The sequence below is a fragment of the Cetorhinus maximus genome, chromosome 18 (assembly GCF_964194155.1).
Source record: "Cetorhinus maximus chromosome 18, sCetMax3.hap1.1, whole genome shotgun sequence".
Taxonomy (NCBI): Eukaryota; Metazoa; Chordata; class Chondrichthyes; order Lamniformes; family Cetorhinidae; genus Cetorhinus; species Cetorhinus maximus.
In genome coordinates this window covers 94535487-94823844 of record NC_135896.1, presented here as the reverse complement: position 1 = coordinate 94823844, position 288358 = coordinate 94535487, and the positions used below count along the sequence as shown (strand labels likewise).

Here is a 288358-nt window from a genome sequence, read left to right as displayed (position 1 = left end):
TTTGAATTTCAAAGAGATAGTAGGATGTTTACACTGAGCAAAATAAGAAGGCCAAGCAGCTTGTTTATTGTTCCCAAAGGTTACTGACAATATTAGCACCATGACAAGTCTTTTTATTATGGGAAATTACATTTTTAAAAGCATATGGGACAATGGAAATTTACAGATTAAAAAGAGAGAAAACATATATGAGGGAGAATGAAAGGCTATGCTGGGAGATGCCCTGTGACATCGAGCAGAAACTTGTGAAATAGCCTCAGAAAACGCCTCCAGTATGCCTACACAAGTCTGCTGCATCCAGCCCTTAAAGGTGAGAACTGTGCTGGCCTGTCTTTCTAACTTCACAATCTATTTTGGACTGTTGCCTTACAAGGGGGTGTATTTGAGAGTCAGGTGAGGTCAGAATTTTAGTATTTACTATAGTATTAAGTAACTGGAATCTTACCTATGTGTTTGGTGTCTTTTCTTTCATTAATAAATATTTTAATTTGTAACTTGAAAATTCGAAATGTCTTAGTGGACTTATTACTTCTGATTTCAGTGCTCAGTCTTCTCGCAATAAATACAAATTGCAAAACTGTTGTGACCGTGGATTTGGGTCCGTCTGGCATGCATCACCAGCTATGTCATAACACTCACCCACTGCCCATTCAATTGCAGCCAGATCTGGCGTGTGTCAGTAGGCAACAGGAAAGGCACCCCAGCCTGCAAACCCATCCACAGGGGCAACCATAAAATTCTGCCCATTAATGCATTACTGTATTTCAAAGGCTACTATAATTCAAAAGTGCTTAATTTTTATTATTAATAATGAAAGGGTTGAAAGAAATGATCTCTTTAGTCTCCTTATGATTATCCTTTGGGCTGCTCCAAGCAGTGTCCTGGAAATTAACCTTCAATTCTTGAAGGCTCTAGGGCAATACTAGAGTTGACTAAAGTCCTTCCAGCAGCACTGGGAGAGTTGGAGAAAGTAACAGAGTAGACAAAAGGAGATCTTTCTCCTTCTTTGGCATCATCTCCAGACTGAGGATGATTTCCTCCCACTCTGGTTCGATGGGTTCTGAGAGGGCTGATAAGTCCAGTGCATGACCTGCAGACTCTGCCATATGTGGGGAAGGTGGTGCTTAAAGGGTTGGGTAGGTGGGTTTGCTTCCAACAAAAACAATTTATATGTATCATCATCATCATGTGTCAGGAAGATATAATAATTCTCATAATGTTATTAGAATTTATTGTAAATTAGACTAATAGTGGGATATGTCAATGTGTGTGTCTGTATGTGTGGGTGACTTAATTGAATTAAAGGCAGCTGGTCTGAAGGCTTTGACGTGAACATAGTAAACAGGGGGGAATGTAAGGTAAAAGGATACTGATTTTAAATAAAACAAACTGGATTGTTTTCAAAGGAGGGGTGAAATGTGTCACCGAGCCTGGTGAAGTTTAGAAACAGTGTGTTTATTTTTCCCAAAGATTACTGGTAAAACTTAGTGCTATGAGAGATTTTTATTATCTGAAAAATAAAGTCAAAAGACATAATGAAACAATGGGAATTTGCATTCAAAGGGGAAAATATGTATAAAGGAGTGAAGGCTGTGTGTAAGGGTAGGCATTTTAAGATTCAATAAGTGTGAAATGCCTTCAGCCTGCATGTATCAAACTGCTGCCTCCAGGGACTGAAGTTAAGAGAACTCACTTTGAGTTTGACTGGTTCAGGGTATCATGCTTCTTTGCCTGGGTCTTTTAAAATCTATGTTTCTTACTGTTGCGTTAATGAAAGTATAACCGTGAGTTACATGGATTAGGGGATTTAGAAGTTATCATAGTAGTAATTTGTAGATCTATGTATTACTTACAATCATTTCTCTTATTAATAAATATTTAATTTAGTTTTATTTTAAAAAAAACCTATAAGATTTGGTGGTCTTATTACTACTGAAGTCAAGGCATGCATCTCAAAATTTATCCAAACTGCAAATAGGTTGTGGCAGTTGTTTCAAGTTTCCCTCTGGGATTTGAACAACTCAGCATTCGCCACCTGCTGTGTCATAATTAACATTGGGTGCTCGTCCGGTATATATTTGAAATTCCTTGATTGGGTTGGAGTTGGTGAATCTAAAGGTTACGAGTACGAGAAGCAGTACTCAGGAGTTTGTGTCAGGTTTTTTTGTAGTAGTGAGACGGCAACATGGCTTTGGCAATTGTTAAGTCTTGTTTGGGAGTTGAAATTGTAACTTTGGTTGGTTTATAAAAAGTAAACAAAGCTAAATTAGTGGAATTGGTGGATAGATTACAATTAGGATTACCTGCAGGAGTGAGGAAATCAGACATAATTAAAGGTATAGCTCAGCATTTGCAATTGGAAGGAATACCTGAGAAACCGGGTTCTCCAAGGGGTGGTTCATTGGAATGGGCTCAAATTCAGTTGCAAATGAAAAAAAATGGAACTAGAGGCAGCAGAAAAAGAAAAAAGAAAGAACATTTCAAATGGAACAGGCAGAAAGGCAAGAGAGAGAAAGAAAGCAAAAAAGGGAATTAGAAGTGGCGAGGTTAGAAAAGGAGGGAAGAGAAAGAGAGAGAGAGAGAGACAATTCCAGCTTAAAATGCTGGCAGTTAAAAAAGAGACACCAGGAGGTGAGGAAGGACTCATTTCCAGATCAGAACCCAGTGGGGAGATGTTTAAATTTGTGCAAGCTCTTCCAAAGTTTAAGGGAAGAGATGTTGAAGCGTTCTTTATTTCATTTGAGAAGATAGCTAAACAGATGAAATGGCCACAGGAAAACTGGACATTGTTGTTACAATCTAGGTTGGTGCGTAGAGCACATGAGGTTTATGCTTCACTGTCGGGAGAGGTATCGGTGAACTGTGATGTTGTAAAAAAGGCTATTTTGAGTGCATTTGAGTTGGTTCCTGAGGCATACAGGCAGAAATTTAGGAATATGAGAAAACAGCCTGCACAAATTCATATTGACTTTGAGAGAGTAAAACAAAGCAATTTTGACCAGTGGATATGGGCATTAAAGATAGAGACAGCATATGCAGCTCTTAGAGAAGTAATTCTTTTGGAAGAATTTGAAGATTCAATTCCTTCAGTAGTGAGAACTCGTGTGGAGGGACAGAGAATTGAAACGGTAAGATAAGCAGCAGAGGTAGCTGATGATTATGAGTTAGTCCATAGAGACAAACCTTTGTTTGCCACCTTTTCAAATCAGAAAAGGATAGAAAGTAACAAGGTGAAAGTAAGGTGGGTGGACAGGGAAGAGAAGGAATGGGTTGAAAGTTGCAGGAAGTTTTATCTCAGAATAAAAAGGGAAGGAGCTGAGGGTAGAAATGGCATTCCAAAATTGGGGTACTTTCGTTATAATAAAGTTGGACACTCAAAGTCAATGTGCTGGAAATTGCAGGGAAAATCTGTTGGAATTATAGGGGTGCAGAAAAGTTCTGGAAGTTAAAGTACTGGTGTTCTGAGGTCCAGTTACAGAAAAAACTGCTGGTTTGTGTACAGGTAAAACAGGAAGAATCAGTGAAAGGTAAAGAAGTGGGAATGAGTTCACAACTTACCCAAGAGAATTTGAGAGAGAGGTTGAAGAGAAGAGAGGTTGCAGAAATGTTTAAAGATTTTCTTTTTGAAATCTTTCCATGTGTACAGGGTGGAGTAGGTAAAGATGTTCAAGTTTTAAGAGACACAGGGGCTAGTCAGTGTGTGTGTGTGTGCGAGAGACTTAATTGGATTAAAGGCAGTTGGTCTGAAGGCTTTGATGTAAACATGGTAAACATGGGGGAGGTTTAGAATGTAAGGTAAAAGGACATTTGCATTTTTAAATAAACCAGGCTGGATTGTTTTCAAAGGAGGGGTGAAATATGTCACCGAGCCAGGGGAAGTTTAGAAACAGTGTGTTTATTTTTCCCAAAGGTTACTGGTAAAACTTGCTATGAGAGATTTTTATTATCAGAAAGATAAAGTCCAAAGGCTTAGGGCAGAATTTTCCCAGAAAGTGCAGTAGCGGGTGGGTAAAATGGAGTCCTACCCGCTAACGAAAATGGCGGGTTTTCATGCCGTATTGTCTCGAGCCTGCTTCGTTATTTATTAATTCCCACGAAACACGCCATTTCCAAGGCAAGCGGGCTCTCATTCGCCCGCTCACCATCACCCCGCTGTTGCATCACGCCGAATGCCATATTTAAAAGGCAGCCGCCAGCAAAGCACTCATCGCCACCAGCTCACCACCGTTGCCTGGGAGACATGGCCAGCAAAGGAAAAAAGACTGCAGCCTCCCCACTTCAATGTCGGGTTCCTTGAGCGACTGCTGGATGCTGTGAAGGCCCACCGGGATGTGCTCTACCCCCGCTCTGGCCGCAGGATGGGCAGCAAAGTCACCAACCCGGCTTGGGAGACGGTGGCAGCAGTAGTCAGTGCAAATACCCTGCAGAGGAGGAGGAGAGCCGTTCAGTGACGCAAAAGGATGAATGATCTCCTCTGTTCTGCCAGAGTAAGTCACTCCTTTCATCACTCTCAACTCAAGCACTTACAAACCCATCACACATCCACAGGGCCCTCACTCACTGCCAATGCAAGGGACATCACCATTCACTCTTTCACACTCACTGTCATTGTCCTCATTCCATCCATGGGACCACTCAACACCCACACAGGCCAGGCATACTTATCATCTGGCCTGGCAGGCATCCTGATACACTCTCCCCATCTCTATCCATGCAGGACAAACTGGCTCACAACAGGAGGGAAAGGTTGCAGACAGGTCGAGGGATGCCGGAGATCAAAGTTTTGACAGAATTTGAAAATAGAGCCATCTGGGACCGGTCCTGTGCTGATGGTGAGGTCAGCGGTGCTCTATCAAGTGAGGATCCAGAAGTGCAACATCCATCAGACAACCATGCTGTGAGTGATGTGTCCTCTTTCACAGGCCACTGCCATGCACCAATTCTCTCCCCTTGCTTTCGCAGGCACATCTGCCAAACAGCCGACAGAGTCCATGGCCCAAAGCCTCCAATCAAGCCCCAAAGATACCTCTGAAGAGGAATCAGAAGGCATCCTCCCTGAAGTCCCATCACAGCCTCACCCACACCCTCCACCAGCGCAGAGACACACGTCTCGGTGGGACCTAGCTTTAGAGTAGCCTCAGGATTACAATCTGGTGAGCACATCGTGCTTTCTGATCCACGTCAGGCAAAGGCAGGGACTTCCCAGGTCCCCAACACTCGGAGGGCTGCTGGAGGCCAGGACGTTGCTGAGCCTGAGTCAGATGACAAGCCTCTGGACTCTGTCATGGCACAGTTACTGGAGCTGCAAAGGCAAGCTCGGGAACATCAGGAAGGGATGTCTGCTGCACTCCTCAGGTTGCAAGGCACGATGGAGGAGTCCGTCCATCTTCAGGCTGAGGTGATAGTGCCGGTATTGCAACACACTGAGGTCAATACTGGCAGGATGGTGGCCACCATGGAGACCATGGTCCAGGACATCACTCCTGCACTGCTGCACGGGCTTAACTCCATTGCTGATGCTGTAGTTGGCTCCAACAGTGTGTACGTGAGAGGAGTCCTGGGCAGCTCGATCTCACTCCAGCTACCCCTTCCACTCATGGAGTCAGCCAGGGGCCCTCGGGTACCCATAGGGAGGAAGATCAGCAGGTTCACACTCCGGGGTCATCCACCCTGATGACTCTGGGAGTGACCAGCCCATCCGAATCCCCTTTTCCTGTCACCTCTGCAGCTCCAGCTCCACAGGCCAAAGAAGATGCCACTGCCACACAGCAAGACCCCAAAAGCAGGCCAGGGCCCAACAAGTCTCAGCCCTTCAAAGGACGCCTGCCAAAATCATCACAGATGGGGTGTCACAAACAGCAGACTGCCTCCACCTCCGCTGTGAATGTCTGGGGAGCACCAAGACATAGCGGCAGGGTTAGGAAAGCTAACAAAAAGTAGTTGCAAAGCCATAGTTGTTGATCACATGGACATATTGTTCACTATTGTCAATAAACTCCTAAGAATGTCCCCCTGCCTATGGCTCCTTGTTCTAATGAGCAGTGTTCTTGTCACTGAGATGTGAAACCTTGCTGCACAAGATAAAAGCAGGTGTCTCAGTCCAGGGCCTCTTCCCTGTGCTTTGTGCAGCCTTCAGACCAAAGTGACAGTCCAGCCTCACACTCCCTGGAAACATTACTGATGCCTGCACCTCGGTGGTGCTGGTCATTGCTGCTAGAATGTAGTGGGCAGGAGCCACAGAGTTCTCCCATTCTCTCTGTGTGCTCTCAGCACCTTTAAGGTGGGGCTGGCCCCCATCACATCAGCAACTGTGACCAGTGATGCTGTGCACCAGCTCCTGAAGGGCTGAGGTGCTGAAGGCGGACACAGCATCAGATGTGTCTAAAGTTTCATGGCTACGTCTCTGAGATGGCCCTGATTATGGAACGCAAGTGAGCTGCCCTGGGCCAGACAGGAGTCAGGCATTCTGAGAGGCTGTGTGAAGATCTATGGAGTGTCCTCACTGCATGTTGTCATCATCCTGCAGTCAAGCGACTATTAAGGCCTCTGCTGCATCTCCATGACAGGAGCATTCTCACAGAGGGTATTGGCGCTGCCATAAGCCAGACTGGAATCAAACGTTCACAACTGCGATGTGAGGGTCTATGGGGTCACCTCACTGCATGTCGTCATCATCCTTCACAAATCTGGCAACCAAGAGGGCCTCCCGAGCGTGCGTGCCTCATCCAGCCAGTGCGAGAGCCTCATCCCCATCATCGTCACCACCAAGGACCCTCTCACCCTCATCTCCATCAGCATCCTCCTCATCGGAGGAGACATGCAGCTCCTCTATCTCCTTCTCAGCCAGCTCTTCACCCCATTGTAGCGCCAGGCTGTAAAGGGCGCAGTAAGCGACAACAATGCATGGCACCCTCTGTGGGCAGTATTGCAGGGCACCCCCAGACCGGTCCAGGCACCAGAACCGCATCTTCAGCATCCCGATGGCCTGTTCCACCAAGTTGCGAGTTGCTGCATGAGCCTTGTTATAGTGTCGCTCTGCTGCAGTCTGAGGCCGCTGCACGGGTGTCATCAGCCACGGCGTCTGCTGGTAGCCCTTGTCCCAAAGGAGTCAACCCTTCAGCCTCTGTGGAGCCTGGAAGACTGCAGGGATCTGCGAGCGACTCAGGATGTAGGAGTCGTGCACACTCCCTGGAAACCATGTGCATACCTGCAGATGCGTTTCTGGTGGTCGCACACCAGCTGCACGTTCAGCCCTTGCAGTTGATGAAGTCCTTCGAGTGTAGCGACAGAGACCTGAGTGTGGTCAATTGCACCCTGCACCTGTGGGAATCCTGAGATCAGGGCAAAGCCAATGGCCCTTGCATCCTGGCTGTCAGTTGTGTGCCAAAGAGAAGATGGCATCCGTGACCTCATGGGTGCATTTGTGGGTGGCGGCTTGTGATATCCCACAGAGGTCACCTGTGGAGCCCTGAAAGGAGCCACTGGCATAGTAATTGAGCGCTGCAGTCACTTTCACAGCCACTAGCAGTGGACTCCCTCCATGTCCCCTTGGCGCCAAGTCCTGCAGTAAGTGGCAGATGTGAGCCACCAGGTCCCTAGACATGTGCAGTCATTTGCGACACTGGTTCTCAGTCATCTGCAGGAATGGCAGGTGGTGTCTATAGACCCTGGGTGTCACTAGGCGCTGTTGTGGCATATTTGACAAATGAACGACAGGAGGCTCAGGTACAGGTTACGATCCTTTATTCGAGCAATTGCAAGGAGAGAGCCACCTCAAAGCAGCTTGAGGTAGAACTCTACAAAATTACTGGTATACAGCTTATTTATACATCGCTGATCACATACAAGAACATTGTTCAGATTCCAATCTTGTCAGCATATAGGTTTACATTAAACAGATATCTCTGCTTCTAGGTACATACATCCCCCTTCACCCAGGCAGAGCCTTCTCCCCCTATCTAAGCTGGGACCATCCGTCCTTCCCTTAGCTGTTGATGAGCACACTTAATCTATCCTGTTTTCATCCTCCGTCTCCAGCCTAGTTCCCAGGGTCTTTCTGGTGATTGCAGGCCCTCAGGGTGTGCAAGGTTCATCTGGTAACCCTTAACTGTTAATGTACTTGGTGGCACTGGCTGCCTGGAGATTCTAAGTGATTCCCTTTCAATAAATTCTTACTGTATTGCCTCTAACAGTCCACCCTTTTGGCTCTTGTCTTAGCCCAAGGAAGCCAACTACAGTGGTACTGTCCGTCCCTTTACGTACTACCACCCATTCCCTGACCAGGTATCCAGCTTTGGGTTGTAAAAACACTAGGTCAGACCATCGGTATCATCTGGCCCTTCAACTCAGGCCTCCGACTTGCTAAACCCCTTCTCCACGTGTTAAAATTCCCCCAGCTCCACCTCTTTTGTGACCTTCGGGTACGATGAATCGATATTAAATATATAACTAATATCGGCTAAATCACAACCAGGGCATGGCAGATAATCCAAATCCACGGGTGCATTAGTACATTTGAGCCCCAATTCCACAGATCCTCCCACCATGTGGAGGAATCTATTTGCTCGATATCCTCTTTTAAAGCCCTAACCTGTTGCTGCAGTGTATAGTAAGTTCTGTATATCTGCTGAGCCTGTCTCCAAATTGCAGTTAGGTGCTCTGGTAATAAGGGAATTTCATAGGAGAACTGGTTCAAACACTGTGTCAGGTTATCCTTAAGGCTTTCCATGACCTGAATAGTAGCTGCTCCTCCCTTGTATGTTTCGACCAGTTCCACCTTCCCCACCCTTGCCGGCACCTGCGGGTGTAGGCACACTGAATGATTGTTGCGGGTGTAGGCACACTGAATGAATCCTGTTGCTTCCATACTGGATCTTTTGCTGCCATGTGGTAATACAATATCTCCCATTCCCCATATATGCAACATGAGTTGGTTCTTTTGCAGCCCATATAGTTTCCATTGTACAGTTTGCTGTTGCTTTAAATCCGCACCTTGCTTCTTCCATCTCATATATTGGATGTGCGCATACCACTGCAGCGGTCTCTATACTACACCCTTCTAATGTGGTGCTAACTATATTCCCTTCTATGTCTACTGCATATGGCGGAATGACATGATACCTAATATAATAATCCCCCCGTATCACCCCAATATTTTCTACTCTATATAATGTTCTGCCGGGTGTTGATGTAGGTGTAACAGGTATCACTAATACAATGCCTATTAGCATATTATTATTCACTATACATTCAACATTCATTCTATATACACGTGTTAAACCTCTGAGCTGGCAACCAGTCAAGCCATGATCCTTATGTTGTGAAAGATTAAATAAATGCTCATTAGTTGCCCATAAAGGAACTACCCCTTCATTAATCTGTCTTAAATTCTCTCGGGCTTGTTCCAGTGCCCAGGATCCATAGGTGCTGCAAACATCATTTCTGTTTGCTTCACCTGAAATATTTTTCATGTACTTTGAGCGCGGAAGCCAGGTTTTGAATTAACTGTGTCATGTCCTGGTCTGTATTTAATTGGACGTTGTGAATTCCCTGTCCCCATTCTAAAATTTCCTTAAGCTTGGAGCTCAAGGTCTGGACCTTCTGGTCAACTGTTGCCTGGTCAATAGAATTAACCATTGATGTCCCTGTATTAGATATCGTAGCGGCGTCATTTATCAGGCTGCGCTTAACTCAGTTCCCTCCTAAACCTGGAGGTATAACCATTGATCGCATCCCACCATTAAACTGACCCGCTTCAGTCATCAACTGGCCCATCAGAGCCTCATAGAGTGCAGGAGTATGGATTGAGCACCACTGGGGCAGGGACTTCCCGGATATGTTCAAGACTACACGGACAAGCTCATCATGTACGTTATCACACAAAACCTTATTATGATTAACCAATACGAGGCTGTTCATCGGACCTGGACTCATAGCCGGACAAGGTGGGTCAGTTGGTGTGGGTTGAGAGGCTTCAATTGCCTCTGCTTGGATTGTTGATACAGTCGTGGGAGGTGGCTGGGTAGTGGCACTAATCTTCCCTCTAGGGCGTATCTCCCATGTCCATCTACCATCAGTATTTCCCCAAGTTGGTCCATGGTTATTGATTGGGCTACAAATGTTGCATTTGGAGTTCTTAGGGTGGGAATGAGCAATCACCGGTACATACATTGTCAAGCATGCTGCATAAACATGGCTCTCTGTTTCACAAACAAAATCAAACTCCTCTGCCCAATCCTAATGCTTAAAACACACAGTAGTTAGATTTGGAAACTTAACATAAGAGCTAGCTTTCCCGAACAGCCCCTACCAACCGCCCATGCGGTCATATCCCTGACACTTCCCCGCCTGATCTGAAGCAAATGCTTGCTACAATTCAAAATCACTTGTTCTTCGACTGTTAGATTTATCATTCCCCATTGTATGTCGCATTCGGCACTGTCCGTGCTGTACCAAAGTCCCTCCTGCGGTGCGGGATGAACCATGATAATCCCCGACCTTGTTGCCAGTATCGCCATGCCCACAAGCGTCGACATTGCAATGAACGGTCTGTGAACTTAAGCAGATAATCGTCCCAGTCGTCACCAGCCGGTTGTTGAGATTAGTTCTGTGGATAGAATCAGTTAATAAAACGCATCACTTGTGACCAGTGCTTCCAGTGTACCTTTCCCCTAAAGTCCACGCACGCGCATGTATCGCTGGTCATGATTACCTCATACAGTCCCACCCACTCGGGTGCAAGCCCTATTCATTCTGGGTTTACCTTAACCATCACCTTGGTCCCCACCTGGGGGGGGTCTGTTGTTGCCTTTCAGACTTATCTGTTTCCATGTCCTTAATCATCTGTCGGTCTCTGACTTCCTTCCTTAACTCATGCAACTGTTTACTCATTTCCCGCACATAGTCTCGCACCCTTCCCTTTAGTGGTCCTACATCTCCCCCGCCTACTGTGAATCCCTCAGGTAACTGCATTGCTCTCCTTGTCATTAGTTCAAATGGGGTGAACCCGGCAGTTCTGCTTGGGGTAGCCCTAAGGCGCTGTTCCCTGTCTCTTGAATTGCTTTTGCTATTGGTGTTTTTAAAGTTCAGTTCATCCTTTCCACATCCCCAAGCTCTGTGGGTGGTAGGGAATGTGGAATTTCTGTTTAATCCCCATAAATTTGCACATTTCTTTAATGACTCTTCCTGCGAAATGAGTTCCCTGATCTGAATCCATCTGAGTAGGCACCCCCAACTGCTTCCAGTCTACTATCTCCCGCCGTTGTCCCACGTTGGACCTCAATTCCTTAAGCTGTCTACACGACTGTATAATGCACCTTCTTATCCTGTCTTTCAATGGCTCAGTATCTTCACTTCCAGTGGCAGTGCTCACTGGGTGCTTAACTCTGCCTGTCATCAGGGGGTTAATCCTGTGGTCTTAATTTTTGTAGCTCGCAGGCACACTAATATAGTCAGTAATACATCTATTTAGCCTTTTTCCCTTTACCTGTATCCACCTTGTAATAAATTGCTGTTAAATATTATTTCCCCTTACCCTTCAATTGCCTCAACTACAGATTCCACATAGTCTTACCTCTAAGTTTTTTTTCCTGACCATGATCATCCTAAGATTGTCTTGAGGTCAGTTTCTCTCTTGTCTTGATCGTTTAAAATGTTTCCTTACTCTTTAGGCCATATTAACTATTCCATGTCAATGAGGATCTCTGTCTCTAGATCTTTGCTAATCTCGCCCTGTGCGGTTCCAATGTCTAAGTTGATGGCCAGATTATCAAATTCAGTTCCCTTAAAGCAGTTTGTATATTATACCCTCTTTCCCTAACTCTTTCTCCTACCCTTAATCCTTTCCCTATACCATTTTACACATGTGCAATAGCTGCCTTCTTGTTCAGGTTGTCTGGAGAGATTTTACAATCCAATAAAGTATTCTCATAACAGTTTTAAAACAGAAATCAGACATTGACATGTTTTGCTTCTTTATCTTCTTCTCAAGCAACATTTTATTGTCTCCAAAGTAACCCACTAAATTGTGCCTGACCCTTTTTTTAGAATTATCCCAGATTTATTAACTCGGCCAAAAATTGGATTTCTGCCAAACTTTGTCAAGGTCTTGAGCTCAACCTTATATTTTGGGAACAGGCTGACAAATACAAAAGGCTTGTAACATTTGAATTAGTGTCAGTTGCTGTCAAACCTTTTGAAATAAAAATTCCCTTTTGAGAACTTTATCGGGAACCAAACTGCAATTTTTTTAAACTTTGTAAGAACTGCAATTTACACTATCAAAATTAAAACTACCTCTTTCTCATGAGTATTGATTTGTATCCAGGTTAAAAGTCCCATATGTTTATCAACACATTCTTTATCTTAGATAGCATCCTAGTTATTCAAAAATAACCTGCTAAATTACACTACACTTTTCACATCTCAAGATAAGGGTTACCCTCTACTAGTCTGCAAGGGGGTGGTATGAAGGTTGGTTCATCTCAAACAAAGACAAACCCTGTTTTATCTTTATAATACCTTCAAATTGCGATTTTTGCCAGAAATCTCAACTCAAGTCTTATACTCAAAACATTGGAATGTTCGAGTATACTTTTCCTTTAATCTAATATGGGGCTTCCGACTCTAAAGTGCTGAACTACACACACAAATGAGAACTTAGGGAAGAAAACACATTAAAGCTCACATACAAATGCTTCCTTCCACACAAACCACTCAAAAGGGATGTATTTATGTTCCTCTAACATTGAACTTAACTACTTAAAACTCTCATACTCTAAATGAAACTTCAAGTAACAGTGGGGGGAATAACGGGGTCTTGGAGGCTCCACCGACAGGGACAGTGAAACTGGCTGAAGCTCACATTTCCTCTGCTCCTGCCTGTCTCTGCTCTTTACCGCACCCCTCCCACACACCCCCCCCCGCCCCCCCCCCACCCCACCCCCACCACAGGGGTACCCCCTTCTCTCTCTCTCTTCAGCACAAACAGCTCTTGTAACTTAGGTCAATTCATTTTTTTTAAGTTACAGAAAATTCAGTAGGGGGCCTTTCGGGTCCCAATCATTCTTCCACATTTTCTTGATTAAGTTTGACTGTTGTTCCGCTATGAATCTCGTGATGGAGTCCACGGCTCCCCAGTCCTGTTCCATAGCACTTTCCTGTTTTCCTGATGGCGTTCTATTCTTCTACTCCGTCTGTCTCTGCGCAGTTACTTTGTGCGGCTCTGACAACTTAGTTACTTGCGGTCTACTTGTTTTCCCCAGGGGTCTGGCCCCTGCGCGGCTTTAACTATGGTTCTATTTCAAACTGTAGCCCGCCAGTGTGGCTCCACCTCCTCTCACAGTAGTGGCCCAGCCTCCCTGCATGGCTTCAGCTTCACTAGCCCGCCAGCGCAGCTCTGCCTCCTATCCTGGCGCCTCCTGTCATGAGTCCTCCTGATTCTTTTGATACTCGACCGGACCGTTCTCGGGTAGGCTTACTGCACTAACTACGGGTGGTAAGTAAAGTATACTCACCCACTTTGCAGAGCCGTCCTGAGGATCCAATCCGAGTATCCTGACGACTACGCCAATTGTTGTGACATCTTTGACAAACGAACCACAGGAGGCTCAGGTACAGGTTATGATCCTTTATTCGAGCAATTGCAAGGAGAGAACCACCTCAAAACAGCTTGAGGTAGCACTCTACAAAATTACTGGTATACAGCTTATTTATACATCACTGACCACATACAAGAACATCGTTCAGATTCCAATCTTGTCAGCATATAGGTTTACATTAAACAGATATATCTGGTTCTAGGTACATACATCCCCCTTCACCCAGGCAGAGCCTTCTCCCCCCATCTAAGCTGGGACCATCTGTCCTTTCCTTATCTGTTGAAGTGCACACTTAATCTATCCTGTTTTCATCCTCCGTCTCCAGGGTCTTTCTGGTGATTGCAGGCCCTCAGGGTGTGCAAGGTTCATCTGGTAACCTTTAACTGTTAATGTACTTGGTGGCACTGGCTGCCTGGAGATTCTAAGTAATTCCCTTTCCATAAATTCTTACTGTATTCCCCCCTAACAGCACCGACCAGCCACGGCTTGCTGTTGCTCCTGGGGAGTGTGTGCGGGACTTCCTGCTTCCCCTTCTTCATGAGGTTGCTGCTCCTGCCTTTGCAAAGCCAGGAGCCTCAGTCACTCTTCCCTCAGTCTTCTACGGTCCCTGTAGGCCATCAGGCATACAGCTAGGTCACCAGGATCCATGATCCTGATGTAGTCCTCCTGCAGCATGAAAGAGAGAGAGAGAGAGAGATATGGTTATCATGGCTGTACTTATCACCTTTCCTGGCCCTGTGTGACTGCCCCTTAATGCGTCCAGGAGAGTGCTGGTCACCCCTCGGATGGCCAGATATGAGTGCATTGCATGGCTGCCCTGTCAACCTGTGACATGGGGAACACTGATCCAAACTGGAATGCTGAGATTGCAAGGGGCTGTGAGCACGTCCAGCAGTGATTGCTACATGGCCAGCGTTGTACAACGTGTGCAGTCCAACTGCTCTGCAGTCCAATAAAGTAGTGACAAACTCAAAGTCTGTGCTGGGGTGGGTGGGTGGGTGGGAGGGGGTAACATATGGAGCGCTTGGTGGCCCTTTGGTGCCTCCACATTGCTTGCATGGGCGGGCAGGCTAGGAGCCTGACCCCAATCACATCACTGTGGCTGCGCCTGATTTGTCTCAGTTGCTGAGGCCTGGTCAGTTTATACAGGTGTCCTTAATGTGTGCCCACTTCCCTTGCTTACCCTGCCATCCACCTCGATTGCCTGTGCGTGGGATGCAGTGCCAGGGCAGCACTTAACCAGGACCCCCTCACCGACAACAGTCGCCTCTGAGGCTAGCCAACACTTGCCCCCAGACTCCCCTCCACCCCCCTCAGCAGAACCTGGCAGGATGGACTTGTAATTATATTCTAATGTGTTACAGTTAACTCCCTGCCAGCCAATAGCGGGCTGAGCAGACGATCACGACTTGCCTTCACGCCGTCATGAAGCAAGTCACGCCATATTTTCCGCACACGCCACCTATCACACCCGCCACCAGCGGGCTCAGGAAATTCCGCCCTCAGTGAGACAATGGGTATTTGCATTAAAGGGGAAAATATGTATAAAGGAGAGAAGGCTGTGTGTAAGGGTAGGCAGTCTACGATTCAACAAGTGTGAAACGCCTTCAGCCTGTATGTATCAAACTGTTGCCTCCAGGGACTGAAGTTAAGAGAACTCACTTTGAATTCAACTTGTTCAGGGTATCGTGTTTCTTTGCCTGGGTCTTTTAAAATCTATGTGTCTTACTGTTGCCTTAACAAAAGTATAACTGGAAGTTAGATTGATTAGGGGATTTAGAAGTTATCAAAGTAATAATTTGTAGATCTATGTGTGTACTTAAAATCACTTCTCTTATTAATTAATGTTTAATTTAGTTTTATAAAAACCTATAAGACTTGTTGGTCTTTTTACTACTGAATTCAAGGCATGCATCTCAAAATTTATACAAACTGCAAATAACTTGTGGCAGTTGTTTCAAGTTTCCCAAGGGATTTTAACAACTCAGCATTTACCATCTGCTGTGTCATAACATCATTTGTGCTCTGCCAAAGGCAGGTCGTTGGCTCATTGTCTTTCCCTATCTCTCTGTCCTGTGCCAGTCTTTTCATTTTCCAATAATTTCCTCAGCTTTCAAGCCATCTAACCTCCTTCCTCTTTTGTCCTTGAAATCTTCCCTCCATAATGTCTCTTACTAGTCCATTTCCTGTCAAGATGTGCTTCAATCAGACTCGATTCCTAATTACATTCAGCAAATTTCTTTGTTCATTCACTCTCCCTCAGCCCTTCAGCATTTGTTACTTTTCCTGTTGAACTGAACCTTTCCATTCTTCTCCAATCCCACATTTCAGGGTCATTTAAAAGTTCTCCTCTTTCCATAAGGTCCAAGTCTCACATCCCTACAAGACAACACTCCAAAGCCAGCTCTTTACTTGTTGCTTCTTGAGTTGTAATGCAGCTTTCTGGTTAGCAACAGTCTCTTCTTACCAAATGCGGCCTTTCCTATTGTTCTCTTCATTCTTATTTCTTTGTTGTACCTTCCACCTGCAGATATTATGCTGCCTAAATACATTAATTCTTGTGTGATGAACAATGCATAATTTTTAAGTTGAATTTTTATATATATGTATTTTTGTGTTAAGGAAGGTACAGTGGTCCCAGTTTCACTAGGTTTTTTATATATATATATATATGTATGTATGTATATATATATATATATAGATAAACAAAAAGGGGTTAGAAGTTTAGTGATTTTGGAAAAACAACACCAGGTGGAAAAACTGATCTGTTGTCTAGCAACAGCAGTCAAATGACACAGAGACACAGAAAGATGGTAGAGTTTGGTGTGTGTCAGAGAGTGAAGACAGGGATTTTTCAACTCTCTGAGAAATGTATAAGACTAGTGGGACAGTAGTTAACTGAATAGTCAGTTTTAGGTCTCAGTTACACAATGAGTTTAGCGGTGTTGCTGCTGAAACAGTGAGTTTAAAGCGGGGTTATTTTTGGGTGTCTCAGGGACAGATATGCGTTGGGTGAGAAGCATCAAGTGAATGTTGAAGAATTCACCAAAAGAAAATTGTTGCCTATCTGCCAGTCCCAAGCAAAGGAGCCTTTGTGTTAAGCTAGTGGCAACTCTTCACTGGTTTATGTGTCTGTAAAGATATTGCTTGGTAAAGGAATATTGGGAAATTGAATGATCTTCTTGTGCTTGTATTGAGATCTTTCCAACCTGTTTGTCTGGTATAATATAGTTAATTTTTCTTGTTCTAATAAATATTTTATTCTGCATGTTAAAGGTTTATCAGTGGACTCCTGGGAATTTGTTCAGTAACTGTTCTGCACGGTTTCTAAAGAAAAAGTTGGATCTATCAAGCCAGGTTTCACTCTGGGATCTGAATTGTCCAATAGTAACATCAGCTGAGATCAAAATACTTGCACTTGTTCTAGTTCTCTTCCTTCCATGAATATTTCTTGACAATTTCAAGATCTGTATCATTTGGTTTTGACAGTGTTTGCTTTCATTCCAAAGTTAACACCAGCTGTTATTAGCCTATCTAGTGCTTCTTCTAATCCTTCCTCTCTGTTTGTTACAAGTGCTTTGTCATCTGCAAATCTAACTGATGTAATATTGTGTCCCCCACCCCCCAATCTTAATGCTGGATTCTATGTCTTCAAACACTCCTCTTTAATTTCTGTGTAGAAGCAAGGATCAAAGAAATGTTTTACATTTAATTACTTTAATGTAATGAAACGTGTTTCACAGGAGCATTATAAAACAAGCTATGAAACGGAGCCACATAAGGAGATATTAGCAAAATACTGCGGATCCCTGAAGAAGAATCATACAGATTCGAAACATTAGCTCTGTTTCTCTCTCCACAGATGCTGCCAGACTTGCTGAGTCTTTCCAGCATTTTCTGTTTCTATTCTATATTATATAAGGAGGTATTAGGTCAGGTGACTAAAAGTTTGGTTTTTAAGAAGTATCTTAAAGGAGGAAAGTGGGGTAGAAAGGCAGAACGGTTTAGAGAGGAAATTCCATAGCTTAGGGCCCAGGCAGCCAAAGGTACAGCCACCAATGTTGGAGCAATTAAAATCGTGGATGCTCAAGAGGCCGGAATTAGAGGAGTGCAGACATCCCAGAGGGTTGTGGGGCTGGAGAAGATTACAGAAATAGGGAGGGGCAAGGCCAAGGAGGGATTTGAAAACAAGAATTTTAAAATCAAGACCTTGCTTGACTGGGAGCCGATACAAATCAGCAAGCCAGTGGTCCAGTGTCAGAAATGCCTGTGTCTACACGCTGATAGAGATGGCTCTGCCTTCAGGGGCACAATTGGAATGCAGCACCATTCCCAGCTCCGATGAAAGATCATTGACCTGAAGCACGAACATTGTTTCTCTCTCCACAGATGCTGCCTGAGCTACTGAGTAGGTCCAACATTTTCTGTTTTATTTCAGATTTCCAGCAACTGCGACATTTTGCTTTTGTATGACAGACCAAGTGACTCAATTATAGGAGAGTGTTTTTGAGGACTGCAAAGACAACAAAGAAATAAGTGCTGCAGCCTTAGCAACAATGAAAAGCAGGTCTCCATGCATGAGTGCTGAAACATCATAGTACTTGTTAACACCAACATCCAAAATAAAATTAGCTTTAACATTCCATCACCTCTCGTTAGTTATTAAAGCTTCTCTAACAACCCAGGGAACAAATACTTTATGTTTCCAAGTGTGCCTGTCTCCTCTGCCTGCCCCAAGACCACAACACTGTATGGCTCCCAGTTTGGGTGGGACCAGCCATGAGGAAGTTCCATGCCTGTTTTTTTTGTGTGTGATCCATAGTAAATAAACAGTACTAGCCACTCATTACACTTTCCCAAAGTCCTTCAACAAGCTTCTGAGCTTGAAGTTCCTGTCAGCCAAGTGCCAAAAAAGCCCACTGCCCTCTCCAGTGCATCTGGGACCTGTGTGAACAGGGAAAGCAACTATGTATCTCCTTAACTTATCAGATTGAAAAATAGTTCATGAACAGTACAGGACCAGGAAGTGTCAGTTTCAATGTTTGAATGAGTGGCAAATTAGGGAAAAAAGGCAAAATAGAGGGAGGGAGGAAAGAATGAATTAAGAGGGAGAGAAAAAAGAGACTGGAAGTAACAATAATTAAAATCTGATGGAATGTGACTCTACACTTGTTAAAGTTAATTTTCAGTGCCAAAGGCATTGTTTGGGGCTATGTCGGACTTATCATACTGTTACTCTGGAATGGACAAACCCTAACTTTTTCTGGTGAGTTTAGTTGGCATATATAAAGTAAGAACAGCAACTTTGCAGCTTTATGTATATTTGAAGGGGGCGAGTCTTAGCGCGATACCGGTATTCGCAGATTCTGGAGCAGCAGAGCAATTTCCTGATTTACACATTCAGCTGCGCACATGTGGTCACCCAAAGTTGCTGACTGGTTTGCGCAGTGACGACAGTGAGCACTGATAGTCTCACCATTATTTTGTCCTCAGATGCCAGAGATGAGAGAATTTACTTCTAAGGATAGACAAGAGGCACTGCGCACCCCAACAGCGCACAACATAGCAATCAATAGCTGAATGCCGGCAGGATTATTTTATCCTTTCCTGGGACACACAGGTTGATTGTTGAATTTTCATTTCCACATGAGAAGCACAGAGCTGGAACTTTATTCATAAATTTCTGATTCTGTATCATCTTCTTGAAGAAAATGTATCTCACTCTTAGGGATCCCAGAATAAGAGGAATAATAATTTACCTTTTCAATAAACAGGGGTCGGGCCTTCAGTGTTAGGAACTACAGTTCCCATCAGGCCCAGTGGCTTCTGTGCTTGCACCAGCTCTGGAAAGGCCTCACTTCCACAGGTCATACTTTTTTTTTTGATCTTTGGGTTGCACGCATGTGCAGGCTGGAGAACGGCCACACATGCACATTTAGTGCATTTTCTCGGTGGTAGGCCAGTGAGCAGCCCTGCGCACACGCCCAGTGCATTTCTTAAAACTTCTTTTTTTCGGATTTAAAGCCAGCTCTGCGCTTGCACAGGAGAAGAAAAGGAAATGAAAGTAAAACAGCGCGAAAAGAGGGTCGGGTGACCCGGAAGAGAACACCTTTTCGGAAGACAGTGCCAGAATTAGCTGGGCACGGGAAAGGGACAGGGAAAAAGTCCCATAACAAAGGGGAAAGCCCCAAAGCCTGAGGAGACAGCCAGAGGTTGGTGACTCCCTACTTACTCCTCACAGTGCAGCAGCGGTGTTCTGTTGGCATGGCTGAGTATCTGGGAGAGTGCGTGGAAGGCAAAGCTTGAATGCACAAGGCGGTTCAGGGGAGAGGAGCATCTGAAGGAGAGATCAAAACCCTAGAGGTGGATCCTTGTTGAAGACGTCCGAGAGAAAGTGTTGTCTGGGAGAAAGCCCCAAGATGTGTTCGTCGAGAGTGGAGATTTGAAACCCTCTGAGACCAATTGTCTCACAGTGTGACGAGCGTCTGGGGGAGTTGATGACAGATCCACAGTGTCTGCTTTGGGTGGCACCTGTCATTTAATTTCAGAGTACGGGGTGTCCGGCTACAGGCTGCCTTTTTGTTTACATGGACTGAGTACTTCCTGTGAACGTTAGAGTATAAGATAGATTTTATAACTTGTGCTATCCTTATGAATCTGTATATATCTGTAAAGGTATAGTTGGAGTGAGGGAGTAGTTTAATATAGTTCATCTTTTCTTGTTCAATAGATGTTTCATTCTTTTGTTAAAAGTTCATCAGGAGACTCTTGTGACTCTGTTCAACAGCGGCCCTCCACATTTCGAAACAAAAAATAAAAGCTAGGATCTATCAAGCCAGGTTCCACCCTGGAATCTGACTTGTCCAGTAGTAACATCAGCTGGGGTCATAACACTGACGATGTTCTTGCATCTACTTGTGCGATTTTACACCCAATCAGGTCCCATCCATGGGATGTAAAATTCAGCCCATAAATATTGATAATAAACTGTCAAACATAGTTTAATTAAAGGCCCAAAATTAGAACCAGTCAGGCAGTTATCATAGAAGGCTGTAATTTTTTATTACTTTTTGAAAAATGATTGTTGCAGAATACACATAGATTTAACATGCACACTTTATGCATTTTCACCAAGCAATGCACAATAATTGTTTGCTCTCTTTCAAGTCCAAAGCTGTTCCAGAATTCAACACAGCTTCAAATCTGGGGAGGCATTTTTAAATTTCCCTCACTCTATCTCAACTCCCTTTGTTTTACTGATACCACTGACTGTTCTTTGAAAGCTGCAGATGTGCTGTCCCATATTGTCTTCCTTCACCCTGCGTTCTTGCTAAGTTGAAACCAAGATTGTTCCCTCTCAGTTCTTCCCTAAAATTCAAAAATCATGGACTCTTGAACTTCTTCCTACAATCTATCCGATGCTTAGCACTTAGATTAACATTTACTTCACAAATGAACATTTATTCCCATGATCTGCCATGCTACATGACCTGAATTCCCTCTGTGTCCATTCACATGCATATTTTCCACTCTGGACCCAAGTCCATTACTTCCATGTTCCTTGTTTTCTTTTTGGCCCTTTGTTCCTTGATCATCATCAAACCAGGAGATCAACCTTACAATGTGAAGTGTATTAGTGGAAGCACCTGCATTAGCTAGAATAAGGTAAAGCAGATACATGAATGCTAACCACCATAAGCAGCATTCTCCATTCATAGCCCAGTGGTCCTACAACCAACGGATCAGGGTAAAGCTCCGTCAACCGGCGCCATCTAGTCAGGAATGGTGGTGGACAACCAGGCAACCAACAGGAGCAGGAAGTTCAGCTATGGTGAAGCTCAACGTGTGAGTCCAAGAGAAAAGGCTGCAATGTTTGCAAGTGCCTTCGGAGAGCGAATGATCCTACTCAGCCTCTCCACTGGGCCCCCACAGCCAGGGATAACAAAGTCTAGTCAATTCTGTTCATGCCGTATGACATTAAGAAGCAGCTGTGTGCCTGGGACATGGCAAAGATTTGGCTTTGACATCATCCTGGCTTTGGGGCTGAAATCCTGTGCATGTGCTACCGACCTGCCTAGTCAAGGTATTCCACTACAGCTATGACACTGGCATCTATAGAACAACCTGGAAGATCCATTCGCAAATGCACGAGAGGTTAGAGTTGGAGGAAAGCAGAGTTCTCATGGCATTTGTCAGACTGGAGAAGGGATACAAAAATATATTTTCAACAACGTTATTCCAAGCTCTACTGTTATGACGTGGCAGATAATGTGTGCCAGGAGGATCAAGGGGGAAACTTGATCACGTGGTCACAGTGGTTTTGCAATTTGTATTTTATTTTGAGATCCATGCCCTGAATTCAGAAGTAATATGTCTACCACAACTCCAGAGACTTTTAGAAAACTAAGTTAAACATTTATTAGCAAAAGAAAAGATTTCAAGCACATACATGGGTCTACAACTTACTACTATAATAACTCCTAAAACCCCTAATGAATCTGGATTCCGGTTACATCCCTGTTAAAGCAAAGGTAAAAAGAAAATAGATTTAAACAGATTCAGGCAAGTCAACACAATACCCTGAACTGTAGAATTCAAAGTGGCTTTTCCCAGAGTCAGTTTCTATAGACAACAACTTAACGCATAAATACTGGAGACTTTTCACACCTCTGATAGATCTTACAATGCTTTCTCTGACACAGAGCCTCTTCCCCTTTATACATTTTTCTCCCTTTTAATGTAAATCCCATTGTTCCCATATGTGTTTGGAACTTTACCTTTCTCATAATATAAATCTACTCATGGTGCTAATATTACCAGTGACCTTTGGGAAAAATAAACACACTGCTTGGCCTAGCTTCTCTGGCTAGGTGTAACATCCTACCATCTCTTTAAAATTCAAACAACCTCAATTTATCTAAAAATGCAAATGCTCCTCACCTCACATTCTAAAACTTCAGCCATGTTTATGTATTTAGCATTTCAAACCTAGGACTGAATTTGGCCGTTGGCAAGCAGGGGGCGGGGCCCGCTCGCCGACGCTTAAAATGATGCACGGTGATGTTGGGCGGAACCCCCGACGTCATCCTGCCCCATTTAAATCTTCAGGAAGGCAGGGGCGAAGCAAAATCAGCTGTGGGCCCACCGACCTAACAAAGGCCAATTGAGGCCATTGACAGGAACATTAAAACAATTAAAGGACCTGCCCGTCCAACCTTGAGGTTGGCGGGTCGGCCAGGACCCCCGGCAGCAAATAGAGAAAACATGAAACCTCATCCACTGGTGGGATCAGGTTTCGTGTAGGGATTTAAAAAGTTTATTAAAGTTTTAGTGAAATTTATGTACATGTCCCATCTCATGTGACATGAGGGGGGCATGTTAAGGAATTTTCTTTTTCTCTATTTTTAATGTTTTTAGAACTGTCAGTGATCTCCCTGAGGCAGCACTTAGCCTCAGGGAGATGTGCGTTATTTCGTGCGCACGCGCGAAAGAGCGCACTCTCACTTTTAGGTAATCCCCCCCCGCCCGCACAGGAAGCGCATAGCGCTTCCCGCCGGGTGTCACGCTGGGCGGGCTTTAATTGGCCCGCCCACTTAAAATGGCGGTGCGGCCCACTTCTCCGGCGGGGATCGGCTCCCAGCCCGCCGGAGATTGGGTCGGGCCCGCCGCCCGGTGGACAGAAAATTCTGCCCCTAGATTCTTTCGATGAATCAAAGTCTGCAGACCACCTGTCTCCAATTTTATTAACACACACACACACACACACCGAACCTTACTATTAATTTACTTTTACAATAAAACACAATATTATGAGAATTATCATACTTTCGCAACACTACCAGAAAACCAGCTGAAAACTTTCTTCACACCCACCTTTCACATTGGAGTTCTTGCTTTCAGACGCCCATTAGCAAAATATTGCATATGCTGGAAATAGGAAATAAAAACAGAAAATGCTGCAAAAACTCAGCAGGTCTGGCAGCGTCCATGGAGAGAGAAACAGAGTTAACGTTTCAAGTCCGTATGACTCTTCCGCAGAACTCCAGAAAACTCAAGACCCAAAATCAGGAGGACAATCCTGTCAGGTTGGCTCCACAGCATGAGGAAGGAGTAGGATTGGCATTGGGAATGATTACCTGCCTCACTGTGACAGGTGATCAATTAAGGCCCTTAAAAAGTTTAATTAAGGGCGCTCTCCCGATGCTGATCAGATTTCCAACCCAGGTACCCATCGCATCAGGTGGCCATCCATGAGACCATGGCGGCCACCACTCCCCACCCCCACCCCCGGGCAGCAGGGCATGCAGACATCGGAGCGCTCTGGCCACTAACCAGTCAATCCAACAAAAATCAAGTTGGTTGTGTCAAGCCCACACCATGCGCAGTCGAGGCCCAGAAACTATCCCAACATTGGGGTCCCAACCCCAAAGATTGTGAAAGGTGTCATATCAATGCCAAGTCTCTTCTTCAAAACAAAAGTGCTGAAATTCTTTGGCAGGTCTACCGGTCTCATTAGAATCAGGACAAGAAACAAATAGAATATCTGCAAGATTTCACCATGTATATTAATGGCTGCACTCCAAGTGCCTCCAGATTTACTTGGATCCCAACATTTCCTTGTTTATGCTAAGTATTTTCCCTTGAGCAGACAAGTGAAAACTCGAAGGGAAAGAAACATTTTCTTATCAAACTAATGAGATTTACAATGACGTTTCAGTGGGAAAGCTTTATTTTCCACAGAGAGAAGTGGACCCAACCCAGAACATACAGAAACAACAAACCAATTTCTAGAGCTCGTTGATGTGTTTTCGTATCAAGATTATTTTAACATGAGTAACTGTCATAAATTGGTACTCACTCTCTCTTTCAAGACCTGCTCCACTGAGGTGAGCGGAGGTAATGTTTTAGCTCCTGTTTGTTAGTCCCTTTGTCTGTTGTCTGCCCAAGGAAGAACTAATTATGGGGAAGGTGTAAATCCACATCCCGGAATTATTTTTAAAGGATCCGTTAACATTGGGAGATAGAGCAAACTGTCTTTTTTTTAAAGTATGTCGTGGGTTGTTTTATTTAGAATGTTGTTGATCATTTTAGAATGTTATGGATTGTCTCAGATGCTCTGGAGGAATTTGTCACAGCTGTCAAAACGTGAGCAGAATTTTCAGAGCAGGTTGTTGAATGTGGATTGGCCTGAAGCCTCCTCTGTGAGATGGTAGCTCTTATTAAAAATATTTCTTTTTTCAGCTTGGTAGTTACAGAGCATCAACTGGACAGGGGAAAGACTCAAGGAAGAGCTGTGTAAATGTAATAACATTGAGTTAAGATAGCATGGCAGAGGCATGCACTCTTACTAAGTGCCCTCTTCACTTCTTCTATCTGTCCTGGATCTTTGCTTCTGCTGTTTCATTTCATGGTTTTCTTCCTGTTATTCCTGCATGAGGATTAAATCTAATATTTCCAAGTTTGCAGATGACACAAAACTAGGTGGATGTGTGAATTGTTAGGAGGATACAAAGAAGCTTCAAGGGGATTTGGAGAGGCTAAGTGAATGGGCAAAAAATTTGGCAGATGGAATACAATGTGGAGAAATGTGAGGTTATCCACTTTGGTAGGAAAAACAGAAATAGAGTATTTCTTAAATGGTGAGAGGCTAGGGAATGTTGAACTTCAAAGGGACTTAGGTGTCCTTGTTCATGAATCACTGAAAGATAACATGCAGGTACAGCAAGCAATTAAGAAGGCAAATGATATGTTGGCCTTATTTGCAAGAGGATTTGAATGTAGGAGTAAAGATGTCTTACTGCAATTATATAGAGCCTTGGTGAGACTGCACTTGGAGTAGTATGTGCAGTTTTGGTCTCCTTACCTAAGGAAAGGTATATTTGCCATAGAGGGAGTGCAACAAAGGGTCACCAAACTAATTCCTGGGATGGAGGGATTTTGTCCTATAAGGAAATATTAAATATTCTGGGCCTTTATTCTCTGGAGTAGAAAAGAATGAGAGGCGATCTCATTCAAACATGGAAATTTCTTACAGGGCTCGACAGGGTAGATGCAGGAAGGATGTTTCCCCTGGCTTGGGGGTCTAGAACCAGGGGACGCAGTCTCAGAATAAGGGACAGGACATTTAGGACCGAGAAAAGGAGGAATTTCTTCACTCAGAGGGTGGTGAATCTTTGGAATTCCCTGCCCTAGAGGGCTGTTGGGGGCTCAGTCGTTGATTATGTTCAGCACTGAGATCAATAGATTTCTACATATTAAACCATCGAGGGATATGGGGATAGTGCAAGAAAATAGTGTTGAAGTAGAGGATCAATCATGATCTCATTGAATGATGGAGCGGGCATGAAGGGCTGAATGGCCTATTCCTGCTCCTATTTCTTATGTACCCTTTTACTTCTCCGATTCGCTTCTCTCATTTTATCTTCACTTTCTGGGTTTCCCCCTCCTCCTGTTCCTGAACCACTTTTTGAAGTGAGTGACAATTTTGGATGGCTTCCAACATCTTCACTTCACACCCTTTTTAAATAAAACTTCATAACATTTATTGCTCAAACATTTGCAGCCTGATGTAAATCACATCGAGTGCCACAATAGAAACAGGACCACCTTCCCACACTGTCACTAAATGACATGCTTCTTTCTAATCAATGTGAGAAAAGTATTTCAAGTCTCTTATATATGCCCTCTCCCACTTGCTATTAATACCACTCACTGACAGCACAGGCGTTGGTGCTGATATTGACAGGGGCAGGTTTGATAAGCTGGAGTTGTGGGGCGCGATGGGGGCGTGGGAAGGTACAGAGTTCTGATCGAGAAGCCTGGAAGTCTGGTTGGTTTTCCCCTCATGCTGTGCAGTTTTAACTCAACTTTAAACACGTTCTCCACCCAGAAGTTAGCCTGTTTCACAAGTGTGGCTTCCAGTCAGGCAGGGACTAAGCCTCCACATCAGGCTGTAGCAGGTAAGAAGAACGCTGCTGCACAAGGGAGGAGGGTAAGGTTGCGAACTGTGATTCCAGAAGGTTTGATCACATGACTTGCCCCCACCCTCCAGCCATTAGTCGGCCAACACATTCATCCTTGTGACACACTGCCTTCCTACCCCAATTGGAAAGCAAAAATACTTATTACCCACTTGGATTTCAAATTTTTTTATATCTGGTAAAGAGAAATGGTCAAAGAAATTTTTTTTAAAACTGTATATTTTAATGTCCCGATGATTTTTCTCCAGGGTTGCACAGAGCAGTGTCCTGGAGATTGATCTTCAATTCCTGGAGACTCCAGGCCAATCCTGGAGGTTTGGCAACCCTGGAGGCAGGGCCTGAGCCCTGATCCCTGACCCCAGGGTAGATGGGAAGGGGCCTGATCGGTCCTATCCCATGAAACAGGTAAGATTGAAGGGCTGGGAGGAAGCACTCTTGCTTCTCTTGGTTCAAAAGAAGTGCTACAAGGGCACTTACTTTCTCCCCCTACAAAGACAGCCTCAACCTCTTGAACTGTTGAGCTTCCCAAGGTCTGGGAAACTCGACTGGCCAGGATTAAACATGTAGATAAGGCTAAGTGTGAGGCTCGCAGCCTCAATATAATAAAGTGCTCTGCTTTTTTATTCTTCCTGTCAAAGTGAACAACTTCACATTTTCCCACACTATACTCCATCTGCCAGATTTTCCCCCACTCACTCAACTGATCTATATCCGTCTGCATACTCCTTATGTCTTCTTCACAACATACATTCCTGCCTGAATGAGCTATAAAGTTTATGAAGGTTTACTGAAGACTGTGGCTGGGATTTTCCGTGCCTGCTGACATCAGGGGTGTTCGGTGGTGTGAGCGGGAAATATAGTGCAATCGGTTTCTCGACAGTGTGAAACCAGTTCGCAATTGTCTGCTCCGCCCGCCAATGGCAGGCCGCGTTCTCCACCATCGGATGTCGGGAACCTCATTGTAATACATCAGCATATCATTATCAGGCCAGCCCATTGGAATTGTTCCCCTCCCCCCGACCCCACTGGACTGTCCGCCCACGTAATTGGGAAAACACGCCAATGTGTTTCACAACAGCACATAAGCAATGTGCACATGGTGAGCTGCACTTCGCTCGGGACTTCACGGCTTGTTTGCCGACCTTGCTTCAGTCAGCACTCTCAGTCATCAGCGCCAGGCTTCACAGACAGCACCACGTCACTTCTAGGGGGGCTCACGGCAGGTCTCTACCTACCAGACCAGCCATATGTGGGGCAGCTTTTCAATGGCTTCAGGGCTAGGGCTTGCTTGGGGAAGGGGGAGAAGTGGCCTCAGGCAAGGGAAGAGGCTGCAGGGCGAGGGCTGTACTGGGGAAGGGGGGTATCCCAGGGTGTGTTGGGGGGGCACATGTTGATCTTGCAAGTGGCCTTAAGATGGTGATGACTGAGGAGGTAGTCTCCAGAGGCGATGCGGCCAGATGGACATGTGTGTAGGAATGGGTGATGTTCCTTGAACTGGCAGTGAGTGAGATGCCAGTGAATGTGCGATGGGCTTGTGAGTGTGTGAGTTTAGAGTGATGAGATGGTTGCCTTACCCTGGCTACATGGATGAGATCATTCATCCTCTTTCTTTATTGGATGGCCAACCTCTTCAGTGCAGCATTGGTACTGATCACCACTGCCATCGCCTACCAGGCCGGAATGGTAATGTAGCTGCCCCTCCTGCGGCCAGAGCAGGGGTAGGGGACATCACAGGGGGCGTCCACGGCGTCCAGAGGGCGTTCAAGGGCTGCAGTCTTCTTGCCTTCCGGGGCCATGTCTTCTTTGCTGCAGTCCTGGGTTGGAAGCGCTGAGTGCAGCTGCATTTTAAGCGTGGTGCCTGGTGTGATGGAGCAGCGAGGTGATGGCATGGCAGGTGAATCAGAGCTTGCCCGCCATGGAAACGGCATGTATCCCAGGGGTGCATAAATAAAGTGCCAGGTTTGGAACGATGTGGCATGAAAACCCGCCATCGCAGCCAGTGGGTAAAGCGTCGTTATACCCGCCCGCTACTGCACTTAGTGCAAACCTGGGACGATCCTGTATCTTGTAAATGGCGTAATTTTAAGCCCCCACTCCCCCCCCTCCCCCCCCCTCCCCCCGCCACCCCCCCCAAAAATAGGTGGGTTGGAGTCATGAGAGATAGTAACATTTATAAAATCCTGTGACAGGGCAACACCTTACTGAGATCATTGAACTCCACATATAGATCACAAATTGAACCTGGGATCTTGCTGTGCCTGCATCATTGTATTATAGAATTTCCTGCATTTTAAAAAATTTGACATACAAGCAGAGTACAAAAGACGCTATTAATTCCAGAGAAAACTAAACATATAGAGAGTAATCTGACACACCTTATGGTATTATCAAGTTGTTTGTCACTGCACAGTGAAACAGTATATGATGGAACTTAAAATAAAAGCTGTTCGGTATCCAAATTGGATAATTATCTGACATGAAAATATTTGCAGGGCTATGGGGGAAAATCGGTATGGTGGGCTAGTTGAGTTGCTCTTGCAGAGAACTGGCACAGGAACAATGGTCCAAATGGCCTCCCTCTGTGCTGTAAACATTCTATGAAAGCAAAGACTCGGTCAAACATGGATGATTCCATGAGTATGGCCATCCGGCAAGGAGCCACATTCAGAGGGAGCACTACTCGGAAGATCATGTCCAGGATTTGAGTTTCTGTCCATTTAAGTAAATGGACAGAAAAATCAAGGGCCTTCAAACTCCCTCCTAATGCTCCCACCAAGCGAGGGGTACCCAGTCAGGAAATTGGGCCCCAATATTTCAGATGGGTCTGTTTTGGCACAGCCGGTGGTAAATGCTGATCTGCTCAAATCCCAAAGGGAAAATTGAAACAACCACAACTATTTCGCAATTTATATAAATTTCAAGATGCATGCCTTGAATTCAGCAGTGATAAGATCACTGAGTCTTATAGGTTTCTTACAAAACTAAGTTAAACGTTTATTAATAGAAAAAATGATTTTAAGTACACACATAGATCTACAAATTATTTTTATGATAGCTTCTAAATCCCCTAGTTAATCTAACTCCCAGTTATACTTTTGTTAAGGCAACAGTAAGGTACATGGATTTTAAAAGACCCAGGCAAAGAAACACGATACCCTGAACAATCCAATTCAAAGTGAGTTTTCTTAACTTCAGTTCTTTGCAGACAGCAGCTTGAGGCTTAGATGCTGGAGGCTTTTTCACACTTGTTTTAGATCTTAGAATGCTTGCCCTTACACACAACCTTACACACAACCTTTGCTCCTTTATACATACTTTCCTCTTTGAATGCAAAAGTTCCCATTGTTTCACCAGGTCTTTGGACTTTATCTCTCTAATAATAAAATCCATCAAAGTACCAATTTTACCAGTAATCTTTGGGAAAAATAAACACACTGCTTCTTAACTTCTCCTGATGAGGTGAAACATTTCACCCCTCCTTTGAAATCAAGCTAGTCTGGTTTATTTAAAGATGCAAATGTTCCCTGTACACCCATGTTTACCTAGTTAACATTTCAAACCTAGATTATCTTCTGTTACATCAAAGCCTTCAGACCAGCTTCCTTTAATTCAATTAAGTCTCACACACACACACAGTGACATAGACACAGACCCCACTATTACTCTACTTTACAATAAATAAACCCCAATAACATTACGAAAGTTATTATATCTTCCTGACTTGTCCCTTCAGGCATCGTTTCCAAGGCTGGCTGAGTTGCAGGGTCCAGTATATTTTTCTTTTTCTTTTTGTGGCTGGTTTCAACATTCAATCTCTCTCTTTATCTTCACCCTCACTCTATGGGTGATAGTAAAATTAATCACCTGGTCTTTTCCCCTCATTATTTACCTGGTGGAGAAATTGTGACCATTAACCACAGAACCTCTGCAACGATCCAGGTCTGTCACTCTAAGACGCAATGTCACTACAGAGTCCCACTGACTGAAAAATGCAATCGGTTTTTACAAATAAGATTGCAGTTTTTCTTTGGCTGCTACTTTCAAAGCCTATTTCCAAACTGATATTAACAATTTTCTGTTTTAATTAAGGAAACGTGTATAAAATGTTGACGAGCACCAATGCAAGTTCATGAAATAAGATGTCAGGTACCTTAAAATCTGCTTCTTCGTCTTTACAAAATGTATAATAACTAAAAATTAATCCAACACGGCACAAAAATCACCTGCTAATTACTGTAATTTTATTAGCATGACGGAAAGGGAACAAAAGTTCCTCATATGAAAAGCAGCGTTTTCAAAAGTCTACAAATGCCTACCTTAGGGTCTAAAGATAATGTGCATCATTACTAAGTTTGTTATGTAGTGGTTCTCAACTGGAGAAAATGGCACTTTAAAATAATCCCAACTGATCACCAGATTCTGCTCTTGTGGGGTTTCCGCCGCACATCTTCTGTTCTTGAATATTGCTGAAAAGAGAGTCATGTTGCTGAAGCTTTTCATTTTGCACTCAGCAGGACAAATGCAAGAATGTCAAATTTCAAACAGTCACAACAATTTATACTACGGGAGAAATGGGTGCTGAACGGTTGGCAAGTCAACTCCTATTGGCTGCGGCATTGCCATGGAGAAAGCAACAGGGTACTTGTAGGCTCCCCGAGCTCCCGCAAAATTTAAAAAAAAACACAAGACTTGAACATATTCCTTTTGTTTGCAGGGAATGGGTACCTCCATATGAATGAATGTTGCTTCTAGCAAGAGTAAATGAACCAATCAATCAGCACCCTTTTCTCCTGTAGTATAAGTTATGATCATTTGAAATTTGGCATTCTTGAATTTGTCCTGATGAGCACAGGATGAAAATCTTCGACAACATGTCCCTCTTCTCAACAATATTCAAGTTCTGTGCCACCTAATGAATTTTCTGTTCTTTCCTTCTCTTTCCCGCTCCCGGTTCTACGCAGTGCCACAACTATAAATAATGACTCAGGATCGGAAACGAGAGGTGGGGGTGGGGAAGTAGGGAAAGAGAGTAGGAGAGTGGGGTGGTGGTGATGTTAAATCCAGGATGGAGCCGGGAGCAGGTTAGTGCATTCCCACAGAATGAGCAACAGGAATACCATCCGCTGCAGTTTCGGAACGCTACACATTAAATTGTGGCTGAGCAGATCCCGATCAGCAAGACTACAGCTGAGGCAGTGGCAGATAGGTGCAATCTGAGGGGTTGCAAAAATGCAGCCAATAGCGATCATGCAATTCTGCTGTCATCAGCTGCTACTGGAGAAATAGAGGCGTTTTCTTTGATCTACCATGTTTCAGTGGGAGCAAAGATTACCCATCTCTGCTGACCCTAGCACGCTCCAGCAGCAGAATAAGCACCATGTCTTCTGGCAAGTTTCAACATCCCAATCTATACCCAACCCAACAACTGCTCGGCATGTCTGAGACTAGAGCTTGGGGCTGCGTTATGAAGGAGTTGTTCTTAACCTTCTTTTTCTGGGAGTCTGAAACAGATGTGAGGGAGTGGAAGGAGGAAAATGAAATTTCTACTGGCTGGAGGCCAGATGGTTTTTAAAAAATTCTTTCACAGGATTGTGGGCATCGCTGGCTAGGCCACCATTTGCTGCCCATCTCTAATTGCCCTTGAGAAGGTGTTGGTGAGCTGCCTTCTTGAACTGCTGCAGTCCATGATATATGCCAGTAGACCATTTGTCATAGGAATAGCACAACAGCAAAGTCCAATATACCCTCACTCCATGTCTGTCACGTGTGCACTTTCCACCAGGGTCCCTGACTATTTGCCTGAAGGTACTGAGGTCAACAGGACATGGGATCTTCCCAACCTATCTGGCTCAGTACCATGTTGCACTCTACATTTACCCACCGACTCGGGAGAGATGGTCGTGGCTGTAGTATGTCGCTGGACTAGTAATCCAAAGGCTCAGGCTAATGCTCTGGGGTCTTGGGTTCAAATCCCACCACAACAGCTGGTGGAACTTAAATTCAATTAATAACTCTGGAATATAAAGCTAGCCTCAGTAATGGCGACCATGAAACTATCATCGGTTGTTGTAAAAATCCATCTGGTTCACTAATGTCCTTTAAGAAAGGGTATCTGCTGTCCTTACCTGGTCTGGCTTACATGTGGCCCCAGACCCACAGCAATGTGGTTGACCCTTAAACACCCCCTGAAGTGGGCTGGCAAACCACTCAAGGGCAATTAGAGATGGGCAGCAACAAATGCTGGCCTTGCCAACAACGTCCGGATCCCAAACTTATAATCAGGAGGAGAGGGTGTGAAACGCCCACTTTCCCATCCCCCGTGTTTACTAACAACAACAACAACTGGCTCAAAGTTAGTATGAATCAAAGAGCGTTATGCAGTACTGTAAGGCACAGACTGCACCACTCTATGCAGTACTGTAAGGCACAGACTGCACCACTCTATGCAGTACTGTAAGGCACAGACTGCACCACTCTATGCAGTACTGTAAGGCACAGACTGCACCACTCTACGCAGTACTGTAAGGCACAGACTGCACCACTCTACGCAGTACTGTAAGGCACAGACTGCACCACTCTACGCAGTACTGTAAGGCACAGGCTGCACCACTCTACGCAGTACTGTAAGGCACAGGCTGCACCACTCTATGCAGTACTGTAAGGCACAGACTGCACCACTCTCAACATGTGTACAGTGGCCAACGGTCAGTGACTGATCGTGCAGGATGGTGAATAAATATGTGTCTTCATTCACCGCTTCATTGTCGTCAGCCGCGTACATAACCTCTCATGTTTACCTGTGTCACACTTAAATGTTGGAAACATTTTCTTTGAACTTAAGTTCCAAGTCACAATGGGTCAGTAAAATAAAAGTTTCAGGATGCTTCTCTGGTTAAACCATATTTAAAGAAAAAAAATCGGTCAATTGTTCGCAGCCTCAAATGTTCTTATCAAATTGGCAGGCTCCTTTAAGAAATCTTTATCCCAGTGGGTCCAAAAGTCCTTTTTCTGCCTGGTTTTGTTTGCAGTTGGAGGACAGAGTGCTTCAGCTGCACTGCCATATCAATAGCCTTATCAGCAGCATCTAGCTGGGGCAGTTGTGATGGAAATTTTTGTTCCCCAAACAAAACCATTTTAATGCCCATTGCCTAGTTGCAAAACACATCACAGTGGCCAAGTTTCAGACCCCAGCAGGACGCATAAAGCTGAAAACAGAACAGAAATCATTTATAAAACCTCACTTCAAAAATTAAATCATGTGATGAATCGCAAGCAGATTTGCTGGGAGACTTCAAATGGGTATGAAAATCATGCCTCACAGTATTACTTGGAGCAGCAGCGCAGGAACGGGCCATTTAGCCCAATAGATTTATTCCGGTGTTTATTCTCCACACTAGCCCCCTCCTTACTTCATCCCGCCCCATCAGTGTACCCTTATATTCTTTTCTGAATTGCTTGAGTGCAGACCATACTGAACCAGCTCTCCCCTGCAAAACCGGACAGCACTTGCTGAACAATCCTGAGTGTGCTAACAGCTACACTAACAACTGATGTAAGATAATCAGTCGAGTTTGTAACAAGGCTTATTTATGCTTGCTAGAAGCGACATACATTTATACTCAGGGACTTGTTCTCCGCAAACAAAAGGAATATTTTCGAGTCTCCCGCCTTTTTTGAATTACTCAGGAGCTTGGGGAGCCTAGGGCAATGCCTGAACCAATCAGCATCCTTTTCTCTTGTGGAATAAATTGTTGTGATCAGTTGAAATTTGGCATTCTTACATTTGCTCTGATGAGTGCAAGATGAAAAATTTGGGCAGCATGTCTCTCTTGTCAGCAATATTCAAGTTCTGTAATACCAAATAACCATTCCTTAAATGCTATTTGCATCAACTGCTCCGTGTGTTGGCAAGTTCCATATTCTCACCAATTTCTCCTGAATTCCCTGTTGGAATTATTAGTGATCATCTTAAATCATGGCCTCTAGGTTTGCTCTCTCTCATAAGTGGGAGTGTGGTTGTGGTTTTTAGAGGCGAATAATGAAGATATCTTGGACAAGTCACACTACGAATGAAGAGGTGCTAGTAAAATCTTGAGACCAAAAGAACTCTTCCGATCAAGAGCAGGGAGAGAGAGTTGGATTTTCTTGGTCACATAATTAGAAACCATGATTTAGAAAGCCTGATGCTGATGGACAAGATCAATGGTAAAAGAGATCGAGGTAGACTAAGAACAATCTTTCTAAAAAGCCTCACAAATTGGATGAATGTACCACCAACAAAGATGATCCACGCCTCCAAAACAAGGTTAACGTGGAGGTCCATGGTCGCCAACGCCCTCTTAGGGTATAGTGCCCGAAGAGAGAGGGAATAACCTTCCTCCTGGATTGCAGTCGGCAGTTGGAAACATTCAGTGGGATGGGCAGAGGGTGGTGCTGGAAAACTAGCTGGGCTCCTAACTCCGACTGCAACTGAATGACCTCTGCGGGAAAGTGAGCAGCTGTCGATGCTTTCGAGCAGAGTTAAGATAGCAAACACAATGATGGACTGTAGTGCCACATCAGCATGTAGTGCACAAATCACAGGAAAATATGCTCAAAGTGTAGGGTGATCTGATCAGACTGCACCACTAATGTGTTGAATTTCAGTCAGCAACGTGCAGGGGCAATGATAGTCACACTGCCTTAAATTGAAATGTGCCTGAATGAGGACCTCACAGGCTTCTCTGGACATACCCTTTGGGCCTCTGAATGATCAAGCTCTCCTGGCACATCCTCCTCATTCTCTTCTTCCTCCGAGGAAGCCTGTCTGTCCCCAACATCCTCTGGCATCAGCTCCACTCCTCTTTGTGTCTCAGGGTGCAGCACGTACACCATTCTGGAGAAGAGCCTTGCTGGTCTGTTTGAAGGGCACCACCACAGCAGTCAAGGTACCTGAAACACATCTTAAGTGAGTCAATGGCCCTAGTAGGTAGAAGGCTGTGGATGCTCAGCTGCAGAGCCATCGCTGTTGGGAACGAGCCATTGCACACGTCATGGCTCTTTACTGATGTTTTAATTGCCTTAATAGGCTGGGTGCTTTATGATCGCGATGTCTGGGGAAGCCAGCGGGAGGCAGGAAGACATTGGGCTCCAACATTCACAATTTTGCCAGCCTACCCGACACTCTTTCTCCCCTCCAAATGCTTGGGGAAATTGTACCCTTGGTCTGCTCCTAGACCTGTCTAGGACGAACCCATCTCAAACCAATCCGGCCTTAAACATAGTGTCATAAAGAATGGAAAACATTGTTGAAGAGCTTTCCACGACTTTTCAAACACGGGTCAATTCATGAGTGGGTTTGAGCACACTTGTGCATTCAGGCCAACTCCTCCCCACTGGATTTTTACTGCAAAGTTCAACTCAGAGAAGGTTTGCTCCTTCAATCGTGCCATTGTTATCATCATCCCCTCGCCCAAACTAAAGAAAAAGTTGGTGCGCTTAAAAGATCACGGCCAACTTTTGGTAAACAACTCCAGTGAGACTGACCAGAAAAACAAATCACAAGGAAGTACCGGAAGCCTTAAATTTATTGCACCTGTCCGAATAAATACGGCACAAGATGCTGGTGACTTCATTCTATAAGTGAAGGTGACCCACATAATTTGAGAATTAAAACCATATCAGTAATTCTAGAACTCTGGAATATTGTATTTCATTGCATTTTTATCTTGTTAATGCTTTTAATTAAACGTGCCTTTTAGTATAGGAATTTTAGTCCAGACTTGTTTGAGTCTTTTATCTTACACAGTGCAGAGTTCAACAAGTTAGGGCACTGTTGCTATAGTGACCAGCAGAATACTTACAGATGCTCAGGGTTTGTGTTTGGAGTGAGCCGAGCTGTACGATGTACAGAAACCATCACCGTGCTCCTGTTTCTAATCCAGGCTCAGGTGCACCAACCCTTGAAAACTAGCAAAACTTGAGCAGCAGTTTATGAAAACAAGTAATTAAATAGTTAGTGCAGCGAGGCATAGGCGTGTGACTAGGTATGTCACATATGACAGGTATGTGAGCAACTCCTGCCCTACTCTAAAAGCATAATAAAAGGTGAATTCCAACCATTTCTATGTCACAACTGAACAGATTAAAAATCGATGAAAAGATAAAACAGCAACTGCTGAAAATCTGAAACAAAAATGGAAAATGTTGCAAATACACAAATCAGAGCTGTCCCTCCCATCTCACCATGAACAACCACCTGTAAGCTTTCCATCACGCCAATTTTAGTTTTGCTATCCCCTTCCCCCATACAAGCTTCTAGGATTTCATCAGCTTCTCCTGGCATAAACTTTTCACAACACCTCCTTCCTTCCCAACCCCACTGCACCTCACCATCTATATCACCCCCTCCACCATCCATAACACCCCCTCCACCATCCATAACACCCCCTCCATCATCCATATCACCCCCACCACCATCCATAACACCCCCTCCACCATCCATAACACCCCCTCCACCATCCATATCACCCCCACCACCATCCATAACACCCCCTCCACCATCCATAACACCCCTCCACCATCTATATCACCCCCTTCACCATCCATAACACCCCCTCCACCATCCATATCACCCCCTCCACCATCCATATCACCTCCTCCACCATCCATAACACCCCCACACCATCCATATCACCCCCTCCACCATCTATATCACCCCCTTCACCATCCATAACACCCTCTCCACCCTCCATAACACCCCCTCCACCATCCATAACACCCCCTCCACCATCCATATCACCCCCTCCACCATCCATAACACCCCCTCCACCATCCATAACACCCCCTCCACCATCCATAACACCCCCTCCACCCTCTATAACACCCCCTCCACCATCCATAACACCCCTCCACCCTCCATAACACCCCCTCCACCCTCTATAACACCCCCTCCACCATCCATATCACCCCCTCCACCCTCTAAAACACCCCCTCCACCATCCATAACACCCCTCCACCCTCCATAACACCCCTCCACCCTCCATAACACCCCCTCCACCATCCATATCACCCCCTCCACCCTCTATAACACCCCCTCCACCATCCATATCACCCCCTCCACCCTCTATAACACCCCCTCCACCATCCATATCACCCCCTCCACCATCCATAACACCCCCTCCACCATCCATAACACCCCCTCCACCATCCATAACCCCCTCCACCATCCATAACACCCCCTCCACACCATCCATAACACCCCCACACCATCCATAACACTCCCTCCACCATCCATAACACCTCCACACCATCCATAACACCCCCTCCACCCTCCATAACACCCCCTCCACCATCCATAACACCCCCTCCACCATCCATAACACTCCCCCCCACCATCCACAGCACCCCCAACACCACAACATCCCCTCCACCATCCATAACACCCCCTCCACCATCCATAACACCCCCTCCACCCTCCATAACACCCCCTCCACCATCCATAACACCCCCTCCACCATCCATAACACCCCCTCCACCATCCATAACACCCCCTCCACCATCCATAACACCCCCTCCACCCTCCATAACACCCCCTCCACCATCCATAACACCCCCTCCACCATCCATAACCCCCTCCACCATCCATAACACCGCCTCCACTATCCATAACACTCCCCCCCACCATCCACAGCACCCCCAACACCACAGCATTCCCCCCACCATCCACAGCACCCCCCCAACACCACACCACTCCCCCCCACCATCTACAACAGCTCCCCCACATCCACAGCACTGCCCCCCTCCACCATGATAAGTGCCACACTTGGGTTTTCCTCTCTCTCCTCCCTTAAGGGCCACTCTTGGGATCCTTCCTTGGCTGCTCCCAGGCTTCTACCTCAGACGGTCAATGTTGACACTGCTGAAAGGATGTCCTGATTGTGCAGCGTGTGTGTGTGTGTGTTTGTGTACACTGCTCAAAGCTGAAGCAGGAGCAGTGATAAGAGCCAAGGGGCGGGTTCTGTGCTGAGGTGAGGAGCCCCGGGCAGTGCTGAGGAGCAGGCAGAATGCTGAGTGGGACGTGTGCAGTGCTGAGGTGGGGTGGGGGGGGTGGGGCATTGAATGTTGAGGGGCCAGTGATGAGGGGGCTAGCTACAGTGCTGAGGGTGGGAGGGTGTGGGAGTATGCAAAGGCAGATTCGGAGATAGGACTCCTGAAACGCTGATTTGCATGTCCAACACCAGGCAGCTGGCACAGCTGCTGAGGAAGCCACACAGGTAGTTTCCATGGAAATCACACCTCCCCCCCCCGACCGTAACCCTGCCAACACAATGTGTGCAGGGGAGATGCAGAGATGGGAAATGCATTCCCCAGCCCGATGCTGTTTCTACAATGGCAGGTAGCATGTCATGGGCACTCGGTCTTGGAGGGGTGGTGCTACTTCATTATCATATTTAAATCAGGTTCCCACCATGCCTTTGGTGGGATGTGAAGCGTAATGGCCGGGGACTAAACACCAAGAGTCCATTATAAAAGATTTAATAGCTGAGAACTTGGGAAACAGTGGCAGAATCGGACAGAGTCAGCATGGGTTTGCGAAAGGGAAATCATGCTTGACAAATCTATGGGAATTTTTCGAGGGTGTAACTAGTAGAGTTGATGAGGGGGAGCCAGTGGACGTGGTTTATTTGGACTTTCAGAAGGCTTTCGACAAAGTCCCACATAAGAGATTAACGTGTAAAATTAAAGCGCATGGGATTGGGGGTAGTGTATTGAGATGGATAGAAAACTGGTTGGCAGACAGGAAACAAAGAGTAGGAATAAACAAGTCTTTTTCCAAATGGCAGGCAGTGACTAGAGGGGTACTACAGGGATCGGTGCTGGGACCCTAGTTATTCACAATATATATTAATGATTTAGATGAGGGAACTAAATGTAATATCTCCAAATTTGCAGATGACACAAAGCTGGGTGGGAGGGTGAGCTGTGAGGAGGATGCAGAGATGCTTCAGAGTGATTTGGACAAGCTGAGTGAGTGGGCAAATGCATGGCAGATGCAGTATAATGTGGATAAATGTGAGGTTATCCACTTTGGTAGCAAAAACAGGAAGGCAGATTATTATTTGAATGGCTATAAATTAAGAAGGGAATGTGCAACGAGACTTGGGTGTCCTCGTACACCAGCCGCTGAAGGTAAGCATGCAGGTGCAGCAGGCAGTAAAGAAGGCAAATGGTATGTTGGCCTTCATAGTGAGAGGATTCGAGTACAGGAGCAGGGATGTCTTGCTGCAATTATACAGGGCCTTGGTGAGACCACACCTGGAATATTGTGTGCAGTTTTGGTCTCCTTATCTGAGGAAGGATATTCTTGCTATAGAGGGAGTGCAGCGAAGGTTTACCAGACTGATTCCTGGGATGGCGGGACTGACTTATGAGGAGAGATTGAGTCGGTTAGGATTATATTCGCTGGAGTTCAGAAGAATGAGGGCGGATCTCATAGAAACCTATAAAATTCTAACAGGACTAGACAGGGTAGATGCAGGAAGGATGTTCCCGATGGTGGGGGAGTCCAGAACCAGGGGTCACAGTCTGAGGATACGGGGCAGACCATTTAGGACTGAGATGAGGAGAAATTGCTTCACCCAGAGAGTGGTGAGCCTGTGGAATTCGCTACCACAGAAAGTAGTTGAGGCCAAAACATTGTATGTTTTCAAGAAGGAGTTAAATGTCACTCTTGGGGTGAAAGGGATCAAAGGATATGGAGAGAAAGTGGGAGCAGGCTATTGAGTTGGATGATCAGCCATGATCATAATGAATGGTGGAGCAGGCTCGAAGGGCCGAATGGCCTACTCCTATTTTCTATGAAGCTGCTCTCACAGCCTGTTCTGGATCAGGTTCTGCTGCTGACTTTTTTTGCAAAGTTGGACCAACGCAGACCAGGCCGGAGAATGCAAAACATTATTATTGTATTATTTATACACGGCGTCTGAATGTGCTTCAACAGTGTGACATCACATCCACATTTATTAAGTGCACGATTGTTGTGTAAATGACCGACTGTTAAAACATAGGCTGCTAAAAAAATGCTGTTGCTCTTGAGTAACAGAAGTCTCCAAAGGTCCCTTACTCCGGCCTCCTGCCATTGGTTTTACCGGTTGACAGGCAGCCAACGCATCACTGCCCCTAACCATGCGCCCCCCCATAACCTTTGACTCCCTTATCAATCAAAAATCTGTTTAACTCAGCCTTGGACACCAGCCTGTGACTGCAAAACTCAAAAAACAGTGTCCAACATTCGATGTGATTCCACAATTGGACAACAGTTGCTAAATAATCCTCAATGTGCTAAGAATTACGCTGACAACCAATTTAAGATTGTCAGTCTGACTCGCAGTGTGGTGCATGTGTGTGTACTGGAAGCTACATACATTAACATACAGGGCCCTGTTCTTTGCAGACAGAAAGAACATGTACACATATTGCACTTGTAAACAAATAAGTGACAGCCATTCACTGACTCATTCCTCAGGGCAATGCCTTGACTGATCAGAGTCAAGCTGCCTGGTTTAAATTTCAAACAATGCTTGGCAGTTAACTGTCAGTCACCATCAGTGGTTCAGTCTCCATGGCAATGCCACTTGCCAACCAATCAGCACTCCCTTCGTGTACAGTGTAAATTGTTGTTTTCCCCTTGTAATGGTATTCTTGCGAGTGTCCTGTTGAGTGCAAGACGAAAAGCTTAGACATGTCTCTTTTTTCAGCAATACTCATTATTATTTAGACATCTAGCAGGTACCTTTATCTCAGGGGACTGACAATACATACGCTGTGCTGTACCTCAATTACACATTCGGCATAACCCAAAATGAGAAATTAAAAGTTAGGGTGTTCTGGGATGATTTTCATGAACCAGGGACATTGTTCGTCCATGGGCACAGGGCTTTATCCAGGGTGGCCCCAGAAAACAGCAATATACGGCCACCCTACCTTATTCTGTGCATTATCTATAGTGGACAGCAGTGTACGGAAGCAGATAATCCACATTGTCTTGTGTCTAGTGTGAAAACCGAGCAGAGCTGTGGATGGAAGGCTTGTACTTGTGGTCCTTCCACACCGCCTGGGGGTGCCCAGTCCGCGCCACCTTTGAGATTGTCCCAATTCCCAGAAGACCAGAGAGAGTTGCTATAGGACACATGGGGGCTGTTCTCCTGACTACACCAAAAATGAAAGCATCTACACAGGGTCTGAATGGAGGTGGAAGACAAATACATCTCACACCAAAAACCAGAGAATATTTTTAACATGTAATGTCAAACAAATAGTGGGATGCAGAACGAAAGGTTCTACTTAGTTGCACTTCAACCCTTGATATTCCTTCTGTTTTTCAGTGCCGGCACATCTGTAAATTCTCTCTTATTACCTTTGTGATTACCGCAATTGTTAAAACTATAATCTGAAAAGGGGTGTTTTTTTTTTGTGCATGCAGGCCTGTTATCTGACACTAATTCATCTAACGACATGGAATTTGTTTAGGCTTGTTACCAGATCAGCTTGAACTCAAAGTCACAGCAGAGAACAGCAATGTTGAAACTGTGTGCATTGGCAATAATGACAAGTTACATAATTTTCCACTCTATGCTCTTGTGAGTATACAAAATATGCGTCAGTGAACAGGAGTGAGGAAATCTTAAACTATCATGACACCATCCCACCCCCAAACCCCCACCCCCCACGGCCTGGTAGGTGGAAGAAGCAAAAATAACACTGTGTTAATTTGTAATTTGGATGCAAATATATAGGACAAATACAGAGTAATATCTAGTTAATTCTTCTTGAGTTCTCTGCCTGAAGGCAGGGGCTTGGTGATTATTTACTCAACCATAGCAAAGTGCCATGGTGCAGGTGGTGTGAGGGGGCAGGTCCTGAGTCTACTTCAGCTAGAACAGGGGATTGAACCCCTTGCTGTTGCCATTAACCTGATCCACACGCTAGCAATCTAGCCAACTGAGCTAGCTAGGGCACCCATCTAGCTAATTGCCATTGCAAAAATTCTTCATCACTTCTAGAAAGTGAGCTACTAATGAGTGCACTGAATTATAAATATAACAACTAGAATTTTGTTTAAAAGGAAATGTGAAATATATAAGACCAGAAGCACATAAACACCATTAGACATAGATTTTTTTTGACCTTTAATAGAAAGTCCCTTTAACATAGAATGATACAGTATAGGAGGCCATTCAGCCCATCATGCCAGTACTGGCTCTTTGATAGAGCTATTCAATTATTCCCACACCCCAATTCTGTCCCCATTGCCCTGTATTTTTTGCCCTTCCAGTTCTCTATGGAATTTTACCACTGCATGGTTCCCCCACCCTCTTCCACCTACCAGGCTTTGGGGTGGGATTCGTGATAGTTCAACTGTCCCTTACTCAGCTCATTGACCCATATTTTATACTCAGGTTGTGCATTCCAAATTGTAACAACTCACTGTGTAAAAATGTAGTGGCTGCTTCTTTGGCCAGTCACCCTAAGTCTGTGTCACCTGGCTACCAACCCTTCTGTCACTGGAAACAGCTTATCTTTGTTTACTCTATCAAAACTATTAATGATTTTGAACACCTCTTAACTTTCCCTGCTCTAAGGAGAAAAACCCAAGCCTTTCGAGTTGCTACATAAAGCTGAAAGTCCCTTGTCTCCAGCACCATCTTAGCAAATTAACTTCAGTGTCCTCTGCAAGGCCCTGACATGCTTCTCAAAGTGCGGTACCCAAAACTGAACACAACACTCCAACCAGGCGTTCTACCAAGGCTCAGCAATAAATTCTCTGCCCTTATCCTCTATTCATCCATTAACAAAGCCAAGGATCCCAAATACACTCTTAACAGGCTTCTTAACTTGTCCTAGCATCTTCAAGGACAAACACTCACAGGCCTCTCTGCTCCTGCAAATGTTCCCCACAAAACTGTGCCATCCAGTCCACACTGCCTCCCCTTATTCTTTCCACCAAAATGCACCACTTCACCCTCCTCCATGTTACATTTCACCTGTCTTGTGTCTACCCATTTCACCAGTCTACGTCTTCCTAAAGTCTGCCACCACCAACACCATTCACTATGTTTTTGTGTTTGGTCTCGTCTGCAACCTTTGAAACGATGCCCTGTATATCCAAACCAAGGGGTGATGTCACTAGATTAATAATCCACAGGCCCAGGCTAATGCTCTGGGGACATGGATTCAAATCCCACCATGGCTGCTGGTTTAATTTAATTTAATTTAATAAATTAAATTAATTTTTAAAATCTGGAATGAAAAGCTAGCCTCAGTAATGGTAACCAGGAAATTATCATCGATTTTTGTAAAAACCCACCTGGTTCGCAAATGTCCTTTAGGAAAGGAAATCTGCCATCTTTACCTGGTCTGACCTACATGTGACTCCAGACCCACAGCAATGTGGTTGACTCTTAACTGCCCTCTGAAATTGCCCAGCAAGCCACTCAGTTCAAGGGCACTTAGGGGTGGGCAACAAATGTTGGCCTTGCCAGCGATGTCCACATCCCATGAACAAATTAACTACCGATCCCAAAGTTACGTTTATCTAACATTACAAGTAGTGGATAATGTCTCTGCTTTGCAGAGTGATTTCACCCACTCCAGTTATTTTGATGCTTGTCAACAGTAACCTTTAAAAAACAAGGCAAAATGAACTGGATTTTGGACTTCAATAGACACTGTTCAGGTTTGCTTTTGGGTGCTAATGTAAACCCACAGCAGGTTTTGCATATAACTATGTGCTACTGTAACAGTCATTAGTAATGAGTAGTCTAGTTATGTAATATTGAAGATGACATCTGCAAAAATCAAAGTGACTGGCTCAACACAAGCTTCCCTGTGAAGGTCTTTCAGGAATGACTGAAAATAAATGGTCATCATATGGCCAAAAAGAAAACTGAGACTTCAATGGCAGCTACTCAAAGATGTTATCTGATATGAAAATTTAGATTCCTATTTCTCCAGTTCAGTTTGGATTGCTGCTGGAGACTCACCCCAGAAACTGCTGATACCACCATCGAGTAGGATATGTTGAGTGCTCATGTGGTGGTCAGGCAATGGACTCACACATTTTATGGTCAGTTGTGTTGCTCACGAAGAGCTCAAAGGTCCTGCTGTCCAAGGGCTCAAGCCCACGATTATGGGTTGTCTCGTGACCAACTCATGATTATCAATCCTTGAAAGGAGAGAGAGGTAACTGCCATTTCTTTGGGAATGTGGTTGCTCCAAGATAACACACCCAACGACCGAAGATCAGAGTCGAGTCAGACCCCTGCGGCAGATTTGGCAACCCAAATACCTGAAACTAGGCAGATCTATCTTATTCTAGGGCATTGCACTAACAGGATGTGGAGGGACACCCTTCCATTTGATATTAGGATTCTCTCACTCCAGATAACTTTGTAAGCCCAATGTCCCACAAGTAGGGGATAAGCTCTGGTAAAATGTACAGATTTGGCGCTTAGATGTCAGCCACATCTCAGACATAGCATTCTCATCTCTGAGTCAGAACGTTATGGTCTCAAGAAGCTCCAGGAACGTAAGCACATAATGCTAGACTGACATTTCTGTGCCATACTGAGGGGGTGCAGCACTGTGGGTTATATGATCTTATGGATGCGATGGTAAACCAGCTACTCTCTCAGGTGGACGTAAAGGATTCCATGGCATTTTGGAGAAGAGCAGGTGAGTTCTCCCAGTGTTCTATATACTCTTCAACCAAAACATAAAACAGAACATCTGGTCATTATCGCATTACTGTTTGTTGTACTTCAACTGTGGCAGAGTGGGTTGCTGCATTTCCTACATTACAAAAGTGGCAACACTACAAAAGCACTTCACTGGCTGCAAAGCATTTTAAGGCGTCCTAAGGCTGTGAAAGGTGCTAGGTCAGGGGTGGCCAAACCACGGCTAGTGAGCCACATGCGACTCTTTTACGGATCAAGTGGGGCAGTTTTTAAGGCAGGAAAGTTAATCTGGATCGTTCCGAAGAATCGGCGGGGCCCTGCCCGGGCGTGGGGAGCCACCCCATCCACCAGCCCAGCTCTAATCTAACTGCTCCGGTCCGATACCTGCGATTCAGCGATGCAGGTCCCCAGTCATCGCTGCTCCCATGTGCAGCCTGCAGGGCACCTTCCTACACTAGATCTTCTGCCTGCTGCCTCCTTGGCTGTGGGAGTCGATGCCACCAGACTGGGGTGAGAGCAGGGCCGAAGGGGGACTGAGATCAGGGCCTGGGGTGGGGAGGCCGAGAGCAGGGCCTGGGGTGGGGAGGCCGAGAGCAGGGCCTGGGGTGGAAGCGGAGTGTGGGGGGAAGGCTAAGAATTAGGGCCTGGGACCTGGGACCTGGGCCCTGGCAGCAGCTTCTCTCCAATCCAGTTCTCCCACACCCAAGCAAGATGGAGAAATCCAGATAGGGAGGAGGGCGGAGTTGAAGGAAGGGATGAGTGAATGTGGCTGAATGGGGGTGGAGGGCCTGAGTGAGTGAGTGGGAATGGGAGGAAGGGTATGAGCGAATGAGGCATGAGTGGGGAGAGGGACACATAAAAGTGGGTGCAAAACGCATTTGTAAATGTTGTGCAGGGGGCCTTGTGGTGCAGTGGTAGCATCCCTACCTCTGGGCTGGGAACTCTGGGTTCAAGTTCCACCTCAGGACTTGATGACCACAGAAGGTTCCTTCGTAGCATGGCCGGATAATTTATACTGTTTACACAATTTATACTGTCTGTGAAGAGAGTCAGTCACCATCAGTGGTGCATTCTCCACGGCAACGCCACTTGCCAACCAATCAGCACTCTCTTCACATACAGTATAAATTGTCGCTTTTCCCCGATATATCGATATTCTTGGAAGTGTCCTGATGTGCAAGACAGAAAGCTTAGACATGTCTCTTCTTTCAGCAACATCCACATGCGTTAGTCACTTATAGGGCCGTAGTTAGCTTAGATGGTTAGAGTGCAGCATTCAATAGTGCCAACTGCGTGGGTTCAATCCCCATACTGGCTGAGGTATTCTTGGGGTCTGCCTCTTCTCATTGGCCCATAGTGATAGCATGGCATCATTGAGCCATGATTAACAACCTTCAGACAACCAAAGATGCTACATAGAGAGAGTTAGTTAGTCACCTGGTTGACTGAAAATTAAACCAAAAGAAAAACAACAGTCATTATGATAGTCAAAATATCAGCATTCAGAAGAGCCAACACACTGGGGATTTCAGCTAAGTGTGGCTTCGCCAGATTGATTGAATGGATTTGTGAAGAAAGATTGTGCCACTTCTTCAAGCATAAGCTTCTAGTTAATGTTTCAATGCCTTTGTGTATTGGTTGGAACCATGTAAGTTATTTCCAGCCTCCACGTAAATCCTGACGGTTTTGCATTTATTATAAAACCTCACTTACCTTACTTATAGTCCATTTGTGACAGGATTGGCAAACACTTGTCATACTTCCTTCTCAAACTAATATCTACCGGTTTACTGGCACGACCAAATATTTTCTTTGCTGTTGAAACTAACTGGGTTGGTTGACAATTTCTGCAGTTTTGAAATTTCAAATCAAAGGTTGTTCAAAGACTCTGGGGTTGAAAATAAACAGCAGCGTTGAATTCTCTGGCAACGTTTGAACTATTTTGCAACTTTTGTCCGTAATTTATTTGTTTTCCCCCTCTCGCTCTGAATTCCCAGTATCTGAGTGTCGATAACTTTTTGACACTAGATCGGTTCGAACAGGTGTAATTTCAGGATTCAAGTTGTTGCCAAAGCATTGAAGAGGTCACAGCTCACTGGGATTTAAGGAACTTGTGAGATGTGAACTCAAATTTACATAGATGGCAGCCAAAATTCTGATGAGGAAGAAACAAGCCCACCTTTGTTGGTAAGGTAAAAAAAAAATCCATGTTGCCTGACAGAATAAGTTTTAAGCGCAGTCCATTCTGATCGGTCAAAGCGGACCTGTAAGCAAAAGCAAAGATCAAAGTGGCAAGTTACGTGCATTTGCTTTACAAAATCACATGAATGGTAAAGAGCACACCAAAACATTATTTTTGACGCAACTCAGATCTACTAACATGCCTCATCTTCCCCATACTAGCCCAATCATTTTCTGCGTCCACCCCATCGCCTCCCTCCCCTGTTTTGGCTTTTGCTGTGGCATTATTCCATGCGCACTTACAGTGTTGTATCCAAGTGGCTCTTGTTCAAAGGAAGACTATGGCAGTTAATGTTGACAGGCTATTGGGCTATATAGGGCGTCACAGCTGAGCCTGTTGTTGTGCTCTTACTCGGGTGCACTTTTCAGAATGACAACAATTAGGAACAGGAGCCTTAAATCGTTTTTAGTATTCCTGGTCCAATGGCTAGTGGGATTCTTCACCTATAAAAATTGGGGCCTTCTATTCAGCTCCCTCAGTCTCTTCCTCCATAGTCCCATACCAAGGTGTAGTATCATTCCATCTCTACCCAACATTTATCAGAATCGTCTCCTCTGTGCAACTCACCTCCTGCTCCCTTTGCTGATTCCTGACAACTTATCTACCACTCCTCAGTACAATGTTCACCAAGGTTTATAAAAGCCTCCTCAAACACATCATCGTTGAGGTTCGGTGTCCTCCTCTCCTGGCACTCAACTGTTCAAATTCCTTCAATGTGATTTCCGCACACTAACCACAGCCACTCTGTTCAAAGCCAACAACTAAATCCTTGGGGACTACAAAAGCAATGCATTCTCAATTTTTCCAATTTATTTATAAATTCTCAACTTATCAAATGATGTTTCCTCTTGTGGGTGAGTCCAGAACGAGGAGGGCACTGTTTTAAAATTAGGGGTCGCCTTCTTAGGACAGAGACGAGGAGAATTTCTTTCTTTCCAAGGGTTGTGCGACTTTGGGATTCTCTGCCTCAGAAGGTGGCAGAGGCGGGGTCATTGAATATTTTTAAGGCAGGGGTAGATAGATTCTTGTTAGGCAAGGGAATCAAAGGTTATCGGGGTAGATGGGAATGTGGAATTCGAAACACAAACAGTTCAGCCACGATCTTATTGAATGGCAGAGCAGGCTCGGGGGGCCGAATGGCCTACTTCTGCTCCTATTTCGTATCCTCATACATCCTGATCAACCTCTTCACAACCCTTGATAGGATTGGCAAACCCATCCTTCTATGACCAACACTTTGGGATCCATTTTCTCTTTGTCCCCAATGTAGCAAGGCAATAAACTAGCTTCCAATGTTTTCTCCCCCCATTCACACATGATTACCTCCAGCATTCCTGAAAATTTCACACTTGCCTCCCTCCTATTCCTTATCTATCATGCTGCCCCCTCAGTGTCATTATTCATTAATCTGGTTGGAGCTCCCACATATAATGCTAACGACATCCAGCTAACCTTTTCGCTACCATCCTCAAACTTACAACTGTTACCGTGCTATCTAATACCAAGCTACAGTGAGTCAGACCTTCTCTAGTTTAACGCTAACACGTCGGAAGATGGGCTGTTTGACTTCTGTCAGAAACCCTGCAGCAGCATCACCCGTTACTTACTCAGGTTGACCCCAACAGCACAGAGCACCATTACTCTATGCCAATATTCAATCTATACCCAAACCACCACAAAGATGACCTATTTTCACCTTTGTAAATTACTCACCTGCCCTTGCATCAATTCCACTGAAATCCGCATCCACACTTGTATTACCTACAGGGTCAGCTTTTCCAATGTTCTCATGGTCATCCAAGCTTTACCCAAATAGAATCGTGGAATGGTTTACAGCACAGAAGGAGGCCATACAGCCCATCGGGGTCCATGCCAGCTTGTCCCATTCTCCTGCTTTTTCCCCGTGATGTCGATTTTTTATCTCTTCAGATAATTATTCAATTCCCTTTTGAAAGGCACAATTGTATCTGCCTCCACTGTACTCTCGGGCAGTGCATTCCCGATCCTAATCACTCGCTGCGTTAAAAATGCTTTTTCTCATGTCACTTCTGGTTCCTTTTGCCAATCACCTTAAATCAGTGCCCTCTAGTTCTCGGCCCTTCCACCATAAACTTCAACTTGTTCAAAACTCGCCACAGACACACAACGGGCGGGTTTTTTCCAGCCCCGCCCACCACCAGGATCATCCAGTCCCGCCGACAGTCAATGGAGTTTTGGCTGGGCCGCCGAATCTCCCGCAGCGGATCCCACCACGATGGGGCCGGAAAATCCCATCCAAAACCTTTCTCACTATTAAACCCCGTCCTCACCAAACTCCATCAGCTCCCCATTCACCCACCAACATGATTTCAAAATCTCTCCCCTCATTAATAAATCCATCCATGGGTTTGCCTCACAGTTTCCCTGTAAGCCCCACGATTCCAGCCCCGGGACTCTGTTCGCAGCCTCCACTTTTCAACTCCAGTCCAACTGTGTGCCGTCCCTCCTTCTGCCATTGGTTGCAGAGGCTTCATTTATTAAGGCCTTGTACTGTACAAATCCCTTCATAAATCTTGCCACATCAGTCTCCAGCTTTATAAGCACTCTCAAAACTGAATTCTCCAGTTGGCCGTGTGCCAACTTTTCTTCTTTGGTGTTTATTTCAGCAGTCACCTTGGTGCCTTGAGATGTTTCCTATGTCACTGATATTTAAGCTTTTGTGCATTAGGGAAGGCACACAAATTCCTGTAGATCCCCTTAACTTCAACAAGAACTATTGTCAGCTACCTGACAGAAAGGGGTGCTACTGTTGGAGATGTTAGTGGTTTGTTAATCGTATTGTTAGGTTGCACAGCTGAAGAACATGTATTTGAGTACATATAAACAGGCAGCTGGGACACCAGGTATGTGAGAGGAGAGGTATGTGGCTGAACAAAGTCAATAAACTCTCAGTAAAAAAAAGCTCCATGTCTTGGTTTCAACTTTACCAACCCACTTGGATTCTGTTGACAACAGAAACCTATATTTCCCCCTATCCAAAAATAGAAATAAAATGCTAAATAAACATTTAAAATTATAAAAATCTGATGATCAAAAAATTTGATGACATCAGGGACTCCTTGCAGATCTCCCAAGGTCCAGAAAATCCAGTTTGAAAGATTTGCAATACCTCAAAGGTAGGTGCAAGATATTGTCATTGAGGCTGTTTGTAATATCTCACACTTTGAACTTAATTATTTTTCATTTATCTTGTGCCCTTAAGATATAAATGCTTTCAAACTGTCTCCTAGCAACAATAGAAATGTTAGGAGGGACAATCACAAGCATAGGGCATGAGAGGGATTTTAAAAGCAGAAACACATGACAAGAAGAGAGTTCCAGGCAGTCTGGCCAAGGCAGCTGCAGTCTGCACCAATGGTGCAGCAAAGTCAGGAAGGGAAGCACAGGAGGCTGGAATCAAAGGACCAAGCAGTGCACAAGTGCCAGGCAATGACCATCTCCAACATGGCAGAATCTAACCATCTTCCCTTGACATTTAGTGGCAATACCATTGCTGAATCTCTCATTATCAACATCCTGGGGGTTACCATTGACCAGAAACTGAACCAGCCAAATAAATACTGTGACTACAAAAGCAGGTCAGAGGCTGGGAACTTTGCAGCGAGTAACTCACCCACTGACTCCCCAAAGTCTGTCCATCATCTACAAGGCACAAGTCAGGAGTTTGATGGATACTCTCCACTTGCCTGGATGAGTGCAGCTCCCACAACACTCAAGAAGCTCGACACCATCCAGGACAAAGCGGCCCACTTGATCAGCTCCCTTCCACCACATTCAACATTCATTCCCTCTCCCACCGACGCACAATGTCAGCACTGTGTACCATCTACAAGGTGCGCTGCAGCAACTCACCAGGGCTCCTTTGGCAGCACCTTCCAAACGCACAACCTCTACCACCTAGAAGGACAAGGGCAGCAGACACACGGGAACACCACCACCTGCAAGTTCCCCTCCAAGTCACACACCATCCTGACTTGGAAATATATCATCATTATATTATGGAAAAAGTAAAGTTGCAAAGACATGTTGGAACAATGGGATTTACATTAAAAAGGGAGAAACATGTATAAAGGAGCTGAGGTTATGTGTAAGCAGAAGACATTCTAAGATCCAACAATTGTGAAAAGCCTCCAGCTTCTATGCATCAAGTTGCTGTCTACAGGAACCGAAGTTAAGAAAACTCACTGTGAATATCACTGTCCAGGGTATTGTGTACTTTGCCTGGGTCTGTTGAAATCTACCTTGTTTTACTGTTGCCTTAACGGAGGTGTAACTGGGAGCTAGATTAATTAGGGGAGCTAGGAGTTATCATGGTAGGAATTTGTAGACCTATGTATGTGCTTAAAGTAATTTATTTTATTAATAAATGTTTAATTTAGTTTTGTAAAAAACCTCTAAGACTTGATGGATGTATTACTACTGAATTAAAGTAATGCATCTCAAAATAAAGATACAAATTGCAAAATCAGTTGTGGTAGCTGTTTCAAGTTTCCCTCTGGGATTTGAGCAGCTCAGCATTTACCATCTGCTGTGCCATAACACTAGGCAATAGAGCCAGAACAGTTGGAGTAGGAAGCAAAGTCATGGGTGAATTTGTAAAGAGGGAAACGTTTTTAAGTGCATTGAGAGACAGAGATCTAACGGCAGTCAACAAAGACAGGATGGCAGGAAAGCAAGAGGGGATTCCAGGCCGCAGAGGCATGGATGAGTTACAGTGCGCAGGTTGGCATTTGGGAGATCAGGGACAAAGGCACTGGAGAAAAGATGGGTGAGGATCTCATTGGTGATGGAAATAGGAACAGGGGAGGATAATATATTGATATTATTAATATAATTTGATCAGGATGTTTTGATCATTTCCCCAAAATCAAGAAGGACATGAAAACCGGCTACATTCGAAGTTGGCACCCAGGGTAGCAATTTGAATAAAACCCTTTTATTATTTATTTTTCATACTTTCCGTTATGTATTATAAGTACATGCTAGGCCTAGGGCCCAAAATCTGTAAAATTCCCAAATCCGGCACCCATTCATTCCCGAGCTTCCCAGCTATGGGGTCAGGTACCTGAATTTTAAATTCTTTTTTTAAAAAGACCTCGCCCCCTGATTAATATGCAACATAACAATTGTTGCACCCCAAGATGAACCAGTCAACAATATGTTTGCTTGTCCAGGTAACGGAAAAACGACTTGCCCCATGGTGTTGAGAAACCTTTAGCAAGGGCGTAGTTACTGAGGCAGAAAACTCAGAAACAGCAAATTCAGAAGCATAGGAGGGTGCAGGGGAGGTGTGAGCACAAATTGAGTATTCATTCTTTTCCTTTTGCACCCAAAGAAAAGTTCAATTGATTGAAATATGTGACTCGATGCTGTAATACTAAACAGCTTAATGATTCATATCAAGCCTCCCCTCACCGAGTGTTCGATTGATCAACCATCAGAGAGATAGATGAAATAGATATCTAAGAAACACAGCCATCCAGGTCAGGTCACATGAGGTATACTTTTGGCATACCCCAGATCACTTTATTATGCAAGTTATTATTAGGGAAGCAAGAGCCAACTCTCAGAAAATTAAGGCACTCAAGCTACTCATGAGAAAGAGATTAATGCTACTGAACTTGAGAAGCTATCGATGGCCGACTCAAACTTGTAACGGTTGGTCACAGAATTCTGATAAAGGGTCCGTTCCCAAAATGCCCTGTCTGCTCTCTCCACAGATGCTGCCTGACCTGCTGAGCATTCGAACTTCTTTTTTGTCTTTATTTCAGATTTCTGGGACCCACGGTATTCTACAGATATTTTTCTGTGTTGTGATCCGATTAAAAAAAATCATAAAACAAGATGAATTAAACGGTGAAATGAAGCTTGCATGCTCTGGTACAGCAGAGTAAGATGTGATTCCAGCGTGGCTGTGCATAGTCAACAGAAGAAACTACAGACTCATCCGGTGTAACCTTATCCACAAACTCAACTCTCAGAACAGGGCAGAAAGAGAGAAACAAATTCCTAGATTACAGCTCATCAACAGAATGTAGTCATATTAGCCTCCCATGCAAAGCACCGCATCTCAAAACAGCTGCTTGAAACACTTAACATTTGTGCAGTATGGTCGTCAAGTTTTGTTTTGGTTATGCTATTTACGTATAGTTATTTTGACCTTCAAAAGAAAGTATTCTCGCATTCATAACAAATAGAATAACATAGGTACAATCTTTAGCTTCTAAATATCTTTGCATTGATATTTACATCTGCTGGCATCAAGGTGAAGTTTTGTGCTGTATCAAAGTTCTGATGTAATTGGGCCATTAGAAAGTATTAAATGTCACTCCCAGTTCCCATGATGAGTCCATATGAGAACATACCACAAGATACAGACCAGATGGACTGGATTTTGCAGTGAGCTTAGCGTCCCCCAGAATCTAGCCTGTATGAGGAAACCCAAGCCCCACCCATGTCATCAGCGTGTTCAACCGCTCAGCCTTCGGGGAGGCAACTTCCTAATTCGGCCTCCCTCTGCGCTCTCCATCTTTAGGCAGACTCCCGATGCTGCAGGCCCAATCAGAGGGCCTGCAGTGATGTCCAGCCGGCAGCCACACCAGAAGAGGCTCAACATGGAGGTGTCCTCAATTGCCTGCATAAAGGTGAAGAATAAAGAGAGGCCTGGAGCCGGTAGGGCGTTGGGGTTGGAGGGGAAACCCCTCTGCAGGCCTATTCATGGATGGAGCTCTTCAGCCTTTCATCTCCATGGCCTTGCCTATGGGGCATGGAGCGTCTGGCTCCATAGGCTCCCTGGCTTGCTGCTGGGTGGCCTTGATTGAGATGGAAGCTTCTGCACATGGTGGGGTTGGGGGAGGCTCTCTGGTGTTGATAAAATACCAATGCCAGTGCACAATGGCCCTTGGGGGCTGGGGGGGGGTGAGGCTGGGAGGGTGGGGTGGGGGGGTGCCTTAATTGGACTAATTGGCTGCCTGCCTCGGTGGAGCAGACAACTGACCTGGTGCCCGGTCTGCCTCTGGAAAAAGTCCCCAGAGGCAGAAATGTGTTGGGGGTGGGCCGTCCTGACACAGCTTCTCCCCACCCCCCACCCCCCTCCTCCACCGCCATCCATTTTAGCGGCTCCCCCAGCTCTGACCCAGTCTCCACAGGACCAAGAAAATCCGGCTCAATATGCTCCAGTCTTGAACACTGCTGCTAGCCAAAAGAGATGTCAATGAGGATCCTAAAACTATGCAGATCAGGCAAAGGATGAAGATTATGCTTTTTATTTATAGATAGACCTTCTGTGAAAAGACATAAAGAGAAATAAGAAAAATCTTACGATTTCAATCAATAATATTATGAACAGAATATCATATAAATATCTAAAATTTTAAAGCATTCACAGCAACGTTCCTTCTAAAATATTAATCGTTATGATCTGACAAACTCTCATCCAATCTATAATCTTCAAATCTCCTGCCTGTGTGAAATTTCACCCTTCTTCCTATAAACCCCCATCACATTGCATTGCATACAGATGACCTGTTCCCTTCCCCCCACCCACCCCCACCTCCCCCCACCGCCCGCTGTCTCCAAGGGAGTTGTCACTACCTTTTTGGCATCAACAGCTCCATTTCTGAAGACACCCTTTAAACGATCCACGCAATAAGGTTGCCAACACTGGCTGGACATATTCTGAGAAATATCAACCCCTCTCCCCCCACCTTCAACTGCCCCTTCTGCAGACTCCTGCCATTGGTCATCCAACATGTCAATCATCACAGAGCACCACCTTGGCTTTTCAATGTGTCCTGGTTTGGTTTTTGAAAATCTGCTCACCCTGTGTCCAGGTTGTAAGCTCTGGAACTCCCTTCCTCAACCTCTCTGACTCTCTTCCATCCTTTAAGGCCCTCCCCTTAAAACCCACCACTGATTCTGCATTTGCTCGCTTGCATTAATGTTTGCTTATTTGGCTCAGTGTCAACTCACTTGCTAAGTAGGGCCTTAAAAACATTTGTTTATTGACTGCCGTTGCAACTTTTTGTGGCCTATTCACTTCAGCTGCAAATTTCAGTTAACAACTCAACAGTCAATAGTTAACCCACATGCACTCTGACAGTTTAGTTTGCATGTGGAACAATAGACTTTACATTTTGTTTCTCACCATTCATAAATGATTACAATCATAACAATAGATTATTCTATTTTTTAAACAATAGGCCCACAGAAAAGTGAAAGAACAGCTAATCAAAAGCAAGCAAGTCCACAATGTCTCCAAATAATAAATAAGCAGTATCCAGATTTAATAAATCAATAAAAAACCTTTCCACATATTGTCCAACAAATTACACCACCAAACACATCAGTGCACAATCCCAGGCTCAAGCTGGCTTAACTATTGAAAGCAATCAGTTGGCCGTAAAATCTTAGTCCCTTCCCTGCCCTCCCTCAACCAAAGTCAAAACCAGGATTTGAAATGTAGCATCCAATGAGTTAGTCAATGCGATTATTATCATCTTCACATTTATCACCACCTCCAACAACGTTTCACACATAGCAAGAAAATGTGCAGACTCTTAAAGTGAACACTTTTCCCCAATCAATAGTTCCTCTCTGGAAGAAGCAAAGAAAAAGCACCAAACATTATTTTCCAGATTTAATGTTTACTGTATATAGGAAACCGTATGTGCTCCATTAAGCTTGTGGTTATAATATCAGCAAGTACTGGAAGTACTCAGCGGGTCTGGAAGCACCTGTGGAATGAGAAACAGAGTTAACCTTTCAGGTCAATGACCTTTCATCAGAACGAATCTGGTTGGAATCGTAACCAGCAAAAGTGAAAAATGGTTGAGGTTGTTGAAGACCAATCATCTCAGCCCTAGGATATCAGTTCCTCAGGGTAGTGTAGGACCAACTGTCTCCAGCTGCCTCACCAATGAACTTCCCCCCATCATAAGGTCAGAAATGGGGATTTTTGTTGATGATTGCAGTGTTCAGCACCGTTCACGATTCCTCAGATACCGAAGCAATCCATGTCCATTTGCAGCAAGACCTGAACAACATTCAGACTTGGGCTGATAAGTGACAAGTAACATTCGTGCCACACAAGTGCCAGGCAATCTCGAACAAGAGAGAATCTAACCCTTCTCCCCTTGATGTTCAACAACATTTCCATCACTGAATCCCACACTAATAACATCTTGAGGGTTACCATTGACTAGAAACTGAATTGGAACAGGCACATAAATACTGGGCTACAAGAGCAGGTCAGGGGCTCGGAATCTGCGACAAGTAACTCACCTCCAGTCTCCTGTCCATCATGTGATGAAATACTCTCCACTTGACTGGATAACTGTGATTCCAGTAACACTCAAAAAGCTTGACACCATCCAGGACAAAGCAACCTGCTTGACTGGCCCAAACTCCATGTATACATTCACTCACTCCACCACCGATGCACAGTGTGACAATCATGTATACCATCCTGATGCACTGCTGCAACTTGCCAAGGCTCCTTCGACAGCACTTCCAAACCAGCGACCTCTGCCACCTAGAAGGACAAGGGCAGCAGATGCATGGGAACACCACCACCTGCAAGTTCCCCTCCAAGCCACTCACCATCTTAACTTGGAAATATATCACTGTTCCTTCATTGCCGCTGGGTCAAAATCTAGGAACTTCCTCTCTAACAGCACTGTGGGTGTACCTATGCCACATGGACTGCAGCAGTTCAAGAAGACAGCTCACTTCCATCTTCTCAAGGACAATTAGGGATGGGCAATAAAATGTCTTGCAGGGACATTCACGCCTCGAACAAAAGAAAATCAAGCCAGGTTCAGATATCATTTCCAGTCATATGCCCATACTGATAAGCTTCCCACATGACTGCAAAAGGAATTCAATTTCCTGTGGCTATTTGAATTAATGTACATCTTCTCGTTTTAAATAACTTGCCAATAAAACATATGCATATTTGAAATTAAAATTACCAATCGATTATAATGGAGATAGTCACCTGGTAGTACAGAACTTGAGTATTGCTGGAAAAAAAGACATACTGTCAAAGCTTTTGTTCACGTACTCATCAGGAACAGATGCAAGAATGCCGAAGTTCAAAGGGAGCAACAATTTATACTGCATGAGAAAAGGGCGCTAGCTAATTGGCAAGTAGAGACTGATTGGTCAAGGTGTTGCCATGATGAATGCATCAGAGGACTATTGAATTAAACAAAAGCGTGGGGGACAATAGTTGGATGCTGGAGGGAAGAGATAATATCCCTGATGGGCACAGGGAACCCCCCCCCCCACTGCCCCATAGTAGGTAGCCCTCCCCTTCCTTCCCGCCTTTTCACCTGAGATGGTGAATTAGTGGGCTGGCCTCCTACATTCCACCTTTCCCAGCCATGCGCATTGTTGCAGCGGGGACAGATTCAGGCCTTTAATTGGCTAGTTAAGAGGCTTCAATAGACCCAAGGGCAGGCAAGCTGTCTGATGCCAATAGAATTGAAGGCAAATTATTGACCTGGTTAGGAAGTTGGCTAAGAGACAGGAGACAGAGAGTAGGGATAATGGGCATGTACTCTAATTCACAGGGTGTCAATTAGATGGGACTGGTGTCCGACAGGAATCTGTGTTGTGGCCTCACCTGTAGTTGATCGGGTCGGGATCCACACACCAAGTTTGCTGATGACACAAAGGTAGGTGGAAAATATGTACCTTCCAAATGATAGAAAGCAGCAGAGGTTCAAAGAGATTTAGAAGTCCACATGTATGGATCATTAGAAGATCATGGTCAAGTATAGAAAGTAATCAACAAAGTTAATGGAATGCTGGCCTTTGAATCTAGAGGACAAGAATACAAGGGAGTAGAAATCAGGCTTCAGCTATTTCCAAGTGAAACAGCAATTTACCTCTTTCAATTTAGGAGACTTCTGTGCTTCTTTCAATTTCGTATACTGTTCACTGCTCACAACACGGTCTCCTCCACACTGGGGAGGCCAAACGCAGATTGGGTAACCGTTTTGCAGAACACCTCTGTTCAGTCCACAAGCATGACCCCGGGTTTTCAGTGGCCTGTCGTTTTAATTCTCCACCTTGCTCTCACGCTGACATCTCTGTCCTTGGCCTGCTGCAATGTTCCAGTGGAGCTCAATGTAAGCTCGGGGAATGGCACCTCATCTTTTGATTAGGCACTTGATGGCCTTCCAGACTCAACACTGAGTTTAGCTTTTTCAGATCATAATCTCTGCAGGTGTGTTAAGAAGTTACTAGGGAATAACTTTTCTGTAGTGTAGTAGTTGCCTACTAAGTAATATTTAGTTTAAGTTGATTTTAGTGTGTTTGTTACAGTAAAAGTCTTAAAATGTGGAATCTTGTGTGATCCTGTCAGTCAGACACTGAGAAATTCATATCGCTTGAAGTTATCAGTCTCTAAGAGGATTGCACCATTAGGTACTCAAAAGCTATTACATTTCTGACTTTCCCCAGTTATGATGAAAGCTTACAGCCTGAAACATTAACTCTGTTTCTCCACAGATGTTGAGTATTTCTGTCACTTTCTGTTTTTATTTCAGATTTCCAGCATCTGCCGTATTATACTTTACAATCACTGTTGAAGTGTAGTCCCTGTTGTATTGTAAGAAATGCAGCAGTCAATTGTTGCATGCATGCTCCCATGATGTGATAATGACCACAGATTCTGTTCTTGCGATGTTAACTGAGGGGTGAGTATTGGCCAGGACACCAGGGATAAGTCCTCTTCGAAATAGTGGCATGAAATCTTTTATGTCCAACTGAGAGAGCAGTTGGGGCCTCGATTTGAAAGTCATCACAGCTGACAATGTAGCACTCCCTCGGTACTGCACTGAAATTTCGGCTCAACTTCCATGCTAAAGTCTCTAAAGCAGGACTTGTACCCATTACCTTCTTACTCAGAGGCTGTTAAAGGAGCTGAGACATGAGGGAGAAAGAGTTAGGTTATGTTGAAAGGTCTTGTATGGGGGGGGGGTGGAGGTAGGTACTGGGGAAGATCCTGTTGAGGATAAACCAGTTGGACCAAATTTTTTTGTACATTCCATGTAACCCTTGATCCTCTTAAGGAGGCCATTAAAAGATGATGGCCCCACTTTAAATTCTTGTTGTTTTCTTTTCATAGCAGCGGTCACTAGAATCTCCCTCGCCTCGGGAAGGATTTCTCTGCTCAGGGCTTGACAGTGGATACCTCGGTGCAACAGTCAGTTACAAATGTTGCAGTCTCAGCCTTTACCCGGGGGGTGGGGAGACTGGACAAGTAGCAAAGTTAGAATTCTTTGTCAGTCTGCTCTAACAGTCAGGGGAGGGGGGAAGCGAAAAGCAACAGTACAGTACACAAGTCTAGCGCCTCTCAGGTTTCTCACACCACCGGATAGGAAAATTCCCAAATCGCTTGCAGTGCCAGGCAGTGAGTGTGTAGTGAAATGACTTGAGCTTTTTTTTTTCCATTATTGACTCACATGGAGGAATAGAACAAGCTGACTCTGCACCGATTGGTTGGGTGGTTGGGGTGCCCGACCCTATTGCATTGGCCAGTTCGGTTCACTTTATGCCGATTGGTCCCTTCTGTGTTTGCACCCGCCTCTCTCCTCCGGCGACATACCATTGGACAAACCCGGGACTCAGCCCCATAAATTACACAGCAAGAGTAAACAGAGCGACCTCTCCCAGCATTACTTTTTTTTTCGGGCACGTTCTGTCTGTACAGAAATGCGAAGAGAGGGTAAATCGATGTGTCAAGAGTCGCAAAAAGCAGGAAATAAACACGAAAGGGAGATGAGAATTAAGGGAGGATGCACTAACGTTTGGCTTGTAAGAAAACACCTCGCAGTGATATATTAGTGTAAAAGGAAAGAGCAGCCTAGAAGCTCCAGCCTTGCCTGAACAAAGGAACTGCAATTTGCATTCAGGAAAAATAATATCACGTCCCCAGGACAGCCCAATGTTTTCTTTAAAAATGCAGTCACCGTTGTCGTTATGTAGGTAAACAGAACAGCTAATTTACACATAGCAAGCAAGATGCCGCAATAAATAAATGAATGAATGGATGATCAGATATTCTGTTCTGATAAAAGGTCATTGACCTGAAACATTAAGCCTGTTTCTCTCCACACAGATACATGCCAGACCTACTGAGTTGTTAGCTTTTTCTGTTTTGTCAGATCATCCCTTGACTGGGGAGACATGCTGACAGGATAGGCAACTCCCTGCTGTGCAGATCGAAACAACGAATGATTTGCATCCATCTACGTAAGCAGGCATGTCTTCACCTTAGCATAGGGTTGCCAACCCTCCAGGATTGGCCTGGACTCTCCAGGAATTAAATTCAATCTCCAGAACACAGCTGTATGCAACCCTGAAGAAAAAAAAATCATTTTAATTGTTTTTTGTCACTTCCTTTGGACCAGATGTAAAAAAATATTACAAATGGGTGGAAAGGGCTGTTTGGCTGACAGTCAAGCATCATCCAATTTGGTAATGAGTCTTTTTGCTTTCCATTGATGTAGGAAGGCAGTCCATCACAAGGATGGATGTGTTGGCCCACTAATGCCTGGAGCCTGGGGGGGGCAAAGTCATGTGATGAAACCTCCAGGAATAAATTCAACCTTCTGTTCTGATACTTCTGTTCTTAAGTTCTGTTGAAGGGTCATGAGGACTCGAAACGTCAACTGTATTCTTCTCCGCCGATGCTGCCAGACCTGCTGAGTTTTTCCAGGTATTTCTGTTTCTGTTTTTGTTATAAATTCAACCACAGTTGGCAACTCTATTAGCAACTTGCCCAGAAAGCATTCTTTTAATACTATACACTGAGGTGCAAAACTGAGATTATATGCTCAAATTCATAGTGAGGTTTAACTCTTATGTTTTGGTGTCTGAAGTAATCACATTTTTAAGCATGGATACTGGAGCTTTCAGAGTTTACTGCTTGAATCTCTCCATGTGAGTTGTAGACTGATACATTGTTAGTTTGGTACACAGAGTTTAGTATAACACTGTAGTGATTTGGCATCCTGGATGCTGATGTATACATGTGCAAAACAATATAATTGCTAACTTGTTTCAAATAACATTAACAACATAATAGGCCCACAACTCAGTACAGGTGATCTCACTGAGTCACTTCAACACTTGAAACCGATTTACACCTCAAGTTAAGCATGTGTTTGAAAGCAATTCATTGTTCATTAAGGCTGCCAATGTACCCTATTGTCAAAAATCACCATTATAGTTAGTTTTCACATTGCTTTTTGAAAGTTTGCCATGATTTTTGTTTTCATTCGTTTCAAATAGATCAATCTTGTTGTTAAAGATGTAAACACTTTTAGAATTATCCCCACTCAGCTGCGTTTGGCAGGGAACATGTTTCCTCAATCTCTGGGAAACAGGCGCTTGGCGGAGGCTGAAAGCAGAGTGGTGGCAACTGGGAGCTGATAATTAAGCTGCTTGTGATCTTTGTGGTTTAAGTGATCTTACTATCGCTGCCCACAACATTTGATTGGGGATGAGCAGAATCGGTACAGGCTTTTCCCTTCAGGCTGCAAGGTATCTAAGATCAAGCTACCTGAAGGGATTGAGTTTTGTGGACTATGGTAGATTTAATGAATAATTTTTAGTTATATTTTCCACCTTTCCAAGCATCACCATGCAATGGGTTGCAACCCTTCCTGTATAAATAAATAAACAAATCCAGATGGTTTTTATATCTAGATTCTGCTTGTAATAGGAAATAGCAGGCAATGGAACTTTTATAGAACCCCACTTAGCAAGATCATTCCTAGAAATACTGAAATGTCCATCCCAAACAAGGAGTTAGCCAGTTCAATCAGTACAGCACTGCACTCCAACACACCGAAAATAGCAAATGACTCAGCTCACAATGGCAATGCAAATTAGTTGTTCTACTGCAGTCAAGGCTTGAACATGAGGGATTATCACTAGAGTGAGCTACTAGAGAGAGAGAGACAAGTACCCATGAAAACTTACTCAATAAGGACTTAATGCCTTCAGAAGAAAAGACAGCGAGGGAGAACTGGGAAAATGACAACTATGTTCCTTTAAGGTATAGTATAACAATGTCTCTAGCCTTTTCATCTTAGTAACTAGTTAAAGTAAAATCACTGCAAGTGTCATCTCTGTCTTGGGAAATGTAGTCAAGGCAAATTATTGTACTTAAAAGAACAGAAGTTTTGCTAAATGAAACTTTATGGTAGTCAATCCAAAGCCACTTTTTTGCTACAATAATGAGCATTTATATAATGCCTCAAACAACAACAACTTGTACTTATATAGCACCTTCAAAGTAGTAGAACATCCCAAGCTGCTTCAAACTAAAATAAAAGCAAAATACTGCGGATGCTGGAAATCGGAAACAAAAACAGAAAATCCTGGAAAAACTCAGCAGATCTAACAGCATCTGTGGAGAGAAAAACAGAGTTAACATTTTGAGTCCGTATGACTCTTCAGAGCTCTGAAAAAGAGTCATACGAACTCAAAACATTAACTCTGTTTTTCCCTCCACAGATGCTGTTAGACCTGCTGAGTTTTTCCAGGATTTTCTGTTTCTGCTTCAAACTAACTTTGACCCTGCAGCACATATGACAATATTAGGGCACATGACCAAAAGTTTGGTGGACGACTTAGATTTTAAGGGTGTCTTAAAGGAGGAAAGAGAGGCAGAGAAGTTTTGGGAGGGAATTTCAGAGTTTAGGGCGTGTTTGCTGAAGGCATGTATGCCAATGGAGAAGTGATTAAAATTCAGAATGCTAAAGAGGCCAGAATTAGAGGAGTGCAGATACCTTTAAGGGTTGTGGGGCTGGTTGAGATTACAGAGCTAGAGAGGAACGAGGCCCTGGTTGGATTTGAGAACATGATGAGAGTTTTAAAATCATGGTGTTGCTTAACTGGGAGGCCAGCACAGGACAGTGAGTACATGGTGATGGGCGAACAGGACTTAGTGTGAAAAGGGCATGAGCAGCAGGGTTTTTGATGATCCCAAGTTTACAGAGGGTAGAATGTGTGAGGCCAGCCATGAGTGTATTAGAATAGCCAGGTCTAGAGGTAACAAAGGCACAGTTGTGGAAAACATGGTAAAAACTTTGAAAAGTGCTTCACATTTTGACACTGAGCCACATAAAGGAGGTATTAGGTGAAGTGATGAAAAACTTGATCAAAGAGGTAGGTTTTATGGAGTGTCTTAAAGGAAGAACATACATAACATAAGAACATAAGAACTAGGAGCAGGAGTAGGCAATTCAGCCCCTCGAGCCTGCCCTGCCATTCAATACGATCATGGCAGATCTCATTTCGGCAGCGAGGTTTAAAGAGCTTAGAAACAGCTATATAGGCAGCCACCAATGGTGGATCAATGAAAATCGGAGATGCAGAAGACTTCATTTTTTAAGCAGATCTGACTTGATATTTACAATTTTAAAAGCTTATCCTATTGACAGACTAATGGATCCCATAAAGAATTTCCACAGATAATTAGTCTATTTTTTTGGTCAGTTTGCCTGTGTCTTTACATCAACTTGTCTTTTGCATTGTCATATCTTTCCATTCTGCTGCCCCCCCCCCCCCCCCCACCCGGTCACCCTCAGCTTTCTATTTTCTAATCTGATTCTCCTCCTACCCCATTACAACAGGCTGTGACTACTGTGGCTCCCGCTGCATAACCATGACTTTGCTATTTCTTAATCTACCTACCTACTTAAATCTACCTACCTATTTCTTAAAAGCAAAAAACTGCGGATGCTGGAAATCCAAAACACAAATAAAAATACCTGGAAAAACTCAGCAGGTCTGGCAGCATCTGCGGAGAGGAACACAGTTAACGTTTCGAGTCCGTATGACTCTTCAAAACATCTTCGAAACATTAACTGTGTTCCTCTCTGCAGATGCTGCCAGACCTGCTGAGTTTTTCCAGGTATTTTTATTTTTGTTTTACCTATTTCTTAATCTGGCTTGTCTACCTCCCATCTTTTCATATTCTTTTCCAAAACAACTGATAGGGAAATACTAGATTGCAGGGTGTCACCAACTGAAAACCAAAGTATTCCTCTTTTGAAAGGGCACATAATAAAGAACTTCATCACAAAACCAAAGCGAATTTAAATACTAATATAATCATTATTATCTGCTATACATGCATGGTCATGAGTGTACTCCATCAGCAGGGCCACTTAGGTGTGGACAAGACTGATTGATGGGTGGCAGGTAACCAGGGCAGTCACTCCCATGGGCCCTTCCAACCCAGAGATCTAGATGACCAGCCCCAACCCCTGACCAGAACCTCTGACTTGTCTGCAGCCCCTCCACACCAGGTGGCCAAAGATCAGGAGCAGGGTACTGAAGTGGATCCAAAAGTCAAGGAGCAATCTATTCAAACAGTGGAAGGAGGGACTGCACCCTCCTGCATTGAGCAACAAAATGTGGAGCACAAGACTCATCCAGAGCTCAAAAGTTGAGAAGCAACCTGGAAGTTCATAAACTGGCTGAAGTACCTATTAAAAGATACAGCTCCATCCAACATTCTCCACCCTAGTTCTCCAGTGATGCAGAGGACACCCATATAGAGTGCCCATATAACAGACCCCAGGCACCATTGGACAGCAAGACAAAGATGAGGGAGTGGAGAGGATGCAGGAGTAGCCCATACTGGAAATCCTTCTGCACAGTGTGAAATGGCACAGAGGGGATTTACAAGAGATGGGTGGTCTTCTCATATGGTCCTCGTACCATCCTGACTTGAGCAGAACTATATAGGCAATATCCCAAATTCAGTCTATGTTCATCAGTGAGTTAACCTGCAGGGTACAATTGGGGTTGCCAACTGTGATGAAATGTAGTCTGGGAGGTTTCATCACATGACTTGCCCCCCACGCCCCCCATTAGCCGGCCAACACATCCATCCTTGTGACACACTGCCTTCCTACAAAAGTTGGAGAGCAAAAAGACTCATTACCCAACTGGATAATGCTTGACTGTCGGTCAAACAGCCTTTTACCCCCATTTTCAATATTTTTATATTTGGTAAACAGAAATATTCAAAGAAAATGACAAAAAAAAAATATATTGTTTAACTGATTTTTCCCTAGGGCTGCACACAGCAGTGTCCTGGAGATTGATCTTCAATTCCTGGAGACTCCAGGCTATTCCTGGAGTGCTTGGCAACCCCAAGTACAATTGACCAGTGCACCTCTCCAGCCACGCCTGCTGGTCAAACTGAGGTTTTGCTGTGAAGTCCCCCTAAATCTAATAGCCCATGAATAACGGCTACCTGGGCAAGGTGCCAGAGGGTGGTCACCATCGGTGGGACCATAATCGTACAAGGGAGTCAACAGCTTCAGGAGAAAACTGCAGAGGGAAGTGGAGGGGGGGGGAAGGGTCGCCTTCTGTCTGCTTTGAGTTGGTTAGAGCGGCGAAGTTTGTCCCTGCAACAAGAGCATTGCAAGTTAGAAGATATTTTTAAATAGTCCAGCGTTTATATTGCGTAGAGGAGGGGGTGGGGTGGGGGCGTCTCCTCTTACACTTTTTTTTGCGCCGTGCAAGTTCCGCCCTGAATTGCCTGGAGCCAATCGCAGGGATGGCGCTGCGCTTTTATAAGAGGAGCCGGCTCGCTGCTCAGTATTAAACTGGAGAGATGTCTCTGCACAGGGGGGTCCGGCAGCTTTCGGGGAGGCAGCTCGGCTGGTTCCCCAAGCAGAGGCGATCGGTGCACTCTGTGGGAATAATAGGAGCACCCTTCTCTTATGGCCAGGTGGCTAGCTTGTATTATTTTATTTTTAATAAGTAAAACCTTTAATGGGTTTTTGTTTTAAAATAGCTTTTCTGCAATGATATATATTCAAATCTGGTGCATGCTGGAGTGGAACTGCATTGTTTAACCTTTTATAGAGGAGGGTGAGGGGGGATGTGTAATTTTACAGTGATTAATTTCGGCCTGATCTGTTTTCGACTTTTTTTTAAAACAAAAAATAAACATTATTTTTTTCTATAACAGAAGCGGCGAGGAGTGGAAGGTGGGCCCCGAGCAATCCGGGAGGCCGGCTTGGCGGAGAGGCTATCGGGGCTGGGTGAGTGGGTTATGGGTTGGGTTGGGTTGTGTGTTGTATGGGGGGTGGCTGTGGGGGTTGGGGGTGGGTGGGGGTGTTGCTAAGGGTGGTGTGGGGTCCCCTCTTCATCACTATGGGAATGATGTTGCTGCTGCTCCGGTTGGGCAGAGAGCCAGACACAGTGTGTATGAGAGAGAGAGACAGACAGACACAGACAGCTCTGCATTGGCGTCTTCAGTTCACTCGCTCTCTCATCTTCCCTCTTTCAAATTCCCACAACTGGTTAATGATCTTCATTTCTTTTTTTTAAACTTTATTCACTCCAGCGTTGTTGGGTTATCAAGTTTCTATTTTGTTCAAAAAAATACTGTAAATAACTTGATGTAGTACTGTCTCTCTGTCTCTTTCCTTCCTCCCTCCCCCCCAGCTTGACTTCTATTATTAAGACTTTCTACCACATGGTATCTCGAATGTCGTGTGGTGATAGCTACTACCGTAGGCAGGACGTTACCTTGTGAAGAAAGCGTTACTCTTACAACTGGGAGCCAATGCTGAGGCTCTATTCTATTCTTGTACTTCTAGAAACGGTAACAACTGAGCAGTGCTTGCCTCCTGCAAAGCCCTGCCTTGTGAACCAAAATGCTGGAACTAAACGTGCAGGGTCTGTGTATCTGGAAAAAGAAGTGAAGTTAGTTAACGACCTGAAATGTTAACCCTTCCTTCCTCTCCACAGATACTGCATGACCCAAGTGCTTTCCAGCATTTTCTGTTGCATTTCCAATGTTTTGCTTCATCGTTTTTGAGTATACTTTTAAAAAATATATTGTTTTTTAAAAAAATTAGGAGAAAGTTAAAAGGAACAGGAAACTTTGAATTGCCTAGCTTCAGTGGTAACATTCTTACCAGAGTCAGAAGGTTGTGGTTCAAACTCTGCTCCAGGGACTTCAGTACAAAATCCTGGCTGATATTGCACTGTGCTATGCCACCTGTTGGATGAGACATTGAACTAATGCCCAGCCTGCCTCCTACACAGGACGCATGTGATCTCATTTCACCATTTTGTCTCTGGTGTCTTGGCCAGTGTTTACCCATCAAACAACATTGCTTATATAATATATAAAGACAAAGACCTAGTTATTATCATCTTGCTGTTTCTGGGATCCTTACTGTGCATAACTTGGCTGCTGCAACTCCCACAACAGGAACAATACTTGAAGTACTTGACCAGATCTAAAGCACTTTGGAATACCCTGAGGTTGTGAAGTGCTATAGAAATGCAAACCTTTCTCCATCTAATGGAGAAGGAACAGAGTTGATGTGACTTAATATGTTAAGTTACAATGATGATGATGTGAAGTACAAAATACTGAAGCAAAGGTGTATCACTGCTACACAACAAAAACAGAAAATACCTGGAAAAACTCAGCAGGTCTGGCAGCATCGGCGGAGAAGAGCACATTTGACATTGCGAGTCCTCGTGAAGGGTCATGAGGACTCGAAACGTCAACTGTGCTCTTCTCCGCCGATGCTGCCAGACCTGCTGAGTTTTTCCAGGTATTATCTGTTTCTGCTTTTGTTTTGGATTTCCAGCATCCGCAGTTTTTTGCTTTTATCTCTTGTGTATCACTGCTACACTGACTGGTTTTGTCAGCAGTATGTTTTTCTGCAGTTAAGCAAATTGGAGGCGTTGTTGTTCAATGCACCATGGCTTTTGTCTGTTCCTCTTTTGTTTGGTAACTACTGCCTCCCAAGTAAAATATATTCCAAAGAGGAAGAAAGATGGTAAGAGGGGGGAAAAGGCATCCATGGCTAAGCAAGGAAGTTAAAGATAACATAAAGGCAAAAACTAAGGCATACCAAATTGCAAAGGTCAGTGGCAGGCTGGAAGATTGGGAAACTTTTAAAGATTGACAAAGGGTTACTAAAAAATAAATAAAAACAGCAAAGGTAAATTATGAAAGAAAACTAGCACAAAATGTAAAAACTGATAGCAAAAGCTTCTACAAGTATATAAAAGGAAAGAATAGCTAAAGTGAATGTTGGTCCCTTTGGAGGATGAGACTGGGGAGTTAATAGTGGGGAACGCAAAAATGGCAGAGACGCTTAATCAATATTTTGCCTCCGTTTTCACGGTGGAGGACACTAGTGCCACCCCAATAGTAACAGGTAGTGCAAAGGGTATAGAGAGGGAGGAACTTAGAACAATCATCATCACTAGAGTAAAAGTACTGAGCAAACTATTGGGATTAAAGGGTGACAAGTCCCAGGGTCTTAAAGGAAGTGGCAGTGGAGATAGTGGATGCATTGGCTATAATATTTCAAAATCCCCTGGATTCTGGAATGGTTCCATTGGATTGGAAAAATGCTAATATAACGCCCTTATTCAAAAGGGGGTGGGGGGGGGGGGGCAGAAAGTAGGAAACTATAGACCAGTTAGTTTAATGTCTGTCGTTGGGAAATTGTTGGAATCCATTATTAAGGAAGCAGTAATGGGGCATTTGGAAAGTCAAAATGCAATCCATCAGAGTCAGCGTGGTTTTGTGAAGAGTAAGTCATGTTTGACTAATTTGCTAGACTTCTTTGAAGATGTGACAAGCAAAGTGGATAATGGGGATCCTGTAGATGTAGTATATCTGGACTTCCAGAAGGCCTTTGATAAGGTGCCACACAAAAGATTAATACGCAAGATAAGATCACACGGAGTTAGGGGTAATGTATTTAGCTTGGGTAAAGGATTGGCTAACCAACAGAAAGCAGAGTGTTGGGATAAATGGGTCTTTTTCTGGATGGCAAACTGTAACTAGTGGGGTGCCACAGGGTTTGGTCCTTGGGCCCCAACTATTTACAATCTATATTAATGACTTGGATTCAGGGGTAGAAGGTACTATAGCTAAATTTGCAGATGACACCAAAATAGGTGGGAAAGTAAGTTGCAATGAAGAAATAAGAAATTTACAAATGGATATGGACAGGTTAGGTGAATAGGCCAAAATTTGGCAGATGGAGTTTAAGGTGGATAAGTGTGAGGTTATCCATTCTGGTTGGAAGAATAAAAAGGTGACTTATTATTTGAATGTTGAGAAACTTCAGAATGCTTCAGTGCAGAGGGATCTGGGTGTCCTTGTGCATGAATCGCCAAAAGCTAGTATGCAGGTACAGCAGGTAATAAGGAAGGCAAATGGAATTTTGGCATTTATTGCTAAAGGAATAGAGTATAAAAAAAATAGGGAAGTGTTGTTGCAACTGTACAAGGCATTGGTGAGACCGCACCTGGAGTACTGTGCACAGTTTTGGTACCCTTGCTTGAGGAAGGATGTTGTTGCATTGGAGGCAGTTCAGAGGAAGTTCACTAGATTGCTCCAGAGATGCGGGGCTTGTCTTATGAGGAGAGATTGAGCAGTTTAGGCCTATACTCGCTAGAGTTTAGAAGGATGAGAGGAGATTTAATTCAGTTATATAAGATGCTAAAGGGGACGGACAAAGTAGATGTGGACTGGATGTTTCCCCTTGTGGGGCATTCTAGAACGAGAGGCCATAGTTTTAGGCTAAGGGGTGATAGATTTAAATCAGAGATGAGGAAGAATTACTGTTCTCAAAGGGTTGTGAATCTGTGGAATTCACTACCTCAGTGCAGTTGATGCCGGGGTGCTGAATAAATTTAAAGAGGAGATAGACAGACAGATTTTTAATTAGTAATGGGTTGAAAGGTTTTGGGGAGAGGGTGGGAAATTGGAGTTGAGGCCAAAATGAGATCAGCCATGATTGTATTGAATGGCAGGGTAGGCTCGAGGGGCTGAACTGCCTACTCCTGCTCCTAGCTCTGATGTTCCAGCTTGAACATCAATAAATACATAATTGCTTTCCTCTCTTCCTCTCTCGTTTGGTAACTATGCTGCCTCCAGCTGTTCTGGGAAAGTATCAGAAATCGCATCAGAGCTTACCAACTTTAGCAAAATTAATGCAAAGTTGCGATTGGTATCTTATCTATTTGTTCTAGTGTGACACTGTACACCTCAATTTTCACTCTAGTTTCTTCTAATGCATTCCTTCCAACTACCATTGTTTTTGTTGAACTTAATTTGCTGAAATTAGAAGGATAGAGGGCCAAAAGTAAGTGTGAAGAGGAAGAATGTGTAACTCAAGCTCGTAACAAAATAAAAGACTCATAAGATGCTACATTCTATCCATTTTCCTGTAAGCCTTAGGGTCCTGAACAATAAGACAAGATCTGTGGGAGAAAATAAAAGCCTTTGAAATGTGGCTCCTAAGATGTGTGCTGAAAATGCCATGTAGAGAGCATAAGACCGATGAAGAGGTGTTTGAAATTGAGAACAAAAAAGAACTTTAAAAAGTGACATCCAGAAAAGAAAATTTAGTATTTCAGCCGTTTGATCGGAGCTGAAAAGCTACAGAGATCTCCCCTGGGGGGAGGACAGCAGAAAGAGGGACCTAGGTGTAGTTGGATGATGGATGTCAGAGTGGCTGCAAATGAGCTAGTGGATGTGTGAGGATGGCACAAGACAGAAGAGCATGACATACCGTGACTACAGGTCTTCTGGTAGGAGTAGCTACAGACAACAGCAGAGATTGATGTGTTGCTACCGAAGCAAATATTGGAACTGAATGTACAATCTGTTTTTGGTAAATGGAAAACATTACTCATTGGTTTCTGACATGTGTGCATGAGACCAACGTCTTAGCATGTTGTCTAGGCTTTGCTAGTCTTTAGATTTGATGATCTCACACATCAAATTTGTTTAAACTTGGAACCAAATTCTTGTCTCATTAGTAAGATTGTGGTACATGCAAGTGATCCTGCAACACCAGAACCTTGATGTAACCACAATAAAAATCTAAACTGAAGTAATTACCTGCTATCAGTAAATGTTGCTATTTCCTTTAGTTTTTGAACAATACAAGATAATGAACTATTTTAACAAGGATTGCTGTGCCATTCTCTAAATCTGATCACACTGTCCTTTTCTAGTTTCCCCTGTGTTCTGCCTTCATGGCATTATCTTTTGCTTTACAATTGTAGTCATCCAAACAGTACATCTAATGCTAATTTCTTCTCCTGTCTCCATTGCTAACTCTGGTTACCCCCTGATTCCATTGTGGTCCCCTGCTAGATTCTTCCACTGGTGACTTTATTTGCAGAATGGGGTCAGCCTATGAATGTAGGGGGGATACCAAATGCCACAAAAGCATGAAATCTTACTGTTTGACCAACACTGAATTGTGAACGATCCAGGACTACTTCCTCAGGCAAATTTCAAAACTTGCCGATGATAGCAAAACACAAAATGCTGGGAAAACTCACCAGTTCTGACAGTGTCAGTGCGGACTCCACGTCAACTCTGTTTCTCTCTCCACAGACTCTGTCAGACCTGAGTTTTTTTTTCCGGCATTTTCTGTTTTGGCTTCAGATTTTCCAGCACCTGCAGTTTTATACCAAACTTAGAGATGTGGCAACCAGTGAGGATGATACCAATTGACTGCAACAGGTCCTGGATAGGCTTGCAGAACGGGCAGACAAGTGGGAGATGGAATTTAATGCTGCAAATTTTGAAATGATGCCTTTTGGCAGGAGGGATAGGGAGAGGCAATATGGACTTCAAAGCACAGCTCTAAGGTGTGCAGGGACAGAGGACTCTGGAACTGAGAGTAATTAGCAAAGCTTATGGGATGTTGGGCTTCATAAGTCGAGGTATTGAGTACAAAAGCAAGCAAATTATTCTAAACCTTTAAAGCTCTGGTTAGGCACAACATGAGTCTTGTCTAAAACAGAAATACCTGGAAAAACTCAGCAGGTCTGGCAGCATCGGCGGAGAAGAACACAGTTGACGTTTCGAGTCCTTTTTGAGGTCTCGAAACGTCAACTGTGCTCTTCTCCGCCGATGCTGCCAGACCTGCTGAGTATTTCCAGGTATTTCTGTTTCTGTTTTTGTTTTGGATTTCCAGCATTCGCAGTTTTTTGTTTTTGTTTTTATATATGAGTCTTGTCTAGTTCTGGTCACCACACTTTAGGAAGGACGTGAGGGTCCTTGAGGGTGCAGAGGAGACTTGCCAGAATGTCCTGGAGATGGGGGATTTTAGCTACAAGATTAGGTTAGAGAAGCTGGGGTTGTTCTGCTTTTGGAGCAAAGGAGATTGAGGGACAGTAATGTTGTACAAGATTGACACCTTTTTTTACATAAGGTAGCCAAAGAATAGCTGATGGTGCAAGGACTAAGGGACACAGGTATAAGGTTTGGGCAAGAGATAAGGGGAACATGAACTTTTTTTTTAGTGAGTGGGAATGACTTGTAACTCACTGAATGAGCAGCAATATTCTACTTATATGGTATTATTAGTAAGACCACTTGGTTTCACCTCCATCTGTAAACTCCTCTCCTTTGCAATTTCATCAACTCCCAATGCTCTTTGCTAGCCTCAAGGTCAAATATGTTCAAAGCTCCTGTCCATGACCCATCTTGCAACACATGCTGTTCCCACATCCTTGTCCTTACCAACAAGAGTTCAAAATCCTTGCCCTATCTAGCAAATTCCTCCTAAACCTCACTAATTTCCAGCTCCGCAACCTGGTCTCTTTTCTACCTTCTGTTTCACCAACCACAACTCCATCTTCGTTAACGGGGCCTTCAACTGCCTTGGCCTTCTGGCTAACTCTCTTGCTGTGCGTCTCATAGCTTCAAAAGCCTCCTTAAAACATGTCTCTTGACTTATGAACAACTTGAACTAATTTACTGTAAGCGCAGTAAATCAAGCTGTCTATACTCTTTCATTTTGTCTAATCGAAGGATAGAATAATTGGTTATAGCACTGAAGGAGGCCATTTAGCCAATCCTGTCTGTGCTGGTTCTCAGCAAGAGTGACTCACCCAGTCCCATTTGCCCGCCTTTCCCATCTGATTCTCTTTTGAAGGCATCAATTGAATGTGTCTTCACCACAGTCCCAGGCAGTGCATTGCAGATCCTAACCACTCACTGCATTTATTTTTTTTTAATGTCACCATTGCTTCTTTTGCTAATTGCCTTTAAAGCAGTATCCTCTGGTTCTTGATCCTGCCACCAGCTGAAACAACATTATCTCCCTCTCTCTAATCTTTCCAGACCTCATGATTGTGGACATCTCGATCAAACTTTCTCAATTTTCTCCAAGGAGAACAGCCCTGGTTTCTCCAATCTATTCACTTAACTGAAATTCCTCAAGTTCAGTTTTTCAAGTGCGCAAACAAAATTAAACGACTTTGAAATTGCTTGATATAACCTGCACTTCTTTTAAATCACTCGGCTGTTTAATTGTATGGCTGTTGAATCATTTCCCATTAGCCTGCCATTGCTGTAGTGACATGTCTAAAACATACTTGTTTAGTTCCCCACACTGAGGACTGGTTGGAAGCCTGTGTCTGATGCTGGTCAATTGCTAGCCTTCCGTTTTCAACCTTTTATTGTGATATTTCAATTTTGGTTTAAAACTTTAGTGAGCCGGACTAATCGAGGCAGATTCCTCAGCCCTCTGCAAAACCCTGGGGTTGCAATACTAACTTGGGATCAAAGACTAAGGGGAATATAAATACTTAAACCCTCATTAACTATTAATATTAAATTTACTGTGCATGTCATGCTCCTTATTTGGGCATCACCATTCTGCAAGTCATGCCTGCAAGGAGCTTCATGACCTCTGGCTCCCTTGACTATACCTATAGCATCAGTAACACATTACAAAATTTGCTTTGCTCTGACTGTGGTTACAACAGGAAACCTTTTCTCTTTACTTGCAGTGCTCCTCCACCCCCAGCCAATTGTAAAGCTGGTAAACATTTTCTGTTGTGCAGCTCTTTTTTTCTTGTATTGTCCAATATATTATTTGCACTGCAATATGAAGGGCTTTTTTTTTTTAAAAAAGTAGTAATTAGACACTGTCTCTGGGAGAGAGGATTAAGATTGTATTGGCTGCAAGATTCTCTGTTTGATATCGCAGATGGGGATTTTTATCCCCCTTCCTGCTGCTGGTTATGGATCTATAGATGAAACAGTTCTTCAGTATTGCTGAAAAAAAGAGACATGCTTTTTATCCTGCACTCATCAGGACAATCTCAAATTTATGCTGCATAAAGAAGAGAAGAGGGTGTTGATTGGTAGAGACTGTTGTAATGGAGAATGCACCAGGGGACCGTGAACTGCCAAGCTTTTGTTCAAATTCAAACCAGGCAAGTCAACTGTGGTCAAGGCATTTCCATGAGGAATGAACCAGGGAATGGCTGTCCCCTAAGCTTTTGTGTAACATCCTCAATATCAATCTCAAAGTACCATGAGGCATGTGGTAAGAACATCAGGTTAGGAAGGGCAAAACAGCTGAGCTAATTGCTGTTATGACCAGAGCCCCACATGCAGTTCCCAGCAAGAGTCCATCGATAATGGTTTGGGTCAGGAATTCTAACTGCTTTTGTCCTGAGTTTAGCTGACTGATATGAAGGAGTAAATGTCCCCAAAATCTGCAAATGCAAATGATCCAGGGACCAACCTGGTCTGAAACCTTGTCCATTTATCCATTCAGAAAGCTTTGGTGCTGGCTTATTCTTTTGAGAGGTAATGTTGGTATACATTTGCAACCTGGTTATTAATTCTATCTCCCTTCAAAATGTTTAGATACTTTTTTTTCCCCTCCTGCTCGATATCACGTTTGAATAAAATTGAGAATTTTACAAGGTGGAATGCTGCCACCACCACAATACCTGTAACAGATAACTGAACCATATTGTGCTCGTTTTTAAATTGGAAAGGAATTCTGCATCTGGGGAGGGGGTCGAAATAGTATTGAAATTGACTAACCCTGCTGTATTAGATTCAACATCCTATTATCAGTACAGCAGCAATTAAACTAAGAATTTTATATAATAAAGGGTGTAAGTTAGAGGCAGTAATGAAACTCCAAGGGGGAGAATTTTCTCCCCGTCTGGGGTGGGTGGGAGCAGGCGCGGGCGAGCGCGCAGCCGATCGCCGCCCGCAATCGGCTGGGTGCTGCCATTTTGCATGGGCGGGGCCAATTAAGGCCCATCCAGCATGACGCGCACCTGGAAGCGCTGAGCGCTCCCACGAAAGAGTGCAGAAATCTCCGAGGCACGGAGCTGCCTTGGAGATTAATTTGATTAAGAAACATTTTTAAAACCTGTCCCTTCATGTGACAGTGTCACATGAGCTGGGACATGTCAATGAACTTTAATAAAATTGATTTAATTTATAAACCCTTCATGAAACCTCATCCCGCCCGTGGATGAGGTTTCATGATAAATGCGAAGGCCGCCTGGGCTCCTCACCTGCCCGCCAGCCTTAAGGTTGGACGGGCAGCTCAATTAATTACTTTAATTAGTTTTTAAATGGCTTTAATAGGCCTTTGACAGTTCGGCAGGTGCACAGCCGACTCTGCTGCGCGCCCGCCAAACTGAGGACCGGAGTGACGTCGGGACACACCCTCCCAACATCACCGTGCGTCATTTTACATGTCAGCGAGTGGGGCCCACCCCTGCTTGCAGACCCGAAGATTCTACCCCTAGGGGTCAGATCACGCCTTCAGTGTTGTTTACAGAGGGAGACCTTTAGATCCTGCACAGAAAAGCTTTTGACTGTAGCATCAGAGGACCAAGTTAAGACTGAGAAACACGCAAGTCTGAGGGAACTTGATAAGGAAGACAGATTGTTTTTGCTGGCTGGGGAATCTAAAAGCTGGGGGCACAATCTCAGGATAAGGGATTGTGATGGGGAGAAATTACTTCACTCAAAGGATTGTGAAGTTTTGGAATTCTCTACCCCAGAGGGATGTGAATGCTCCATCGTTAAATACATTTAAGGCTGAGAGAGATATTTGGTTCCTCAGGGAATTGAGGGATATGGGGAGCAGGCAGAAAAGTGAAGTTGAAGCCCAAGATCCACCATGATTGTATTGAATGGTGGAGCAGACTGGGTTGTCTATTGCTATTTCTTGTGAAGGAGTGAAAATACAAGATGCAGGCAACACCAAGCAGGTGCAGTAACCTCTGGAAGGAGAAACCCAGTTAAATTTTCAGGTTAATGACCTCTCCTCAGCACTGGGAGCACTTGGAAATTTAACAGTTTTAAGCAAGGGGGAGGGGTAGAAAACAAACTAGAAGCTCAGAGGATGGAAGGTGGGAGTGATTTCAAACGAGATGGTGTAAAGCACAAAGGTAATAATGGAGCTAGTAACGAGGGTCTAGAGGTATAAATATGGGGAGCCTAATGACCTCCAACACACACTCATTTCAGATTTCCAGCATAACAGTCTAAATGACCTCTTCAGCTTTGTGTCTCATTTTCCAAAGGGACACTAGTGTGTGTTAGTAAAAAGAGCCATCTGACCAATTTATTTGTTCATGTGGCTAGCATATAAGTCAACCACATTGCTGTGTGGGTCTGGCATCACATGTAGGCCAGACCAGGTAAGGACAGCAGATTTCCTTAAGGACATTAGTGAACCAGGTGGGTTTTTTAAATAACAGTGGTCATCATTAGACTTTCAATTCCAGATTTTTTTTTTTTATTGGATTCAAATTTCACCATCTGGTTTCTGGAATATTAGTCCAGTGACAATACCACTGTGCAACTGCCTCCCTTACTAGAAAGTGATCAATGACATTGAACTTCTGGAGTCATTTAAGAATAGTGTAGGTTTCTTGGAGTGAGCAAAAATGTACTAAAAGTAGCTTACTAACATCATAGCTGTGTACTTTTGTGCAGACTCTCTTTGTCCTTCTCTATTAATATTTTGAAAGCATTGTCTGCCTATATGTTCCAATCAGGCTGTAGAAAATTGCTAATGGTAGTTGGAACAAGTGTTGCTTCTGTTACTGAGCTAAAGGCAGCAGTGTTAAACTAGGATCTCCAGCAACATAGTTTTGAGTCCTTTCAGTTGTACAGTATTGGGAGTTGCATTCCCTTCTGGCTATATTCTATGATTTGACTTGTACTGAAAATGTAGCCTGTACTGCCGTATGTAACTAGACAGAAAAGTACAATTGGAGCAGCGAGGGATCAGAGTTCCTGTACTCATGTCTAAAGCTGATTTTAGCCTGTCAGTGTAATTTTAATTTAGTTATCAGACCTGACAGCACAATTATTATATTTGTAAAACTAAATGGTTCAAATGGAAAGAATCTTTTTCAGTTTTCTCCACCCTCCCAGCAGAGACCAGTAAGCAAATTTGGCCTATATTCTCAAGTTTAAGAATGAGGCAATCTCATTGAAACGTACAAGATTCTGAAGGGGCTTGATAGGGTGGACACTGAGATGGTTTCCCCTGGTCAGTGAACCTAAAATATGGGGGGACTGTCTCAAGATAAGGGACCTGTCACTTAGGACTGAGATGAGGTGAAATTATTTCACTCAAGATGGTTGTGAATCTTTGGAATTCTCCAGAGGGTTGTGGATGCTCCATCATTGTCTACCCCAGCCTTAAATATGTTCAAATTTTTGGTGTCTCAGGGAATTGAGGGATATGGGGAGTGACAGGAAAGTGGAGTTGAAGCCCAAGATCAGCCAGGATCATCTTAAATGATGGAGCAGGCTCAATGGGGCCATATGGTCTACTCTTATTTCTTCAGCACAAGATATCAATCTGTTTATAGGACCAAGTTATAACTTGTTCCAATCAAACTCACTTGAGGGAATGCTTGTGGATGTCCCTGCTAACACCCTATTGTTGGACAAAAGAACTCCCTTTGAGGTGCAGTTTGATGGGGTAAACAATATCTATATTTGGATAGTAGTCTTATGTTGTCATGAACTAAATGTTCCCCATGAACAGTGTTAGTGAGCTCTTCTCTTGTGAATTATCCAGTAACAGAAACACCAAACTTTGCATTTCCCTTGGAGTAGTAGAAATAAAAAATGCAAACCTGTTGTGAAGGCTAAGATGTTTTAATTGCTAGTCGAGACAGAAGTATTGTCTCAGGCACACCAGCTGTCACAGCTTAGCAAGCAACCGTTTCACTGTACATGAAGTGTAAGTTTATCTTTTAAGTAAATCAGATCAAATGATAAGCTTGTTTTCCCAGACACTGTTGGCTATCTTTTATTTGCATAAATTTGAACTTGGATCAATTCAAATTGCATAAATTGAAAAATACCATGATGGGACTATCCACTGGAATTTGGAAGAGTAAGAGGTGACTTGATTGAAACCTTAAGACCCTGAGGGGTCTTGGCAGGGTGGAAGTGGAGAGGATGTTTCCTCTTGTGGGAGAATCTAGAACTAGGGGTCACTGTTTTTAAAAATAAGGGGTCACTCATTTAAGACAGGCGAGGAAAAATTGAGGGTTGAGAGTCTTTGGAACTCTCTTCCTCCAAAGGCAGTGGAAGCAATGTCTTCAAATATTTTTAAGGCAGAACGAGAGATTCTTGATTTAACAAGAAGGTGAAAGGTTATTGGGGTTAGGCAGGAATGTGGGGTTGAGGTTACATTCAGATCAGCCATGATCTTATTGAATGGCAGAGCAGGCTCGAGGGGCTGAGTAGCCTACTCCTGCTAATTTGTATGTTCAATTTTTCACACATCCGTTTCCCACCAAGTTTACTTAATGACAGCACCAAATGCATATAGCTATTTGTTGGAAAAGTATTGGAAATGTAACTTATAATCTAAGAATTGATAATTTATAAATGGAGAAATGTATTCTCTAGGATTATAGCATACACCTTGAATAATGCATTGATGATCTTCCTTTCCCCATTTATTCCATAAACCTCCTGATTTTTTTGAGTTTTACTTGAAGATTAAACTAACCCCCCTGCAATAAATCAGTTGGAACTGTCTTGAAACAATAAGCCTATGTTTGAGACTCCTCGGATACTAAAGCAGTCAATGCCTATGTGCATAAAGACCTAGCCAACATTTGGGCTTGGGCAAGTATCATTGTGCCTCAAGTGCCAGGAAATGACAATCTCCAGCAAGGGAATATAACCACTTCCCCTAGGTGTTCAGCAGCATTACCATTGCTTTATCATGGGAGTTGCCATTGACCAGAGACCTAATGGGACCAGCCAAATAGATACTGTGGCTACAAGAGCAGGTTAGACGCTGAGAATTCTGTGGCAAGTAATTCACCATCTCATTTCTCCAAAGCCTGACCGCCATCTACAAGATGTAAGTCAGGAATGTGATGAAATACTCTGCAATTGCCTGGATGAGTGCAGCTCCAACACTCGCAACTCAACACCATCCAGGATAAAGCAGCTCATTTGATCAGCCTGACCACCATCTTAAACATTCACTCCTTCCACCACCAGGACACAATGACAACAGTGTGTACCATAGCAAGATGCACTGCAGCAACTTGCCAAGGCTCCTTTGACAGCACGTTGCAAACCCACAACTTCTCCCACTTAAAAGACCGAGCAGCAGGATGGAAATGCCAGCACCTGTAAGTTCCCCTCCAAGCTACATGCCATCTTGACTCAGAAATATGTCACTGTTCCTTCACTGTCGCTGGGTCAGAATCCTGGAACTCACTCAACCATCACTGGATGTGCCTACATCACGTGGACTGCAGTGGTTCAAGATGCCTTCTCAAGGACACTTGGTGGGGCAAGAAATGATTTAAAACATTTTAACTTAAATCTGCAGCGATTGATGTCTTCTGGGTTTAAAACAAACACAACACATCGCCCTTGGGCTTGCTTAACAATCCCATTGACCAGTATTGGAGACCTGACTGGAGATGACTGGTTTGATAATACATGATCACACCTAGCATGACTGAATAGCAGAGGCAAGCCCATCGTGTGTACAGCTGTGATTAGAAGGATACTCTTTCGAGTTACCAACAGTCACAGATTGCAACTTCTTTCGAGTACAATCACAGTTCTTGGTTTTCCAGGAGTGGGACATGAACCCACAACCCTCTGATTCAAAGGCGAGGGTGCTATGAACTGAGCCACAGCTGACACCTCAAATACGTTAGGCAGTTCATGATTAGTTGTGCTGTTCAGTGTTTCTGGTGCCTGTTAATCACTGAGTTCTCAAATCTACATTTTATTAAACAAATAACATTCCAAGGGAGAAGCAGGCAGGTTTCTACAGTTTAGATGGCTAGGAATGGAATTTTAACCAAGTTTACTCCTCTGGCAGATTCCAGTCATAAAAACAAATATCTCTAGTCTAATGGTGTCAATTCACTAAAGTGCAAAAGATTCCTCCCCTCCCCCCAGCCCCAGCAAATCTGGTTCAGTAAAGGAATCTGTAAAAATAAGCTCGTCATTGGAATGCAGGAAGAAATGTCAGTTCCAATCAAAGCTGACAGCTAATGCCTTGTAGGGGATCTGAATTGAACAGGCAGTCAGCTAGTATCCAGCATAGCAGCTATGCATACTTGAGGCGGGGGTGGGGGGCAATATTTTACATTTGTTAATTGGCAGGCTAGAGTTGAGAAGGGGGCGGACTAAGCACACAGGTGTTGATTTTTGAGTAGCTTGACTCTGAATAGCCACCCGGTTGAATGTAAGAGTGGAAATCAGTGAAGAGTTTGGAACCAGACACTTGGTGCTTTCCACAAGTCACTGAAATGCCATTTCTAATGTAGACTGATACTTTTCCCAAAATTCATCAAATACTTAATTTTCAGGTTGTAAAGTATACGACTATGGAGACCTGAGTTTCACCACTGTACCAAATGATACACCATATAACAACGTTGTCCATCACCCAAGAACAGTGGGTTTGGCCAACCGGTCATTAACTGAAGCAGTCAGCCGAGCAGTTGGTGATGGTCACCTAAGCATTATGCTTGGAGGAGATCACAGGTGAGTCCACCAACAGCAAGCAATTATATAGATGTGGAAGATAAATTGCTGCCAGAAGCTAATTGCAATTTAAATTGCATTAGAATCTTGTGGGGAAAATTAGACACTAGCTAAATCTGAAAGTGCTGTTTGAAAAGTTAGCACTGTGCAGGGGGAAACAGTGTGCTCATAACATCCTTTCTTTATCATAAATATCCAGTTTAGGAATTGGTTCAGTCCATGGGCATGCACAGCAGCGTCCTGATCTATGCGTCATATGGGTGGATGCACATTGTGATCTAAACACACCTCTTACTTCAATGTCTGGTAATCTGCATGGACAGCCAGTGTCATTCCTTATAAGAGAGCTCCAGGACAAGGTAACATTTATATTGGAGTTAAACTAGTTAAATGACTTCTTGTCAACTCATTGTCTTGATTAAATATAGGAAATGTCTTCGCAACATTTGCCCCAGCTGCATTTAACCAGTGTAAATTTGCTGTTTAAATTAGAAATTACTTTTTTTTTAAATTAAAGATACCACCACTTCCTGGATTTTCCTGGGTCACTCCTTGCATTTCAGCAAAGGACTTGGTTTACATTGGACTACGGGATGTTGATCCTGCTGAATAGTAAGAACACATTTTTCTTTCAGCTTTAGTGCAAGTTTGCCTGCTATCTTGAGGTGTAACATACCCACACAGTATAGCTTTAGGTGGCTAATAATATCACCAAGGTTCAAGCTGATTTTAATGATTCAGAAACTAACCATTCACTTATACAACCTATTACTTGAATGCATTTGAACACCAAGTTCCTAATTGAACATTCCTTATTTAATCACTACTTCAATCTTGATATACAGGGTGCAACAAACCAGATTGTGCAAAATGTATAATTCAGCATTTCAGAGAAATAGTTTGGAATATAGTATAGCACTTGACAACCTTGTGCTTTGCGACAAACATTAATTTGGAAGTATTGAAATCCTTTGTGCATTAAGTGGCTATGTACAGCAAATAAGAATGACAATTTAATCTGTGGTTTGACATGGATGTTGAGCGCCCAATCCATGCACTCAAAGGTAATCTTCTGTCCATCTAAACAGATGCGACAGAATATCCTATTTCGCAATCCCCCATAGTTTTGCATTGGTGACTGCCTGGAGCATGCGCAAGCCCTCAATTGGCCTTAAATCCACAACTTTCTGACTCAACAGGCACTTGCAATTTAACATGGCAAACCTGTCCTAAAAAATTTTATAATGTTTATTTCTTCCCCACAGCTACATCCTGAAAAACTTTGGCATCCGATACTTTTCTATGAAAGAGGTGGATCAACTCGGAATACAGAAAGTGATGGAAAGAACATTTGATCACCTTGTTGGGAGGTAGGTTAAGAACAGAAGAATCAAATGTAGCTATGTTGTTCAGGTTCATTGTTGGTGGAAAATGAGAGCCAATTGTTTTCAGGTCACCTACAAGGTCCAGCTTTCTTAATTTATATTGATCTTATTTGTAGGGCAGTTTGTAACACTGCCTTGTAGTTTATAAACCTGAGTACACATCTGACGAAAGCAGAGTTGTACTGAGTCACTTTATAATCCATTATGCAGTCTAATGGGCAGGAGGACTAGAGAGGTGAGCGGTTTGTCTGCATTCTAGATGCTCAGGTAGCACAAGAACCTGAATCTAAGCTCGAATTGGCGAATTTGGATGGGCATACCAACTGATACTTAAACGGGCTGGATCTTTCCCTGCATGTGCAATGATTTTTTTTTTGTGTAGGTGAACTGGCAAACATTGTTTATGCTCTAGGACTTTAAATATTTTAGACAAGCAATTGCTAGTTTGTAAATATGCAAATCTAATTTGAAATGTTGATTTTTTTTTTCAGACAGAAAAGACCAGTGCACCTGAGCTTCGATGTGGATGCTATTGACCCATCTTTAGCTCCTGCAACTGGCACTCCAGTGATAGGAGGACTAACTTACAGGGAAGGAATGTATATTGCAGAGGAAGTACATAACACAGGTATGAGACAAATGGCCAAAAGCAACTAATTGATTATCTTAAGTTTTTTTTTAAGATCAGGCTTTATGTAAAAATTACATTTTGTTCAACTGTTCTTTTCTTAAACTGGCTGTTAGCTTGCATTGAAATGCAGTAATTCTCTTTCCACTTGCAGGAATGCTGTCTGCAATGGATCTGGTTGAAGTCAACCCTAAACTTGCAACTTCGGATGAGGAACTTAATGCTACAGTAAACATTGCAGTGGATGTCATCTCCTTTTCTTTGGGGCAGGCCCGAGAAGGATCCCATGGCAAATGTGATGAACTGCCGACACCCAGTGCAACATATGCAACAAACGAACAGACTCTACGGCTTTAGGACCTTTTGTTGGAGAAAGGAACAGTGTCTAGTTTGTACAAATTCAAATTCCAGAACTGAAATTTAGAGGAATAGTACTTTGTTCCACATACACTTTATCCTTGGGACACATTAATGGGACAGTGTGTTCTCAGCCCTTCATCTGTATCCCTTTTATTCATAAGGTAAAGTGAACAACATCTGAGCTTTTTTGATACATTCCAGTGTGAAGAATAGGATGAATTTCATTTCCCTATTCAACCAGCTGGAGATAAATTGGTAAATCGTCAAAGCAGTGCTTTTCTAGTCAGGAGAATCAAGTGAACTTTCAGAAATGCTCTGTGCTTGCTTACATAAAAATCTAAGATGATTGGAGGTCTAAATCAATATACTATTAATGTATATTAAATTTTCCCTCTGGATAGAAATAACTTATGCTCAAGACCAATTGGACATTTGTTAAATATCAAATGACTTTATTAAAAGTTTGTGCACATTACTACAATGTAGTTTATTGGCAAAGTTTAAGAGACTGATCAAATGCAACGTCATTTGTGAAGTTTCTTCATCTTGCTCAAAGATACTTCAGCTGCAAGACCCATCAAACCACAGGGAAGTCCTCTAACCAGGTTGAGTACATGATGAAGAATGGAATGGTTCAGCAATAAAAGTACTTTAATACACATCCTCAAAGTCTCATCTTTCAATAGTCATCGAGTCAGAAACCTGCGAGCTTCACAGGAAGCACTTGAGCAGGAGTTCACAGCACTGAAACCACCCAGATTACGTGTTAAGTTAGTGTTTGCGGAAGAACTTGAGATATACAACAGCTGCCAGAATCGCTACTTCAAGAAGGATGATAATACTCAGTAGCAGCTTGTTTGTCACAACCCTAGAGAGATCAAAACATTATTCATTTCTGACCCATAACTGAAAGATTAAATTTTAATGTCTACTCTTCAAATATGGAAAACACTGGTTATTGTATAGAGGGAAGGCAGTCTAGCCACAGTGGGTTATAAAATGGTTCTTTATAAAAGATGAACTAGGGGGATGGGAGAAAATTCTAACTTTTGGAACAGATACCATAGTAACTGAAAATTAACTCCTAACGAAATACCGCCACCTATTAAAAATATGATTTAGCTAACTTTTCTACCATTTGAAAATCTTTCCTTGTAATACTTCTCCCAAGTCTTCATGGATTATCTTCACTTAAAATAGCAAGTGACAAAAGCTACTTTTAAAGTACTATCCATAAACTTAAGGTCAAAATACTGCTGCCCATATCTTAAATCGTACCAAGTCTTGTTCACTCAGTTCCTGGAGTAGCACCAGGTTAAGCAATGGTTCAATTTTAAAATCACATCCTTATTTTGCCCCATCCTGCCTCGGCCTCTCCCCTCCAAGATATTCTGGCTTCTTCCACATCCTCAATTTTAATACTCTACTATCAGTGGCCAAGGTCCTAAGCTCTGGAATCAGCTCCCTAGCCCCCCTTCCTTTTAAGCTGCTCCTTAAAAGCTACCTCTAAGCTTTTGGTCATCTGTCCTAATATTTCCTTTTTAAAAAAAAAAAATTAAACACTGAGCCATTTAACACTGAAGTCTCTTGGGATAGCTTAATGTTAATCCAAGGACTTGCATTTATATATGTAAAACACCTTTAATCAGACCCATGAAACCAACAAGGGAGGCTGTTATTTTCATTGGGAACAAGTATAGTCAGGACACCAAGGTAAATCTATCTCCAATCAATCATAGGGAGCAGGATTCAATGCCAATTCTCTGGAGTCCAAATTAAAACACATTTTCAGCTTAAATTTATGCTGCATTCATTCTGTACCCTCGAGGAAGACAACTGTACATGTAGACTAAGGCATTGCTAGCAGAAAATGAATCCACCTCATCAATTCGTTATTACTAACTCAGACTTAGTTCCTCTGGTCCCCATGCCAGACATCATAATTCATTATTAACCCCCACACTATAGATCTTCAATTTTCACAGGGTGATTAAGGTCATTCAGTGAAAATCTCTCACTCACCTTGGAAAGCATATGGCTCAAAAAAATAAACTCCAATTTCCACCTTGATGCAACAGTAATGGTGTTTCGCTTTGTTGCTATTTTTACAAGATTTCTTGAAAACTTACCTTCTGGACATGGCACGCAGTACTTTGCGACTCCGGCTCAAATTCTCACCTGTATTTATTAGCTTAGGAACAAAAACAAAGTATAAACAGTAAAAAGGGAGCAAAATCTCAAACTACACAGTTCGAAGTTTTCAGACTGAGAAATATTATTTTCTCTTAATATTTCTCACCAAAATCACTTCCTACATGCACGCTTTTAACAAGGAGAACTCACCCTATCTTTTGAACGTTCCAGTTGCTCGCGTTGCCCACCAAGTTCCTCAATTATATCTGAACCGATTTGATCTGTCTCTGCTGCTATCCTATGAGAACGGTCTATACTCTGGGTAGCTCTGTTAAGACCGTCTGTACCTTGCAAAAGCAAAGCACGCTGAGATGCTAAGTAATTCTGGGAGGGAAAAAAAAATAAAATGAGCTTAACTACATTTGACAAAGAACTAGATACCGGAGAGACCTGACAGCTTGAGGTCTTTTCTAACTGTTTCAAACTCACTCATGATGAAGTGATTGGAACGTTGATTTATTTCTCAACTTCGAAGGTTTCAAAGATTCACAGGATATTTTCTGCCACTGCTCGGTCAGTTGTTTACTTCTTCATAAACATGTCTTCACCTTGCTTTTAAGAGAGTGATGGAGATGCTGCGATTACAGACCCATCCTGCCCTAAAAGCAGGAGGGAGAAAGCACTTTTTTGCACCCCAACCAAAACAGAACATTTTGTTTCTGTTTGATCTCTAGGGGAGGCAGTGGCATTGTAACTGGACTAGTAATCCAGAGACCCAGGGTAATGCTCTGGAGACCCAGGTTCGAATCCAACCACAGCAGATGGTGAAATTTGATATCTGGAATTTTAAAAATATCCAATGATAACCATTGCCAATCGTTGTGAAAATCCATCTGGTTTTTACCCCTTTGGAGAAGTAAATCTGCTGTCTGCCCTACATGTGACTCCAGACCCACAGCAATGTGGTTGACTGAACAAAAATTAGGCAATTAGGGGTGGGCAATAAATGCCAGCGACGCCCACATCCCATGAATGAATAATTTAAAAAATATATTGACAAGCTGATCAGGAAGCAGGTTGACCACTGGGACTCGAGCCCACACTAATGGAAGCCACATCTCTCTCTCTCTCTCTCTCTCTGCAGGCTACCAGGGGCCTACAAGGAACATGGCCCAACTCCACAGCACAGAATAGTCCAAACTGACATGGAACTGAATCTCAACTAAAGAGCCCATAAAGATGGCTGGGGCAAGTAACAGAAGCATTAAAGTGCACTATAGGGACAAATACAAATGTCAAGGGAAAAAATGTTTTTGATATCGCCTACAATATACTTGACACAGGAGTGTTGGGGCCAACAAATATAGATTAAATAAGTTGCCACCTCAACTAATTCCATTGCTGCTGAACTCTACAATTTGTCAATAAAAACAAACAGTGAGCTAAAAGTTAGCTCTAATGTGAGTAGAGTATTCTATTAGTGATACACCCTGTTTATATTAAACCTTGGCAATCTCATTGAAACACAGAAGGCTTGATAGGAGTGGATGCTGAGAGGTTGTTACTGCTGGTCATGGAATCTAAAACATGAGGGAGAGGAGCATAGTCCCAGGATAAGAGGTCAGCCTTTTAGGACTGAGATGAGGAGAAATTACTTCAAAGGACGGAGAATCTTTGGAATCCTCTGCCCCGGAGGGTTGTGGATGGTCCATTGTTGAATACGGCTGGGATAGGCAGATTTTGGATCTCTCAGTGAATCAAGGGATATGGGGAGTGGGTGGGAAAGTAGATTTGAAGCCCAAGATCAGTCATGGTCATACTGAGTGGAGGAGCAGGCTCGATGGGCTGTATGTCTACTCACGCTCCTATTTCCTGTGTTCTTGTGTACAGAATTAGATGGATATTTCAATTCTCATAGGATAGAAGAGAATGTAGTTGCCAGAACAATACTTTTTAGTTGCAGTACTTACACTTTGTTCATTTTCAGCATTGTACACAGTGTACTTAACGTCACTACGTACTCCATATCCAATATCATTGCTTCTAATGTCCCGCTGTAACTTGCTCACATCTTTTCTGTATGAACGAATTTTGATATTCATCTGATTACGATATAAGTGTGGTGCTTTCGTTATTTCTTTTTCCATTCCATCCAGCTAGAAACAAAAGCATGCAGCAATGAAGGGTGCAAATTCTCAAATAATAGATGTTGCTGGCGTTCCCTGATAAATTAAGCTATTTCACAGCCCATAATTTATACATGGATTAGTTCAGTAAATCAGTCAATGCACAGTCCTGAAAGTCACCTGGTGTCTAATAAAACATTCACACTGCAAATTGTTCCAAAGAAGATTTTCTGACAGTTCTCTCCCCTTCAGTACTTACAACTTCATTTGCTTCATCAACTTTTTCATCTATTTTTCGAATAAATCTTTTCTTCTGTTCTGCAAAACATCAAATGGAAGATAAATTACAGTAAATGATGAGTTGATGCAATTCTACATGAAGCTTTACACCATCCCCTCTCACCCCAGGTAGTAATAAGCCAATGTCTTAACTTGTTTTAATTCTCTTGGGGCATTAAAAGCCACTGAAGAAAATGGCTTTGACATTAAAATCAGAAACAAATTCCATTTTTATTTGAGGACATACTAAGAGCACAGTGGAAAATTAGACCATATGTTCTATTAACTCTAGATCTCCTGCAATTCCATTACTTATACCGTTGTGTGGTCATAGCAGATTAACTTGGTATATGAAAGCACTGTACCACAGAGCTACCTGGATTCTCACGAGCTCCCAAACTCATTTAACTTGTCAGCGGAAGACACCTAGAAGAGGCTACATATTTAACCAAAGGGTGGAAGAGGATAGATAAAGAGGCAAGTTATCAATTGCCCACAGCGCGCATCTCTTATTAGCTGGTTATACAGTAGCACAAATTGCTAATGTGCCTTCTCATTTGTGTAATGGTGCACTAAACAGGAGAAAAATAAATTTAAAGTGAGATGTGATGGGGTGCAAAAGAAAACACATCCTACCATTAAGGAAGGAGAGTTCCCATTCTTGAAATTCTTCAATATGAAAACAGTAGATAGCCAGGACAATGTCTGTTGCAATGTCACAAAAATTATCCAATGCATTAAAAAAGACCAAAATAGAAACTGCATCAGCATGTCACATTTTGATAGCGTAGTTTCCTCTCTGGAATAACATACTGTGAAGAAAAAAAAATCTAAACTGTAGCAATATAGAAAATATATGTACTTCATCCATGTGCATTCCAGTCAGCAGGTATGAAACATGTTTCTGTACCCAAGGGATTTCACAAACAGATTTCTGATCTCTAGTTTCTTGGAGAGATACACAAATGTGTTGGCTCAAGAATCTCACCTAATTACCAGGTTTATTTAAAAGATATAGCATGTATGCTTAAACAGTAACTTACGCCCACCTTTCATGCTAACAACGTATCTGCAAATGTCAGTTTACCATGAGCTGAAATGCTGAGATGGGATACAAGATACACAACTAAAACTGTTAAATTACAATGGTATGTGGGAAAAACAATGTGCTTGCTGATCAAACAGGGCTATATTTTCCCTTTGCATTTCTGTCACAAGTACAATTTAACCAGTGTTCGTTTTATTTATTTTGGCATCACGTCTGTTGACATTACTAAATGCTGCATTGCTTTAATCCCCACCAAAATCCGGTTTACTTTCAATCCTACCATCTGAACTAATTTAAATACCTATTACTCATGGGACATGGTCTTATCCATTCAGGCACTGTGCACACAAGGCTTTGTTGCCTCGTTATTCATTTGGCCCCTTTGTTGGATAAATACATCAGATTAACAGGGCCATTACATTTTACTCCAGTAAAGGCAAATAAAAATGTAAATGATTGTTACCTTAACTCACCCATCATGGCCAGTAATTGAAGTGGAATTTGTTGGAAAAGGTATAGGAAGCTATCGCTGACCTCGGACCTGCCCGTAACCTTTGTGCTGGCTTCTTTGTGTCACCCTCATGATGAAACACGCATCATCCCCATATTTACATTCATGTCTCTTAAATTATTCCCACTGTTATCAGATCTGCCTCCCCCCACATCTCTTCATGTGCCTCATCAACAATATGCAAAAAAACACCAAGAACGTAGAGAGGGATTTACAGTAAACATTGAAGCACATCACCCATTTAAAAAAAAATTCTGACAAAGGGAATTTACAGTACAACCAAAGCTTAAACCCATCTTATCTTTTTGCTGGTACTGATACACATGCTGTATTTCCTATTTTCTATTTTTAATACAGCTTCCAACATTTACACGTTCCCTTCTAGTGCCCGAAACACAGACATTGCTGCTGCTGCTTGTAGCTACTTCTACCAGGAGATCTGCTTTCATGGTACATCACACTCATCAGTCTTGCACCATCCTCACACATTCACTGTAGCTCACCTGCAACTGCTCTGTGACTTTCGTCACCCAACTACACCCAGGTCGACCTCTCATTCTGCTGCCCTCCACGTTGCCCTCCAGGAGAGATCTCTGTAGCTTTTCAGCTCCGATCAAATGGTCAAAATACTGACATTTTCTTTTCTGGGTGTCACTTTTTTAAAAAGTTGTTTATTCTCTTCCAATTTCAAGCACCTCTTCCATTGGTTTAATGATCTGTATGTGGAATTTTAAATATACATCTGAGCACCCACGTTTCAAATGCCTCAATTGTCTTCCACAGATCTTTCCTCACTGTCCAGGTTTCTGAGACAGATAGGAAGATGGGTAGAATAGAGCATCTCATGAGATTTTTCCCCTTGTTTCAAACTTGAGTTTTCTTGTTGTTAAAACATCCTTTGTCTTCACAAAATTACTTCTGGCTCCCTCTGTGCTTCTTTTGACTTCAGCATTGCATCTACCATATTCTGTTATCATTTGTCCCAAATAGACAAACCTATCTATTTGCTCCAGTGAGATATCATCCACATCAGTCTTCACACTAGCTTCTTCTAATGTATTCATTCTGAACACTATTATTTTCGTTTATTTCATGTCCACACTCAATCCATATTCTAAGCTTCTAGATTTTACTTGATCACAGGCAATGGGGGGTGGGTGGCGGAGCGGATTCAAAATATAATTAGATATCCTGATTGTTACAGCAACGTTTCAGCAGCTGAACATAAATCAGTTGTGTACTGCATATAGCTGCTTGTCAGTTAATATAGATTTCAGGTAGTGGTTGGGGTGAAAGGATCAAACACGGAGCACAATTGGCCAAGCGAGAAAGTACAGGAGGAAAGACAGAAAACAGAACTTGAAAGGGTTAGATTTAGAGATGGACACCAAAGAGGAGCACAACAGATAGGAAGCAGATATTTTGACATGAACAGCATGATTTTAAGATTGATTTGCTGACGGCTGGAAATCAACAGAGATCAAGAAGCATCAAGTGGTAGAAGCAGGATAGGCTGAAAGCAGCAAGGTTCTGGGTAAGTTGAAGCTTTAGGGTGAAGCTCAGCAGGTCAAAAATTAAAAGTATTGGAAAGTGAATTGACCGAAGTGTACATCAGTGTCCAAGCAGCAGGGAAGGGTGGCAGAGGCAGGACAGATGATTTTTCAGATAAGTCTATTTAGATGAGAAAGAGAGAGAGATAAAGCAGTCTGCTTGATTGGCACCCCATCCACCAACATCAACATTCACTCCTTCCACCACCGACGCACAATAGCAGCATTATGTACCATCTACAAGATGCACTGCAACAGCTCACCAAGGCTCCTTCCAGGGACCTTCCAGTGGATGTGTAATGCAGGGCTAGCCTTATGGTGGGTGATCTGGGTGACTGCCAAGGGCCCAGTTCCCCCTACCCCCCCACCATGCTCCCTTTGTGATTTCTCCTTGCACTACCCACCCAGCCATTGCTCATGCTCCCCTACTCCTCTTCCAGGCTCCTGCTCCATCCATACTTAACTTCTCAGTTTTTCAGCTCTCCACCTGCTCCTATTGTGGTTTCTCCAGGCTAATGCTCTCTCGATGAACCTCCCACCCCCCTCAACCTCCAAGGATAGACAGGCTCTGCAACTGAGAGTAATTGTCCGTTTTTCTAAAACAGTTAAAATACCCCTTTTACATGCAACACTTTCATATTATGAGCTTTATATATTATCACTTGAATGCAGGGGAGAACTGCGATTACTAATACATTTGAAAAGAAGTCATTCAATTCAAAAAGTCTGAGATCCACTGAAAGGGGATACAAGTTCCAATATTCTGGATGTTCTCAAGGATGAAAGATGGAAAACCAGCCAGCGTAACATTGTAAAACTCAACTCTGGAGGTAACAAACCCCTTCGATCAAGCATTTGGTCATCTGCCCTAATGTCCTCTTCCATGTCTCAATGTCACTTTTTGTCTGATTATGCCCCCATGAAGCCTTGGGAAGTTTTACTACATTAAAGATGGTATAAAAATGCAATTACTGCTATTGTGCTGTGATGGAGCGAAGGCAGGTAACGTAATAGAGGTGGAAGCAGACGTTTTAATGAAAAGGGTATGGAGTTGGAGCCTAGTTTGGCCAGAGAAAGTAGCCAGTTGATGCCCATTTGGGGGAATGGGGAGGCAGTGGAGGTTACTTCGATCTTCCAGAGGGGATTAGAAAATATGGCTCCTCCAAGATTGAATATCAGACAGACGCTATGACAGCCCAGGCAGTGCAGGGGCCAAATGAAATGGTGAGAGGTGCACCGCGATGTGCTCTACCTCCAATAATCCCATGTCATAACATTACCAAATAGAAGCAAGTGGATGCAGAACCACGTGGGACCATGGATGGCTTCTTAAGCAGGTCTCATGGTGACAGCAAAAGGATGAGAAGAGATGTAATTGGTAGTGATACTCTGGCTGTGATTGAATACTGAAGAATGGAGGCATTTGAGGCCAGTCAACTGAGACAAGCAATGGGGTAGGATGATGTGATCGGCTGTGTCAAAGACCGCAGAGTGGTTAACGTGGCGTTTCACCAGTCACAGAGATTGTCATTTGTGTGTCTAGAAGAGGGAACAGCTGATGTCAGTAAGCACTGGGCTTTAACAGTGGCAATGTAGTCAGAAGCTGACTGATGAGGGAATCAAGACAGCAACAAATAGAACTTTCAGGAGAAATGGATCTGGTGATGGCTTGGAGAGATAGTTATAGACTGCAGTTAGGTTGGATATAGCCAAGGTGATCAAAGAAGAGCAGACAGGCTGGAACAAGCTGAAATTTGGAGGTTAATAGTTCCTCACAGTCCACACATGGGGGAGAATTTTCTCCCTATTGGGCGGGCTAGTCAGGAGCGGGCACGGGGCCGATCGTTGCCTGCGAGCTGCCATTTTATGTGGGGGGCTGGCTAATTAAGGCCCGCCCAGCATGATGCGTGCCCAGTAGCGCTCAGTGCTACCTGTGCAGGCTGGGGGAGGAGGGAGAGTCAGGGCCTGCGCTCTTTCGCACGCGTGCATGCGAAAGAGCACAGAAATCTCTCTGAGGCACAGAACTGCCTCAGGGAAGTTAAGTTCAATTTGAAACTGTAAAATAAAGAAATACTGAAATTATTTAGACATAACCCCGCCCGTGGATGAGGTTTCATGAAAAACGCGAAGGCCGCTTGGGCTCTTTGCCTGCCCACCAACCTTAAGGTTAGACGGGCAGCCCTGTCAATTAATTCAATTGGTTTATTAATGGCCTTAACAGGCCTTTAACAGTTCAAGATCGGAATGACACACGGTGATGTTTTGACACACACCCGACATCACCGTGCATTAGGGGCCCCTGCGCGCCGAAGAGAAAATTCTGCCCATGATTTAAGAGTAAAAGGAAAGTAAGGGACACAATTGGTCCCCTTGAAGATCAGAGTGGCGGTCTATGTGTGGAGCCTCACGAGATGGGGGAGATCTTAAACAGTTTTTTTGCATCAGTATTTACTCAGGAAACTGGCATAGTGTATAAGGAAGGAAGGGAAACAAGCAGTAGTTTCATGGAACATATAGAGATTAAAAAGGAGGTGCTTGCTGCCTTACAGCAAATAAAGGTAGATAAATCCCCCGGGCCTGACATGATATTCCCTCGGACCTTGAGGGAGACTAGTGTAGAAATTGCAGGGGCCCTGGCAGAAATATTTAAAATGTCCTTAGCCACGGGTGAGGTGCCGGAGGATTGGAGGGTAGCTCATGTTGTTCTGTTGTTTAAAAAAGGCTCCAAAAGTAAACCAGGTAATTACAGGCCAGTGAGCCTGACGTCAGTAGTAGGTAAATTATTGGAAGGTGTTCTGAGAGATCGGATATATAATTATTTGGACAGCCAAGGGCTGATTAAGGATAGTCAGCATGGCTTTGTGCGTGGTAGGTCGTGTTTAACGAACCTTGTAGATTTTTTCGAGGAGGTTACCAAGAAAGTAGATGAAGGAAAGGCTGTGGATGTTGTCTACATGGACTTTAGTAAGGCCTTTGACAAGGTCCCACATGGGAGGTTAGTTCAGAAGGTTCAGACACTTGGTATCCATGGAGAGGTTGTAAACTGGATTCGAAATTGGCTGTGTGGGAGAAGACAGAGAGTGGTAGTGGATGATTGCTTCTCAGACTGGAGGTCTGTGACTAGTGGTGTGCCTCAGGGATCTGTACTGGGACCATTGTTGTTTGTTGTCTATATCAATGATTTGGATGATAATGTGGTGAATTGGATCAGCAAGTTTGCTGATAACACTAAAATTGGAGGCGTTGTGGACAGCGAGGAAGGCTTTCAAAGCTTGCAGAGAGATCTGGACCAACTGGAAAAATGGGCCAGAAAATGGCAGATGGAATTTAATGTGGAAAAGTATGAGGTGTTACATTTTGGAAGGTCAAACCAAGGTAGAACATACACAGTAAATGGTAGGGCACTGAGGAGTGCGGAGGAACAAAGAGATCTGGGAGTTCAGATACATAATTCCCTGAAAGTGGCGTCACAGGTAGACAAGGTTGTAAAGAAAGCTTTTGGCACACTGGCCTTCATAAATCAAAGTGTTGAGTATAGGAGTTGGGATGTTATGGTGAGGTTGTATAAGACATTGGTGGGGCCAACTTTGGAGTATTGTGTGCAGTTCTGGTCGCCTAACTACAGGAAGGATATCAGTAAGATTGAGAGAGTGCAGAGAAGATTTACTAGGATGTTGCCGGGTCTTAAGGAGTTGAGTTACAGGGAAAGATTAAACAGGTTAGGACTTTATTCTTTGGTGCGTAGAAGAATGAGGGGAGATTTGATAGAAGTTTGCAAAATTGTGAGGGGTATAGACAGAGTAAATGTGAGTAGGCTCTTTCCACTTAGATTAGGAGAAATAAACATGAGAGGACATGGCTTTAGGGTGAAAGGGGAAAGGTTTAAGGGGAAAATTAGGGGGAACTTCTTCACTCAGTGAGTGGTGAGAGTATGGAACGAGCTACCATCTGACGTGGTAAATGCGGGCTCAGTCTTAAGTTTTAAGAATAAATTAGATAGATACATGGATGGGAGAGGTCTGGAGGGTTATGGACTAGGTGCAGGTCAATGGGATTAGCGGAATAATATTTCGGCACAGGCTAGAAGGGCCGAATGGCCTGTTTTCTGTGCTGTAGTGTTCTATGGATGTTCGGGGAAGAGGGAGGTGGGTGGCAGGGGGGTAGAGAATAAAGTGAGAGATGGTTTGAAGTAGAGAAAAGTAGTTTGGGGTAACGTACATATAAATTAGGAGCCAGAATGGGCCAGGACCCTTGAGCCTGCTCCACCACTCAATAAGATCATGGCTGATCTGATTGTAAACTCCTGCCTACCCCTGATAATCTTTCACCCCCTTGTTTATCAAGAATCTATCTGCCTTAAAAAGACTCTGCTTCCACTGCATTTTGAGGAAGGAAGTTCCAAAGACTCACTACCCTCAGAGAAAAAAATTCTCGTCTCTGTCTTAAATGGGCGGCCCCTTATTTTTAAAACAGTGACTCCAAGTTCTAGATTCTCCCAAAAGAGGAAACATCCTCTCCACATCCACCCGGCCGAGGCCTCTCGGGATCTTAAAGGTTTCAATCAAGGCGCCTCTTACTCTTCTAAACGCCAGCGGATACCAGCCTATATCTGTGCAACCTTTCCTTGGAGAGGGAAAGCCTCCAATGGGCCTCCCAAATATGTTTGTCACGGTTCCACCAATGTTTATGTTTTAGCACAGAGCCGAAGCCAAATTTCAAACTGGAGTCCACGAGGGCTGTATAGTGGAGCTGTGATTCTGTCAGCCGGCATGTCCCACAAGGGCAGTGCCAGGTATCAGACACGATGATAAAAGCAAAATACTGCGGGTGCTGGAAAAAGCTCAGCAGGTCTGACAGCACCGGCGGGGAGGAAGACAAGACAGTTAATGCTTGGAGTCTGGGTGACTCTTCACCAGGAGCTGCTCAATTTTCCCATCTGTTTTTGTTTTTATCTGACAGGGACAGGGACAACAGTCTCTCACCACCCCCCCCCCCCCCCACCCCCGGGACAACAGTCTCTCACCCCCCCCCCCACGACAACAGTCTCTCACCACCCCCCCCCCCCCCACCCCCACGACAACAGTCTCTCACCCCCCCCCACCCCCGGGACAACAGTCTCTCACCACCCCCCCCCCCCGACCCCCGGGACAGTGACAGTCTCTCACCACCCCCCCCCACCCCCGGGACAACAGTCTCTCACCACCCCCCCCCCAACAGTCAGAGACAGGGACAGTCTGTCTCCCCACCCCACCACCCTCCCAAGGGGTAGGGACAGGGAGTTTCCCCTACCCCCAAGGACAGAGACAGGGACAGGGACAGTCTCTCTCTCCCCCCCCAGGACAGGGACAGGGACAGGGACAGTCTCTCCCCCCCCGGTACAGGGACAGGGACAGGGACAGTCTCTCCCCCCCCGGTACAGGGACAGGGACAGGGACAGGGACAGTCTCTCCCCCCCCGGTACAGGGACAGGGACAGGGACAGGGACAGGGACAGGGACAGGGACAGTCTCCCCCCCCCACCCCAAAGACAGGGAGATTGGGGGGGGGGGGGGTGGAAAAGCCCCGCAATAAAAGCGAAAGGAGCAGCGTCTCTCTCACCTCCTGAATACCCGGACAGTTGCTCACATTGGCGCCTCAGCTCCCCGTGGACACAGACAAACGCTTCGTGCATCTTCTCAAACTCCTCGGAAGACATCCTCAAGGTGATTCCCAACAACAATATTGACTCCGGTGGGGAAGAAGCAGCAACGACAACATCCGCCCGACTTCCGGCTCCGCCTCCCGCAGTCACATGACTTCATCCCACACACACACACCTCCCTCCTCAAAACCCTTCAGATTTTCCCAACATTACCATCTGGCGATTTAGCCGTTACTTCTGTTCTTTATTTACCCGCCATCCCGGCAATAACAGGGGCGCGGGGAGGGGGGGGAAACGGACCACGCCGTCCACGGTATTCTGGGAATTGTAGTTCCAGCTCCTTCCGGCTCCGGGAGAGTGATTGACAGCTCAGCACCACCCCCCCCCCGCCCCGCCCAGCCCAGCTCCTTCCGGCTCCAGGAGAGTGATTGACAGCTCAGCACCACCACCCCCCCCGCCCCGCCCAGCTCCTTCCGGCTCCAGGAGAGTGATTGACAGCTCAGCCCCACCCACCCCAGCTCCTTCCGGTCCCGGGGAGTGATTGACAGCTCAGGCCCCAGCTCCTTCCGGTCCCGGGAGAGTGATTGACAGCTCAGGCCCCAGCTCCTTCTTGCAGAGGATGCTGTCGCACCAGACCTGCTATTTCACTGAAGATGTCAGTCTTATTCACCGTCATTGGGATCTGTGCAATCGCTGCTCTCCTTTTGGCAGCATTTGCCCCATATATCAGGTTAGTACTTCCCCCAGGTAACAACTCTAAGCCCTGCTTGTTGCGCAAAAGCGAATATAAAATTGTATTTAATTGCAATCTGCTCATACATACCAATGTTGGTAAGTATAGATTGGTGCAGTTTGGATAATTTTTCATTTTTTTGCATGCATATGGATATTAAAGTAAAATTTGCTGGTGTATGTTAACCATCTCTTGTTTTTTTTCTCCGAGTGAGCGTTTGCTGCAATGAAGTAAATCACATCAAAATAACCCTGCGACAAAAAAAACCCAAATAAAACTCCATGGGGGAGGGGGGAGGGGGGTGGAGAAACTCCCATTTGTGCTTGAGGAGCAATTGCTGTTTTGTTATCAGAGAATATTTCAAAGATAAAGGGGCCAAATGTACAATGTGAAGCCATTGGTCAGATAATGAGTTTTAGGGAGGGATTTCTGCTCTGCTTTATTTTCATTGGCTACTTGGTGTTTCACCTGATTTTCAGTCACTGCCTAACAGACTCAGTTCCTCCATCAGGTCAAAAGTATTTCTTTCAACTGTCGGGACACATCGGCTAGTGAAAAACATTACATGGTCCAAGCTGACAAAAAAAGAACTACTCTCAATTGGGGTTTGGGAATAATTAGCAAAAAAAAAAGTCTGCAATCTTGGAACTAATAAACAAAGTAGGGTCTTACAATTGTTGACATGTCAACAGTAGCAGCATTTATCTTGACTTTCACTTCCTATGGAGCAGTTGGGATTGTACTTGCAATCGACTTTGTTTTGGGAAAACTATTATTGGTGCATTATTTTAACATGCAGCTTGGGAAATCCTAACCTTCTGTTTTCTGTAACACACCAGAACAAGCTACGAAATAAATAGCAGTTAGTATTACTGCGCAAACCATTCTCAAAACATGTAATGTTGTTTTAATTTGTTCATGGGATGTGGGCATCGCTGTAAAGGGCAACGTTTATTGCCTCAGCGATCTCCCTTCTGTGCCAGTACAATGCAGGCTGTGAGATGTCGCTTGTCCCTGCAGCAGCTGCCTGGAAGGGATTTGATGCATAAATATTCAGAGCCATGGTCTCCTTGACAACCACAGGCAATGTGATTCCTGCCCTCCTTTGAGGTCACAGTTGTGGCTGCAGAAGTTGGCAAATTTCTGCCACAGCCTCTTTCGTGAAACAAAGTCATCTTATGTGCTGGTCTTTGTTGAAATTCAGGTAGATTTTTTTTCCCTGAACACCCTGGGTGCATATGGCCTCCTGCTGAGAGCCCTTCTCACCCCCCCCCTCCCTCTCCTTCTCACCCCCCCCCCTCCCTCTCCTTCTCACCCCCCCCCTCCCTCTCCTTCTCACCCCCCCCTCCCTCTCCTTCTCACCCCCCCTCCCTCTCCTTCTCACCCCCCCCCTCCCTCTCCTTCTCACCCCCCCCCCTCTCTTCTCACCCCCCCCCTCCCTCTCCTCTCTCTCCCCCCCCCTCCCTCTCCTTCTCCCTCCCCCCCCCCTCTCCTTCTCCCCCCCCCTCTCCTTCTCCCCCCCCTCTCCTTCTCCCCCCCCTCTCCTTCTCCCCCCCCCTCTCCTTCTCTCTCCCCCCCCCCCTCCTTCTCCCCCTCCTCCTCCTCCCCCCCTCCTTCTCTCCTCCCCCCCCCTCCTTCTCTCCCCCCCCCTCTCCTTCTCTCCTCCCCCCCCCTCCTTCTCTCCTCCCCCCCCCCTCCTTCTCTCCTCCCCCCCCCCTCCTTCTCTCCTCCCCCCCCCTCTCCTTCTCTCCTCCCCCCCCTCTCCTTCTCTCCTCCCCCCCCCTCCTTCTCTCCTCCCCCCCCTCCTTCTCTCCTCCCCCCCCCTCCTTCTCTCCTCCCCCCCCCTCCTTCTCTCCTCCCCCCCTCTCCTTCTCTCCTCCCCCCTCCCCCTCTCCTTCTCTCCTCCCCCCTCCCCCTCTCCTCCCCCCTCCCCCTCTCCTCCCCCCTCCCCCTCTCCTCCCCCCTCCCCCTCTCCTCCCCCCTCCCCCTCTCCTCCCCCCTCCCCCTCTCCTTCTCTCCTCCCCCCTCCCCCTCTCCTTCTCTCCTCCCCCCTCCCCCTCTCCTCTCCTCCCCCCTCCCCCTCTCCTCTCCTCCCCCCTCCCCCTCTCCTCTCCTCCCCCTCCCCCTCTCCTTCTCTCCTCCCCCCTCCCCCTCTCCTTCTCTCCTCCCCCCTCCCCCTCTCCTTCTCTCCTCCCCCCTCCCCCTCTCCTTCTCTCCTCCCCCCTCCCCCTCTCCTTCTCTCCTCCCCCCTCCCCCTCTCCTTCTCTCCTCCCCTCTCCTTCTCTCCTCCCCCCACCCCACCCCTCCTTCTCCCCCCACCCCACCCCTCCTCCCCACCCCACCCCTCCTTCTCCCTCTTCCAGCAGCTTGTCCTGCTCATGTGACCTCTACTCATTCCCCATGTCCTGCTCTATTCCAAGAAAAAGGCCTACCAGACCACCCAGTCCTGGAAGCAACTTGTTTCAGCACAAGCTTTTAAAAAGGTGCAACAAAAACACACGGCTCTGAAGAAGGGTCATACGGACTCGAAACGTTAACTCTGTTTCTCTCTCCATAGACGCTGCCAGACCTGCTGAGTTTTTCCAGCATTTTCTGTTTTTGCTTCAGATTTCCAGCATCTGCAATATTTTGCTTTTGTCTTTTAAAAAAAGTACTTCAGCACTAGCCAGAGCACCCCCTATAGACTATCCAAAATTTGGCAAAAGATAGGAAAGCTCCCAAAACACACAGAATTGCACTAGCAGCCACAAAACACTCTAGCATTAAACCTTTAAGTAATTCATGAGCAAACAGTCACTTGGTAGTACAGAACTTGAATATTGCTGAAAAGAGAGACATGTTGCCAAAAGTTTTTGTCTTGCACTCATCAAGGCAAACACAAGAACTCCAAATTTCAAACAATCGTAACAATTTATACTGCAGGAGAAAAGGGTGCCAATTGGTTGGCAAGTCAACTCTGATTGGCCAAAGCATTGCCATAGAGAAAACAACAGGGAACTATAGGCTCTCCAAGCTTCTAGGTAATTCAAAAAAGCGCAAGACTTGAACATATTCCTTTTGTTTGCAGAGAATGGGTCCCTGCTTATGAATGTGCGTTGTTTCTAGCAAGCATAAATGAGCCACGTTGTAAGCTCAAGTGATTTATCTTAAATTGGTTGTTAGTGTAGCTATTAGCGCACCCAAGATTATTCAGCAAGTGCTGCCCAATTGAGGAATCACATCTAACAGCAGATGTTTTGTTTTGCGTTTTGCGAGTGTTGGCTGGTTGGGTATGGTCTGTGCTCTGCCTATTGCGAACAGCCAATGAACATGTTGTTTGAGTCAATTGGCTAATGGCAATGGCTCAGCCAATCAGATTTGACTTGCCAACCAATCAGCACCCTTTTCTCCTGTAGTGTTATGATTGTTTGAAATCTGACATTCTTGCATTTGCCCCAAGGAGTGCAAGATGAAAAGCTTTGACAGCATCTCTCTTTTCAACAATATCCTAATTCACGATCCCTTCATGTGGCTCTGATGGGGGTGTGGGTGGAGGTCCTTCATTCTACTAAACACGCAAGGTAACAAGAGGGTGGTGGTTTGAGCATAGCTTTCAGAAATGGCAGCACTGACATCAAATCAGCACCGCACACTCTTTGATGTCACAACCTACCTGTGGTTGGTTGTTAGGTGCTCGCATGCAAACTGCCGAACCGAGATGGCATCCAGCGCACTTCCTGTTGGAAATGTGCACCTACCTAGAACCCGATTTTTGACCCTTAGGAGGCTGATTAGCACCTGAAAAGCAAAAAATCCACAGGTATTACAGAGCCCAATCTCTACCCCCATTTCCCCAGAATAAAATTGATTGTCATTTGGGAAAGTAAGGGTTAAGCAGGAAAGCCAGCACAGATTTGTTAAAGGCAAATCACACTTGACTAGCCCAATCAATTTCTTTGGTGAAGTAACGGAGAAGGTTGATGAGAGCAGTGGAGGTAATGCATGTGCGGACTTTGAATAGGTGTTTGGTCAAGTACCACACAACAGGCTTATTAGCAGACTTCAGGAGGACATGGTCGGTGTGGTGAAATGGGTAGACTCACGACAGATGAAATTTGATGCAGAGAAGTGTTAAGTGATTCATTTTGGTAGGAAGAGTGAAGAGAGACAATGGAAACTAAATGGTGCAACTTTAAAGTTGCAGTGCAGGAACAAAGAGATGTTGTGGGGCTTGTACACAAACCCAGGAGAGTGGTCAGACAACTTGAGAAGCTGTTTAAAAAAAAAAGCACTCGCAATCCTTGGCTGTATTAGTAGAGGAAATTATGCTAAACCTTTACAAGGCACTGGTTTGCCCTCAGCTGGAGTATTGTGTACCATTCTAGCCGCCACTTTGCAAAGGATTTTGAGGCCTTTTGGAAGGGGTGCAGGAAAGATTTACCAGAAATGGTATCAATAATGAGGCTTTTCCTCCTCAGAGCAAAACACGTGGAGAGATTTGGAGAGGGGGGTGTTCAAACTAGTGAATTGTTTTGGTAGATTAAATAAGGAGAAACTGCTTCCCGTGTGACAGCGGGATCGATAACTGGAGGACACAGTTTGACAGGATTGACGAAAGAGCCAGAGGCAACGTCAAGAAACATTTTTTTTACTCAGTTAGTTATTGTCATCTGAATTGCACTGCCTGGAAGAGTGATGGAAGCAGATTCTGTAGTAAGATTCACAAGGGAATTAGATAAATACTTAGAGAGAGAAAAAATTGCAGGGATATGGAGAAAAGAGAGGAGAGTGGGATTGATTCAATAGTTCTACCAATGAGTCAGCACAGAAACGATGGGCTGAATGACCTCTTCCTGTGCTGCATCATCCTGTGTTTCTACAGCTGCTGCTCAACAACACATTGAATTAGAGCGAGGACTCAGACTACACACAAAAACTGGTGGCTTTATTCAAATTACTCCAAAATGATTTGGGTTCTGGAATACCCTCCCTACACCTCTCCACCCCTCTTTCCTCCTTTAAGACTCTCCTTAAAACCTACATCTTTGACCAAGCTTTTGGTCATCTGACCTAATATCTCCTTATGTGGCTCAGTGTCACGTTTTGTTTCATAATGCTCCTGTGATGCGCCTGGTAATCATGGACCAATCCACTGGAAGTCCATGGCCACCAACGCCCCCTTAGGACATGGTCCCTGAAGAGAGGGAGAGAGAAGCACCTAGGGACATTTTATTCATTAACCGTGCTGCATAAATGTAAGTGGTCGTTGTGTCAACCGGCAGTAGCAGGAATGAAAGACGTTTCTACTAAACTCTAAAGCTTTATGAAATCAGAACTAATTCTTAAGAGCCATTAAATTGCCAAGGAACGAGCCGCACCCTCCTGGACATCAATGCCAATGCCATGTAGCTCATGGGAATTTATTATTAGACATTGTGTCATCCTCATCTCCAAAGTTCGACATTAAATGGTGCATTTGCCTGCTATTTATTTGGCAAAGTGTAACCTAGACGTTTGTTACAAGTCTGCAAAAGTGACGGGCAGGAACAGGTCACCAAGTCCATCAAACAAGCCTGCCCACATCCATGAAGCCTGAAGCATCACTTTTGCCACATCTCCGCCACACAACAATGTAATTTCCCCAAAGGGGCAAATGACTAGAAAAAGAATCCTCAAACTAAGAAGGGGGAAAAGGAATTCCCCTCTGACCACCTCAGGCAACCAAAACAAGTCTAGGAGATCACATGTACATTAACTGTTAAATAATTTCCAGCTATTTTCTCTGTGCCAACGCCTTGCCAGTGATTCAAATTCACGTTCCTAACAGAGCACCGTGTTGAAACAGCTCGGAAAGCAACTATCTTACAATCGTACCTGGACAAGGTTTGTGGCCTGTTTTTAATTGGAGAGGGTTTGAGTACAGAAAGAAGGATTGGGCTTACTAGAGTTAGGAATAAAGAATGTTACATGAACGTTTCTATATTTTTAGTGACTGCACCCAAGCAAAGCAAAATGTTTCATACTTTCCAATTGTTTCACAGGAGATGTGCTGGTGGTGGAGTGTGTACATCCAACTCAAGACTAGATGGGAAAACCGTCTTGATTACAGGGGCTAACACCGGAATTGGGAAGGAAACAGCACGGGACCTGGCACAAAGAGGTGAGATATTGCTGGGCAATTATCTCAACAATATTTGAATTTGACACCAAATATCGTTGCAACTTAAAACCTATTATTGTGTTCAATTACCAAAACTTGGCACGTTCAACGTCTGTCAGCAGCATTGACAGGGAGAAAAAGGCACAATTGCCCTGTTTTTCCTCTGGCAACAATCATTGAAATCTTTGTTCTTGTCTCTCTAAGAAATTGTGAGGGAAAGCTCAGGATTTTTATAGGTCTCTTGTCACGCATGCTGCCCCTTTTAAACTTGATGATTCATTATGGTCTGAAAAGTGTTATTGTGAGCAAGAAATGAAGTGGTTTCTAAATAAACACCAAATTTTAAGTTAATTACCATCTTGGGCCCGATGTCTTGTTTCCTGTCCCCAGACTATCCCGTTTCACAATGTGCTGACAAAGGTGTGTCAAACAAACTGAATATCGCATCCTGTACGCCGCAGGAAACAAACAGCACATTTAGCTAAATTGTAAACCCTGTAGAAGCCTGAGAATGAACGACTTTAACCAGTTTATTATCAATAACCACTGTACAAATCCACAAACTATTCACAAGTTTATAGGAAGCTCAAATCTTAATCAAATGAGATTAACCCAAATCCTAATCTTCAATATTTATTATATATATACTGCAATAGGGTATCTTACATCAGTTTATAGTAGACCACCTGTACTACATTAAACCACGGCACAACATATCCTCTTGCATAGGTAGATAGATAACTGGTTTATTGAAAAATCACCCTGTCCGCAGGTGCCGAATTGTGATGACAATACAAATAAAACAAGTAATTGTAATTCATAACATGGTTACAGACAATCATTAAAATAAAAATAAAGTGTAAAATAATAAAAGGATTGCACAATTATGAACATTTCAGTATATAAATAATTACAATATGTTGCAAAATGCAGGTCTCCTTCATTTACAGAATAAAAATGAAAAGTCTACTATGCTTAGCATTTTGTGTTAAAGTCCATAGGTCATATGTTGCCGTTTAAGTTCATTAAATTCTCAATTATTTATGTACTGTTTGTGGGTTTTATAAAGTAGAGAATTGGGCTGCCTCAGAGTCTGTTTGTTGTGTATCCTGTTTGTGGGGCGGCATTTTTCTCCTGAATTCCATTGCACACTTAGGGCAGAATCTTCTGTTCGGCGAGCAGGGGCTGGCCCCACATGCCGATGGGCAAAATGACGCGTGGTGACGTTGGACGAGGGTCATTCTGATCTTTAGTTCGGCAGGTACGCACCGGACTCAGCTGCCCGCCGGCCGAATTGTCAAAGGCCTGTTAAGGCCATTAATAAACTCATTAAAGTGATTGTCAGGGCTGCCCGTCCAACCCTAAGGGGGGCAGGCGAAGAGCCCAGGTGGCCTTCGCGTTTTTCATGAAGGGTGGGATGAGGTTTCATGAAGTGTTTATTAATTAAATAAAACTTTTCATGAAAATTCATAAACATGTCCCAGCTCATGTGACACTGAATAATTTTATTATTTTTTTTCTGCCATCTTTATAACTGAACTTAATCTCCCCGAGGCACGGAGCTGTCTCAGGGAGATTTCTGCGCACATGCGTGAAAGAGCGCAGGCCCCAACTCTCCCTCCTCCCCCCCCCTCCTGCACAGGTAGCGCTGAGCACTTCTGGGTGCGCGACATGCTGGGCGGACTTTAATGGGCCCGCCCACGTAAAATGGCAGCGTGTAGCCGATCGGAGGCGGCGATTGGCTCTGTGCCCGTTCCCGACCGGCCCGTCCCACAGGGAGAAAATTCTCCCCTTACTTTCATGTGGTTGTGGCAAGAGATGGTGGCAATGGGAGGTGGGATTCAGGAGTAGACATAGGTGTAAAATAAATCCCATGGCACTCTTTTGAAGAAAAGCAATATTTTTAAACAGCATCATTTTAAGAAACTGGTTATTTATTTCATTGTTCTGTGTGCCGCAGTACGCACCACAAGATATACAGCATTTGGGAGAGAACCATTACCATGTTTCACTACATTACAACACTGACTACACTTGAGAAGTACATCACTGGCTACAAAGCACTTTGTGACACCCTGGGGTTCTGAAAGCTGCTGGATGATATTTTTTTCTGTAGTAAGATTTTACTTAGAAGGGCCAAACAATGAATTTAAAAACATAGAAAATTGGAGCAGGAGTATGTCATTCGGCCCTTTGAGCCTTCTCCACTGTGGAATATGATCATGGCTGATCCTGTACCTCAACGCCATACTCCCGCTCTCTCCCCATGCCCCTTGACACCTTAGAGCCCAGAAACCTATTTACTTCCTTCTTAAATATATTCATTCACTTGGCCTCCACAGCCTTCTGTGGTAGAGAATTCCACAGGTTCACCACCCTCCCGAGTGAAAAAGTTTCTCCTCTTGACCTTCCTTCTTGTCCTAGAAGGTAATCTTCGACTGACACAAGCAGCTCTCTGGTATGCCAGCCAGCTAAGTTATGCAAAGTAACAGCCAAACAAAGTTCACAGCCAAACTTAGCCCTTACATAAATATCCCTCTCCATTTCTGTACAGGACAGAACAAAACCATACTCTCTGAATATTGGGTCAACAATGTTAGGAAATAGAGACAGTTCAAGTAAGTTACATTGGTGTGGATGTTAGGAATGAGTTTTAGCTTTAAAGTTTAAGTTTGATTTGTATTTCTGTATCTGTGTGTTAAGAAAGGTCAAATGGAGTTTTAGTTTCACTTTAAAAAGGTGCTTGCATTTCTGATGAGGAGTTTTACAACTCCTATAAAGTAAAGGTTAACGTAAAAGGGTAGAAAGATTGGAATGTTGCCTAGCAATAGGGGGCCAGAGAGGCAGGTGCCTCCCACAGACACACACACAAGAAGAGAAACAGCAATTGTTTTGGAAGCTGTTTGAGCGCAGTTGGTTCTGAAAGTTGCTGCCAGGAGGGACTGGAGCAAAGGGGACAGATGGCTAGTCCCAAGCTAAAGAAAAACCCCAAAAATCCAGGAGAGTGGAACAGGAGAAAGTCCCAAGAAGACCTTCCAGTCAAAGGAAGGACAGGAACCTGGGAAAAGGTCCTGTTAAGAGAAAGGCTCCAAGCTTCAGATTTAAAGAGACAAAAGCTGCAGAAAGCAGAGTCAAAGCGAGAATAGCTTGCAAGAGGCAAGAAGATCCAACTGAAGGTCTGTAACTCTTTGTTATGGGCATGTGAAGCAGTGGTGTGCTATTGATGGATGAATCAGAGAGACAGGGTATGTGGAAGACAGCTTGAATGTACGTGGTGATCCAGGGAAGAGGAACATCAGAAGGACAGTTTGAAACCCAAGAGGTGAACCTTTGCAGAAGGCGTCTGAGAGAAAGCATCAGTTTTGGAGAAGATTCCAAGGCGAGGTCTTGGAGAATGGAGATTGGAAACTCTCATGTGAAGGACGGAGTGCAGTGAGACTGGTTGGCTCATGGTGTGACAAGTGTCTAGAGGGAGTTGAGGAGAGATCCATAGCATCTGGTTGAGGTGGCATCTGTCACTTGATTTCAGAGTGTGGTGTGTCTGACCACAGGGTGCCTATTGGTACATGGGCTGTGTACTTACTGTAGACATTAAAGTATAAGATAGCTTTTGTAACATGTGTTATCCTTACAAATCTGTATACACCTGTAAAGGTATAGTTGTGGGTGAAGGAGTATTGGAATATAATTCATCTTTTCTTGTTAAATAAATGTTTTATTCTTTTGTTAAAAGTTCATCAGCTGACTCCTGTGACTCTGTTCAGTAGCCACTCTCCACATATCTAAACAAACAAATAAAAGTTAGGATCTATCAAGCTGGGCTCCACCCTGGAGATCAGGCTTGTCCAGGGGTCACCTCAGCTGGGGATCAAAACAATAATATGCAAATATATGATTGTGTTTTTAATCAGCAAGAATTGTAACTAAACCAGGAAGTCATATCAATGTGGTTTCTTCACAGGTGCTCGGGTAATCATAGCCTGCAGAGATTTGTCAAAGGCAGAGGTTGCTGCCCAGGAGATTCGTGAAGACACTGGGAATAAACAAGTCGTCGTTCGGGAGTTGGATCTTGCCAACCTTAAGTCTATACACCAATTTGCTGAAAACGTCATTAAAGGTAACTCAGCGCAACAAGTAATATTTTCTTTCCGTTTGCTGCATACTTATTTACTCTGTTCAGATTCCTTAAATTATCAAAGAAATATGAAGTATCTTGCAGACAAATGAAAAATCAGAATAGGCAAGGAACTACTAAGGGATGCATAAGATAAATTGCATTTTAATGACTGCAAAATGGCAGAAATATTGAATAATTACTTTGCCTCGGCATTTGCTAGGGAGACTGCCAAGGTTAACAAGGCGTTAGGAGGAGAAATATAAAAACAAAACCAGATCTATGGAAAAGGGGGAGATGGTTGTTAAACAGAGTGGATAAGACCCTGGGGCGAGATGGATTACATCCGTGTTTTCTCAGGGAAGCTAAGGAGGTTATACGTGGAGGACAGTGAACAGTTCTCTAAGTTATAAAAAGGATACAGTGTTACAACCGGGATGGGAGGAGTGTGTGAATTATCCAGCCCCACTACTCCGCAGGCTGTATCCTTAATGTAAATGTTTAATTTTCTCACTGAAATGGCCAATTGTGTGCCTAATACCTCTAGTACCCAGAAGAAAAGAGACTCTGACCAGGCTTCTTTCAAAAACTCAGAATGATTAATTTATTCTTTAAAACAAAACTTCTTTTAACAAGTTGCAAGTACTGGTTAACACACAATTGTAATCAGGAAGTATAACCTATCTATCCCTTCCTAAAGAATTCCCCAGCACACACACGGACAAACAGATAGAATCTCTCTCACAATGAGAAGTCCGTGGGGTGACCTGACAGAGGACTTCCAAATAATGAAAGGGTTTGATTAGGTAGATGTTTCCACTTGTAGGGGAGACCAAAACTAGGGGCCATAATTATAAGTTAGTCACTAATAAATCCAGTCAGGGATTCCACGTTCATAATGCGGCCAAATCAGGTTGATCATCAGCCTGTAAATCCCTCCAATATGCTTAAAGGCAGGCAGTAAAGAGAGTTTCCTGGTCAGCCATTCTGCAGAAGGCAATGGAAAACCACTGCAGTACTTTGCCAAGCACCATCATGAACCACCAGCGCCCTCTTAGGGAATTGTAGCTGAAGAGAGAGAGAGAGAGAGAGAGAGATAGAGAGGGAGTTCCAGAAAAAGCTCTCTACTCAAAGATTGGTGAGAATGTGGAACTCGCTATCACACGAGAGAGGTTGAGGCAACTAGCATTTAAGGCGAAACTGGATGAAGATATGAGAGAGAAAGGAATAGAAGGTTACATCAATAGATAAAAGCAAAGCACTGCGGATGCTGGAAACCTAAAACAAAAACAGAAAATGCTGGAAAAGCTCAGCAAGTCTGGCAGCCTCTGTGGAGAGAGAAACAGAGTTAACGTTTCGAGTCCGAATGACTCTTCAGAGATTTTCTTTTTTAAAATGGGTTATGTTAATGGAGTTATGTGGAGAGGGGTGGGAAGGGACTCGCAAGGTGCATGAACACCAGCATAAATCGGTTGGGCTGAATGGCCTGCTTTTGTGCTGCAGACAATATGCAATTCAATGTACTTTTGTAAATGTCCAGCCAATAGAGAGGTATTTCTGAGATTGTCGTGCCCCATTTTGAAATACTAACAATGCGCTCGTGGTCATGACCAGATCATTGGTTGAGTTGAGAAGTCTTTTCAATGCTTGAGTTGCTCAAAGCTCCAGATCAAACGTCTCCTGCTAGTCCTGCACAAACAGACATGAGACATTTGAGACATGATAAATGATGGGCTTGAGAGGTGACTTTGGACCTCTGTTTCCCAAAGCTCTCCACCAATGGGATAAAAGCAAAATACTGCAGATGCTGAAGACCTGAAATAAAAGCAGAAGGTGCCGGAGAAACTCAGCAGGCCTGGCATCATCTGTGGAGAGAGAAACAGTGTTAATGTTTCGAGTTCAGAAGAAGAGTCATATGGGACTTGAAACGTTAACTGTTTCTCTCTCCACAGATGCTGCCAGACCTGCTGAATCTTTCTGGCACTTTCTCTTTGCATTCGCACCAATGGGGTTTGCCTCGTGCCATTTCTGGGTCTGTTGTGGATTATTCGATAGAAATTAATTGCCATGATTCCTCCATTATCTTTGGTTGGGGTAAGGCCAGATAAGGCCTTTTCTCATCTTGCAAATTCCTATGACCTGCCCATTCCCAGTGCAGGAAATGCATGCGTGGCCTGGTGTGAAAGAGGGAGAGGGAGGGTGGGGTGGTGGGGTTGAATTACAAACATGTAACAAGGAACGGAAAATGCTGAAGAGCACTTTCTAGCAACCGGTGTGGAGAGGGAAAGAGAGTTAACATTTCAGCTTGGCAACCTGCTGAGTATTTCCAGCCTTTTCTGCTCTCATTTCAGATTTGCAGCACTTGGCTTTTATATTAGCCAACAGGTGAATCTGGTGTAGAAAGTGTGTGCCCTGATAACTTGGTACCGTATCAAAAAGAAAAGGACAAGGTCAATCGGCAGGTGTCCGTTCTGTGTGTTATTTTCTAATTCCCAATTCTGTTTAATGACAGAGGAAAAACTGATCAACGTTTTGGTCAACAATGCTGGTGTGATGATGTGTCCCTTCACAAAGACGAGCGATGGGTTTGAGATGCAGTTTGGTGTAAACCACCTGGGTAAGTTAACAGCAACTTGTATTCATTAAACATCTTTAACGTTTCGCGTTTCTGTGACCTTGCTGTGGCCAAACCAGCTGATGCATTTGCCAACATCGCACCGGTGCCGAAGCCTCAAAAGCAATCAACTGACTGCGATGTACTTTGGCAGATTCTGAGAATGTAAGAAGCACTGTGTAAATGCAAGTTCTCACTTTCAAGTGGAATATTGTGACTTTATTTATGTCAGTCTATTGCTGGGTTACAGTCCCAGTGGGACCTCACCGATGTTGCACTGGCTTATGTGAGTTGTTCACGCTCGACAGTCGGCAGCAGCAGGTCAGTTGACTGCAAGGCGCTTGTTGGGGTGGAATCCAGTCTTGCACTCAGCTTGGATTGTTGCCTACTCATCACCTCCCCCCTGCCTCCCCCCCACCACTCAAAACACAGAGGTCCCCCCGTGGCCAGTTTGTAATGTCTCCAACACACTCCTTGCTCAGAAACCTCATTGCCAATAAGGCATTGAACATGGGACATATCATCTGCACATATGAAAATACATACCAACTAGGAGGAGCAGGCCATTTGGCCGCTCGAGCCTGCCCTGATGTTTGACAAGATCATGATTGTGGCCTTAATTCCACTTTCCTGTCTAGCCCCTGTACCCGTTGATTCTCAAAACCCAGTGAACCATCAAAGCGATCGATTGATATGTATGCTTCACCATGAGACCTTAGGTGGTCATTTGAACGCAATATTATTTTTGTGGGAATACTTTTCACCACCCGACAGGTCTTTCCAATTTATATACCATTCCCCAGTAAAGGAACTCTCCTGTCAGCCACAAGGTGGCTGCATTGGGACGAAGCAGGGAACTGTGCTTGTGACATAAATCTTGCTGTGCACCAGCGCTTGGCTTCCATTGGATGGCAGCTGTGAGGCTAAGAACTTATCGCATGACCAACCCTGGGCATGAGGTACTAGCAGACTCTGCTGCCAATCAAATAAACAAACGTAGAGTCATAGAATGGTGCAGCACAGAAGGAGGCCATTTGGCCCATCATGTCTGTTCAGGCTTTCCAAGGCCATTTCAGCTAGTCCCACTCCGCGCCCTTTGCCCTTAACCCTGCAAATTTTTTATCTTCACGTGTTTATTCAGTGTGTTTAGTAACTGCTGTGACATGGTCAGAGACTTCTGATGGACCTCAAGAGAGAGAGAGAGAGGACAGTGGAAACGTAACTTATTAAGTCAAAGCATAACAATCATAAGAGCCCAAATAATTTAATGTGAACGAGTGGTTTTAGATTCTATGATAGGCATAGGTTGGAAATCGAAAAGCAGAACACTGTGGATGTGGAAACCTGAAATAAAAACAGAAAATGCTGGAAATACTTAGCAGCTCAGGCAGCATCTGTGGAGAGAGAAACAGAATTAACTGATGACCTTTCATCAGAACTGGGAAACGTTAGAGATGTGATAGGTTTTGAGTAAGGGGTAGGTGGGACAAAAGGAGGGTCTGTGATGATTGTGTGACAGAAGGGTTGGTCTTCCAGGGCCAAAGAGACTGGTGATGAGGCAAGAAAAGAAACAGAAGATGTGCCTAGAAGATAGGAAATCAAACCAGAGAGAACAACGTAACCAGGCCTGCTACACTGGACTCGTTCAGAGCTTTTTGTTTTCCAATATTTCTCCTGCTCCCCGCTCCTAAAGACATTGACTCTTCCTCTAAGGAATTCCACACTTAACAGCTGCCCCCTCTGACAGCGTGGGCAAAAATTTTCACTCAGCGGGCGGACGCGCACCCGACCCGCTTGAGCGTGAAGTGACGCGTGTTGACGTCAGCCAGGTGTGCCAACATCAACGTGCAGTCGCGCGCCCGCCGACAATTGAAAGGCCCGTTAAGGCCATTAAATAACCGATTAACCTAAATTATGGTTGGCGGGCAGACGAAAAGGCCAAGCAGCCTATTGCATTTATTTGGAAACATCATCCACGGGGGGGATGAGGTTTCCAAAAGCAAATAAAAATAAAATAAAAATTTTACAATTGAATTAATGACGTGTCCCTGCTCATGTGACAAAGTCATATGAGGGGACATGTTTTATTAATTTTTTATTTTATCTGTTTTTTTTAATGACGCTACATCTCCCTGAGGCAGCTCTGTGCTTCAGGGAGATTATGAAGCGCTCACTCACGCGCATGCGTGAAACTCTCGCTTGGTTCACTCGCCCTCTTTCACCTCCCTCCCGCACAGGCAGCGCTGAGCACTGCAGCTCGCGTTTCATGCTGGGCAGGCCGCCGGTGTGAAATCGCGGTCCAGTGCTGACCGCGGGTGGCGGTTGGGTTCCTGACCGCCCCTGCCTGCCCGCCCGCCCCCACCGAACCCGCCCGCCAAGGGCAAAATTCTGCCCCATGTCCAAATGGCCGCCATTCATGTGCAGTCAGGCTATTTAATCCATGGAGGATTTCAGACGTGAGGCAGATCCCATCAACCCTCAAATCCACGTGCATGCACCTTCCAGCAGGGGTAACCAATCAGAAGCATAAACACTGTAGCCCAGGGGCACTGAGGCCAACTGATGCACCCTTAAGTCCCTCTAAGATCAGCCAACTGTTCCTGAACCAAGGGTAGAACGTGGGACATTCCCAGGCTAAATGGTTTAGATTTACCTATTAGGCATATAATTTGCATTGAAATTCCGATCAATATAGCCTTCTGTTGCTAGACTCTATACTGCGAAATGCTTCAGATAAATAAATGGAAAGTCAATGTGGAATAAATTGCAATTGGCAGTTTAACCAAAGGATATTGCAAAATTCTATCTTCCTATCTATATTTCCATTTATCCTTCTGTAGCTAATCTTAAAGCCAAAGAGAACAACTTATGAATGGATCAGATTGGTTTAAAAGTCTGATTCCATAAAAATTAGGTATTTGAGAACGAAGATTCTGACATGTTCCTTGCATTCCATGGTTTTCTGGAATTTTAAAACGTTCCTTGAAATGGTATTAACTGCAATCCATGCAGCAGGACCTGAACACACAGCAACAAAATTCAACTTCATCAGCATAATGTGCAGTGAGCAATATGCAGCCCGTTGCACCTCCCACCCAGTTTTCTTTCCCAAATAAAGTCAGTAAAGCTGAATTTCACCCGTATATAATCTAGGCAGACATTTGTGGGACGTGCTTTGCTATTGAAGGTGCAATCTTTTGGAAGTGTTGCTAAACAAAGGCCCTTTCTGCCTCTTCCAGTGGTTCAGCTCTAGGCAAAAGATCCCATGGTACTATTCACAGGCGAACAAACATTCCACCAATAGCAACCACCAAAAATAAAAGTAGTTATCTCATTGGCCCATGAGCTCATCCTGTGTACAAATTAGTTACACGTTTGCCTGTACAATAAAAATAATTACTCTTCTCGAGAAATTTATTGTTACAAAACACGTTGGAACATGTTGAGGGCATAAGGTGCTCTTTAACTCCAAGTCTTTTGTGTTTTAACCTTTAGGGGGAAAGGTCTCCAAAACTCATTAAAAGGTCATCGACTTAAAGTTAACCCTGTTTCTGTCTCCACAGACGCTACCTGACCTGCTGAGTATTTCCAGCCTTTTCTGCTTTTATTTCAGATTTCCAAGGTCTGCAGTATTCTGCTTCTGCAAATCTCAATTTCTGGGTATGCGGTGATCAGAGTATTTCTGCGTTTACGGAGAATTTTTACTTTAATAGAGCGCGGTAATTTTGAGTTCTAAACGCAACACAGAATTTCCCCGGGAAGTGGAAAACCTCACGTTGAATGTTTCGCGTTCTTCTCCTTTAGGTCATTTCTTGCTGACGTATCTCCTTCTCGATCTCATTCAGAGGTCAGCTCCTGCTCGCATTGTTAATGTATCGTCCTTTGGTCATGTCTTTGGTCGGATCAACTTTAAAGATCTGCAGAGTGAGAAGAGTTACGATGGGGGCTTGGCTTACTGCCAAAGTAAACTAGCGAACATCCTGTTCACTCGGGAATTGGCCAAGCGTCTGAGAGGTAAGAGGCAAATTGTATCTCCGCAGTTTGGTTAAATTGTTGCATAAAGGTCATCTGTTCAAAGTCAAGTTCAACAGGACAACTCATCGATGCCGGCTCTCCCTATTTCATCAGTTTAAGATAGTATCCAATCTTTGGCCTAACAGATGCCAATGAGCAATTGAGGCATCTAGATCAAGAAGGTCGCGTTGCATGATCACTGGCAGATGGTCTCAGCCATGCAGTGGTAGGGAAGCTACATTTGGCTTCAATGTTCCTGTGTGAGGGTGGGGGGTGGAAAACAAAGAGCTAGAGATCCAGCTCCTGATTATAGTCGTGTACTGTGATGTCAGTGAGTACTATGCATATGTGGACATATATCAGGCTTGACTCTGATCAGTGTGTGGTCAAAATTTATTCTTCAAGAGATAGGGATTTGTAAAAGGGCTATTTTAATTGGGGATTACAGTAAGCCAAATCTAAATTAGGAATATCAAACTATTTCACACTTTACAATTTGATAGACACCTTTCAACATTTACCAGACCAAAAACACCCCTATTTTCTACTACAAAAGACTACTGTACAAAAAGAACTAGAACCAAAGATTGAAGACTGACATTGAATACAAAAAGCACCATTTTATATATTCCAAAGTTTCAAAGAAACATCCACAATTCTACCAACCAATCTGAGCAACACGTTCAAGTTCAACCCTTCTGGTGTTTATCACCTCACCTGGCCCTGCTGATATCCCAGGTTTCCTCCAAATGAATAAAACACCAGGATCTGTACACGTCAGGTCACTTAATTACTCATCAGCCTCATAGGTCTTTGCTCACAAATGTTCTTCCACATGTCCAAAATAGACAGGATTGCTTTATGTCCCCTTCAACGAGCATAAGGCCTTACTGGCTTGTTTTCGGTCACAGGTAAGGAAGTTGTGTTAGAAGAAGTACTTATGGTTTAATTCGTATAAGTTCATTTCTTTCCTAGCAGTTGGTCCATGGTCCATTTTGAGAACACATTTAAGACAGTTCTTAGGACATTTCTCCCGCAACTTGTGTCTCACGGATGAAGACCGTTCAGAGAGGTACCACGGAGCGGGCAGTGTCTGAGGGATTATGTTCAAGCCCTAGTCAGAAACCTCGAGAGGAGAAAATGGGTAATGTGTAGCCCGTCAGACATGTTAGAGAGGGCTAGCTTAGCTGATGCTACGAACTCCCACGTTAAAGTCACTGTTCATGCATTGAGGAAAGGGTGAATCTGAAGCCAGTCTTTTCCTTAAACCAGATTTATTCACAAGACTACAGAGTGTAGGCACAGACTCCCTTCTTCCTCCCCTGCAACCCGTGTGAACTGGCTTTTATATCTTGCAATAATTCCCTAATCTTTCTCCAATTGGTGGCAGCTATTCTCAATTACAAACTTAAAAGCATGCATTCCATTGCAGCATGATTCCAGCATGAATGGCAGACTACTGGAGAATCCTGCAAGTCTTAAATATTATCACGAGCTCTCCCTATAATTCACTAGTTAAGGCAGTGAGTAGCTGAGTGAAAAGATTCCAAGTTTGATTTACAATGACAGCACCACTAGTTTTCAGCTGTATAAACAAGTGATAATTCACTCTGTTTCTTTTCCTGATACAGGCACTAAAGTCACTGTGAATTCTGTGCATCCAGGCTCTGTCAAATCAGAGCTAACCAGGCACTCCTTCATCATGTCTTTGACATGGAGGATTCTCACTTTCCTCATCAAAACACCAAAACAGGGGGCACAGACAAGTATATACTGTGCTGTAGCTGAAGAGTTGCAAGAGATATCTGGAAAACATTTCAGGTTTGTGAACTATCATTTTGAAAAATACAATTAAGAAGCCTGGACGAAAGGCACCAACTCCATCAAAGCTGCAAAAAAAAGGTAATGGGGCAAAAATTATTGGTGGGAGATACCAAGTTTGCAGAAAGACCGAAGGAGAAATTAAGTTCCGAGCTTTGATATAGGCTTGATTTGACTTTTTAAAATTCTTTCATGGAATTCGGGCGTCGCTGGCAAGGCCATCGTTTATTGCCCATTCCTGATTGCCCTTGAACTGATTGCCTTCTGAAATGGGCTAGCAAGCCGATTAAGAGTCAACCATATTACTGTAGGCCCGGAGTCACATGTAGGCCAGACCAGGTAAGGATGGCAGATTTTCTCCCCTAAAGGACATTAGTGAACCAGGATATCGTGTGCAGTTTTGGTCTCCTTATTTAAGGAAGGATGTAAATGCGTTGGAGGCGGTTCAGAGGAGGTTTACTAGATTGATACTTGGAATGAGTGAGTTGTCTTATGAGGAAAGGTTGGACAGGCTGGGCTTGTTTCCACTGGAGTTTAAAAGAGGGAGGGGTGACTTGATTTAAGTGTATAAGATCCTGAACGGTATTGACAAGGTGGACGTAAGTCCAGAACTAGGGGGGCACTGTTTTAAAATTAAGGGTCGACCTTTTAGGACAGAAATGAGGAGAATTTTTTTCTCTGAGGGTTGTGAGACTTTGGAACTCTCTGCCTCAGAAGGCAGTGGAGGCGAGTCATTGAATATTTTTAAGGTAGAGGTAGATAGATTCTTGTTAGGTGAAAGAATTAAAGGTTATCGGGGTTAGAAGGGAATATGGAATTCAAAACACAAAGATCAGCCATGATCTTATTGAATGGCCGAGCAGGCTCGAGGGGCCGAATGGCCTATTTCTGCTCCTACTTCATATGTTCATACGTAGATGGGTTTTTACAACAATTGATAATAGTTTCATGGAGTGGAGTCTTGTTGAGGTGTCTGGGGTCTCACCTGCTGGCTGAAAAGCCGACGAGAGATCTGCGCTGCCTCTTTTCAGGAAGTCTTGTTGAACCACGTGATGAGTCCACTGGCGGGCCTTTCCCTGGAATCAAGACCCCCCCAGGGGCGGAAGTCACGCCTACCGAGAGCTGCCAGCCAATCAGAGGCCAGCAGCCCATGTGCTCAGCAGCACCACTGGGGAGGCTATGTCTGCTTCCGAAAGAACAGGCATTGGAGTCCCAGGATCGCAGGGAGGCCCAGGCCACAGGTAAGTAATTGGGGAGGGCGTGTGGGGAGTCAGCAGCAAGAGCAGGGGCATGGCTCTGAGGGCTCCCTCCCCAACATCGCACGGCAACAGGCCCTTCTGCAGGTGGGTCAATACCAGTAGCAGCGGGATTAGGTCCTTAAGTAATCGTTATTTGGCCACTTACGGGCCTCACTCGGTGGCCGGGTGGGAAGGTCGGCCATTGGCCGTCCTGCCCAGAACTGAATTCTGCTGTGTGTGGGTGGTCGAGGGGTGGGGAGGCAGCGGTAGGGTTCAGGTACGCCACCATCCCGCCTAAGTAAATTCCCTTCCCACCTCCAAGTTCGCCACCAGTGAAAGCACAAGATTCTGGTGAGTCACCATTATTGAGACTAGCTTTCAATTCCAGATTTTATTAATTGAATTTAAATCTCACCAGCTGCTATAGTGGGATTTGAACCCATGTCCCCACAGCATTAGCCTGGGCCTCTGGATTAGTAGTCCAATGACATTACCACCACGCCACCATTTCCCCTTTTTTTTGATCAGCTGTAACTATCAAAATTAAATGTGTCGTACTTGGAAAAACAAAATGATGAACTCTTATACTTTAGATAATAAGTGGGAGATGAGGTGAACCTGACTTTCAGCATGAGATATGTGTTTGATTTTCTCCACAGTGACTGCAGCCCTGCATTTGTGGCACCTCAGGGTAGGAACGATGAAACAGCCAGGAAGTTATGGGATGTCAGCTGCAAACTTTTAGAAATTCGGTGGGATTGAATTACTCAAAAGATGAAAATGGAAGGAAACCAAGAACACGAGAAAGGCATTCTGAAGACTGATTTCTTTTATCTACTTTGACAGCTGCTATACAAAAATAATCTAGAACGTACAATTTTTTGATAATTAAGTTGACATTGCTGAAGTTGGTCAAGCAGCTACCTGTATAGTGAGTGTAGCTTGCAACAACCATCCTCCTCCTTCAGGTACCATACCCTAAGAGGTCACTGTTGGCGACCATTGAATTGGTACTGCTGTGGTTTGCTGTTGTCTTCTACAGCATGGAAACCTCCTGCTCTTTGCTGCCAACTCTCAGGCATATTGGAAGGTTGATAATCAACCTGTTTGGCCTCATTACGAACGCACCTTCCATGACCATCAAGTCCTGAAGTGGGACTTGAACCTGGAGCTTCTGTCCCAGAGGTAGGGATACTACCACTGTGCCACATGACCTCCCTACAACAGCCATACATATTTTAAATACAATTTTGGCTGTTTAAGAAGAGTGACCCCCAGCACTTGGACTAGTTGCCAAACCAGCTGTGTCAAAATCTCAATACATGATAATGAATCATCAAAGTCACTATATAACACTAACTGCTGCAATAAAACTTTACTGCGAACTGTTCATGTACTGAAGCATTGCTTTAATGACCATTGTTTTATGCTTTTAAAAAAAAACCCAAACCAATTTTCTAATGGTGAACAAGGAATAAATATTGGACAAATGTATTAAAATGAGGAATTTTTAAAAAGTTATACTAAAACAAAATGTTGCGATTGATGAAAATCTGAAAGCTCTTGAAGATATTGTCACCTTTCGAAGGGCAAGGGGTTATCGCCGGTGTCCTGGTCAATATTTGTCCCTCAATCAACATCACAAAAACTGATTATCTGGTTATTCCAACATTGCCGTTTGTGGGAGCTTGCTGTGTACAAATTGGCTGCCATGTTTCCTACAGCAGTGACTACACTTCTAAAGTATTGCTGACAAAAGAGACATGTTGAAGCTTTTCATCTTTCACTTCGCAAAAATACCAGTATGAGGGAAAAACAACAATTTATAATGTGTGAGAAGAGTGTGCTGATTGGTTGGCAAGTGGATTCTGATTGGTAGAGTTGTTGCTGTGGAGAATGCATCAGATGATGGTGACTGACAGTCAACTGCCAAGCATTATTTGAAATTTAAACCAGGCAGCTTAACCTTAATTGGTCAAAGCATTGCCCTGGGGAATGAATCAGCAAATAGCTCTCACTTATTTTGTTTAGCTGAACAGGCGCAATGTATACATGTTCTTTCTGTCTGCAAAGACCAGGGTCCTGTGTATTAATGCAGACCATGAACCAAGATATTTTAGTAGGTTAAAGCTGCAAATCTAAATTCAGCACAATTAATACTGTATATAAATATGAAGCAGTGCATGTCAGATATAAACCACAAGTTATACATTTGACAATAATGCATTTATATTAATCATAAAAAATTGCGATTTGAAATTCCAAAAATAACCACTTTGGTGCATAAAATTGTAATTTTGATCAACAAAGTTTACTAGTTTAGCAAAAACTGATAAAATACACAAGCTAAATGCTAGTTTCAAAACATTCACAATAACTATTAAAGGATTATCTGGAGCTTTGCTTAAAATGAAAGTCCAGTTTACAATAGTCCAGTTTGGGAAACATTAGAGAAACAATCCAATGTGTTTGGCATTTAACGTTAATCTCACAGTAAAGCCGAGGTGAACAGCTGTACAGTTTAAAGTGCTTTCTATAGTGCAATTCTGCAACCAATCACAGAAGCTTATACCTTACAGCAAAACAAAGAGAAACATGCAGTTTATTTGAATGCTGCAAAACGAAATAAACAAATCAACGATAAACTTCTTTGCATAGTTGTTACATATGCGGAGCCCTCACAATGCAATCATTGCTCATCATCATAAGTCTGCTGTGCCCCAATTTAAAATTGCCAATTAAAATCTGCCCAACCTCTGAAACATTCATCTACCTTTTTAAAAAGCATCGTACAGCTACAACTTTAATGTGCAATTCAGTTAATTTTGGATTGCTCGGGCAAGAGCTGTGAAATAATTTGATCTTCCAGCAATCATGATAATCCTAATTTTTTTTTAAACCATAGAGACAAAAGCAAATAAGAGACTGTCGTCCAGATTTTAATACTAGACTCTTGAACAGACAAAGGACGAAATCGGCAATTTCAATTACAGTAGCAGTCATATAAATGTATACAAGTGAAATGTTCAATATCCCAATCCCTACACAGCCCAATGAATCTTTACCTTCTAATTACATACCGGCTAACTTTGGCACACTAAAAACAAAATCATGAACATAGGAATAGGAGTAGACAATTCGGCCCATCAAGCCTGCTCCGTCATTCAGTTTGATCATCTACCTCAACACCACCTTCCTGCACTATCCCCAAATCCTTGAAGGTTCTTTGCAGTGAAAATGTTCAACATTGTAATTCTTAAAAAAGGTTAAATGGTGAGGGACTCATTTTCTCCAGGGAGAGAATTGCCAACTAGTCAGCTGCTTCCATATGGAATCCGTGAAGTCAGTGCCACAAAATAACTCTTACAGACGATGGGAAGCAGGTGGAGATTGAAGGCAGGTAGGCTATTCAAAAAATACATTTTTGTTTGAGTAGCTCAGCAATGAAATCCCAAGTAATTTTTCACATTTTGCTTTCTGTTGAGTTTCTAAATAAACAGACAGAACTAGAATAAACAGACAAATACTAGAGCTCTAGGGCACTGATAACTGAACCCTACAAAGAACTGATGGCATTGTCTTTACTTTTGTACTTTCATCAGCAAACGCATTAAAAAGCAAAGCTGACTGAAACTGCAGTGGAACCTGGTTGTCATACCTGTTAATAATTTAACCATTACAATTTTAAAATAGGAAACTATTTTTTCAACGTGAATAATATAACCTTGTAATAAAAACATTTCCACCAGATCAATTCAACTCAATTTCAATGTATACTTAACTCAATGTCAGAACTAGCCAAGTTCCCAAGAGGCTTAAAATTAAGTGAATGAATTAGATTTCCAAAGTTAAATGAATAAACTCAAGAGTTAAACCTCATGACTAAGCTTACAAATGGCATGTGCTGTGTCCAGCTCCCCCCACCCACACACACACGCACGCGCACACACAGGCAACCAAGGCAATCTGAATTCTTTAACCATATCCATTTAGTTTAATTTATTTTGAACTTCAAGACCTGCTGCATTTCATGGAGGTTTCTTATTCTGTTCAATTTGCTCAATTTCTTTTTCTAATTACAGGTTTGTTGTAAAGCTCTGCTTATTGTAACAAGCATGTATTTTCTGGTGAAAATTGGGTAGGATCCCATTGTTCCACTGAATAAAGAACCTCACTGCACAGCAATTTGGAAAAAGTATGCAGTATTACGCATCTTTTCAAAAGAATTGTTTTAAAGCAGTTTAGCCCATCAGTAAGATTTACAACTTCCCATGAGGAGAAGCACCCACTCTTATGGCACAGCTCTTCACTGTGCTACTTATTTCTATAAGCAGAATGAGATTTCTGTTTAGGCCCGAAAACAATATTTTGGATATTTATTGTGATTACAGCCCTGTCCCACTCTAAATACAATAAATCTAGCCTTAACCTAAACAGAACCATCAAAAATTACAACATATGATAGCAATATTATTAAGCATATATACAACCCTGGATCATTATCGCATGTGAATTCTATTTACAAACAATATCATACATTGTACTATACAGGATACACTATTAATGAATGTTAATTCAGGAGTTACTGCATGATGCATCATTATCAGTCACGTCACCAATATAAACTTCTTACAGAACAACCTTTACAAAACTGATGTGAAGCTCATGACACTGACGACGCCGTATATAGTCCCTTAGAATTTAAAACTTCCAAATATAAAAATTTAAATTGTATACATTATAAAAATAAGGCGCCTCTAGGAAAGCAGAAGAAAGTATTACATTGGGAAAGGGAAAGAGGGTGCCTGTATTACATGGTCACTGTATCAATACAGAAGATCAGGTTTTGGTTCAGACTACTGAAAGTACATACTATTTTTATAGACGTATTTTATTAATTCAAGTTGGCTGCAACATTATGTTGCATTATTTGTGCAAAGAGACAAACTATCATTTTTAAATGTATTTAATCAGTCCTCAATCAGAACACCAAAAGGTTTTACGATATTTAGAGTTTAGCATACCTGCTGTTAAAACTCTGCATGAAAATTTAGTGATGCACTTTTATAAAATGTCCCTACTGACATGTGAAGTCAGTATATCTGGGTATTGGAGCACAGCAACAAACTGTCATTATTGATGCTGAACAGTTAAAAGCAGTTAAGGTGATACTTCCCAAGTATGCTGAAATTATCTGTCTCCCAATTCCTGAAAGTGGTAAACAAGGCACACCTTTGCCAGCAAGTCTTTGGACTTTGCTGCCAGCTATCTGTACTATTGCAGTGATCTGTTGTGATATTCTGCAAATTGGAGCACGATTTTTATGCTTTTGCATAATGACAAGACCATTTCATGAATATGTCACGCAATAGCTGCACTGCCATTATTTAACCAAGTACATCAGGAAGTCACAAACATGAAAACTGGGTTTAGCATTTAAAAATATACACCTTTTGACATGGAGATGTACATATTTTACCTGAATCTACACAATTAGGATTTAAACTACTTACTTAAAATACAAAGGAACTTGTCCTTGTATTTCAATTCAATCTCAAAAGTGTCAAACCATTTTGAAGTTAATAAATCCATAATCATAAATCTCCAACTTGCTTCCAAAAATAACCTCAGTTTGAACATGCAAACAAATTAACCTCCGAATCCATTTGATGACAGTGAAGTGATACTTCTTGCGTAAACAGTAATAACTCAGGTTTGTGTCGAATTTGCTAATCTCCCCCAAGGTGGCAGAAGAAGATCTATAGTTAGTTTCTCAACACCACTGGGGTGGGGTGAAGAAGAGCAGGAGGGGAAAAGCTAGGGGTTCTGCCATTCAGTGACTCCTCCTTCGCTGTGTGAAGATTGAGTGAGGACGGGGTCACGCGCAAGCCGTGATGACCCCACAGTGGAATAGTCAGCTGGCATTCACCAAGACAGGTCACATATGGGGCATCTGAGAGGTACCAGAGGTCTACAGGCACTGTGGAACTGTACACAGTGAAGAGTCAATACCTTAAGAAAAGAGGGGGAAGGAAACAGATGCAAGGAGGAGGAAGGGAAAAGCATCGCTTTTCCTTGTTCACCTCTAGATAGGTCAGTCATGAGGGTGCAAGTAGGATTCACAAAGCTGCTGACTGACAGCAGCAGGAATCGTGACAACTTCTTTATTTCAAGAACACCAGTGAAACACTTGGCTGACCATGATACTAAAAGTTATGAATCTGTGCTTAACAACTTGGAGGGGATGGTGCTCACAGCCCAAAAGTGAAATTCAGCAATGGAATTTTGGACCTGTTTTTACACCTCAAGTTCAGTGGAAACTGCTTTGGAAATAGATCAATTCACAATTGGTTTTGGTACGGCAACTTCAGGTTTTCTGCAAAGGTGAACTGGTCAAATTAGTGTCACAGGGTGAGTCAGACCAAGCAGAGTTCAGGCTTTGCGACCACAATCACCAAAATACGAAATTGGGTTAACTTGACCCCAATTGGCAACCCAGCTAGGCTACATTCGAATGAGATTGCATCTCTCACAAAGCTGGAGTGTCAATAGCCTACACTCTTCTAAAGCTCTGCTAACACTGAACCAGTCATTTCAGTACCACATTCCAAACAACTGTTTGTAGTCAATGCCCGTCTTGACAGAAGTCAACAGCTTACTAGTGAGTTAACTTGGAATAAGTCCGGAATCAATAGGCTGCAGGTGAGTGGGTGAGAACAGAAAGAGCTCAACAATTACTTTTTAAAATTCAAACAAAAAAAAAACACTTCATCAGGTAACGTCACAAAATTATACTGCCATACCCATAATTGTACAATGAATTTTTACAACTTCATTCTCTTCCTTTTTTTGTTGAATCTAATAATATTTCATGGCAAATTTTCTTGAGGCAGTAGTTACAATTCTGTTTGTCCTCACACTCCTTTCAAATCATTTGCTGTGGGTCTTTTGTGACAGAGTCTTAAGCTGATGTGATTTCAGCCAGTCCCTACAGATCTTCGGTATGAGTTCATCTCCAGCTCCTTCAGCAGCTTCCAGCACTTCCCGTACAACATGCACTGCCTGCACCAGATCAAGCTTCACGGCAACCAAGTAAGCAGAACGGTACTTACTACACGACAAGAAAGCTTTAATCTGTGGATGCATTCAGAACATTGAGTTATAAGATATCTTCTGGAAAGTACAAATCAAACCTTTTCAGAAATTACACATGCCAAAGCACACTCGTAGTTCTGTCAGGTGGAGTTCAGCAATTTTGACTGCTGGCTTCCTCCCGTATCTTGTAGTGTTAAGATTCCTGGAAAAATGTTTTCGAAGCTTGTTTTATTACGGTATCACACAGAACTTGATTTGTCAATTGTTACAAATTGCGAAGATTTCTCTCAAATATCTGTAATCCATATATAATTTTATTAGTTATACAATGCAAAGTTATAATCCTTTCCAAAGGGAAAATATAACCCCTATGAGATCTTCACCTTGGCAACATTTTACAAATCTTACTGAATGAGCTCATTTACTGTATGTTTTGCGTAATGTCTAAGTTAAATGATCATTTAAGTTAACATCAGTTAATCATCAGTGTGTGGAAGTAGCAATTACGTAAAGTGGATTCTTTCCCATTGTAAATTGGTTTTGTAATTGCCCATGCATTCCTCTAGGACAGACTGCAGAAATATTTTGTTATTAGTATTGTACTCCACCCTTTTAACTCCTGGAGGCTTGATCTCTCCAACAATCTTTTCGCCTAGTCCCCAATATACAAACTATCCAAAAGGCTATACACCAAAAGCAACCAGAAATATCGTTCTGATAATATGTTATTTCCCTGAAACATTAACACTCTTTCTCTCTCCACAAATGTTGCCAGGCCTGCTGAATATTTCCAGCATTTTATGTTTTTATATTGGAAACATGTGAAGCCTTCCTCCTTTGACCTTGCTCAATGAGACACGTTTACCCTCAGTGTAATCCAGGATTTCATATTGGGTTATCCAACCTCACCCGTGCTAAAACCTGCAGTGCCAGCAATCTCCACTGGTTCCCCGTCACTCAAAGAATTCTCGAAGATCCTCCTCCTCACCTTCAACTCCATCCACAGCCTTGTCTTTCCAGCTGTGCAACCTGCTCCAGCTTTATGCTCCTCAACTCTCTATCTATTCAATACTAGATGAGACTTCTTGCTCCCTGCATAATCATTCATAATATCCCTTCCCTCAACATATCCACCTTGTCATCTTCTTGTTACTTTCAATAGCATCCTAAAGACCCATCTCTCCATTTGAGCTTCTAACCTCTTATGTCTTCCACACAGCCACTGCTAATCTTCTTGAAGCCAGTAAACACATGCGAGTCTGTGAATGCATGGAATGTTGCTCTTCCTGTGCAGCCATTTTACAGGAAAACTGTTGCAAAGCTAAATCTAGGAGAAAGCGGTGCCATTCTCTCACTCTGCCAGGCTGCTGTAGAAAAGTGGCTAAAGTGTATTCTGTTCAGTTTCCAGCAATTACAGACGATTCTTCTTAACCAAATTAGTCTATGCAGGACGATGCATGAACCAAACTAGTCAACACATGCAATCCTGAATCCTAATCCATTATTGCTGCATCTTTCACTCATGACCATAATCAGAGATCAGGTTAAGGACAGTTAAAAATAATAATAAGTGCCAACTTCCCTGCACTGCAAGCAACAACTTATCACAAACATGGTCAAACAATAACAGAAAGAAACGAGTTACAGTTTTACACAAAATATTCATATATCTGGAATTAAAACCGTATCTAGGTGGGTGATTTCATAGAATTATAGAATAGTTGCAGCACAGAAGGAGGCCATTTAGCCCATTGTGTCCATGCAGGCTCTCTGCAAGAGCTACCCAGGTAATCTCTTTCCCGCCCCCCCCCACCCACCCCCCAACACCTTTTCCCCATTGCCATGCAATTTTTTCTCTTTTCAGATAATTAAACAATACCCTTTGGAAAGCCACCAATGAACCTGCCTCCAGCACACACTCAGGGAGTACCTTCCAAATCCAACCAAATGCTGTGTAATAAAAGATTTTCCCTTATGTCATCTTTGGTTCCCTTCCGCAAATTTAGCTCTCCTCTGCCAAACTTCCTTTCCCCAGCATTGCTGACTTACTAGGCCAATCTTATTGACAGTCATTTGGCACCAGTAACTCAGAAAAGTGGCTATTATTGATGTGTGAGCCCAAACAGTAAGTATTAGGAAACGAGACAAATAAATATGAACACTTCCAGCAGGGATCAAAGGATAAATGTCAAAAGCAGGACCTTGGACTTTATAGTAACAACAGCAGCAACCACCTTCTCAAGGGCATTTAGGGATGGGCAATAAATGTTGGCCTAGCTAGCAACGCCCATGCCCCGTGAAAGAATAAAGCAAACATGCATTTGTATTGAAGTTTTACCATTCCAAAGCAGTTCACAGAAAAGTAACCAGACAAGAATGAACATAGAGACAAGGACAAAGATATTAGGTAGGAGTGACCAAAGGTTTGATCAAGGATGCGAACTGTGAGGAGGGTCTTAAAAGAGGTGGGGGAGATGGACAAGGCAAGAGGTTGAGGGAGGGTTTGGAAGACCATGGAGACTGGATGGCTGAAGGCATGACTGCCAATGATGGGTGAAAAGCCAGGGGATTGCATAACAGGGCAGGAGAATTCAGGGTAAATTTGTAGGGTTCTAGGAGATTATACATCTAGGGAAAGACAATGCCATGAAGCAATTTAAAATGAGGATGAGAATTTTAAATTTGAGATGTTGATGGACAGGGAACCTATTAATTGGCAGGGACAGATGTGAACAGTCAGCGGAACTTTGTGCTGGATAAGTTACAAGAAATAGAACTTTAGATCCGCTGAATTTCACAGAAGAACAGAACATTCACTAGGGGATCATTGGAAGAGCAGTGTATGGAGGTGACAACGGCACATTTGTGGCTTTCAGCAGCAAATATTTTGAGACAGGTTATATCAGAGAGGTGGAAGTAAGCAGTCTTCATGATGGAGGGGTTGTCAAGTCAGAACTCAGTTCGTGGTCAGATAGGACTTAAAAATTCTTAACAGTTTGGTTCAACCTGAGACAATAACCAGGAAAGAGTATGGGATCAGTGGTGAAACTCTGGAGTATGTGGCAGGAATGGATGACCATTAGTGGAAACAACTGCAGCTCATCCAAAACTGGATGCTGTACAACCAACTGTCAGACAACATGAAGACAGTGGACGAGGTGAAAGAGGTCATGGAGAGGTTGGACTGGGTTGTTGTCAACATAACGTGTGGAAGTTGACCCCATGTTAGCAAATTAATTTGCCAAGGGGTAGCTTGTTGATGACAAAGAGGAGAAGTTAAGGATAGATCTTTGGAGGGCTCCAGAGTAAACGGTGCAAGATCTGGAAGAGAAGTCATTGTCGGAGGTGTTCTGGCTGTGATCAGATAAGTAACAGTGGAATAGAGGGAGAGGGCAGTCCCATTAAGCTAGATAAGAGGTAAGACATTGGAGGAGGTTGGTGTTGTTGACTGGGTCAAAGGTTGTAGTGAGTTTGAAGAGGGATAAATGCACCACGGTCACAGTAAGAGGATGCAATTTATGACCTTGGTTAGGGTCTGTTGCAGCACAGCCACAGGGATGGATAGCAGATTGACAGGTTCAAATTCAGTGAAAATAGAGGCCAATTAATACATGGAAGAGATGATGCAGGAAATTTGGCAGAGAGAAAAAAAAATCTTTTTACCACACAGGTTTAGTTCCTGAGCAAATGTCTGGATATTCTGTTTACAAATAGAGCCTGTTAATCTTGGTATGTTACTATTTGACTGAGCTTATGATTATTTTGCTGCTCGCCATGCAGGAATATTTATTTCTATGATTCACTGTTCTTGACATAACCTCTTTTTGAGGTCATGAATATTGCTGTTACTGAACTGTGGATCTTCAAATCTAAACAGTTCAACTGGTGACTGCATACATTTGCTGAACCAAGAGTTTATTTACCTTCTAACTTTGAAAGTTTTAGGTGGGAGTTCCAAAAACATCTTTACTACATGACAGAAAAGTTTCAGCTTATTTCTGATACTTGCTTACCTTATTTTCATCTTTCTTCATTTCAAGAATCAGTTTCTCTAGGTCTTTTGACTGCAGAAAGATGAGCGTATTAATCAACCTGTTGATACATTACTGAGTGTATTTCATTTACTCAAGTCACACACAGTAGGTTTCTATTAATATCACACAGATTTTGTGGTATTTCTTTAACAAGAACATGCTTGATCGCAAATTACTCAATACATCAATAACAACTGGTTTTGTTACTCATGAATAAGCTTTCTTCAACAAAAGGCCAACAAGTGTACGGCTTACAAAAGCACTGTCCTTTAATAATTGACTCTAAGAAGAGCACAATGACACACGACATAACTCAGTCTTCAGGGAAAACCTTGCAACTACCCATATGTAGCATTCCTGATCTCAAGATGTGGCATCTAAAACTTCCAAAGGGAGAGAGAGGGGAATAAAACAATATTACAAAGCAGTGTTGCATATTCTCAGTAGAGTATCTCACTCTGTATGGGCTCAGAAAGAAAGAAAATAAGATTAATAGCTTCAGAAAGTGGCTGTCATTAACCCCCACCCCCCCCAAAGTGGTCAAGGTATAAGAGAAGAAATTCAACATCAAAGGTTATGACTCAGAACAGTAGGATCTTAACTGGCCTTGGTCATCTTGTGCAAATTGTAAAATCATTGCACCATATGTTTTCCATATGTAGGCTTGATCACTGGAAGCACAGATGTCTCAAGGAAAAATCTCCTCAGAAACAACTTGAAATCAATTCAAACCAAGTGAAAACAATGCATTTTTTTCTAACATTTATAAATAAAAATTTGGTGCTTTAAATGCTTTGGAACTGCCCTGGATTTTGTTCTGAATTGTTTTCTTAAATATAAGTCAAAGCATTAAAAGAGTGGTATGTGGAAGTTTAGTGTTCTATAAAAGAAATAAAACAAGCTACCAAAAGATTAGACAAACATCTTAGTTGGGGACAAGTATTCATGCATCTAAAGCTAATCTTACTTTATGTAGATTATGCAACAACCAAGTATTCCATGATTGGCCATACTCCTAAAGTCCATTTATTCTACAGTGGATTTAAAAAAACGTAACCAAATTTTCCAGCACAAAAGTGTTGTGTTTAAGAAAGATGCTCATTATTTATTTTTCTCAAACTGAGAAACCATGGACAAGAGCCAAGTCCATTGTGCAACACACAAGCAAGGCTTATAAAATCATTCTACTTGCATCAAGAAATAATAAACTTGGGTTTTAAAAGCCTGAAGACTGGAGGAAAAATAAATGGCAAATGAAGGCAAGGAGTTCCCGATTTGCGGTACCAGAAAAAGTGTTATTTTCAATTTGGTTTTCATATATGAGAAACAGCAAAGAGTAGAGAACGTGTGGTAGAAAACTACTTTGGACTCAATTTGCTTTGAAGGTAAAAAATTAAAAATCCATAGCTAAAAGATTTCCCCAAAATGTGTTCAGGAAGAATGATCCGAGCCACATGCTGGCATCTGTTGGATGTAGCTTAAATTCTAAATGGTGTTTTTCCCACCAGAAGACACTATTGCTTCTTCACTCTGCAAAGAATACATTCTGGTGAGAACAAGTGTAGCAAAGTTTGCAACTTCAGGAACACAAGAGTGAGATTCAAAAGCAACAGTGAGACAGGCTGCAACCCCAGTGATGTTCAGACTCGTCCCTGTGTGGTTCAGTCTACAAATATCGAAATTCCTGCAGATCCTTTGTATATACCAATGCACTCCTGGAAGCCCTAATGCCCAAAAGTGCTGGATTCCCAAATAAATCACTACCATCATTGGAGAAAACATTCCTTATTAGCCTACGTGCACTGTTATAATTATGAGGTTTATAAGAATGTTACGTTTTCACACTGTCTTTAATTTAAGATAAAATGAAGGGGGTCATGTGACCTGTCCTGAAGTCTGCCTGACACCAAGCTTGGGTAGTTTGATTATTAGAGATTAAAGGGGCCCAGATTGTTTTACTGGGAAGAAGGTGCTAGCTGTTTATATTTGCAGACAATGGTAGCAGCTTTGTGTGTTAACAGTGGATAGACTGTGAGGTCTCCAAGGTTCCAAAAAGTTGTTGAGAATGTCAGGTTACAAACAGTTATGCTTTAAATTGTCCATTTCGTTCCAAGATGAAAAAGACATGGTTCTCAAGGATAGCTAACCAGCATCTCTACCTGGATACAAGGCCCATGTGATTCATGTTGGCATGGTGATGGGCTTTCAGATGGAAAGGGTACAGAGGAAGCCACTGTGATATCGGGTTACAGGCTTTCCCAAAATATCACAGACATATTAGTCTGCCAGGGTTCGGGAGAGGCAGAGCAGTTAGAGGTCAAAAGTCTCCACGGTTGATTGCACGGAATGCGGGTGGAAGCTCGCACTCGGATTGAAAAGAACAAATTAATGAGGCTCGGAGCTGCCTCAGGGAGATAAGGTTCACTTTTAAAGTGTGTAAAAAAGGAAAGATAAAAATTATGCAGACATGTCCCCTCACGTGACAATGTTACAACCAGCTTGATGGTGTTATGCTTTTCCTGACCTCGGCAACTTCTTTTCTCACCAGGGAGTTAGCACTTTTGCTTTTTGTATCTCAAGAAATGAAAAAGACCGGAAGAATTCTGTGCTTTAGCAATGAAAATATTACGCTCAATGCTTACATCAATGCTGAGGGAGGACAGGGCTGGAATGGATATGTGGTCTGTTATAGATGGCTGAGCTGGGACATGTTTGGGAAGTGTCAAAAAATTTTTTATTCATTTAATAAAACCTTCATGAAACCTCAGCCTGCCCATGGATGAGGTTTCATGCAAAACACGAAGGCTGCTTGGGGTCTTCGTTTGCCCGCCAACCTTAAGGTTGGATGGGCAGCCCTGTCAATTTGGTTAACTAGTTTATTAGTAGCCTTAACCGGCCTTCAACAGTTCAGTGGGCGTGCAGCCGACTCCGGCGCGCACCCACCGAACAGAAGAAGATCGGAATGACGCGCAGTGACGTCGGGACTCATGCCCGACGTCACCATGCGTCATTTTACACGTTGGCGTGTGGGGCCCATCCCAGCATGCCAACGAGAAAATTCTGCCCCGCAGATCCCAGTTAGAAATCCTAAGGTTTAAAATAGATGCCAGATATTTTATTTTCCAAGAGTGATCTACACCTAAATAAGCCCGAATAAACTGAAGTGAATGACTGTTACTCCAAGTAAACAGCACTTGGCAGATGTGATCATTGGAATTATTCAAATAGAACATTTCCACTGAAATTTTGATGTCTTGGTTTGATTTTTTTTTTAATTTCCCAGTAAGTTTTAACAGATGGGATCAAAGTTACAACCAGCTTGATGGTGTTATGCTTTTCCTGAACTTGGCAACTTCTTTTCTCACCAGGGAGTTAGCACTTATGCCTTTTGTATCTCAAGAAGTAAAAAAGACTGGAAGAATTCTGTGCTTTTGCAATGAAAATATTATGCTCAATGCTTACATCAATGCTGAGGGAGGACAGGGCTGGAATGGATATGCGGTCTGTCATAGATAACTGCTGTGGCACTCCAAAAACGAGCATGGGGCATGTCCACTGGCCTTCAGTAACTTATGCAAGTTTAGATTTAATTTATTTGACAAATTCCCAATAGGTAGGGCATTTTTTTTTAGTTTTTCCTAGGAGTGTTCCTTAAATTTTAAGTAGAGTTGCATTCCTGTTACCTTGCTAAAATCAGCAATTTAAATGTGGATAGATCAGCGAGACTGCAGCTGCACGTTTCTACTCAACTGCAGTCCCTTATTTTTGGGTACTGGATGGTGCAAAGCCAAATACTACCACCCAAGTGACCTGGACGGAGGAAGAATTACACAAATACAAGAGATAGGAGCAAGGGTAGACCATACCCTTGTTGAGCCTGCTCAACCATTCAATATGATCGTGGCTGATCTTGGGCTTCAACTCCACTTTCCCACCTGCTCTCCATATCCCTCGATTCCGAGACACCAAAAATCTGTCCATCCTTGCCTTAAATATATTCAATGTTGGAGTATCCACAACCCTCTGGGTAGAGGATTCCAAAGATTCACAACCCTTTGAGTGAAGAAATTTCTCCTCATAGGACCAGTGCAATTTCTAACAGCAACCCTCTGATGGAAAGAGGAAACGATTTATAATATAGAAAATGAGGCACACTGTCCTACTGGTTAAAGTTTAGACTGTTCCCACCTGTGAAAGATGTTCATCACCACCTTCAATAAACCGGATGAGGAGGTTATCGGTGTCATCGCCGCTAGCTACTCCCGATTCACTAACACATTTCAGCAACTGTCTTATTTGACAGAACTTGCGATGTTGCAGAAGATGTTTTGCGGTTTTATCATACACAGCAGCTGCATCCAACTGAAAGTCCTGGGTCGGAAATAAAAATAAGTAGGAAGGGAGGAATACAAAAATGACCAATGACAATCTCCCTGTTCTTTAAGAATGCATAGAAATTTGGAAAAATGTGTTAACTTTCCAATAACCAAATTTATGACGTTAGGATAGAAGCAAAACTATAGTTTGAAGGAGAAACTTGACAAACTGGGACAATATCACAGAAGTGGTGGAAAATAAATTCCTCTGTATATCTCCCAATGAACCCACACCTGGTAGTTGTACAATCTTAATATCCACCTCCTGCGGGCAAACAAGAGCCCGGTACTTAATTAATGTAAATTCCAATCATCACTCTCCACTGCCAGTTAGCCTCCGTTATCTCTTAACAGCTCTGCTTTCGCTGTCGTCTTATTAAAAATGTACCTTTTCAAAAATCTTTTTATTGCCATGTATCCTCTGTTTTACCCCTTCTTAGTTTTCCTGCTTTCTCTTTTTGTAATTGTTAAATTTTTCTATATTTGTTTCGGATTTCCATTTTATCTGTCCTTTCCCAGTTTCAAATTGGATGGCATCTCCCTGTTCACCTGTTGTACCAAAGATACGCCCCTGCTCATTCGCGAAAGGAGATGCTTTTTCCTCTGCTCCACTGCTGTGATGTGGTATCTAGCAGGGATAAGGTGCCATGGCTTCTAGCAGCTCTCCGATGCTTCAACCAGGAGCAAATTTTTTAATCTGTAAATCTGGACATTTGTGCAAAGCTCCTTCTTATCCTAGAATAGGATTCAGAAGTAGAATCTTAAATTGATCTCTCCTTCCCCAGAGATTAATTGCAGGGACTTTTCTTCCTCCCCCAGCTCAGCTGAGGGGGACTAATTGTAGCACCCCAACATCTGTCCTACTGAAATTAAGTAACTCAGAGTGTAGGGATCAAAGCTGGACCATTCAGAGCTGTACAGCTCAGGTCATCAGGGAAACTTATAACAAAAGTAAACCACTCTGTGAATGCTGGAAATCTGGAATTTATTAAAAAAAACAGAAAATGCTGGAAACACTCAGCAGGTCTGGCAGCATCTGTAGAAAGAGAAACAGAGTTAAAGTTTCAGGTCTGTGACCTTTCATCAGGACTGAAAAATGTTAGAAATGTCAGAGTTTTGAGCAGGTGAAAGGGGCGAAGTTGGGAAAGAAAACAAAAGGGAAGATCAGTGATGGTGTGGAAGGCAGGGGAGATTAAATTACAAACATTTCATGGTGTAAGGCCAAAGGGAGTGGTATTGGGACAAGTAAAGAAACAAAAGATGAGTCCAAAAGAGGTGTGAACGGCAGAATAGCTGCCATCTAAAAGCTAAGGAAATAAGAGAAACAAGAGCAAAAAAAACCAAAGCAGCAAAGAAAAATGAAACAAAATGGGGGCAAGAGGTTAAGATCTAAAATTGTTGAATTAAATGTTGAGTGCTGTAACATTATGGAAAAGAGCATTTTCAGTACCTGAATAACTCTGAAAGAAATTCCAAAACCTTCTTCAATATTTTTGCCTCCAAGCAGAACCTGCAGCAGAGAATGAGAGTATCAGTGAAACACCACAGACAACTAGATGAAAATATTAGTTACGCATTAAAAAAGGTTGTTGGCCATTGGTATTTTCATGTGTGCTCCTGTGAATAATGTTTCAAAACATATTACATCAAGATAACACACCTTGCATGCAACTTCCATCTTCATTTTGGTATTCCCAAAGAGATTGGCAGGCGGTCCACTGCTCCTTGAAGTTCCTGAGTTCTCGCACCGATGCAAGAACTTGGTTACTTCAATCTGCAGCTCAATTGTATTTATGTACCTATAATAAATAGGCAAAAAGATTCTCATAACTACAAGTTCAAATGACAAGCCATACCTAGCTCTGGAGTTATGACTGGTTTACTTTAGTTAGTGGATTGCATGCACATGTAGTATGCGATTCAAACTCCTGTAATGGCTTTACCCATAGCAGCTCAATCAAAACTGGTAAACTATTCAGTTTTATCATGACATGAAAGATAGGTGCACTTATTATACTTTCCATCCCCTTTCCCTTTTAAAAAGTGCAACCAAATAGCAAAAAAAACTGGTGAGCATTGAAGACAGCATGCAAACTCTCCCTCTTTGAACACTCTCTTCGCGACACAGGTGAACCACAGATGACCAATCTAAAACCTAGGTAATGCCAGTCAAGCTGATCAAAGCCTTTTTAAAATTTGTTCTCAGGAGGTGGGTGACACTGGCAAGGTCACATTTATTATCCAATTTGAACTGCCCCAAGGAGGCAGTGGTGGACTCCTCCTCCTTGAACTGCTGCTGTTCTTATTGTGATGGTGATCCCACAATGGTTGTGGCAGGGAATTTCATGAGATTGATACAATGATTATGAAGGAATTGGGATCTTTGTCTCTTTTGCTACATGCATTACTCCTAAGGTAGTGATTTTACTAAACATTGACCGATAAGGTTTTCTCTCTAGCAAGGAGAGGTTTAAGGAGGGAGGTTCCTGTTTTATTTGCATACAATAAATGGTGTACAAAACACTATTCCCTTTCCCAGAATTTCACTGCCAGTATTGAAATATTGCAAAAGCGTATTTAGTATTGGAGCCTGTGCCATAAGTTAATTGTTGCTCTAGAGTTCAGTGGTGAGAATGCACTGTCAACAGCCAGGCCTGAATGTGCGTGCAGACCCCCGCATATGACAACATGATTGTGTGTGTCTGTGTGTGTACGTGCATGCATTTGTGGAGACAGTGGCATTTTGGTAATGGCAGTGGACCAGTAAACCAGAGGACCAGGCTAATGCTCTGGGAACACAGGTTCAAATCCCACAACAGCTGGAGGAATTTTAAATCCCATCAATTGATAGATTCCAATTCATTGAAAGCTAGTCTCAGTAATGGTGACCATGAAGCTATCATTGATTATCATAAAAACCCACCTGCTTCACTCATGTCCTTAAGGGAGGGAAATCTGCCACCCTTACCTGGTCTGGCCTACATGTCTCCAGACCTATAGGATTGCGGTTGACTCTGAACTGCTCTATGAAATAGCCCAACAATCCACTAAGTTGCAACAAACCGCTACAGAAAAGTTGGACTGCAGTGGTTCAAGAAGGCGACTCCCCACAACCTGCTCAAGAGCAATTAGGGATGGGTAACAAATGCTGGCCTTGCCAGTGATACTGACATGCCTTGAAAGATTTTTAAAAATCTACCTTGAGACATCCGCCGCAGACATTTTTTTGCGAAAAGAGCTGACAATTTTCTTTCTCAACGAGCTGCGGTTAGACACTTCTTGCAAATACGTTTTCAGGTGACCCTTAGCTTCCGTCAGCCAACCTTGCTTGGCTCCCAGTTCTTTATAGGATTCAGCTTTGTGACTGAAAAACCTGATGCACGTCATGGCTGCTCGCGTGTGATCCTGAAATGAACACATTACAACACGTTCTTCCGTGCATCTACTAAAATCCATCAGAAAAGTGCTCATCGCACAAGTCAAAAATAGTAATTACCTTCATAAATTGCTGCAGATCGTACAGAATGTTGAAGAAACCCCTTGTTTGCAAATGTTTGCAGGATGCAATTAGATGGCAACTCCATCTCTCCAGGCTCGGATCCATATGTTCCATCAAGTTTTCTAGAGCATGCAGTTTTCCAGTTTCATAACTTGGTATGAAAATCCCTCGCATGAACACCTCTTCAGGGCAAACCTGAAAGTGAGAGGCACACACACCATCTAAAGTACAAGTCTGTACTTCAATTAGAACTAAGTTAGAAACAGCGAATTAAACATGTAAAGCGCTGGAAAAGCACAGCAGGCCAATAAGTACCTGAAAAAGAAAGTTTAAACCATGTGAAGGGTTACATCTGAAACCAGCAGTCTAGCCACCTCTTTCAGATTGCGGATTGGCCTGCTGTTCAATTCCAGAATATTCTCTCTTTATTTCAGATTTCCAACATTATTGCTTTTCTTTTTTTGAACCTCAAAGTCAGAAACATTAAGCTTAAGCAGGTTTCCACTGACTTACAGCACAAAAACTGACCATTTACCCCAACTGGTCTATGCCCAGTGTTTATGCTCCACACAGGCCTCCTCTCATCCCTCATCTAACCCTATCAACATATCCCCTTATGCCTTTCTCCCTCACGTGCTCATCTAAATTAGCCTTAAAGGCATCTATGCTATTCACCTGAACTACTGCTGTGGTGACGAATTCCACATTCTAACCGCCCCCTGGGTAAAGAAATTTCTTCTGAATTCCCCATTGGAATGCTAACTTTTTCTATTTCTAACCTCAAGTCGGAACAAACACAGTAACGCAGAGATTCAAGAAAAACACATTTGTAAGTGGTTTTGCCAGATCTTGCCACAGAATTTGTTTTAAAAAAAAAACTATTCCTAGAATGTTAAATGACATTGCTTTCTCCTGCTTGTGGGTGTTCTCATTTTCCCCAGTTGAAAAAGCAGGAGGCGGCCTGCATCCTGTCTCTGGCCTTGGCTAGGAAATCCTGCAGCTGAATCCACATCATCAATATCCAGGGTACATCGCTGTGGCACATTACTAATCATCCTTTCACGCCAAAGTAATTTTTTTTGCAACATGTATTCATTGTTGTTTGGTAAAGCAGCAATCCAAGTATGGCAACAGCTGTGTCTTACCTTATCCAGCAGGTGCTGCAATGCTTCCCTCATGCAGTTGTGTCTCATGTAAAAACTAATGATGGCCAAGTTAGTGCCATAAGTTTGTAAGTAGAAGAGGCACTCTTGATAAAAGACCTGATGTTTGATCTTCCCATCCCCCATAGTTTCAAAGCCTGCACCTTCGCCCTTCAGAACAGTCTCCAATTCTCTCAGGGAGGCAAGAATGTCGTCGTCCTGCTGCTCAATTACAAATGGAAATAAACACAGCCATCAGAACAAAATAGCAGGGTAGCACTTCCACACAATTTGCCCTAAACTGGCCGAACTAGGGAAAACGATCAAGAAAGTTTAAGCTCAAGTTACGTCCTGCGCAAGTTTCCATACACTTTTGTGACTGCTTAAAAACAGCAAGTTGGAAGCCGGCCCCCTCCACAACTGTTCACAGGCCCAGGTTGATTTAATCCACATGGCAAGTTTCCGCTCCCCGTTTGCAACCAGAGCAAATCTTAAAATTAAGCATTGTTTTTTAAAAAAACAGACATCTTAAAAGCATTGATCTTAAAAAAAATACTGAAGTTACTAATAAACCAACTACTGTACAGTTTTTATAAAGTCATTTTCAGTTATTTAAAATCAGGATACTCACGGGTGGTAGATTAGACACACTTATTAATTTTTTTTTGTGATAAACCCATTTCAAACTGTGTTAATAGAACTGCACTAGGTTACCATTCTTCAATATAAATCGAGATTATTTTTTAAATTCCAGGGAAGAAAAATTACACTAAAACGCAGACCAACTGCACCAGTTCAAGGAAAGTTTTACGTTTGCAATTATGCAAATGAATGAACAGAAATACGAATCATAACTGCATTTCAGAAAACTAGCTCAATTTTCAACACAATTTGTCGCCAGATTGCCGATTGCTCCCAAAGCGGACATTCTTGTCCATCATCTTTACTCTTCCACCAATCTACAGTAGACTCTAGATGTAATCATCTATAATGCTCATGTATAGCTTGCATATTTCCACCTCTTGAAATAGTTTCCTCATTGAGATTTTCTCCGTATTGACAACACGAGGAATTTGAGCTGACGGACAGAAGCGGCTGGGTGAATTCCAGGGACTGGCCCATAAGCCCAGAGACCTATCAGAAGGAAATCCTCTCCCATGTGCCTTTATTTTCTTTCTCCCTATGTATGGCAAATTAGCTGGAGCTTTCCAAGTTGTACAATATTCAAACCTTAGTTGAAGAGCAACTTAGCTACCTTGAATTTAAAAGCTGCAAACTCCTAGCTTCTGTATACAGCCAAGCGGCATGTTGCAGTCTCTCCTTTTCCTTAACATTAGTTCTAGTCATTGCCAAATTACAAAAAGGCTGATCAAAGAACAAGCTTTCCTTAATGGACATTTTATCTTGAAAAAAGACAGCTTATTTTAGGGGAAAAAACTCCAAAAATGCAATTATTTGTTCTAATATGTCTGTCAGTATTTTTTATATATAACTTTCAAAATATTCATACTTACATTTTGCCTCTCCACTCTTCTACCATTTTACACCCAGTTTTGAACTAAATAATGAACTAAATAGCTGCAATGGCTTAAGACAAAAGATTCCTCCTGGAGTATGTCTCTTGTTTACTGATGGCTCTATTTAGTCTCATTCAGAAACGTGGCATTATAGAAATGTGATTGGATTACTCAGTTTAATTTCTGGCAATGCTATTTATGCTCAGATCATTGCAAATGGGAAGGGGAAATCATTGTGCTAAGATAAACAATGGGCATTTAATACCATAAGTCTCAGAGGATAACGTCAAAGCAAAATTAGTCATCACAGTGACATAACTTGCGCATCCAAGCCACACACCATCCTGACTTGGAAATATATCGCCGTTCCTTCACTGTCGCCGGGTCAAAATCCTGGAGCTCCCTCCCTAACAGCACTGTGGGTCTTCCTACACCACATGGACTTGCAGTGGTTTAAGAAGGAGCTCGCCACCTCCTTCTCAAGGGCAACTAGGGATGGGCAATAAATCCTGGCCTAGCCAACGATGCCCACATCCTATGAATTAATAAAATTACCAGGTTTATCATTTTCAGAAGTTGATGCAAAATAAAAAAGCTCATTACCACAGGCAAGACTGGTCTAACAGATGTCTCTAGGTGCTGCATTATTTCTTGCAAGAGTGGAGGACCGAGAGTCAGTTGGTTTCGGTCGAATGGTGGCTTTAAGCAGCGACTGAATTTCTCCCGAGCTGCAGACAGGTTCCCCACTTTGAGGCAGGCTAACCCCCAAGCATGCCAGACTCCACCTGGATCCAGTAGACTCTTAGTTGAAACCTAAAATGTGAAAGCAGTCAACATCAACGAATAGTCTCTTGGCCCAACACAAACTAAACAATGGGAATAATCAAAACTTTTTTCTAAAATTAGAACTCTTAAAGTAACTGCTTTAACTTCCTAAAGTAGAACATATCACAAAAATATTACTGTCAAAATCCAATGCAACAAGGAAGTAACAGAAGTTATTCACAAGATCAGGGAGAAAGAAAACACCCTAGAGCTTGTTTAAAATAGATTAGTCTGCATCAACACGCTCTGGACTGGATTAAAAGGTTAGTTCAGAAGCTGAATTGAAATTTTCCCAATAGCTAAATAGCTAAAGTCTAGGGTACCAACAAGAGGTTCATTCAGCTGGCAGCATGCTCAACCTACAGTCAGAACATTGGGGACTCAAGTACAGGAATTAAGTGCATCGTCTAAAATGACATTTCAGTGCATCGCTGAGGAAGTGGTTGATTGTCAGAGGTACAGTATTCTGGGAATAGGTCCAAGTAAGGACACAGGCAGCTGAGTTTTGGATGACCTCAAGTTTAAGGATGCTAGGACGTGGGAGGCCAGCCAAGAGTGCATTGGAATAGTTAAGTCCAGAGGTAACAAAGGGGAGAATTTTTCCTGAGGTGGGTGAGCTGGGCAGAAGCAGAGCCGATTGCCGCCTGCACGCCGCCATTTTACGCAGGCGGGCTAATTAAGGCCCACCCAGCATCATGCGTGGCCAGTAGTGCTCAGTGCTATCTGAGCGGGCAGGGGGAGGAGGGAGAGTTGGTGCCTGCGCTCTTTTGCGCATGCGTGTGAAAGCAAAGCAATCTCCTTGAGGCAAGCGCATCCAGTGTGCGCCCGCCGAACGAAGTATCGAGATGACGTCGGGAAGCACGCCCAACATCATCGCGCATCATTTTACACGTCAGCATGTCAGGCCTGCCCCTGCACGCCGACAGCAAAATTCTGCCTAAAGGCATGGTGGCAACGTAGCAACAGTAGCTACAATTCTCCCGTCATTAATGTGAAGCTTTTGTATATCACTGCAAGAAGCTTGTAGTCCAGAGAGGCAATTTCCCAATACTTGGAAATCTCCACAACTGTTCTAATTTTGTCAGCTACCAAATGCATTTCCGATTTTTAAAAAAATCTTCACAAACCTCAACAGCCAGTGCGTAGTATTCAGTTTCCAAAAGCTTATTTCTCAGTCTTGTAATGGCTGCTGGTTTAAGGATTTGTTCCAGGGAAGGTACATCCTGGTAGTTAGCAGCAACTAAAATCTTCACTACATCCACCTTGCTGATATAACTGCATGAAGTGACAGAAAGCAGAAAATTAAACTTGAAAGAGCGCCTTTACAGGAAATGCAGAGTTTATTGGACAGTTTGTTTAATTTTTATTTCTTTTGAGGTGACAAATTCATAGGAAAAGATGCCACAGAAATCTTCCACACATTTGCAAGTGGAACAAGTACTCAGACTAGCTCTTCAGGGTCACCATGTTGTACATGGGCAGGCTATAGTCTGCAACTCTCCAAAGTGATCAAGTTTTGCAGTACAACATAAAGGACTGAGGCATGTGAGGTTCACAACATGCCTTCTCTACCTCATTTCAAATACATGGACAAAATGTAACAAATAAAATTACATTTATATTGTGACAATTGCCCCAGAGCCTCCCAAAGTGCTTCAAGAACAACAATCTACTTTTGAAGTCCCGTCGCTTCTATGAGGTAGGGAAACCATAGTGACTCGGCTTTAAAAGTAATGAATTGGTTGTGGAGCTCTTTCAACGTGAATCTAAAAACATGCTAAAGCATTATACAATTGTAACATTTATCCTTCAGCTACATTTTATTCAGTTATCACTGAACTTAATATTTCCCTTTTAGTGGCAAAACTTAAATGCATGAAATTTAGACTTTATACAAAACCGAATGCAAGTTTTAACTATGGCTAAATAATGCTTCCACCAAGGCGCTTTGCTACTTTCCTAAATGGAACAAGACTGTCAAGTTAAAATCTACACTGCAACTGTTGGCTACATTACGAATATGACAAACTTCTTGTTCGCAGTAAACCCAGGAAAACTAACGCTTGCTGCTTGAAGCTAGATTCAGATACATGTCCAGAACAACCAGAACATATTTGGGCATAAATAAGAATTGTTTACTATTAGCATCAAAGTTTATGATTACTCAAATAATTCTTGCTTAAAGGTGATCTAGAAACCTGATTATAAGGATGCAATGGATTTATGAGGAGCAAGTGAATTGAAAAAAGTGCAACACACAAGTTGTTAACAAACCAAGTAATAAGGTGATCTGAGCAAAGGCTGAAAGTGAATAAGCACCGAGTCAACTGTTGTACTGTGCTCCACACTCCAAAATAAAATCTTGCTTAAAATTAGGCTCGTTTGATGCTGATTTTGTTGCATAACACTGTACAGTAGAGGCGGCAAAAACTGGGCACAAACCAGTGATGCTCGCTTATTGCAGAATTCAATACTACCAATGCACAAGATATTCACTACTAACCTCCTCATTTACTCCCTTGATGCATGCAAGTTATATTGGTGCAAGGATCTAAGGTGCTGGGGGCAGCAGCAGCCCTAAAGCACAGCAATAAATGGCCATTCTGCATGTCAAAGTGTGGACGAAGTGTGTGCAGGGGCTGTAGCTATGTTTGATATTACCAACCCTGATCTGTCCTCGTTCAACATTCATATACTTCTAGGAGGGGGTTGCTGAATGCACATCAGGAGGAAAAGCTATGACTAATATTTCTCTCCTGCTTTCCCAGGAAATGTCCAAACAACACCCACAAAATCAAAATATCACAGATGCTGGAACCTGAAATAAAAACAAAAAATGCCAGAAATATTCCACAGGTCAGGCAGCACCCATGGAGTTAAAAACACAGAAAATGTTTCAGGTCAATGGATCTGACGAAAGGTCATCGACCTGCAACATTAACTCTGTTTTTCTCTCCACAGATGCTGCTTCAGCTACTGGGTATTTTCAGCAATTTCTGTTTGTATTACTCTCCTTACTGTGCACAAGTCCGGTAGTGGAGCTTCCTGGTAAAAGTGGCTCAATGCCACACAGTGAACTTACTGAGCCACTTGGGAAAGAGAGGGCAAGCTACATTTAAAACAAATTCAAGTGGATGAGTGAAGAACCGTGGATAAGTCACAGTATGCTGCAGATCTACAGCACCAACTTTTAATACAGCAGATTTTTATTATATAAAGAGCATCCCAGTTTCCAAGGAAGTATTTCCAAACATAATGACAATGTGACTCACCTGTCACAAAGGGCTAGGTCTTGGCTCCTTCCTGCCTTCACAAACATCATTTTAGCACTGAAAAGAAGTTGCTTCATGATATCCATTAAAAGACAGGAATCCACTTCTGGGTTTGTTAATGCTCGAGACAGTCTGCTGCAGTGATCTATCAACTGATGGCCACACACCATACTATTACTGTGCAGATTCATGATGGCAATACACAAGGAAGCACTGGGAGCCTGTGAACAACAGTTCACAGATTAACAGATGAACAACAGATTACAACAAACAGTTTTCACATTTTTATGTAATGCTCTCATTTCTATAGGTTTCCTACTATTCTTCGAAAACCAATTTTTTTCCCAAGCATTTTCTGCACCCAGTCCGAAACAAACTGCAAGAAAGTGAAACTGGATTTCAAAACAGCTTGTCTTTCAGTTCCCATCACTTGGGTCCCCTCAATGCCTGGTAGATAAGATGCCACAGGAAATTGAGGGCTTTCCATGGAAGAGTCACGAGCAGTAACCTTGGGATAATTATATCTCCTGCCTAGTTCACAGGCATTCAGAACAACTGTGATATGTTGTCTGCTGTCCCAGTTGAGATACCTCTCTGCACAGACCGGGGATCAATCCTGAAACCTACGTCATATATCACAGAATCACAGAATAGTTACAGCACAGAAGGAGGCCATGTGGCCCATCATGACTGCATCATAAGATCATAACAAGAAGAAATAGGAACAGAGTAGGCTTTTCGGCCCATCGAGTCCGTTCCCTGATTCAATAAGGTCGTGGCTGAACTCACTGTGGCCTCAGCTCCACTTTTCTGCCCGTCTCCCAAAACCTTTGGCTTCCTTGTAGATCAAAAATCTCACCTTACTCAACTTCAACATATTCAATGACCCAGCCTCCATTGTTCTTTGGGGTAGAGAATTCCAAAGACTAACAACCCTCAAGAAATTCCCCCTCATCTCCATCTTAAACGGAAGACGCCTTATGTTTAAACTGTGCCCCCTCGAGAGGAAACATCCTCCAGCTCGAAATGATTTAGTACTGTTCAAACTAGTGCCTTTCTCCAGCAAGCTGTTGGGGAGCTCTATTATAATTATTTACAGATATTCATAGATGCTTTAATTTTATTTCCCAGAAGGGAACATTTAAAAGAATTCCACCAAATTGTCTCCTATGTTTTACCATGCTCTAAATGCCAGCTCAGTGGTACTACTCACACTTCTGAGTCAGAACGTTGTGGGTGCAAGCCCAAGATTTGGGCACACAATCGAGGCAGACACTTATCATGTAGTGGTGAATGAGTGCTACATTGCTCAGGGTGACTTTTTTCAGATGACTCATTAAACCGAGGCCCCGATTCCATGGGCAAAGTGGGTATACATAATCTAAAGATGCTATTTGAGAAAGGAGCACAGTTCTCCCACTGTCCATGAAATATTTATCCCTCAATTAACACCATAGAAAAAAGATTAGCTGGTCACAGATCACAGCGCTGCTTTGTGGAACCTTGCTGATGCAAAATAGCTTTGAAACAGGAGTGACTACAGTTCAAAAATTTGATAGCTAGAAGATACTCTAATTACATATACATTTACATGTAGGATTAGGAAGTGGTCAAATCGTATATGATTAAAGTTTTTGGTTTCTTATTACTTACAGATTTAATGTGGCTAAAAATAATTAAGTAAAGTTGCCCATCCCCATGGTGCTTTAGGATTTAATGCGTCAGGGTTTAAATTAGCTGACAGCGCTGTTTAATATAAGATCCTGAGGAGGTTTGACAGGCTGGGTGCTGAAAGGATGTTTCCCCTTGTGGGAGAGACTACAACTAGGGGGATGCAGTTTAAAAATAAGGGGTCTCCCATTTAAGACAGAGATGAGGAAAACTTATTTCTCTCAGAGGGTCGCAAGTCTGTGGAACTCTTCCCCAGAGAGCAACGGAGGCAGGGTCATCGAATATTTTTAAGGCTCAGTCAGACAGATTCTTGATCGACAAGAGAGTCAAAGGGTACAGGGGGTAGGAAAGAAAGTGGAGTCGAGGCCACAATCAGATCAGAGATGATCTGACTGAATGGTAGAGCAGGCTCAAGGGGCTGAATGGCCTCCTCCTGCTGCTAATTCATATGTTGGTAATTTTTGCTGAAACTGCAAGATGTGGGATTCATGCCTGTAGACCTACTTTTGTGGCCACGTTGCAAAACAAGATAGACAAGACAGTCTTGAGATAGGAAGTGAGACAATAGGATAGGATGATAAATAAGTTGGCACTGTTCTTTTGCAGGAAGTATTTCCTTTCTGGGGGTCTTGTTCACAGTAATGTTCACTGTCATGCCATAATGAATCAGCAATGAAAGTGAGAGAGACAGCGTATAAAGATCTTAAGTTTTTCGTAGCATTTTGCAGAGATTCTGGGTTAAAACGCAGATTACCTGTCTACCCGGGGAAAAGCAATAACATTATTTATCTGTATATGCACAGCTCAAAGACTGTGTCTCTCTCAATTTGGTTGAATACAATAAATGACATATGCTGCAAACCGTATTTATCATCAGAGTCAAACTGCTTACACAGGCTTTGGGATATCTTGACAAAGGCAGTATATAATTCCAAGTTTTTTTATTTTGGTTTCTTTTGAAGCAAACTGCATTTGCTATGGTTGCAAAACACATCGGAGTTTCATATTCCCAAAACTGCATCTAACTGAATCTGTAACCGTCGGGCACTCTTGCAACTAGTGTAAGGGAGGTACAAGACCAAGAAGTCAACAGGTTTATATTTCTCACCTGCTCGTAGAAAAACTCACAGCGCTCATTTTCATTCTCATCTTCGTTCAGAGTCAAGTGCCATTGTACTTCGGAGACCCGCGGCATCTGCAGTGCTACAGCAAGATCCGAACCACCTTCACCACAACTCATGGGATCTATTACACAGAAATAGAATTGTAAACATAGGTCATTCAGCTGGGAAGACAAATCAGAATATTTTCACAAACTATCATCTAGTTGTTGTTCTTACCTTCTCCTTGATCTAGTTGTTCTTTCTCACTATAGGAAATAAAAATAAACACACAGTGAACAAAAATCATAAAATAATGTATAGAATACAGGTACAATGTCCAATATCTGGGACGCTCGGGACCAAGACCATGTCAGATTTCAGATTTTCCCGGATTTTGGGCATTGAACCTGTACAGTACCTGAAGCTGATACAGAGCCTGAACCTAAAACACACCCTGGAGCTAGGCTGGCACGCCATTTCAAAAACGTCCGGTTTTCAGACAGCTGGAATTTTGGTACTGCACCTGTATTCATGCTGAATAACTGATAAATTTCAAGACAATTTCTATAAACAAAGTAGTTAAAATGGTACATGACTTCACTTACAAATCCATGAATCATTCACTTCGTCAATAAGTTAAATTCACAGAAGAGCAGCATGAAAAATACACTTGTTATTAAAAAAAAGTTAATACTAAAATTTGTCAATAAATAAAAACATCCATCCACATTTTCTGGAGGCTGTATGTACCAAATTCTACTGGTAACCAATGAATAGTTTCAAGACGAATACTATGGCCAGAATCTTCTGTTCGGCAAGTGGGGGCGGGCCCGTTCGCCAACTCATAAAATGACACACGGTGACATCAGGCATGGGTCCCAACACCACTGCGCGTCATTCAGATCCTCAGTTCAGCAGGCGCGCAGGGAGTCGGTTGTGCATCCGCCAAACTGTCAAAGGCCTATTGAGGCCATTTAAATTCCAATTAAGATAATTAACTGAGCTGCCCGTCCAACCTTAAGGTTGGGGGGACAGGCGAGGAGCCCAAGGGGCCTTCGCATTTATCAAGAAACCTCATCCACAGGCGATTAAAATTCATTGACATGTCCCAGCTCGTGTGACACTGTCACATGAGGGTTCATGTCTTAAAATTTTTTTTCTCTTTATTAAAATTCTTAAAAATCAAACTAATCTCCCTGAGGCAGCTCTGTGCCTCAGGGAGATTTCTGCGCTCTTTCATGTGCATGCACAAAAGAACACAGGCCCAGACTCAACCCACTCCCCCCCCCCGCCCGCACAGAGAGCACTCAGCGCTTCCAGGTGCGCGTCATACTAGGCAGGCCTTAATTGGCCCACCCACGCAAAATGACGACGCCCAGCCAATCGCAGGCAGTGATCGGCTGTGCGCCCGCCCGCGTCTGCTCCCGCCCAACCCCCCCAGATGGGGAGAAAATTCTGCCCTATGCCTTAACTGGGGATCTGTTCTTTAGTGCCCTTGGCTAATAGTTGTACAAGGCCTGGCAGTTTCTACTGACTGGGAAAGTAGGACTAAATGACCAAAGGGTGCAGAACTGAGCCAAAGTAGCAAATTAAAGATTCAATCTCCAGTCTGTGCTACTTACAGACCTTAACCATGGCAGCAGTGAGGGCCCTAAATCTTTCCTTCATCACCACTGAATGATATCCCTGAACTATCGTGGGGGAAGGAAATCATTCTGTAATTGCACACTCCTGTCAGTGGTGGTACTGTGTGGCAATTTAAATATAGATACAAGAATTTATATTGGAAACATAAAAAAAGGAAGTAAGATGTGACTGCTGAGGACTAAACCTATAAGATGATGAAGGTTTTCACATCACTGATCACCTCAATGATCACAATATAAGACAGCCCTGACAAAATTTCATACCAGTCCCTTTAACAGGTCACTGATGAACTTCACATTCAGAAAAGTAAACGTGCGAGAAATCTGGTAGCATCATAATTTAGTTTGTCTGGGGGGTGCTGAATCTGTGCTTACTAATCCATTTTAAAAAGGGCCCTTCAAGCAACAAACATTTGAGAACCACCGACCTAAAGTGTCTGCTGCAGTAGATGTAGTAGATACTTGTCATCATGAAAAGTGTGAAGGAATCATAAACAAAACTCCAAAACAAAAGTGCAGCAGATTTCACTTCAGAAATATTTGCTTTAGAAACATGAAAGCTGTGTTAGTTTTTTCAACATTAATGCTTCATTAAGGGGTGCACAGAGTCAATTTACATATATATTCCATGTCTTACCATTCTGTGAAACAGCAATAAAGCATTAACACAGTGTGTTACAGTACTGCCATGGAAAATAAAGTTTCAACCTTTTAGAATTCTTCTCAAAAGTGGCTGAACAGTTTTTTTGAGATATTAAACCTCTATAACAGCTTGCCTTCATGGAATATTTGAGCAGTACTGATTTTCACCAGGTTATCCCAAAGCACAAAATACAGATGGTCACTGTGTAATTCGCAAATAAGTAGTTATTTCCCTGATGCCCCTTGTATTGTTGATGTTACACCTGAAATCAAGACTATAGCTGAGACATTACTTACTTTATATGATAAGAATCATAACATTGGTCGCAAACTCGTGCTGGGCTCTCCCTGCAGTTCTCAACCACCGTTTTGTTTGTTGAACAAGACTGGCAAACGACACGCCCACAGCGCCTGCAGTGATGTCGTCGATTGAACTGGTCAAGAAAGAAAGCTAAATATTAACATGCGGTACAATGATTGAAACAACACTGTATTAAGGTCCTGCATTCTAATGAAAAACACTTACAAAATTCACCATGGCCTGCATCTCTAGTATACTGGTCTCAAGAAAGATTAATACTCTATTCTTTTTGGTTAGTTCATGGAGGTGGTGGTGTACTGGTATCGTCACTGGACTGGTAATCCAGAGACCCAGGGTAATGCTCTGGGAACCTGGGTTTGAATCCCACCATGGGCAAATGGTGGAATTTGAATTCAATTTTTTTTTTAAATCTGTAATTAAAAGTCCATGGCAACCATTGCCGATTGTTGTAAAAACCCATCTGGTTCACTAATGTCCTTAAGGGAAGGAAATCTGCCATCCTTACCTGGTCTGGCCTACATGTGACTCCAGACCCACAGCAATGTGGTTGACTTAAAATGCCCCCTGAACAGGAGCAATTAGGAATGGGCAATAAATGCTGACCTAGTCAGCGAAGCCCACATCCAATGAATAAAAAATTACACTCCTCAAGACATGGACTCCACAGGTTCCCTGGGCATTCTATAGTATACTGGTCTCAGAGGTCGCTCTTTATGGTGCAAGAGCCCAGATAATGAATATTAGCAAGCAATTCTATCACTGGAGACGGGAGGGGGGTGCTATCACAGCAGAGCACAATCCTATCCTGTCCCAATTCCTTCACACACGCATTTCTGCAGTGGCTACTGTATAATCATCAGCAACTATCCATGGCTGATTTTCCCCTCCCTAATGTAATGGCACTGACACCAATAGTAATACGGCCTGGCAAAGATCAGGTAACTCAGCATAGACCAGGAATCATAAACCTTGGTCTTTTTTATCTGCATGCAGCCATGTGCTGCCTTTACCAACAAAGGAATCAGGGAAGCTCTGGATTTGAATCTTCCATACACTTAGATAGCCATTAACAATAGAGGCATGTCCCAAGAAGGTGGGTCACAGACTATTCCTAACAACAACAACTTGCATTTCTATGGCACCTCTAATGTAGAGCATCCCAAACACTTAAGGATGTAAACAGACAACAATTGACACTGAGCCAAAGAAGGAAACAGTAGAACTGGTGATCAAAAGCTTGGTCAATAAGGAAGGTTTTAAGGGCTAACTGTTGTATAAGGAAGCACAATATTGTGGATGTGAAGGAACTTAAGAGATTTCTCTAATAAAATCTGACTCAGAGACAATCAACACTATATAATAGGGAATATTTAATTCTTGTTATTGTTCAGACTTATCTTTTATTGTAAAAAATTTGCATTCTGCCAGAGAAGTATTGCAAAATGCCAGAATCTTCAGTTCTACAGAAAAGTATTTTAAGGCTGAGGCAACAAATAAATTATATTTGAGGCTAACAACCCATGAAAGTGCATTTCTTGCAGTCAGATCACAATCTAAACTAAACAACCCAAATCAATGACAGCCAGACATTGCTACAAATGCAGATTAATTGGCTGGATAAAAGACTTAATGGGCAGGACATTTTGGACGGTGATGATTCCTCCCACTGAAAAAGTCAACGGGAAATGCATCCCACCGATGTCATCAGCCCTGCAGCTATTTAATGCTCCATAGCGCATTAATTGGCTGGAGATGGGATTCCAGCCCTCATTTGGGAGGAGGTTACACTTCAGAGAACTGCTGGCCAATCTGACTGACTAACAGCTCTGTACTCCCAACAATGCCACTGGGAGTGGTGGTCACTGTTGGAACTACAGGCAGTCCCCAAATTCTAAGTGCTGGAAGCCCCAGTCTAAGGTAAGTGCAGATGGTGTGGGGTGGGGGAGTCTCATGGCAGGGACTGGAGGGGAGGCCCAGTGGGAGGGATTGGGTTGGAAAGGCCGGGTGTGGTGGAGGAGGGCAGCGGGGGCGTGCAAACACTGGGGAGGATGGCGTGAGCGATCGGCAAAGGGGGCCCATGAGGGAGGTGCCCTCTTTCTGGCTTGAGGCGCGAGCAGGGTAACCTTCCGGGCTCTCCCCCAGCACCACCCACTATCCCTGACCTCCCAGTGGCCAGATGGGAAGCACCCCTTAAATGGCTAAAAACTGGCTTTTTAAGGACCTCGATTGAAGCAAGGGTGGACAGGCCACCTTAGACCTCACCTTCCCCACCACCCCTACCCCAACCCCTTAAAATTTCACACAAGTCAGGAGTGGATAGGTAGCAGCAGGAAAGCCTTCCAGCCCACCAACAGGGATCCATAAAGTTCTGCCCAGGGTGTAAATTGCTTTTGGGAAAATATAGAATGACTACAAATAAAATGATAAAACTTCAAAAATGCAACACAAGTTCACCTTTTAAATAGCAAGACAACAATAACTGAGGTTTTTCCTCCTCCCTCATGAAAACACTGGCTTAAAATTTGCTCCTCCCTTCATCTCTTTTAACTGACCCTATTACCCAAGGTACATTCATGCTTGGACTTTTCAGTTTGAGAAAATAACAGCAGTCCAGCAAATCAGTTGCTGTTAGCTGTGTGAATTACTGTACAAAGAATGAATATCCAGGTCCAATCCATGAGCCACAAAGGACCCAAAGTTTTAACCAGCACTGCAGACTCTCACATTCTATTTTATTTCATAGTCCCTCCAGTCAGAGATTAATCAGGGCCAACTGCATTACTTTTACCGTGTTCTTCAGTTGGTTTTGCTAAACTGTTGCTTAATTTGTCTCCGAGGAAAAATCTGAGATCACTCCAGAAACACAAGAGCCACCTTTAAGCAAAAACTATAGGGCTTTTAAGGAAGCAATTGATCTGGGCAATTGCTTACTGCTTTCGTATGCTCAACGGGCACTTGTAACATCACTTTGGTAGCAGTGTTATTTCACTTGCTAAGACACCAAGTTGGGGATCCCAGTTGTCTCTTTAAAATTAAAAAAAGGCTGAACGAGGATTTGCATAGCACAAAGTCCCCAATACAATGGAATCACAACAGAATGGTGGAAGACCACCGTAGAGCTCATTTACAACTGTCCACAATGCTGTTCATAAAAACAAATTCTGGGATTAGCTGCTGTATCATCATAAAAATGACAAAAGTGATTTTTCTTCCTGCAGACGAAAATGACTTAGCAAATAATTTGCTGCACAATTGTTGTCAACTACTTGCGTCTGCAAGTCCACAAGATAAATGGTATGTAGTACTTCAAACTGTGGATGGTAAAATATTTGCTAATCTTCTGGACGTGGATGCAATTCTTTTCAACATTCACCATCCTTTTGCCCGGTAAGCTCAAAAGTGCAAAGCCACCAGAGACCAACACAGGCTACAGTACAAGGAGTCTGGTTTCAGTTTCTATTCTGGCAGTTCACTGAAACCATTGAACGAGAATAATAAAAAAAGTTGGAAGATGCAATGAAGTTTGGTTTATATTCCTTCCTTACCATGGTAAACCTCTCCTTCCAACAGACCATGCAAAACAATGCCTTATTGTCAGGTACCCAGTCTTTCTTGGCAGGTGGGTTTTCTGGAGGAACAAATTCACCAATTGATTTAGACCTTCGAAGGGATCCTTCTTGAGGGTTAGTTGGTCCTTGGAGAGCGGAGTTAACTGCAACGTAAAATACACTGAATTAGAATGAAACAAAAATCAACGTCCAGTGAGTGGTACATCTTGACGGCAGAATTCAAGTTATATCTTTACAAAATTGGATATATTGACCAATTTTGAAAATTCAATGCCTCACAAAAACTGTTTGTCTGCATATGCATTTGAAACAAAGCAGTTAAAAGGGATGAGCAAACCAGCAGATTAGAACACTATTATTTCACCCTTTGGAATCAGAGTTCAAACACAGATGAGAATGTTTAAATGTATTTTCTCTGCCAGCTCTCAGATACTATTGAGTTTAGATGAAAGCAAAACTGGCTGATATTGATACCAAATGTTCCACTCCCTTGCTAAATGTAAACACACAAATAGTCAGGCAAGATAAACTGTAATGTTTTTCAAGTAATACTCTGCATCCTGGGTTTGAAAAATCTCCATTAAATTTCCTCTTATTCTTCTCTACTCTCATAGAAATGGTCTCAGCATCTTCATAATTGTCGTTTCCTATGTCTGGTATTGGCCTGATGAATGTACTCTGTCAATCCTGTTATGGGAAACCCAGAATTATTACCCCACTGGTTCCATGTTGAATCCAAATTTATTACTTAATGTATTATATTCTATGTCCTATTTATACTGCCCAAAGTATCCAATCTAATATGTTGGGCAGAGTAAGTCATTGAATGGTAAGGACTGGTGCAAAGATGTGCAGGATTATTATACAAATGCAAATTTGTTCATTCTGTCTGTTAATTTTTAGGTGAAATAAAATATCAACATTAGTTTTTCCATTTTCTTTTAAAAGTAGAAACTGTCAATTTGATTTGCATGCAGCATTTTATTTGATTATCAATCATTGCCTAGATTCCATCTTTTTCAATGAAAGCTGCATAAACATTTGGAAGAGAGAAAGATGTAGTTATGGGAGAGAGCAGGGCAGTGGGATGAATTTTGAACTGCTCTAACCAAGAACTGTCACAGATGCCACCATGGACCAAATTACCTCCTTCTGTACAGCTTTATAACATTTTCCTTACCAGAAGACATACTTGGTGTGCGCTCAATGTTTGATGACAAGGCAAAATTCTGTGGTCCTGCACTCTGAGTGAGCAAATCTTGTAGGTTGATCACAGAATCTAGGCAGAAAGGCATAAAACAACATCATACAAGCTTGAAATTAACGTCATGTGGCAAACCTAAATAAATTATCAGCTCAGTCTTTAATGTATGAACCAAAGGGCAGTGTTTTTCAATTTTCATGGGAATATTGAAAGCCAGAAAGGGGTGGCGGGGGGGGGGGGGGGGGGGGGGGGGCGGACACTTGAATATGTTATTAGGGAAGGTGTACTGATTTAGTTTTGACACAGGATATTGGCAGGCTTTTATATCATCGGGCAATCAGTCAAGGCTGATCACTTTTCACCAAATCCTAGAACAACAGGTGGAAAAGACATAGAACGCTACAGAGCTATACACACACACGAGAGCATCCACCAACATTCTAACCGTCAGACCATTAGGGTTCAGGGTGTGCAATGAAATGAAGAAAGTCAGACCCTGGGTGCTCCAGTTTTCTGTGAGCATGCCTACATAGGTACAGTTGTATTTGAATTACAGAGTGAACCATGACAGCATGTAGGTATAACCCTGTCAGTACTCTGCAATTTAACAGCAGCAGAATGTACATTTAATTTAAATCGTAGTACGTTTGCTAATTCAACCTGTGAACTTGCTAAAAAAGGTAACTATTGTCATTGTGGAAGAAATAATGCTGATAAAAAGCTTTTATTCATTGAGACCCCACAAAATTAACTTTGCCAAAAAAATAAGAGAAACAGACTTGAGGAAATTCACTGCAAAAGAATAAAATACGGTTTTCGTCAAGACCAAACAACCCTGTCCAATAGGTTGTGGACAGGCAACAAAGGAAAGCCACAGAAGGAAAAATTAAAACTGACAGACTTGGATATAACATTGGCAAGTTAATTATTTCTTCAGCTCACCAAGGTTAGAAAGCAACTTGTCCTAGGGCAGAATCTTCTGCCTGTCGGGCGGGCCGGTCGGGAGCGGGCGCGGAGCCGATTGCCGCCTGCGCGCCGCCATTTTACATGGGCAGCGCCCAGCGTGACACGCGCCCGGTAGCGCTCAGCACTACCTGTGCGGGCGGAGGGGAGGAGGTAGAGTCAGGGCCTGCACTCTTCACGCATGTTCCCTGAGGAGCTGCCTCAGGGAGATTAAGTTCAGATTTAAAGTTTGAAAAAAAGATTAAAATTATTCAGACAGGTCCCCTCATGTGACAGCTGGACATGTTTATGAATTGTCAAAAAGATTTTTATTTATTTAATTAAACCTTCAGGAAACCTCCCGTGGATGAGGTTTCCTGAAGAACGCAAAGGCTGCTTGGGCTCTTCACCTTCCCGCCAACTTTAAGGTTGGACGGGCAGCCCTGTCAATTACTTAAATTGGTTTATTAATGGCCTTAACAGGCCTTTTACAGTTTGGCCGGCGCGCACCCGCCGAACAAAAGATTGGAATGACACGCGGTGATGTCGGGACGCACGCCCAATGTCACCGTGCATCATTTTACACGCCGGCATGCAGGGCCCGCCGCCCCCCCCATGCCAATGAGAAAATTCTGGCCCTAGTCTCATTAACAGATGGAAATTTCTAACCCAAATATAGAACATAGTACGAAGTTGAAATGAGACAGCGAAGCAATTTTATGTAATCAGAGGACAGACAGACCATTCAAAAATAGATTCTGCAACATGGCAATAGGTTTTGCCAAGGTTTCTGATCAAACAATAAATATCACCATAAAGTCTGATAAATAAATCACTCCTCCACATAGCTTTTTGCGATTGGTCTAAATTTAAGGACGATGGTTACAGCTTTCAGAGCGGTCTAATATAAACTCTTTTTAAAAGTAAATTCTTCTTCACAAAGAAATAAAAGCAGAACAATTTTTGTTACCTGATCGTGCTTTCTCTCGCACTGCATATGGAACTTCAAGGGCTTTAGATGCATATTTAGAAAGAAGGCTATCAATGTCTTCAATGGCAAAACCAGCTTCTTGCCCCATAAGCAAATGATGAAGTGTCTGCACAGCCACTGATGCCCAATCTACTTTCATATTCATGAGCAGCTGCTCCAGCATCAGCAATGGGTTCGATGACAGATGTGAATAGACATCGCGTGCTGACTCTGGCAGAGTTAGTAAAAGCTACCAAAAAGGAAATATATGGGCCAAACAGAAAATCAATGGATTATTATTATGAATGAGTACAGCAAAAAAAAATTCCTCGAAACTTTTAAAACTTACTCGCATAATTAACTTTAAACAAAGCTGACATTAGTAGATCACACTGTCAAAATGTTCAATAGTGGTTCAAAACTTTGGAGTGCAGCAGCAGTTGTTATGCTGGTAACATAACATATTCTGCTAGTAAAAGTTAATGCTTTTGCACCACATTATGGTACCACAGCCTCATATTTATCACTCATATTTCCCCATTAACAAACAATATGAAATACAAGCTCTACAAACACATTCATTGCCAGAAAATGCGTTCTGTGCAACTCCCAAAGGTAATTTCAGAACAAGTTTTATGATAGATTTCCTGCCAAACAGACCATTTTCATTTGCAGATAGATAATCAAAATGATATGCATCTGGACATTTACATCACAGTGATGCAGAATTATTACTGTTCGACTTAGGCATTCTCCTGAAGGTTTAAGGGTTTCGTTAATCAGAATTGTAGTTGGCAATATTCGATGAGATACTTTACAACCATAAATAAAAAACACTAGTGTGGACCTTCTGATAACTTGAAGAACCAATGGACAAGTGATGCTGACTCTTCCTTACCTTTGATCCAATGCGCAATGATTGAATTTCATGATGGCGTGCAGCAGACAGATTCTTGTGAAAGTGTGTGGTAAGGTAATTGGCCAGAAAGTGGCAAGCAGCTAGTCCTGGATGCTGATCCAGAGCCTGTTCACATACAGCTTGGCACATGTCAGAATCAGAGATTCCCTGCAAGAGCTGGTGGAACATGATGATGATGAGTCAAAATTCTGCATATTCCAGCTGTTTTAAAAAAAACCATTTATTAACGGTCTACATAATGGATAGAAAGGCACATATCCAAATGTGCGGATGACACAAAGATAGGTGGCATTGTTAAGTATTGTGGATGGAAGCGTAATCAAAAAGGCAAACGGAATTCTGATTTTGATCTCTACGCGTTGTATTCTAGATATAAAGAGCAGAACTTCCCCCGCAACTATTGGGGAGGGAAGTTCAGGAGTGGGTACGCCTCCGATCGGCGCCCCCAATTGGGGGCGTGCCACCATTTTACGCAGGTGGGCCAGTTAAGGCCCACCCAGCGTGACATCTGCCAGGAAGCACTATGAGCTCCTAAGATTCCCTTAGGATTCCCTAAGCCGAGAGTGCACTCTTTTGTGCATGCGCGCAAAAGAGCGCACTCATCTCCCTGAGGCTAAGTGCTGCCTCAGGGAGATCGGCGCCAAATTTAAAAATGTTAAATGTAGAAAAATAAAATTTCCCTGACATGTCCCCTCATGTGACACTGTGACATGAGTTGGGACATGTCCATCACTTTTAATTAAACTTTTATTAAATTTTTAAAAGCCTGCATGAAACCTCATCCCGCCTGTGAACGAGGTTTCATGCTTTTTCTGAAGCCCGCCAGGGCTCCCGGCCTGCCCGCCAACCTTAAGGTTGGACGGGCAGGTCCTTTAACTAGTTCAATTAGTTTTTAAATGGCCTCAATTGGCCGTTGACAGGTTGGCGGGCGCACAGTTGATTCGGCTGAGCCCCCGCCGGCCTGAAAATTGAAATGACGCGGGGTGACGCCGGGAGTTCCACTCGACGTCATCCCGCGTCATTTTACACGTCGGCGAGCGGGCCCCGCCCCCCCCCGCTCGCCAACTTCAATATCCTGCCCCATGTTTCAACTACACAAAGCCTGGTTGGACCCCACCTGGAGCACTGTGGGCAGTTAAGGGAACCGCACCTTATGAAGGACATATTGCCCTTGGAGGGAGTGCAGCAAGATTTATCAGAATGATATCTGACTCAGAGGGTTAAATTACAAGGAATAAAGCAGGATTCCATTCCCTGGAATTGAGAGGGGTACGGGGTGATTTGATTGAAGTTTTCAAGATATTAAGGGAAACTGACAGGCTAGACAGAGAGAAACTATTTTCACTGGATGAGGAGTCAATGACTCGGGGGCAGAGTTTAAAAATTAGACCCAGAACTTACAGGAGTTAAATTAGGAAACACTTCTACAAATGGCGGCAGAAGTTGAGAATTCTCATTCTCTTCCACAGATGAGATATTTATCAATCAAATGCAATAAGGGATCCAGGGCAAACACAGACCTTATGCCTCCTATTTATAACTGTACAGCATTCATGAGTTACAAAAACATTAACAACCTCACACAGTTTCAGTTAGTATATTCTCTTTAATTGGAATCACATTTTGCCCTAATACAGAACAGGAGTTATACTTTTCTCAAAATTTTCCCTGCCAGGATGCTAATTCTTTACTTTGTATGGTTCCATAAGCAACTGCCTTACTCAACTGGCCATTACTCAAGAGAAGCTTGAACGGAGCAAACATCAGGCTGTTCTTCTGTGGAGGGCAACATTGCTGAACACAATCCTGTCTTCACTCAAAGTCACGTAAAAATTTCCGACAGGGTTTGCTGAATAACCAAATCAGGCTCAAACCCACCAAGGCCTTTTCTCCTTCTTAAACCTGAAACGCTGAAGCCAAATGCAGCACGTCCCCGTCCAGCTTGCTCAGTACAGTTCAGAGTGTGAACATGGGATCCCATAGTTTGGATCAGCTATGAACTGGGCAAATCCACTGATCCATCAAGAGGGTCACAATATAATTTTTAAATTAATAGATAATGTGTGCTACACTTCCATTTACCAGTAAAGCATGCCAGACAATAAAGCACTTTGCACAAGAGTTGACAATTTTGGGACAGCAGAAATGCTTAGACTAATAATCAAAAGAAAATTCAACTGCTAAAAATGGTTTAATGAATTCAATATATAAGACAGGGAATTCAGTTAAAAACTAACTGTGTCCAGTAAGGCTGTGACCTCAGTAAGTCAATAGACATGCAATGTAACACAGGTACAGTTCCACACTAATGCAAAAGCAAAATACTGCAGATGATGGAAATCTGAAATAAAAACTGAAAATACTGGAAACAGTTAGCAGGTCTGGCAGCATCTGTGGAGAGAAAAACAGAGTTAACGTTCCAGGTCTGTGACCTTTCATCAGAACTGAAACGTAAACTCTGTTTCTTTCCGCACATGCAACCAGGCTCGTTGAGTGTTTCCAGCATTTTCTGTTTTTATTTATAGGGACCATTCAATTTGGGTTAATTTCTGAAGGAGATGAGCCAGATGAAATTCAATTACCTTTGCTAAAATTCTGACCAACATTTAAATTACTTAAGCTCTGAATTTCAGTAGCTGCACGCTGGAGGCCACTCACCCATTTGTTGAGAAGGAATCCAAACTGAATGTCAAACCTTGTAGAAAACTTAAATGCAGTCTTTAGGGAAACAATAATACTTCAGGTTAACATGGCTAGCAGAGCCTGCTTTGAGGGTACTGATTAAAAGAGAAGCTGTGATGATGTTAGATTATGAATACAAGGACTGATTAACTGCCTTAAATGTATTCTATTCTTCTTTCAACTTAGTCATTATCAGGGATAAACATTAAAAACAGCGGAAGCAATATGGTGTAAGTAGAGGAAATACCAGTAGCAGTACAGGAGATGAAGTGTCTTAAGTTCCAGACCAAAATAGATCTTTCAGCTGCGGATTAATGGGAAATACGTTCCACTGTACAAAATGCTTTACTGACACCACAAATTCACCATTATTGTTCAACAAACAACAAGGTCAGTTTTCTATTGTAGTACTTGCCTGGAACGCTCTCTCTCTATCTCCTTTCTCAAGCAGGTGAAGGAGATATTCACGCCTGAGTTTCATCGTAAAGTGTACTGATACAGGATGCAGCTGGATCCAAGCTTCGCAAAGCTCAAACTCCTGCACACAACAATTTATCAAGCTTTTAGCAAACAGAATCCAATGCACATGCAAAATGAAAACAACAATGTCATTGGACAATTCAATTCATTCCAGGTACTAGCCGATTGGTTAATGCCAACGTGAATTTAAAAGAGAATTTGTTTTGATACCACTCTCAAACTATAAAATGGGAGCCCCACATGTTACTCTGGGGTTTAAGATTCTGGCACATTGAGGTTTCGAAGGAATTATATTCTACCACTGACCAAAAAATGGAATTGCTTTCAGATCTATCTCCTACTTCAACTCTCTCATTCAGGAGCTCATCCGACCCTCAGAGTAGGCTCTTTGATAGCTTTTATACCACAAAACAAGTCTCTCTTTTCTTCCCAACTTTAACAAAATTCGCACATTCCATTAGTGCACCAGTTTTAATTTTCCGCAGTTATTTGGCATCATAACTATTTGCATTTCATAGCTTAGCCTCGCATTTGTTACAATCCCCCACGAAATCAATAACTTTTAAAAAGATAGTTGAACTCCCAATGGCTGACTGGAAGGATCACACAATAAGATTTCAGGTTTTAAGACTTCTACTATAACAAAAAACTAAAAGCATCATTGTCTAAACACTATGCAGCAGGCAAATGATTCCCTAAACTACAGTCAAGAAATTCACCATTTAGTTTTTAACAACTTAAAATATAACACTGCGATTATAATCTATATTGCCCGTTAAGTAGACACGTTATTCTCCAGGACCCAGTCCCAATTTATTCTCTGTTCCCCAGGGCCTGCTTCCTTTTTCCTCTCCCAGCCAGATAACTTCTAATAACAGAACCGACTTTCACTGTGAGGGTTACAATGGAGATTTCTTCCCTCTAGCCCAAGCTGGGTAAATCTTCCAGCCTTCTTTAAATCCTCTCAAACCCTGTCCCTTCAATCTGAGCGTTTGCTCTCACTCACGTTAATTCTTTTATATTATTCATTCATGGGATGTAGGCATCGCTGGCAAGGCCAGCATTCATTGCTTATCCCTAACTGACCTTGAGAAGGTGATGGTGAGCTGCCTTCATGAACCGCTGCAGTCCATGTCGTGTAGGTACACCACAGTGCTGTTAGGGTGGAAGTTCCAGGATTTTGACCCAGCAACAGTGGAGGAACACCAATATATTTCCAAGTAAAGATGGTGTGTGGCTTGGAGGAGAACTTCCAGGAGGTGGTGTTCCCATGTGTCTGCTGCCCTTGTCCTTCTTGATGGTAGCGGTCATGTTTTAGAAGGTGCTGTCTAAGGAGCCTTGGAGAGTTCCTGCAGCTCATCTTGTAGATGGTACACACTACTGCCATTGTGCTTTGGTGATGGAGAGAATGAATGTTTGTGGATGGGGTACCAATCAAGTCCTGGATAGTGTCAAACTTCTTGAAAGTTGTTGGAGCTGCACTTATCCAGGCAAGTGGAGAGCATTCCATCACACTCCTGACTTATTATGCATGGTGAATGACAGGGTCAGCATTATCCCGACTTCAGGTACAGGACTGCGTGTCTCTATCTCCTGCTCTCTGCCTCTGAGATGGCTGCGCACTGACTTGTATCTGTGAGTTCAAGGGACATCTTAGAAAACCCCCAACAGGCTTCCTACAGCCTATCATCACAGCAACCTGAATCAATTGAGCCTTGTCTCCAGGTAGGAATGCCAATTAGCTATCTTCTAAACTCGCAACTCAATTCTATCTGGCAATTTATCAGATAGCCTAAAGTACAAACATTTATAAAGCCTGACATTCCTAATGCCTCCCTATGAGACTTGGAGACTAATACACTAACCAGAGTCAGCACAAGTGCTCTTACCATTCTCTACAAGTATGAACATCTTGCACCTTCTTCCAACTAAGTTAACCTGGGCTGTTCCCAAAGCAACCAAGCCACTCAGGCTTGTCATCAGGCAGAATTCAGAGCCGATCACATGATCTCCTTCATTCCTCCATTTACCTTAAACTAAAGACAGTCCCAAAACATGGAAATCTTATAAACCTTGTATTTGTAACACACTTAATTTAGTCCCTTTTCCATTAAACCTATGTCATTTATATTAATATATACTTTTAAAATTCAATAAACTTTCTTTTTGTTAAAGATGCAGCAAGAACAATCCATTCTAATGCTGTAAATTTGATCGGTTGCTTCCACAGCAAATATAAATTAAAGCTAAAAGCAAAATACTGCAGATGCTGGAAACAGAAAAATTCATCTTCAGATCTAAAGAGAAGTAGAAATGTGATGGAGTTTGCACTGTTTGGGGGAGGTGGAGCAGGTAAAGCGGGATAGAAGGTCAGCGATAGGTAGGGGCTAAGGAGAGAGTGACAAAGATAACATGGGCAATAGACAAAGGGGTTGCTAATGGTAGTGGTGAAGACTAAAAAGGTGCTGATAGTGGCATAAAGGTAAGAAAGCAGAATGTGTTAATAGCAGAACAAGAGTCAGCACTCTGTGGAAGAACAACAAAGAACAAGTGACAGATGGCCCTTTTGGAAGGGCAGGGTGGTGGTCGGGGAAAAAGGATAAAAAGGGGGATAAAAAAGGATAAAACAGTGAATGAAAGTAAGTAATTTTTTATCCCTTTTTAAAAGTCTTTTTTCCCCTACCACTGTTCCCCCGCTAAAAAGAGCCATCTGTCACTTGTTCTATGTAGTTCTTTCACAGACTGCTGACTCTTGTTCTGCTATTAACACATTCTGCTTTCTTACCTTTATGCCAATATCAGCACCTTTTTAGTTTTCACCACTACTATTAACACTCACTTTGTCTTGTGCCCAATTCCATCACATTTCTACTTCCCTTTAGCTCTGAAGAAGAGTCGTGCTGACTTGGAACATTAACTCGGTTTCTCTCTCCACAGATGCTATCAGACCTGCTGAGTTTTCCCAGCGTTTTCTGTTTTTATTTTATAAATTAAAGCTAACTGGAGTATAACTCTCCCTTTTGCAAAGTAATATGTAGTCATTATTAATTAACCCTGAAGCCTATGAGGCATTAAATAGCTGAGAGTCATTAAATGAATGCAGACCTGACTAATGCAAGGTCAGGTAATATGTCTCACTTCATGAATAATCAGTCAATATTAAAAACATTTACAAAGCAATTTAATTCTCGTGCCAACAACAATGGCTCTGCAAGGGAGATCATAAACACTAAGAAAATACTTAATTTACCCCGGCCTGCAAAATGACGTCCATCACAGCCTGTGGGTTCTCAGTGGATTCAGTCCGCAGTTCCTGCCAGCTAGACCAAGGTACCAGAGATCTCAGATTGAGGATCTGTCAACACAAACATCCATTTTAGAATTAAGGTACCAATTTACAATATTCTGATAGTCATTTTTGGAACAAAAACATACACAGTAAAATATATAAATCGAGGATACTGTTCGACGGTTCAACAAAGTAATTTTACTACGTTAAATCCCAGTGATAAAATTTGAAAAACTATAAATTTGAAATAATTGACGTGATCATATTGTACGTATTGAATAATTCATTATCTGTGACTGCACTGTACAGATCTAACAATTCATAAGCTGAAAGTTTGTTTTCAGAAGAGAAGCTGAGGGGTGAGCTGATAGAGATCTTTAAGAATATGAAAGGATTTAATAAGTCAGACAGAGGGAAGATATGTCCGTTTGCTGAGACCAGAACTAGGAGTCACAAATATAACAGAGTCACTAACTCGACAGAAACTTCTTTACCCAGGGAAAGGTTAGATGGAGAAATTGCTACCACAAGGAGTAGCTGAAATAGATGCATTTACAGGGAAGTTAGATAAGAAGGAGAAATGAATAGATGGTTATGCTCATTATAAGTTGGCAGGTTGATGCTAGTGTGGAACATCAACATTGGTACGGAGTTAGGCCAAATGGCCTGTTTCTGTGTCGTACGTTCCATGTAATTCCTGTGGAGTAATGCATTAACCAACAATATCTATTTCTCCAGTACTCCCGTATCACTTCCATATGAAAGAGGATTGGAAGATGACGGCCAGGACCTCTGCAATTTCCACCCTTACTTCCCTCAGCATCTTTGGATGCATGGTGACTAACAAAGTAAGGCTGTCTTTCTAATACCTCCTCCTTATCAATTTTTAGCCCATCCAGTACCTTAAGCTCTAAAGAAAATGTAAACATACCTTCCAATTCATTACTGGCAAGCTGCAGGTTCCTACCAAATGGAAGAATTGTGGAGCAAGTTTTCCAATACTCACTTCTTGAACCCTCTTTCCAGTTGAGTTTTTATCCATATTACCTTTTGTCTGTTTTTAATTTCATGTTCCTTTTTGTTTGTTTTTTCCCCCCAGAGCTCACCACTCCACTCTCCCAACATCTCCAAAGATTTAGGCCTTCTGTCCAGAGAGCTCTGAAGCTTCCTCAATTGACCTTTTCACGCGACCTGATTCTTCCCTTGATACCTCCTCCACCTGGCAACTGCTTCACCAGTTCCTGTGGCCTTTCACCCAGGCTACCTGACCCAGATCTCGCTCACCCATCCAGCTGAAGGGTTTTGGACCTTCAATGTAAAACCCAAGTGTCAGTTTTAAGGAAATTAAAATGATGGACTAGAAACCTGGGATTAATTCCTAGAAGGGCAGAATATAGTTACACAAGTATTGATGCCATAGAATAAATCATAAAACTATTGCTGTTTAGGAGGCTGAATTTCACCTCATTTCTTCTGGAAGATCAGGTTAAAGGAGACAGTTGCTGAGATACGCCTTGAAAGACTGGAAAGCTGCTGTTAACATCAAGGGCAGAATTTTTCATATGGCGGGCGGGCTCAGCGGGAGCAGTCATGGAGCCGATTGCCGCCTGCGATCGGCTCCGCACCACCATTTTACGCGGGTGGGCCAATTACGGCCCACCCAGCTTAAGATGCGAGCCGTAGTGCTCAGCACTACCTGTGCGGGCGGGGGGAGGAGGGAGAGTCGAGGCCAGCTCTCTTTCGTGCATGTGCGAAAGAGCGCTTCAATCTCCCTGAGGCACAGAGCTGCCTCAGGGAGATTGAATCAATATTAAAATTATTAAATAAAAGCTTTAAAAAATGTATTTAACTATGTTCCCTCATGTGACTGTGTCACATGAAATGGGATATGTTTTTATATTTATGAAAAATGTTTTATTTATTTAATAAATGCTTTAGGAAACCTCATCCCGCTCATGGATGAGGTTTCCTAAAAAACACGAAGGCCACTTGGGCTTTTCGCCTGCCCGCCAACCTTAAGGTTGGATGGGCAGCATTAACAATTACAATAATTGCTTTGCTAATGGCCTTAATAGGCCGTTTACATTTCAGCTGGCGCTCAGCCAACTCTGGCGTGCGCCCACCGAACAAAATATCGCGGGACTGCGCAATGACGTCGGGATGCACGCCCAACATCATCGCGTGTCATTTTACGTGTCGGCATGTCAGGCCCGCCCCCACACGCTGACTGAAAAATCCTGCCCCAAATGTTGTACGCACCAACTTGTTTTAAACCATGAGAAAAGAGGTAAAAAAAAAAGTACTGGAGAAGCTTGTATTTGTATCAGCAAGTACAGTATAAAATCATCCATTTTATAAGTTCAAAGGGACAGACTAGAGAGAATTCACAAGATGGCCCGGAGGGACACCAACCCTCAGTCTTCGGAAACAGAAGAATTAGACCACTGAGTTTCGAGTTGTACAACTGACTTGAGATTGTATGCATCTCTACCTGTAAACCTGTTGTGTTTTAATGTGAATAAAATCAAATCATTAAAAAGTTTTAAGTCTTGGTTGATTCTTACCTCTGGTTACCCTAAAGGGTAAAGAAAGAGTTTTTAAAAATATCCGGCACACACTTCCACCTTTTTGCCGGCCAACCAAAACAAGTAAACACAAAGCTTATGGCGAGTTGTTGATTGTACTTTGGTGGTTTTCTCATCAACTTGAAATCATGGGGTATATTTGAGATGATTGTTAGTGCGTATTGTGGGCTAGCGACTACATTTTCGGGGCACTGCTATTCAATAGATCAATCTATTCCTTGGATTCCCAACTCAGCTGCTTGTGAAAACAGCTTCTTCTCATCTTCTCAATTAAATCCCATCACAAACATCTCTATTAAATCCCCCCTTATCTTTCTTTGCTCGGAAGAGAACAATCCCAGCTTCTCTACTCTCTCATCCAAGGTGCCTTTCTAATTATAAATTTTAACTTGTTTGCCCTTACACCATCACTCCATGCATCTATTCTTCACCCTCTCACAAGTTACCCTCTACTGTGAGACCCACTATCGAGATTGCCATTGTGAAGAAGTACTTGCATGGATATGCTGTACATTTACGATATATAGCACATTTATATGAAGGACATTTGACTTAGTCACTGTGAATTAGTGTTGGTGATATTTCCCCTGCATGGTATAAACATTCCAAATGCTGAATTATAAAATTACCAATATTCTGATCCATTCTGAAAATGCTACAGGACATCTATTAACATATAATTTAAAATATATACATTTGTTTAATCACTATAAATATCACTTTGGAGTTTAAAAGTATAGCAGCACCTGACAAAATGACAGCAAAAAGTTGGCATAAAAAAGGTTAGAAATGTACTTGCTACTTCCAAGAGTCCATGTGCTGTGTCCCCCACACTAGGAAACACACATTAATGTGTTTGCAACCATCCATAAAGCATCAGACGCAATAAGAAAGTCAAAAGTACTTCATAGAGGGCCCCAGTGACAAAACAGTATATTTTTTAAACGACATGTTAATGCAGAAAAAAAAAAATTTGTTTTTAAGAATGATTCTGCTGCTAGTCACATGTACATGCAACAATTAAAGAAAGAGTGATAGAAAATAAACCATCCTGTTGCAGGGCTGAAACAAATTCCGTGATTTGACATCATTAGGCCAATAATTTCTAGTGGTCCTGTGCAATCAATTATCCTTCATAATATCGCATCAATTAATTTTAAATGAATGCCCCGTACCTTCTCGTAAACCTGCAGTTCCTTCTTCTTGGCGTGCAGATCTGACTTTAACTCGCTTTTATCTGTACTGGGGTCACTTAGACAATACAACAGAACTTCAAGGCAAGCATCAAGGGGCCATTTCTCTGAGCAGTGGAGAACAAGCTTTGCCCGTGGAATTGCATTTCTTATACGGAACAGATACCTCCAACCTTCTTTCTCTGCTGATGTAACAGAAATCCATTATCAAATAACATCAATTATTGAGGCAATAAGTGATCCTCATTTACAAATGAGAACCACTTCACCACCAGCGGGGAGGTGGTTGCATAGTGGTATTGTCACTAGACTGGATTGGACGGCTGATGTAGGAGATTGCTTCCATTGCTTGGTTACACAACATTGGCAAATATGTTCATCACATTATCCAACGTTTCCAGCGGCAGGAGGACTTTATTGCAGCATGATAAGTTTACACAGGCAGTTTCTAGTATAAACATGGACACTGGAATTTATAACTAACCTAAGAATTTGAATATATTATTAGCTGATATCCTGCGATGTTACGTAGGGCATCAAAACCAAGTGTAGCTAACTGGACCAGGGTGGGCAGGCATAACTCAGTCCCCATTTTGAATTCTTATATTCTGTCTTCATTTTCATACACTTCTATTAGAAGTTCCTTTGCTTACATTTGCAATGGAAACTACCATCATTAATTTATAGCACAGTAATTAGTTCCCCCATCATTGGTGGTGCAGAGCCTCCACTGGCAGGAAGGTGGAATTACAGCAATAAGTAAGCATAGGCAGTATCCCAAAATGTGAACAAGGGAATGAATGAAGAATGGAAAATATTGACAGAAAGAGGCTGCAGATATTAAGATGTTTTAGTACAAATGGATGTATAAAGAAACCGTGTACTTTGGGGGTACTAATTAGTTATAAAGTAATCAGGAATAATGAAAAGATTACTGCTGTCACTTTAAAAAAAATTACACCTGGGAGTTCAACTTTGCCAGAAGATTCCTTAATGTTTTATATATAAAAGGAACAGAGAGCATCAATGACTGTCACACCCAACAGTGTAGAAAAACTCAATGCAGCGATTAGCAGAGGACAGTATTTTTTTTAAATTTTATGGTGCTGTAATCAGGATGCCCTTAAAAGGACCAGGGTTTTTTTAAAAAGCACTCTGTATGTGCACAATTTCAATACTGGCGTAATGGGGAAAACACCAAATATGTTTTGCCAACCCCATCAATCCACATATTTTAGACATCTGCTCCCCGGAAACTATTCTACCCTTCCCAGACAGGTGTTTACATATTAAATTAGACTTAAATGCATAGTGGATCTGACGATTCACAGTCACTTGTCAACGTATTGTAGCCTTACCTTCCACAACAGCACAGCTAAGCAGGATATCTTTCAGTTTCTCAAACTCTTCAGTCTCAGCACCAAACAAATCAAGAATTTTCAATGCTCTGAGCCAGTGACCATCACACAGGACTTGTCTGAAGGTTTCTGTGAGTGTGCTTACAGCTACCTCAGAATGAAGGCCTGATAGCAAAACGGTCGTGCACGGGTTACCACACAAAGAGTCCTCAAGACCGGTAGCTCCTTCGTGAGTTCCAGGAAAAGGTTCAGCCATTGTAGAAAGAAAGTGCTCAAGGACTGGAAATTCCTTCATTAACTGCTCACACTCCTTGGAGATCTGTTCCATGTCAAGGGGTGCCTCCATGCGACCACTCAAGCGCTCCTTCCATGACAGACCTTGTTTCAGTGCCCTTTGACCCTGTGTCGCTGTTAGACAGACAAGGACTGCGAGTAACTTTGAACGAGACTTGATGAAATTCAGGGCAGAGGGAATGAGAGAATATGGTCCCAAGGAAGAATCTGGGGATTCATCTTTTAGATTTTCTTCTGCCAGATGGGGTGAACTTGGGAAGATGATTCCCAAATCAGGCAGGCAGTGTTTTGTGTGCTCTTCAATTAGTTCAGTTACTTCACCGAGAAAAGTTGGGCAGTGACTTAATTTGCTGGTGCTCCACAGAGGAAGGCACTCACAGCAGCAGTTAACTATAATCTGCTGTACACTCAGGTTCAATTCTTCGTTGTGCAGTAACATGAACAACCTAAGGAAGAAAATACATTTCAGGTAACCATAAACAAAATCAGTGCAATCAATAATGCCAATAAACTGTTGTTGAGAATCACTTCACATACAGAATTACAATCATATTGTCAACAATAAGAATCACCACAATCCAAAAACATAGTAATTCAGTAAGTGGCATACTTTAAGGTGTTCAACAATGTGATAAAATGTTATGTAAATGCAATTTCTTAAATATAGCACTCATTATATCCAAAACCATTCAGATATCTTCAGCTGCTAAGGAATTACAAGTGAGAGAATTAGGCCAAGTCCAGAATATACAAAGGTAATTTTCAGTAGTAATTAGATTTTCAGTACTTTATCAGTCATTTGGTAGCATATGCTGAAAAAAGAGATATGATGTCGAAGCCTTGCGTCTTACACTCATCAGAACAAACGCAAAAATGCCAAATTTCAAACGATCACAACAATTTACACTACAGGAGAAAAGGGTGCTGATTGGTTGGCAAGTCGACTCCAATTGGTTGCAGCAGTGCCATGGGAAGCTATAGGCCCCCCAAGCTCTTGGGTAATTTAAACAAGGCGCAAGGCTTGAACATATTCCTTTCGTCCTTTTGATTGGGCAGCACTTTCTGAACAATCCTGAGTGTGCTAATAGCTGCACCAACCACCAATTTAGATCAACTGATTATCTCATCCATTGTTTTATCTCTACCTTTTAGCCTATTTCGATCCCTTCCCTTCACCCCACCCCCTTGTCCTTGCTTGTCCTGCTTTCTACCCTTAATTAGCACATTCCTTAGATAATATCACTACCTTCAACACCTCTTTGTCCTTTTGTCTATCTCCACCTATCATTGGCCCTCTATCCAGCTCTACCTGTCCCACGAACCCCCCCCCCACCCCCCCACCCCCAAACCAGCTTATATTTCACCTCTTTTCTATTTTTACTTAGTTCTGTTGAAGAGTCATACGGACTCGAAACGTTAACTGTATTCCTCTCCACAGATGCTGCCAGACCTGCTGAGTTTTTCCAGGTATTTTTATTTTGGATTTCCAGCATCTGCAGTTTTTTGCTTTTATTTGATTATCTCATAATGTGGCTCATTTACGCTTACCAGGAGCAACATATATTCATCATATGCAAGGACCTGTTCTCTGCAGCAAAAGGAATATGTTCAAGCACTGCACCTTTTTTGCATATAGTATTTCAGAGCAGCATCTGATGTTCAGCTCATTGGATATTTTTAGCACTGCGTATGGACCAAGTACAGCGCTGAAATACAATTCTTTTCAATGCTTATAAAAACTTGGCAGCTGTTTCTTCAATTGGTCCTGGATCCAGAGACACATAAAATTAAATATAATCAAAATTATCCTCCTCTTAAAACAGTAATGGAACAAGTCAATTAATGTCCAGTTTTTGACATGTTTCTTTCCATTTCTAAAATAGATGAATAGATTGAAAGCTACTTAAGGACAAGAAAGGCCAATGATCTGTCATGGTTCATCCAGCTGTAAAGAACCAGCAACCAAACATTTCTTAAATTAATTCAGGGTTTCTATCTCCATGAACAAACCTGGAAATTCATTTCCTAGGTTTACCACTACTAAATTTGCCTTTCGCTATTTTGAATTTGTGGCTTCCGACTTTACTGAAATGCTTCCCAGTATACCTTTTTGTTCTATTTACCATCTTATAAACCTTCCAAAAGACACTGTTTGGTTTTCTAAGATTGAAAAGTTTAAGTTTCTCATTCTTTCCCTACAACAGATATAATAACACGTTTAAAATCCTATCCTGTACTTAGAATGCTCCCATTACTGAGTTCAAAGAATAAATAAACTAGTGTTTATGTGGTGCCTATCATAACATCTCAAGAACTTCACAGTCAATGCATTAGAGATTTTAATATTACTATTCCACAAATAAAAATCTTCAAAACAGATTTTTACCTAGGTGGCATATAGAATGCTACAGTAATCCACATTTCTAATATACAACACAAAGTGTGTCAACTAACCGCCCAACAGGAGCTTCTGCCTCCAAAAAGGGGAGAAAAACATTAAAGAATTTCCCAGGTTACTTGTACACCTCTTTACAATGTGTTCAGCAGCTTAGGAGCAGGGTATTTTACCCAAGATTTCAGTTCTGGGCACAGGAAGATATATGAACTTTGGAATGATGCAGCCCAGGTTCAACAGAATGATAGTACAGCCAAAATTATTAGCTCAGATTGCATAGACTAGGCTTGTATTCCCATGAGTATAGAAGCTCAAAGGGGGGCCTAACTGAGGTGTTTATGATTGAAGGATTTGATAGGATGCATAAACAGAAATTATTTCCTCTGATGGAGTCGTCCAAAATTACCTTAAAATTGGTAGTTCAGGGATGATGTCAAAAAGCGCTTCTTCACTCAAAGAATGGTGGAAATCTGGAATTCTCACACCCAAAATACTGTTGAAGTTAGGTCAATTCTAATTTTCAAAACTGAGATTAATCATTTATTTTTGTTAAGTAAGAGTATTAAGGGGTATGAAACCAAGGAGGGGAAACAAAATCAAGATGCAGATCTAACTGAAGGTGGAATTGGCTTAAGGTGTTAAAAAGCCTACTTGTGTTCCTAAAAATGGCAGGAGCAAAGGGAAGTAAGGAGACAATAAACATCATACAAAAATCTGACATTTCATGCTTTTTGCATCAAGTATCAGAACAATCATTGAAATCATTACTCATACCGGTCAGGTGAAGTTGATTTCTCAAAAAGCAGATGTGCAAGCAGTTGTGATGGAGTCTGTTGCAGAACTATGAAGGGATTTCCTACTTTTACCTCTGCAAATTGATCTAAAATGAAGAAAATACAATTAGACTTGGCGATTGCTCATGTTGCCCAAGAACGTCAGCTTCATGGTCCTACATTCAGCAACACCTAGTTACTGAACGGCTTTCTACTGCACACAATGTTATCATGTTCCTCTCTCTGCTTTCCTCCTAACCTTCTGTAAATATGTCATTCTTTGCATTCAATTCTTTTTCAAAAGCACTCGACAATCAGTTACTGATTTATTTCATAAATAAGCAACATCATTGCTGTAATTTTAAATCAATTTGCAGTGGGCCTTACCCATATCTCGGTTCATACTTCGAATAAGCACTGCTGCAAGCGTGTTAATGTAGTCAAACACGCTACGCACATAGTCTGCTCTTGTCTGGTTTTCTATCATATCATGGACCTGCTGGTCTAGATTCTTCAGCAACTGCTTCATCTGGTTCCGGGTGGTGTGCACTTCTGGATCTTGAGACCGAGAGCTTGTTTGTTCCAAGCAGTTGAGTATATTTCCTTTTGCCTCTAAAACAGTAAAATGGTTTTTAGGGGTTTTTTTAATCCACAAAAGCATTAATCATGGCACATATTGTGCAGAGCTGTTTATTTTCCAGAGTGCATGAGAAACTCCTGTAGCCAGTGCCCAACTTCTGCAAGGGAAGCTACTCTTTAAGAAAACGTCTTTAAAATAAAGTGCTACAATACCAGTGGGCAAACCATTCCACAATTGGGAAATTTTGATGATTTTATTTTGTCGAGCCACAGTTGTTAATTGAAATGTAAATACTCCCAGTCAATATTTTTAAAATAGGTCTTATAAAAATCAAAGTATTTCTACAAAAATTACAAAATATTAATTTCAATTCTAAAAATGTTCCACAGGCCTCAGTTCTTTGATTTTGAAAAGTTTATGGATATTGCCTGAGCTATATCATAAGCTTCAATTGAGCGATGATAGAAGCTATAAGCCAATGTACCTACATATGAAATGATGAGGAAAATAAAAATCTGTGCGTCCATTAGACAGTCCCCTAATAAATAGTACAAGTAATTCAGTATCAAAAAAGGTTTCAAAATACCCATGGAATGTATTTCTGAAGCACATTTTGATATGTGTCAAATTGTGCTTAAATGCAGGTAAAATAACAGCATTACAAGCTGTAGCATCAACTTGTAGATTCATAGCTGTTTGGGGAGAGGGAATATTGTACTTGATATTGTTAATTGGTCACTCTTGCTCATTTCCCTGTGACACAGGGGACATTAGAGCAACTAAGAAATGGTGCCAAACCAATCCAGTTTTATGGGCTAGATTGTGCAAAAATGTGCTATTATTCTGCTAAATATTAGTTCAACTGAAAAGGATGGTTGCTCCAAAACTTCATTTGCTTTCTAGGCAGGCTGTTCAAACTTTAACCCGAAATCAAACTTTTGTGGTATTGGTATTTCGGAACCTCTGAACTCCAACATTTAAATTTGGCAGCATGTTTATGCAAATGTAGTGATCTGTTCAAATGCTCATATCAATACTATTGAGTCTGAAACAAAGGTGTTTGATGCAATAATTTTGACTAAATAGGGGAACATGACAACAGTTAGATTAAACTCTTGCAGGGTTTACTTGCTTCTAAATATTACCAGTTTTGGTAACCTCAACCCATGAGGTTATACAATAGATCTGACAAGACAAATAACATCTCCGATGTGCTCTGGCTTAATCATCTACAGCTAAAGCATGCTGCAAGCACTAATATTTCCCATTTGATTATATGGCAATTGGGAATTTATGAAAATTAAAGAGACAGATAACAGGAAGCATAATTCCATTAGGCTATCAGTGCTATTTTTCTACTAAATATTTAGTACAAATCAATGAATTCAAAAGAAAAATGCAGGAATTATAATCAATACTGATTTTTTTTTTGTAACATTGCCCCTGTATTAGGATGGTTTCCATTTGCAAGGGGTCAGGCAGAGTCAGTCCCATGTCTTGCTAGCATGCATAGCATGACTGTTGGGAAACCACTCTGAAATGCAGAATGCACATGCGGTTGTAAAGATGGATTCTAGTTCTGCTACTGACCAGGAGAAGTTATTGCTGTTTGAAGTTTCTTTGTGATCTGCTCCAAGCGCTCTGATAAACTGAGATGTAAAGTGACACAGTCCTCGGAAAGTGCAGGGTAACATGTTAGTAGGAGCTCTGTCACACTGCAGTTGAGATGGCTGGCGACTTTGTCCTCAGTAGGCTCTGGCAAAAAATGAAAAAGATTAACTGCGATAAGGTCATCGTTGAATGACATACAATCTCCACCAACCATGCGAGTATCCCCCAGCTGGACAGGTTCTGAGGAAACCATTTGCTGAGCACATATATGATAGCGTCATTCTCATGTTGGAGTTAGGCGATTCTGTATTGTAGAAAACCACTGCACCTATTCAATTTTCACTAGCCAAAGATTAATCCGTTCCTCTCCTCATCAAATGTTTGGGACACAATCTCTAGTGGGTTAGAACATCTACCAATATTAATTTTTTTTCAGTTCTCTGTTTCTTTTTCGAGAAGACTATGATGTTGCTATCAGACGATGAACCTCCATAAAACATTATACAAGCTGCCCTTTTCAGAACAAGCAAACAATAAAAGGACATAGAAAAAGCTGTGCTTGTTAGGTGAAAAGCTAACACCAGCAATCAGCTTTACACTCCCTACAGGTTTCAGATAAAGCAAGCAAAAACAAACAGGTATTAGCACACACTGGATTAAGGCACAAAATGAAATTTAAAACTGCATTGTGTTCTTTACTCTTACAGTAGGCAAAGGATGGAAAATGGAAGTGGTTACAAATTCAGTATTTTTATCCTTTGAGTTCACTTAGTTTGGTCATGCAAAGATTCTACTTCAAATTTATCCAAATACAGCTATTAAACTAACTTTGAAACCCATCTAACTCAGGAAAAGCCTCAAATTTCCTGTTAAACTCTGTTAGAGCCCAGTTATTCATTACCTTATATAAATGCCCATAATGATTTTAACCCATGCGTTTAAACAGCATACTAACCACATTTGGAAGCATTTCTTTTTAATACTGCAGCTACAGTTGGGGTACTTACATCTGAATTTTTATCCAACTAAAACTGCCCCATTGTCTCTATGTAACAAGCTGGCCAAACCTCAGGCACGTAAGATGATTTCACTGTGTTATTTCCATCAATTTATGGTAAAGCACAATTCAGCTCCCCAGCAACTCATTTGTTAAATTTACTGAGCCATAAAAAACAGAAATATCTCGTTTCGTGCAGAACTAGCCAACTTTGGTTGTACATCGTTCATCCCTGGATAAGGGAGAAGAAGGGGTTCCCACTCTGACTGCTAGCCAGCAACACCTGCTAGAATGGTGCAAATGTTGAAGATACCCTCAGGCTTGGCTCCACTGTTCCCAGGCTCCCACATGCACAATCAAGGCTCATTCACGAGGATGGTCACTTGGGTCAGGTAGTGAAAGGCAAATGGAGATTGTTGAACCGTGACCTGGTCAGAGTTAATGTTGAAGAGAGATGCAGGCAAAAGGAAAGAAAGTTACAGGCTATTTCCATAATCTTAAGAGCAAGGAAGGTTACTGTACTGGCTTTGGTTGGTCCATGCGAACTATGGGAATAATTCAGGATCTTGCTCATTCGTTGAAGGATTGTAGGAAAACCTTGGATTCCATCAGGATGACGACGAGGACAGTCAACCTTTCTGCCTGCAGGACACACAAAGTATACTTGCATCAATGGATTGGACAGGTAATTATTGATTTTTTTTTTAAATGATGCATGAAAACACAGTTAAGTAATGTCAGCATCCCTTTTCATTTAATGAAGGTGATTTTCTTTTAAAAGGTGGGGAAAGGTGAAAACTGAACTCGTTGTGTACTTCAAAGAATTACGTTCACTGCTATACATCTCAAGATTCAAAATGCTACAGAGAGGCCTATTAAATTGCAGATCCCCGCTGATTTGAGGTGCGGGCTGCTTTGAAAACAACTACTTTACAATTAATCTAAATACCTGCATGGGAGGTTCAATCTTAATGCACAAAGTTTGATACGCTGATAAAACCTATTCATAACAAAATCTAAGTGTTTCCTTCAACCAATAGCAACATCATATTGTCACTTTCACAAAACCAAGTTCATTCACAAGCTTATCAAAACAATATATGACTGGTTCAAACTTTTCTTAGCAATGTCTTTGTGAATCATTGTTTCAAATTAAAAAAAACACTTCTCCTACCTTTGGCCTCAAAAGTAGCAGTAAGCCTCCTTTCTGCAGTTTCCAGGAGTTGTTTACAGGTTTTCCATAATTGGCACTGGGTACAAGCCAGGTCAAAGACAGCCATAGAAGGACCACTAAGATCCTCCAGAATCTCTTGGAGAGGATTAGTTGGTTCAATTTGTACTTTACTCTTCCAGAAGTCCTCTAGAAATGCTGAGTTGGCAACCGCGGATGAATTAATCAGCTTCTCAATGACATCAGAAATGGAATAAAACACCATACCTACATAGGGAGAGGTTTTAGGATGAACATTACTGTTCGCCAAGCTACCATTAAACCAACATTACAATGCATGGTGACGGAGTGACTCAACTAGAAAGGATACTTCCCAAGAAAGGAAAGAATATTCCCTAGGATTTTGCATGGAAAACTAAAACCTTTTGAAATATTTTTGAAAAGTTAAAATTAAAACAATAGGTTATTCAAAGTGTTAATAACTCAGGTGTTCAAAATAATACACCCTGAGGCGCCCGACAGCTACCTGCTGCTGCAGCATCGCCAATTGCTTGAAGTGTGAATTTTCCAACACTTAATTTGCGACTGGTGTTGTCTACGCCTTTGTTCTCCATTTTCTGTTCTACTTTGGCAAGTTCATTGATTACCTGTTGGTACTGTTCCATAAAGATCAGTTCACCATAGCTGTAAGAAGACTGCAACTCAAACATCAACACTACCTGCCAAGAGAGCAAAATACAATCCAGTTATCACTACCTTAGTTGCTTTCTGCTAAACGATAAAGTGACACAATATGACAATATGGGACCGCATTCATAGCTGTAAACTAGGGAGAAATCAGCTAATTTAAAAACAAGCAAGGTATTGCATTGTGCTGTAAGTAATGTGGCATAACAATTCATTACAAGCTCCATTTTGTTAAACTTTACAACAATTTTAACATGAACCAACACGTGGCATCTCACAGGGGAGTGAAGACCAAGTGCAATCTTCAAGTCAAATTGGGATTAAAATGAAGGATGACTGGACAGCTAGAGGGAGATTGGGGCAGAAAGAGAAGAGAGAGGAGGGTAGGGGTAGGCATGAGAAAACAGGAAGGAGGTAGTTTATTTATCTTTCTGCTGTTATTTGAGTAATGCTTTTAGAATATATTTTCTCCATTCTTGGGAGGCGGGCATCACTGGCAAGATCGGTATCCATTTCCCATCCCGAGGTGGTAGGCTGCTTTTATTTTTCTTGGTTGTTTTCTTGAGTGGCTTGCTAGGTCACTTCAGAGCATGGTTAAGAGTCAACTAAGGTAATGGCAGGCTTACTTCCCTAATGAGGCCCCATTTTGGTGTCTTAGTAAAGATACTACATAGTTTGTAACCTGAGATATAGTTTGTCAATGTTACCTGTCCCTTAGGGGGCAGCAAATGGATTGGCCTATAGTTTCCTCTCTCCTAGATGAATTTGCACATAGACACACAATAGTACAATTGGTTATGCCAACACAAACTTGCCTAAAAATACCTATGCTGGAAATGTTCTAACCTGGTACAGACGTGATCACAATGTTAATAGTCCTACTGTGAAATTATCACTTTAGTTAGCACACAAAATGCATATTTTTTTGCCCAAGATGAAAGGAGGAGGAGAATGGCCTATTTCCAGTCAACGCTTTACATTAAGTTCTTGTTTGCAAACTCTAGTTTATACTCTAGAGGTGGATATTAATTTATCACCCAGGAAACAGAATTCAATTTACCTGATGTGCTTGGGCATAGTTTCCTCTCAGGATGCAAGAAACAAGAAGAGACTCTGGTGGAGCCAACATCATGGGAAGTAGAAGATTATGCCTGGGAACTTGAGATTTAAATCCCTGTTCATTTGTTACAGCCAAATTTACGACACTCCCGCCATCTGTAGAGATTAATGTTAATAAGCACAACTGATGTGATCTCAGAACATGCAAATATATCACATTCGACACAGCCAGCAGAGCGGGACTTTACAAGGTTTTGGGAAAAATTGGCTGACACCAAAGCTCCTCAGTCTCATCCACTCTTTCCATGACAACACGCATTCAATGTAAAGTTTGACTGCTACACTTCTGACGGTTTCAGAGTGAAGAATGGAGTGAACTAAGACTGTTTCTTAACCCCACTTTGTGTGGATTGATCTTCTTCATGCTCCTGACCTTGGCCTTCCCTGCAGACACAGAAAGGGTTTACCTGCACATGAGGTCAGACAGCAAGCTCTACAATCTATCAAGACTGAAAGCAAAGACGAAAACACAGAGAAGTCCTCTACATTGATGATACTGTATTAGTCGCCCATATGGAAACTCAGCTACAAAGACTCATGCACAGTCTCTCCCATGCCAGCAATTTGTTCTCCCTGAACTTTACGTGTCAAGAAAACCGTGGTCATGGGACAAATTGTTGCTTCTCCGCTCCTGATCACATTAAACAGCATCCCACTGGAAGTGGTTAGCAAATTCTGCTACCTCAGGTCCACGATGACAGACAAGCTGACCCTTTTGCCGAACTTGATACACACATAGGGAAAGCAGCTATCACCTTTGGTCAATTCACGAATATCAAGCTGACGCTTAGGACCAAGCTGATGATTTATAAGGCCATTATTCTCAGCAACTTGTTCTATGCATGTGAACAAGGGATGGGCAATAAATGCTGGCCCAGCCAGCGAAGCCCACATCCTGTGAATGAATAAAAACAAACATAGACAACTTACAGCCATCAAGAAAAGAAATGCAACCATTTGCATCCTTGCTGTCTGTGATGCATTATGGGTATATCCTGGCAGGACAAAATCAAGAATGCGACTGTCCTCTGAGGCAGAGCTCCTGAGAGGTTTGTTAACACTCATCAAACAAAGGCAGCTTCATTGGCTTGGGCACACCCACAGGATGGAAGGCAGTCACATACCCAAGGGGTCACTAGCTGATAACACCTCCTGAGGACTGGCACCGCCATGATGACCAGTGGCTTCAGCAGCTTGGCAACAAGAGCCGATGCTGAAAACAACAACTCACAACGACATGTGGCATCTTCATATGCAGCGTTTGGGGCAGAACCTGCCTCTCAAGGATTGGCCTTCACAGCCATCAGCAGAGGTGCACCATATGAAACCCTCTCATCTAAATGGATTGTTTGCTGCATGTCCATCATCTTCCATGGATAGAAGGATATCAATGAGACAATGACAAGACTCAAGATATATTATCAATTTTTTTTTAATAAAACTGCTACTAAAAGATACTCTGAGGATATTTTATACTCAACTTCGCCCTGCTAAAAAATTAACATATTAAACAACAAATGCATTGCATAAGTTGGCAGTGCAAATCCACAGGACGCACCCCCATCTCAATGTCATGATAAGCCGCATGCCTCAACAATTAATTACACAACAAATCTAACGCGGTTTGCTGCCAACTTAGTTGGATGAAAAGGGGGATGTTTACATCCAAGTCAGATGAATGTATATGTCCTTTCTACACGGCACTGCAGTTGTTTATTACAGAAATGAAACTCTAGCAACTCAGTAAAACTTCAGCATTGGGTTTGCTGGGTTCTGACTCGCAAACAAAATAAAAAAATCTCATTGATGAAATCTTCAAAATTCTTTTGCATAATAATTAACATACCTGAGGTGCTGGTACTTAAATCTCCACTCACGCTCTCCGCCGTCAAGTGTGAACTGGCTCGATGTTCTGTTAAGACAGGAAATAAAGAGTGGAAATTGTGGTGAGAAAGAAACAAAGTCATAGTAAATGGCCATATCAACGGTAGAAGAGGCCAAGGTAGACTAAGAGTTTCTTAGAAAAACAACAAGGAGGAATGGCAAACATGAGCCACCAGGAGGCAGAGAGGACAGCTTACAGTAGAAGCAACGGGGCAGCATTACATTCAACCCTCGACAAGAGGAAGGAAAGTGGAAAATAAGTGAGGAGGGGGAAGAAAACAATTGAGGAGGGAGAATATTGTATTTCTTACCCATCCTGTTTCTTCGTACTCTGCTGCGCCTCTTTAGTGTGGAGTGCTTTGACGAAGGTGGGTGCTTTTTAGTGAAGCACGGCAAGTCACCTTCTACAAACCAAAAAAAGACCATTACTGCTTATCACAATTCATGACAGTGAGGCAGCAACAACTACTTGCATTTAAACAGCACTTTTAACATCATAAACCACCCCAGGTGAAACATGGTCCAGGAACCAGAGATTAAAACCCATGAAACAAGTAATTTATCAATATCATAAAAACAGGACAGATTATATTGTTCCCTCCTTTTCCAGGACACATTAATGTGTGGTGGAGTATAGTTCCAAAGGAATTCTGAGACTGCCAATGTCCTTTCAGGCTGTGAAATCATAGGTATAAGAGCTAAATCCAACCTAGTCTTCAAGTTAACAGCTACACATACTCACTTTGCAGCAAGGGTCACTAAACAGCAATCAAGAGTTGCTGCCCTGGCCAATTTTTTTTCCCCCTCCCTGGACCAGGGTTTTATATAACTGAGGGGCTATAAAGCTTCTGTGACTGAGAGAAGCTATTTAAGCCCAGACTGGAGATTGAGTTTGGAACTCTCCTGCTCTTCAAGGCTCAAGCCTTGCCCACCCCTCCCCGCTTCACTCCCAAATGCCCATTTGTGAGTTTTCTTGCTCCAAAGTTGGCACCTCTTCTACTTATCTTAAAACCATTGCCATCACATGCATCCCAATACAGATTGGGATAGTAACAGTGTAAAGGAATCCTCAAAACGTTTACCAGATAACTTTGTGGATCAGTGTCCACCCCAATGAGGAAGAACGCTGTGCTGGATCTACTTTCAGGGAATGAAGTGGGGCAAGTGGAGCATGTTTCAATGAAAAAGCATTTGAGGAATAGTGATCATAACATTAGGTTTAGAATTGTTATGGTAAAGAACAACAATCCAATGCAAAAACAATTTAAATTGACCAATCTTGGGTGTTTCCTGCATATATTCAATATTTACAAGAGTCTTACCGGTCGTTTTATTGCTCGTTACTACTTTGTACCTCCACTGGGCTTCACAGATATACCTGGAAAGTTGGGCTAATCGGCTGCCAAAAGAGTCTGCACTAACTGAACAATTCAGGCATTCCACAAGCTGCACATCTTCTTTAGGTACATTCCCAGGTGTCCAAGGAATATGGCATTTCATTGCCTCCAGGTGATCCTTTATCATCTCTAGAAATATGTTCATCGTCACCGCATTCACTAAAAAATCATTCCCACGGTTTGTGCTCATGGTAAAATGCCTCAGGTTCAGGTATTCTAGCTGTTCTGTTGGATCATTTTCTGCAGACCCGGGCATAAAGTTTGTCATCTTCAGCTTCTGCGCGCAGCCATTATGAAGGCCTCCTGAGCTGTTTTGTGCAACCTTCTCTTCCAACCCAGTGCCCAAGTGCTCACAATGCACAGCATCATTACCCACAACTTCTATTGTGGATTCTAAGTGTTCTACAATACTGTCAAAACCCGCTCCTGTCTGTATTTGTTCAGTGTCTCCCTCTTCTTCAAGGCAAAACTGTCCTTCGTGTCCAGTTTTTTTCCCATTGAGGTCATTGTAGGATAAGAATAATAACGAGAAGATATTCTCCAACACCTCTAATCGGAAAGGAGCAGGGATCGCATGCAGAAACTTCTGGCACCTGGACAAATACAACTTGAAAACTGGAGAACAACCTGTTTGAGTAAATAAAGTTAATGTGTTATTTCTGAAAGCTGTATTTGCTCACAGCTACTGGTAAAACATTGTTAACGTTTTGTAATGTAAACGGAATCCAGCTAGGGGTATTCTGATCGCTCAGATAGTTACTGCTACAGAACTCGGTCACAAATAGAAGGTGGTCCCACATTTGAAGCTTGATCCCTGCTGTGTTAGCTAATCTCAGCATGGGTCGCAGCATGAGTGATACAACGGGCCACAGCCCCTTTAGCTACAAAGGGTAACACAGGTAAGAAAGGGAAAAATAAAAATCAACCTAGTTTCCTGCTTGTTTCCCAGTGAGCTCACAGTCTAGGCTCATTCAAGGGTGGCCACTTGGTTAAGGTATCAAGTGGCTGCTGGTGCTGACAAACCAGATTCCACCACAAGTCAGAACTTCAAGAGAAGAAAACAGATGGCTGGGTGGTGGAGGGGGTAGTGGAAGTGTGGCCGCTGAATGTTTCTGTTGTCTCATGAGTAATTCTTCCAATTTTTAAAAAATGTAATTCTACTCATATATAAGTGGTTAGAATGTAAAATAAAACTCCATCATTCAAAAAAAAAAATAGGGAATTCAACTAGTTTCAAACCTACTGAAATGTATTTTTTGGAATACATGTCATTGAATTGGAAGATAATTGTACTTGAACTTCAGTATTAAAATATTTTGAATAGAATAACTACCCAAAAAAAGGTGTAGATGTGCAACACCCACTCACACACCAACAGATTGGCAGTTCTTTCTAATACAACACACATTGGTAGCTCTGTCTCAACAAGACCCAAACTCAGTTGCAACATCAATTCAGCCTAAAAGATTGCTTTGTTTAATAGGGATGTTGATGGAAAAATAAACTAATCCTACATTCAGAAAAATTAAAATAAATGTAATCATTTAAATACATCCAGACCTTTTTTTAAAACTACATGAACTTTAGATGGAAAAGAGAAGTTATAATAAAGGCTATTTAATTGCTCACTGAAGTACGGAGCTTTGTTTACCTTGACTACATAGTTGATCATTTTCAAGTGAAACATCTTTAACAGCTGCATCCAATGACCAATATGGACAGTTCTTACACAAAGATGGCTGATGTGCATTTATACAGAGTGCATATATGGCATACTTGATGGCACACAACGCTTGGTACAACGTCACATTTCGCCTCTGAATCATGCTCAGAGATCTTGCACCTACAGAACAGAAACAATTAACACAAAGGAAACAGAAATTTTCTCTACATTTTGCATTTAATGAAATTTTGACAATTAAATCATACTGAATAAATAACAATGAGCAAATCAAATTCCTGCTGCACTTTCTCCAGAAAAAACTAATGTCTGTTTCTATATGACAGGTTCCCAAGGAGAACAAACTTCAACTGATCTGGTATAAAGTTCCGCAGCCACACCAGTTATGTAGATTGTATATGTCAACTTTGAGCTCTGTACTGGTGCCCCAAGGTACCAACAAATTAACTGATAGATTGAAACTTGCGTCCTCCAATTCCAAAGTTCCTGATTTTCAGATATGTTATGAGGAGAAGGCAGTTTTACGCAGTCACTCTTGTACATCCCCTAGTGATCAATGTAATGAGACTTTGCATTACTCCTGACCAAATGAGAATGCTTAAAACACGAAGACTCGAGTCGAATAAAATTGCTGATCATATCATGTTAAGGTAAGAAATTAACATTCACTGAATACTGGATTCAATTCAGTTTTCCAAAAATAGAGTTATATTCCATCCAGTTCATGCAAAATATACTGCAACTGAGTATTATCTTCTGCAATCTCTCTCACTTCAACCCCCTAATTTCAGATTTGCACACCACGTAATATTCTGGGTAATGTCACAGAAATAAATGCCTTATAACAGCTCAAAGTAACTAAGGAAACTAACAATTGTCATCATCCTTGCCATTAGCAGGTTGCTTCTGAAGGAGGTCAATGACATCTTCCATTTTCAGTGCAGGCAGGTTGGTAAGGTGATGCAGACTATACAAAGCAGAATGGCAGTCCAGACTGTGCAAATGCCGAACAAAATCCTTCTCAGGAATGCTGTTTCTAAGGGATTTATTTTAAAAAAAGAACAGAAACAAGAATCAGAACACATATCTTGGTTTGTTATGAATGTAAACAAGAGGACTGATTTTAACTAAGCCACATGAACCCTAAAATTGGATTGTTGCAGTTAGGTGTGAGCCATGGCTCTGTTGATAGTGCTCTCGCATGAGTCAAAAAGGTTCAAGTCCCACTCAACTACTGGAGCACAAAATCAAAGCTGACACTCCAGTGGTATTGTCAGAGGTGTCATCTTTCAGATGAGACATAAAATGGAAGCAAGCCCCTTCCGCCCCCTCAGGTGAATTTTAAAAATCCCACTGCACTATTTCGAAGAGCAGGGGAGTTTTCCCTGGTGTCCTGGCCAATATTTATCCTTCAATCAATGTCACTAAAAAAAAAAATTACCTTTTCATTATCACTTCTGTTTTGTAGGAGTTTGCAGTGTGCAAATTGGCTGCTGCATTTCCTACATAACAAGAGTGACTACAGTACTTCATTGGCTTTAAAACACACAGAGATGTATGGTGGTCATGAAAGATACTATATAAATGCAAGTCTGCTGTTTACCCACCTTGTCCCCGTTCAAAACTCCCGCTACTGCCATTTGGGGCCCTTAACGACCCTAAGGCAGGTATGAAAATCATTAAAGTGTGAAAATCAGGAACATACAACATACACAGAACTGCAATTCCAATTCTAAGGTACGGTTGGACGGGGGAGCGAAAAGAGCCTAGGAAATATCTTTTATCGATGGGGCCAGGCATCCTTCGCGTGGGCCCCACCAAAAGAAAATCCAACCCATACCCAAACTTCCTATCAGCTGCGTTTTTCAGAAGAGGATAGCAGCAATCCTAATCAATTACCCCTTCCCACACTACAATATTTAGCCCTGAGGCGCCAAAAAACCAAAAAGTGTTCTTGCTAACTCAATATAGACTATGAATCAAACAAGAGGATTTATCGGTAAATATTTATTAGCTTTAATTTCCCTGTAACAGGGTAAGAATTATTTCAATGATGCAAACTGGAGATAGTAACAGACGGTAATGGAGAGAAACAAGACGGGAAAATAATTATATCAATGTGATTACCTGTTCCTTTTCAAACACCACTCAAGAACCTCGATTTGAGAAGACAACCCACCACAGAACTCTTGGAGTACAGCACCACAACATAGCTCCTAAGGGAGGAACACCAAAAGGCACATGAACAGTGCTACTTATTTACAAAGCTGTCCTATACTGCATCTCGTTAGCAAATCAATAGGAAAGATAAGGTTGCAACATTTTGATAGATTAAACCACAGAATGGTTACGACTTTGGGGGATGGAATTTGTAATTTTTCTTGCTCAAACTTTCATTGAAATGAAGGTGGTTCCTAGACTTCCTAGTTCGCAAAGTCAGCTCAAAGAACTTGATGAGATCCAGCACAGCTAGACGTAGAAGTAAAAAAAGAATGAACTTGTGTTTAAATGGCACCTTTCATGGCCCCAGATCATCCTGAGCACATTACAGCCAATGAAGTATAGTCACTGTTGTAGTACAAGAAAGCACGGCACCTAACTTACACACAGCAAGGTCCCACAAACTGCAATGCAACAAATAATCAAATAATCTGGGCTCTTTGGTGATGCTGATCAAGAGAAAAATATTAGCCAGGATGCTGAGGGAATTCCGTCTCCTCTTCAGAGTGCCACTGGGATCATTTGCATCTATCCGAAAGCAGAGCATTGATTTTATCATGTCAGCCAAAAGATGGCACCTCAAACAGTGCAGCACTCCCTCAGTATTGCACTAGGGTATCAGCCATTCAGGTTCCTGGAGTGAGGTTGAACTCAAGACGTTCTGGCTCAGAGATGGTAGCTCTACTACTGAACCAAAAGCTTCTTAATCTCTGCCCGATGTGCATCAGATCAACTCCAGCAAAGCACTCTCTCTGACCCCAGTCATTGCAGTGGGTTATTAGCACCGAATTAGTCTACAAGTCTGTAATCACTAAGGCAGCCCAAATTCATTTCACCTTTAGAGCCAAGCTAGTGCACTCAGGTCCTTGAGATGTCAAATCCACTGCACCCACCTAATCCCTTCTCCATGGTTTGAATTCTAACTTTTCTTTACTGGTGATGAACATTCACCAAAATGTTAGAAAAACAATGTCACTATATCATAAGATGCAGAAGTATTCATATGAGGCGCAGACAGGAAAGTGGAGTGAGACCGCAACCAGATCAGCCATGATCTTATCGAATGGCAGACTTGAAGGGTCGAATGGCCTGTTCCTATGTCTTATATTCCCATGATTTTCAGACTCCCAAATAGCCTCATCTGACAGTCGAAGTCGATAAATAAATGAACTGGAACTCAGGTGTGTAACTTACTAGATCAGACATGTTGCCATATTGGTGATATAGAAATGAATTTGGTTCAAGAAAGTAAAACCTGCTGAGAATTTAGCATTGTTAGGCCATTTAAACGGACCTAATTTTATTATCTTTGCTATAAAGTCAAAGTGAAACTAGGTATGTATAGGTGACCATGTTTACTTCACATGGCAATCTATTTGAACCATTTATGCTATCACCCTTAATGAATAACCATGGTTTCACAGTGGCTGTGAAACTAAAGTATTTTGCTACTTATCAACATCATTTATACCTTGCTCTGATGGAGCGTGCGTAACAGAGCCTGAGCCGATTCCAGACTTTGGCAATAAGTCCAGCCCAGCAACACTGCGAGTTGCGAAAGGGGTTTGAACGTCTTCTTCATCAATTTGTTTAAAATGCTGTAATCCTCCCGCTTTATTAACTGCAGGGCAGTAATCTACCAAAGTTAAAAAAGAGAAAAATGAGCAGGATACATTCACCATATGATCACAAATCAACCTCTCATTTTAACTTAACGGCCAATGTTAAATCAAAAAGAAGTTCAACTGGAATGCTAAGAAGGCTGCTTTCCAATTGATCCTTCTATTAAGGCTCACGCTGCTCTATGTCTCTCGGCTAGATATTTTGAGGCGGGGTGGGGGGGGGTGAGATGATGATGCTGGTATTGCACCATTGTCAAAATTAGATTAGTGATGTAGGCAGTGCTTGCAAAGGAGTATCATACCCCTTATGGGAGGTAATGAAAATGACACATCCACGTCAAGCACTTACTACCAGTATGAAGCACTCTCAGGTCAAGTACAGCAGTGTGAACATTAAAGTAAAGGATTAGTAAATAAGCCATAAAACCACTCTAATTTAATTCAGGTAAGTCAATCACAAGTTACTTTCTTATTTCATATGCAACTTCAATTTTATCTGGATTGGTACACTCAGTTCTGGGTCAATGTTTGACTTTTTTTTCCCCACACGAGAAGTCGCTGGCTGGGCCAGCATTTATTGCCCATCCCTAATTGCCCTCGAGGTGGCGGTGGTGAGCTGCCTTCTTGAACCACTGCAGCCCATGTGCTGTAGTGACGCCCAGGGTGCTGTTAGGAAGGCAGTTCCAAGATTTTGACCCAGCGACAGTGAAGGAATGGTGATATAGTTCCAAGTCAAGACTTGGTGGGGAACTTCCAGGTGATGACGTTCCCATGCATCTGCTACCCTTGCCCATCTAGATGATAGAGGTCACGGGTTTGGAAGGTGCTGTCGAAGGAATCTCGAAGGAGTTGCTGCAGTGCATCTTGTAGATGGTACACAATGCTGCCACTGTTCGTTGGTGGTGGAGGGAGTGAATGTCGAAGGAGGTGGATGAGGTGCCTATCAAGCGGGCTGCATTGTCCTGGATGGTGTCAAGCTTATTGGGTGTTGGTGGAGCTGTACTCATTCAGGCAAGTGGAGAGTATTCCATCACCTTCCTGACTTGTGCCTTGTAGATGGTGGACAAGCTTTGGGAGTCAGGAGGTGAGTTACTCAGTGTAGGATTCCTCATCTCTGACCTGGTCCTGTAGCCACAGTATTTATATGGCTAATCCAGTTTAGTTTCTTGTCAATGGTAACCCCCAGGATGTTGATAGTGGGGGATTCAGCAATGGTAAGACTATTGAATGTCAAGGGATGATGGTTAGATTCTCTCTTGTTGGAGGCAGTCATGGTCTGGCATTTGTGTGGCGCGAATATTACTTGCCACTTATCAGCACAAGCCTGGATATTGTCCAGGTCTTGCTGCATGTGAGCATGGACTGCTTCTATATCTGAGGAGTCACAAATGCAGCTGAACATTGTGCAATCATCAGCAAACATCCCCACTTCTAACCTTATGATGGAGGAAGGTCATTGATGAAACAACTGAAGATGGTTGGCCTAGGACACCAATCTCAGAAACGCCTGCAGAGATGTCCCAGGACTGAAATGACTGACCTCCAACAACACAACCATCTTTCTTTGTGCTAGGTCTGACTCCAACTAGTGGAGAGTTTTCATCGTAATTCTCATTAACTGCAGTTTTGCTTGGGCACCTTGATGCCACACTGGGTCAAATGTCAAGAGCAGTCACTCTCACCTCACAACAGCCAATGACAATCATATCAACTGTCCATGTGTTTTAATGCCATTAATGCACTAAAATCACATAAGGTAATTTAAGTTACAATTTCAAACACAAGAAATGATCAGCAGCAGATTACTTACTCATTACATAATACTATAATTGACTGAATATTATAGTAACTGAAAAAGAGACATGTCAAAGCGAGAAGTTTGGTCTTATCGGCAACCTTGTAAAAGGGCTCAAGCCATTTGCTCACCATGCAAACCTGATGCTGAAATAGGGCATCAAAGGCATCTTGCAGGATAATGACAACCCTGATCAGATCATTTTGCACTATCACACAAAATCATGGATAGGCTTAAAGCCATCACTTTTGGCCCTGGAAGGGCAAGGTATCTCAAAAGTTTGAGCAACAGGTGAAGCTAGCTGTTTCACACTGCTACTATGCAATAGCAACACGAGTGGTATTCACCACTAACAGGATGCTGCTGTCAAGCCAAAAAGACATTCTGCCTATCACACAAATGAGTAATGTGGTATATGAATTTCAGTGCTAGTGTGATGCTAGGTATGCAGGCTGTACGCCCCAAAGACTGGTGGATCGTATCAAACAGCATGTCCCAGCCACTGTTCGCAAGATACAGACCATACCCAGCCAGCCCGTGCTTGCAAAACTCAAAATACATTAGGTGTGATGCCGCCATTGGACATTTGGTAAATAATCCTCAGTGTGCTAAGAATTACACTGACAACCAATTTAAGATAGTCAGTCAGGCTTGCAGTGTGGCACATTTGCAGGTACTGGAAGCTACATATATTAATAGACAGGGCCCTGTCCTTTGCAGACAGAAAGAACATGTTCACAAATTGTGCCGGTTTCAGCTAAACAATGTAAGTGACAGCCATTTGCTGACTCGTTCCTCAAGGCAATGCCTTGACCAATCAGGATCACGCTGCCTGGTTTAAATTTCAAACAATGCTTGGCAGTTAACTGCCAGTCACCGTCATTGGTGCATTCTCCATGACAACGCTTCTACCAATCAGAGCCCATTTGCTAGCCAATCAACATTCTCTTCACATACAGTATAAATTGTTGCTTTCCCTTTATATTGGTATTCTTGCTAAGTGTCCTGATGAGTACAAGACAAAAAGCTTCAACATGTCTCTTTTTTCAGCAACACTCAAGTTCTGTACACCAAACGACTATTCCAGTAACTACACCAGCATGAATCTAAGGAAGCACCTGCATCCTAAGGCAAGGAAATGATACAGTAGAAATGATAACAGAAGATTGATAGGGAGTTTAACTGTTTAATAAAAGACAAATTATGCTTAAATGAAAGCAAAATACTGTGAATGCTAGAAATCGGAAATAAAAACAAAATGCTGGAAAAACTCAGCAGGTCAGGCAGCATCTGCGGAGACAGAAACAGAGTTAACTTTTCAAGTCCAATATGACTCTTCTTTGAAACTGAAGGAAGACAAATTGTACTTAAGGTCTGCCAAAGAAAACAGAAATCAGTTGGCTGCAGACTATGTACATGAAACAAAAACAAGTATTTACTGTTTCAGAAGTTAAGTACATATATCACTGCAAGAGAGTAACTTTCAGTCTGATGAGCTGCTCGGTGTCAAAGCACACCACCACTCTGGTCATGACTAGACTACGCCATTCTGTCATTTTGCACTTTGCATACAATGAAACACATAAGTGATCTACGCACATAAAATGACCCAACAGCCATAAGCAGTCCAACATCTGGGACCAGTGTTAGCAGATTAGAATGCTAGATCAAAAAAGGCCATGCTCCATCTTCTTTACCTTCTCCCATGCTGGTATGTGACTGCACAATACAATGATAATAAAGTTGCTGGCTAATCAGAGCAATGAATCTCTATCAATTAGTCTGCAACAGACCCAGACATGACCCAAGGAAAACCCCAATGGTGGAGCGCCTTGGGAACCATAGGACCAAAGTCACCATTTTCCTACCAAGCCTGCTACACTTACCACATTGCTTGTGGCCATCAGATTATTATTAATGTAGCAACAAGTTCAGAGTTCTGGATTTTTTGTTCCAAAAATAAATCACTGTGGGAAGCGGAGGTTTAAAAATGCTTCTTTAGGTCAATACATGAAACCTGGAGACAACAAGTGCTTGATGCACATTTCTCTAGATAAATTTTATTCCACATTCATTATTGACTATTAGACTTAAAAATCGAAATCAACATTTCCTGCTCCCTTAGTCCCAATACATACCAGAACCTGCTCCAGAAAGTGCTTACTGGTGCTTGTGCTGTAGAAATAAGCTGCCTTCCAGGAAGGAGGTTCCTCAGAGTCTATGAATGATGCTAATGTAACCTTTTCAGCCTCTGACAGTCCAAGAGACACTGGAAAAAAAATCAAGAAAACAAAATAAAAACAAATAGTGCATTTCAACTCACACACACACAACCACACTGCTGCTTTGAAGTATATTCCAGTGACAAGCTTGACAGCATCATCTAAGGTGTCTGCAGCAACTTGGTACAGAAGGTCAATGGCCACTGCCAAGCCGGGCCTTCTGGTAGATGTGTGGCTGGCAAGGAGAAAGTTAAAACTACCTTTTTGGACTGGAGACCTGGATTAACCTAATACAAATAATTTAAAATGCTTCAACTCTTGGGATTAAACTACCATTTCAAATAATGCTGCTCATCAGACTAACCCAACATCTGGCCAATAGTGAAACATATGGACCAGGAGGGCCAAAATCCCTGATTATCATATAGCCCAAGGCCATAAAGACAGGAGTCTGGCAACTAACTTATAACCCGAGAGATACAATTAATTTTTTTCTTCCCTGTGTGTAGGTCCTCATTGTCACAAAAATCGTCTGCACTATTACTGTAAATTATTCTCTATTTTTTTTTAAACCTGCCAAAGTCATTTTCTGCTTTTGGAGTACATCACAAGCAGAAAACAGGAAGACTGAGTTTACATGTGACAATGACTCAGGCCAGCAAGTTTAATACGTCCACCCGCACTACTGATAAGAAAACATTAAATGGTGGAAACACACTGTGTGCTGGATAATGATATTTAACAACTGGGGACAATGTGTGGAGCAGCTGCTATATTGGGAAGTGGGGGGAGGGGAGAAAGATTTTGCCTAGTGTGGTGATGAGTAATATAGGCCAAGCTCCATCCTTAACCCATGATGATTTAGTCAATCTTAGTCCGGGTGGTAACAAGGGTGCTAAAAATGATGCTGAACCAGGGAGAAGTTTGAAAAGAGCCAGCTGTTGGAACAGTGTGCATGCTGAGACAGTCTGACGCCAGGATTGGGCTTGCTTGTCATACCTCCACAATCCAACAGCTCACTCACAAAGAATAGCCACCTTTGCAAACTACAAGAGGACATGCCCCGTGCAAGTTTCTGCGTTCAGGGAAGAAAGAGGAAAACGGGGAAGGGTGGGTGGCGGGTTGCAGGGTGGGAATAACTGGAAAATTAAAGAATCACACAATTATTCGTAAATTATTAGCTTGAGAATGACTCTGACTCCATGGCTCCAAGGATTAAAGGAAACCAAAATAAAATTCTATCTATCTGTTACTACAATGGGGGGGGTGGACATCTGAAGGAAGGACAAGCTACTGATTACCTCTTTCAGGTGAGATCTGTGCTACCAGCTTCTCTTTATTCTTCTGGATGGATACAGTGCTGTACAAACTGATCAGGGTCTGGTTCGATTTTCTAAGCATAAAGCCAAGTAAGCGCTCCTCACTCAGTCCGTATTCTGTGGCACAGCAAGCATCATACAGTTCCTCACACAACTGTCGGATTTCACAGGCCTGCCTTTCCACATCAAAAGTAAGCACAGAAACAACGGAGTAGATATGGTTTTTGGTCCACTCGTGCATATCCACCGCAGATCCTGTCTTGGCCTTTCCCTGGCGAGCCTCCTTCAGCGAACGTAGAGCATCCCGCAAAAAGTCAACCATTAGTTTCTGTAGCCTGTGGTTGTATTCCACAGCAGAACTGTTGCCATTTTCGACCAGCAAATAAGCAACCACAGCCTGAACAAGCTGAGGGCTGCTGGGCACAAGGTTCCACAAAGAAGAAAATGCCTCAGGACTTAATTTATAGGCACTGAAGTCCTCTTGCTTCTCAATCAACAGATCAGGATTATGACAGTTTAAAAACATATCATGGAGCTCCTGTACAGGGAATAAAATGGATCATTAGCACCACATAATATCCAGTTCTGCCAAAACCGACCAAATCATACATGAACCCAGAAATATTAATGAAAGTTCAACACGTCAATACATCAGATATTCTGGGGAACATCACTGCCACTTGATTTTAAAAACTGCGCAGCAACGTAATACAGCATTAAGTTAGCCACAAATTTCAGTATTAGTGAATGGCTGTCTCAAGTAACAGCTCAGTTTTTAAAAAAAAGTCACTGAAATTATTTAAGTAAAACATATACACATCACCTTTATGACATCTTGCGAGATCTGTGGCTGCAGCTGCTCCAGGAGCAAAAAGAATTCAATCTCGCTCTTGACAAATGGCGGAAGCAATATCTGGTGCAAAAAATAATGGCTATTTCAGAATCAAAGAATAATACATCTGGAAATGAATATAAAGCTTAACTGACGTTGTCCACAGAATCACTGAATGCATGTTGCGCCCATTTACCTGATCATGTGACCACCAAAGTTCCAACTCCAGTAACCACAGCCAGGCAAGTCGGTGAGGACTAGAAACCGACTCCCACCTGCACACAACAAAGCAGTCAGGAATCAACATTTTAAAAGTCAATGGAAAATTAAATGTGCTTAAAATTTTTTGAACTATAGGGTCTGCCACAGTTGAAACATTTTCTTCGGATCAGTTTTGAAATACTCTGTAACCTCTCCAGTCTGGAAATCTACTGTGCAGAAACACCAACTGTCCTAAATTTTTTTGAGCAGGCCCAAGCAAAACTCACGGCATCTTTTTAGTCCAGTATTTTGGCAGCGCAAACATAGAAGATATATTATTTGGATAAGGAAAACAATTTTTATTACTGCTTTACAATGCTTTATGCTTCAGGCAAATATTTATATCTATTGTGTTTTCCAGTTCACACACTTGCGATTAGGCATTCTAATGTCATTCGGTAATCCAGAAAATTCCGGAATCCAGAAATGACTTAGGACATAGGACTTAGGAGTAGGAGTAGGCCCTTTGAGCCTGCTCCATTATTCAACAGGATCATGGCTGATCTGGTTGTAGTCTCAACTCCACTTTTCTCCCACATAATCCTTGACTCCCCTGTCTATCAAAAATCTGTCCAATTCTGCCTTGAATAAATTCAATGACCCAGCATCCACTGCTCTCTGGGGTAGAAAATTCCACAGACTAAGAACCCTCTGACATGGCATATTTCTCCTCATCCCCGTTTTAAAAGGGCAACCTCATTCTTAAACTGTGTCCCCTAATTCTAGTCTACCCCTCAAGCGGAAACATCCTCCTGGTATCTGCCCTGTCAAGTCCCCTCAGGGTCTTATACGTTTAAATAAGATCACCTCTCATTTTGTTAAACTCCAACGGGTATAGACTTGGTCCCAAGCATTCCGGACGGAAGGAGTTACAGTGTATTTGAAGAGGGGAGAAGCCAAAAAATATATAGCAGCTCATAAAAAGGCATTTTTAAAAAAAATCTCTAGTTATGGGTCTGTAAATTTATCCCTAAAGACCAGGAAGAACCCAAGGCTGGGCTGAATTAGCCAATCAAATGGGCCCCAGCACCCCTGGATTTGGGAGGAAAAACATCAACCAGAATCCTAATCACGGTTCAGTGAATTTAGGAGGAGCACAAAACCAGGAATGGTGGTTGACATTTTGGGTATGGCACATACCCGAAACATCAATTTGTCTGTTCTTTGCGTCAATGCTGCCTGACCCGCTGAGCTCTTTTGCCGCTTTTATTTGTTTTAGATTTCTTGCATCTGCAGTATTTTGTTCAAGCAAGATGTATACACCTAATGGAAAGACATTGGATATGGATAAGCAGAGACCATAGGGTTCAAAAATAAAATTCTTGAAAGTGAGAGTCCAATTACATGAAGCCAAAAAATAAAGGCCAGTAGAGCTCTGCGTTTTATAAGTAGAGCCATAAAGTGCAAGAATAAAGAATAATTAATTCATACAGGGCATTGATTAGACCATTATTGGAGGACTGTGTGCAGTTTTGGGAATTCCATTACAGGTAGTACATTAAGGCCATAGAAAGCGTACAGTGTAGATTCCCAGAATGATACCAAAGATGAGAAACTAAGTTGATGAAGAGGGACTTGAGAGAGGCTATGAAGAAAAGTGTTTAAAATTCTGCTTGGGGAGTCATTGATCAGCTTTATCAATTTAAGATTACAACCAAGAGCCAGGGGAAAGCTTAAGAGAAATGTCCCTACACAGAACATTGTTAACGTTCAGACTGCCACAGGGCATGGTTGAGGAAAAATCTTTATTTCTCTTGAATGAGTGATGAGAATGTGGAACTTGCTACCAAGTGAAATTGTTCAAGCAAAAAGCACAGATGCATTTAAGAGGAAATTAGTTAAGTAGATGAGGAAGGAAGGAACAGAAGGATATGTTGATGGGGCGAGATGAAGTAAGGTGAGAGGAAAGTCATGCATTGCGTGGACTGTTTGGGTAACTGGCCTGTGCTGTAAAATTCTAAGTATTTTAAGGGGAAAGTGGATAAAGATTTACAGCAGAGAAAAATATAAGCCTATGAGAAGAGATCAGACAGTGGGATCAGTTTAGGGTTGTTCTAGCTAAAATTTAGCACAGACACAATAAACTGTGTGACCTTCGCTGTTGCAAACTTCTATGCTTCTATGAGCTCTTCCAGATTACTCACCTTAGCTTGTATGGACAGACGACGATTGCCTGAAGGATTTCCTTCACTTGTTCTGCACCACCACTTTGCCATTGCCTTAATTGGGGCATACAGGCTTGTGCCAAGGCCCAGTGTCCCTGCCGCAAATGCTCACAAAAGAACATAAACAGCCTCTCCAGTGAGTCATCTTCCTCTCTCCCAAATGGATGTATGTTCGCAGCCTTCATCGCAGTGGCCAGGCAAGACGAAGATCCTTCCATGGCAAAGATATTTCGCACTATAGGCTAATAAACCATTTAAGATGCATTGCCTGCAAATAAGGAAATTACATAAAACCACTGAACTTATTTGTACATGCAATAGTATTATGAAGCAGAAGATATACTTTAAGCACAAAGGCAACAGTTGCCATAAATTTTAAATTAAATTTTTTGTTCCCTCCATAATAGTTTATTCTCCTTCGAAAAGGACAGATAAATGGCCTCTGATGTTAAAATTGTACACTGAAGCAAGTGTCCATCAAGAAATTTCAAGCTCTAAATTTTCAAAACATGAAACAGGAAAATGCCTGTACTTCTCCGTAATTAAATATCACTAATGAAATGGTAGAGTGCACGCAGCTTTGAAATCAGAATTTTGAGAATCTAATTTAATTACCATTAAGGGAAGTTAAATTTTCTAATTTACATTTGCAATGTTTTCAATCATCCATTGTTTGCGGAATTTTCAAGAATCCTAATAATGATCAATGCTGATCTGGACCAGAGGTGTATCACTTTGTTTCAGTGCCAGGCTAAGAAAGTGCCAACGTTTCAACATTCTACCAGCATCAAAACTCTCAAACACAAAGTTTAGTAATAAGTCAAGAGTAGAAGCTATAGGAACAATCCATTTATCCAAGTAATTATAAACTACGTAAACAATTGGAAATAGCTTTGTAACACCACACAAACAGCTGTATAATGGTGAAATAAAAAATATAGAATGTACTATAGGCCATAAAACACTTCTCCATTCCCAAACAATCAGAGGGGCAAAAACAAGGATAGGTTGTCCTGTGTTGGGCTGATTGATCGCTGCCATTGTGCAAACTGAGTTTTCAATTCTCTCAATTTTGCACACTCCAGCTGCCTGCAATTTAGACTTGGTTCCCCAATTTCTCACCACAACAGTGAAATGTTAAAATCAAATCCTTAGCTGTATTACACCATATACATTCAGAAGAATGGTCTTGATCATAGCAGAAAATCTAGAGCTACAGGTTTGAATTTAATAGACTTTAAGGAATCAAATTAAAATATTAATGAATTTTCCCATTGAATGTTATCACAAACTCACTGTACAATTGAAAACAGAATCTCCCTCCAAGTTTTGATGTGCCAAACACTCAGGACACGCTCGCAGCAATTTTTGGGAATTGTTTCACGAAGGACAGGGCAATTTAAGGAAATTTTACCAAGTGATCAACACAATGTTGCCATAGCTGCCAAACAAAGTTGTTACGATGATCTGCTTACATAAATACTGTGCGCTGGTTGTAGTGTGAAGTCTCAATGTAAACCCATAATCAGGTTCTTTATTTAGCTGCCAGTGCACAATTTGAAATCAGGTGGCTCAAAAATTACATAGTTTTGTTTAAAAAAAGATTGAGATACCTGATTTCAGCTGGGTCAGTAACGGTATTACAATTGGCCTCTAAAGTGTGAAGATGTGGGAGAGATAGAATTCCCAGTCCTGACCACTATGCAGTGACTCCTGCTGAAAAATGCAGTGCGTACATGAGTGATAATTGAGGATAGGATTGCAATCAGCTGAGCTGTCCCCCACAGTCAATTCACCTGCTGACATGCGAGATCCGGACATTCTAGCGAGGTTACCAAATACCTTTGCAAGGAAAGTGCAACAAGTGACAGCGTGGTCCAGATTTGCTGCAAAGATTAAAACTTGAATGGATGATTATTCAAAGTTATTGCTGAAAAAAAAAGAGACATACTGTCGAAGCTTTTCATCTTGCACTCATCAGGGCAGAGACAAGAATACTAAATTTCAAGGGGAACAACAATTTATACTTAGTCAAAATTCAAAGTTACCGAGCAGCAAGTTTCAGCAAGGGAGATATGAAGACTAAACTACGGTTATAAACACACTTTACTTTGCAACAACTTACATAGATGAATAAAAGCAAGATGCTGGAGATCCAAAATAAAAACAAAGTGCTGGAAAAACCCCCAAGGGTCTGGTAGTACCTATGGAGAGACAAAGAGTTAGCATTTCAAGTCCAATATTGGAACTGGGTTCTGAAGTTATATTGGACTGGAAACGTTTCTCTCCCAGCTGAGGTGGTTGAGCACCGACATTCACCCAGTCACAGTGCTTGTTCTGTATGCATTCGGTCAATAACCAAAGGGAAAAAAAAAAGTTCAAAATTTTCAAATCCCAGTACAAATCAGTGATACTGGCATCAGTATGGGGCTCCATTTTAAGGTATACAAGACTAGTTCGCACAAGTTTTACTGGTGCCCTTCATTTCCAAGTTTCACTGGTTTTTCCCTTGTTAATCAACCTGGGATGAGAGTGTGTTGCCCAGATATAAGGGGAAAAGGGAGGTCCCACTCTTGCACTGACACTCTCCCCACCCACAATCTCTCCTCTGAGGAGCTCCCACTCCCTCCCCCCCCCGAATCACCCCGGATCGACCGTCACTTCCCAAAAGCCTTACTTTAAGTCACTGTCGGTAAACCAGGAGGTGATTGGGGGAGGCGGAGTAACTCCGCCGGCTGCGTGGATGCTGCTTTAAAATTGGGTAGAGAAACGGCCTCCTTTCCCACCCCCCCCCCCAATTCAAGCCTGGCCGCATCACGTGACGGTCGCGCCGGGTCACCTGATCCGCTTTCCGTCTGCCGTCGGCCGGCGGGGGGGGTCACAGGTCACCACTTCCGGCCGCGTCTCCATAGAAACGGACGGCCTACTTCGCCTTCTGGAGCCTAATTTCTCGGTGTTGAAGACATTCACCGTTTCCAGATTTCTCTTGACCCTTTCATTTTGTTTTGTATTCGTAGCAACTTGCAGTCCCCCCCCCCCCCACCAAGACAAATCCTTACCCGAAACACAACCGTGAGGAATAGATGAACCTGCATTTCTCTAGCGCCTTTCACCACATCTGGACGTCCCAAAGTACTTTACAGCTCAATGGAGTACTCTTTTTTGGGGATGGGTTTCCCCTTTCTGTCATGTAAGAAACGCGGCACAGCAAGCTCTCGCAAATAGCCAGGTGATATGATCACCTTGGATTGGGGAACTGCGGGCTGTCTTCCTTGGAGAAGAAAAGGTTGAGAGGAGATTTGATAGAGGTATTCAAAATCATGAGGGGCCTGGACAGAGTAGGTAAGGAGAGACTGTTCCTACTTGTGAAAGAATCAAGAATGAGAGGGCACTGTGAGGAAAGACCACTGTCTTAGGCTCTCATGCCAGAGGGGCTGGAAACCATGTAAAACCCCTTGGGCCGTATGCACCAGAGAATGTTTGACTAGTGTAAATGTACATTGTAAATATAACCTGTAATTGTAAGCGTAGTGAGGTACCTTAGAGGGCAAAATACTATACTGAAAGAAATTGAGTTCTTTTGCACTTTTGTGTAGTCATAATGTACTTTTACAAATTTTATGTATAAAGTATTTTTTTGGGGGGTAAAAGATGACAATGATTGGATAATCTATTCCAGATCTTGGGCAAGGGATAAATATTTGCCAGGACACCCAGGAGAATTCCCTTGTTTTCTTCGAATCGTGCCATGGGATCTTTTACATCCACCTGAGAAGGCATATTAACACTCATCCAAAAGGCAGTGCAGTGTGAACACTGTTGGCATCCTGTGAGTCAGCATGCTTGGCGCAGGAGTAACAAGTGTCCAAAAGCAAAATACTGTGGAAATATGAAACGAGAACAGAAAATGCTGCAAATGCTTAGCAGGTCAGGCAGGATCTGTGGAGAAAGAAACAGTTAATGTTTCAGGTTAATGACCTATTGCCAGAAGTGACTCATTGCTACTGCTGAGTATTTTCTGTTTTTATTTCCAATTGTCCATTTTGCTGAGCTATTTTTGGCAGCAGATATACAGGCTGCCCCCCAGAAAGGCAGGAAGGATCAGGCTTCGCTCAGCTGCATATCCTCAAAAGAGAGGAAATACAGTACTGGACTTGACATTGACCATCTCCAGGTATTGCAAAGCAGCACTTAGCAAAAGAAAATGCTATATTGCCAAATCAGGAGAATATAATTCTGAAGATGCCATTGCTGAAGCTGCTAAGTGCTCAGCTCAAGTTGCAACTTCAATAATGGATCCAGGTTAGTCAGTGAGCTGCAGGAAACACAAACTGTGAACTCGCAAAGTTATGAGAAACAGTTAAAAATGATATATGAGAGAAGGCCTCGTGGAAATACATAAGACTCCAAAGAATAGAAAAGTTTAAACTTGAACACAATCTCATTGGACATAGGTACAAATTTGTAAAAGGCAAGTATAGGACTGATGCCAGAAAGTACTCCTTGAAAGAAACACATTTATACAGTGCCATTTTATATCCTCAGGACATCCAAAATGCTGATCAACCAATTAAGCGCTTTTGCTATATTGTCCTTTTATGTGGAAAAATGCAGTAGCCAATTTGTGTATAGCAAGTTCCCATAAACAGCAAACTTGTTAGTGATTTTGATGGTGTTGGCTGAGGAATAAATGTTAACTTTACCTAATTTACATAGTTTACATACTAATTTAAACTATCCACTGGGTAAGAGTGATCATAACATGATGGAATTTCATAATTAGTTTGTGAGTGAGAAACTTGGGGTTGGAAACTATTGTCTTAAACTTAACTAAAGGCAATTACAGGGGAAGACAGTTGACTAAAATGGAATGGGAAAATAAGTTACAATGTAAGACAATAGAGAACTAGTGGCAGACATTCAAGGAGATATTTCATAACTCAACAAAAATATATTCCATTGAGAAATAAAGACTCTATGAAAAGGACACACCGTCCATAGCTAACTAAGGAAATCAAGGATGGTATCAAATTGAAAGTAAAAATGTACAATGCTGCAAAGATTATTGGTAGCCCAGAAGATTGGGAAAAATTTAGAAACCAGCAAAGGATGACTGAAAAATAATAATGAGGGAGAAATTGGAGTATGAGAGAAAACTAGCAAGAAATAGAAAAATAGACAGTAAAAGCTTCTGCAGGTATACACAAAGGAAGAGGGTAGCTAGAGTAAGTATTGACCCCTTAGGGGGTGAGACTGGGGAATTAATAATGGGAATCAAGGAAATAGCGGAGACTTTGAACAAATATTTTGTATCTGCTTTCACAGTAGAAGACACAGAAAGCATCCCAAGAATAAGTGAAGAGCAGGATGCAAAAAGGAGGGAGGAACTTAAAATAATCGCAAGAGGAAAAAGTACTAGGAAAACTAATGGGTCTAAAGGCTGACAAATCTGACCTGACCTTATGTCCTGCATCCTAGGGTCTTGAATGTCCATAGAGTGGATGCATTGGTTGTAATCTTCCAAAACACCCTAGATTCTAGAAAGGTCCCAGTGGATTGGAAAACCGCAAATGTAACACCACTATTCAAGAAAGGAGTCAGAAAGCAAGAAACTGTAGGCTAGTTAGTTTACAACCGTCATTGGGAAAATGCTAGAACCCATTATTAAGGAGGTAGTACCAGGACGTTTAGAAAATCATAACATTGTCAGGCAGGGTCAACATTGTTTTGTGAAAGGGAAATCGTGTTTGGCAAATTTATTAGAGTTCTTTGAGGATGTAACAACCAGGTGGATGAAGAGGAATTGGTAGGTGTACTATATTTGGATTTCCAAAAGATATTTGATAAGGTGCCACATAAAAGATTACTGCATAAGATTGGAGCTCATGGTGTTGGGGTGATAAATTAGCATGGAGAGTGGATTGGCTAAATAGGTCATTTTAAAGTTGACAAACTGTAGTTAATGGAGCGCTGCAGGAAGGGGCCTCAACTATTGATGAACTGTAGTAATGACTTGAATGATGGAACAGTCTGTATTGTACCCAAATTTGCTGATGGTGCAAAAATAGGTAGGAGAGCACATTGTGAGGAGGACATAAGGAGTCTGTAAAGGGATATAGATAGGTTGCGTGAATGGGCAAAAAATTGGCAGATGGAGTATAATGTGGGAAAATGTGAGGTTGTCCACTTGGCAGGAAGAATAGAAAAGCATAATATTATTTGAATTGAGAGACATTGCAGTACAGAGGCATCTGGGTGCCCTTGTACGTGAATTACAAAAAGGTAGTATGCCGGTACAACAAGTAATTAGAAGATGGGATGTTGGCCTTTATTGCAGGGGGATGTATAAAAAAGGAAAATCTTGATACAGCTATACAGGACAATGGTGAGACCACACCTGGAATATTATGTACAGTTTTTGACTCCTTACTTAAGGAGGAATTTACTTTCATTGGAAGCAGTTCAGAGAAAGTTCACCAGGCTGATTCCTGGGATGTGCCGAGAGGAAAGATTTAGCAGGTTGTGCTGAGACACATTGGAGTTTAGAAGAATGAGAAGTGATTTTGTTGAAACACATAAGATTCTGAAGGCGCTTGACAGGGTAAATGCTAGGGGAATGTTTCCTCTCGTGGAATCTAGAAATAGTTTAAAAATAAGAGGTCTCACATTTAAGACAGAGTTAAATAGGAATTTCTTCTCTGGGGGCCATTACCCTTTGGAATTCTTTTCCATAGAGAGCAGTGGAGGCTGGGTTATTGAATATATTCAAGGCTGAGTTAGACAGATTTTTGATCGACAAGGTAGTTAAGCTGAACAGTAAATTTAATATCTTGCCTAATGTCCAACAATGCAACTCTCCTTCAATATTGCAGTGGTGCATTAGTCTTTTTCTCAAGTCCCAGCATGGAGCTTGAACACATAGGGCGCAATTTTCTGCTCCCTTTGGCAGTGGACGTGTTTGGCAACATGTGCGGACAATATGGCAAGAAGGCCAAAAGTTGGTTTAACGCCATCGTGAAACCAGTTTGCAATCATCCACTCCACCCGTCAATGGCGCACATCAGGAACCTAATTTCAATACTTTAGCATCTCATTATAAGCCCTGCTTACCAGAATCGTCCTCCCACGCTGGATCATCCAAAAGTTTCACAACTGTACATAAGCGACGTGCACCTGGCGAGCTGCAATTCACTTGGGACTTTGAGGGTTGTTTGCTTATCTTGCTTCAGGCAGCACTCGCAGTCATCAACACCAGGTTTCGAAGGCAGCACCGCCACTTTTAGGGAGGATCACGGGCAGGTCTCTACCTACCAGACCAGCCATAAGGCGGGGCTAGCTTTTCAATGGCTGCAAGGCTACAGCTTGCTTGGGGAAGGGGGAGAAGTGGCCCCAGGCAAGGGAAGAGGCTACAGGGTGAGGACTGTACTGGGGGAGGGGTGTATCCCAGGGTGTGTGGGGAGGGCACATGTGACCTGTGCATGTGGCCTCAAGGTGGTGAGAGCTGAGGAGGCAGCCTTCAGAGGAGATGAGGCCAGATGGAGATGTGAGGTTGTTTGTGAGAGAGTGAGTGGTGATGTCCCTTGAGCTGGCAGTGAGTGAGATGCCAGTGAATGTGTAATGGGCTTGTGAGTGTATGTTTAGAGTGATGAGATGGTTGCCTTACCCTGGTGGCATGAATGAGATCATTCATTCTTTTTCTGCACTGGATGGCCAACCTCTTCTGTGCAGCATTGGCACTGATCGCCACTGCCACCGCGTCCCAAGCTGGAATGGTGAGATTGCTGGACCTCCTGCGGCCAGAGCAGAGGTGGAGGACATCACAGTGGGCCACCAAAAGGCATTCCAGTGATGGGTCACTGAACTCTGCTTGACTATCAGGGCCATATCTTCACTGGAGCAGTCCTGGGCTGCAAGCATTAAGAACTGTGAGCGTGGCTGCAGTTTAGATATGGCACCCAGTGTGAGGTAACGGTATGGCGGGCGATTCAGAAGCTGCCCGCCAGCGAGACGGCGTGTTTCCTGTGCCTGCATAATTAATGAGGCAGGAAGCGGATGATACAATGCGAAAACCCGCCTTTGCAGCTGGTGGGTAAAAGGTCGTTTTTCATGCCCGCTACCGCACTTAGTGCAAATCTGGGATGATTCAGCCCATAACCTTTCGTCTCAGAAGTGATCGTTTTAGTTTGGTTCACACATAGCACTAATACCTGGAATTAACTTCAGCATCAGATAGCAAAGACTCTAAACACATGTAAGCAGAGATCATAGGTTTCAATGGAAGTTGGAAAAATAGTTTCCATCTGTACTTATAATTGTGCACTTACTTACAAATATTCAACTGCACAAAAACAAAAGTTTATACAGTAAATAATTCACAATGCAGTGCTTGCTTTAGGTACTAATTTAAACTTTTTCTCAACCCAAAATAATACTTTCTGGAATCATCAAATCCTTTACGGAATCTTTTAATGAGCCTTTGAAGATTGTACCATAGGTGTAATTTTTTGCATGAATCCTGTCTCACCATCTCAAAGAAATTATTGAAACAAGTAAAATGCAGCATTGGGAAAACTATATACTTTTAAGTCACTCCAGATCAAAACAATCCTTTCCTATGGCATATTTCTTTGCAGATTATAGCTTCTTACTCAACAAGCAGGTAATTAAAACAAATTATTTCTATACTTCAAGTCAATGGAATGTTTTGTGGAGAACCGGTTACTGGACCAGACATGGAACAAATCTTGTGTCTGAATTGGCGGTGCCACAATGGTAGAATCAATCACAGTCAACAAGTTCCGTCTCCTTCCACAGTGACAAACCTTGGCATCTCAACAACCTGGTTTACTAGCTAAACAAACTTAATGATTAGATTTTGATTACAAATAACCGCATGAGCACCATAACTGGCCTCCCTTTCAACCGAGCAACTATTTATTTATTGTATTTGACTCACTTTCCCCACACAAAGATAAAAGAACCCCATCCAGAATATAAAAACAAAAAATAAAAAATATCTGGAAAAACTCAGCAGGTCTGGCAGCATCGGCGGAGAAGAGTACAGTTGACATTTCAAGTCCTCATGACCCTTCAACAGAACTAAGTAAGAATAGGAGAGGGGTGAAATATAAGCTGGTTTAAAGGGGGGGGGGTGGAGTGGAGAGAGAAGGTGGGGTGGGGGGTGGTTGTTGGGACAAGCCAGCTGTGATAGAAGGAGATAACCAAAAGATGTCACAGACAAAAGAACAAAGGGGTGTTGAAGGTGGTGATATTATCTAAAAGAATGTGCTAATTAAAAATGGATAGCAGGACAAGCAAGGTAGCTCTAGTGGGGGTGGGGTGAAATAAGAGTAAAAGGGCATAAAAGGTATAGATAAATGATCAGTGGAATACATTAAAAATAATGGAAATAGGTGGGAAAAGAAAAATCTATATAAATTATTGGAAAAAACAAGGATGAGGGGGAAGAAACGGAAAGGGGGAGGGGATGGAGGAGGGAGTTTAAGATCTAAAATTGTTGAACTCAAATCCAGAATATAATCAGCAGTCAGTAAGGACAAAGCATTATACAGCTACTTATGTTGAGGAAAATGAACTTCCAAATTCATAAGAGAAGACAAAACTGTGCAACTAATGGTGTCTTCCACCCCAACAATGGGACTTACACATGGTGATTTACAAGCTATACTATAGGATAGCAAGTACATTTTGTTTACCCAAATTTTTCTGAAGATTAATGTTCGAGGTTTCATATTACAAAAGTAAATTGCATGCTGCAGAGAAAATGGAAAACTTGATAAGGTGAAGGTTGGGTGAGCCCAGTCTGCACAGCCTAATACTTGGTTAATTATTTTACTGATGATTCAGACCTTGGTCTCTTACACAATACCAAAAGACTCGTTAAACACATAGTCAGTTGGCTTCCCACCCAAAGCAAATGGCTCCAAAGCGTTGTGTCCCCCAAACCAATACTAACCATTGTAACTCAAGTTGCTCATCTGAAGGTAATCTTAACCACATCCATGGAAGTAGCATTGTGCTTTGTTTTTCTGTTTTAATGAATTGTGCTTTTGCATACTTATTTTTGGCATGGTTTATACTATTTCTGCACGTCAGCTTGTTTTGCTGTTTGTACCATTTGTTTATTTAAATTATATATATATTTATACAGTAAATTAACCTGAATAAATCAATTAAAATCCATCTACTATTCTGCTGATAATGTGATAAAGTTACACAGTCTAAGTGATAAGTAACCACTTGGCATGGTCATGTACAGGTCAATGAACAAACTCCAAGATTTATTTTTTGGGATTTATTCCAAATAATTGCTTTTGATTTTTTTCATATTCTTTTGCCCCCATGCATGGTAGAGAACTTGGCTTTAGATAGGGGACACACCTAAAGAACAAAGGAACACAAGAAATAGGAAAAGTAGATCATAGTCATTACAGAAGGAGGCCATTCGGCCATACAGCCTTCTGACCCTGCTTCACTAAACCAGTATGATCATGGCTGATCCTCTGCCTCAAATCTTTTCCACCCAGAGGGTGGTGGCCGCCTGGAATTCACTGCCTAAGTTGGTGGTTGAGGCTGAAATGCTCAACTCATTTAAGAGGTACATGGATCTGCATCTGAAGTGCTATAACCTGCAAGGCTACAAACCAGGTGCTGGAAAATGGGATTAAAATGAGTGGCTAGTTTCTTTTTTCTCTTATTGGTCAGCGCAGACACGTTGGGCTGAATGGTCTCTTTCTGCACTGTAATTTTTCTGTGGTTCTAGCTCCACCTTCCCACCCACTCCCCATTTCCCTTGATTCCCTACAAGACCAAATCTTTATCTATCTCATCCTTAAATATACTCAACAATGGAGCATCTACAACCCTCTGGGGTAGAGAATTCCAAAGACTCTCAACCCTCTGAGTGAAGAAATTTCTCCTCACCTCAGTTCTAAATGATCGACCTCATCTTGAAACTGCCCCTTGTCCTAGACTCCCCAGCGAGGGGCAACAACCTCTCAGTATCTACTCTGTCAAGCCCCTTCAAAATCTTGTATCGTTCCATAACATTACTTCTCATTATTCTAAACTCTAAGGAGTATAGACTCAATGTACTCAGCCTCTCATTATAAGATAACCCTCTCCTTGAACTCCTTGCTTAGCCTAGCCTGCCATTCTGCCCTTTACAAAACATTAAAGAAACACCTTTGGAAAAGTTATGCTTTCGTAAGTCTATAGTTAGGCTATAGCAGGGTCACCGTCCCTGCAAGTGTATAGTAAAGGGTTAACATCAGAAGCATACATGATGCTGATGTAATAATGATGTCAGATCACATGACTAAGAAGTAAGAGAGATCTTGAGTGAGAAGCTCCAACCTCATGTAGAGGTCCAAATGTATAAATACTTGCTGTAAATAAAGATTAATGGTTTTAAGAAACTACAGACTCGAGCAGCATACTTTGGGAGAATAGACTATCCCCAAAACCCCCTTCTAGATTGTTGTGCAGAACAGGTTGTGCTGGAGTTACAGTGGGTGATCAATGGAATTCCCAAGGAGTTCCCAGGCCATAACGTAAAGCAATTCCATTTCTTGTGTGAAATGATCACCTAGTTGTATAAAATAAGAGGTTTTTTTTCCATCTACATGTCATGAAAATAGCAGAAAATGGTCAAACAGGTTTGCTGGGTCTTCATCTGTTTAAAGATCAGAAGCAAGTAAAAGCATATAGTAAAATCCACTTTGTAGTGTAGATCTTTCCTTTGGTAAATATTTTGAATAAATATTTTGAATAAATCCTCTAGCATTTTAACTGCAAGAAGCTTGAACACTAGATAAATAATTAAAGGATTACTCATTGCACTTTAGAAGTCTTTATTAATTCTATTGCAAACAAGCTCACACTTTCAATTTCAAATTCACCATTTTTTTATCGGAAATAGTGTACAATATATGTGTTTACCCATTCTTGCTGTGTTCACTGCCAATTGTTTTATTTTCTATTAACTATTGTCTCAGATGAGATCATTGCATTGTAATGAGCAAAGTAACATTATCCACATTGCTGTCAAATCCAAGCCATGTTAATTTAATCAAATAGACTAAATTAAGCCCTCAAAACATTCCAAAAATCTAATTTTATGCTCATTAGGCACTGCTTCCACTGTTGGAACACACTCAACCAAGACTTCTGCCCTGTCACTCCCCACCTCTGCTTTCAAAAGCCTCGTAAATATTTTTGCAGAGCCAGGTCTCCCATTCCTGAATCACCAAAAGATTTTGCTCCAGAGTTCTGTTTGTGTGTGATAATCTGCACAAGATAGATAAATGCATCAGCAGCAGTTGTGATACATTCATTTTACTGTATTGCACAATGTCACCATTATTTGGTGACATTCAACAAGACAAGTGTTAAATCCTGGTATATCACAGAATTGTTACAGTGCAGTTCAGCTGACTACTGATTTAACTTGTGAGCCGATCTTCAGCAACCCGATCTGGACACCAATGGAGTATAGAGGTGGATACCTCATTAGATCCATCATCAATAATACCACAGGGACACTGAAGCAGCAATTTAAATGTCTTGACAGATCAGGGGGTGCCCTCTAGTACAACCCAGCCAGAGGATTTCTAGAAAAACGTTAAGGTGCTGCATTCTCCATAGGCTGGTAACCAAAAGAAGCACTCATAGAGAGTAGATGTGGTAAGAAGCCTCCATAAAGCAGCTGGATAACACAGGAGCCTGAAATTTCAAAAGGCAATACTCTATTCCCTTTTCCCAGCTACAGCAACCATTTGGCAAACCTTGAAACAGAACACTTTCTTCTAATGCTCCCATGGACTCTTCACCTTACCAGTCCTTCCTGAATCTTCACCACCCTATGCATTAAGTCACAATCAGTCCCATCCCATAACAACCCTGACCGTGTCTTCCTAGTGGGGCTAATCTTTTTGTAAAAAAAATGGTGGCGTTTTCTTTGGGGATCCACCTGATATCTTGGCCTGGACTCCACCACCAAGGCTGACATCCCACTCGTACTGTTTTTTCTGACTATAATAAGGGAGCTAGAACTCCTGGAGGCTGCCCTCGTTCTGCCTTTTTGTTGTCATTTGTTTGTTAAGGTGGAGATGGATGGGGTCACCAAATTTTCCAAAAGAGTTTCACAAGTGTCCCATCGAAGCTCCAGGAGACCAACAGAACCCCTGTGAATTGCTGTCACTTAGTTTGTCTCTGATTCTAGTACTGTGAGGAACTACATTATAGATAGCACTGGAAATGCCAATCACTCCAAAGCTTCTATCTTGTGTATGAGCACCTCATAGGTGGGCTGTGGAATCCTCCACACCAACCACTGTATGTTGAAAGACCCTTGCAAGCCCCTCAAAGACCCTAACAATCTTCCATGTTCTGAAAGCATCCTTTATTTTGAAAGTTGGGCTGCAGAGTCTAGGATCCCTGCCCTCATCAGCTGCGAATAGAAATGAAAAGATGCTTTCTCCAGATGCTTCCTTCTTGCGCCACATCTGCCAAGTGGAGCTCACTCATGCTCAGTGGCTCATCTAGTGGTTCAAACTAACTACCTGAAATAGAATGGATGGTGGTTTATGTAAGGTGGATAGTGACTGCAATTCAGATGGCCTCTTCACAGCTTCTTCTGCTATATGTGCAGACACAGAAAATGGAAGAGAAACAGTGTTATCCATAGTCCTCAATGCAACTTTCAACACAATGCTGATACCAAGCTATTGGTTATTCCAACCTTTTATATATGTAATAGAAATGACTTTAAGATGGAGAGTGAAGGACAGATGTGTTGGACAAACAAAGCCAAAGGGCCAAATCCTGTGCTTTCCCATCCCCTGCTCTGTCCAATCCCTGGCCTTGTATTTTGTAGGCATGTTCCTTAACAAGGAGCGGGAGAATGTAGCTTGGCAGGACTTCCATTGTCGTCATTATTGTTATGTGCTGCTGTTCTTCTATAAAGCAAATGCATGTATTAAGTAGTTGAGATTCATGGCCGGAATATATCCAGCAAGCCTCGCATCAGAATGCTACACATGGATACTGAGAAGTCAATAGCATGCAACATGCCGGTGCTGAGCATGATAGCGCTGGTGAATTTTTTCTTGGGGCCCTCTCTGAAGGACAGATACTGGGCAAGAGAGAGGTGCTGGAAAGTGCACACTGCAGCCATGGGAAGCTGCAGACATAACAAAGAAACACATGGGTCTGAAGGAAGACCTTGTGTCAGTAAACAATTGCAATGTCTATTTAAAGCCTGTCATTTTGGTTCCCTATCTTGCCACTCCTGATGAGGTCATTCAGCTTTTTAACAACATAGCCATTTCTGGGAAATAGCAGGTTTCTCTTCAGCCGCACTGCCACAGCAACATTTTAACTGGTCTTCGAAACAAAAAAAGGAGTCTCTTTCTTCGGATACCCTCACTGCTGTCACCCAAATTGGTTCAGAGGCTCTTTGTTATTTCCCGTGCCAAAACGTAACTTTCTTTTTAATCTCCTGTACACATTTAAGTTCTGTTGCAGCGCTTGAATTCCTTCACACTTGCACGTGTGCCAGTTACTTGATGGAAATCCAGCCTGGCACCTGCCTACAACATGCAAATGAGCTGAACCTGAAATTTCACTCCGGTTCAGCAGCCATTTGAGAACTTTCCAAAACATGCCAGCCAATTTATGTATGGATGGGAAAGAAAATCAGATCCAAAAAATTCAGGAGAAAAATCTTAACATTAACATTTAACTGAAAAGTTACTAATCATTAAACAGTTTGTAAAATAATTTTAAAAGACAGAAACAAATACCCCTGAAGATTGTCTACTTGTTATCTCGGTGACTTAATTTCTTCAGACATAATCATTTCCGCCCACAGAGACCACAGAATGACACCACAACTTATATATACACTTCTAAAAATATTTAAAAATATATACAGATCAGTTTGGGTTCTCCAGTGTGCAGTGGACAAGTTACACAGAATGACTACAATGCAATCCCTTTTCTTTAATTAAGCAAACTTTTCCATTTTACTATTTCTGAAAGAAAAATGGATAAGCTGTTTCTAGCGTTTCTAATCTTGGGAACACTGTACTTCAACAAATATGTTGTTTTATATTTCTATAATGATTCTTCAGAGCAATATAGCAGTATAATGGACCTGGGAATTCTGCCTTTTCTCCCTACTGGCCATTTCTCCATTTCTGAATGGCTTCTTTCAGGAGTAAAGAATAGTACCTGAACACGCTGAAGTCTTTTAGTGAGACTCTCAATGCTGTCTGCAATTTAGTATTTACATGAGAAACTCCCATTCTATTCTGAGGTCACTGTCGATTTACTCCTCCCTACTGCAATGCAAATTTGAATTTTGAGATTTTCCCCTCTGGTGGTACATCTGCTGCAACTCAGCACAGGCACTTTTTTAAAAGTAAAAGCACTTTATCAGACTTACAAAGAGCAGAGGTTACATAGAATGCACAGCACAGAAACAGCCCATTTGGTCCAACTGATTCATTCTGGTGTTTATGTTCCTAGCCAGCTGCCTCCCACCCCTCTTCAATTATTTCTATTCCTTTTACCCTCAAATGCTTATCTAGCATACTTTTAAATGTATCCCTGCTGTTTGTCTCAACTACTCCCTGTGATAACAAGTTCCATTTTCTCGGTACTGTCTGGGTAAAGAAGTTTCTCCTGAATTCCCTATTGGATTTATTAGTGAATACTTTATACTTATGAGATCTTGTGGCCTAATGGGTAGTGTCCCTGCCTCTGAGCCAGAAGCTCTGGGTTCAAGTTCCACCCCAGGACTTGATGGCCAAAGAAGATGCATTCATCATGCGGTCAAACAGGATGATTATCAACCAGCAAATCCTTCCAATACATGCCAATGGCAGGTGGTAAAAGTGAGAGAGATTCCTGCTCAAATAGAAAGAAAGTTGGAGCCTCTACCATCACTATCCAAATCTTCAGACTACAACAAGCATGTAAAAAGTGCATGTTATCTCCACAACATGGACCTCCTGAATGAACTGTAACACCCTGCCACCTTATATATATATATTATCTATAGCCCTGAGTTTTGGTATACTCACAAGTGGAAACATCTCTATGTCTACCCTATCAAATCTTTTCCTAAGGACCTCTATAAGGCCATTCTTCAGCCTTGTCTTTTCAAAAGAAAGATTTTCTTAATCAGGTAACCATCCAATTTGTTAAAGCAGTCATTGGGCGTGTGGCTATAAAGAGTAGCCTCTGAGGTAGGCTAGGTCTACCAAATTTGCAATTTAAGATTAGTTTTTCACTCCCAATTTAATGTTTCCATTTGAATTGGATAATATTTTCTTGTGCAAATAAAAAGCCTGTTATTTCAACAAGATATAAAAGCAAATCGTGTCTGAACACTTTAATCCACAAAAGATTGCAAATATTTTGTATCATTTTTTTCTTGGGATAAAATTGTTGTTCTTGGCTGTCACCAGAAACCTTCATTTCATGTGGATTTCTGGGTTAGGATGCATTACTAAAATTAAATTAATTTGCAATGCAGATCACAAATGCAAGCTCAGAATTAAGAAGTTCTGTAGCAGGCATTTGACCCAGGACACAAATTAGTCAATGACATTGCAGTAGCTAATGTGAATTCTGCGGAAAAGGCTCATCTTCCTTCAAAGTTATTTACATCCTTCAAGTCTTGATAGATATTCAAGGGAGGACAGAATTTCAGTCGGACAAGGTGTTATAATAGTCACAAACCTAACCAGAGATTAGTGACCAGAGTATTAATGGCATTACCTTTTTTGACAAACCTTCATAGGAATATAGGAATTGCTAGATGAGAAGAAGGCCACGGTACATTTAGCTTGCCTTCTACTAGTCACATGATGCAACAATAATAGAGTTGATGGCCAATCATTGCAAATAATCTCTATCAATGAGCCTACAATAGATTCAGACATGAGGCGAGGAAATCCCCAGTAGTGAAAGGTGAGAACCACAGGCCCAAAGTCACCTGTTCCACCCAAGCATGCTACACTTACCACATCACGTCTCAAGTTACTCATATACTGAAAGCCATTTCAATATTAACTGCTTCTATCCCTGTTCCATCAGTTAAAAGAAATAATTGGCAGCTTCCAGAGACATTGGCTCAAATTTCCATGGGTCTTTCAAGGGCAAGAATGCAGAGAGAAACTCAGTTACTGGGCTTTATGCTGACATATGCTCAGCGGTTCTGGGCAGTTTTCAATTACCTAACCTCTGGCCTAGCTTACGCTGGGCGGGCATGGCACCCTTCCTCCTGGCATAAGTATGGACCACCTTTACAAGATTAGAACGTTTGAAAATGTAAACATACACCAGAGAAAGCCTGACAGGTTGCCCATTACCACTTCCCTTGTCCATATTGCTTCAGTAGGCCCTCAACATACGACAATGTGATAGGGACACCCACCAGTTTTATCTCAATTGTGGAATCTATTCTTGATCCTCCATACTCTAGCAGGGTTAGGACCATTGTTTCCCAATGAGTGGATCCCTGTAATTCTGTCAGATTTGATGACACAGGAGTTTTGTGCCCACTGCCTATTGTTACAATCTCTGTCCAAACTGACAAAAAAATCCAAACTCCCAGTTAATAGCTGAAAGAATGACACAAGATTTCATGTTTTAAAATCCTTACTGTAACAAAGAGCTAAAAAAGAACACTATTGACTAAATCCTATCTTCTTTTCATAGGCAACTTATACTTTAAACTACAGAAAGGAATGTTCTTCTTTTATACTTATCACACATTGCACTGTCCACAGAATTACAGTCCTTATAGCAAACAGTCCACCATTGCTCCCAGCTGGTTTGCATTTCCCCATTTTGCTGAGCAGTAACTAGGGGTGACAGCCTCCAGGCACTTTCCTTAGTTTTCCGAGAGTTTTCTAAATCCACTACCAGCAGTAAAGCCTGTTCTGATGATTCTTCTTCTTCCCAGAATCCTTAGATGGTTGCGGGATGCGTCTCTTAGACGATAGACTGTCTCCTTGCCATATCCGCCTGTGGTAGCTCGCAAAGTCAAACAGTCTTTTCTCTCTGCAGATCACACAGAACAGCTCCCTGTCTGTGATAGTCATTGATTTTTAGGAAAGCCTCTATTTTGAACTCTGAATTCTACTCATGGCAATATGAAACACATCAGCCTTGCATCCAGATAGGAATACTGAATGGCTATACTTGACCCCAACTCTCTTTCAGGTTTCATTCCTCGTGTGCAATACAATATAGCTGGCCGCACTGGCTCTGATATTAATCTAAAGGCAGCTTCCAAGTGTAAGGGGGTGGAATTGGGTGGGAAACCCGGAAGTCAATCGAGTAGATTAAACTAATTAATTTTGACTTCCAGGTTTCGCATCTCACAGCTGCATTGTGGGTATGACGCACACCCACATGATGCAATCTTAACTATGTTTAATGGGAAAGTGCATAAATCGAAATTGGGGTGGGGGGTGTTCAGGATGGATGGATGGCTGACATAGAGCAAGGGCAGCACCCAGAGAACGTCGATTTGAAGTGACAAGTTAAATACCAACCTGAACTTCTGCTCAAACTCGCCTCTGATTCTTTGGTCAGTTTTTCAAGTTCCGGGAAATCTGTGCAGCACAAGCAAAATTTGGATCCAAGTTAAAAGAACAATTTAAAAGACCTCATCAACATCTTCTAATAGATGTTAATTGCGCCAATAAATAACCACCGGCATCCAATTAGGATATCCCCAACTTCGAAGAGTAGGCATATATCAGCATTCAACTTGTCTCATTTAAACCTAGAAATAAGCATGTCAAAACTAGGGTGCACTTCCATTCTGAAAGACTTTTTTTTTTACCCTCCACCTGCTCCTAATCCACCCATTCTTGAGGGTTGAAGCTACCCACACTGTGCCTGGGCTAAGAAGTGAGAGATGGAAAATCATACAATGATCTTGCCTCTGATCACTGTCCAGTAATCCATGTTGGAAGTGCGTATGTATGGATGCTAGATAAGCACCAGATTAAGTATGGCTAACATCTCCTTCAAAAGCCAAATGCTGACATTAAGGTGAGCTATCAGGAGTTCTTCCTGCCCATGGAACTGTGTCTCCAGCAGGAATTATGTTTAACCTTAGACAGGAATTCTAAACTATAAGCAGTACTCTTTCCACAATAGGCAGTTAGTGTCTGAAAACACAGGTGCAGGTGAAAGAGATGAAGAGGCTTATCAGGATGCATCATGGGATTACCCAGGTTTAACCAAGTTGCAGATATAAGTCTGCAGTTAAAAAAAAACTATAATGAATATGACCTCCTGCCCAGGCCTGGAAGCTAATGACTAGCCCATGGGTCAGTCCATGATGAAGCTAAAGGAATGTGACTTTTGGATAAAATAAGTTGATGAATGGTCTATGAATTATTCTGTAATAAACTGGATTGCTTAACCTCAGATGTGCAGATGAATTAGCACAGCAGCAAAATATCAGGATAGGTAAGCAAAGATTTATGTTTTGAAGTGAATTGTGAATGTTGTTTGTGCTACAAGTCAGGTCATTTCATAATTGTTTTATAAATTCATCCAGAACTGCGGAGGTGATGAACAGGTCATTCCATGTTTATGTCGTAAACTCATTCGTAATTAAGGATGTAACAATTAGACATACAAAATAAGAACATTGTGAGTTGATGATGAGTTTCTGCAAAGATGGTATAAGACAGAAACTGTAACTTCGAATTGTCTTTTAGAGCATTTCCCTTGTGTGCACTTGTACTAAGTAAAGAACTACTGCTGAATCTACCTACAGTCGACTCTGTGTCAAGTGTCTTCTAGATACTCCACAACAGAGGTAAGTGTGTGCCATAAGATGGAAGTGATCCCAACATACACCACAAGTGATGCTGCAACTTCTCTTTCCCTCTTTAAGATGCTCCTTCAAACCTAACTCCTTGAACAAGATTTTGGTCATCTGACTTACTATCGCCTTATCTGGTTTGGTATCAAATTTTGTTTGATAATGCTTCTGTGAAGCACCTTGGGATTGTTCTTTAAGTTAAGGGTACTATATAAATTCAAGTCGTTGTTGAAAAATTACATCATAGGGCAGTCAACTTGTGTCTTTTGGGAAAGACCACACTGGCAGCAATTAATAGCTATTTTTAGCTATGCAATTTCCTTTCAGCTAAACACACTTGATGTTCTGCCAAACAGCGTAACAGCAAAAAGAATACTATAATTGGAATTGAATTGGTTAGAAATTACCATTTTAGACCAGAAGTATTTCTTAGTGCAACACAGTGTGAGAAACTTGAACATTTAAAAATAGGAGTAACAAAAATGTAAGTTAAGTGAAAACGACTCACACCATTGCATTCACATCAGCGTTTGGCCCAGTGCCCATGAGAACATCTTGAGAATTCCAGTCAGCAAACAATAGTCTTGTTTGTCCTTTCTCCCCTCTTCCACCTAACTGAGAAGTCAGACCCTCACCAATACCATACAGTAACCAGGCAAACAGGTTGTGCAAAATAGGCCGTTGGGATAGCACCTGGACGGCACGAAAAGCTCCAAACTACCGCAGAAAGTACAACTGTGTTTCTCAAAGCTGTGCACATTTATTTCCATTGGACTCCCTTGTGGCTTCCTCTGTGTCAAGGGATTCTATTGGTACAGGCTGGTAAGTTCCTGATTCATCTTGTATCCACATGCCCTTTTGTAGCTTCAGTATTTAAAAACATATATACACATTTTTAAATGTATTTCTAGCATTTTCTGTTTTATTTTGGATTACCAACTTCTGATGAAGGACATGTACTGGGACATTAACATGTCCATTTATTTCTTTTACAGATGTTGACTGACCTACTGTGCGTTTTCCAGTGCTCTGCATCTGATAAGATGGAGGGTGCCCACTATCATCTTATCAGACCCAATGAGTCAAACAACAATGATATAAACCTGCATGTATAAAACAATTCCATGTAAAGGAGTGCAGACATGTGGGAGAGGAGAGTGCTGGGTATACAAGGCTTTGCACGAGACAGGACTTGGGCAACCGAATTCTGTGTTAACTGAAGTTTGTAAGTAGCAGAGGGCGGCTGGCAAAGGAAGCACCTGAGAAATCAATCCTCAAGTTAGGAATGTCCAACCATTTGGAGTGAGGTTTGGATCCAGGTGATACAACTAGTGATAAAAGCAAAATACTGCGGATGCTGGAAATCTGAAACAATGCTGAGTTGTTCCAGCTATTTTTGTTTTTGATACAACTAGTGATTGGGCTGTGTATGAAAACTAGAGATAAATTTACCCATTGCAGTATCACCAGCTAGGAGCATATCAGGAAATTTCACACACAGAGTACATAACCTTCTGCTCCTTGCATACCTGTTAGTGCCACTCACTCTCTTAATCTCAGCCTCAGCTGGTGCTTTGTACTTCCTGATCAGGACTGGTCTGTTTGTTTCACCCACTGTTTTATTATCAAGTCTGGTATGCTCTATTGAACACTGTGCCTTTTCATCATTTTCTCTTCCATTGCCATCAGCAGTTCTACTGTTCTTTTTCCCCTTGGCAATTTCTTCCTGAAGTTTAATTTGGGGCTCCAAAGTGCTGCTGGTGCCAGCCAGAACACTTCCAGCTTCTTCTGGCGGGAATCTGGACAAGCCACAGAAGTGCTGAAATCGTGCAGAGTGGGTGGATCATGACATGAAATAGCATCTAACACTGGTTTGGCACATGACCTGCTGTTTCAGCTCATGCAGATCCAGTTAATGCCCTCTCCTAATCACTGGAGAATGTTAACATACTGAGCGGAATCCTGTGCTTTTCCCTGTAACTTGTTTAGTAGCGGGAGGGATTTAATCAGGTGGAAGTGTGGTGATCCTACTGTCTTCCCAGCTCCACCCCAACAAAGTCATGGCATGAAGGCCTGTGCATGGCCCCAGGAGTGTCCAGCTGCCACTCCTCCTCCCTTTGGGTCCCTGAGGGCCCCAGCCTGACTCCTTGAGGGGAAGGAGCACCTGGAGGCTCGTCAATGTGCCCCATTCCCTTCTCACATTGCCACTGCGATGGAGTGCAGGTCTGCACGCATCACCACGTTCTGCTGGACCAGGGCCTCCATGGCATCCACCATCCTTCCCATGGAGACTTCCATATGTGCACATGTGGGCACCAGTTCATCAGAGAGCAGGCAGACGCACTCCTCCAATTTGCATGCCCCTTAGTTGAGGGCTTCCAGCAGCACTGCGTGATGTTCCCCTACCTTCTGCTGACTGTCCACAATGAGTTGGAAGGCAAAATCCAGAGGCTCATCATCCACTTGGACTTCACAGATGCCTCTTCCCGAAAAGTCCTCCGAGTGCCGGGGAGCTCGGCTGAACCTGCCTCCTCCTGCTGCGGACACATGTCCCTGCAGTGACCACCAGATTGTGAACCCAAGCCTGCTCTAGATCTAGGTCCCACCAAGGTGTATGTCTCTGTGCAGGTGGAGGGCGTGGGTAAGTGCTGTGATGGGTCTTCCAGGCTTCTTATTTCCAGCTCTTCAGTGGAGGAGGTGGGTGTCCTCTTGGCTGGAGGTGAGGACCTGGATGGACTTAAGGAACTGGCTGGCTGAGGGTGTTGGTCATTTGGCAAAGCTCCCTGTGAACCAAAGTAGAGGTAATTAGTGCAGCAGAGTCAAAAGCAGGAGAAAGAGCATTCACATTTGCGTTGAGAGTGGGATGATGTGGTGCAGGATCCTCACGTGGGTATTTACCACTGACCTCACTGTTGCCACAGACACGGTCCACATCTTCACCAGTCAGTGCAATGGCACGCTCCTCAAAGTTAGTGAGGAGCCTAATGTGGGCCACTCCACAATCCCCCCCCCCACCCGGGCCTGGGACCTCTCCCTGCATGGAAACAGATGCAAAGAGTATGAGCAGGACGCATGGCAGTGAATGGAATGTTTGTGTGATGAGCGGAACCATAGATGGGATGAAGACACAAGCTCGAGAGGATATGAGCCTGATGGAGATGAGGGTATGCGTGAGAGTGTGAGAATGGATGTTATTTTTAAAAATATTTTGGGGGAATATTGTATTCTGTGAAGAAGGCTGTGCATCTGTGTGTAAATGATTTTATTAAGCTGGGGAAAGGTTACTAGTCTGGGAGGTTAAGACACGAAAGGATAGAGGTGTTAGGTGTGCATTTGTATTAAGATATTATGGTGGGTTGTAGGTACAAGTAAATAGATTGGATCTAACATTTGCATTTTTAGATAAGTTGAGTTTGTTTGAATATCAAAGGGAAGTCAGAGGTGACAAGAAACATTTTTGCATCTTACAGGAGTTCCATGGGTAAACAGAAGAGGGTATATTACATTTTATTGAACTGAAAGCAGAGACAAAATAGAAACATTAAAGATTTTATATTTGGAAAGATTTGAGTTTCAAAGAGATGTGAGAACAATGGAACCTGAGGTAAAAGGGGGAAAAGGTATTTTAGCATTACTGTGGCGAGCTTAGAGGTTGGCTGTTGGCAGCATGAGGAAGATCTCCTGGAAACAGCTCTAGGCTAGGAGAAGATGCAGTTTGAATCAGCCATCTAGTCAAGCCAGAAATGTCTTGGGCAGCAAAAAGAAACCTTGTTCTGAAGCCTTCGATTTCCACAACAGAGTGAAAGAAAGTTTAAGAGGTCATGTGGTATGCCTTTGTTAAAGCTACAGTGGTTTGCCTTGGGTAATATTACTGGATTTTTATAGTTAAACATCTATAAGGGAGTGTTGCCTGGAAGGTGTTTACTTGTGAGTCTGACCAAGTAGAGAGTCTTTTGGGGAAATGTTTTGTAAGACTAACTTTAACTGTATAGGTGCAATCTTGTGTGCTAAAGTTTTCTTTCCTTCTTGTTAATAAAACTTTTAATTTTTAAAATTCCAAACGTGTTACTGGACTTCTTGCTGCTGAGATCAATACGTTTCTCCTCGTTTTCAGAATACAACAAAAAGGGTATGGCCCATAAGCCAAGTTTCCCTCTGGGATTTGGTTTGCTCAGCAATAAAATCTGCTGTGGTCATAACAGAGAGTTAGTGGTGTTGTCGCTTGAGGTGTGAGATCCCTGTGGATGCAAGATGGGTTTGTGATTATGTGAGCTGAGAGTGATGAGAAGAGTGACTTATCCTGGTGGAATGGATGAGACCATTCATCCTCTTTTGGCATTGCGTGGCTGTCCTCTTTTGCAGGCTGTTGGCGTTGACCATTGTTGTCAGCGCCTCCCATGCTGGATTGGTGATCTTGCTTGTTGACCTTCGCCCAGAGTGGGGGTAGAGGACGTCACAGGGGGTCTCCATGGTGACCAAAAGGCATTCCAGGAACGCATCACTAAATCGAGCGACTGCAGTCTTCTTGCCTTTTGGGGCCATGTCTTCTGTGCAGCAGTCTTGGGCTGGAAACACTGAGAGGTGTGTGCGTGGCTGCATTTTAACTATGGGTCCCGGTGTGAGGAAGCAGCGAGGTGAGGCCCGCCCACCATCGAAATAGCGTGTTTCCTGGGAATGCATGATTAGTGAGGCAGGATTGGGACGATACCGCGTGAAAAGTCACCTTTGCGGCCAACAGGTAAAATGTTCTTTTTCCCGCCTGCTACCCCACTTAGCTCAAATCTGGGAGAATTCCGCCCAGAGTTTAAAGAATGTTTGTTACTCCATGATCATTGATATCTGGGTGGGTCGCTGAGAAAATTCGTGAAATCTGTCTTGGTTGTGTCTACCATTTAAAATGCAGTTTGTGGTGTGTTTGACCAGTTTGTCTGTTAATTCACATTTACTTCATGTTAATTCTGAATGTTAGGTTATAAGATAGATGGTGTTGGAATGTTTGCTTTGCTGAGTTTTATTTTATTAAAATTTCTTCTGTGTGTCTAAAATTATGGGCTTATTCTGTTAGTAAGAAATGGGGATTTAAAATTTCCTCTACATTTAAAAAAAAGTTACTGGTCCCTAACCAGATTGTTAACAAATTTGGGGGTCTCATCCAGGTCCTTAACAGAATTTGGGGATCTGCTATGCGGTCATAATAGTCCACCAAGTGCAGCTCCCCTTTAAGAGGGGGAGCTGGCTTTAAGAGGTGCAGGCTAGACGTGCATTGTGTTAGCCAGTTACAATGCTCAGCCCTGCCTGGAGGCTAATAGAGAACAGCCTTTTTCCCTGCTGTTTGCAGCAGCTGCTGTTCTTCTCTCTCTAGGGTCTCTGAGCCAGTAGCCCTGCAATAGAAAGGCCAGCTGCTCTTCCCTTTACGTCCAGGTGTAAAAGCTGAAACTTGGATTTCAATAGGACTTGACCTGAGCCTCCAGCCCCCATGGCAACCAGGTCACATAGGCTTATCACCAGGCTGAACTGGTAGGAGATCACACGTCCATCTTCATTTCACGTTGAATGAAAAGAGACAGTTTAAAACGTAACCATCTTATAAAATCTCGCACTCGTAACAGAAGCCAAAGCAATTAAGAAGGAATGAGGAGAATGGTGATGATGCCAGGGTTGAAAGAGTAGGCACTGCCTGGGGGAAGGCAGAGGTTACAATGGTAGCAAGCTTGGGATTGGAAAGGAAAAGTTTGGGTGGTCAGGAACTGGATTAGTAGGGGCCGAAAGAGCCTGGCAGCGAGCTTCATGGAGAAAATTAGTTTCCTAAAAGCTGGGGAAATAATGCATCAGTATGTGCAGGGGAGAGGTCAGCAGCTGAGCTTTGAGGATTGAGGCTGGTGAGAGGTGGGGCTGGAGGAGGTATGGAAAAGACAGTAGCAATAGAGCAAATTGACATAATTGGAAATGTTTAGTATCAGATTACTAAATATTATCCAAAAAAATAAGTTTCTAGTTTGGTATTGAATAGAATGCTTCACAGGTGACCATTATAAAGTAATACTTTTGTCCAATGTTTCACTCAACGTATATTTTAACGTGAGGGGTTTGCAGTCGGTAATGTTAGTGATTGGAGCTAAGAACACATTTTCACCACACTACTACCAGTAAATTGCCCATGTTAAAATATGTGAAACGTAACAAAAAACATAAGTTTAAGAAAACAGTAAGTAAGTCTTATGTAAAAAATAGTGTGTTTCTCTGGCGACTCTGCATAATCATAACAAATGTTACATTCATCAAGCCTTACAATTCAGGGAGGTCTAGGGATTAATTCCTGGACTGAGTTAACCAATCCCAGATGTGGTCGAAGTAGGGGCACTACAATTAGCCTTGGTCACTGTTTTTCCATTGATGTCTTTTGTTTTAAATCGTATGAAACTTGTAAGCTCTTAACACGTTTAAAGCCATTGTTCCATTTTGGACAATCTTCTGCATCACAATTTTTGGAAAATGTGTTCATTTTATTGGCTATAATTACCAAGGTCTTTCAATGACTGCCTTGGTCACCTTTTCTGACCTTGTGCCAGTAAATCTATGTTTTCCTCATCGTCTGCTCTTAGCCACTAATTTCTACCAGCCCAGTTGGGTCAATTTTCATGTATCAAGGTGTCTCATTTCCTCTTAAAATGGGAAATCTGACTAATTTAGCATGAGATGGTTTAACTACTATCAGTAGTTAAATGCACAGTGGCAACAGTGTATACTGTCTACAAGATGGACTGCAGGAACTCACCAAGGCTCCTTACACAGCAGCTTCCAAACCCATGACCACTACCATCTGAAAGGACAAGGGCAGCAGACACGTGGGGCAGAATTTTCTGACCATCGGGGGGGTGGAGCGGGAGTGGGCGCGGGCGGTGATCAGGTCCGCGCTGCCATTTTACGCGGGTGGGCCAATTAAAGCCTGTGCAGCGTGAATCACGGCTCCCCAGGACAGTGGGAGTGGGCGGGCGGCGGCGGGACTGCAATGAACACTGGGTCCAATGGTGACCCGATGGCCTGTTTTAAAAAGTTGCTGCAGCCTTTCAGAGGCTGTGAATCACGGCCAGTGGAAGGGCTCCCCAGAGCGCTGCTGGTGAGGAGGGTAGGGCAGGGGGGCACTGTTCCCCTCGTTTTTCAGATGATTGCTTCGCTGCCCTCCTCGAGAAGATGGCAGGACCGAGGGAGGTCCTCGTACCCCAGGACGGGAGGAGGAGCCCCCTCCCCCAACATGACCAAACGTGCCTGGGAGGAGGTGGCAGAGGTGGTGAGCTCCTGCGACGTGGTGCAGTGCACCTGGATCCAGTGTTGCAAGCGCTTCAACGACCTGTTGCGCTCAGGAAGGGTGAGTACCATTTTGGCATTGATCACTTAACCCAGCAGGTCAGCTTTCCCCCCTGGTGCCCCCACACCCTCCCCACCCTCCAAGTCTGAGTGCATTGAATCATTGACGGCATGTGCCCTTCGCTGGGTGAGCCAGCAGATATTGCCCATGCCGAGGTCATCCTGAGAGGGTGGTGAAGAGATGAGTTCTGCCCCTGCAGCATGTGATACATTGAGACCCACATTACTGTTCTGGGGACAACCTGGAGGAGCTGCACCTGGGCGCAGTGCTGGAACTCCGGGACATGTCAAAGTCAGGGTGATGACATGCTGGAAGGGGAGCTTTAAGCTGGCGTGGCACCGATCAATCTGCTGTCCTCTGCGCTCCACGTGCTTGCGCCTCCTTGCTATGGAAGGTTAGACCGTGTGGTGCCTATTGTGATGTAGGCAGTATATGGCCAAAGGGGTTGGAGTGGGGGAGGCGGGTGGGGACAGGCCTAGCATCTTTGTGTGAGTGTCCGGCAGCAGCGGGGTGAGGAGACACTGGAGCCCTGCAATGTCCCACTCTGGTTAGGGTGGGCAGTCTGCGAAGAAAGTCCAGGTACAAGTAGCACTAATCAATGCTTTTCTCTTCTTTTCAAGAGAAGAATGTACGTAATGCTGCCGAGCTGGTGAGGACTGGCAGCAGCCCGGCACAGTTGGCAATTCTGAGTCACTTCGAACAGGAGGCCCTAGATTTGGAGAGGTACCATGCGCCCAGGTCCATCGGTGACCATTGCTTATGAAAGAATGAGCGCATGATGATCCAGGGGACAGCGATGTAGTTTCCCAGCTTGGTGCCCATCCATCCAAGGTGAGCAGGGAGGTCTGAAGTGACCTCATGTCGGCGCAGCAGCTGCCTGTCGTCTCTGCGGGCTCCTCTCAAGGCGCTCTGGATGAGGGCGGCAGCTCCTCTGCCCCTCTGCCAGTGACCGTGCATCCGGTGAGACTGCGGTGATGGGGGAGATGCCAGCTGTGGAACTGGCAGCTCCCTCCCAGGCAGGGCCAGCATAGGCTCCACAGGCCAGAGGACGACCGCCAAGGTCTTCGAGGCCAACAAGACAGCAGAGTGAGCAGGCTGTCTCAGATGCCACTCCCAGCGAGGGGTCAGCACCAAGACATAGCACCCGGAAACGTAAACATAAGGCACCTTAGGCACATCACGGGTTTTTCACTGGTGCTTTTGCATTGGCCCGAGATGAGGTCTTTATGAGTTAGTGTGATTTTTAACAACTTTGTCATTTTGTTTCTTTAAGTTTCTTTGGTTGTAATATTAAATTCAGACATGTGACCATGGCTGAGGGTGCCTCTTTTCTTCTGCAGGTGGATGGTTTCCAAAAATGTTATGAGTGATTTGTGGGACATTCAGCTCTATTAACAAGGCCCTTAGTTACTGTTCCTAACCAGGCAGATTTTGCACTAGGTATCAAGTATGGAGCCTACAGCCCCGGCTTCTCCTGGAGGTCCATGTGTAGTGTGCTAGTTGGATTAAAGCCTCCTGGTCCCTGGAGTATGCCCGGGTCAGCGTCTATCCCCTCAGCATTTCCCGTGCGTACTCATCCTCGGACTCACTGCTGGACTCATCGTGTGCAGCCGCAGCTACTCCGTCGACGTCTTCATTGTCCACTGCGTCCCCCCCTTTCCAGTGCAAGATTGTGCAGAGCGCAGCGTGCAACCACTATCACCGACACACGATCTGGGGGGTACTGGAGTGCGCCCCCTGTGCGGTCCAGGCATTGGAAGCACATCTTGAGAAGACCAATGGCTCTCTCCACCACACCGCTTGTGGGGGCGTGGCTCCTATTATACCGTTGCTCAGCCTCTGTTCTTGGATGGTGGAGAGGCGTCATGAGCCACCTTCTGAGGGGATAGCTCTTGTCACCCAGCAGCCATCCATCCAGCCGGACTGGAGCACTGAAGAGCCTCGGCACCTGGGAGTGTCTGAGGATATAGGTGTCGTGGGAGCTGCCTAGGTACCTTGCACAGACTTGTAGAATCAGCATCCTGTGATCACACACTATCTGCACATTCATGGAGTGGAAGCCCTTCCTGTTGATGAAGGCACTGGGCTCACATGCTGGCTCCTTGATGGCCACATGTGTACAGTCTACTGCACCCTGGACGAGGGGGAAGCCAGCAATGGCCGCAAAACCTCTGGCTCGCTGTGTCTGGTTTGCCTGGTCCCAACGGTAGCGGATGAAGGTCAATGCGCGCCTGAACAGAGCGTCTGTAACCTGCTTGACACAAGTGTGGACGGCTGATTGGGAGTCACTGCAAAGATCACCCACCGAGCCCTGGAAGGAGCCAGAGGTATAGAAGTTGAGGGCAGCTGTGAATTTTAGAGCCACTGGCATGGGGTGTGCACCCATACAGCTCACTGAGATCTCAGGCCCAATCATCTGACAGATATAGTTGACTGTCTCTCTTGAGAGATAGAGCCTCTTTTGGCATTGCACCTCAGTACCTTGAGGTAGCTGCTTCGTTGCCTGTATACCCGGCAGCAGGATAGTGGCGTCTTCTGTGGCCCCTTCTGCCTTGGACTACCTCTTGGCCCTGCACCCCTTGTGCCTGCACCTGTCCTCCCAAAGGTGGCTAATGTGCACTCCTGGCCTCCTCCCCCTTCTAGCCCTCCCTTCCTCCTCAGAGGAGGTGCCTCCGGTGGAGAGTTCAGCTCCCATTCCCAGGCTAAGGGAAGGCTTCCTGAAACCTGCAGGTCCAAAAAGGATTCCTCATTGCAGAGTGCTGGCCTGATGGTTGAGAGTCCAGACGAAGCAGCTGGGATGCGTTTTGAAGTATTGCAGATCACACAGGCAAGTATCAGTAACTTTGAAAAATCAATATTTGACAGAGCACACTCACGACCCCACTGAGCCCTCTTATCCCAACTGTGGGTGAGATTTATACAAATGTGTCCTACCTGCTTGTCCGTTGCGCCTGTGCGCCGACCCGAAGATTGCACGGGCGCCAAAAAATCACTGTCGATTGGCGCCCCAAGGGCCTTAAGTGGCCCGTTAATTAATGGCGGACGCGCATTGGAGATCAATGCACACCTGCCCATCGAAATATTGTGATGGCACGTGGTGATGTCAGGATGCTCGCCCGATGTCACCGCGTGTCATTTTACGCGCGGGCATGCAGGGCCCCACCCCCGCATGCCAACGGGGAAATTCTGGCCATGGGAACAATACCACCTGGAAGTTCCCCTCCAAGCCACAAACCATCCTCACTCAGAAATATATCGCCGTTCCTTTACTGTCCCTGGATCAAAATCCTGGAACTCCCTCCCTACCAGCACTGTGGGTGTACCTACACCACATGGATTGCAGCGGTTCAAGAAAGCAGCTCACCACCACCTTCTCAAGAGAAATTAGGGATGGGCAATAAATGCTGGCCTAGCCCATAACGGCCACATCCCATGAATGAATAAAAGAAAAGGAAGAGAAAATTCAGACAGATCTGGGTGGGATAGAACTTGATATTGATGTTCAAGCAGATTTAGGTCATTGGAAGGAGGCTGTTTATAAGGATCATTAAGATAAGGCTGGCTGTACTTCAGTCACCTCGATCGGATGAAATGTGTCAGAGGTTACTGAGGGAAGTAAGGGTTGAAATCGTGGAGGAACTGGCTATAATCTTCCTATCCTCCTTACACACAGAGCTGGTGCCAGTGAACTGGAGAATTGCAAATATTACAGCCTTGTTCAAGAAAGGATGTAAGGATAAACCCAGTAACTACAGGCCAGTCAGTGGTGAGAAAACTTCAAGAAATTATGATTTGGGACAAAATTAACAGTGACTTGGGCAAATGTGGATTAATTAAGGAAAGGCAACACGGATTTGTTAAGGGCAAATCATGTTTAACTAACTTGCTTGAGCTTTTTGATGAGGTAACAGAGAGACTTGATGAGGGTGATGCTGTAAATGTGGTATACATAGACTTCCAAAAGAAATTTAATAAAGTGCCACATAACAGGCTTGTCAGCAAATTTCAAGCCCATGGAATAAAAGGGACAGTAGATGCAAAATTGGCTGAGTGATAGGAAATAGAGTAGTGGCGAACAGTTGTTTTTCAGACTGGAGAATGGAAGGTAAAAAACAGAGTACCCCAGGGGTCAGTGTGAGGATCCCTGCTTTTCCTGATATATATGTTAATGACCTAGGCTTATACTGGATACAGTTTCAAAATTTAAGGATGACACAAAATTTGGAAGTATCGGGAACTGTTTTTGGAGGATAGTGATAAACTTCAATAGGACATAGAGAAGCTGGTGGAATGGTTGGACAAGCAGCAGATGAAATTTAATGCAGTGAAATGTGAAGTGATTCATTTTGGTATGAAAAACAAAGAGAGGCAATATAAAATAAAGGGTACAATTCTAAAGGAGATGCAAGAGCAAAGGGACCTGGGAGTATATGTGCACAAATCATTGAAAGTGCCAGGGCAGGTTGAGAAAGTGGTTAAAAAAAAACATTCAGAGTCCTAGGCTATATAAATACAGGCATATGGTACAAAAAAAAATGGTTCCATCCTTTTATAGATTGAGAAGCTGGGGTTGTTATCATTGGAGAAGAGAAGATTAAGAAGAGGTTTGACAGAGATGGGCAAAACCATGAGAGGTTTGGACAGTAAATAGGGAGAAACCATTCCCTTTGGCAGAAGGGTTGAGAACCAGAGGACAGTGATTTTAGTGATTGGCAAAAGAAGATGAGGGGACATGAGGAAAAGCTTTTTTTAGATGCAGTGAGTGGTTAGGATCTGGAATATACTGCCTGAGAATGGGGTGGAGGCAGATTCAATTGTAGCTTTCAAAAGAGAATTGGACAATTGTCTGAAGAGAAAAAAATATAACCGGGCTACAGGAGAAAGGCACGGGGGAAGTGGAAGTAGGTGAGTTGCTGTTGCAGAGAGCTGGCATGGACATGACGGACCGAATGGCCTCCTTCTGTGCTATAACCATTCTATGGTTCTACTACTATTGCAAGAGAAAGTGAGCCTTTTCCTTAGGATAGCTAGCAACTGTGCCATTAAATAGAAAAGGAGTGGGAATGAGGATCTATAGAAGTTACAAGAGACAGGATTTGACAAGACAAGAAGGAATGACTGCTGGCAAAACTGGAGGGCAGTAGTTGACACTTTCTTTAAAAGTTACTAAATAGTGAATGTACAGAAATTGCAAGATAAAATTAGCTAATGGTGTTTTTGAGAACATCAGAATGACAAGCACGACTGAAGCAATATAAGTTACCAAACAGGTAAGGATATCAATGGTAAATATCAGGAAAATAAAAACAGTAATTGAACAATGGAAAAAAGAAAAAAAAATCACAGTGTCACGGTTAGCTGAATTATCCTGCCGAATGACACCAGAGGGAATTATTTTAGAGAGTATGATTTGTTGCAGGATATTCTGCAAGATGTAGATTTGACTTAATGATCAGAAGGGTCCAATAATGAGAAGCCAGATATAGCACTAGGTTTAGGATTGAAGGTGAGGAAAAGGTCAAGAAGACCTGATGAATTATCGTACAATAAGATACAGGCAGGTGTCAACTGGTCAGTCAGTTCGGAAAGACCTGAAAATTGAACAATCTTTTCTCTTTGAAGATCCTGATAGGGCTGTGTATCTCTTTTCAGCTTTTTTTTTGTTTTCATTTATCAGCTATTATCAATTATAATATTAAAAATGCTTTTCATTCCAAACTTCACAGAAATGAGAACTGCGACAGAAAGCAGGAAAGAAAATTAGAGACGTTGAGCAACCTGAACTGCATTTTTTATGCTTCCACAGGATCTGGGAGTTGCTGACTAGGCCAGCATTTTTTGCCCATCCCTAATTGTTCTTGAGAAGGTGGTGGTAAGCTGCCTTCTTCAAACTCTGCAGTCCATCTGGTGTATGTACACCCACAATGATGTTAGGGAGGGAGTTCCAGGTTTTTGACCTAGCGACAGTGAAGGAACAGCGATACAGTTCCAAGGCCAGGATGGTAAGTAGCTTGGAGGGGGATTTGCAGGTGGTGGTGTACCCATGGGTCTGCTGCCCTTGTCCTTCTAGTTGCTAGAGGTCATGGGTTTGGGAGGTGCTGTTGAAGGAGCCTTGGTGAGTTGCTGTAGTGCTACTTGTAGATGGTAGACACTGCTGCCACTGTGCAGTGGTGGTGGAGGGACTGAATGTTTAAGTTAGTAGATGGAATGCCCATCAAGCGGGCTGCTTTGTCCTGGATGCTGTTGAGCTTCTTGAGTGTTGTTGGAGTCACATTCATCCAGGTAAGTGGAAAACATTCTATCATACTCCTGACTATGCCAAGTAGATGGTGGAATGTCAATGAGGAGTCAGCATTTTGTACAATTGACAAAAATATAAATGTTCTCTAGTAGTCAAGTCCTCCTTGTCCTTCAGCATTTTGAACACCTGAAACATACCCATTCTCAATTAAAAACAAATGTAATTCTATCAATTTCTCCTCATAACATGGGGATAAATTTCCATCCTCACTACTGTGGCAGTAACCTGACTGAATGGTTCACTCACCCTTTACAGAACACGTCAGATTTTCATTTCATTCATATAATTGAAATGAAAATCAGGTAAATTACATGAAATATACACCACACAAACAGGCCATTTGGCCCTTTTAGCCTATGTTGGTGTTTAGGCTCCACTCAAGCCTCCTCCAATCCTTCTTCATCTAACATTATCAGCATAATCCTCTACTCCCTTCTCCCTCATATACTTAGCTAGCTTGCCCTTAAATACCGCTATCATATTTGATTAACCTTTTAAGCACACTCTCCAGTACTTCTACATCCTTTTTATAATGTGGCAACCAGAGCTGTACACGGAACGCCAATTGTGGTCTAACCAAGGTTCGATACAAGTGTCTATAAGTCTGCCAAATTACCTTCCATGTCATAGAGTCATAGCGGTCTACAGCACAGAAAAAGGCCCTTTGGCCCATCGAGTCTGCGCCGGTCAAACAAGTACCTAACTATTCTAATCCCATTTTCCAGCACTAGGCCCATAGCCTTGTGTGCCATGGCATTGCAAGTGCACATCCAAATACTTCTTAAATGTTATGAGGGTTTCTGCCTCTACCACCCTTTCAGGCAGTGAGTTCCAGATTCCCATCACCCTCTGGGTGAAAAAATTCTTCCTCACATCCCCTCTAAACCTCCTGCCCCTTACCTTAAATCTATGCCCCCCTGGTTGTTGAGCCCTCCACCAAGGGGAAAAGTTCCTTCCTGTCTACCCTATCTATGCCTCTCATAATTTTATACACCTCAATCATGTCCCCCCCCACCTCAATCTCCTCTGCTCCAGGGAAAATTACCCCAGTCTATCCAATCTCTCCTCATAACTAAAACTCTCCAGCCCAGGCAACATCCTGCTAAATCTCTTCCGCATTCTCTTTAATGCAATCACATCCTTCCTATAATGTGGATTCCAGAACTGCACGCAATACTCTAGCTGTGGCCTAACCAGCATTTTATACAGTTCCAACATAACTTCCCTGCTCTTATATTCTATGCCTCGGCTAATAAAGGCAAATATCACATATGCCTTCTTAACCACCTTATCTACTTGTCCCGCTATCGTAAGGGACCGGCGGACATGCACACCAAGGGCCCTGTGATCCTCGGTACTTCCCATGGTCCTACCATTCATCATGTATTCCCGTGCCTTGTTTGTCCTGCCCAAAGGCATCACCTCACACTTTTATCCAAATTAAATTCCATTTGCCACTGATCAGCCCAACTGACCAGTCTGTCTATATCCTCCTGTAATCTAAGGCTATCCTCCTCACTATTTACCAACCCACCAATTTTCGTGTCATCCACAAATTTACTGATTAACCCTCCTACATTCAAGTCTAAATCGTTTATATATACCACAAACAGCAAGGGACCCAACACCGATCCCTGTGGAACCCCAATGGACACAGGCATCCAGTCACAAAAACACCCCTCAACTATCACCCTCTGCTTCCTGTCACTCAGCCAATTCTGGATCCAATTTGCCAAATTGCCTTGGACCCCATGGGCTCTTACCTTCGTTATCAGTCTCCCATGCGGGACCTTATCAAAAGCCTTGCTGAAGTCCAAGTGGACTACGTCAAATGCATTGCCCTCATCTACACACCTGGTCACCTCTCCGAAAAATTCAATTAAATTGGTCAGACATGACCTTCCCTTAACAAAACCGTGCTGACTGACCTTGATTAATCCCTGCCTCTCCAAGTGTATATAATTCTGTCCCTCAGAATTGCTTCCAATACATTCCCCACCACTGAGGTTAGACTGACTGGCCTGTAGTTCCCTGGTTTATCTTTTCCTCCCTTCTTGAATAACGGTACCACATTGGCCTCTGGCAATTCTACTGTGGCCAGAGAGGTATTGAAAATTATTGGCAGCAATAATTGTTATCTCCTGTTATCTCCTCCCTTGCCTCACTCAACAGCCTGGGATACATTTCATTCGGAGATTTATCTACTTTTAAGCCTGCCAGACCACTTAGAACCTCCTCCCTTTCTATGCTAATTTATTTAATTATATCATAGTCCTTCTGCCTGATTTCCATACCCACATCGTCCCTCTCACTTGTGAACACTGACACAAAGTATTCATTTATAACCCTACCTACGTCTTCCGGCTCCACACACAAATTACTACTATGGTTCTTAATGGGCCCTACTCTTTCCCTAGTTATCCTCTTACTCTTAATGTACTTGTGAAATAACTTTGGATTTTCCTTTATTTTACCTGCCAATGTTTCTTCATGCCCCCTCTTTGCTCTCCTAATTTCCTTTTTAATTTCCCCCCTACACACTCTATACTCCTCTAGGGCTTCCGCTGTTTTGAGCCCTCGGTATCTGCCATAAGCCTCCCTTTTTCTCTTTATCCAATCTTGTATATCCCTTGACATCCAGGGTTCCCTGGATTTGTTGGTCCCATCCATTATGCTTACTGGAATATGTTGGCCCTGTACTCTCCCTAATTCCTTCTTGAATGAGTCCCACTGCTCTGACGCAGATTTACCTAAAAGTAACTGCTCCCAGTCCACTCTGGCCAAATCTTGTCTGATCTTATTAAAATCGGCCTTCCCCAATTTAGAACTCTGATTTCTGGCCCATCCTTGTCCTTTTCCATAACAACCTTGAATCAAACGGAGTTATGATCACTATCTGCAAAATGCTCCCCCACTGATACCTTTACCACTTGGCTGGCTTCATTCCCTAAAATTAAGTCCAGGACCACCCCCTCTCTTGTTGGACCTTCTACATACTGGCTTAAAAAGCTCTACTGGATGCATTTTAAGAATTCCGCTCCCTCTAAACCTATCACACTATGACTAACCCAGTTAATATTGGGGAAGTTGAAATCCTCCTATATAATATCCTATTATTTTTATACTTCTCTGAAATTTGCCTACATAAATGCTCTTCTATTTCTCCCTGACTGTTTGGGGGCCTATAGTAGATTCCCAGCAATGTGATTGCTCCTTTTTTGTTTTTCAGTTCTACCCATATGGCTTCATTTGAGGAGCCTTCTAAGATGTCATCCCTCCTTACTGCTGTAATTGATTCCTTGATCAATATTGCGATACCCCCTCCTCTTTTACCTCCTTCCCTGACTCGCCTGAAGACCCTATATCCTGGAATGTTGAGCTGCCAATCCTGCCCCTCTCTCAACCATGTCTCAGTGACAGCAATGACATCATACTTCCATGTGTTAATTTGTGCCCTCAACTCATCTGCCTTACTCGTCAGACTCCTTGCATTAAAATAAATACCATCCAACCTTGCCAAACTCCCTTGAGCCTCAACTGGCCTATAATTTCTATGCCTTCCAAGCTTACTTGCTCTCTCTTCTAATTTTGGCTGTGCATCTCCTCCTGCTGAACCTCCTCTCAGGATCCCATCCCCCTGCCAAGTTAATTTAAACCCTCCCCAACAGCACTAGCAAACCTCCCCGCAAGGATGTTGATCCCATTCCGGTTCAGGTGCAACCCATCTGCCTTGTACGGGTCCCACCACCCCCAGAAACGGTCCCATTGTCCCAGAAATCTAACGCCCTCCCTCCTGCACCATCTCTCCAGCCACGCATTAATCTGGACTAACCTCCTATTTCTATACTCACTAGTGTGTGGCACCGGAAGTAATCCAGGGGTTACTACCTTTGAGGTCCTGTTTTTTAATCTGCTTCCTAGCTCCCTAAATTCTGCTTGCAGGACCTCATCCCTCTTTCTACCTATGTCGTTGGTACCAATATGTACCACGATCTGTGTGTTTTCTCTCTCTATGTGCACTTCCATAAGCTGTGGGGTGACCACGTCTAAAAACGTGCTATCCACGAAACACTCAGCCTCATGGATGCACATCAGTGCCTCCAGCTGCCGCTCAAGCTCCGAAACCCGGAGCTCAAGTAGCTGCAACTGGTGGCACTTCCTGCACACGTGGTCCGTCAGAGCGCAAGGAGTGTCTAGGACTTCCCACATGTTGCAGGCGATACATAACGCGAGACTGAGCTTCCCTGCCATGCCACTAGTTGAAAAAAACCCTTACTTTAAGTTAAATACAGTAAAAAACATTAAATTATTTGTGTACTTTAAATAAAAATTAGAACTCTTACCTTTCCTTAGCTTAATCTATTTTAAATTGGAAAAAAACTGGAGAAAAAAACTTACCCACTACTCACCAATCAGTTCTCACCTTTGTGCTGACGTCACTTTTTGAAGCATCCCCGCATTCGCGCAGGTTCTGATCTCTCCGCCGCTCTCTCATGCTGTCTTGTGATGTCACTCTTGTTATTTTCAACAAGAACTGACTGCAGGACACTCTTCCCAGACTGCTTCACCACGATGCTGACTGCAGGACACTCTTCCCAGACTGCTTCACCGCAATGCTGGCAGCAGGACACTCTTCCCAGACTGCTTCACCGCAATGCTGGCTGCAGGACACTCTTCCCAGGCTGCTTCACCGCAATGCTGGCTGCAGGACACTCTTCCCAGACTGCTTCACCGCGATGCTGACTGCAGGACACTCTTCCCAGACCACTTCACCGCGATGCTGGCTGCAGGACACTCTTCCCAGACTTCTTCACCACAATGCTGGCAGCAGGACACTTTCCAGACTGCTTCGCCGCAATGCTGGCTGCAGGACACTCTTCCCAGGCTGCTTCACCGCAATGCTGGCTGCAGGACACTCTTCCCAGGCTGTTTCACCGCAATGCTGACTGCAAGATACTCTTCCCAGACTGCTTCACTGTGATGCTGACTGCAGGACACTCTTCCTAGACTGCTTCACCGCGATGCTCACTGCAGGACACTCTTCCCAGATATGTGAAGAGAATAATTTACTCTAAGGTGTTTAGTCCTTAGATTATCATCAATGCAAAAGAAAATTGATAGAATTGGAAATTAACAATCTTCATTAATGTTATTCTGCATAAACCATTCCTCAGCAATGAGTTAGACAGAAGTTACCGGTATTTTGACTCCAACAACAAAACAACTTGCAGTTATATAGCGACTTTAACATAGTAAAACTTCCTAAAGCACTTCACAGGACCGTCATCAAATAATATTTGATACCATGAGTGTTATGACATGGTAGATTTTGTGTGCCAAGTGGATCAAATTCACGAGGGAAACTTGATCACGTGATCACAACTGTTTTGCAATTTGTATTTTATTTCAAGATGCGTGCCCTGCATTCAGAAGTAATAAGACTACCGTGACTTCAGAGGTTTTTAGAAAACTAAATTAAACATTTATTAACAAAAGAAAAGGTTTCAAACACATACATGGGTCTACAAATTACGACTATAGTAACTCCTAAAACTCCTAATTAATCTGGCTCCCAGTTACACCTCTGTTAAGGCAACAGTAAAACAAATATATTTAAACAGATCCAGGCAAAACAACACAATACCCTGGATAGGAGAATTCAAAGTGAGTTTTCTCAGCTTTGGTTCCTGTAGACAGCGACTTGATGCACTGAGGCTGGAGGCTTTTCACACTTGTGTTAGATCTTAGAATGCCTACCTCCCCTTACACATAGCCCTCTCTCCTTTATACATGCTTTCCCCTTTTAATGCAAATTCCATTGTTCTGATATGTCTTTTGAACTTTACCTTTCTCATAATATAAATCTTTTCATAGTACTAATTTTATCAGTAACCTTTGGGAAAAACTAACACACTGTTTAGCTTACCTTCTTCTGACTAGGTGTAACACCTTACCATCTCTCTGAAATTCAAACTACCCTAATTTATCTATAAATACAAATTTTCCTTACACCTCACATTCTAAAACTTCAGCCATGTTTGCATATTTAGCATTTCAAACTTAGCTTCTTGTTGATGGTGCAAAGCCTCCAGTCCAGCTGTGTCCAATTCAATTAAATCCCATACACACAGAGAAACTATTCAAACCCCATTATTAACCCACTTTTACAATAAACCACAATAATATTATGAGAATTATTATATTTTCATGACCACATAAGGAGATATTAGAACAGGTATCTAAAACAAATATCCTTGAGAGATAATTTAACAGATTCAAAATTCCCTAATTTAAGAAGTTCCTTTTGAATACAGGGATTACACGAGCTGTCATGTAACAACCCAAGCATTTATGAACATCCTGAAAATATTAACAAGAGCCTCATACATTTTCTCACTTGTTTCCTTGAGGAATCTCATGTGTATCCCATCTGTTCCTGGTGATCTATAAGCATTTAATACTTTCAGGCAACTTCTTGCACATGCTTCACTGACCTCTGCATATGTACTAGTCCCGAAGACAGTTTGACTGGACCTAGAATTTTATGTGTATAATCAATTTAACACATCTACCATTTCCTGATACCTCCCTCCCCCCCATATTTCTACCCAACATCTCACTTAAAGGAGCTCTTCAATGTTTTACGCATTAGATATTCCATAGATATAATTAACCTTTTAATACTTTCCTTTTCCTTCTAATACACTTTATAACTTTCCCTTAACTGCTTTTTGAGTTTTGTTCTTGGTTTCCCAATGTTCCAACCAGAAATTTCTTATCACCAGATTTTTTTTTTTAACACAGGATGCAGAGAAAGTTTACATCAGCCAGAATTAAGCTTCTGATGTCTGCAGCCAAAACAAACAACATTGCATAGAGACCTGGGGATTGATGGCGTAAAACTGGTCACAGTTCATATTCATTCCACCATTGTGGCCCAGAGCTCTGTGACCATTAATCATTTTGTGTTTTCTTGCAAAACAAATCGGCTGAAACCAACAAATAAAACTCCATTGAATTTTTATTATACTATTTATGTTCAAACATTGCACTGTTCCATTAGAAGAATGCTGAGTATGTCAGTGTACTGAAGGTGAGTCTCATTGTCAGACCGATCCTAACTATCTCATTGTTTGTGTCATAATATAGGAATGAAACAGAATTATAAATCAGTAAAAGTTCAATTTCTGTGGAGTTAAGTGGGAGAAAATTGTCATCATTGAAAAAAAAGTTCACTAACATTGATTGATTAAATTATTTATCAAGTATTGCAAGACAAATTAGTGGATGCAATAATAACACATAAGATGTAGTCTCTAGTGCAACACTGCTGCATAAATGCAATCACTACATCAGTGTGTATACAACAACTACATTTTGCAAATAGTTATTGATTATTTATCAGTGGAACAGTCAAATACATGGGTCCTTAATGCTGAAGCAAATGCTAATTTCAGACAGTCAGCACTCAGCTAAAAGAATGGAGTTATACTCTTCACTGTGCATCCATCTAGATCATACTGGCACAAATGATCCAGTAATGATGGTCAACCTGGCAGCCTTCGCCATGATTACTCCATTGAAAGTGACAGCAATTTCTGGAGTCCAGATATCTGCAGCCTAACGTGATAATCTAGAAGTTACTGTCAATGATTCTATGCTTCTTCATTGGATGTACTTTTGAAGTGTCCGCAGAAGGTATTATTTTAGCAGTCACTGAACTGACGAGATCTACCCCCTTTATGCTATAATCTTCTTCACCAAGTAGCATCCTTGATTACTCGAGGGTCGCTTGAACAAGAGCACAGGGTTCTGCTTCTAGGTTACAAAGTTATAATGTGAGGCAAGCACATCACAGTTTATGCTGTGTTTTTTCCACAGTGAAGGGCAAAGAGGCAGGGCCCAAGTCTACCTCAGCTGGAACTGGCATTGAATCCCATGCTGTTGGCTATTCTGAACCATGTGCCAGCCATCTAGCCAAATAAGTTAACCAGCTATAATATCACTACTAAAATCTCCTGATAAAGTTATGCCCTGTCAATGAGCTGCAACTGGGTTTTTAATGGTGTATTAATTCATGACACCTGCTGAATAACCTCTCTAGATCCATAGATTCTTTAATATAATTTTTTTTTAAATTATATTTCAGTTTTGAATGTTCATGTCACATCTATATTTTGCTCTCTGTAAAATTTATTAAAGGTTGCCTGTGAGAATTCTTCAATGTGATTGGCTGCTTACACTATTTGATGACATCACTTGCTGGACGCTGGGAAATCCCCTTGACCTGGTGCCAGATCCAAACTAACATCAGGAAAGATTTCATTGAGGTCAATGGTGAGACCATCACTTTGCCACTGACAGCAAAATCCTCGCCATTGTATGTTTCATAGAGAACTAAGCCTGTGCCTTTGAACAAGAGCACAAAATTCTGCATCCTAGGTCACCATATAATGTGAGACAAGCAAATACAGGAGCATTCAAAATCGTTCATGCATAATTTTAAAGGTTCCAAGGCAGTACAGTGGACAATCTAGCTATTTTTTTTAAATGGCCATGAAATAAATGTTCTGTCCATGAAATAAAACCCCAGAAAATGTCCAGTAAACTAACTCAATGAGGCATTGTTAGTTGCACAGTGGAGAAAATATTGTAATGAATGCTGATTTCCAACTTTAAAAAGTGGTTATGTTGAAGACTCAGCCCAGTGTTCTTGGTATCAGGTGGAGCCACATTTGCAGAGGATTCAGGGCTGAGTGACCCCTTGAAACTTTGGATTGCCAAATCTTTAATTTTTGTTTGGTAGTACAGAACTTGAGTATTGCTGAAAAAATAAACATTTTTTGTTGAAGTTTTTCATTTTGCATTCATCAGGACAATTCGTACACACATTGCACCTGTTTCAGCTAAACATCATAAGTGACAGCCATTCACTGGTTCATTCCCCAGGGCAATGTCTTGACCAATCAGAGTAAAACTGCCTGGATTAAATTTAAAACAATGCTTGGCAGTTAACTGTCAGTCACCATCAACTGATGTATCCTCCATGGCAACACCTCTATCAAGCAGAATCCACTTGCCAATCAATCAGCACTCTCTTCTCATAACAGTATAAATTTGTTATTTCCCCTGACATTGGATTTTTTGTGAATTGTCCTGATGAGTGCAAGACAAAAAGCTTTAATAAAATATCCTTTTTCAGCAATAATCCTTAATTTATTGTATTTAATAATAAAACACACCATTAAACTCAGTAGCAAGTGACACCCATTAATATTGCCAGTGCTTTGTTCTCAAAGGATAACTGGGAGGGCAGTGCAAGAAAATGCCACATCAGATATCTGATCAAATAAGTGTGCCACGGAATATTATCAAAAGTTACACACACAGCATTCTGCTTTGTATGTGAAATCAAGACAAAAACCTAATTACATAAGGTGTAGGGCACAGAAACAGGCCATTTGACCCAACCAGTCTATGCCAGTGTTTATGCTCCACTTGAGCCTTCTCCCATCTTTCCTCATCTAAATCTATTATTGTAACCCTTTATTCCCTTCTCCATCATATGTTTGTCTAACTTCCCCTTAAATACATCTATACTTTTCATTTCAAACAATCACTGTGGGAGTGAATTGGTGGCAAAATATCAGAAATTCAAACGTTTTGAAGGTTACAGGATGATTGATGTCCCTGCACAAAAATCATACTAATTTGGACCAGAAACTGCATTGAATATTTTTTTCATTTGCATTACTTGTCTCGGAATCACAAGATTATGGGTTGAAGTCTCATTCCAGGGCAAAAATTAAGGCTGACAGTCCAGTGCAGTACTGAGGGAGTGCTGCACTGTCAGAGGTGCTATCTTTTGGTTGAGACATTGAAGCAAGGCCCCAACTGCTTTTTAAGGTGGATGTGAAAGATACCATGGCCACTATTTTGACGATGAGCAGTGGGAGTTATCCCTGGTGCCCTGGCCAATATTTATCCCTCAATCAACGTCACAAAAAACAGATTCTCTGGTCATTATCACAGTGGGAGTTTGCTGAGGGTAAATTGGCTGCTAGGTTTCCTACATTACAACCGTGACTATGCCTCAAAAAGTACTTCATTGGCTGTAAAGTGATCCGATGGTCTTGAAAGGCGCTATATAAATGAAAGTCTTTTCTTTTTTAAACATTGGTTTTCGTTGCGAAGTTTGCATCAAGAATGTTGCAGCCAGATTAGTGTTATCAGGTGGAGCCAGGAAGGAGGGGGGGGGGGGCTGGGTGAGCCAGGGTTACCATGGCAGCGGCGAGGGAGGCGGGGCCTGGGCCGTTAGGAAGGTCCCAGCCAGTCGGCGGCGTAGGACGGTGGGGGCGTGAAGAGGGCGGTGTGGGGGGGGGAAGGCACCCGCCCCACCTAGTCGGGGTTACCATGGAAGCGGCGCGGGTCGGTGGGATGGCACCCTCGCCCCCTTCTCAGCCGGGTTTACCACGGCAGCGGCGCGGATTGGAAGGTCCACGCAGCCCGCGTTAGCAGGGCAGCGGGAGCAGGGTGGTGGCTGTGTGGCCGGGTTGCCATGGCATCGGCTCGGGGCGGAGCGAGGTTACCATGGCAGCGGACCGGGGAAGGGGGCGGGGCCTGTGGGTAGGCCCACCCAGCCTTGGTTACCATGGCAGCGGCGGCCGGCGGCCTGTGCTGAGGGAGGATGGAGCCAGGCGCGCCTTCCAAATGGAGATAACCCAGTAAAGCCTCAGCTCTCATGCAACTGGCGCATTCACCCCGACCTCGACACCTTATCTACCTGTTAACCAAAAAATAATAATTAAAATCACAAACATGGCGGATAACGACAACTCATCATCTGTAAGTCTCAACTTTATTTTTAAAAATAATAAATAAACCAATTCTGAATTTAGTCCACAAAAAAACTGCTGATTTTGACCCGATTATATTCTATTCCCCCACCTCCTCCTCCTCATCCTCAGTACCCGATCATCAACTAACTATTGCAGCCTGCGTGGAAACATATAATTTTGACCAACTTGTTTGACATTGTCTGTGAGCTGCAGGAGCTCTCGCTCCAGCGGTCGCCGCTTTGCTGCCGAATCTAAATCCCCCTCCCTTTACTCACTCTGCCGGCCGATTTTTTTTTGCTATTATTGCTGCTAAGAAAACAAAAACAAATACTATTTTTTTTAAAAAAAGACACGATGTAAATTGAATAAGCACGTGTGTGTGTGTGTCTGTGTTGCTGCTGCTGTCCGGAAAACTTGTCTTTGTGGTAATGGGAGGGATATGGGGGGTGAGTATAACTATAAAGTTCACCCGGGCTTTGGTTTGCTTTCCCTGCCTTTGAAAAAGTTGTGTCAATAAGTCTTGGGGCAAAGTCAATGTTAGTGGGAGATCTGAACCAGTTGCTTGCTTTGAAATTGTGCTGAGGCACCATTGCTGGGTGGAGTAAAGTTTTGAATTCCACTTGCACTTTCTGTGATATTCAATTTGAAATGTACTTCTTACTAATTTTATGAATAAAGTATAATTTTTTGGGGGGAGGGGAGGGAGGGGAAAAGTTGCTGCGTTTGTTAGGGTGCTTGTGTTCAACATTGCACATGTTACATGTTCCTTTGCAGAGGAACTCAGGAGTAGGAAATACGAGCCTGCTCCGCCATTCATTTAGATCATGGCTGATCTTCTGACTCAATACCATTTTCCCCACACCATAGTCCCCCATTCCCATAACCCTTCTTATTTTTAATATCTAGAAATCTATCGGTGTCAGCCTCCAAATTACTGCGTACTTTATAAACCATTAGCATTTTTCCGTCTTATAGGTCATATCCAACGCCTGAAGCACTGTTTAGATGCACTGCATTAGTGTTGAAGTTTGCACTGCTTCTCAAATTTACACGTGGTTTTGTTACATTTTACAGGCTAAGCCCTTTGTCGGGGAGATCAAAAGTGGGCTGAAACCATCCATGAAAATGAGCGTCACCGGGATAGTTCATTCACACCCCAGCAGGTAGAGTGAGCTGGAACACCTCTTTTACACGCGACTTTGGACTTGGGTAATTCTTATTTCTGGTGCCCTGCAATTCAGCATTGCTGTATCAACACTGCACTGCCTGTATCCCATATATTGATTGTTAATCATTCCAGCTCCAGAAGGAGTCTTCTCTTATCACACAGTTCCATACAAAGGAGTGGATATGTAGTTGGTTTGGGCAGCAAATATTTAACCAGTTAAAAACTAAACTCCTTTTACTATTCTGTTTTACAAAAGAGCTGAAAACATAAGTGTTGTAAATGACAAATGGAGCCTATCATAGAGAGCAGAAATAATTGCAATGTTGTCACAAAGTCTAAGTCTAAAAATATACTGTGAAATAATGTAAGCAGTAATACATTACACATGCAAAACCTTTTCTTGTTGTGTTGTGAATATTTTTAATTGGCTCCTTAATGGTTTTGGTCATTGGCTCCAAGAATTAATTTGTGAGCCAGTCATGTGGAATGCTACAGTTCACTGAGTGTCCCAGAGGAACTGGGCAGGAATGTTTTCAGGGCACGAAGTTTGTGGCATGTTGGAGGTCATTATTTGACAAGCACGAACATTCTACTTTTAACAGTTTTTCATTTTGATGCACACATTGTGTTGGATTTTACCATCCCTCTGGAGATGGGCTGCGAGGTGGGAGGGCTGGTGACATGGTGGCAGAAAGTGTCCGGAGGGGAGCCTGACATCTTCCCGCCAGCGACCAATGGATTTTAACCAGTGGCGGAAACAGCAGCGGTGCGGCCGACTGCAGGCCTGCCAATTATGGGCCACTGCCCATGCTCCCTGCTGGCAATTTACAGGCGTTAAGAAGCCCCTCTACCACATTGGGTTGACCAAGTAACCCTGGCAGCCTCTCAGCAGGGGAAAGTGGCCTCTTTTGTGAACGCTCCATGGTCCACAGAGGGCTCCCCCAGCTTAGTCTTCGCACCCGCAGCTACAGAAGGTGCACCCCACCTTCCCTGATCACCAGGGCTTACTTGCTGGGTCCTGGCACAGTAAGGAAAGAAAACATACCTTGTCTTCGAGGGCACTTCATCCTTCTTCTTGCAGCCTTAGAAGTGACCACTGTTAATGGAGCCACTACATCCTCAACAGAACAGTGGTCCCAACGGTTGGATCTTAATTGGCCGCTGCCAGTAAAATGTCACCCAAGGTCCCACCGCCCATTCACATGGGCTTGGGTCTCAATGGTGGGGCTATTTACCTTCTAAGAAAATCCAGCCCCTTGTTTTACCCTTTTGACAGATAATGGTTGCTATTGTGCTAAGGAAAAGAGATGGATCTTTTTAATCCCAATCCAGGGAATAACAGAAGGTTACAAAATAGATACAAAAAGGTATTTTAAAAAGAAATTTGCAAAGGGTATCAATTAGAATTGCATTAGGAAAAATATGGCATTCAGAAGCTAGTGATGCTTGTAAATAAAAAAAAATGAAATGCTGGATACTGTATGTTAAATTATATTTGCATCAGTGTTTACAGTAGAGGAAGAGGATAATATGCCAGAAACCCCAAGGAAATTAATATTGATTTAGGGACAGGAACTCAGCCTAATTAATGCAAGCAAAATAATGAAGTAATGAAGAAAATAATGGCACTAAAGAGTGCCAAAACCCCAGGACCAGATAGTTTCCATCCCAAGATTTTAAAGGAAGTAGGTGAGAACATTGTCAACAGTGTCGATATCCTATAATCTTCCAAAATTCTCTTGATTCAGGAACTGTGTCGTTAGATTGGAAAATTTCACACCATCTGCTAGTTAACAAAGGTGAGAGGGGGGAAGCAGGAAATTATACGCCAGTTTTTCATCTATTGTCAGGAAAAAATTAAGGATAGAATGACTGAGCACCTTGAACATGTTGAACTGATCAGAGAGCCAGTTTGGATTTACCAACGATAGACCATGTCTGATGAACTTCATTTTTTTAAAAAAAACAACATGACTAAATTAGTGGATGGGGGAATGTCTATGTATGTTATTTAAATGGACTTCCGGAAGCCATTTGATAAGGTCCCTCAGAAAGAAATCTAAACTAAAGTTGAAACTCATGGGATTAAAAACAAATTATTGACATGGTTACGAAATTGACTCAATGGCTAGAGACAGAGCAGGGATAATTGGCAGAATGTGACTAATTTTGTCCCACCAGGATCCAAGTTGGACCCTCAGTTGTTCACCATATTGATTGATGATTTAGATGATGATGATGATAGAGCCACATATTCACATTTCCAAGTGGCAGATGGATGGCATTTTAAGCACTGTGGATGGAAGCATAAAAATTACAAAGAGACCCTGAAAGATTAAGTGGATGGGTAAAACTGGCAAGTGTGTATCTAAAGATTCACTTTGTATCTAAAGAGAATGGATTTAGAGTATCTTCTAAATGGTGGAAAGCTAGAAACAGATGAGGTCCAAAGAGACTTGGGCATTCCATGTACAAAGATCATTAAAATGTCATAACAGGTAAAAAAAATCGAAAAGACTAATGGGATGTTGGCCTTTATAGCTGGAGGAGAAGAATACAAGGGAGTAGAAGTCATGCTTCAGCTACAAGTTAGACCACATCTGGAGTACTGTGAGCTGATCTGGGCACCACCCTTTAGAAAGGACATATTGGCCTTTGAGGGAGTGCAACATAGGTTTACCAAATAACATCTGTACTCCAAGGGTTAAATTATGAGGAGAGATGATGCAAACTATATATTCCCTGCAATTTACAGTTAAGAGGATATTTTAAATCCAAGTTTAAGGTATTAAGGCAACTGATAGGGTAGATAGAAAAATTAATTCTGCTGGTTCAGGAGTCTCAGAGAAGTTGGGTCATAGTCTAAAAATTAGAGCCAACCTTTTCAGGAGCGAATTTAGGAAACTTATACACAGAAAGAGAAATTTGGAACTTGCTTTTGCAAATAGCAGTTTATGCTCGATCAATTGTTAATTTAAAATTTAAAATAGATAAGATTTGTGTAAATTAAAATACTAAGGGATATGGGGCAATAGCAGGTAGATAGAGTTAAGTCACAGATTAGTCATGAATGGAGGAACAGGCTTGAAGGGCCAAATGGCCTACTCCTGTTCATATGCTCCCCAAGATGCGTGAGGAGAGCCTTGTTCTCAAGACAGCTTACATTTCGATGTGGAGAGGGAAGATGGTTGAAGGTTTGTTAGATGGACCTTTATGAGGTTAGCCCCAGAGGAGCAAGGCCAATGGAAAAAACTTTTGGTGATGGGAATGAGACAGTAGGGTGATCACTAGAGAAAAAGTTGATGGTGTACACCAATTTGAACAAGTCAAGATTAGCAGATTGAGGCAGAGAGAGACAGTGAAGCAGTCTAGTAGAAAAAGGAGAGCCTAAAGTTCAAAAGATATGGAGTAATAGTGCATAGTAATTGAGAAGTAATTGTGAGTAGAGCTGGTACATTTAGTTAGCATGGAAAAGGAGAAGATATCAAGTGCTGAGGATCTCGTCCAATCCTCACCAGATATCCACATACATGCATTTTCAACAAAGGTCACTAGTTTGCACTGTAAAGAATAGGCAATGAAAAATGAAAAGAAAATCTAAGAGGAGAACAGTGTTTACATGTGAGATTGGAGTTCTTGGCACAGAAAGAATTAGCATTCCGCATTCTTTAGTAAACATGCCATAGTTTACTTTCTCATGGCTGTGGGGAAGAGGATGGGTCATAGCAAGAAAGCATAACATTCCCAAGGCTTGATCACAATTTATGTACTGGTGATTCATCTTTAGTCAAAAATATCTGAATCCTATATTTCTCCTCATCTACAATTATGCTGTTTTACAACAGCTGCACAAATTCTCACCAACCACAGATTAATGCAAAATGTACCAACACATTACAGAAAAGGGTTACATTAATTCTCCGCCCTCTTCTGTATCACACATAACAAGTGCAGAAACTTTGTCTTATCAGTCTTGCACAAAGTAATGGCCAAGACCCAACTGATTTACATTGAACAAAAAAAGTCATGAAGGCAGTGGAGAGTAGTAGGAGCTAAGCAAAGACTTACAAGTCCCTACATTGCTGACACAGACAGGATGGACCAAATAGCTTCTTTCCGTGCCGTAAACTTTCTATGATAATTCCCGATTTTGGATTTTTTGGTGAACAAGAAGAAGCAAAACTTCTTGCAGTTTGGTGGGAGGGAAAAGGGCTGGAAAATTAAGTTAAGGCAGTTTGTCACTTTCCATGATTTTTTTCACAAAACATTGCTTTTGAAAATAACTGACCAGACTACCCCAGTACCCCATTCCCCCTTGCTGTGCCATGATTCTCTAGTTGTCCTCTTGGTACAATGTTCAAGTAGTCATTGTTTATGTATCGCCCTCAGTAATAAATGGCCAACAGAGCTGAAGTGGATCCTATCCCCATCTGGCACCCAATACATGGTTTTCAGGCAGGGGGTAGCTTAATAGCGTTCAATAGTGAAAGCCCTGGCTTATTTTTATTATTACTATTGAGGCTTATTATAGTGGCATTAACACTGCCCTGGCTAAATTCAGCTAAATCAGCACAGTTGAGGATTTCTGTATTTTGTTTTGGCTGGCTGGTCACCGAATAAAAAATAAATTTCAAGCCAGTACAGGAGCGGTTCCCATCAACTTCAATCGGAAAATGAAACAATTTTTTAAAATGTAGTTCTGACTCCAAGGCAGTTGGTGTCAAGCTGAAGCCAATGTATTCACCCCTAGGTCAAGGCAGTTACACAGAAGAAGAAACAAACCACTAATTATGTTGGGATGAAACTGCAATGTCTCAACATTTTCTGTCCAATCATCAGTCCTCAATTACACCCTAAACATCCTTCCGTCCTCCTCAGAACTAGTGTGTTCAGTAATGAACTCTTTCCCACCCAAAACAGGGACAGACGCAATTTTTTAAAAAAGTTTAAAGTGCATCAGTTCCCGAGTAGAAGACTTTTTAAATTCCCTTATACTTTCATAGAGTAAGCTTGTATACCCCTGATTATAAAGATTAAATGGTGGTAGCAATCTAATTGAAATACTCAGGATGTTTAAAGGAGCTGATAGAGCAGAAAGAGTAACATTTTTCCCCAAAATATGCTTTATTCATAAAATATCTAAAAGTACATTTCAAATTGGACATTACAGAAAGTGCAATAACATTCGACTTTTCTCCATAGAGCATGTTGCATTCTGAGGTCCCTCAATACAATTGCACTTTACATGATATTTATGATATACATTCGATGCCAAGCATACAGCCTGAGAGGATCTAGAAAATTACAAGTTCCTCGGTGCACCGTGGCTGAAAGGCCTTAGACAGTGGGCTGTCCCCATTGCACCTTTGCGGCAGCCGGCCCAAGCTTTAGTGCATCCCTCAGCACGTAGCCTTGGACCTTGGAATATGGCAGTCTGCAACACTCAGTCATGGACAACTCTTTGCACTGGAAGACCAACAGGTTTCAGCCACATCAAGGAGCATCTTTCACCGAGTTCATGATCCTCCAGCAGCAGTTGATTTTTATCTCGGTGTGCGTCCCGAGACAGAGCGGAGACCTGCATCATGGAGCTGCTCGGAATGTATCTCGACAAAAACCACTGCATCTCTTTCCAGATCTTCTTTGGAAAGGCACATACCAGAAGGAGGTGTGCGACGGTCTCTTCCCCACCGCAGCTGCTTAGAGACCAGCACGCAGTGGCGCTGAGGCTCTAGGCATGCGTGAAGGATCCGATGGGGAGTGGCTTTCTCACCACCAGCCAAGTTAGAGTAATTATTTCAGCTAGTGGAGGAGTCTAGAACAAGGGGACATAACCTTAAAATTAGATCTAGGCTATTCTGGGGTCATGTCAGAATGCACCTCTTTACTCAAAGGATAGTGGAAATCAGGAACTCCTTGTCCCCAAGAACTGTTGAGGCTGAGTCAACTGAAAATTTCAAAATTGAGATTGATAGATTTTTGGTGGTAAGGCTATCAAGGGATCTGGAACCAAGGTAGATTAATGGAGTTAAGATGCAGATCAGCCATGATCTAATTGAATGGTGGGACAGGCTCAAGGGGCTGAATTTTTATTAATTTATTCCTTCATGGAATGTGGGTGTCGCTGACAAGGCCAGCATTTGTTGCCCATCCCTAATTGCCCTTGAACTTAGTGGTTTGCTGGGCCATTTCAGAAGTCAATGAAGGGTCAACCACGTTACTGAAAGTCTAGAGTCGCATGTATGCCAGACCGGGTAAGGACGACAGATTTCCTTCTTTCATTAGTGAACCAGATGGGTTTTTGCAACAATCGATGATAGTTTCATGGTCACCATTATTGGGGCTAGCTTTCAATTTTGGATTTTTCAAAAATTTGAATTTAAATTCCACCAGCTACCGTGGTGGGGTTTGAGCCTATGTTCCCCCACCATTAGCCTGATCCGCTGGTCCAGTGACATTACTACTACGCCACCATTCCCCCCCTCCCCCCCGTTTCAGTGTTCCTACAGTTCTGTCTTGCTTTTTAGTTATCTCCCAGTACAGATGGTCAGAATACGTGACCTGCTCCCCGTTTTGCGCCACTAGTAAGGACATGTGTAAATTCATGAGCAGCACAGTTTAAAGTGCCTCACATTTTATAGAAAATTCTGGCAGCCTTGCCATGATTAGGAACTCATTACTGTGGAAATTATGTACAAACTCTCATACTCCAGGGTATGCCAACGTACTGTTCCAGTGAAGAATTTGCTCATGTGCATAGACTCATTGACATTGCCAACAGTCAAACATCATGATTTATTTTAGAAAACATTGGGAACCTGCGACAAAATCACCCCTTATTATGAACCTTGAGTGTTGCATCTTTATGACAATACCCTTCTGCAGAAAGTTACATAAATAATCACTTTCTATAAAAGGATATAAATCTTCAGAGGAGGGGTGGAGCTATGGCAAGTTTTTAAAGTACTTTTAAAAATTCAACAGAATGCAAAGCAAACATTAGCATGAGGCCAGCTGAGATCAGTTACTCTGTTAGGGGTTCTTGAAGTAACATAGAATTTTCCTAAACGTCCTTTTTATTAATTTAATCTTGGGATGTGAGCGTCACTAGAAAGGTCAGCATTTATCGCCCGTCCCCAATTCCTCTTGAGTAGATGTTGACGAGGTGTCTCCCTGAATTGCTGCACTCCATGTGATGTAAGAATGCCTACAGTGTTATTGGGGAGGGATTTTGACCCAGTAACAGTGAAGGAACGATGATATAGTTTCAAGTCAGGATGATGTGTAACTTGAAAGGGAGCTTGAAGGTAGTGATGTTCCCATGCGTCTGCTGCCCTTGTTCTTCTAGGTAGTAGAGTTCACGGGTTTGGAAGGTGCTGTCGAAGGAGCCTTGGTGAATTGCTGCAGTGCATCTTGTAGATTGTACAAACTGTTACCACTGTGCATCGGTGGTGGAGGGAATGAGTGTTTAAGTTCATGGATAAGGGATCAATCAAACAGCTGCTTTGTCCTGGATGGTGTTGAGCTTCCCAAGTATTGTTGCAGCTACACTCATGCAGGCACATGGAGAGTATACCGTCACTCTCTTGACTCCATTTTGGAGCACTGTACTTTATTATAATGGGGACTCTTGCCAACTCCCTTATAAATAATCCGAAGCTTTCTTTTCTATTCATCTCCTGCTTCCACATGATTATTAAAATTAAGGAACCTGTGACCTCGTAATTCCCTCCATGCAGTTGCAATTTTGCTATAGGTCAGCCATGACAAAAAGTTTTCCACCCATAAAATCTTTACAAATGAGACTGGATAAAGCATTTAATGGTAACAGGAGGAAATATGCCTTGAGTGGAACTGGGCAATTTACAATTGAAATGTCCAAATATTAATAGCTCATTGACCCAGTCAATGAATTGGAAAAAAAGTAATGAGGGGGCAGATATGTGGCTCATCATCTAAAAATATATACTGAATGATTCAACAAGTGGGATTATTTTATGAGAGTGTGGTGCTAATTCTTCCAGCACGTAGCAATCCTTCCCTTTGGAGCACTACATTTTGTTGTAATGAAGACTCCTGCCAACTCCCTTATGCATTACTCTCAAGGTTCCTTTTCTGTTCACCTGCTTCTACACGATTTTTTAAAAGTTAGGTAACCTAGATAATTTTTTTTTCAGCTGAAACTACATCCTTCGTAGCTGACCTGAACAGCCCAGTTATAATAAGCAAAGAGTCTCTGAATGTTCAGTTTAACCATTCAGAGAATGGATTATAGAAGTTAAGCATTCACTTTCTACTTCTGGAGTAGTTACATATTAGGATAATTTAAGATAAATGTAATAGAGCAGGGGAAATCTTCCAGTTTCCTGGCCAATTTATTGGCTAATACCACCAAAAATGGATTAGTTGGGCATTTATCTGCTAGTGTGATCTTGCAATGCACAAATGGGCTCTTTGCCAGCATAAAAGTGATTCCATTAGTTATAAAGCACCTTTGAGTATCATGAGCACATGAAAATAAGTATGATGGGCTAAATGACCACCTTCTGTGCTGCACCATTCCATGTTTACTTTGAAATTGAAATTTTCATCCAATTTGATTCTAAAGTCATGCTATTAGAATACTTTAATATCCAGCTCACGATTTCATAAAATCACAGAAACAGGCCATTTTTGGTTTTACTCTATAGTAGTGACTGCAGCAGATCACAGAATTGTTACAGCACACGAGAAGGGCATTCAGCCCATCGTGTTTGCACCAGCTCTCTAAATGAGCATGCACCTAGTGCCGTTCACCCGCACCCCCCAACCTGTTCCCCATAACCCTGCAGATAATAATCCTAATCCCTCTTGAATGCTTCAATGGAAGCTACCTCCACCACACTATCTGGCAGCATATTCCAGATCCTAACCACTCACAACGTGCAAAGGTTTCTCCTCATGTCTCCATTGCTGTTTTTGCCAATATCCTTGAATCTGTGCCCTCTCGTTCTTGATCCTTCCACCAGTGGGAACTGTTGCTTCCTATCTACTCGGTCGAGACCCCTTATAATTTTGTATACCTCTGTCAAATCTCCTCTCAACCTTCTCTTCTCCAAGGAAAACAGTCCCAACTTCTCCAATCTATGTAACTAAAGTTTCTAATCCTTGGAACCATTCTCATGAATCTTTTCTGCACTCTCTCTAATGCCTTCAAGCCTTTTAAAAATATAACTGGACTCAATACTCCAATTGAGGCCAAACAAGTTTTTTTATGCACATTTAACTTGCTCTTGTACTCTATGCCCCTAAGAATAAAGCCTTCGATACTGTGTGCTTTCCCAGCTGAAGAAAACAGATGAGGAAGATTCCAAGTTCCAGCCTTGTGCAAGGTTGACTAATCACAGTTGCTATAATTAGCCTCACTGGCTCTAGTTAGAGAAATAAACATTTGGTCAGGATTTTCACTGTCAGCGAAAGCAGCCAAAATTGTATCTGCCAGGTGTTTTCAGAATCAGGTTTGGTTGTGGTATATCATAGTTGAATGCCTGCTGGCATCACTGTGAAGAATTGCATGAGTAATGGTCGCTTAGGTGAGGGACCTAAGAATTGATGCCATTTGTGGGTCAGTAATCCAGCATAGCTTGAAGCTTCGATCAGAAGTATAAGGAGAAATTGAGTTGGAAAACAAAGACCAACTTTTCAAAGGTGATTTTTTTTTCCTGATCACGTGTGGTTAATGCTTGCACTTTCGATTATCCAACAGCTTTGTACTAAGTCTCATCAGCAACCCTTCAGAGCCAGAGACGGATGTAGGCCTTGAGGTGACTGTTAACTTCCAGGATCGCTCAGTTGTACGGAATGCCAAAGTTTCAGGCAAATGGGGAAAAGAAGAGAAAAACATACCTTATTTCCCTTTCACACCTATGCAGCACTTCAAGGTGAGTGTCAAGTAAAACTACAGAAAGATTGTGCATCTTTATGTAGTATCCTAAATGTGAAAGCAAAGAAAGTGTAGAAATGCTATTTGTTTTAAAGTGAATGAGTGGAAGCTCAAGCTCGTGAGAACATTAGTGGAATTTTTATTGTACCAGTTTGTATTTAGGCAAATGCATAAATATAATTTAACACAAGAACTGGAACATTTCCTTTCTACCAACTCTGTATATTTATGTTCAATGCAGTGAGCAGCTGAGACATGTTCAGGCTTAATCCTTTGTCTGTGTGGAGTTAATGGGCCAGAATGGCAGTGAGAGTACAAATAGTATCAGTGCCCTTGAGTTTATGAAGAGGATAAAAACAAAATAGCCACACCTGATCGTTAATTCTTGATCTTTGCCGGCTGTTGGTTGATGTTATTGCTTAGATACTAACCTCTAAACCGTGAGACCTGGATTCAAATCCGATCCAGACTGATGGGGCTGAAAGTCTTGTGTTTGGGAAAAGAGCAGGGGAGTGGGACTAATTGGATGGCTCTTTCAAAGAATCAGCACAGCACAATGAGCTGACTGACCTCCTTCTGTATTGTAAGACTAGTTAAAGTGCATGTGAGAGTAAGGGATAGGTGAGGCTGACACTGATTAAATCACAATGGAGTACTGTGTGCAAAAGTATATATACATTATTGTAACTCTATAAAAGTTTGGAGTATTTGGAATATAGGTGAATATAAATATCTCGGATAATCTGGCAGAAGTGTGTATTACGAGAGGTTAATCATGGCTGCTTGGTCTTTATGCTAATCAGATTGGTCCATGCTAACTACTAACTATTAGGTATGTGGTTTGTATAAAATAATCCAGTCACTTGGTCAAAATCTTGGAACTCCATCCCTAATAGCACTTGTGTGTGTCTACACCAATGGACTGCAGCGGTTCAAGAAGGCAGCTCTTCACCACCTTCTCAAGAGTAATTAGGGATGGGGAACAAATGCTGACCTTGCCAACTAAGCTCACATCCCATGAATAAAAACGCTCAAATTCAAAACAATTCCACAGATGTTTCAAATCTTCAGACTCATCCCCAAAAAAATTACACCCAAGCAGTTCAGTTCATTTTCTGGTAATATGTGGTACCTTGGCAAGGACAAACCATTCTTAGCACCTGTCATTAACTTCAGAGCGAATGCCACAGTCCACTTCCTTACCTTTCCACCTGCATCTCACCATGAAACCACTTTCAGGAAATGGTGAAAGAGAAAAGCGTACATTTGAATGATTATTTGGTGCACAATTGTAATTAGCTGGCAGTGCAATGTAAGCTGTAACTTCAGCTTTGGTTTCCAACACTTTGATAAGCAAGAATGAATGTTTTACTTTGTGACTTGATGCCAGATCGCAATGATTTTATACAATACACATTATTGATAGCAGACCATTTTGGTGCTTTGATTTTGTTCATTGAACCAAGACCTTTGCTCATTAGCACTCAGTCCCAGAACCAAAGACTGTTGAGTTACATCTTGGAAGGAGAAGCAACGTAAACAAAATGGTACAGTTTTGAAGGCAGTGCAGGAACAAAGTGCCTGGGGGATCCACATACACAAAACTTTGAAGTTGGCAGGAGAAGTTCACAAAGTTGTTTATAAAATAAAACACAACCCATGGCTTTGTTAATACAGACGTGGAGTTCAAAAGCAGGGAATTTATACTAAACCTTAATTAATCATTGGTTAAACCTCAGCTGGAGCATTGTGTCCAATTTGGGGCACCATACTTCAGGAAGGATGTCAAAGTTTTAGGGTGCACAGGAGATTTATCAAAAGGATAACAAGATTAAGGAACTTCAGTTATATGGAGAGACTGATGAAGCTGGCATTATTCTCTTTAGGGTACAGAAGGTTAAGAATTAATAGAGGTGTTCAAGATCATGAAGGGTTTTGATTGTGTAAATGAGGAGAAACCGTTTCCACTGGCAGCTGGCTCAGTATCCAGGGGACACAGATTTCAGGTAAATCGACAGAAGAACCACAGGAAAGATGAGAGGACATTTTATGATGATCTGGAATGCACTGCCTGGAAAGGTGATAAAAGTAGATTCAGTAGTAACTTTTAAAAAGGAATTGGATGCACAATTGGAAAGGAAACATTTGTAGGATGATGGGGAAAGAGCTGGTGGAATGGGACTAATTGGATAACTACCAAACAGCACAGGCATGATGTTCTGAATGGCCGCCTTCTGTGTTGGATGATTGTACAATGTGACATGTTAAAATATTTGATTTCAGATGGAAATCCTATGCGAACACCAGCAGTTCCGGGTCCAGGTCGATGGACAGCGGCTATTTGACTTTACGCATCGCATCCAACAACTACAAAAACTAACTGCTTTAAAAATTACAGGTGACGTTCGACTGACGAAAGTAGCCTGATTTTTGTAATAATGGTTCTAAAGAAAAGACAACTTTAGAAGCAGGTGATTTTCCCAGCTTTTATAACTCAGTTAAGTATTTTAAAGTCTGCAAATTCTCTGATCCTGCTCCAACTGGCCTTCTGAGCAGCAGCATTAATTTTTTGCAAAAATTGGAAGAGTGCTTTAAAAAAAAAATTTAAACTTGCAGCGTTTGTTCAAGACAGTTCTGTGCACTCAAGTTTCTCAAAAATTGAACTTTACTTTTAAAGTGTACCCACAAATTGGACCAAGTTAAGAGCTTTTTCCTTTCTGTAATTAAATATTTTGGATGTTCTGAGGCTCGTCTGCATTTGCTTTTTGTTTACATCTCACTGCAAACAGTCAGCCTTCCCAATTCTTTAATAATGGCTTTCTGTGTCCAATAATTTGGAGTATGTCAGAAAACACACGTACAATAAAGGACATATTGGCCCCACCACTTGTCTTACACCATCATTGCTTAGCTCAGAAAGCCACCTATAAGTCAGGAAAATGGCACTAAACGTTTGCCGTCATCATTGTAGGCATTGCTTAGACATTAATAAGTGAGCCGGTCATCTCGACAGCTCAAGCAGCTGTTAGCACCTTGCAATTACCTGTCATTAAGTCTAACCTACCCCCCTCAAACCCCAGCTGCCTTTCGAACGCCCGCTACTACTGCAAGCCCTTCATGCCAGCTTACTGAGCTGGACTTTTAAACTTTTGAAGTATATTTTTTTCCCTCATTGAGGTGAAGTATGATCCAACTTAAAAACAATGAATTGAGGTGACATAATCCAGCTCCTTTATAAGATGGGAGCGTGCTTCCAGCCAGTTCAACTTATCCTCCTACAGAAACCTGATCGTTACAGAGTTTTAATCTCAGTAAAGCTAATCATCCCTTTTCAGCGCAGAATCCTGAATCACCCTTTCTGTGCTGAGTCCTTTTGCACTTCCGCTACTTCTCTTTTCTCCATAAATATTCTTTATTCTTAAAATTTGTAAAAGTACATTATATAACAGTTCAAATTTGACCTTTACATAAAGCGCAAATCAGATGTTTTTTTCAATACAGTACATTCAGGCAGGCCAAAGAGCGTCTTTCATAGAGTTGATAGTCCTCCTGAAGCCATTGATATTTATCTCAGTGTGCATTCCTGAGAACAGCCCATAGAGAGTCCTGCGTTACGGAGCTGCTCAGGATGAATCTTGAAAAAAAACCACTGCACTCCTTCTTTGCAAAGGCACATTCCAGAAGGAGGTGGGTGATGGCCTCTTCCCCACCACACCTTCGAGGACAGCGTGCAAAGGCCGTGAGGCTCCTAGCATGCATAAAGAATCTGAAGGGGAGGGCCCTTCTCACCATCAGCCAAGATATATCTTGGTGCTTGTTAGGAAGTTCTGACGATGAGGGATTCTGCCAAATAAGTTTGAAAGCCTCCTCAGGGAACCATCCAACAGGATCCATTATCTCCTTTTCCCGCAGGGCCTCTATGATGTTATTTGCGGACCACTGCCTGATGGACTTGTGGTCAAAGTTGTTTTTTTGCACAAACCTTTCCACAAAGGATAGGTGCAATGGCACAGTGTTACAACTGGTGAGGACACGGGTCAGCACTCGGCCTTTTGTTCTCACTCCTTGACCGTTCGTAACAGGGCTTTTGTAATTTATAAGGATGAAGGTATTCATTCAATGTCTGTGCTTAACCATTTACATGCTGATTGCAAAAAACCCAGTCTGACAGTCTTTCTTGAATTACAAAAGGTTTAGTTAATTTTTATTGAACTGAAAACACACCCAGGTAAAACTATAAAGATATTTAAAAAGGTAAACCCACATCCTGACCTTCGCAATACAGACGCGCACACGCACACACACTAGATTGTTGATTAAATGGAAATTCTTAGAATATTTTTTAGTTCGGAAATATGATTTCACTACAATAACTTACTGTTTGATGCTCTTGGTGTCCCTGACCTTTTAGTACACACATACACACACACACACACAAGCATGCAAAATAACAAGTTATACAGTAGGAGGTTACTTTTTGGCCAAATTAAGATTCGATGATAAAGGCTAAAAAAAACCCGAGAGTTCACTGTTTATGAGCCCTTCGCTGGTATCCATGGCTGAGGCAGACTTTTCCCACGGTGGCCTTGAAATTCCAGTGGAGTTGAAGCCGATGTAAACTGCAATTTCTGGAACTAGCCTCTTTTAAACCATAATCTACACTCTGCTGATGCTTTTTCAGCTCTAAACCACACCTGCTGCTCAGTTCAAATTTATACTGTCATCACTGGTATTGGAAAAGGTGTAAGAACAGAAATATTTCTTCCCCCTTCCTCGCCAATCAGTGGGGTGTGACAAGATTAGTGTAAAAATCAACATGGTGTTCTTTGAACACGCTTGATTAATTTTAGACACATCCCTTTACTGAAAAGTCAGAGATGCAAGAGCATCAAGTAGTAAGTTATTGTAGTGAAATCACGGGTAGAATTTCCCCCTCCTCCCATTGGTTGGGTTGTGCTGGGGAGGGCGGGCGCGGACCCGATTGGCGCCCCCGATCGGATCCGTGCAGCCATTTTACATGGGCGGGCCTTAATTGGCAAATTTCAGCATGATGTGCACCCAGAGCGCTGAGCGCTGCCTGTACAGGCAGTGGGGTGGGGGGGGGGGTGGTTCCCTGAGTCGGGGCCTGCGCTCTTTCGCGCATGCATGCAAAGGAACGCAGAAATCTCCCTGGGGCACAGAGCTGCCTCAGGGAGATCAGTTTAAGTTCCAAAAATTTTACTAAAGGAGAAAAAAAAATTTTAAGGCGTCCCCTCATTTGATAGTGTCACATGAGCTGGGACATGTCAATGAACTTCAATGAAAAAATTGATTTAACTTATAAACCCTTCATGAAACCTCACCCCACACGTGGATGAGGTTCCATGAAAAATGCGAAGGTTGCCTGGGCTCTTCGCCTGCCCGCCAGCCTTAAGGTTGAACAGGCAGCTTTCTCAATAGGCTTAATTAGTTCATCAATGGCCTTGACTCGGCTACGTGCCCGCCGAACTGAAAATCTAAATGACGCGTGGTGACATTGGGACACACGCCCGACATCACCCCGCGTCATTTTATGCCCCCGCTTGCCGAGGTGAAGATTCAGCCCCACATTGCAGAACCAAAAAAAAATTAAAAGAATTGCCATTTAATTGACAATCTATTGAGACATGCCTTGATGCTCAGGTGCATAGAGGTGGGATGTGATTTAATACAGGGATCAATGGGCCTTGATAAAGTAAAGTTGGGTTTGAGCCAGCACTTCATTATGTGTGGTGCAGATGAGGTAAATGCCTGGGCTCAGAACAGTGAGCTTATTGTGTTTTGCACCAGCTCTTTATGAAGCAACAGAAAAGCCACATGCTGCTTCAGTGAGTTCAACATGAGCACAGGTCGGTAGTAACATCAAAAGTAAACTTTTGCATGTTGAGACTAATCTTTGGACAGCCTGAGAAATTGACAGGTGAGCTACATGTTGAATATTCTGTTGAGATGAATATACCTCTTACTGTACTGGGGTCGAATCATTCCTTCATTTAAGAAAAGGGTGTATCCCTTATTTGGCCCAACAATGTATTAATACATATGTATATAAAATTAGGGCTCATGAGATTGAGGGCAATATTTATGCATGGATTGAGGATCGGTTAATGTACAAAAAGCAGAGAGAAGGAACATGCAGAACATTTTCAGGTTTGCAGGATATAACTAGGAGGTACCACAAGGATAAATGCTTGCATGGGCCTCAGCTCATAGTAGCAGCAGCTGTGATTTAAAACAGCGAGTTCAATATGAAAGGACTCGTCTACGGTCTATGTCCTATTCATTGTTCTGGTTTTGTTCTAGACCCAAAACTTGCACTAAAGCTGTAGAGGTCTATAGCACAGAAAAAGGCCCTTCGCCCCATCGAGTCTGCGCCAGTCAAACAAGTACCTAACTATTCTAATCCCATTTTCCAGCACTAGGCCCATAGCCTTGTATGTCATGGCATTGCAAATGCACATCCAAATACTTCTTAAATGTTATGAGGGTTTCTGCCTCTACCACCCTTTCAGGCAGTGAGTTCCAGATTCCCACCACCCTCTGGATGAAAAAATTCTTCCTCACATCCCCTCTAAACTTCCTGCCCCTTACCTTAAATATATGCCCCCTGGTTATTGACCCTTCCACCAAGGGGAAAAGTTCCTTCTTGTCTATCCTATCCTATCTATGCTCCTCATAATTTTATACACCCTAATCCCCCCCTCAATCTCCCCTGCTCCAGGGAAAATAACCCCAGTCTATCCAATCTCTCCTCATGACTAAAACTCTCCAGCCCAGGCAACATCCTAGTAAATCTCATCTGCACTCTCTCTAGTGCAATCACATCCTTATAGTTTATTAACTTATAGTTTATTTTCAATTATTATTTGTGAAACATCTGTGCTCATCTATTCTTAAATCTTTTATTTTCTCTCGCACCCTTTTCTAAACACCTCAGTTAAAATGTTAGAATCAACATTGAGAAACACGATAGGCCTTTAATTCTTCACTTCCTCTGGGACTTCCTATTGCCTATTATTAAAGGTTATGAACCAGTTGATTATTCCTCTTCCAACGTTTCTCTGAACTCTTGCCTTTCCTCTTTCAAATTATCCCAGCAATCCTAAAAATATGCCTGAAGCTCACATAGTTTCCAAAATTTTTGCCTTCTACCAAAGACTGAAGAGGTTATCTCAATCTTGATCTCTCTCAAAGAGCTATTAAAATGTTCCTTCTCTGCTTCTGAAAGTCTTTAATGGAGAAAAATATCCCAAGGCCCTTTATAAGAAGGGCAGTGGGGGTGGGGAGCAAGAAAGCACAAAGTGAGGAAAATAATAAGAGGAGAAAAGTGAAGGAATTTTTGAGGACACTTTGTGAAGAAAGTAACAAAAGTGAAAAGGATGACAATTGCAGAGCGGATGGCTGAAGGCTGTGCTACCAACTGTGGAGCAGAGGATGAAGGAGTGGGAGATAAAGATGTAAGAGGTGAAGTTGGTCTTTGCTGATAATGCAGAACATGCACTCAGCAGCCAGTTTTACACCTTGCCCAATTTTCTGTTGATTTCAACGTAAAAAGCAATGTTGATTTTCCTCTTCTTGAGCAGGGGAAGAGGCTTCATACTGAAAGGGTGCTACTGTTAGCAGGCTGTAGGCAATTAGGGCTCCGAAAAGCCCTGAGAGCAATTCAGTGCAGCTTAGAGTTGTACTTTGGACCTCGTTTGTTTTGCAGCACACAGAGAAGCCCTGGGAGCTGTTCAGTACAGTTGGGACTCAGGAGAAGTTCTGGGGAGCTGAGAAGGCAGTGGGAGGTTGCTGGGTCCATGCTGGAGACAGATCTCAGAGAAACCCTGAGAGCCTGGAGTTTGGAGAAACTCAGGGACAGTGCCAGTTTAGTGAAGCTAGTGGTCTGCAAAAGAGTTGGAAGTAAGCCAGTACTTAGAGGTAGGAATGAAACTTTGTGAATCCCATGGAATGTAGTCTCAGAAGAAGAGATTGAACCATTGGGAGGCGAACAGTGTTGTGAAAGTGTAATAATTTTCATAATATTTTTCTGGTTTGTTGTAAAGTAGGTTTATGGGTTTGACCGTAATGGTTCTGTATGTGTGTCTGTCAGGTAGACTGCAAGCTTGAAATTACCAAAAGAAGCTAGGTGTAGAAATGTACTTGAAATGCTAATGAGTAAACATGGATGCTGTCTTAGCATGTAAGGTGTGAGGAGAATTTGCATTTTTAGATAAGTGAAGGGATTGTTTGGATTTCAAAGGGATGTTAGTCTGTTTACAACTAGCCAGATAAGCAAGACTGAAGCGTGTGTTTATTTTTCCCAAAGGTTACTGACAATATTGGCAACATGAAAGTTTTTTATATTATGCGGAAGGGACAGTTCCAAAGACATATGGAACAATATTAAAGAGAGAGAAGCATAGGGCAGGATTTTTAGGTCAGCGTGCAGGTATGATCGGTGGGCCCAGGAGTGGCCGGAGAATGGACCGCTGCCCACGATCGACCCCCAACTGCAATTTCACGCTGGCTGGCTAATTAATGGCCAGCCAGCATGAAATGTGCACTGAAATGCGCAGCACTGCCAGGGCGGGGGTGGGAAGAGGTCAGGCGCTGACGTAAGCATGAGTGCAGGCAAGCACTGAACGAAAGCTCCCTGAAGGCAGAGAGCTGCTTCCAGGGAGCTGAAGACTTCAAAACAATTAAATAAAGATTTTAAAATCGCAAAAAAAAATGTCCATGCATCACAATCAATCACCTGAACATAAACATGATGAAAATTCTGTCCATGCATTTTTATTTTTTTTAAATTTAATGTGGATGAGATTTCATCAAAAATGCAAAGTCAGGGCAGATTCGCCTGTCCGCCAACTGTAAGGTTGGATGGACCATGGAATATCGGGGACAATTGGAACTTTAACAACTTTAATTGTCGGTGGGCCCGCTTCCGACACTCGCGCATGACCACTGACCAAAACACCATGCAAGCGCGGGATGACATCAGGATACTCACCCGATGTCATCTCGCACAACTTCATGTCCAGTCGGTAAAAACAAAAAACTGCGGTTGCTGGAAATCCAAAACAGAAATACCTGGAAAAACTCAGCAGGTCTGGCAGCATCGGCAGAGAAGACTAAAGTTGACGTTTCGAGTCCTCATGACCCTTCAACAGAACAGTTCTGTTGAAGGGTCATGAGGACTCAAAACGTCAACTTTACTCTTCTCCGCCGATGCTGCCAGACCTGCTGAGTTTTTCCAGGTATTTCTGTTTTTGTTCATGTCCAGTTGGGTCGGGCGCATGCCTGCATGCCAACCTAAAAATTCTGCCCATATATAAAGGACAATATTGGCTATGTTGGAGGCCATGTAAGATCTAACAGCAGTGCCTGAAACAGCCTTGAAGAAGCCTCCAGCCGTTTGTGCATAAGTTTGTTGTGTCCGGTCACTGAAGTTGGGGAAAACTGTTTGGAATTCCACTGTCAAGTGGGTACTGTGTTAACTTGCTGGCTTGTATTTTTTAAATCTAAAATCTATTTTGGATTGTTGCCTTAAAGGGGGGGTGTTATTGAGAGTCAGGTTAATTAGGAATTTTAGGATTTGTTAGACTATTAAGTAATTGTTGTCTTATGTATGTGCTTGAAATCTTTTATTTTGTTAATAAAAATTTAACTTTTAAAATCTCTGAAGGTCTTAGTGGGGTCATTACTTCTGAATTCAGAGCACACATCTTGTAATAGATGCAAATTGCAAAACCGTTATGATAGCGTGGCCAAGTTTCCCTTGTGGATTTGGTCCACCTGGCACACGTCATCTGCCACGTCATAACAAGCAGTCATTGAGGCAGTCAAAGTCAGAGCGGCTTTTGTGGGAATCCAGAGGCTAGATCTTCAAAAGTGAGGGGTTAAAATCCCTCATGAAGGAGACAGAGTTTTAATGAGATTTTGTCACTCAGTGGTCACTGAAGTCTGGATGGGTTGCTGAGATCTGTCTTCGTTGCATCTGCACTTTAATGTGCAGTGTGGTGTGTTTGACCATAGTGTGCCTGTTAATTCATATATGTCTCACATTAATTCTGAATGTTAGAGTATTAAATAGATATGGTGAATTGTTTTACTTTTCTGGCTTAGTATAGTAAATTTTATTTTGTTTGTTTAAAACCGTGGAATCTTGTTGCTTTATTCTCCTGGTGGGTAACTAGGATTTCAAACTTAAGTCTATTTTAAACAAAAGGTTGCTGGTCCTTAACCGGACTGTAACAATTGCCCCACCCCAAGCTAAGGCACCAAATACAGTGCCCTCACTGCCACTCGTGCTCAGGTCAGCTGTCTCAGGGCAGAGCAGGGATTCAACCTGTGACCTTCCCCCACTGAACAGCATCAGCTGCTCACTGGATAAACTCACTGGACCACTAACATGGACAGAAAAAAATTCCAGTGAGGATTCCTTCAGTTTCTCTGTTTTTTGCTGTAACTCATCCCATCTTGATGATAGTGGGACCATGCAGAATAGGGTTCCACAGGTGTCAGCAGTTCCATGGTTCTCTGTGAGCCTTATCAGATTAGTTGACTATAAAAGTACCACAGCCAAGCCTAGCATGGTCATCTTCTGTCTGTTGTCACTGGATAGCAATCAGGAGTGGGAAACCTGATTCATTTCCACCATCTCCATCAGTCCAGGAACACAACCATTTGTAGCGAAGTCTCGTCTCTGCCCACTGGCAGCAATCAGTTGACTCAAAATTGACCAAAGATGAGATAAACGACTTCAAAACATCCAGCTTCCTCCTTTAATTATTAAATTGTTTATCCTTTTAATTACACTCAAAACTTCAGACCAACTTTAAATAGTGCTGAGTATTTTTTTTAGGAGAAAAAGCAACATTCAAATACATTAGTTTTTTCCATAAGGTACACAAAGCAATAACATGACAAAAAGGAACTACATGACATCTAGAAAAATAAAGTGCATAAATAACAATTTAGGTATTAAATACAATAACAAAAGGCATCATTTTCTATCTTGTCAAAATTCCATTGAAAAGTATCATTTCCATGCAGCATGGTTACTGGGGGTCATTGAGTGCAATCTCAGCAGTCTGGTAACACTCCATTCATAAAACATTTATAGATGGACAAATAGCAAATATTAATCCAAAGTTTGGAGATTACGACCTCCTGTGGCCATTATTTTATATCCAAAGTCTGCCATGTTCACTTAGTCCAACAGCAAGAGAGAGCACAAAGCCAGTGGATGACTTCTGTTAACAATGTAGATGTGTGTGTGTCTATGGTGCGTGTGTATTTGAGTAGGTGAGAGATGTTTTCACATTCAAGACTGCATTTTCTGGCAATTAAAATCCAAATGCCATGAGATAGGAGCACTTTTTGGAAATTTTGTTATTCAGTTCATTTCCTTTCTTCTTTCCAACGCCAACCGAGGGCACTTTTGCAAGATGTTTATGCCACTTGTTTGATTGCCTGGATCCACTCTGACCTTTCTGCACGAGATCCAGCTTGAATGTAATAATGCACGTCATCTGTGGTTATGATCTTGAAGAGATTGCCTTGAACATTTCCTTTTATCCCTGAAAGATTAAATAATCGAAAGGATAAACATTATGTTCATTAAAGTAAAGAACACACCTCTTCTTCCACATGACAGAAAAAAAGATTAGGTGAGCCAAGTCTTCACAGCTCCCTAAAACAAGCTACAGTTTTGAAGGGATCTATAAATCTCTAAATGAGGAACATCATGACCACTGGGTGATACAGAGATACACGTCATAACATTCAAGGCTATGGGTCATGTGCTGGTAAATGGGATTAGGTAGGTAGGTCAGGTGTTTCTCACATGTCGGTGCAGACTCGATGGGCTGAAGGGCCTCTTCTGCACTGTGTGATTCTGTGACTTGGGCCAGGATTTCATGGCCCCTCCCACCCAGCGAGATATTATGGTCCTGCCAAACTGACTGGAGACTCACTGCATCCGCCAGGGGGAGACACGCCGCGGCTAGGCCGTAAAATCCCGGCCTTGGAAAAGATCTATACAACTGTAAGTACTATTTTTCCTTTCAGAGACATTCTGCCATTTGTTGTGAAAGACAAAGGACATAGGATAACCTTTTATTTTCAAACCCATATTGTGCGTGCTGGTCTTTGCAACATCTTCCTCAGGTGTGTTGGCCAGGTTGACATCTCATTTAATAAGTTTGGCTGAGATCGGCCTTTCCGCAGGTGAGGTAATTACCGGCATAGATCTAAATTCAAAAATAAAGTTGGGGCTGAATTTTCCCCCTGTTGTGGGAGCTGTGCGAGGTACGGGCAGGCGGGGGCGAGTGTGAACCCGATTGGCGCCCCTGATCGGGGATGTGCCGCCATTTTACGTGGGCAGGTCAATTAAGGCCCGCCCAGCGTGATGCTCACCCGGAAGCGCTGAGCGCTCCCTGTGTGGGCAGGGAGGGATTCCGAGTCGTTCCCTGCGCTCTTTCGCGCAAAAGAGCGCAGAGATCTCCCTGAGGCACATCAGTTTGACGTGTAAATTTAAATAAAGGGAAATAAAAACTTTTAAAACATGTCCCCTCATGAGCTGGGACATGTGAAAGAATTATTTTTAAAATTTTTATTGACTTTTAAAACACTTCATGAAACCCCATCCTACCCATGGATGAGGTTTCATGAAAAATGCGAAGGCCGCCTGGGCTCTTCGCCTGCCCACCAACCTTAAGGTTGAACGGGCAGCTCAGCTAATTGAATTAATTACTATGTAAATGGCCTTAATAGGCCTTTGACCGTTCAGCGGGCGCACAACCCGACGCGGCTGCGTGCCTGCCAAACTGAAAATCTAAATGACGCGCAGTGACATCAGGATGCCCGCCCAACATCACCATGCGTCATTTTACATGTCGGCGAGCGGGCCCCACCCCCACTCGCAAACCGCAAAATTCTGCCCTTGGTCTTTGTTACTCCTTTATATGATCAAACCCATAAGTTGTGAGGTTTGCAATCATACCCCTGATTAAATATCTTAAAACAGTTGAAAGCCAGGATAACCTCAGGTCACTGCTTCCTGCCAACATTTGTCTGTAGAATTAAACTTTTCATAATTTTTTGTTTTACGATTTATTCTGAAGGTGTGGGTGGAACCAGCAAAACCTCATTTATTGCCACTTGCTGTCTTAAGGTGGTCATGGTGGGCGTTTTTCTTAAGCAGTAATTGTCTTAACAACTGAACGTTTTGCTAGACCATTTCAGAGGCATTCAAGAGTCAACCAGCTAGCGTGAGACTGGACCTCTACCCAGACTTGGTAGGAGTTGCAGGATCCCTTCTCTAAAGGAATCAGTTGGGCTTTTATGATAATCCAGCAGATTTATTTTTTCATTTTGATGTCAGCTCACTAATTACCAAATTTATAGCAGTTGATTTGGAACCTGATCTTTGTTGCTAGTCCATGACCTCTGTTGCTACTGCAGTACCATAACCACCATATTATTATACTTTTTCAAGCACCTCACAAATATTGCCCAAGATTTAATTGGTTAATTTGCTCAACTGACCCCTCTATCTTCATCTGTTTCTAATAATGGGAAACCAAGTCTTACCTGGTGGGACTCCGTTGTCTTCCAAAGCAGAAACCAGGCAGCCTCGAAGTGACATCCCACCCACAGGCTGATTATTTTTTTCCTAATGATGTAAAGCAGTTATTTCAGGTCAGTTGAGAAAAACTTTCATTATTTACTCAAAATAAATGTACGGAAATCTTAGAAATGCCAGAAGCACAAAATGAATGCAAGTTACATGGGAATCTTTGTTTTAAAATATTCCATATTTTTGTCCTTCTGTAGGTCACACTTCACGGCTAAACCTACACTGAGGGATTTGATTACAGCGGATGAAAGGTCCATTCTGCTATCCCCCACTCTCTTGGCTGTTTTTGCATGATCCCAGAGGCGAGGAGGATCCAAGATGTTTAGGTACCTTGTAGCTGCAGTGGGTGGCCAGTACAGGGTGTTTCTCTGCTTTTGCCCTTTGCGCCATTTCTGTTGAGCGCACCAAATTTTTCTAGGTGTCACCTTCCGTGCCACAATGGACTTTGTTTCACCCTTCCAACATCTGTCCTCCACCGTGAGGTAAAAGGTCAACAGGTCCACCACAAGAAGGGGTGGAAAGGACTTGAAGCGAGAAGGCTTCCAATCTGAGATTAATGTCCTTTTCGCTTTCGAGGCAATAGCTAGGACCCGTCTAGCAAACAAGATGGGAGTTGCCTCACAAACCTTTGAGCCCCCAAAGACAGCACCTCTGACAGTGCAGCACTCCCTCAGGTGCAGGACTGGATCGTCAGCCTAGATTTTGCATTCAAGTCTCTGCATTGGGCCTCAAATCCACAATCTTGTGACTCAGAGGCGCGAGTGTTACTCAGTGAGTCACGGCTGTGTGACAGTTTTGAATATTAAACATACACAATACACTACTCACTTCAGGCTAGAGGTTATCAGTGCACATAAGTGAAATGTTCATGTGATATTGTTTGTTATTTTAAACAGAGCCATTAATCCAGGTCCTGTGCTTGTGTTTGAGTGATGCAGGTGAGATCAGGATCTCAATAGTATGGTTCAATGTGCTAAACGTATCAGACTTAATTAGTAAAAAGTATCCGATCATTAACAAAAAATGTTGGAAGTACTCAGCTGGCCAAGCAGCATCTGCAGAGTGAGAAACAGAGTTAATGCTTCAGGCCAATGACCCTTCATCAGAAACCATCAGAATTCTGAGGAAAGGTCATCGGCCTGAAGCATTAACTCTGTTTCTCTCTCCACAGATGCTGCTTGACCTGCTGAGTATTTCCAGCACATTTTTTTTTTTGTTTTTGTTTTTATTTCAGATTTCCATTGTCCGCAGTTTTTTGCTTCTGTATCAGAGCATTCACTCTTGCCTGGATTTGGATGCAACTGGCAGAGGATGTCCAAGCAAAGGGGATAAATTCAAGGTAGATACCTCACTCTGCTATAAGAACCCCCTCCTGTCACCTGACCCTGAAGTGGTATCACAGAGGCAAAATTAAGCTAGAGACATACGCTCACAGAAAGCTGAAGTTAAAATGTACGATATTAACCTTGCAGGGATCATAGTAGTGCAGGTGTGAAGGTTCTGACCTCAGAACAAACCTTCTCACTTTCCAATTCTTCCTTTTGTGTCCCTGAGCACAAAGAAAAATTCACAATGTTTAGGATCTTGGAAGTGAGAAAGATTAAAGTTTTACAGAGATCATATAATTTTCCTAAACGCTTAACATGAAACTAATATTCGGCAGAGTCTACATTGTATGGCAGCTCTTAGAATGCACTGTTATACATTCAAATTGTCTCGAATGCAACGCAGGCCAAAGCTGGGCAGTATTTTACAGCTTGGAATATATCACCATCCATTCTGGCAGTGCAGCTGACTCTTCAGTGGTTAGATGATCATATTTGACTTCACAATCCGACAAAAATTCACTTCACACGAGAACAGGAAACATGGACCTGGCCTATGTTCAAAGGTGAGCTAATTCAAAATATCATCGGAGCTCGGGTATATTCGAAGCAACCTTGTGAATAATTGTATTAATGATTATGTAATACAATTAAAATCTGGGAACAATAAAGCAGCAAGAACATATGTTTACTTAGCAAACCAACCAGTGCAATGGTAATAAGTGGAAATGTGCACAAATTCGTCACCACTCCCTTTAGTCCTCATCTACTTAAGCAAGGCTAAAATAGAAAATCCAGCCCAAAGTTTCAAAAGTAGTGAACTTGGCTTTTTGTGGAGAAATAAAAAAGCCACATCAGCTGTTTTGAAACTTTGGGTTGGATTTTCTTGACCCCCGCAGCGCCCCCTCATGGAGATGGGGTTGGAGGGGGAGAAGGCTGGGATAATAATGGGGAGCAGCATCTGGACGGCTCTCCGATGCATTCTCACCACCGGGGGGAAATTAGGGAACTAGATTGACTCCCTGCACCACAGAGGCAGGCAGCTAATTAAGATAATTAAGGCTCCAACTATGGGATAATTTTGCAGCCCCACTGGCATTTTGCTGATAGCACGGCGGCCTCTCCCTGCTGCAAGCAGGGGTTGCCATCTCAACCAAGTAGCAGGTCAGAGGGGTAGGGGGGGCATCAGAGCTGGAAGTTCCATGCCTCAAAGAGGGGCCTGATGGCATGGAAGGCTGCACCCGAGGCTTAAACAAATCCTCCATGTTGAGGCACCCTCATGACCCCTGGGCTGCCTCAGCAACACACACCTCTCCTGGTGGGGCTGCCGAGGCTCCAGAGCTGCTGGCCCTCTGATTGGGCTGGCATCATTGAGATCCCACCCACCATCCTTAATAGGATAGTGAATGCAGAGATAGCTAATAAGGAGGCCACCTCCAGCAAGATAGCACTGGTGCTTCCAGCAAGTGCCGGCTTGGGAACCCTATGTGGCATCAATGTCCCAAATCCTGTGGTAAGATCCCCCCAGCCTTTTATTTCCCCTTATGACATCCACCCTCCATACCAAAGGTTCCAATTTCATTTCCTTTTCCAGTTATGAATACAAATGGGGGTTGGATCAGCAACCCCTCCCGATTATTGTTTGAACTGATGAATTGAAAAGAAGGTCAGGGAAGATATATGGGCAGCTGATTTGCTATTTTATGCCATCACCCAAAGTCAAATTACTGCCATTGACTGTTGCTGGGATATAATACCAGGGGCATCTGTTCATCTCATGTACAGCATCCAAGTAGCCATTCTCCACATATGAGCAGGTTGTACAACCAGGCCTGATCCTTTAACTGGCATCTACACAGTCGCACTTTCCAACAGGGGAATCACTGGCAAACTTTTCCTTTGATCAGGAAACTTGGCACTGACCAGGGATTGAACCCTATCCTTTCAGGTCTGTAATACCTCCGACAGCAAAAGCACTTTAAAACTGCACCAATCAGTATATCGACACCGGAAAATGTTGTCATGTGGGGTGCGCATAATTAAACAATTGTAAAGCAGCTTTTCTGAGGGGTCACCATGGTTCCTCCATCACGGGGCTCAACATAACCAAGTTAATTGCAGAATATTCACATTTTAAGCCAAATGAATTGCAGAGATCAGGACTCAAGTTACCTGCTTCATCAAAAATCCTTGCTTCACAATCATGCCGCTAAGCTCCATGTAAGGTATTTCAATCTTATCACTTGGACTATCGGTCTTACTCTCATTTTTTGCCTACGGAAAATGCAAAATACAGGAGTTAAATTGTAGCTTCCCGTCCAGCATCTCCCCACACCCTCCAGCCCCTTCCACCCACCCCTCCCCCCACACTCATGTGACTGGGACAGGGGTTTAAAAGTATCACCGGTTTCTCCTTCAGGAGTCTCAACACAACGTCAAAACCTAACGGGGTCACATTGACATGAGGCGTGTGTCAAGTATTGTGCTGCTCAACTCTGCTGGTGCAATAAGATAAAAGCAAAGAACTGCAGATGCTGGAAATCCAAAAGAAAAACAAAAATTCCTGGAAAAACTCAGCAAGTCTGGCAGCATCTGCGGAGAGGAACACAGTTAACGTTTCGAGTCCGAATGACCCTTCAACAGCAAGTCTGGCAGCATCTGCGGAGAGGAACACAGTTAAAGTTTCGAGTCCGAATGACCCTTCAACAGTTCTGTGTTCCTCTCCGCAGATGCTGCCAGACTTGCTGTTGAAGGGTCATTCGGACTCGAAACGTTAACTGTGTTCCTCTCCACAGATGCTGCCAGACTTGCTGAGTTTTTCCGGGTATTTTTGTCTTTGTTTCTGTTGGTGCAATCACTGATGAGCCTGCTTTAGATAACAATCTACACCCATCCTAAGACAGTGTGCCTACCAGGTTTTCACTCTATGGTACAAGGAGAAATTGTTTCCACTGGTAGCAGGGTCAGCAGGTAGAAAGTACAGTTTTAAAAATAATTGGCAAAAGAACCAGAGAGGAGGTGATGGGACATTTATTTTACACAGCAAGTGGGACATGCTGCCTGAAAAGGTGATGGAAGCAGATTCCATTGAAATTTTCAAAAGGTAGTTGGATATATATTTAAAGAAAAAATTGCTCTGCTGTGGGGAAAGATCGCGGGTCTGCGACTAAGTGGATAACTCTTTCAAAGAGTTGTCACAGGCATTTTGGGGTGAATGGCCTCCTCTGTATTCTATGATCTCCATCTGCACAAATGACAGACACGCACTCCTTGAATGTCCTCCTTCACTTCACCAGTCACAGGTTCAATAACTTATTACATTCATTAAGATTGACTTGTAAACCCATAATTCCAAAGCAAAGATCATTGCTGTCATGCAAGTTGGAAATGTACATACTCAACAACAAAAATTGGCGAGGTTTTGGAAAATAAAGTAGGAGCAAAACTTTTTGAATTATTTGAAGTCACAGAAGAGTGCATGCTAACATCAATCTTAACATGCTTACGGAATTATGAATATCATTTTCTAGCCTCCAGAGTCATATTGGACTCGAAACGTTAATTCTGTTTCTCTCTCCACAGATGTAGCCAGACCAGCTGAGTTTTTCCAGCATTTTGTGTTTTTATTTCAGATTTCCAGCATCTGCAGTATTTTTGCTTTTATTATGAATAACACCAAATGTGCCCAGATATTTTAACTCCTCCCTGGCAGCCACCCATTCAACACTGCACTTAGAGCTGTTTGCAGCTGAAACTTATTTCTCATTTGAGGAACAAGTTGTTTCCTTAGTAACAATTTGATTATTATTCATTCTAGGGATGTGAGTGTCACTGGCAAGGCCAGCATTTGTTGCCCATCTGTAATTGCCTTTGAACTGAGTGGCTTGCTCAGCCATTTCAGAGGGCAGTTAAGAGTCAACCACGTTGCAGTGGGTCTGGAGTCACATGTAAGCCAGACCAGGCAAGGATGACAGATCTTCCGCCCTGAAGGACATTAGTGAAGCAGATGGGTTTTTATGACAATCCAGTGATTTCATGATCATTATCAATGCAACAACTATTTTATTCATTACAATAACTGATTTTAAGTTCCCCAAACTGCCGTGATGAAATTTGAGCCCGTCCCTCTGAATACTAGATTGCTAATTCAGTAGCATTACCACTATGCTCGTCATCTGCTGAGTTGGCCAGAAGCAAAAAAAAAGTCTAATGATGGGGTAGGTGTTATAACGCAAGCCAAAAACCCTAAGCAGAATCCAGCCCTGTACAATGGTGGGGTTTGGGGTGGGGAGATGTCACAGCCATTGACACCACAGAGCCAGGGTGGGGGAGGGGACGTGGAGGTGGTGGTGGGGATGGGGCATGTTAACACAGCAGGAAATATAAAGGACAGAATTCTCTCAGGCTGCCTGCAGTAGTGCCTGGAAATTCACATCCTATTCTGGGAGACTCCAGGGCAAACCTGGAGGGTTGGCAGCCCTAATTAGGATAGGGGCACTGGAGGTGCGCTGGCACCATTGGAACCATGTTCCAGTAAAGAATAAACACCTTCAGAAAATGAATGGGGACAAAAGGTAAAGAGCAACACTGCACACTAGACTTACAAAGCAATAAAGTGCTGTTGAATCATCGAGGAACTGATCTGAGCCGGCAGTGTTCCACATAGCTTTTGTACTTTTATCTCCGACTGGTTTAATTAAATCATCTTCAATTAGAAGGGAGGCTAACGTGACGCCATCTGAACGAGTTGGGACAATATTTCTGGACACCAGCCAGTCAACCACAGTGGCACCTTTAGACAGAAGATCAAAGATATTAAATAATTAGCTCTACTCACTGAGAATTAGTCTAGAGATTGATGGAACACATTCTCTCAGGTAAGAGACAGTAGACCTATTACCTCAACAATAAAATCTGTAAACCATGGTTTGGCTGAAAGAACCAGTGCTAAATTACACACTGTTTTCATTTTTGTTAACTTTTAAAAGACCTGTTCCCAAAGGGATAATAGTTTTACCATTGACATATTTTCTTGGAATCAACTTTCAACAGGCAGAAAAGATATATTTAGATCTGCATTAAAGTGCATCACGCTGTGCCAAAAACTAGTACAATGAAGTCTTGGTATCATAAGCTCATTGCCCAAATTTCAGATCTTATATATATATTCCTCAGGCTTTTTGGACATTTCAGTAGCAATCTTTTCAAGCATTAGTTCCCACCTGAAAATTAACATTAAGAGCTCATTCTATCAGAAGTTGGCAGAAAGCAGTGAATTCGAACCAGTTGCCGAGTCACACTACAAACATAACAGGCGAATTATACAGAGGCACCTGCCAGTCAGAGGACACACAGACCCTAACGTTCATTAGTGAAGGTCAAGTTCAAAAATAGCAGCTGGCTGTCAGGAATCTTGTCCCAAAGGAGAATGAGAAGGAAAAAAAAATTACACTTTCAATATTCCTGGTTTTGCCCCCCACCCTTCCCCCTCACTCAAACATTTGATATTTCTGATTTTCACATAAAGTTTACACCTTCCCTAATAAAACCCATTTTTCACATTGATTTAACCAGGATTTTATCTGTAAATACATATTTAGGTTTCCCAAAATACATGTTTTTTATGCTCTGGTTTCTGGGTTACAATACCTTTTACAGACTCTTCACTGACAGTGAATACCGATGACATACACAACTTTTTCAACTGTTAAGATCATTTTTGTCCTCTGACAAACATCAGTCTTTTTTAACCTATATTTTAGGAACAAAGGAATATAGGAACAGGAGAAGGCTATATATCCCCTCAAGTCTACTGCCATTTAGTAATATTATGGCTGATCCATGACCTAACTCCATATACCCACCTTTAACCACCGTTGAAAGATTCAAAACAAACCCCCAAACATTTCCATACAGTTTTTCCCCAAAAATAAAAATGGAATTCACAGAATCTAATTGCTATAAAGATTACTTATTGTACCTTACTGAACATAGTTACACTCCTTATTTACTAGGGCAATTACAGCTCCCTATTCACTCATCTCGTAGCAATAATTAAAAAAATGTTTGCTTCTGTAAATATCAAATGGCTTACATTGTGAAATCACTAGTTATGAGAAAATAAACTAAATTTTCAACTTTAAGTCAGTCAAGATTATTAAATGAATGTTTGTTCCTTTGCAGGTATAATAAAAGCCGAAGTGTATTGGTGATTCTACATAAATCCTTACTAGGATCTTAGCTGGAGTATGGAGTGTAGTTTTGGGTTCTAGACTGTAAGAAAGATGTCAAGGCAGAATGTTACGATGTCACCTGGCATGAGGAAACACAAAATCAAGATGTAGTGTTCAATTGTTCAATGTTTGATTATGAGAGCCTGGTGACTAATCTATGTTTACTATGCTTGATTGGTTAAGCCAATGGTGTTGACTCAGAGGAAAATAACCAGACAACACAGAAGCTACTAGAAACTGAGCTGGAAGCATGGGAGTAGACATTTTAAGCATTGTGTAAAACTCTGTAAATAAAGTTCCTACACACTTAAAAACTAGTGTCACCTATGCATTGCTCTGAGGAAAATCAAACATAAGATATGAAACATGAAGAAAGACTTGAAAAATTGGTGCTGTTATTATTAGAATAGAGATTTGATGTAGGTGTTTAAAATTATGGATGGATGAAACAGAGTAGATAAAAGCAGACGGTTTCCAGCTCTGAACTGAAGGGTGCAGCGATATAAGATGAATTGGACTTGAAGCGGGATAACCTTTTTGGCACACAGGGTTGCAAGTCTGTAGAACTGATTACTGGAGTTAATGATTGAGGCAGAGAACATGTCAACATTTAAGCATAGGTTAGACAGATGATTGAAGGAAAGGGGAATAAAGGGATTGGGAAGAACCAGTGAAGATACATGGGATTAGATCAATGTGATTCTATTTAATCTTGGTGTCTCATTCAAAAATGTTTCTTGTGATTGAATCCTTACGGGGAAGGAAACGTCAGCGCTGAAGGGTTCAAAATAATCATTATTAAACTAAAATGAGTGAATGCCACTCAGACAGAGCCACATTTGGCAGGTTTGTAGAACATCAGTGAAAGTGGTCATGGAGACACTTTCCTTCTGGATGAAGCAGAAGCATTGTGGGGGGGAGGGGGGGATGGTGGTGGGGGAAGGGTAATTGGCCAGGGTTCCTGCCCTGGTAGCTGATCACTGTAGCGGGAAGGTTGTTGTGGGGGGTGAGCTGGTCAGTTAAAGAGAGTATTGGGTTTGGCTGCAATCCCTCGACAGACAGACAATACTCATTGTTAAAAGCATACACATGAAGAATGACCACAGAGAATTGTCTGGAACCATATCTTCTGACAGGGAGGGAAGAAAATCAGAAAGAATAAAAATAGCAAAACAAAACTCGAGCCTTCTCCAGGTTTCCACATTCCCTTGCTTACCTGTAAAGCACAGTTTGTAGGTATTCCCATATTCGCCATTTGTCATCTCTTTTATCCCACTGCTGGATTCTTGCATGTCAGTGATTAAGTGGCTATAAATTAAAAAGGTAGCATTATTTATTTTATTTATCTGTTCATTCTTTGATGTGGTGAGCTGCTGGCAAGGCATTTATTGCCCATTCCTAATTTCCCTGAGAATTTGGTGTGGGGGGCTTTCTTCTTGAACTGCTGAAAATAGCTTTAATACATGCGAGACCTCAACAGGCCACTTTAGGGAGCAATTAAGTGTCAACAACATTGATGTGGGTCTGGAATCACATATAGATCAGACTGAGTAAGGATAATATTGCTTTCCCCTGAGGGAAATTAATAAAGCAGTTGGATTTTTTTTGACAGTCCAGCAGTTTAAGGTCATTTTACTGATACCAGCTTTTGATTTCCACATTTTCTTTTCAACACTAAATTCAAATTCTCAAACTTCCCTCTGTGGAATTTGAACTCACATTCTCTGGAGTATTAATCCCAAGTCTCTGCATTACATGTCCAGTAACATAACCCCCTACACAACTGTAGCTAATATCCCAATGTAATTAAAATTTAATTAGGTTAATTTTAATAACTACGATATCAATTTCTGGGTCCCTGATTTTATGGTTGAACTGAATATTAGTGAAAAGCTGTGAAAATTAGATTGATTAAACAGCATCAAAATCAACGTGCAATCCGATGTACTTTATTTCCTCGTTATTGAATAAAAGGTGGGGATAACAGACTTCCTAAGTATAAAATGATTGAGACATTAAGCAACAAGTTTCTTTCAGGTCTTGAGCTGATCACAATTTGCTGACTCTGGCACCATTGATGTACATTAATGTTTGGGCTACTTCCCTAATTATGATATAAAATAGATAATATCAAAAATATGTAATTGCCACACTTATAAAGGTGCATTTCCCTACAAATCGCTGTATTGTAGGGGTCAGCCATGAACATTTTTTAAACAGGTAAGTCAGTAAGGTGCTTCCATAACTTCACTCTGAAAGATGCTTTGATTTTCCTGATGGCTGAGATTGTATAAGTCATATAGACCACAGTGATCCTGGGTTCGATCCCTGGACTGTGCTCAGGGTGGTACTGCTGCAATTAACCTAGGGGTGTACTAATTGAGTTATGATGATCTGGAATGCACTGCCGAAAGGGTGGTGGAAGCAGATTCAATAGAAAATTTGAAAAGAAACTGGATTCATGCTTTTGAAAAGAAAATTTGCAGGTCTATGGAGAAAGGAGAGTGGAATTGGATCAGTCTTTCAAAGAGCTGGCACGGAAACTATGGACTGAATGGCCTCCTTCTGCAAGATTCTATGATTCTGTAATTCCTATTGTAGTGACTCCAGCTGGAACATGTGTGTAGATATTGGATGAAGACAGAATCAAGCTTGTCCATCATATGCCATGTGGTTAAATTGGCATTCACTGTCCAGTCTTGCATTAATAGAATGGCCATTTGGATGAGCCATTACAGAACTGTCGCCCCAAGTAGAACTATACTCTGGAATAAGTTAACAGTTTACAAACAGGAAGGAGAAAATTCTCAGGGAAAAGAGACAAGACATATTAACAGATTGTCAAACAGAGCAACAACACTTACCTGAGGTAAATGTTTGCTGGTATTTCGAAGTGCACGTTTGAAGACTTCTGTTGCTCTTGGTGATCTGGGTTAGAAGCTTTAATCATTTTTTGAATGTCTGCAGCCCAGGAATCTCGCTGCTCACGGGAAGAAGCTTCAAGGAAATGCTCAACAGAGTTCTTTGTCTTCAATTTAATCACCAGCTGGAAAATAGGTAAACATAGAATCAAGTCTGAATGTAAAACACTTGTTCTCTGTGACAACGTTTTCCGACAAGAGAGAGTCTAAACACTTCCCCTTGACATTCAACAGCATTGCCATCACTGAACTCCCCCACCATCAACACCCTGAGAGTTTCCATTGACCAAAAACGTCACTGGACCACAAGCCAGGAGTGTGATAGAATACTCTCCACCTGTCTGGATGAGTGCAGCTCCAACACTCAAGGGGTTCAACATCACAAAGAACAAAGCAGTCCACTTGATTGGCACCCACCCACTACCGATGCACAGTGGCAGCAGTGTGTACCATATACAAGATGCACTGCAATGACTCAGCAAGACTCCTTAGACAGCACCTTCCAAACCCACGACCACTGCCACCTAGAAGGACAAGGGCAGCAGACGCATGGGAAAACAGCCAGTTCCAAGTTCCCCTCTGAGTCACACACCATCCTGACTTAGAAGTATATCTCTATCCCTTTACTGGGTCAAAATCCTGAAACTCCTTCCCTAACAGCACCTGCACCACACAGATTGCAGTGGTTAAAGAAGACGGCTCATCACCATCTTCTCAAGGGCAATTAGGAATGATGGCCTTGCCAAACACTCCCACATTTCATGAACAAATTAAACTGATACTGTAACAACTGAAATGCCCTCAGACCACTCAGTTCAGGGGCAATGAGGGATGGACAACCAATGCCAGTGACACTCACATCCCATGAAAGTATTGAGTATTTTTTAAATGTGTGCTTTGCATTCCTTAAAACAACTTTGAGGGAACTCAGTTTTGTTAGTTGCCTAAATGCCACATGCTGTGTAAAACAACGTCAAACAGATCAAGCAGTTCCAGACTTGATGTCTATGCTGTTAGCTAACCTCGGTTGAAATGGTAATAGAGATGATGCAATGGCCTGAAGTGACCCTGGGAGTTACGGGCAAAGGGAAATCAGTCAGGAATTGTAAAGTTATCGAACAATAAAGAGAATATCAGAAAAGGATGGTGCAAATGGAATCTTAAATCCAACTGTAAAATTGTACAGTTGAAAGAAACAAATTCATTAGCATATAGTACAGAAATATGTTTTATAATTTTATGAACACACAAACATGCTTTATTATTTTATTAACACACAAACATGCTTTATAATTCTCACCGGCCTGTTTGCATAATCCAGACAGGGGCAGTGGAGAGTACATCCTTCCAGAGAAATGATACGTCTGGGACGAGTCTCTCTCTTTGCCCCCTCTATTTTATAGTAGAGAAGCTGGTCCTTGGACAATATGAACCATCGCACTTTCCAGTTGTGAACAACGTGACCCTGAAATTAAACATTCATCATCAAATCTTCTTGAGATCAATCCCTATGCAGCAGAATTGCCCTTAAATGCCACACAAGACCATTGCAAACGTTTGCAGACCATATTCAGTTTTACACAAGAAAACATACCTCATTAGCATCAGCATTGAATTTTGATAACATTAGGACAATTCTTTATCAAGGGTGTAGTGCCAAATTTTGAGGTACAGGAGTTCCAAGAAAATGTGTTGGCCAAATCATTTCTAAATCTACTACTAAGTTGTTTTCCTATGTATCATCTGAGTCCCCAAACATCAGTAAAACTATGCTTTTTAAGTAAAAGATATTAGTGCCGGTAGGCATTTTATTTCAAACCATGTGGTATTTTGAATCATTGGTCTTTAGCATAGCTAGAATTTCATTATTTAACATTTATTATGCAGATGGTAACAGCAGCCGCATGAAAATGTCTTTTCCTCCTGAACAGAGGCCAGCAGCTGGATAGATGGAGGTTTCCAAAACATAAGCACTTTACTTTCTCTCCATCCTGTGATTTAGTACCTCTGTTCAAGAAAGCACAAGATGTTGGTGGCCTCAGTGCTACATCGTGGAAACAGCAGAACAGCAGGAAGATACAGGAGTCTCTCATCTCAGACAAAGGTGACGTTGGAGAGGTGCTTAGAAACACACAGGCAGAGAAAACACCGGGTGAATTTCCTAACCTTGCAGATACCTAAATTGTTACGTACATTAGGATAAGCAACACTGTGGGCAGAAACAGGGCCCCAAAGTATTTCAGTCTGAAATGCTTAATTGTTTTTATGCGACAGAATTTTTACAGACTTTACAGTACTGAAAATGTTCTCAAACTTTTCACGGCACCATTAGAAGCAAACACGGTAACTCACCAAGATAAAAGCAAAACACTGCGGATGCTGGAAATCCAAAACAAAAACAAAAATACCTGGAAAAAAACTCAGCAGGTCTGGCAGCATCTGCGGGGAGGAGCACAGTTAACGTTTCGAGTCCCTTCAACAGAACTGCTGAGTTTTTCCAGGTATTTTTGTTTTTGTTACGGTAACTCACTTTACTGGTTGAAATGAGATATGCAGTTTATAATGAAGAAGGTTCGCTTACCCTTTTGACCAAGAATCCCTCCCTTGATAGGGCTGTTTCTCCTTGCATGTTGACTGCTAAATGTCCAGATTCTCTCTGTATTCAGCACTGAACTACTAAAACACTGAACTAAACTTTAAATACCTCCGGAAGTGCCTCATTGAGATATGCTGTCGAGTCACCCGCCCCCTCCACACCTTGGGTGCAGTCAGGATGACTAATCCTGAGTAATGTTTGCCTGCAGGACATTTAAGGTAGAGTTTTTGACCAGCAGGTGTTGTCTGATGGCTGTGGAATTAAACTGGCAAGAAAATCAGAAGTACACAACAGTCTTTCACACGTTGCACAGTAAACAGTGAGATACTTGGATCTGAGGGGTATTTTGCAAGGACCAGACAACTTAGAGGCTTGATCAAATAATTTTTTTGGATTTATTCTTTTTGTCGCTTGTGCGGGCAAGGACCAGGAGATTCGTGCTTCATTTTTAGCATTGCACCATCACTTGAAAGTGACAGGGTGACACATTTCAATGTCATTTACTGCACTTAGAAAGAAACAAGAGATGATTTGATACAGAACTTGTATTTATATAGCACCTTTAACGAGTCGCGGAATTGCTTTCCGAAGTGTTCTCACTATTATTCTACAGGAAAATATGGGAATACCCAATTTAGGTTCAGCAAGGTCTAGCCTACAGCAATGAGTTAATTGACCAGGCAGTGCCTTGTTCAAATTCATACACGATCCATTTTTCTGTGTCACAGTTCCCATTCTATCTAACTGATCAAGTTGTAAATTAATAAAAATGTATTGACTCAAACTCACAAAGAGCACAGGTTAGAGGTGGAATAATAACATTCCAGCTCAGATAAATCACTGAACCACATACACACAAGGTCTGTGCTTAGATATGTTGAACATGGGGGTCTGGACAGAATCGATAGGGAGAAACCACTCCCATTGGTGGAAGGATAGAGAATGAAAGGGCACAGATTTAAGGTAATTTGCAAAAGAAGCAATGGAGACATGAGGAGAAACTTTTTCATGCAGCGAGTGGTTAGGATCTGCAATGTGCTGCCTCAGAGTGTGGTGGAGGCAGATTCGATCGAGGCATTCAAAAGGATTGTTATCTGAAAAGGGAGAATGTGCAGGATTATAGGCAGAAAGTGGGGGCATGGCACTAGGGGCTGAATTCTCCGGTCGGCGAGTGGAGGCCCACTCACCAACACGTAAAATGATACGCGGTGACATTGGGTGTGCGTCCCGATGTCACTGCACGTCATTTAGATTTCCAGTTCAGTGGGCACACAGCCAAGTCGGCTGCATGTCCGCTGAACTGTCAAAGGCCTATTAAGACCTGTTAAAAACTAATTAAAGCAATTAAATGAGCTGCCCGTCCAGCCTTAAGGTTGGCGGGGGGGCAGGCGAAGAGCCCAGGCGGCCTTCGCATTTTTCATGAAACCTCATCCACGGGCTGGATCAGGTTTCATGAAGGGTTTTAAAATTCAATAAAAATTTTAAAAATAATTCTTGGACATGTCCCAGCTCATGTGACACATGAGGGGACATGTTTTAAAAGTTTTTAAATGCTTTATTTCAGGTTTTAACTGTCAAACTGATCTGCCTGAGGCACCCCTGTGACTCAAGGAGATTTCTGCGCTCTTCACTCAGGCCCGGACTCAGGGAATCCCCCCACACCCACTCAGTTATTCCAGGCGAGCGTCATGATAGGCGAGCTACCCCCGCCTGTCCCCAGGCAACCCCCCACAACGGGGGCATTATTTTTCCCTAGGTGTATAGCTCATTTGAGGAGCTAGTGCAGACACAATGGGCCAAATGGCCTCCTCTGTGCCATAACCATTCTGAGGTTTTAAGGAGATTGGAGAGGTGGGGTAGAGTCTGATTGAATGTGGGATGTGGGTGAAGATTGGAGAGGTGGGGTAGAGTCTGATTGAATGTGGGATGTGGGTGAAGATTGGAGAGGTGGGGTAGAGTCTGATTGAATGTGGGATGTGGGTGAAGATTGGAGAGGTGGGGTGGAGTCTGATTGAATGTGGGGCGTGGGTGAAGATTGGAGAGGTGGGGTAGAGTCTGACTGAGTGTGGGGTGTGGGTGAAGATTGGAGAGGTGGGGTAGAGTCTGATTGAGTGTGGGGTGTGGGTGAAGATTGGAGAGGTGCCTTTAGCAGTCACAGCCTTCAGCAAAGTCCCAAATGGCTTCCTATGGTAACCATCCCTCCTCATGCTTGTCAACCTACCTTTGACACGATTAACCTCACTATCCTCCACCAGATTCCATTCTTATCTAACCAGTCATAATCAGATTATCACTTACAATGGCTTCTCTTCCAGCTCCTGTATTGCTGGTGTCCCCCAAGGATCTATCCTTGGGCCCCTCCTATTTGTCACCTACATGCTGTCCCTTGGTGACATCATCCGAAAACGCAGCATTAGTTACCCCATGTACACAGGTGACCCCCAGCTTTACTTCACTACCACCTCTCTCAAGCTCTCCACCAACGGTCCCTCTAAGCTAAAGGCACCTGTGCAAGCCATGCAAAAGTTGGCCTCTTTACTTTAATGTGCACACGCAGCTGGGCAAGAAAATTAAAGGGTCATTGCACTTTAACAAATCAACTGAGCACTACAAAAAAAATTCGAAGGTATGTTGTCCTCTGTTTTGTTGTCTGGTAGGGGTTTAGATGGTGTTTTGGGATTGTCTAGTCTCCCAAATGAGTCTGTAGCTTCTTTAACCTTAACTCATTATTAGCAGTGAGTATTTACACATTTGGACTTCCACATGCGGTTGAGACTTCTCTCTCTTCCAGATCTCTTACTTCTCAGCCATATGATCTGACATCATTATTACATCAGCATCATCTATCCTTCTGATGTTAACCCTTTACTCTAAGTCTTCCGAATTGTCAGACTGCTTGTCCAACATCCAGCACTCGAGGAGCAGAAATCTCCCCCAACTAATCATAGGGAGACTGAAACAACTGTCTTCAGTTCCCATCACATACCCTAATCCATAGCTACTGACTGCATCCCTCTCTTTAGCAACTGTCTGAGGCTGAACCAGACTGTTTGTTACCTTGGTGTTATATTTGACCCCGAGATGATCTCCTGATCATATCCACGCCATCACTAAGACCACCTATTTCCACCCAGTAACATCATCTCACTCCGCCCCTGCCTCAGCTGATCTGCTGCTGAAACCTTCATCCTTGCTTTAGTACCCTCTAGACTTCACCATTCCAATGCTCTCCTGGCCTGTCTCCCAACTTTTTCCTACATAACCTCGAGCTCATTCAAAACTTTGCTGCCTTTGTCCTCACTTGCACCAAGTCCCTAACTCGTAACCAACACCCCATGCTTGCTCACCTACGTTGGTGAGTCCAAAAATGCCTCATTTTTTAAAATGATCATTCATGTTTTCAAATCTCTCCATGGCCTTGCACCTCCCAAATCCGTAAGCTCCTCCAGCCCTAAAATCCTCCAAGATTTCTCCATTCTTCTAATTCTGACCTCTTGAGCACCTCTAAGTTTAATCGCTCCGCCATTGGTGGCCGTGTCTTCAGCTGCCTAGGTGCCACACTCTGCATTTCCCTCCCTAGGCCTCTCCTTTAAGACACATACCCAAAACTTACTTTGACCATGCTTTTGGTCATCTGTCTTAATACATCCTTAAGTGTCAAATTTTGTTTTATGTTCTCTTATAAAATACCTTGGGACATTTTATCACATTAAAACACTATATAAATACAAGTTGTTGTTACTCCTTTATAGCCATGTCCTCTGGATCAGATTACTGAAGTGGACAGTGTCTATGGGTGCCCTACAGTTATTCTACAGGGACTGAGATGAGATACAAACATACGAATGTGAAATTACTGAAAATATTAAGATACACAGTTGCTAATTTGTTTTTGTGGTGTTGGTTGAGGGATAAGCATTGGCCAAGACCCCAGAGGGCCACTGCTGCTCCTCCCAATAGTGCTATGGGATCATGCATGGAAGGGAATGCGTACAGCCACTGCAGCATTGTTTCCGAATCTGTCTTTTGTGAGAAAGCACACACTTTGGACCTTTATCACACTTCACACAAACAACACAACAAACATGCATTTCCATAGTACCTTTCACAACCTTAAGATGCCCCAAGGAGCTTTACAGCCAATGGAGTACTTTTTGAAGTGTAGTCACTGTTGTAATGCAGGAAACCTGGAAGTCAATTTGCGCACAGCAAGCTCCCACAAACAGCAATGATAATCTGTATTTGTAGTGATGGTTCTTGAGAGTCAAATGTTGGCCCAGGACACCAGCGAGGACTCCATGGCTCTTCGGGTGCTGTGGGATCTCTCACGTCCTGTTGAGAGGGCAGAATGGGCCTCGGTTTAATGTCGCATCCAAAAGGCTGCACCTCTGAAAGTGCAACATTCCCTCAGTACTGCACTGGGAGAGTCAACCAAGACTTCAGAGGCCACATCTACCTGTTATAGGTAAATACTTTGGTAGGTAACTTCTGAAACTGTGCTGTATGGCTGTTTCCCCAATTATGGTGCTAGCGTAATAGAGCTGGTTCGGGGCATGTGAACAATCTGACATTAGTCTGTTACCAGTCCTTTGTTAATTCGCTTCAATGAGGAAGTGAAAGAAATGTGGGGACTGGCAGCACAAGAATCCATGCTTTCCTCTCTTGGTGTGCTTTAAGATTTCCACAAAGTTCACACAAACTGCCCTCCCTGCTCCGGGCGCCCAGAAAATATCACCAATAGAAAGATGGCAATTCGCCTTTCCAGACACACTCTTGTTCAAAACAAAATCGTATTCACGATTCACACCAAACACTATCCATCTGGACATTAGTGCAAATAGCACTGCACCGCGTGCAATCCAGCCTACTGGAGACCAATTATCTCAGCACTGTCTGGAAATAACGCATGACCATTTTTGGAAATGTGCTGTGCACGTCGCCAAAGTTGAATGACAGCATTATCTACTGGCTAGTCACAACAAGAAGACAGCACATTATTTCTGATTTTGAAATCCAGACAGTCACATGATAAGGCTCTTGATCAGCAACAATTACAACAGCAGACAGGCAAAGGCAATTGCCTCTGGACTGATAAATTCCTGAGGGTTATTTATTAAAGGTGGGCGGGTTACAGTCACTTGTGCTGAGATACAAAACAAAAATCAGCATGAGCTCATGAGCTCAGAAAATGCTTTCATTGGATTAGCTAGAGACATTTTTAGCACTATTTTTAAGAAACAACATACTAAAAACCACCTGGCTTGGACATGAAGTGAATACCAAAGAATACAATGAGACAAAAGAAAATACTGCGGTTGCTGGAATTAGTCCCAACTCCGGTTAGTCCTAAAACTAAGCTGAAACATCCTGGCCAAACTGCAGATCAAAGACTCTACCTGTGGATTATAGACAGTCATACTCTAGCCATGAGACTGAACACCCAAAAGTGCAACGCGTTGGAATTGTGTTTCATGCACAACCGTCCGATCCTCCTCTCATCAACATAGGCAATGTTGAGACTGCGCAATAACCATGCATTAAACTATTAGGAATCCACATTCAAAGTGATCTCACATGGGATTACGAAGTGCGTGAAATACTTAAGAAATGGAAGACTTCACACGCCACGTCTTCTCAAACATCACAGCATATCTCAACACCTATTCACTGCGTTTAATAGTTATGTAAGACTCATTGTTGAATTAGCAGCGTCGGTTTAGAATGCTGGACTTACCAAAACGCATGGGATCAAGCTTGAAGGCAGTCAGAAACAAGCACTGAAACTGATCCAAGGTAGTGAGTACCAAAGCTACTCTGCCACAATCAATCAACTGAATATGTGTTCCCTTACTAAAAGGTGGAAAAAGCTCTGCCTGGACTTCACAAGAAAACTCTTGAATCCCACCTTCCATTGCCCCATCTCTCAGCACAACCACACAAAAGTAAATGTGCGATGGAATTAAGGAGAAAATATACCATTCCACAAATAAGATATAGAACTAATAGACTATGAGATAGCCCAATCCCTACTTTTTAAAACTCATAAATAGCATGTAAATAATTGAGAACTTAATTAACTCAATCTAACAACAAATGATCTGCAGACTTTAAAACAAAATAGAGAGTGTGTTAGAGCTTTTATTTTTATTCTGTAAATTAAGGAGACCTACATTTTGCAATATATTGCAATTATTTATATACTGAAATGTTCATAATTGTGCAATCCTTTTATCATTTTACACTTTATTTTTATTTTAATGATTGCCTAAAACTATGTTAAGAATTATGACTACTTTTATCATCATCACAATTCAGCACCTGTCGCTAGGATGATTTTTCAATAAACCAATTATCTATCATTTAATTAATTGAGGAGAGATGATTTCCACCTGAACTCATTATTTTGAAACACATCATCCATTATTTCTAAAATCATGAAATCTAAATGTAATTATATTTGATGCTGGAGGATACCTTAGCTTGTGCTACAGAAACCACTGCTACACCACAATTAGTCACAAGGTGATTTCAGAGTCTAAAAATACAGTAAGATAAGGAATTTCCTCAAATAGTGATTGACGTTGCTTAACCCACCAATGTGAAAAGTCAAACTTGACTATTTTGGATCTTCTTGGCAAGAATTAATCAGGCTTATGTGGCAAAGAGTAAGAGGAGGCTTGTGTGGAACATAAACGCCCACACAGACACGTTGCTGAATGGCCTGTTTTTGTGCTTCAGACTCTGCACAATTCTATGTGATCCTACTCTAGAATAGTTACAAACAGACAAGGCGTCTAAAAAGATATTATTTTAGACTGGTCAATCCATTTTTTACACTGTTTACTTTCCAGGATAATCTGCCAAAACTTGGCTGGTGGAAACAGTGACCTGTTCACTATCTGTCGGCTTGGAATGGGCCTTCTGTGCACATCTGGGCGCAAACAATTCAAGTCTCTCTCATTTCTTATCAAAACGTTTTGTGATTCCTCAATTCATTAGGGAACTCTTTCGGTTATAAGAGAAAGTGTGTGGAAACAAACAGGACGCAAAGTTTATGCACAAGCCCTGTTAGAAACGTATTCAACAGGCAGCAAGGGTGTTGCTGTATTTGCACTTACAAGAGGGGTGATAACTCCAGGCTGACAACCGTAAGTACTTGAATCTCATCAATCTATGACTGACAAATAGATCTGCCTCAATTTCACAGAGGAGAAGTTAACATACAAACAGACAAATTAGGAGCAGGAGTAGGCCATTCAGCCCTTCAAGCCTGCTTTGCTATTTGATAAGAATGCTGATCTGATTGTGGCCTCAACTCCACTTTCCTGTCTAACCTCTATACCCTTTGATTCACTTGACAATCAAGAATCTGTCTAACTCAAACTTAAAAATCTTCAACAGCACTGCCTCCCCTGCTCTCTGGGAAAGAGAAATCCACAGACTCACGACCCTCTGAGAGAAAAAAAATTCTCCTCATCTCCATCTTAAATGTGACACCGCTTATTTAAAATTGTGTCCCCTAGTTCTTGTAGGCACTATAATTGACCTCAGTAATCTTGGGTAAGAGAAGAACAAAATAACCAGGTATGTATGCCACTCCTGATCATCCAGACAGCTGGAGGTGCATGTGTGGGACATGAGGTGACACCATGCTACCACTATTAGTCTCACTTAGCCAAGTCTTACACAAAACACACTGGGGAAGATACAGAAGAGGGTGAACTGAATTAGGCCCTGTGTTAGGGCTTAGTTCCCAGCATTGGATCAATTGGAGATACTTTCATTACAATAATGCTGGGTTAGAGTAGAGGTGGTCAATGTTTTTCAAATGATGGTGAAATTATATTTTGTCCAGGCAGATAGGTTAGTTGAGAGTGCTAGAGATGGCAGAACTGGAGGTCATCCAGGTAAAATGTGTAAAGAAAATAAGGTTAGCTTATCTGTATTTCCTTTTAGCCATGCCCTCTGCACCTGATTACTGAAGCTTGCCGGACCAATGATGCCCAACAGTCACTCTACAGTGACATGGTAAAGATGTGATGTTACTGAAAATACTGAGATTCATGGTCTACGTGCTAGCTTAGAGATCAGAGAAAAACTTCTGAGGGGTTTTCCGAAATTAGTCTCTGATATTCTTGCACCTGCCGGGAGATCACATGAGGCAGAGTAAGCAGTGATGTATGTGGCTGTACCATGTCTGAACAGAAGTGGATAGGTTACGAGTTCATGAATCCAGATGTTTCTCCTGCCCTTCTTCAGTTTGAATGAATCACGGCCACCTGGATGAGGTATTGAGGAACCAATGCAAGCAAGAAAGCAGGCAAAGTAGAAAATATGATTGAGACATCCCTAGTTTATCCAACTTCTACCTGAACAAACATCTTGCATTCGCTGGCAATGGAGTTTGGTAAGAAATCCTTTCTGAATGCAATCAACTTTTGATGGGGAGTTGGGGAAGATCCTGACATGACAAAGAGGGAAAGCAGTTTCTGGGGCTAGAGTTTCAGGAAGGAGTCATCTCGCTGGGAGATAAGGAACAGACAGTGGTAGAGGGCTATCCATGGGTCAAGGAAAGTGAGGTTGGGTGGGGTTGCTATGGCAGGAACTCCCAGAGCAAATAACGCTCTCCAACAAACCTGTCACAATGGCATCCTATTGGGAAAATGAGAGTTCTGAGCCGGATCATCAAATGCATTATGATAGCACCAGAAAACATAAGATGGCTTGGTGGGGGAGGGGTGGAGGCTTCAGTAATTTAATTAGGAAAGGCAACTTCCCTCAACTCATTAAATTAATGATGAGGAAAGAGATTGCATCATATAGAGGACAAGTAGATTTATAAATAACAGATGTCCTAGATTGATCGCCTGAGCAAGGCAAAAAGGAATCTCCTGGAGTACTTTTCCATTATTGGCCTGGTTCTTTTTTTTTTGCCTCTCCTCAAGGTGACATGGCTTTGGGTGGGTGTTGGTGGGAGTATAGTGTCTTGTTATGATGCTACCACTATTATGGTATGGCAATGGTTTGATAGACCTTCTGGTCTTATTGTCCCTGTCAATTTTGTATGTTCATTGAGAGGTTACATGACAGTGAAGAGAGATTAATGCTACATTTTGCCATCCAGACTGACTCTCCCAGATGTTTTCATGCCTCCAGGTGCTAGAGTGAGGGACCAGAGATGATTATAGAAGGCGAGGGTGGTGCAGCCAGTCTTGAGGTCAACATGGGAGCCAAACACATAGGAAGAAGTCCTGCAAAAGTTCAGATTAGGTTTCGGACCAGGGCATCAATTGCCAACTATGGATTTCTCCCCAACCCCATGCTAGAATAAGAAAAGTTGGGAAGATTAGGAATCTTAACACATGGCTACAGGAGTTACATCAGGAATAGGGTTTCCATTTTATGGAGCATTGGCACCAGAAGCAAAAACCATTTGAAACCGGTCAAAAACTGCAACAATACCTAACCGGTCTCTACCTGGAATAACCAATATGCACTGGGAGCAGCTGGAATGACTGGGAAATCCAACTGGAAATCAGTTGGCCAACATTGGCTGTGGCCAGTTGTGATTTACTGGGAGCAGTTGACTTATCTCATGGGAGCTGACTGGCTGAAGTCTAAACATTGTTATTTTCCGCATGGCCCCCTGCACTCTGTGTATCACAAATGTCTGATATCAAGCTAGTGTTTCCCATTCTTGAGTGCAGCACATACTAGTTTTGTGGAAGATGAATGCTTTGTGCAAGGACTGGTCACATTTCAAAGAGAAGAGCTAATGAACTGGCAAAAGAGGTAATGGAGAAGTAAAGAATAATGTAGGCTATGAAGAAAAGGGCAGGGAAAATAAAATCAATTGTATCGAGCAAGTAAGAACAGCAGAAATAGACAAGGGAAATACATAAATAAAAAGAGTCAATGTAGTTAGAGATCTATGACAAAATAGGGGCTGTTACATTAGTGGTGGCATATTGCTGATCCACTAATTATTTGAGGAAAATGCAGGAGGAAAAACTCTTCTTCATGTATTAAACTCAAGTTGATACAACAAAGAAATCAATTCCATATTTAGGCATCAGCGTGAGGCACGCAAATAATGGAACTGTAGGAAGTTCTGAATTCAGGATATGAATCACAACATAACAGACTCAATGCTTCCTGTGACTGCATCCTTGTCCTTTTACTGCCAGTAGATGTCATCAGAACTCAGCACATGAAAGATTACATCATCTCCACCAAGTGTCCTTTGATAGCACCTTCCAAACCCGCAACCTCTACCATCTAGAAGGACAAGAGCTGCAGATACATGGGGACACCACCACTGGCAAGTTCCCCTCCAAGCCACACGCCATCCTGACTTGGAAATATATCGCCGTTCCTTCACTGTCACTGGGTCAAAAGCCTGGATCTCCCTCCCTAACAGCACTGTGTACCTACACTACCTGGACTGCAGCAGTTCAAGAAAGTAGCTCACCATCACCTCCTCAAGGGCAATTAGGGATGGGCAATAAATGATGGCCATAGCCAACGATGTCCACACCCGGTGAACGAATCTGTAAAAAAAAAAAATCTGTAGATAGATTGAGGAGAGGAGATGATTTTAACTGATCATTCCTTGAATAAAGACAAATTGTCTAACCTGATTGATTTCTTTGATGGCATAAAAGCAAGGGTTGATGAAGCTGGTGTGCCATGTTGTACATATGAACACTCAAAAGGCACCTGATAAAGTACCGGATAACAAACTTATTTATGCAAAATCAAAATCCATCTGGTTTAAATATTGCAATGAAGCACATAGTATTCAAGGGATGATGGTAACACGGGGACATTAAATGATAGGGGCCAGATTGTAGTTCACGGATGTTTTTCTGATTGGAGAGAAGTATGCAAAGGACTCCTCAAGAAGTTGGCATTAGGATAATTACTTTCTTATATATAAATGGCCTAGACTTGGGTAAGAGGAGCAATTTCAAAGTTTGCGAATGTTACAATGGCAGCATAGTAAATAGTGAGCAGGAT

General features: G+C 42.6%; 6 protein-coding genes and 2 long non-coding RNA genes across 12 annotated transcripts; 4 read left to right on the top strand and 4 right to left on the bottom strand.

Annotated features, from left to right (window-relative positions):
* Window positions 1-13514: 13514 nt before the first annotated feature.
* LOC144693514 (uncharacterized) lies at window positions 13515-23585 on the bottom strand. The gene is made up of 3 exons (XR_013579555.1): window positions 23472-23585; window positions 17956-18111; window positions 13515-13582 (listed from the first exon to the last, which is right to left on the bottom strand). It is a non-coding gene; the product is annotated as an uncharacterized LOC144693514 (long non-coding RNA).
* A 42617-nt stretch (window positions 23586-66202) lies between these two features.
* Window positions 66203-84484, top strand: arg2 (arginase 2). Its single transcript, XM_078563232.1, has 8 exons — window positions 66203-66344; window positions 66588-66660; window positions 81275-81452; window positions 81652-81811; window positions 81970-82064; window positions 82718-82822; window positions 83329-83465; window positions 83620-84484. The coding sequence occupies exons 1-8, from the start codon at window positions 66228-66230 to the stop codon at window positions 83820-83822; spliced, it is 1068 nt and encodes a 355-aa protein (XP_078419358.1). The 5' UTR covers window positions 66203-66227; the 3' UTR covers window positions 83823-84484.
* On the bottom strand, window positions 84250-97377 carry vti1b (vesicle transport through interaction with t-SNAREs 1B). The gene is made up of 6 exons (XM_078563233.1): window positions 97070-97377; window positions 88344-88402; window positions 87929-88114; window positions 86169-86342; window positions 85955-86016; window positions 84250-84693 (listed from the first exon to the last, which is right to left on the bottom strand). Exons 1-6 carry the CDS (start codon window positions 97164-97166, stop codon window positions 84597-84599), a joined length of 675 nt encoding a protein of 224 aa, XP_078419359.1. The 5' UTR covers window positions 97167-97377; the 3' UTR covers window positions 84250-84596.
* A 320-nt stretch (window positions 97378-97697) lies between these two features.
* Window positions 97698-119175, top strand: rdh12 (retinol dehydrogenase 12). Its single transcript, XM_078563231.1, has 7 exons — window positions 97698-97842; window positions 103866-103984; window positions 107946-108101; window positions 110611-110715; window positions 114517-114726; window positions 116358-116547; window positions 118445-119175. Exons 1-7 carry the CDS (start codon window positions 97766-97768, stop codon window positions 118545-118547), a joined length of 960 nt encoding a protein of 319 aa, XP_078419357.1. The 5' UTR covers window positions 97698-97765; the 3' UTR covers window positions 118548-119175.
* A 2972-nt stretch (window positions 119176-122147) lies between these two features.
* Window positions 122148-197940, bottom strand: zfyve26 (zinc finger, FYVE domain containing 26). 5 transcript variants are annotated; one of them, XM_078563225.1, is made up of 42 exons: window positions 197823-197940; window positions 195125-195413; window positions 192916-192994; window positions 192711-192800; window positions 191870-192425; window positions 190485-190615; window positions 186401-186565; window positions 184837-184925; window positions 183582-183745; window positions 182680-182871; window positions 180954-181655; window positions 179943-180035; window positions 179594-179659; window positions 177689-177843; window positions 176468-176660; window positions 175945-176208; window positions 175293-175412; window positions 173753-173917; window positions 171970-172194; window positions 171584-171689; window positions 168121-168860; window positions 166745-166947; window positions 162946-163050; window positions 159631-159753; window positions 156513-156689; window positions 155615-155864; window positions 153679-153777; window positions 152475-152641; window positions 148905-149041; window positions 146557-146585; window positions 146325-146461; window positions 143546-143766; window positions 141401-141548; window positions 140052-140261; window positions 137935-138156; window positions 136787-136984; window positions 136490-136695; window positions 134951-135089; window positions 134741-134800; window positions 133103-133285; window positions 128894-128944; window positions 122148-124919 (listed from the first exon to the last, which is right to left on the bottom strand). In XM_078563225.1, the coding sequence occupies exons 2-42, from the start codon at window positions 195361-195363 to the stop codon at window positions 124716-124718; spliced, it is 7803 nt and encodes a 2600-aa protein (XP_078419351.1). In that variant the 5' UTR covers window positions 195364-195413; window positions 197823-197940; the 3' UTR covers window positions 122148-124715. The 5 variants fall into 5 exon arrangements, with proteins under 5 accessions (XP_078419351.1, XP_078419353.1, XP_078419355.1 ...); XM_078563227.1 differs by having other exon boundaries at window positions 137935-138153; XM_078563229.1 differs by having other exon boundaries at window positions 137935-138150.
* A 40976-nt stretch (window positions 197941-238916) lies between these two features.
* LOC144693374 (galectin-related protein) lies at window positions 238917-253364 on the top strand. The gene is made up of 4 exons (XM_078563234.1): window positions 238917-239539; window positions 240607-240695; window positions 250446-250620; window positions 252906-253364. The coding sequence occupies exons 1-4, from the start codon at window positions 239513-239515 to the stop codon at window positions 253047-253049; spliced, it is 435 nt and encodes a 144-aa protein (XP_078419360.1). The 5' UTR covers window positions 238917-239512; the 3' UTR covers window positions 253050-253364.
* Window positions 253365-259474: 6110 nt separating this feature from the next.
* On the top strand, window positions 259475-260306 carry LOC144693369 (uncharacterized). Its single transcript, XR_013579527.1, has 2 exons — window positions 259475-259662; window positions 259906-260306. It is a non-coding gene; the product is annotated as an uncharacterized LOC144693369 (long non-coding RNA).
* Window positions 260307-261390: 1084 nt separating this feature from the next.
* Window positions 261391-277481, bottom strand: plek2 (pleckstrin 2). Its single transcript, XM_078563224.1, has 9 exons — window positions 277325-277481; window positions 276044-276208; window positions 274687-274868; window positions 273039-273130; window positions 270194-270381; window positions 267762-267863; window positions 265730-265813; window positions 264219-264300; window positions 261391-262204 (listed from the first exon to the last, which is right to left on the bottom strand). Exons 1-9 carry the CDS (start codon window positions 277370-277372, stop codon window positions 262077-262079), a joined length of 1071 nt encoding a protein of 356 aa, XP_078419350.1. The 5' UTR covers window positions 277373-277481; the 3' UTR covers window positions 261391-262076.
* Between the last annotated feature and the right edge of the window lie 10877 nt (window positions 277482-288358).

Excerpts from the sequence above, each read along its gene's own strand:
- arg2 (XM_078563232.1), top strand. The coding sequence starts at position 66,228 with ATGTCTCTGCACAGGGGGGTCCGGCAGCTTTCGGGGAGGCAGCTCGGC. Across the intron at positions 66,661-81,274 it reads GGAGAGGCTATCGGGGCTGG|GTTGTAAAGTATACGACTAT; the intron begins GTGAGTGGGTTA and ends CTTAATTTTCAG. Across the intron at positions 82,823-83,328 it reads TTTGATCACCTTGTTGGGAG|ACAGAAAAGACCAGTGCACC; the intron begins GTAGGTTAAGAA and ends TTTTTTTTTCAG.
- vti1b (XM_078563233.1), bottom strand. The coding sequence starts at position 97,166 with ATGTCTTCCGAGGAGTTTGAGAAGATGCACGAAGCGTTTGTCTGTGTC. Across the intron at positions 88,403-97,069 it reads ACTGTCCGGGTATTCAGGAG|AACAGAAGAAAAGATTTATT; the intron begins GTGAGAGAGACG and ends GATGTTTTGCAG. Across the intron at positions 88,115-88,343 it reads TTGATGAAGCAAATGAAGTT|CTGGATGGAATGGAAAAAGA; the intron begins GTAAGTACTGAA and ends TTTTGTTTCTAG.
- rdh12 (XM_078563231.1), top strand. The coding sequence starts at position 97,766 with ATGTCAGTCTTATTCACCGTCATTGGGATCTGTGCAATCGCTGCTCTC. Across the intron at positions 110,716-114,516 it reads GTTTGGTGTAAACCACCTGG|GTCATTTCTTGCTGACGTAT; the intron begins GTAAGTTAACAG and ends CTTCTCCTTTAG. Across the intron at positions 114,727-116,357 it reads ATTGGCCAAGCGTCTGAGAG|GCACTAAAGTCACTGTGAAT; the intron begins GTAAGAGGCAAA and ends TTCCTGATACAG.
- zfyve26 (XM_078563225.1), bottom strand. The coding sequence starts at position 195,363 with ATGGAAGGATCTTCGTCTTGCCTGGCCACTGCGATGAAGGCTGCGAAC. Across the intron at positions 186,566-190,484 it reads ACTTTCTGGAGCAGGTTCTG|ATTACTGCCCTGCAGTTAAT; the intron begins GTATGTATTGGG and ends TAACTTTGGTAG. Across the intron at positions 184,926-186,400 it reads GCACGCTCCATCAGAGCAAG|GAGCTATGTTGTGGTGCTGT; the intron begins GTATAAATGATG and ends TTCCTCCCTTAG.
- LOC144693374 (XM_078563234.1), top strand. The coding sequence starts at position 239,513 with ATGGCGGATAACGACAACTCATCATCT. Across the intron at positions 240,696-250,445 it reads GTTCATTCACACCCCAGCAG|CTTTGTACTAAGTCTCATCA; the intron begins GTAGAGTGAGCT and ends ATTATCCAACAG. Across the intron at positions 250,621-252,905 it reads CACCTATGCAGCACTTCAAG|ATGGAAATCCTATGCGAACA; the intron begins GTGAGTGTCAAG and ends ATTTGATTTCAG.
- plek2 (XM_078563224.1), bottom strand. The coding sequence starts at position 277,372 with ATGCAAGGAGAAACAGCCCTATCAAGGGAGGGATTCTTGGTCAAAAGG. Across the intron at positions 274,869-276,043 it reads TGGATTATGCAAACAGGCCG|CTGGTGATTAAATTGAAGAC; the intron begins GTGAGAATTATA and ends CCTATTTTCCAG. Across the intron at positions 270,382-273,038 it reads CTACAAACTGTGCTTTACAG|GTGCCACTGTGGTTGACTGG; the intron begins GTAAGCAAGGGA and ends TTCTGTCTAAAG.